The sequence below is a fragment of the Phoca vitulina genome, unplaced genomic scaffold, assembly GCF_004348235.1.
Source record: "Phoca vitulina isolate PV1807 unplaced genomic scaffold, GSC_HSeal_1.0 scaffold26, whole genome shotgun sequence".
NCBI classification, from domain to species: Eukaryota; Metazoa; Chordata; class Mammalia; order Carnivora; family Phocidae; genus Phoca; species Phoca vitulina.
In genome coordinates, this window is record NW_022589729.1 from 14,879,804 (window position 1) to 15,168,161 (window position 288,358).

Genomic DNA, 288,358 nt, shown 5'->3' on the forward strand with positions numbered 1-288,358 from the left:
GAGCCTGTGCTTGTTAAATTTGAATGTGCACAGGAATTAACTAGCCATCTTGTTAAAATGCAGATTCTAATTTCATTGGCCTGGGATTCTGCATTTCTAACAAGTTCCAAGGTGATGCTGACACTGCTGGTCTGAAGACCACAGTTTTGAGTAACCTGGTTATAGATGACTTGATTTAAATACATACATACATATATACATACATAAGACGAACAAAGTAAAATAAAATATTTTTAATGCTAGGGATGGAGCTAGAGACTATCATGCTAAGTGATATAAGTCAGAGAAAGATAAATACCATAGGATTGCACTCATATGTGGAATTTAAGAAACAAACAAATGAACATGGGGGAAAAAGAGAGAGAGGCAAACCATAAAACAGATTCTTAACTATAGAGAACAAACGGAGGGTTGCTAGAGGGAAGTAGGTGGGCAATTGGTTAAATGGGTGATGGGTATTAAGGAGGGCACTTGTGATGGGCACTGGGTGTTATCTGTAAGTGATGAATCACTAAATTCTACTCCTGAAACTAATATTACACTATATGTTAACTAACTGGAATTTAAATAAAAACTTGAAAGTACAAAAAATTAATTAAAAAATAAACTGCTATGAGAATAGCCACCAGTGGGGAGTACCCCATAAACACCAGTATTATTGCTAGGAAGACATAGGTATGCCTTAGGTTACACAATAATTATATTACTCAAATGTATGTGTTATACATGTATATATATATACATATATATATATATGCTGCATTTATGTTTTGTTCATATTTAAATGCATTTAGGGAGCATCTTATTGAAAGAAATCCTGACAATACTTTTGTCACAAGAATAATTGGCTAACTTATTGATATGGTTTAGAACACAAAAGTAATATATTCTGGTAGGAAAAAATTCTATCATGTCAGAAACCTGTAACTTTAAAATGGAAAATTCCCCACTTCACCCTTCCACTTCTAAGCCCCTGGGCTACTAACTGTTAAGAATCTCATGTGATACTTTCAAATATTTTTCTGTTTTCATGTATACACATGTAAGAGTTTTCTTCAGAAAATGTATTTATACTATACCACTATAGTGTAGCTTTCCTTTTCCTCAAAAAAGGATCACAGACGTCCTTCCATTTAAAACATAGAAATTTATCTCATTATCTTCAGTGATTTGCATAGTATTCCAACATACTATAACTTATTTTCCCATTCCCTCTTGCTATGCTTTTAGGTTGTCTCCAATTATTTGCTATTACAAATAACGCTATGATGAATCTTCTTATACGTCTTTATATAGTTGTGTGAATACGTATGTAATATGGTTCTTGGAAGTGAAATTATTGTAAGGATATGTACCATCTAGATTTTGAGAATTGCTAAATTGCTTTTCAAAAAGACTTCTACCACTGGTCCATCAGCCTGCCCATTTATGCCCACACTGTAAAGTGGATGTTTACAAGCATTTCAATTTCTTGATAATCTGACAGGAAAAAGGCATCTCTTTAAATTTTGATTTGTATTTTCTTGATCACTAGTGGATTTACCATCTTTTACAATGTCACTAGCCATTGTTTAACACCTTCTGTGAATTGCCCGTTCATATCACCTGCCAATTTTTCTCCTGGGGGAGAACTCTCTGTATATTAGATATTAATTATATTTCTAATATACATATTACATTTTGTTATGTATGATGAAATTTTGTTGTCTCGCTTTTAAGTTTTTGTGGTGTTTGTTGTACAGAAATTTCTATACAGTCAAGTGTTTCTCTTCTGGATTCTTTTTTTTTTTTTATGTTTTATTGCTTGCTTAGGAAGCTTTTCTCTATCCTGAAATAATAAAATATCCTCCCATATTTTTCTAATAACTTCATTGTTTTAGTTTTCGTGTTTACTTCTTTAATCATGGTATATGTCAAATTGTTTTTAAAATATACTTGCATGATACTTTTCCCACTAATTTTATGGTTTAGTCAATACTATACTACATTGCTACAAGAAAGTGTTATATAAGTTTATGTAGAATATCTGGATAGCCTAAAAAAGCACATAGGCCAGTGGTCCTAGCGTTTCCTACACGTAATTTTTATTCAACCTATTTTCATATTAAAAATCAAATCAAAATCACCCCAAATCAACTTTCATAAATGATTTAACTATCACACATTATTAAAAATTAATATTCAGAATTACTGCATGTTGATTCTGCCTGTATGCAATCCTCTTTTGTAGTGCTGAGTCAGTACTACAGAGAAAATTCTCTTCATTTAGATCTCAGCTTCAATATCATCTCTTTAAAGGTATTTTCCATGGCCATCCCATCAAACCTCACCTCCCTCCATTCTTTTGGCCTGCTGTTTTTTTTATAGTTCTTACCGGTACTTGAAAAACTGTATTATACAGGCGTGCCCATTGCCTCTCACCTTGAGGGCAGGGTCTTGATCTCCAGCATCTAGAACAACTCAGATATATGTTGGATAAATTATCAAAGAAAGTTCTCAAGACATTAATATAAAGTCAAAAATAAAAAGTACTAGGTATGCTAGAAGTGGTGACTCTGTGACCTCTCAGTCATTGGATTTTAGCCAATTAATCACATGTTAAGGAAGAGAACAAATTGAAGAACATTCATATTTGACAGATCTAGGAATTCATGTCAGTTTAAAAAATAAATTCCTCCCCCCAAAATCAAACTATCCAGTTTGCCCATTTCATTTCTATGCTTTATTCCACACTACTAGGGCCTTGTTAAATACAATAGAGCATACTTATATAATGGAATACTAAGCAACCATTTTAAAAAAGATGTGATACAAGCATATTTATTAATATGAGAAGTTTGTGGGGGGGGAAGCATGCAACAAAATATTTAATTGTAATCCCTCTCTCATAAAAACAAAAATATCTATTACATGTGTGAGTGTAAACACATTCTCTGGTGAGATATACATCAGAACGCTAACAGTGATTATCTCTGGGTAATAGGATTAGATTTTATTTTCATATGTTTTCTCTGTATTTTCTTTCTCTAAAATAAACATGTATTACTTCTGTAAAAAGAAAAAATTGTTACTGTAGAAGAATGTAATAATGTGTGATTGAGTGGACTTGCCAGCCCCCTCCTAGAATGCCTTCCTTATCTGCAGAGACTGCAAAGCTAAAAACTCACTTCCTAGATTCCCTTGCAGAAAACCTAATATAAGTTTTGAAAGTCAAAAGGCAGAGGCCATCTGACTGTTGCTTTAGCTATTCTGAGTGGCAGAATTTATTCTAAGTGGCTTTCACTATTCTGAGTGCTTAGCCATGGAGAGGTTGAATTTTCCTACAGTTCTAGTATATATATATATACGTGTATATGTATATACACATATACACGTATATATATATATATATACACATATACACGTATATATATACAACACACAGCTGCAGCACATTACTCATTCCCAGACCACAGCTGTTGCAGCAGGTCCTAACATCAGGGACTCCAATGGTGAACCCCTGACTGCTGCAGATATAGCAGTTCTGCTGGTGGGCCAGTAACATAGGTTTTGCCAGGAGTCATTCCTGGAAACCCAAACTTGAGCCTACTCCTCCATATCTTCCAATGACCTTGTAAGAAACTAGGTAGCTTTCAAAATGCTCAATATTAATCCCCATTCCTCTTCAAATAGCTGGAGTGGTTTGTTTCCTGTGAATAAGTTGTCAGTGTTACAAAGATGATAAATTGCATATCATCTGCTTTAAAAATAACTTATAGTACATAAACCTATTTTGGCATATGGGGAGGGCATGCAAGACTAACACACAGAAACGCACACATATGGGGAAAAAGAATCACTAAACACACTAAAATGTCAATGTAGTCATCCCTGATGGTAGAACGATGGGTAATTTAAATTTTATTTTTGCTTATCTTTCTTCAAATTTTTTAAAGGAAAAACCTTAAAAGCTTTTCTCCCCCGCAAGACACAAAATACTCCCACAGGGGAAAAAAAAAAAAAAAAAGTGATTTCTGCATGTATCTTGAAATGTTTTAGGCAACTAGATTAACTGAAGTTATTAATCTGCATGTAACACCATAATACACACTGAAGTATGTATCGTGGTCTAAATAGGGGAGCAAGTCCCCATGGTTCACGATCTCAGAACAAGTATTTGTCTATTCCAGTGGCACAGTCAAGCAGACTGCTCCTGCTAGAAAAAGGGCAGCTGTCTTGGGAACTGAACACATGAGGTGAGACTAGCCAGGGCAGCAGCTGCTGGCAAGCTTTCTTTGTTTATGATAGCAAAAGTATATTGCTTAGAATCGGCTAGTTATTTTAAAAGGCACAAAACAGAATGGAAGTGCCTTCACCTATCCAAGCATTAAATGAGATTTCAGAAAAGAAAGGGCAAAAGTGAAATGAACAAAGGAGACTTTCTTTTAAATACTCCTTTCAATACACCTTTTTAAAAAAGAAAAAACTTCCCACATAACTAACATATATTTCTGGATTGTTCTTCATTCATCCATTTTCTCTACCCACCAGCTTCATGACCAAGACCCAGACAAAGACAAGTCATATTTCTTTATTCACTGGCAAACATTATCATGAAGGATCACAATGCATTTACAATTATCCAAAGAAGAAGCAGATAAAATAAGCCGTTCTTAAGCTATGGAAATTCCTATCAAAGAATTTTATTAGAATTAGATTATAAGAAAATATCCTTATACCTATTAACACAGTTTTATAAAGCTATTTTTAATGTCATTTGATACTGGTTATTCTTATTAAAAGCATCTTTCAATGACAAGTTTTTAATTTTTATAAACAGATTTTGGATCTTTTATGGTTATTGCTTTCTGTGACCTAAGAAACCTTTGGCTACACTCAAGTCACAAAGATATTCACCTATGTTTTCCTCTAAAAACCTTTGTACTTTAGCTATTAAATGAAGGTCAATGATCCATCTCAAATTCATTTTTGTGAGGAAGGTCTTGGTTCATTTTTTTTCCACATGGAGGTTTAGCTGTTCTGGCCTCATTTATTGAAAAGACTTTCTTTTTCTGTTGGATTGCTTTGCGACCTTTGTCAAAAATCAAGTAACCACATAAATGTGGATTTATTTATAGGATTTCTCTTCTGTTCCACTGATCGATTTGTTGTTGATCCTTATGCTAGTGTCACACTGTCTTGATGACTGGATACTACTGACTATAATATTCCTTGTATTGCTTTACAAAATTTAAGCCTCTATGAAATGGGTAAATAAGGGCACCTGGCTGGCTCACTCAGTAGAGTGTGCAACTTTTGATCTCGGCATTGTGAGTTCAAGCCCCACGTTGGGTGTAGAGATCACTCCAAACTAAAAAAATCTTAAAAAAACAAAACAAAACAGAGTATATAAATTAAGTTGAAATAATTGCATGGGATCAAGATGAGCCTAAAATAATCCTTAAGAAATCACTTTTTAAAATTGTATCATGGCTTTGAAAGCACTCCATAATTACTATTGTATCCAGAGCAAAATACATTTACCCACAAATGAAAAACTACAAATTCTTTATTACCTTCATCTAAAATTATGTATGAAAAATATTTCATTAATTTTTCTACTCAATTTCCCACCAGATTTTTTCACATTAGTTATTTAATAATACCACAATGTAGTAAGTTTTAAAATAATCCTTAAAAAATTCATGTGTTTGAAGCTAGAAGATGAATAAGCAGTCGCTCTATGTATGTTTAAACTTTTCCATAATAAACTGTTAAAAAAAAAAGTCATGTATCAATTTCAGAAACGAATCTAGTAAGAAAAAAAAACTAGATAATTTCCTTTATAAAAAGAAGTTCCATAAAATCTCCTTTAAAGTTTAACTTGGAGAAGATTAGGAGCAAGAATACAATTATTTCATAAAATTAAAAAAAAAACAAAGCAACTCCCAAAAGTAATTTTAAAAATTCCATTGTGAGTGAACTGTACATGGTTCTTGAAACTATTGGGCTCTACCAATTTCATTCAAATTGGCATAGAAGAATCCTCCACCACCACATCCTATTTTTTTAAAAAAGCAGATAGCCTAAATTGTCAAACATCTGATTTTTTATAAAGATACAGCTTAGCAGCCTAAAAAATGTTGCCAGACTGACAGTAACACCAAAAATCTTTTAAGATTTATCATTTGTTCTTAACCTGAAATTCTGCTTTGAAGCATAATACTCACACCTTCCTGAAATAATTCTAATAACAAATAACCCCAAACACTTAAAGAAAGTCTGCTAAAATAAACTGAATGTTTATTACTTTTTCTACTGGCAGCAATAAAAATCACTAGAAACTATACTTTTGTCTTTTTCAAATGATCTGCATTAAAACCATACTTTCTCAAGATAAAATTCAGTTTTAAAATCCTCAAAATGTTTAGATATCATACACAAATACTGATTCTTTTCATTAATGATGAGGAGAAACAAGAGATCTAATTTAATCAAGATCTGACATTCATAAATTTTAAGCATGTAACTGAGCTAAAAGATTGAGAGATTAATTATAACAATTACAAGTAGAGAATAACATTTGTGTAATTCCTAGGTTCATTACGATAGTATATATCCACAGAACCAACAGCAGAAGTTCTCAGATCCAATGTCAAATAATGGAATTTGGGCAAGCACTCTGAATATCACTTTTATTTAATATGCACTACATGCACATGATGCAGGTAGGGAAAGAATCCATGCATTAAAGACAAGACAGACTGGTACTATTGCCAAACGTGCATTGAGTCAATTAGGATGATGCTCAAAGTTCTTTATACTTAATGGTTTCCATGAAAATAAGTGCAGAAGCAGAAATGTGTATACATCCCAAAGCATCTTCTTCATTTGGTTTCCTGTGCTTTCTTTGCATTCTGTTTTTCTTTTGCCTAGAAGTTAAAGATAGTATTCTATAAAATCTTAAAAGTCCATTTTAGATCACGTTAAAATGTGTGTAAGTGGGCATTCTTAAGCTAAAAGGCTTGAAATGCATTGTTTTCAAGATTTCTAGAGTATTATCTTTCATAACTCAAGACTTGCAACAAACTACTGCTGGACAAATTATAGTTATGTTTTGCCCTCAGTAAAAAAGGATCATGTTTGATTTACAGTTCTTTCTTATCTGCAGTTGAAATATATTATTATAATTGTAATAATTTAAATATACATAATTACTCATGCCACAAAGTCATACTCATTCATAAATACTTCAAAACGATATATTTACATATGTGCCCATTTCTCATTCAAATTGAGTATAAGAAAAATCTTATATTAGTTTCTGCATGTTTGAATGAGTTTAACAGAATATCAGTAAAGGATCACATATCTGTAGTATTAAGAAACATTACTTATAGAACTTTTTTAAAAAATGCTCTCTTACCTTATTTCATTTGATCCTCATAACAATTATATAGCTTGAACCCAGTAATTCTATTTTTCAGCAGATGAGAAAGACAGCTTATAGATATCAAACTTGACAAAAGTTACACAGCTAGTATAAAATAGAACCTCAAGAGGTCAAAAGACACCTGTTCTATAGTGGTGCTTTTCAATGTACAGACCAATGACCTGGGGACCCTGCTATAATGCTGATTCAATAAAAAGCCTGAGATTCTAAATTTCTAACAAATTTTTAGGGGATACCAATTCCACTGGTCCTCAGATGACATTTTGAGAAATAAGATTTTAGAGTACTAGAATATAATGTTCTTTCCACTATGGCACTTGAATCAGAAAGGAACAAATAGAGTTTTGTTATCATACAACTAAGAATAAAAACTTCCTTAGATTAAAAAATAGGGTAATTAGAACTACAATATTTTTATAATGTATTAGGTAGTATAATTATACAACTATATGATAAAGTGCTATGCCTTAGAATATATTAAGGCAAAATATTATATGTACCATATAAAATAAAATTGCTTACATGAACATTTTTAGTTAGCATAATTTATAATTTGATATGTATATGATTTTTAACAAAGAAGTTGTTTCCAAATAATAAAAATACAATTTAATTTCAGATATAATTTGAAATAAAAATATGTACTTTTCCCATATTGATCTCTGAATATACTCTGAATATACAGAATGTTTAGTAGAATTAACAAAAATAAACTTACTGGTTTATGACATAAATTTTACAATATAATTAAATGAGCAGACATCTAATACAGAGAGTGTACATACATTTATTAAACTATATAATTCAGATAAAGTTAAGAATAAGTGAAATAAGTTAAAAATAATTACCACCATTTATTGAGCACTTATTTATGTACTTTATAGATATTTAGTCCTCAAGAATGTGAAGTAGGTATGATTCCTAATTTATAGATGAAGAAATGGAAACTATAAACAAATAACTTGCCTAAAAGCACCAGCTAAATTCACACCAGCAATCTAAAACCAAAAGCCTGTATTCTGTTCAGCCTTTGCTATAAATAAAAAACAATATTACGTTTCTACATAGCATGGAAAAAAGGTACATTGTTACCTTCTATACAGTATGTCAATGAAACATCAAAAATCATTGACTCAAATCAGGTAATTCTGTAATCACAGATATCAATGTAGATATTATTGTGAATACCAACTATTCTTCTACCTTATTTCTATTAAGGAATAGAAAAAGTAAGTTCTAAAGATTATTATTATTTTTTAAAGATTTTATTTATTTATTTGACAGAGAAAGACACCCCGAGAGAGGGAACACAAGCAAGGGGAGTGGGAGAGGGAGAAGCAGGCTTCCCGCCGAGCAGGGAGCCTGATGCGGGGCTCGATCCCACTACCCTGGGACCATGACCTGAGCTGAAGGCAGACGCTTAACTGACTGAGCCACCCAGGCGCCCCAGTCCTAAAGATTATTACCAACTGAATTATAATGTCTTAGTAAAATGTGGACAAAATTCAGTATTTTGAAGGTGCTTTGAATCCCATAGCAACTGATTCTATGATTTTATATTATGGTAGGTTATTGGTGATTATTAGAAACCTGGGATAGACAATGATCCAGAATTACTAGGTTAAGATAAAAATATTAAAAGAATTTTACTAAGTATACCTGAACTCAGTAAAAGTTTCACAAATGAAATCTTCATCTAGCTGATTTTATATGTTAAGAAATAGATTTGGTATAGGGCACAAGAAGTTTTATAGCTATGTATTTTTAAGTTATTTCCCAAGCAGGTATTACATAATGTATATTCAACTCCTCAGAAAGTAGTAGAAGCCTCATATAACAAAAATACTTATAAAAGGTAAGATCTTAACCTAATTCATTATAGCCATACGCCCTCAGGAGATTCAAAGTCTTGATCTTTTCTTTATTATTCTGTAAAATAAAAAGATGTTCAAATTCAAATACTTTCATGCCATCACAGGCTCTAACCAACTACCTCAGTTACTCAGAGATCTGATCCTGGACAGGGTTGGCATTTACACCACTGCCAAGAGTAGCCACATCTTTCCTCTTTGGTTCTTTCTACCTCTTTTATACTTTGTTCCTTTATTCTACTTTCCCTTGGCATAGGGGACTGAGGGGTCGGGGGAGGAACAGTTAAACTTATTAATTTCTCAGTAATTTCAACTTATGCATTTCTGAATTCTACATGTTATTTTTCTTAGAAGTATTACTATTAAGCAATTATCACTACTAAAGCCTTTGTATTGTATATAATTATAAAATCTCATCATTATTGTTTTTTCATTTGTAACATGTTTATCTGCAGAAAGTAATATTCAATATGATATAATGATTTCTTTTTTTCAAAATGAGATGAACAAAATACATTTATGCTTAAGGAAGCTGATTTATTGGTAGAGAATAAGCATTTGATTCTAACCACAGATTTAAAATTTTATGGATGTGAAACTTCAAGTGGCATAAGGCTATTAAGGAGCCACCCTGTGCTCCCCAGGACTTTCAGCATGTATTGATTCTGGCACTTATCAGAACAATCCTATTCAGCACAATACTATAATTATTTATTCCTTTCCCCAACTATATCATGAACTGCTTAAGAGAGAAGAGTATATCTTAGTTATACATGTATCTATAGACTTTAAGAAGTCCTGCAATATACTTACAGCTAGATAAATGTTTGATGAATAATTTTAAAATTTCAAAAATTTTAATCAAATAATGCATCTGAATTCCTTATATTCCTTAGGGAATATTCCTTAGGGGATAACAGAATGATTCCTTTAAGGGAATTCCTTAGGGGATAACAGATATTGTATATACACAAGGAATAAATGTAACCTCAATATTGCTTATGCAATATTATGAATCAAAGAGTAGTCTGAAGAAATAGGCAAAAGTAGATCAATAACTATCCCTTCAAAAAAAAGGTGTAAACACAAGAACACACTGAGCTGATGTCCCACTAACACCAGGCATTCATATACTGCCACCCTGTGTCCAAAATGTGAAGTAAGAAATTACAGTTCAATGCCTGTTCTCCAACTATGCTTTCAAAAATATCTGGGGATATATTGTCATCAAAATCAAACAAGAACGGTCGTTTTCCTAATTTGCACCAAAAAGTTTATTCACAGACCAATTTTAAAGGAAAATACATATATTTTAAATTTCTCTAATAACATTTGGCCTTTAGTAATATTTAGCTATAGTTAAAATCTGATGCAACAGATCATATGATTTAACACAACAGTATATTATTATTTTAATATTTTTAATAGAGAAATATTTCATAGTGTTTCATACAAAGAACACAGTATCTAGGAACTTCTGAGAATCACAGAACCCTAATTGTTCATCTAAAACTTTTAAAATCAGTTTCCCATCTTAGAATAACACCATGGGATACATGAACAGAAAATCTGTATGGAAAAGAGAAGACTTAGCAGTTTTCTGCAATAATTTGTGCACTTAGTGCTAAAAGCAGAAGCACACGTTTCAGGATCTGGATAATAAGGTATACACAAAAACCTTAATTCTCATTTCCTATTATTTATGATGATATAAAAAGGCTGGGTTGAAATGTATCTTTGCTTCAGAAACTTTAAAATTAATAAGAAACACATACCTACCATGTACTCTGCTCTTAAGTTAATGGTCCAAACTTTTATTTGCCTAGTAGTATCTTCTCAAAGTGTTCCTCAAAATGTGGTACACAAACCAGCTGCATTAGAGTCACTTGGGGTAACTTATTAAAGATTCCTTCCCCTATATCAGAATATCTGGGGAGGGGCCAGGTAACATGTATTTTAAAGAGTATCCAGTGATGGTCACTTTCAGAAACACTGATTTACAATATAAACTTAAAAACAATTTAACTGTATTGCAATTGTGCAATTAATATTTAAGTGTCTTATACTGAAGAAAAAAAATCTTAGAAATCAGAATTTTTCACAAACCTATGTGAGCTTTTCTTTGGCAGAAAGAATACTAGCTTAGGAATGAATTAAAAAACCCATTTATTAGTCTAGGCTATAGTTATTTTTTCCCCCTTCAATGTCCATTCTAGTTTTAAATTCTATGATAATTCAAATTTTTCCTAAATTAAATAATAAGGAATCTATTATTTCAACTGTTAAAATTAAAAAGTTGCTTTCAACTTAGGGGCGCCTGGGTGGCTCAGTCGGTTAAGTGTCCGACTCTTGCTTTCGGCTCAGGTCATAAGCTCAGGGTCATGAGATCAAGCCCCACGCATCAGGCTCTACACTCAGCATGGAGTCTGCTTGAGATTCTCTCTCCCTTTTCCTCTGCCCCTCCCCACTTCTCTCTCTCAAATAAATAAATAAAATCTTAAAAAAAATTTTGCTTTCAGCTTAAAGACAGGAAAAATTTTAAATTTTATTCTAATATTAGGTACAACCTAAGTTCTTAACACTAAGGATTTGGGAAGGCTAAAGCAATGGGACAATTCCTTATTTTGATTTTATATCAGGCTGAACTAAAAAAAATATCAGGTTGAACTAATGCTCATCTAGAATATACAACAATAGATAAATGCAAAAAAAATTAAAATAGGACTGCTTCAACAAATTTTATCTCTACTCAAACCAAAAAAACATCTTGTTTTGGGGGAATCTAAATCTAAGTATTCATCAGTAAAATACTTACCTTTTCTACTAGTGGTATTAACTGTTGGTGTTCTGCTAAAGTCTTTAATAATTCCATAATGAAAGGCAGGTAATTATGCTTCCTTCTGATATTTTCGATCTGAAAATAAAACAAATATCAAACCACACTAACTTTACATTTCCACTAAGTTTCTGATATTTTGATCTTTGCATCCAACTCAAAATAGAAATGGGAGAAAACCTTCCATTCTCATAAGAAAAAATATTAGAAATAATGAGATTCCATCCCCACTGAGAATAAAGACTAATACAATAAAACATGTGAGAGTTTCTTGGGTGTGGCTTCCTATTCTTGGCTTAGCAAATAACACTTTTAAAAGTCTAAAATTATTTACGAAAACTTAAGATGAAAGTAAATTTAAGAAGCCCACATGATAAATTAATACTCTTACTACAACTATGCAAATAATCAGGCCACGCCTAATGAAACCAGCTTTATTTTGTGATCAAGAATAATCTTTCTTTGAATAACTTTTAATGAAGAAGATAGACTATAGGGAAAGATCTGTGCTTCAAGTGAAAACTATGCATTGTCTAGAGCACCCCTCCCAAGTTACGTGATTCTAGTTTTTCACTGCCATTGAGCTATTAAATATTCTGTCTGGTAGAGGTTCAATTTACTTCCCTTCTCCCATAGAAAAAAAACAGTTTCCATCTTCAGTAAATTCATTTCAACATTCCTTTACTTCATATAAACTTGAGCTGCTTTAACTTCTCGTTTGAACTAGTTGTGACTACAGGTTCCTTCAATTAATTAATGAATTAAATAAAATCTTAACACATGTTCATTTTATAGCAGTAAGAGAATCATTTCACCTTTTTGAACAAGCATTTTCAAGCAATGTAGCAGGTAAAGATTCTGAAAACTTAATTTGTGTTTTATTTTAGGCTAATATTAAAACTTCGTGATGAAATAACCCTGCATTAAGAATATATAAGTGATGGGTAGTTATTTTTGTATACCACATAAAATGGAAGATTAATATTCAAGCTTTCATCCCTTACTTTCCTATCTCCATTAACTTGGAATACTCTGGAGCCAGCCCCTACCATTTCCAACTGAAGAAACCGTACCAGTTCAAGGTTCATTTATTTTATTTAACAGTCATTTATTGGCTGTTAAGTATGATACAAAGCACTATGCTAATGCTTTGGTGAGCAATAAAAAAGAAAAAAGGACGATCCTTGCCTTCAACTGAGCTTCAAATGAATAACAATGCTTTTTCTACTATGATACACATGAGAAATGACATAACTACCATTTCCAAACTCACACAGCTTAAGAGAAGAGATGCAAATGGTTAACTTCAAGTATAAAGCCCTTTAATTCTTTCTTTTTTTTTTTTTCAGTAGGTTCCACGCCCAACATGGGGCTTGAATTCGTGACCCTGAGATCAAGAGTCGCATGCTCTACTGACTGAGCCAGTAAGGTGCCCCAAGCCCTTTAATTCTAAATTTGAAGACTGAATTCACATTGTACAAATTCACATTCTATTTTCTCTTCAAAACTAAAATAAGAAGCAAACAAAAATGTATTTCTTAGCTCTGAAAAGGCCTAGACATAATGACTAATCAGTATCACTGAGCATCCAAATAGTGGTTTCTAAATAAGATTTCCCAACAAAAGAACCCAGGGCTTCTTGAAAAAAATGGCTAATCCAAGTCTGAAGTAGAAAATGGACAAGATGAGTCTGAACCATCTTGTCATACTGGAAATCAAGGAAGCTATCAAAGATGAAGAGAATCATATCAGAAGGACTTAGGACTTGAAGTGGATCCTAATGGCCAAAGATAAGACAATTTGATCATCATTAATTGCAATGAACTGAAACATCAAATAGGTTAAAAATTTGTTCATAATGATACTTCAAAAAAAATTAAAAAGAAAGAGACCTCCTAGTTACCTTTGTGGGGTGCCAAGAAACCAACTCATTATTCTGAAAACTAGTAAATGATGGGGGAAAAAATCAAATATTCAACATACCTTCATGTCAAAATATACTACTCTATATTAAAACAAAGGGACAAAAAAAAAGAAAACATACCTTATATCTTTTTAGTTTCTGTACTTCTTCTTCAATAAGCATCTGGTTTTTGGCAACCTCTGACTGAATAGCACTTAACATATTATTACCCTGGTCTGTATCCATGGGTTCCTCCTTAGGGTAAAGAAAAAGGAACAGCATACCCTAATGATTGAGGCTTGAGTCCAAAATATTTTAAAATGATAAACACAGTACAATTATTTTCAAATTTTACTCTTAATATTGGTGACAGAATACCAGTCTAACTGCAATATTAAAGGACAAAAGCCCTAAGTAGTACCTCCCATATTTCCATGTTCTACAATAACACATATGAATTTTTATCTAAAAAAAACCTATACTGCAAAACACTATATTGCTACAATCTTTTGCTTAGCTATAAAATAAATATGCTTAAATATGCTATTAAGAAAATGTCATCAAAGGAATGTAAAAAAGGTACTATTACTAATTATCTTCTCCAATCATATTTACTACAAAAAAACAATCAATTACATAGACTAGTAAATATTACATGTAAATCTAAATGTACCCAATTAATTCTGTGAGAAATATATTCTAACTTGCTTAATTATAATAATGAAATTAAATAGTTAATTGCTAACACTTACTTAGCATGTAATATTTGTCAGTCTGTTTTAAGTGGCTTACATATATTATCTCAGTTAACCCTCACAACAGCTTTCTAAGGTAAATACTATTAACTTCATTTTTCATTAAGAAACTGAAGCACAGGGGCAGGAGCTCCTGGGTGGCTCAGTCAGTTAAGCGACTGACTCTTGACTTAGGTTCAGGTCATGATCTCAGGGTCATGAGATGAAGCCCCTCGTGGGCTCCATGCTCTGCATGGAGCTTGCTTAAGATTCTCTCTCCTTCTCCCTGCCCTGCTACCACTTGCACGCAAACGTGCTTGCTCTCTCTCTCAAAAAAGAAAGAGGGAGAGAAAGAGAGAGGGAAAGGAAAGGAAAGGAAGGAAGGAAAGAGAGAGAAAGAGAGAGAGAGAAAGAGAGAGAGAGAGAGAGAGAAAGAAAGAAAGAAAGAAAGAAAGAAAGAAAGAAAGAAAGAAAGAAAGAAAGAAAGAATGAAAGAAACTGAAGCACAAAGAAGTATATTCCAATTCATACATCCACTAAGTGGCAAAGCCAGGAGCTAAATCTAGGGAGCCTGACTCCAGAGTGTATTCTCTTAATCATCACTCAGGACACTTAATTAAATCAAGAAGGGAGGAAGGGAGGGAGAGAGAGAGAGAGAGAGAGAGAAAGAGAGAGAGAGAGGGAGGGAGGGAGGAAGGAAGGAAATGAAAAAGAACAAAGAGAAAGAAACAAAGAAAGAAAGAATAAAGAAAGAGAAAGAACAAAGACAGAGAGAGAGAGAGAGAGAATACTTTCCCTGAGACAACTAAACTAGAACTCTGCACCTAAAAACATGGTCACAAACCTCAGCAAGTTGTCTTTGTAACTCCGCTATCTTCTGTTCATATATCATTTTTCTGTCAGACACAATGGCCATTAAGTTAAATCGAATTTCACCTTCACTGTACCTAAAAAAAGTTAAAGTTTATAATGTAATAAACAATTGTAACACTATTATAATTAAGATAATCTATTGTGACTACCCCATGGTTCTTTAGGATAAACACAAATCTATCAATTGGCTAGCAGTGAAAATTGACATTTAAAAAAAGCTTTCACATATGAAAGGCTACAACTGCAGAAAAAAAACTAGCTAAATTTAATCACAAACATTTTTAAATCTTCTAAAATAAAATTATACCACTAAACATGTGAAATAAAAAAATATTTTGTTTTCCTACTTTTATAAGAAACATGGCAACCATCATTTACTTCAGATCTCAGAAAAAAATAACTAAGACCTCACAGTTGTTGGATTAATTATACTGGCATTATGATGGTAATTAACTATATACTTTTTTCCAAGTCATGATGTAGTTATTTTTAGTTCATATATTTTTATATTTCACTTTTACTTTACATTTTATTTTAAATTATAAAATATTTGTATAATATTTTATTAATATAATATGGTTATATCCTGTTGCAAAATTTCTGAACGCTGTTTTATTTTCACTACTCTGATACCAGAGTATCACAATGAGATATCTCATAGTATGTTTATTTATGGTAAAGGTTGACATTAGAAGAATTACTGGTAAGATTATGGAAATGGTGCTTAATCAAAATGAGAATATATAGAAAATGTAAGCCTGTTTTTGCATTATTCACTTATAACAGTTTCTCATACATATTTCTATTCACTGAAAGAATATGGAGCAATATTAACTACAGTGCTTTGAACTATGTAAAAATGTTGTTTTTAAAACTCTGCTGTGGGGGTGCCTGGGTGGCTCAGTCATTAAGCATCTGCCTTTGGCTCAGGTCATGATCTCAGGGTCCTGGGATTGAGCCCCTCATCGGGCTCCTTGCTCAGCGGGAAGCCTGCTTCTCCCTCTCCCACTCCCCCTGCTTGTGTTCCCTCTCTCGCTGTGTCTCTCTCTGTCAAACAAATAAATAAAATCTTTTAAAAAAAATTTAAAAATAAAAAAAATAAAACTCTGCTGTGGACAATTATCATATGATCTCGCTGGTATGTGGAATTTAAGAAACAAGGCAGAGGATCATAGGGGAAGAGAGGACAAAATGAAACAAGATGAAACCAGAGAGGGAGACAAACCATAAGAGACTCTTAAGCACAGGAAACAAACAGCGTTGCTGGAGGGGAAGGGGGTGGAGGGATGAGGTAACTGGGTGATGGACAATGGGGAGGGTATGTGTTATAATGAGCACTGGGTATTATATAAGACTGATGAATCACAGACCTGTACTCCTGAAACAATTAACACATTATATGTTAAATGAATTTAAATTTAAAAAAATAAAATAAAATAAAAAAATAAAAAATAAATAAAATGGAACTTCCATTTCCTTATTTCTCTCACTAAGAAACACCAAATAAAAACACTAGACATAATATATATTTTAAAAAAGAAAATGAAAGGATGAACGAAAATTCTGAAAGGTGGAGAGAAGGCAGACAAGCTAGGGAACCAGGACCCAAAAATGACACAGTGGTGAACTCCTTGAGTTATCTCATTTGCCTTCATATAGCCTAGACTTGGAATTAAAGAAGCCAGCAACTAAGAAATGCCAACAGGCACAGACAAAAAAAGCACCAACAAAAGTCTGCTCCTTCTTTCCAAATAGGAAAGGGGCGACTCATGAAACAGAAAACCTTTAGACAATTACCACTCTACCATAGGTAAACACAACTGAAAAAACACTGTGCCCTAACCCTACCCACCAGCAAAGACTGAGTAGGGAGATAGGACTTTCATCCCTGTGGGCAGTAATGACACCTATTTGCAGTGTCTAGAAGAGACTAAATGGGAAGCCAAGTGGGAAGTCACTACCATACAGTGGTAAAGAAACCTCCCCCACTTCAGCGACAGTGAAGCCATGTAGTAAGGAGTAACAAGGCATTCCTACTTCTTCCAGCCAGGGTAGTATCAAGTGGACACCCTTTTGGGGGCCAGAACTCCCACCCCTGCCCAGCAATAACAGGGAACCTCTTCCCATCTCAGATGTCAATGGAAGCAGAGTGGGGAATCTGAACTTCTACTCTCACCTGGCAGTAATGAGGTAGCATCTTGATTTACCCAGCCAGAGCAGTGCTCATATAAACCAGCTTAACAGAAATTTTATTTAAAAAAATCCAGTGTCTTATTATATAAAATCACAAATGTCCAGGTTTCAATCTATAATCATTTATCATATTAAAAATGATGAAAATCTCAACTTGAATGAAAACACTAAATCAAAAGAAAGCAGGACTGGGGTGCCTGGGTGGCTCAGTCGTTAAGCGTCTGCCTTCGGCTCATGTCATGATCCCAGGGTCCTGGGATCGAGCCCCACATTGGGCTCCCTGCTCCGCGGGAAGCCTGCTTCTCCCTCTCCCACTCCCCCTGCTTGTGTTCCCTCTCTCGCTGTGTCTCTCTCTGTCAAATAAATAAATAAAACCTTAAAAAAAAGAAAGAAAGAAAGAAAGCAGGACTAGCTATATTTCTATGAGATAAACTAAATTTCAAAACAAAGAAAATTACTAGAGAAGGACATGACATAATGATAAAAAGATCAATCCACTAAGAAGAAATAGTGATAAATGTTTAGTTTATGCACCAAACAATAGACCTGCAAAATATGTAAAGTAAAAACTGATTAAAACTGAAATTAGAAGTAGACAAATCCAAAACTGTCCCTATTTGCAAATGACATGATTACGGAGAAAATGCCAAGGAACTCACAAATAACTTCTAAAGCTGGTGCATGAGTTCAGCAAGGTTAAAGGATGCAAGAAAAAGAAAGAAAACAATCAACTGTGTTTCTACAGACTAACAATGATCAAATAAATCAAATATGAAAATACAGTGTCATTTGTAATCACTCAAAAGACTAAAGAATATGTGGGTATAAATCTGACAAAACATGTACAGGACCTGTATGCTAAAACGTACAAAATGCTGATGAAAGAAATTAGAGAAGATCAAAGTAAATAGAGAGACATACCATGTTCATGGACAGGAAGACTCATCATAGTAAAGATGGCAATTCTCCCCAAATGGATATAAATGTTTGACACAATTCCTATCAAAATCTCAGCAAGAATTTTTGTGGATATAAAAGATTATACTAAAATTTATATGGGATTATTATACTAAAATTTATATGGGAAGACAGAGGAACTATAACAGCTAAAACAATTTTGATGAAAAAGAATAAAGTTGTGGGTATCAGTTTATCTGATTTCAAGACTTACAATACAGCTACAGTAATCAAGACTGTGCAGGATTGGCAGAGAGCAGACAACCAGGTCAACAGAACAGAGTAGTGAACCCAGAAATAGACTCACACAAATACACCCAACTGGTTTTTTATAATTCTACCAAATTGCTAGAGGAAGGATAGCCTTTTCAACAAATGGTGCTAGAGCAAACGGACATGCATAGGCAACAAAATGACCTTTGACTTAACTTCACAATATGTACAAAAATTAACTCAAAATGGATCACAGACTTAAATGCGAAATGTTAAAATATAAACTTTTTAGGAAAAAAGACAAAATCTTTAGGATCTAGGACTAGACAAAGAGTTCTTAGATTTGACAACAAAAAACAATTCATAGTGGAAAAGATTGATAAATTAGATTTCATTGGGATTAAGAGCTTTTGCTCTGTGAGAGACTGTATTGGGAGAATTAGGAGATAGGCTTCAGACTGGGAGATAGTATTTGCAGGCAACGTGTCTGATGAAGAACTAGTACTATCTAGAGTATGTAAGGAAACTCAAGGCTCAACGGTCAAAAAACAATCCACTTACAAAACAGGCAAAAGGCATGAAAAGATTTTCAACATAATTAGTCATCAGGGAAATGCAGATTAAAACAATAATGAAATATCACTACCCACCTACTAGAATGGCTAAAATAAAAAATTTTGACAAAACCAAATGCTAGCAAGGATGTGGAAAAACTGGATCGCTCATACATGCTAGTAGGAATGTAAAATGGTACAGCCACTTTGGAAGAGTCTGGCAGTTTCTTAGAAAATTAAACATCCATTTACAACTCAGCAGTGGCACTCCTGGGCATTTATCCCAGAGAAATGAAAACTTATGTTCACACAAAAATGTGTACACAAATGTTTCTTGCTGCTTTATTCATCACAGCCAAAAACTAGAAGCAATCCATATGTCCTTCAATGGCTAAATGGGCAAAAAAAAAAAAAAAAAAAAAAAAAATCCTACCCATACCGTACACTAGCACCCATCATTAGAAAAGAATGAAGCACTTATGTACTTAATGACCTGGATAAATCTCCAGAAAATTATTCTGAGTGAAAGAAGCCAATCCAAAAAGGTTACATATTGTATGTTTCCATTTACACAACATTCTTTAACTGACAAAAATTATAAAACTAGGGATTACAGATGGGAGGGGAGAATGGCAACAGAGGAAGGAAGTGGCTGTGGCTCTAAAAGGGCAACATGAGGGAATCCTTGTGCTGATGAAATCATTCTGTACCTTGACTGTATCCCTGGCAACATCCTGGCTGTTGATCCTGTACGCTAGTTTGATAAGATGTTACCAGTGCTGGGTAAAGGGTACACGGGATCTCTCTGTATTATCTTTATAACTGAATGTGAATATATAATTATCTCAAAATAAGAGTTTTAATTTAATAAAAAAAGATGCTTAAAAACAACTCTACAAAACAACTATATAAAATATCTAATGGAGATCTGCATGTTTAACTTTAGAGGACATATTACTATGTAGAATTTAAATATTTCTGAAATAGATTTCCTGAACATATTAATCCAATCAAAAGTAGATGTTCAACAAGCACTGCTAAAATAATAATAAAATAAAAGTTGAAAAATTATTTAAAAACCAGAATACTATGCCAGTGAGAATAGCTGAGCATTTACTTTTGTATCCTTTTTTCTATGACTGGCCTCACTGCGCTGATCCAGTCATCTTGATTGCATGCACCTAGAAAGAAATATCAAAGCAATTAAATCAAATAAAATCAACATTAAAATTATTTCAAAAGTTAGTCTAAAATATCGTTTTATAAATATTTTGGGAAATTCAGGATGGTAAAAATCCTTTTAGCATAACAATGTTAAGCTTCAATTTTTAGTTTCGGAGTAAAGGTAAGGGCAAAAAGCGTTAGTGTAATTTGCATTACCACATTATTGTGTCACTTAGTAGGTACTGAACAAATGTCTGGAAAAGTAACTAATTAGGGAGTGATCCCATTACAATCCACAACTTTGTGAAATAAGAATAACTACCATTTTGCAGTAATAAAACTGAGGGGTAAGAAAAATCAGCACAAGTCAGTAGCAAATAAGGATTCAATCCTTACCAGTCTGACTCCCTACCATCATAACTGTAAAATAAAAAACTAAAACTACATATTATGCAAAACCAATTTTACCCAGTTGTTTTAATCCTCTTTTTCACCATAATTTTTAGCATAGCCACCAGTTGTATAGCAAAACTGGCTGTTCTACTTTATCTTTTACGTTCTTTGTGTTTGATGGTTCTAACGAATATAGAATAAGTGACCAGATAGAAGCCAACAGAGAAAATGCAAAGATCAGCTCAACCATCAAACTACAAAAAACTTCAAGAGAATTTAAAGAACATTCTATTAATTTTCTGTGACATAGAAAAATAAATATTTTTAAACATAGAGGTAACACGTAAATCTGCATTAGACAAATTATTGGTTCTATGCAGGGGACATGGTCAAAAAGTACAAACAAAATGAACCAATGTTCATTTTTTAATCTAAAATAAACTATAAAGTTTTATGAACAGCAGATAACATTAGGTTCAATAAAAACAGGTTTCGTTGGACTTAAAAATGAACCTAATTTTTGAAAAAAGGAAACTTAATGAGGTAAAAATAAGGAGTTAAAATTCTTTGTGGGTCTATGATTTTAGTACTATATCAGAACCACCAATTATATCCTCAACCTTGCTAACCATTTATCATTTTTGCCTAAGGTTAGAGATGGGTGGGATTGGGACAAATCTACCCTTTGGCCCAAAGGACAGCATATTAATACACTATTTAAACAGAAACCTCAAAGAAAAACACTTCTTAGAGATTGTTAAACACTGAATTAAAGTGATTCTGAATGATCCAATTCTAAGTGAAAATATTTTAATGCAAGATGGCTAGAAATGCTTACTACCCCTTATCAGTAGGTTAAAAATGACAAGAATAATTTACATTCACTATAAAAATTAGCTTTTTAAAGTTAACTGGAAAATAAAAAAAAATAAATTATGTAATCTATGGGTTAAAGAAATTTTCTTAGAAGAAAATTAAAGATCCCAGTTGAACTATCATAGTAGTTAACATGTCCTTCCTATGTTATTTAACCTCATAAAGTAATGAAAAGCTTAAGACTTTTCATGACATTATACCTCATAGTCACCTTCCCCTTCAAAAACCTAAGCAGCATTGTGGCAAAAACAAAGGAGAATACCCAATCTTTTTTCCTTGTCAAAAGTGAAATAGCAGGAACAGGAACCAGATTACCTAAATCAATCGGTCCTTCTCTTAATCCATCTAATTCATACAATCTTCCATTTACAGGAACATAACTGACAAAGTGAAAAGCATCTTCTTCTTTTGCTGATGTCTTTGCATCAAATTCAAACATTTGCTGTCTACAGTGAAGAAAAAAAAATAGTGAGAGACAAACAAGCAAAAAAGAAAGTGTTTATTTAACAAAAAGTCTCTTTACCTGGCAAAACTGTTGTGTACTTGTCGAATCACATCTGAATTGCTCAGTGCCAAACCTTTCATCTAAAATAATTGTTAAAGTAGCCTATTAAAAAGAGAACTATCACCAATAGGGCATTTTAGGAATAATAAGATTATACTCACAGCTGCATCAAAACTTTGTGAAAATTCCTTAAACTCTGATAATGTCTCTCCCAAATGGACATCTTGATGGGTACAGTTCAATAACACACTTACTATAGCTTGGGTAGCACAAGCATTGTTAATTACCTATAAAACATAAAAGCAAAAATACGATCAATTTATTTTTTTAAAAAGCAGCTTTTAACTGATGACAATGCCCTCCAAAATATGAATAACGTTAACAGTTTTCAAAATGTATTTCATATAGTCTTAACATAAACATAATAAACGTGCTTAATTCCATTCTAATGTATTTTCAGGAATTTGCTGCAATTCTGGAGTTGAGGATTCTAGGAAACCAAATAAATTAAATAAACTCATAACATCAGTGAAACCAATCCAGTTAGGGTAATAAGACCAATCTTTCCTGATCTAAACACAGCAGATTAAATCAACAGAACCTGTCCCCCCTCCTATTCACACTTCTTCCTAAATTCACTTCTGCCTATCCAAATTTAACCCATATTTCGGTATTCAGCACAAGCTCCAACTCACCTAGGTGGCTTTTAGAGAAATTATCCAACAATTGCTATTAGTTTCTACCTTCAGGTTCCTAAAAAGGATATATACTGTCCACACATATTTTCACCTCAGTCAGATACAGTCTTTACACTGCTGTCATCTAGTTGTTAACTATTTATTTAACAAATTATGTGGACCTTACATTTTAGAGTGAAAAACCATTTAGACAGCACTTACTATGTGCCAGTTACTTTTCTAGGCACCTCACATGTATTAATTCTTTTAATTCTCTCAACAACCTATGAAGGAGTAGTATTATTATCCCCATTTTACATTCGTGGAAGCTAAGGCACAAAGAGGTTAAGTAACTTGCCCCAATGGCACAGAGCTAAGCAACAGGCAGACAGTCTCGTTCTAGAGTTTGTGCATTTAGCCATCATGTTAGGCTGGCTCTGTACATATATGTGGTCTAACCAGATTATAACCTACTGTGGACAAGGGCTTCTTCCATATTTCCTATAGCCCCTATATAGTCACACCTCAGATGATCAGTGTGAATACCAGCAACGTTAATTATAAAGTTGAACTAAATTTGGTGAACGATTTTTAAAAATACAGTTTAGTCCTATTGCTATATTTTGTTACTACATTATAATTAAATACTATTTTCTAATTAAAGTCTTTCTAAAATGCTAATTCACTTATGATTTTACAATTTAGCAAACTATTTATATCCTGCTGGATTTCAGAAGAAAAATTTTCAATTATCTTCTGTCTTTAATTCTTATATTCCTCTACTTATTGTGTTGCCAGAGGCTTCGGAGGTCTTGTGAAATCCACTAGATCTTACATCGTTTGCTGCAGTATATTTGAAAAATTCCTTGATAACACTGCTTTCTCTACTAGGAAACATTCTCTTACACCCAGTTCTCAAACAAATATAATGATACCACCACACTTCTGATATTCTTCTCTGATAATATCTTGTACTCAAAACTATCTTATAATTGACACATTAGAGAAAAGTAACAGGAAGTCTAGAATCCAATTAATATTGCTGATTTCTTTTAATATGTATTTTTCTCTGAATCACAGTTCTTTAGTAAATTTGGAGAAAAAATTTCAATGACTAAAGGAGACTTCATAAAAGTGGTTAACTAAAACTTTGTAAGACTCAGTGCCCCCTTATCTTGGACCAAAATTATCTGGGATAAAATTATCTGGGAATGGGTTGGTAGGAGTTAAGTTAGATGAAGTTAAAATTTATACTCATTCACACGTTCTTTCAAATTCACACATTAAGGACACACTATGTATGCAGTGCCAGGCTAGATGCTGAGGCTATGGCAGAGAATACTCTCAAACATTCCTATGACCTAAGGACTTCAAATCTGTAATCCATCACTTTAGAAAACTTTTTTAAAGAATTAGAAAAAAAAAAAAACTCCTTCCAAAGTCATCAAGTTATATACATTAAACATGCAGTTTTTGTATAATCAACTTCAATATATTTTTTTAAAAAGACAAATATCCTGTCATTACTATTTCTCCTTCAATGTTAATAATGATTCATACTGTCCATGATTTATTACAACTTATTTTGTGTGTGTATGAAGAATAGTAATCATGGTGTGCATGAATATAAAAATACCTTTCCAGGTTTAGAAATGAGTTTAGCACCACCAAGTGGTTATGCTACATATAGCATAGAATTGCCAAAAGAAAAAAGACCTTAGGGGCGCCTGGGTGGCTCAGTCGTTAAGCATCTGCCTTTGGCTCAGGTCATGATCCCAGGGTCCTGGGATCGAGCCCCGCATCGGGCTCCCTGCTCCACGGGAAGCCTGCTTCTCCCTCTCCCACTCCCCCTGCTTGTGTTCCCTCTCACTCTGTCTCTCTCTGTCAAATAAATAAATAAAATCTTAAAAAAAAAGAAAAGAAAAAAGACCTTAAAAAGGGTACCTCCATATAGTCATTCAAGTATTTACTAAGCACCTGCAGTGTGCCAGACATTGTGGTGTGTGGGATGCACAGTGAACGAGAGAGTTAGAGAAGTCTTTTATCTCACGAAACTCACATAAAAATCACCTTATAGACATCTATTTGGCAGAACTTTAACTTTAGTTCATGTCACAAAAATTCACTGTAGCATACATTATTTTGTAGTTCCCAACTTTTTAAATCTTTAATTTATCCTGAGTATTCTATTATATGCTCTGGCTTGCAACACATTTTCAAAAAGAGTAGTAGAGTTTAACAGGAAAAGGAGGCTAGAGTAAGAGATCACATCTAGATAGGGCTGGCCCAGGCCCTTAAGAATTTGGTTTGAATTCCTTTGAGAGAATATATTCTTTAGTTCATCCAGGCTCTTCACTCCCTATTTCTTACACACAACCAGATTCATGCATGCATGCATGTTGCCAACCTGATACTGCAGCCATTTGACTTATAACCTCTGGACTAGAGAATAACTTCTTTTCATAGTTTATATTAAAGAATATGGTGGGTGTTCAGAGGAATGCTCCTAAAGCAGTTTAAAGTACTGCATTATAAATTACAGTCAATCTTCACTGAGCTGTAGCTATAAAATAAAGTTTTCACTATTTATTTACACTCAAAGGAAAAAAAGGTTGAGAATGAAACTGTGGGTTCCTAAAGGGAAGGTGACTCTAAAATGGGGCGCCTGGGTGGCTCAGATGGTTAAGTGTCTGCCTTCGGCTCAGGTCATGATCCCAGGGTCCCGGGATCGATTCCTGCATCGGGCTTCCTGCTAGGCGGGGAGCCTGCTTCTCCCTCTCCCTCTGCCTCTGCCTCTCTCTCTGACTCTCATGAATAAATAAATAAAATATTAAAAAAATAAAATAAAATAAACACAAAACAAAAAAAAGTATACAATAAATGCCCTGCCTGTGAAAAATTTAGAAAAAAATCCATACATGAAAGAGATGAATAAAAAACCAAAATGATGAAGGAAGAAATCATCTTTAACTGAAGTATCAGAGGTTTCTCTATGAATGTAAAAAAAAAAAAAAAAAAAATTAAGATTTATTTATTTATTTATTTGACAGAGAAAGAGACAGCGAGAGAAGGAATACAAGCAGGGGCGCGGGACAGGGAGAAGCAGACTTCCCGCCGAGCAGGGAGCCCAATGCGGGGCTCGAGCCCAGGACCCTGAGATCATGACCTGAGCCGAAGGCAGATGCTTAACGACTGAGCCACCCAGGCGCCCCTATGAATGTAAAATTTTTAACAGAACTTTGAAAGTTTGACAGGACCTAGAGAATAGAGAAGGAAATTCATTTAGGGAAGCGAGAGGGTATGAACAAAGGAACAAATTTACATGGTATGTTCAAGAGACAATGTGCATACTAGTTTGTATTAGTATGGTTGTGGTCAGGGTATGGCATCATTTGCTACCTTGAAAATCACTGAGCAATTAGTAGTTTGCCCTAGGAGCAAAAGATTTTTAATAGGGAAATAACATAATAAAAATAGGTTTTTTTATTATGAAAGATTCAGTCTGACAATTTACAGCAAGGATTGAAGATGGCTGAAAACAGAAACAAGATCAGCTGGATTCTACCCTAACGCACATATGAAACAATAAAAGGTGATAGATTAATGGATATATGAAACCTCTATCACACAAATATACAAGTCAGAATTCTAGGAGTCAGGAATACAACTATAAAAAAAAAAAAAAAGTTGGGCGCCTGGGCAGCTCAGTTGTTTAAGCAAAGGCCGTCGGCTCAGGTCATGATCCTAGAGTCCCAGGATGGAGCCCCGCATTGGGCTCCCTGCTCAGCAGAGAGTCTGCTTCTCCCTCTGCCCCTCCCCTTGCTCATGCTCTCTCTCTCTCTCTCAAATAAATAAATAAAATCTTTAAAAAAAAAAAAAGGTTAAAAAGGATAAGGGAATACTAATAACCATATGAAACAATTTTGTAAATTTAAGCTAAAATGGAGAAATTTTTAAAAAATCTTATCAAAACCAAGTCAAGAAATAAGTGGTCTTTTAACTATTAAGTTGAACCAGTAGTTACATATATACTTACAAAGAAAATACCAGGCCCAGAATTGGCTGTAAAGGCCCAGAATTGGCTGTAAAGGCCCAGAATTGGCTGTACAGGCCAATTCTATCAAAATCTGAAGAAAAAGATCATCTAAATTTTATACAAATTCTTTGGAACAATTAAAAAAAGAGGAAATTCCAATTCATCCCATGAAGCCAGCAAACCCCTAATACTAAACCTAATCAAAGCCATTATGAGAAAAGAAAATTAAGGCCCATTTCATTCATAAATACAAATGCAAAACACTGAACAAATAATAAATCTGACAGTACATAAACAGAGAATATATCATGATCAACTGGGCTTATACCAGATATGAAGGATGATATAATATTTAGAAAAATCATTAATATGACTGCACTAATCTATTAAAAGAGAGAAAATAAACATGATCATTACAATAAGTACAGAAAAAGCATTTGAAAAATTTTCATAATAAAGACACTCAACTAAATTAAAAACAGAATGCCCTTACCTGAAAAAGAACATTTTAAAAAATAAAAATAAAAACCTGAGTAAACATTATCCAAAACAAGAAAATGGTAAAAGCATTCCCTTTAAAATCATGATGATTTTATTGAAGGTCTTAGCCAATAAGAAAAATAAATTAGAAGCATAAGGATTTGAAAGGAGGAAATAAGACTGTTATCATTTGATATAGTAATTTAGATAGAACCCTCTCAAAAAAAACAACAAATAAATATTAGAGATAATAGAAGAGTTGAGCAAGATAGCTAAATATTAAAACATAAAAGTGAATTGCATTTTTTTACCAGCATCGAACACCTAGAAAATTAATTGAAGAGAAGATAGGATTTATAATTATAACAGAAATATCAAGGAGTTAGGATAAATCTAACAAAAGAGGAATTGACCTCTACAGAGAAAATTATACATGTTAAAGATAATAAAGATCTAAATAGATACATACTATGTTCATGACTTAATATGAAGATATAAATTCTCCCCAAATTGATATATATAGTCAATGCTATTCCAGTCAAAATTCCAACAGAATTTTTCATACAACTTGATGACTCTGAAATTTACATGAAGAGCATGGGGCCAAGAACAGAAGGATATTTCTGAAACAGAGCAGGGAGGGGAGACATGACCTATTAGATATCGGACCTTATGAAGAAGTGAAAGGAATTAGGACAGTGATATTGGCACAGAGACAGACTAATGAATGTAACAGAGTACAGCCCAGAAACACACACACACACACAGAACTCTGATCTACAACAGAGGCGTAATGTTGGATAAGTAGGGAAAACAACAGATGTTTAATAAATGAGGCTAGAAAAAAATGATGATCCATATGGAAAAAGATAAAACTGAACTCCTACTTCACTCACCAAAACCCAACTCCCGATGAATTAAGGACATAGATGTCAAAAATTAAAATTTAAATACATAGGTAAATATCTTTTACAACTTCAGATAGATAACAATTTCTTAAACAAGATACAAAAAGCACTGGCTCTAAAATATAAAATTCTATTCATCAAGACACCCAGGTAAAACATTAAGGTGCCAACTTGGAGAAGCAATATCAAGAATACATAAACAACTCATACAAATCAAAAAGAAAAGCACGATTCACCCCACAGAAAAATAAAAATAAACAGAAATCTCAGAGAAGAAACACATATGGCTACTTTCAAAATGATTAGTGTCCAGGCAGATGTAAACCAAGACCATAATGAAGTACCATTTTAGGACAAGCAGGCTGGCAAAAATTAAAAAGGCCTGACAATACCACGTCAGAGCATGTGGCTACATAGTTACTCAGATATTGCTGATGGGAGTGTACTTGGAGCATCTACTTCAGAAAACATTTCGATACGTTTATGTATCACATGAAGTAGTCAGTTCTACTTCTAGGTATACACCAGGAGAAATCTGCACATATACAACAGCAGACATGTAGAAAAATGTTTATGGCCACACAATTCATAGTAACTCAGATGTAAAACTCAAATGCCAACCTAGGAAGAGTAAGTAAATAAACCCAGCATGTTCATGCAGTTGATATTACACAGCATGCAAAATAAAGTAACTACTATGATGAACAACTTACAGAAGAATCTTAATGATATAATATTAAATCAAAAAGTAAGTCCCCCCAGGAGTCCTGGAATCGAGCCCTGCATCAGGCTCCCTGCCTGGCTGGAAGCCTGCTTCTCCCTCTCCCACTCCCTTTACTTGTATTCCCTCTCTCGCTCTGTCTGTCAAATAAATAAACAAAATCTTTAAAAAAAAAAAAAAAGTCAGTCCCCCAAAATCACACAGAGGATGTGAGAGATGAAATGAAATGAATCACTTATGTCAAGGGGTTTTAAAATGGAGCCATGAGGGATGCCTGGGTGGCTCAGTTGGTTAAGCATCTGCCTTCAGCTCAGGTCATGATCCCAGGGTCCTGAGATTGAGTCCTGCATCAGGCTCCTTGTTTTATTAAATAAATAAAATAAAATAAAATGGAGCCAGGAGGCCAATAAGGAAATGGGCTTTATGCACATCCTCACAGGATAAAACCACAAACTTTGAATTGGGCAAAAGGGAATAAATTCCAAGGCCTCTGCCCATACACCTGCAACTTGCTACAGTAAGACTTTGCTTAGTGAAAGCCTTAGCAACCAATTATATTCAGTCAAGATTAGTTTTCTGTGAGCCAACACCAATAAAAATTCTTTGTAAACAACACATACAAACATTCTTTTTGTCTTTTAAAACCCTTGATTTTCAGGGCGCCTGGGTGGCTCAGTCGTTAAGCGTCTGCCTTCGGCTCAGGTCATGATCCCAGGGTCCTGGGATCGAGCCCCGTCTTGGGCTCCCTGCTCCGAGGGAAGCCTGCTTCTCCCTCTCCCACTCCCCCTACTTGTATTCCCTCTCTCACTCTGTCTCTCTGTGTCAAATAAATAAATAAAATCTTTATAAATAAAAATAAACCCCTTGATTTTCATTCCCTAGGGAACACAATTTGGATTGCTACCCAAATCTCTGCTCCCCGACTACAATTTTGAGACCCCAAATAAATGCTTTTGTTTTATTTCAGCACTGTCTCTTTTCTCAATTGATAAGCATAATATTTTTATCTAGCCAAAATTTTATATACATCCACCCTTTTTAGGATTACAAAAAATACGTAAAAGAGAAAGCAAGGGGGTTGCTGGCTGACTCTTGGTTTTGGCTCAGGTCATGATCTCGCAACAAGCCCCAAGTCTGGCTCTGTGCTCAGTGCTGAGTCTACTTCAGATTCTCTCTCCCTTTCTCTCCTGCTCAAACTCTCTCTCTCTCAAATAAATAAATTCGTTAAAAAAAAAAGGCAAGGAAATGATATACCAAATTCAACAGGAAGATTACAAGCAATGGAGGGAGGGAGAATGAGAGTTATGTTGAACAGTAGGTGAGAGAGAAGGACATAATAGATGAAGTTTACTTGGGTGGTGAGTTCTTAGGTGCTTAACGTATTACTTAAAATTATGAAATAAACAAATAAATAGGAGTCATGAGTGTGTGTCATCAATCAAGGATTATCATAATCCTATTCCATGTACCTGAAGATGGATTTTTTTAAAAAAGGAAAAAAAAAAAACACAGGCATCATCACTCATTGCTATATCTTCCTCCTTCATCCCCACATCCAATCCATTACACATTAAGGGTGCTAACTACTTAATCTACTAAGTATTATTCAAATCTGTTCATACTCATCTCTACCACCAGTCTTTCATCTACTTTTGCATGTACTTCTGCAAAAGCCTCCTGATAACTAGTCATATTCTATACCACCGTCTCCTCAAATGCATTCTTCACACTATAGCCAAAGGGAATCTCTTCTAAATAAAAATCTGATCATGTCATACTTCTTTAAGCACTTCAATAACCTTCTATTACTCTTAGGATACAGACAAAAAGTCTCAATCATGGCCTAAAATACCATGCATGATATGACCTCTGTCAGCATATTTGGCAGAAGGCTGATATTCTCTAATAACCGTCTTCTCCTTCTTCCATATGAATTAAGTACCCAAATTTTATCTGGGTCCATGACCACCTGGAATGAAGACAACTTTCCCACTCTCCTTTGCTGCTAAGTACAGCAATGTGACTGAGTTCTGGCCAGAGAGAATTAAGTATGTGACATCGGCAAATTCTAGAAAATGTCCATAAAAGGAGAGAAGTGTGCTGTCGTCCCCCTTCTGCTTTCTGGAATGTGGAATTAAGATAGAATGGCTAAAACTCCAACAATCATCTTGGGCCACGAAGTAATCTTTAGAATAGAATCCACACACAAAGGAACAAAACAAAAGAGCCTGTAATCCTGACAATTTTTGGAAGTGAAAGAGAAAAACTATTTCTTATAAACCATTGTGTCTCTACACCTAATTATACCTAATTCTGATTAACATGCTGCCTGTTCAGCCTCACATCTCATGCCATCTGCCCCTTGCTCTCTATATGTCAGTTACACTGGCCTTCTTTTAGTACATTTTACTAGTCTTACTCCCTTTTGCTATATAAAGCTGTTACTAATCTGGGATGATCTTCAACCTCTTTTCCCCATTTAATACCTACTTAACCTTTAGACTTCAGCTGAACTGTCACTTACTCAGAGCTTTCTCAGATCTCCCTAAAGGGGTCAAGTCCCATTTTTATATATATAATAAACAACTTAATCTTGCCCAAAAAGAGGCCTTACCTTTACCCTTGGCTTCTGGGAGGTAAACTCTAAGCTCTTGAAAAGCCAGGCCTCATAAGAGCATCTTTGTTTACTTGGGCATATGGTCCACAAAGGTAGTCTAACACTGATTTCAGGTGGAATTTTGGGGCAACAGTATCAGCTCAACCTCCAAGGTGACTGGAGACTAAAGTCAGCCACGGTGGGTGGTCAGCCAGGTCTATGTGACTGAGGCCAAATAAAAACTCTGGATACCAAGAACTGGTTGAGATTCCCTGGATGACAATACTCTGTATATACTGTCACATATGGTTACCAGGAAAGTTAGTGCCATCTGTGACTCTACTGGGAGAAGACAACTGGACGCTCTCAGCAAGGAAATTTCCCAGACTCTGCCCCATCCATCTCTTCCCTTGGCTGAATTTAATCTGGATCTTTCACTGTCTTAAACCATAACTGTAACTATAACAGCTTTCAATAAGGTCTATGAGGTTTTTCTAGCAAATTACAGAAACTGAGGGTGGTCTTGGGGACCCCCCAAATTTGTAATTGTCAGAAGTGAGGGTGGCTTGGGGACCCTGAATTCTGTAGTTGGTGTTCGAGTGAGGGTGGTCTCAGATTGTTTTCAAACTTCGCAGTATAATATGGTTGTCATTTCACTCTACACAGTCCTTATCACCACCATAATTTTGCATTTCACTGATTAAAACCAATCTCTTCAACTAAACTCTAAGCACCTTGTGGGAAGGGATTACGACTGTTCATCATTCTTCAAGCACCTAGCAAAGTATCTGGCACATTGTAGGCGATTGTCCTTTCCTGGAAGGTTGAATAGATAGACAAACCCAGTACAGTCTTAGCAAGTAAACCAGTGAAAAATGGTAACAAGACAATGATGTTTTGCAGAGAAGTATTACCAAAATGTCATTTCTTACACACAAATTATAATTACTAGATTCTTTTCTCAATACTCTATTAATCAGTGATCCATGTACATGCACTCCTACAGTTAGAGTGTATGACCAGCTTAAGATAGTCAGTTTTACTATTACCTCTCTAAATTGATGCAATCCCATCCATAAAGACCAAAAATATATACTTAGTTAATATTTATGAACTTATCATAAATAAATTTTAATTACAATTTCTGAAAATAGGAGACTCCTGGATAAAATTATTAGTTCTTGAAGCCTAAAATTAAGGATTATATATTTACGTAATACAAAGTTTCTGGCATAAGCTCACAGGAGGCATACACTAAAAAGACTAAAAGATATTATTGGGGAATTACTGATCTGTCAGTTCAATAAGCACTGTTGAGATAATATAGTACAAAAAACACCCAGTATTATTGGAAAATCATTAATCCTAGACATTAATAAACATGGCAGGAATAATATAATACAAATAAAACATTAAATTATAGTTAAGACAGAAATACAGACCTAAAAAAATACCACAAATTCACACCCTAGAAAAATATCACAAATTCAAACCCTAGTATCACTTTTCTTTAGAGTACTTTCTTTTACCTTAAAAATACTTAGACCTCATAAATCATTAATGCCGTAGTGTTAGTGAATACTAGTGTTAACTGTAATATTCTTAGAGATGAAGAGCTCAGTCTACATTTATTGGATATCTACTATGTGCCAAGGACTGTACATAGAAACAAAAGCCCAGACTCCCAGGTTCACAACTTAGTGTGGAAGAAATTAAATGCACACATACACACAGAAAAAATCCGGAAGAATATAAATCATTTTCAGGCGTTATCTCTGAAGCAGGGATTATAAGGGACTTTTATTTCCTACATCATATAGTTACAATGCTTAAATTTTGTAAATTGAATATATATATTCATATAACTTAAAATATAAAACCTTTCTTTAAAAGGAGAAAAAACACCTGAAGGGCTTTTAAAATTACCTGTCTCCTACTTTTTCTCTACTATCAAGATCTTGAAAATCACAAACTGTGGTTTTAAAATTATAATTATTGTTGTACAATAATACATCAGTACAAGTAATATAATATATAAATTATATATAAATATATAAATTATTTGTGTTAGAAAAATAACTAGAAACTCAAAATGTTGATCATTAAGAGAGTAGTTAAATAAATTAGAGGACATTTACACCAAGAATACTTCTAAAAGAGGCAATGTGGTCATGTGGTCAAGAGCATGAACTTCAGAGCTACGGTGCCTGAGCCTGTAGCCCAGCACTGCCAGCAACGAGCTGCGTAGCCTGGGCAAGTTTCACAAGCTCTCTGGGATTCAGCTTCCACATCTGTGAAATAATAAGGAATCTATAAAACCACACAGCATTGTTGTATCAGCTACTATAAATAAATAATACATATGGAAGTACCTAATAAGCCTTCAGAAAATGTCAGCTAATACTATTATGTGCATGGAAATGGAACAGAGTCAAACTTTTATCATTAAGTGAGAAAAAAGATGCAAAATATTTTGCATAACAACCCAGTTTTAGTAAGAAAATTATAATGAGAATGTGTTAGCATATAAAAAGACAATGTGGGAGGTAGTATGACATGTGGAATCACAAACCTGGGTTTTAGACCTGGGTTTAAATTCTGTGTGACCTCTGAAAAATAAGTTAATTTTTCCAGGTCTCAATTTCTTCATCTGTGACATTAGGATCATAACCTTACAGAGTTGTTGCAGGATTAAATAAATATTTCTAAAGCACAATATCTGATACACAATAAGAATGGTAAATGTTGGCTACTGTTGGTATTGTTTTCATTATTGTTGAAATTAAGAAGAGACATGCCTGTCTTATTCACCATTATACCCCTAGTACCTAAAACAATGCCTAGCACAAAGTGGATGCTCAATAATTACTTGCTAATTAAATGAATGAATCAAACCATTCAAAGTGGTTAGTAGAGATGGGTGTGGGATTACAAAGATACTTTTATCACTATCTATTTCTGTACTTTAAGTTCTGCTATCAGAAAAAAATACACAATAAATGTTCTCTAAACCCTTAAAGTAAAAAGAAGAAAGTGCTAATTTCTCTAAAAAAACACTGAATTTTAAAAAGTTGGGGGAAAATGGAAAGAAGTAGTAAGAGAAAAAGGGAAAACAAATTACTAAGTTGAATAGCAAAGGCTTGATCCAAAGGGCAATAATGAGAATTAGCAGTTTTATTTTCAACCTTTCTTTTTTTTTTTTTTTAAAGATATTATTTATTTATTTGACAGAGAGACACAGCGAGAGGGAACACAAGCAGGGGGAGAGGGAGAGGGAGAAGCAGGCTTCCCGTGGAGCAGGGAGCCCGATGCGGGACTCGATCCCAGGACCCTGGGATCATGACCTGAGCCGAAGGCAGATGCTTAACAACTAAACCACCCAGGCGCCCCTATTTTCAACCTTTCTAAAGGTTAAATAGATTATCCTAAGCAATTTTTTGAGTCTCAGAAATAAGTGCAATTTTCAAACAAATGCCATCATATTTAGCTTAGATTTTAAACATTAATCAAACCTCTTTTATCATTCTCTTTTTCAGCTTTTCCAAACAACGGACCAAATGTATGGAGGCATCTAATAATATTCAACACTTCACTGTATATACTAGAACAGCAGTTCTCAAGTGTGGTCCATGGACCCTGGGAATTCCTAAGACACTTCTCAAGGGGTTCATGAGCTCAAAAATTGTTTCCTTAATAATTCAAAGACAGTTTTGCCTTCTTCCCTGCTTTCACATTTGCACTGATAGTATAATAGCAATGGTAGATAATACTGCTGGTATTTTAGCACCAGTCTGGGCAGTGGCATTAAACTGATTGACACAGATAGTTTAAAAAAAAAAAAAAAGCCAGGTTTACTGAAGACTGTCTTTAATGAAGCAGTAAAAGTTATTTTTATTAAAATCTGACTTGAAGTACAAGTCTTTAATATTCTATCAAATGAAATAGGTAGCACAAATAAAGAACTGCTGCTGCAGAACAAAATATGCTAGTCATTTCAAGGAAAGGCAGTAGGACGATTGAGCTGTGAGCTAGGTTGGCTGCTTTAATCTTGGAACATCTTTTTCACATGAAAACACAAATGGCAGACAAATACAGTTGTCCAAACAGGGTATGTGGCAGATATTTTTCTTTGAATCGAGTGAAATGAAACTGTTACTTCAAAGAAAATACCTGACAGTATTTGTTTTTTTGATAAAATTTGAACTTTCAAGTGAAAATCAGAATTTGGTAAGACTAAGATCCTCCACTGTTAGTTTAAAAGTGTCATGATACTTAACCCACTGTGAGTTTAAAAGTTTCATGATACTTAATGACTTTTCTGATGATACACATGTGACTTGTTGATAATGTAATCAAATGTGTCAACACTTAGAAGATCTGTATAAGTCAGTGAACTTTCAAAATGACCAATGCACCATATTATCAAACGCTGCATGAGTAAAAGATCCATTTGCAGAACAAGACAAACCAAAGAATTTTAATATAATAAAGAATAAAGTTCTTTGATATGGTTTCAGATTTCACACTGCAACTAATCTTTATGAAAGCAACATTTTTGGAATTTTGATATCAAAGAATATCCATAATTCTCTGATATAAAAAGATATTAAAATACTCCTCCCTTTCCAACTACACATAGGTGTGAAACTGAATTTTCTTCATATACTTCAACCAAAAACAAAACAAAACAAAAATACTGCAACAGACTGAATAAAGAAGCAGATAGGAGAATCCAGCTGTGTGCTATGAAGCCAGATATTAGATCTGCAAAATTGTAAAACAATGTAAAACATAAATGTAAAGTTTCTTGCTATTTTTTTGTTTTGGTAAGTGTGATTGTATTTCGCTAAAAAATGTGTTATTTATGTTAACATGTAATGCATTTACTGTTTTTTAAAATCAATTAATATTCTCAAAATGTCTCAATCTTAATGTCTAATATAATAAATATTGATAAATATAATCCATATAAACAGAGAAGCTCTTTGGAGATCTCAATAATTTTTGAGAATGTAAAGGGGTCCTAAGACAAAAAAGCTTGTGGACTGCTACACCAAAAACACAAAAGTGAAATAGAGTTCTGTTTATAGAAAGGATTGCTCTCAAGACTTCAGAGTATCCAAGGACCATACCTGCTTGGCAAAAAATATCGTGTCAAGTCTGGAGTCCTGAACTACAGAGCCTGCGGGTTCTTCTCCCGGCTGCCACTTGAAAAGAAAAATTAACCCATGAACTGGCCTACAAAATAAAATACAAATTAGTGACACCAAATCCTGCTTCTTTGTGAACACGCTGTCAATACATTACATTTTAGCAGCTACTTAACAAATACATTGCAAACAAAGTAAGTTTGAGAAAACTTTTTAAGATTTCTATTGCTATTCACAGTCACTAGAATGTTGCCTATGACATGGCTAATAAACCTTAAAATTACATTAGATAAAATAATTATAATGAAAGGTTTATTGTCAAATCTGGATTGTTCACTTCCGCCTTGTATCACTTCACTTAAAAACTAAAAATAAGAACATAGCAGAACTAAAAGAAGCTGTTAACCCTAGACTGAATTCTAATCTATATGAATAAAGTCCATGTAGGATGTTTATAGATAAATGGCTTATAGCATATATATTACAAAATATATTAAGTCACCTTTATATAATTGTTGGATTCATGAAAAATTGTCAAACTGCAGTATGAATGGATGCTATCATCTTATACATAATTAAGTCATCCACTTTCCTAAAAGAACTCTTGTTGCCCACGAAACATTAAATCACCACTTTAGGATTCTCTCCAGTCTTTTATAACTGTCTTCCATGCAACAAAACCCTTTCCTATCCTTTGAAGACAGTTCAAATGATGCATTTTTAACTAACCTTTCCTGATTACTCAGCCAGAGTTAATCCCTTATTTCATCTCAAGTCATTGCTCTTTCTGTGGGGAAGGGGAAAGTAGGGGGAAGCAAATGATCTCTTTACTATTAAAAACAGTAGCTATATCCCTACAGTCCCCATTTCCCCTTTAGAAGCCTACTCCTTGTCACATTCCAAGAAACCAAGAATTCTCCCTCCAATGAAAATTCCTCTAGCCCTCTATTTACAGTACAGGGTCAATGCTTGGGGGCATGGAGATTGAGGGTAAGGGGAGTCTCAGAAAGGTGATTCTAGTCAGAAGGATGGGGGAAAAGGAAGATACTTCCTGGCATCTAAATTTGGAATTTGAACTGTAACCTCCCCAAGAAGCAATGTGATAATATATAGACAAGTTCTGAATTACTATTCATATATGTTATCTACTAAATATGTTTTTGTAGACTAACCTATTACTCACGTTTTTAATGTTAAAATGTGTTCTACGATCTAACCCTATTGATCTATAAGTGAATATTGTAAAAAAATCAATCAACCAATTCTGACATGGAATTACAGAGACTTAGTTTTTAATCCTTTAAAAGTTACTTATATCTGAGTCTCAGGTCTGGGTTATAAAACAGAGTAATAATACCTATCTCACAAGATCAAAGAAAGACTTAAAGGAGATGATGTAATCAGCCCATAGCAATCCAAGTAAAATAAACAGACAACAGTCTGCTTAAAGTACAGACATATTATTTTTAACACAACTAAGATCATACTTACTTTAATTTTTCAAAATTCTCAGGCTCTAAACTCCATATTTCTTCTACTTGGGCTCCTCGGCAACCTGAAATAGGAAATTATTTCTTTAGAAAACGAAATAACTCATTTTTTTCCTTCACCATTAAATAAAATACTAACTGAAAGAAATGCACATTTAGGGACAATGAGACAAGACAAATTAAAATGGTAAAACTGATAAAGCTCACAGTCAAATCCTTTTACTTCCTTTACTAATTCCTAATTATTTATAATGGGAGCATATTACTTTCATAATTTAAAGAATTTTCAAGAGTTTATTTTCACTGAAACACCACCCCAGACTTCTCAGTCTCTCTCAATCTCTGTCTCTTCTGCATTTGCTCTTTTCACTCAACTGCCGTTTGCCTAGCTCTGCCCTTGACCATTTTCTTCTTTAACTATACTTTTTTTTTAAGTGGTAATAAATAACTACCATTTAACAGTAACTTTCATATCACATGTTTAGTTCTGACCCTTTTCCTAAATTCCAATTCTATATTGTCTTTAATATAATTTTATTTTCAACTACCTCAGAGTCCCCCAAACACACCCTTCCTTAGGACAGTGTTTCTCAATCAGGTGATGTTTTTTGCCCCCACCCCGCTGCCCGGGAAATATTTTACAATGTCTGGAGACATTTTTATTGTCACTACTGTCACCAGTGGGAAGGCCTTGGCATCTAATGGATAGAGGCCAGAGATGCTAAACATCCTACACTGCACAGGACAGCCACCAACAGCAAAGAATTATCTGGCCCAAATTGTCAACATTGCCAAGGTTGAGAAACCCTGTCCTAGTAGACGTATCATAGTAAAAGTGTACTGGTTAAGATGTTGGCTTCAAAAATGCCAGGGTTTGAATCCCAGCTCCTCCATTTACTAGCTGTATGACTATTTAACCTCTCTGTTCCCCATACTCATGGAGTTGTTATGAGGAATCAATGAGATAATTTAGTATGCATGAGACACATTTAATACAGCACCCTATAAGGGTTTACTAACTGTTAATTAATATTATCACAATACAAAAACCAGCCATATTTACCATGCCTTTTATCTGTAAAGTGCTTTAAATGCACTTCCCTAATCACCGCAAGGCAAGTATTATACAAAAGTATTTTAGGGATGTTAAGTGGCTTGCCTAAATTCACTACAGCCAGTATATGCCAAAAAACTAATTAAAACCCACATCTGGTTCCAAAGTCTGGACACTTTTTAATATTCTAGATTATTTTCAAGTAAAAGCTAGAGAAGCCTTTGACCTGGGGAGGAAAAAAAAAGGTGGGTCAACCAACTACATGACTTTGGGCATTCATACCATCCCAGGACTCAATTTGCTCTGTTCAGCAAATACCTATTAAGTACCTACTCTTGTATTAAAGATATATGTACAAGGGAGAGTTACTAGGTTGTCTGTAGTAGAAAACATGTTGCAAGACATTCACACATAGGAAGTTGGAGGAAAAAGCCTTGTAAGTGTGAACCTATATTTATATGAGTGTTGAAAAGGGCATGAAAGGACACTAATGCAATTGTTTTTTGGGGTCTTTTTTAAAGATTTTATTTATTTATTTGCTAGGTAGAAAGAGAGAGTGCACGCACAAGCAGGGGGAGCACCAAGAAGAGGGAGAAGCAGGCTATTCGCTGAGCAAGGAGCCCAATGTGGGACTTGATCCCAGGACTCTGGGATCATGACCTGGGCCAAGGGCAGACGATTAACTCACTGAGCCACCCAGGCGTCCCGGAAACTATTCTTTTTTTTTAATTTGTCAGAGAGAGAGAGAGCATGCACAAGCAGGGGAGTGGCAGGCAGAGGGAGAAACAGGCTCCCTGATGAGCAAGGAGCCCAATGCGAGACTCGATCCTAGGACCCTGGGATCATGACCTGAGTCGAAGGCAGAAGCTTAATCGACTGAGCCACCCAGGTGTCCACTAATGCGACTGTTAACACTGGTTACTGCTATTGGAAATCAATTGTAAAGAGGCCAAACATTAAAACATTGCACATATCATACTAAAACAACAACAAAAATCCATTGAATAAACATGTCCCAAAATCTTCTGCATAGGGTGAATTTCAAGTAGTCACACTTGTTTAAACAACCTTATGCTAAACACACACACATCTCTTTGCGTAAAGAAAACAATATTCAACTCTTAGTATCTATCTCCTTATATACACTCAATATCTAATAATCCCCTTATGTACACTCAATTTCAAATAATGCATGGTATAGGAAAGAGGAAGAAGCAGTGATTCAAGAGACCTGGGTTCAGGGGCGCCTGGGTGGCTCAGTTGGTTAAGCGACTGCCTTCCGGCTCAGGTCATGATCCTGGAGTCCCTGGATCGAGTCCCACATCGGGCTCCCTGCTCGGCAGGGAGCCTGCTTCTCCCTCTGACCCTCCCCCGTCTCATGTGCTCTCTCTCTCTCATTCTCTCTGTCTCAAATAAATAAAAATAAAATCTTTAAAAAAAAAAAAAAAAAAAAGAGACCTGGGTTCCAATCCCAGCACTGCCTTAAAATTCTTAACCTTGAGCAAGAACATAATGTTTTTGAGCCTCACTTTCCTTGTGTTAAAACAAGGGTATTCCTACTCCCTGCTTCATCCAATCCACACAGTTCTTGTTAGGTATACATTATTAAACACTAAATATAAAGAATCCCCTAACGCAGACTCCCTAACATGTATTAAGTAAAAAGATGGGGGCAGGGTGGGGGGAGGCTTTAAAAAGTTAACAAAATATTGGTATTTTACAAACACCTTTTATGTGCCAAGCATGGTACTAGGCCCTGGCAAGGACAGAAAATAATAAACTATTGTCACAGTACTTAAGAACATCACAACTAGGGGCACCTGGGTGGCTCAGTCGTTGGGCGTCTGCCTTTAGCTCGGGTCATGATCCCAGTGTCCTGGGATCGAGCCCCGCATCGGGCTCCCTGCTCAGCGGGAAGCCTGCTTCTCCCTCTCCCACTCCCCCCTGCTTGTGTTCCCTCTTTCGCTGTCTCTCTCTCTGGCAAGCAAGCAAGCAAGCAAGCAAGCAAGCGAGCGAATAAATAAATAAATAAATGAATAAATGAATAAATGAATAAATAAATAAAAGAACATCACGACTAGGGGGCGCCAAAATGAATGAATGAAGGAACGGATGAACATCACAACTAGGGGGCGCCTGGCTGGTTCAGTCAGTAGAGCCTGTTACTCTTTATCTCAGGGTCCTAAATTCCAGCCCAACACTGGGGTTAGAGGAAGAAAGGAAGGGAAGGAGCGAGGGAGGGAAAGGGCTTCACAGCTAGTAGGAAACAAGTATACACAATTCAAAGACAATGCAGCATACATAGTTTGCATATGAAAGGTACACTGGAGAGCCTTCTGGAAGTTAAGAGGTAGGAGAGACCACTGCTACCTTTGCTGATCAGAGAAACTTTCCTGGATAATTGAACTGGGTCTTAAATAGGATGACCATAGAATCTGTCATCCAAACCGGAACACTACTCCAAAGCGAAAGGAAGTACTAAAATTAAAATATGTTTGAAATATTTACGTATTGACACATTTGCATCATGATACAATGATGTATGATTTTATGATGACTCCATAAAATAGTTCTATTCAAAAACTAATTTCAAAATAATTCTCTTAAAAATATACCTGGAGCATTTCTCCCCAAGAAAAATACCCTGGTGGGGCCCTCCCTAACTGTTGCCAGTGCCTTAAATTTAAATTTAATGCTATCTTCCAATCCCCTAACCTCACCAAGTCTACCAGAAGTAAAAGCATGGCCCCAGCTTCTGTACCTCCTACAAAAAAATAGTCCCAGATATCTTCCTTAATCGTGTCATTCCATGTTAGTTAGTGATGTGACCAAACAGGAAAAAGTGGATTGTGGGCACTCCAGGCAAGCACTCCAAAAACAAGGACTAGACTCAACTATTTGGGAACCTCAAGTTGGAAAGCTGTTAATTTGTATCCCTAATGAGAGGGTTCCATTTTGGGGGCCCCAACGATTATAAGCAATACTTGTTTCTAGGGGTACCAGGTGCACTCTCATAAGTATACTTTTACTTCTTGTGTGAAAGCCAGGCATTAACTTGCCTCTCTCCTCAAAACAGGGAACATGCACCTCAAGAGAAGTGATAACTGACCTTCTTGTCAAGGAAACACTATGTTGGCCCCAAAAGTCATTCAGATTTGTCTCAACTCCTGGGCCAGAGTTGTGGATGATGGAATTCTGCAAGACTTCTTCCTTGCAAGCCCAGGAGGAGTCCGTGCAATCACTAAAATATCCTGCTATACCTGAGTTCATGCCTTAAGCCAAGATGAAAAGTCAATACAAAAATTTAAGGAGAAAGCCACCTGCTTTCTAATGTAAACACTACAAGAGATAAATTAAATAGATTTGGTACCAGCCCTGTGGGTCAGGTCAGATTAATCAGAGTAGCTGAGGGAAAGGCATGTTTGGTATAGAAAACAAGAATGGATTTTGTTGAGAGACAACTTTCAATGAGTTTCTCCTGTTTCTGCTTGTCTTCTGAGAGTTCTGGACTACCTTTCCAAGGACGTTATTTTAATAAACAGACTTAAAAGACAAAGCGTCTCCTCCTGGTGCAGAGACAAGACTTATTTGCTATCCATAGAATCTTCCTAAAGCTAAAGGTAGATCAGGTTTGTTAGCAACCTCTTTAATAAAACTGGGAGTTCCCTAAGCTCAGGGTTCCTTAGCCATGACATAGACCCATGTGTGCAACATCCACCTGGACCCACCTTCACTCCCATGGACCTGTAAGACAAAGGAACCAACACAATCGTGAATCTCCTGCTGCTTACTGTGCCAACAGTAATACAATTCTTTACCTCTTTATCAATATATCAATAATACAATCCTTTATAAAACAGTGGCAGGCTAACTCATTAGCTGGCAAACAGGATAAAATATAATAGTACATATTTCTTAACAGATGTTGGATTTTATCAAATGCTTTTTGTGTCTATTGAGATAATCATATAGTTTTTATTAGTTTGTTAATATGGTAAATCACATTGAATCTCAAATGTTAAACCAACATCGAATTCCCAGGATAAATCCCACTCAGTCATGATATATTGTCCATTTAATATACTATTAGATTTGATTTGCTAAAATTTTGTTTAGAATTTTTATATATATGTTGATGATGGAGTTAGGTCTGCAGTTTACTTTTCTTGTAATGCCTTTGTCTGGATTGGGTGTTAGGATAATGATGGCCCTCAGAGAATGAGATGGGAAATATTCCTTCTTCTCCATTTTTTGGGGGAAGTTTGTGTAGAATTGGTATTACTTAATCCTGAAATATTTGAAATAATTTACCAGTGAAGCAATTTTGGCTAGAGTTTTCATTGTGAGATTTTAAATTATAATTTTAATTTATTTAATAAATATAAGGCTATACTGGTTATCTATTCTTGTTTGAGGTTTGGTAATTTTTGTCTTTCAAGAAATTTATACATTTCACCCAAGTTGTCAAATTATTGTCATAATGATGTTTAGAATACTCCCTTATCTTTTTTAATCTATAAAATCTATAGTGATATCCTCTTACTCCTAATATTGGTCATTTGTGTCTCCTCTACTTTTAAGATTTTATTTTTAAGCAATCTCTACACCCAACATGGGGCTCAAACTTACAACACCGAGATCAAGAGTCACATGCTCTACCAACTGAGCCAGCCAGGCGCCCCTCTCCTCCTTTTTCTGATCAGGCTGACTAAAGGTTTATCCATTTTATTGATCTTTGAGAAACCAGCTTTTAGTTTCATTGATTTTCTCCACTATTTTTCTTTTTTGTTTCACTAATTTCAACTCTGATCTGTATTATTCCTTTCATCTGCTTACTTCAGGTTTCATTTGCTCTTCTTTTTCTAGTTTCTTGAAATGAAAAGTTGGGGTCATTGATTTGTTGTAGGAAAAGTAAATGCAGTCCCTGTTATTCCATTTTGGCTGGAAACAGAAGTTTACAGCTTCTGTTTTTAATCAGTAGATCATCATAGCTTGTTTTGGTGCATTTACGAATTATGTATGTACCACACCAATTAAAAGTTTAAGTTCTGCTCCATCAGTTTCTTAATAAGAACTTTGCTTTTTGGGGCGACTGGGTGGCTCAGCCGGTTAAGTGGCCCACTCTTGGTTTCAGCTCAGGTCATGAACTAATGGTCATGAGATTGAGCTCCGCATCTGCATTGGGTTCTGTGCTCACCCGGGAGTTGGCTTGAGGCAGGAGTCGGCTTGAGGAGTCTCTCTCTCCCTCTGCCCCTCCCCACACTCGCACACACGCATTCACTCTTTCTCTCAAATAAATAAATCTTTAAAAAACAAAAAAAGAGTCTTGTTTTACCATGACGTTATATTCCACTAAAATTTGTATTTATATATTCACTGACACCACAAATATTTCCCCTCCAGTGAAGAAACTTTCAAAATAAATTGACAATAGCATTCATAACACAGTAAGATTGTCCACTTTTTAAAGAATGAACTTCAAAAAGCTTTTTAAATCCATGAATTGGATAAGAAAAAAAATGGAAATGCTTGGAATAAACTTATTTTCTCTTTGTAGTATCTGATGATGATATACAACTTCCATCATTTAACTTTTTGCAAAGTTTTTCTGCTAATGTAACCAATCTATTAATAGCAATTGCTTCACTTTTTATATGTGCCAGTGCAGAAGATACATTTACATATCACTGTCTTATGCATGACTTTTAATCATTTTCAATTATAAGTTTTCTATACATATGGAACTGAAGCAATAGCTGTTAATGGAGTGGATTAATTTAAAAACAAACTTGCCTAGTATAATATTTCTTAAAGTTAACTTTAGTTATGTCATAATAGTTAAGGTTTTGAAAGTAAATATTATGGCTAAACCTGCAGACATCTCAAACTCAATACCCAAAAATGAATTCATTTTCTTGTCCATCAAGCTTGTTCATCAAGCTTCACCAGCCACTCAAGCTAGAAACCATGGAGTCATTTTCACACTTTCCCCTACATCCAGTCAGTCAGCAGTCCTGTTGATTTAAATAGAGCAAAATTACTGCAACAACCTCCTCCTCTTTACCCATTACTTTATGTCAAGCTAATCACCTAACTCCAACCATTTTAAGAGACTTCTAGCTTCTTTCCCTTCATACCACTCCACCCTGCACACTACACATAGTAAACCCTTTTAATTATATATACGTCATTTCAGCATTCAATATCTTTGGCAGTTAAGTCCCCAGTGACAAACTATACAACTCAGCATACAATCTGGCCTCAGTTTACTTTTCAGCTTCAGATTCAAATAGTCCTCTTGTCTGTTACATTATGTGTTTTCTGTCACTTTGCTATTTCCTATGGCGTATACTTTAACATTACTACACTTTGTTTTTCTTTGCCTGTGTTCTTCCATAACGTGTGTTCCCATAACATTTTGTATATGCTCTAACATGGCAATTAATACACCATATTAATTTGAGCGTCATATCTTTAGAAGAGCAGTCATGGTTTATTCACACTGAAAATTCCCAAGCCCAACCAGCGTGCCTGAGATATAGTAGGTAAACAATATATGCTTGATAAATTATATTCCAAATATTCAGCTATGCACAATAGACAGTATCTATATCAACGTTTAGTTTTTATCCCGAGTACAAATTTTAACATAATAGCTAGAATTAATACTTGAAGAAATGTAGCAATAAAGTTACTGCCCAAAGAAAAGGATGGGTACAAGGACAAGGAAGGATAAAAAGTCAAATATGCTATTTAGGATGTAAGACAAGGAACACGGCCAGAAAAAAACCTGAGGAAAGCATGTGGCCTCTAGTTTAGAGCACTAGCTCAAGAAACCACGCTTTACCGGAAGCCAAAAAAACGAGCAGGGAGAAGAACTAGCGAAGTGGCTTGTCAGTCCCATGCAGTCAGCGTGTGTGAACGTCCGCAGAGCTATTCACACACTCAAGGTGTTCTGCTTTGAGTAACCAGAATCTCGGGTTCCTGCGCGGCTTGGGCCATACACACCCCACCGTCGAGGAGGCACACCCTAGCTTTTCCTGCAGGACTGAGGGCCTGAGAACGTGCATCTAGACACACCTGCCGGGTAAGGGGAACGCGCCCCAGAGAAGCGACGGTGCAAAGGGAAAGATGTGCGTTAAGGGCGGGGCGGGGAGCGCTCAAGTCAATTAACAAGTAATTGAGTGCCGAGTCCTGAGGATACGACAGTGCACAAGACAGATACGATCCCTGCCCTCGTGATGTGGCTCTCAAATTTACTGCGGAAACGCGACTGCCCAGGACTGAGGAAGGGGCGAGAGACCTCCGCGATCCAGGTTTCTGGTGTCGCCTCCCTTCAGACGCGAGGCGGCGGTGGCCGCAGAGAACCACTCCATGCCCAGCTTGGGCCTCCTCCCGTGACCCCCGGCCCAGGACTGTCCCTTGGCTCTCACCGAATCCTTTAATGAGCTCGGTGAAGACCCCGGGGTCGCTTTCCATGAGGCACCACTCCCCGGCATTGCCCGTCATGGCCCCGGCCACACACCGCCCCGCTCCACCTCAAGCTCTGGCCGCCCCCCAACACCAGCTGCAGCCAGCCACTGATCTCGGCAAACCCGCCGCGGAGCTCGTCAATCCCACGTCACCCCGCCTACTTCCCGACAGCCTCCGGGCGCCGTCACCTGCAGCGCGACAGAGCGCGGGAGGACGCTCTAGCCACCCAGGAGACAGAGAAACTCTTCCTAGGCCGTGCAGGACCCGTAGCGGATTCGGAAGGGGCTGGGGCCTAAGAAGAAAGGGCGGGGATTCAGAGCGCCGTAGGAGGTAACATCCGGGATCCTCTCCAGCCAGGGGTGGGGCAAAAGGAGAGGGGCGGGGCTCGTTCCGGGGAGCCGAGCCTGGAGTCCCCGGCGGCGGTGGAGTTGGAGCAGTTACCGGCCGTGGGGTTGCAGCAGCTTCTTATCGTCTCCACGCACCGCGCAGGGCTTCTCCCGGTGGCGCTGCGGGTTCGGAGGGTCGGCCGCCAAGCATAGGTGAGGAAACTGCGGGAGGCCGGCTGGGGCCCTTTGTGCGGTCTGAGCTGCCCCGGGGACGCGCAGGGTTTGGCTGATCCTCCATGTCCCTCATCCAGCATCCCGGCGGCTGAGGCCAGAGCAAACACTTCGCCAAACCATCGTTCTCCCCCGCCCTGCCTCTGCGTCCTGCCGTTGCTGGATAGCGGAAGCAGCATCTCTGCGGGCACAGCCTCGCTTGGCCCGGCTCGTTCGCTCCCGAGGGTGGGCCCTTCCCAAATCCCGCACCGCTCCGTCTTGTGCTCGCATAGCTTTCCACAGGCCAGCGTCCGGAGGGCCTGCTTTAGCTTTACTCCTCCTCTTCCTCCTCCTCCTCCCGCGGCTTCTGCGCCGAGAGGCGTTGCCCCGGATTTGGGGTTTGGGAAGAGGAATCTTTGTGGGGAGACAGAAGGTGAATTTGTCCTCGAGGGAATGACGAGAGGAAGATCTGTTCTGTAGTTCGTGGGGATGATAGATGCCTCAAAGAAAAGGAGGTTGAAAAAGACGTAGTGTATTAATTTAAAATAATTTGTAGTGTTTCTAAGATTAAATGAGGAGTTAACCCCAAAATGCCTATTTTCGCTAAACCGTGAAATTGCCCTCATTCAGCAGGCTTTTGCAGAATAAAGAGTAAAATCTTAAGGAGTATGTGTATTTATGCATCAACTCCTTGAAGCTCTGAATTCCAAGAAGGGCCTTTGGATTCCAGACAAAAATACTTCAGTAGACAAAACTGACTTACACCTCAGAGTTAGCGAGCATTGTGTTACGGACTATGTGAAGCCACAAAATAAACATGACAAATATTACTGAGGGAAACAACAGAACAGTTTTTATATTAAAACAAGCGTGGCTATGGGGCGCCCGGCTGGCTCAGTCGGTAGAGCGTGCAACGCTGGATCTACGAATTGTGAGTTCGAGCCCCACATTGGGCGTAGAGATTACTTTTAAAAAAGGGGTGGGGCATGGCTATATTATGGAGTAGAAATGGAAGTTCGTATCAAGTGTTTGATTTTTTTTTTTTTAATTTGAAACTTTGGAGGGGGGAGGATTTCTGTTCCTTATTTGTTCCGTTAAGTACACTAAGTGGAAAAGTTTGTGAGGCACAAGAGTCTAGCTGTATTTCCTCCCAAAGCTGTTTGTGACGGTTTGTGGCATATTTTAACGTATAATATTACTGTGAACTTGAAAGTGTTTTCTGTGCTGAATATGTACTCATAACTAACATTTATTTGATATCCAACTTAACATGGTGCCTGTTGCAGAAAGACCGAACTGAAAATTTAGCCCTTTACACAACCTAGAAGTAACCAGAAAGGAGGGTTAAAATTTCTTCAGTTATGTTAACATTTAATCCTAACTTCACATGAAAATCCAGATTTCTGGGTCTTTGAGAAAAATAAGAAGATTTGGTAATACAAGGTCCCTACTACATGGCAGCCAGTTGGCTGAAAGTGTGTGCCTTTCAGGATGGCATGCTGTCATGTTTGCCACAGTTCCTCACCACTTTTTATTGCATCCCATTTGACTTGATCAACTCAGGTACACTACCAGGAATGATACAGTTGTTTGAATTTGTGGCCTCAGTTTTTGCAGTAATGTTTCTTTTAAATTGTCTTGCACGCTCATAGATGTATGTCAGCTTTGACTTCATTTAGAAAGGATTAAGCTGCAAAACTTGTTTGACCTCTTGGGATGAAAGCATTTTCAAATAACGATGGTTATCAAGAGATCAAGAGACTTTGGAAAATGATCAAGAGACTTTGGAAAGATACTCAGATGTGTACATTTAAGAAAAACAGTAACCCAAGAAATAATATTAGTACTGTTAAAAGATAACTATTGGGACGGCTGGGTGGCTCATTCAGTTAAGCTTCTGCCTTCGGCTCAGGTCATGATCCCAAAGTCTTGGGATCAAGTCCTGCATCGGGCGGGAAGCCTGCTTCTCCCTCTCCTTCTGCCTGCAGCTCCCCCTAATTGTGCTTGCTCTCTCTCTCCTCTCTCTGACAAGTAAATAAATAGTCTTAAAAAAATTTAAAAAAAGATAACTATAAATGTTCTAATGAACACAGCAGAAAGAAGTGCTATTACATATTGTGTATTAATTACTAGTGTTCACTGATTTTTGCATTCAATATTAAGAGAGAAATGGGCCCCACTCCCACTCCCCCTGTTTGTGTTCCCTCTCTCGCTGTGTCTTTCTCTGTCAAATAAATAAAATCTTAAAAAAAAAAAAAAAGAGAGAAGTGGGCAATGTATAAAATGGCCACAACCAATTTCAAATCGTGGCCATACCTTTAAAAATACTATGATCTGTTTAATTCTTCCCTAACTTTTAATTTACTGAAGTTTAAAACAACTTTAGCTCTATTAAAGTCTTTGGAGTAGTGTGCTTTAAGAGCACTGGATAGGACAGGCCAACCCAAAGAATTAACTATCTTTTTTTGTTGTTGTTGTTAATCTGGATTTACAACACTTGATTATTCAGGAGGGGATTAATTGATGACCAGGCTCTGACCTCACTCACTGCCCAAAATGCCTTCTAAATCACTGACAATGGAGCTTAAGCTTTGAGGAGGGAGATGATGGGAGTTGGGGAAAGGGGAGATTAAGGTCCTGTATATGTCTGTGTATCTCAAATTGCTTTCTGAAGACAAATATAAAAAATACAGGGTTAAATATCATTTGAATGTCTATTTATTTAAATAACTTCCTGGATATATTTTAATAGAGTCAATTTTTAGTTTTCATTTTTTTAATGACAGATTTTTGAGACAGAATTCCTGTGTCATGAAATTCACTATTTTTAAAATATGTCATACAGTGAATTTTAATATATTCACAGACTTGTGTTGATATAGGCAGACTGAGTCCATGGAACCAGAAGGAGTCCTGCAGGACCAGCCAAGAGGGTCCTTGGTTTTACAAAGGATAGAAATCAAACACCGTTTGAGAGGAAGTGGGAGCAGAGTTTATTGAAGATACAGAGAGAGGACAGATAGAGACACAGTATCTGAGAGACTCCAAAAGGAAAGGAGAGTGAGTCTGTTTTGCTTGGGGGATGGGGTTTTTATTGAGGATTGTGATCTGGTGTGCATGTCTTCTCAGACATCCAGAAACTGGGCAAAACAAGGACGAGTGCTCAGGTGCCCTCCTTAAGTCACTTACACCAGGAAGCTTGGCGTCAGGGTGTCTAGAGTCAGTGGTCTGCAAAATGTACATGACAACCTTGCCCTGTCACTCCTGTTTATTGTAATGGAAGACTTCAAAGAAATCATTAACTCCTGGACCCTTACAAGAAGGGCATACATTTTTGTACTATAAGTATAAGGCATACATGTATAAGGTGGGGGTGCAGGTCCTAGCAAGAGTAGAAGCAGGAAAAGGAGCAAAAAAGCAGTTCTTCATGGAGTCCCTTCAGTTTCCCTATCTCAGTGTAACCATCACCACTATCTAGTTTCAGAACATCTTCACCACACCAAAAAGAAACCCCTTACCACTTCGGAGAACAGACTGGCAGTTCTTCAAAAGGTTAAATATAGAGTTACCATATGATCCATCATTTTACATTACCACTAGCAATGTATGAGGGTTCTAATTTCTCCAGATCCTTACCCACACTTACTGTCATTTTCATTGTAGCCATCCTAGTGAGTGTGAAGTAGTATCTCATTTCAGTTTTGACTTGCATTTCCCTGATGAGTGATATGAACTGTTGGGGTTCAGGAGCAAACAGTCAAGAAAGAATTCTTGAGATGGCTTTAGTGCAGAAAGGGTGGTTTTATTTAACTATAGGAACAGGACCCGTGGGCAGAAAGAGCTGAATTGGGGTTGTGAGGAGTGGCTGATTATATACTTTCAAATTGGGAAGGTGTTAGGGATAGCATAAGTCTCCAAGGAATTTGAAAGCAAGGTTTCCAGGACCTTGAGGGGCTAGCTGTTAGGAAAATGTCATTTATTACTGTCTAATAAAACCTTAGTTATGAGACTCAGATGTATATCAGGAGGCCATATGCTTGGAGGATGATTGCTAACATATATCTGGAGGAGGGGGATAGAGATAAAGGAAATTTTCAAAAGGATTATGATGGGATCCTAGAGGTTGGGCTAATGTCAAGCTAAGGTTGCCTTTTGCCTTATTAACGTTGAAGCAGCTACCTAAGCTCCTTGATACCAAGTTCTCTCTGCCTGTCCCAAGTACTTGTCAATGGGCTGCAAAGGAAATTTAATTTTTTCTGTATTTCTTTCTCCTTTGTTCTCCACATCAATGAGTACTGATATTGAGCATCTTTTTATGTATTTATTGGCCATTTGTATATCTTTGAAGAAGTGCCTACTCAGATGCTTTGCCTATTTTTTAATTGGGTTATTTTATTATTATTGAGTTAGGAGTTTTTTTTATATATATTCTAGATATAAGTTCCTTATGGTATGATTTGCAAGTATTTTCTCCCATTCCATGGGATCTCTTTTCACATTCTTGGTGGTATCCTTTGAAACACAAGTTTTAAATTTTGACGAAATCCAGTTTATCTTTTTTCTTTTGTTACTTTTGCCTTTGTTGTCTGTTTTGAGATCAGTTCTCTGTCACAGACTCTGTCCTGCAGTTCAGTTCAGTTCCAGAGTTAGCTTCAGATCCCACAAGTTAGAGGGCAAGATCCCCAACAAGACTGCCCTTATTTCAGACACCAGCTAGAGTAGGGTCCCTAGTCTATGCAACCAACTACAATAAGTCTTCCCACAACCCCCCAGGGTCGATAATTCACTAGAATGACTCACATAACTCAGTAAAAGCACTATCCTTATGATTATAGTTTTAATACAAAGGATATGACTCAGGAACAGCCAAGTGGAAGTCACATATAGGCCAAAGTCTAGAGGCAAGAGAGGGAATACCCTCAGTGTTGAATCCTGGCAGTTCATAACTCCCAACACATCAGTTTCTTAACCAGTTAGGAAGCTCCACTGAACTTCGATGTTCAGAGTTTGTACATGGGATTTTATTATGGGGCATGATTGATTGTGACTGGTTGACTATGTGGTTGAGCCCAACCTTGGGCCCTACACCCCTCCTGGGGTGTTTGATCTGGCCCAGAATTCCAACTCTTTAATCAAATGATTGGTCTTTCCGGTGACCAGCCCCCATCCTGAAGCCCAGAATGAATCGCCACATTAGCATGACAAAGACTCCTATCAATCTGGAAATTCCAAGGATTTTTGAAGCCCTGCCAAGAAACATGGACAAAAACTAGATACTCTTTATCATACCACTGTCTTATCACCCAGCCAATTTTAAAGTTAATTTATATATCAGCACTTAGGGACAAGGAGAGTAGCTTAGAACTGCTGCCATTCCGCTTTTCATATTTCACTTTTAAAAATCTGATTGTGGCAAATTTACACAAATGAGTAGAGAGGGGCCATTCATGTGATCTGTTCCACTGTTTTATGTTGCATCCTGGAAAGAATAGTCAGCGAAGCATGTGAAAAGCTGAGCCTTTTTTCCTGCAGAAATGTTTAAAGGGTAGGTCTTCGGGTTGTTTTTAACATATGCAAGAGTAAGATTCCTTTGATAAGGCAATGAGTAAGTAACTACATTTCTTATAATAGGGATTACAAGGATTACATTTAGGGATTGCTTTTAAGCATCTACCCTAGATTTAAAAGTTCATTTTTCTGCTTGCTCAACAAAAGATAACTTGAATACCTAATATTAAATATATTAGAAAAACTTACAAAGAGATACTGTTCTGCTCAAAAGACATTTTTACTCCGTACTCATTACTTCCTCTTTGTAACTTTTTCACGTTTAATTTTTCTTGATTGTATATCCACTACCTGTATGTAGTATATTTTTTCTTGATTACAGAATTTATCTTAAAGGCTTGAATTACATTTTTAATTGCACATGTTGAGTCTTATTTTCAAAATAAATGTGTTACAGGAAAGAAAAACCAGTCATACATGATTCTTAGATGGTTCAGAAAATCACTTTAATACTGCTTAGTTATCCTCAAATATGCATTACTTAAGTGGTGTTCTAGGTTCAGAGAAGGGATACACAATTAAACCAGATCCCTGCTCTTAAGGGAACTAATATTAGCTAGACATACAAAGAATAATAACAAGGGAAAGAATTTGGAGGGGAGGGAATTTTGAGATTTGGATTGGGACCTTTAAATCACACCTCTTGGGTTTTGGTTCAGGAAAGCTGTTTTATTAGTATAATTTGATATTGAGTATCATTTCAATATTATTCATCTAACAAATACAACTAATAAGCAGGAATAGCCAGGTTAAAGTACCACCCAAGGGTATTTTTGTAAAAGCTTAGAGATGAAGCTAGCAATGTCAAATGCAGTGTAAAAGTCAAAATAATAGAAAATTTTCTACTGGAATTAGCAGTTAAGGTGTCAGTCTTTGAGAAGCCTGACTTTATTCTCAAAGTTTTTTTTGATTGAAAGGCAGATAAGAAGCCATATTGAAAAGGGTAAGAATAAATAGCAGAAGCATCATCTGTTGCACCAGGAGTTTCAGCCTATACTGCACTGGGTAACTATAAATCAGTCCTTAATGACTAATATAATATGATCATTACACTTGACACCTGAGGCCTAGGTCTGCCCTAACATAAGCTACTTTATACCAGAACTGTATTTGAAATATGATGCTGTTTATTTCCAACACCCCCCTCCCCACCTACAGTCACATTCAAAATGTGAGGGTTTCCATTCTCCAGTGCATTTATCCCCACACCATTCTGAGACCCAACTTCATTGCTCCCTTGCATACCAGACTTCTCACATTGGAAACTTCCTCAATTTCCTTATTCTTCTCTCTTTTCTCAAACCCATCTTCACCCTTAGTGAAGGAGATACCTCTTTTGCTGTCAATAGGCCAGTCTCAACCTGGATGCTCTAAAGCTCATTCTGTTCCACTTTTAGTGATCTCATTCCCTCAGTTATATTCTTTCTTTACTGTCTTCCACTCTCCAAATTGAATCATTCAACTTCAGCCTCAGTGTCTTCTCATCTAGAAAGGTAAAAAGATTTTTCTTCGTGTTCTCATCTTCTCTGTTACCGTCCCAAAAGAGTAGTCCACCTTTGAAGTCTCTCACTCATTGCATACTCCTACTAATCTTACCACTGTAATCAGGCTCTCTCTTGCAGAACTCTACTACAGTTGCCCTTCCTCATCACTACTGTTTGCTAATCCAGTAGTCATTTTCCCGAGTTATTTTACTTCATCTCTGAGCATTTGGCAATTACCAGCCACTGACTCCTTGAAATTCTCTTCCCTATGGTCCATGATACTACTGTTCTGGTTTGCTATGTACCCCTCCTTCTCTTTCTCCTTGAAAAAGGGCCCTTTTCTCCCTAGCTCTTTTTTTTTAAGATTTTATTTATTTATTTTTGAGAAAGAGAGCAGGAGCAGGGGGAAGGGAGAAGCAGACTCCCCACTGAGCAGGGAGCCTGATGTGGGCCTCCATCCCAGGACCCCAAGATCATGACCTGAGCTGAAGGCAGACACCCAACCGAGCCACCCAGGCGCCCCTTTCCCTAGCTCTTAATTATTAATATTCACCAGGATTCCATCTTAAGGCTTACCCACAATATATAAACATGTTCAAACTTGTATCATCCTCAAAACAAAATTTCTTTTACCTTGTGTTGCTTTTTAAGTTACTACCTTACCTGTCATTTCTTTATAGCTGTGCCAGTATACTTAGTTCTTTTTCTAAAATCTAAAGATAGCAAGATTTCAGAAATCCCTTTCTGGAACACATTCCCCCAAACTTAATATACCAGTTTTTCAGTTTGCCTTCTCTGCACAAGTCTTTTTGTATTACTGAAACAGCATTATTTTATTCTCCTCTGCTGACTCACACAGTACTTTTTTATTAAAGCACTTAATTACAGTTGGCTTTGTATATGTATATATTTCTGCCTCACCAAACAGAATCTGGTTTTTCTAAGGGCAAGAAAAAAACCTTTTTGGGGGGATGGGGGAAATTAAAAAAAAAATCTTTTTAATTGAACAGGAATTTCTTTAATGTCTTACACATAATATGCAGTAAATGCTGCTTAAGTTTTTTTTGTTGTTGTTGGTTGTATTGTTTTGTTTTGTTTGCCATGGGGAGAAGCCTAGTGCAGTGCACTATAATGGTATAGGCAGGAGACTTGGAGCACCTGGATAAGCAGCTCTACTGTAGTAAGAGTAGCAGTGGACTGATAAAAGTAGTGGACAGTTGTGGTTGCTCCATTAGGAGGATAAAAAGGGATACTGCTGTCTTACAGCTAGTTCTAGTAGCTTTAGGGATAATGGAAGGAGGAAAGCACAGGTAGTTACAGATCACATAAGCGATAAATGAGCATAGTGATAGGAATTTAATCAATTAGGATGCTCTCAACCATAGGTAACAGAAAACTTACAAATGGCTTAAACAATAAGGATACATTTATGATATATTATGAAATGTGTGAGTAAGGCATTTCCAGGTAGCTCAAAGATACCAGGGACCCAGATTCTAATTTTTTCTTTTTTCAGTTCTACTGTGCTTATAAATTAGTGTGTCTTCATATACTGACTCCCCTGTGGCTCTAGCCCACTGCTCCAAGCATCACTTGTAAATGAATGTCTGAAGGTAGAAAGGGGAACATCCTTTTTAAGAGCCCAAGCCCACTTTTAAGAGTGAAGAAAATCTCAGAAGTATTCTCTACAGACTTAATCGTGTCACAGTGGCCAGTTACATGCCCTTTCCTATACTTGTCACATGGCCAAAGAAATGAGAGCATCACCTGGGAACTTGTGATAAGTACAAATGCATAGGCCTTACCCCAGACATACTGAATTAAAAAAGAAACTTTGGAGGGGAGCCTGGGTGGCTCAGACAGTTAAGCATCTGCCTTCGGCTCAGGTCATGATCCTGGGGTCCTGGGATCGAGCCCCACATCGGGCTCCCTGCTGAGCAGGGAGCCTGCTTCTCCCTCTCCCTCTGCCTGCTGCTCCCCCTGCTTGTACTCTCTCTCTGTCAAATAAAAAAATAACAACAATAAAAAAATCTTAAAAAAAAAAAAAGAAAGAAAAACTTTGGGGATGGTGGGTGGGACCCACCACTCTGTGTTTTAACTAGCAATTCAAGTACATCTGATGCACACAGTTTGAAAACCACTGGCTTAGAGCAATCAAGATTCATCCCTTAGGGCTGGAGAAAAGGCTAGCCTCCCCTGAAGAACTTTCCTGCTTGGAAAAAAAGGGGAGGGAAGGAATGGATGTTGGATATGCAACCAAAACTGCGTGCCCAGTTATTCAGAGAGATCTTTTTTAGCCTCAGCTACCATAGCTGCCCTCACTAACCCTTTTATTCTCTTTCTAGGCCCCCAGAGCCCATGCTGAGCTGCCTGCTTAGTCTCTGAAGCAACAAACTATGCCTCAGAAATGTAACCTAGTTGCTTCTGGCTATCATGCTACCACTTAATGAGCTTAAAAAATACTTGTTAAGTTAAAAGATTGTGTAACAGGGGCACCTTGGGTGGCTCAAGCGGTTAAGCCTCTGACTTCGGACTTCGGCTCAAGTCGTGATCTCAGAGTCCTGGGATGGAGCCCTGAGCTGCAGGCTCTACACTCTGGGAAGTCTGCTTCTCCCTCTGCCCCTCTCCCCTGTGAGTGCGCATGCGCATGTGTATGCTGGCGCGCGCACGCGCACACACGCTCTCAAAATCTTTTTTTAAAAAAAATCAAAGATTTTGTAACAGATTTCAAAAAGCATAGATTAATAAATGTTTTCAAAAATAAAGACGTTTTCCGTTTTGTAATTTTACTGTTTTCTTTGTAGCTATAATAACATTTTGCTTTTTGATAGGTTTCCTAAAAGACAGAAAAATGGAGGAATCAGTAAACCAAATGCAACCACTGAATGAGAAACAGATAACCAATTCTGAAGATGGATATGTATGGCAAGTCACTGATATGAATCGACTACACCGGTTCTTATGTTTTGGTTCTGAAGGTGGGACTTATTATATCAAAGAACAGAAGTTGGGCCTTGAAAATGCTGAAGCTTTAATTAGACTGATTGAAGATGGAAGAGGATGTGAAGTGATCCAGGAAATAAAGTCATTTAGTCAAGAAGGCAGAACCGCAAAGCAAGAGCCTATGCTCTTTGCACTTGCCATTTGTTCTCAGTGTTCCGACATAAGCACAAAACAAGCAGCATTTAAAGCTGTTTCTGAAGTTTGTCGCATTCCTACACATCTCTTTACTTTTATCCAGTTTAAGAAAGATCTGAAGGAAAGCATGAAATGTGGCATGTGGGGTCGTGCCCTCCGGAAGGCTATAGCAGACTGGTACAATGAAAAGGGGGGCATGGCCCTTGCTTTGGCAGTTACAAAGTATAAACAAAGAAATGGCTGGTCTCACAAAGATCTGTTAAGATTGTCACATCTTAAACCTTCCAGTGAAGGTAAGCATGAGATCTTTGGGTTGGGGGAGGTTGCAGATATCTGGTAAACACCAAGTTTTTATCTGACATAAGATAATTATATAATATCTTCTAGAAATAGCCTTTCAGCTTCAAAACACATTGGTTGACTAATTCAAATGTTTAATGCCAACCTGGAATTAAACCCCTACCACAGGCAATCCAGACATTACTAATCAAGGATCAAACGACAGATACAGATGAATCTAAATCTCAAAATGTCACCATGCTAACTAGAATGCTTACCCAAGTGATTATGCACTATGAAAGCAGCATGAACATGATTAAAGTTGTAGTAATAAGCAAAACAGCTCCTAGCCAGTAGATGGCAGATAGCCAGGCTATACTGCTCTAGTCCCTTATGATTTTTTTCCCTCCCTGTCTTCCTAGGATATATGTTCCATGGAACCTAAAGGCTACCTGAAATAGTGCTGAACTTAACAATTCAGGATGTTAATTGTCTCCAAGCAGTCAGCCAGGGGACCTGGTAACCTGGGGCAGTTTTTCTGTGTCTATGGGAAGAGACTTTTGAGAAGTTAGTTGGATGTATGATAATTACTTAGTCTTTCTTAGAAGGGAAATAAGAAAAACATTTGGGCAAGAATAATGTAAAATATGAACTTCCACAACATTTCCAAAATATGCTCTTTTTTAATACCACAAGTGAAACTTGAAAAGACAGTTCCTCATTAATTCCTAATTTACCCATTTTATTATGAATGGACCTTTTAAAATGAAATTTAAACAGTAAATTATTGCAAATAGTTATATAAACACACCCATTTGTATTTTGTTTTTTTATTAGAAATTATATGTTTGTTTTAAAATAGCTGGATAATACATAAAAATATAATGCAGAAAGTAGGAGTCCTGCCCTTCAAAAGAAATCACTGTTATGTGTTGTATATGACTCCTAAACATACACTGTTTTATTTTTTAAATTTTTATATACCTTCTTTGTTTCAGTTAAAAGCATATTGATATTTCTTCAAGTCAGTAGAAATAGTTGCTTATATAGCATTGTATGAATATACTATAATTTAGCTAGTCTCTTACTGATGACACTGAAATAGTTTCTGGTTTCTTATACTATTACAAAACTGCTACAGTGAAAAAACTTGCATAATGTAAATATTTATATAATGGGTAAACCCACAGAGTATATAGAAGTGGCCAGTTTCCCCACATTTGAACACTGACTGATACCAGTGTTTTTTAATCTCTGCCAATAGGATAGGTGAAAAATTATATCTTATTGAATTTGTGGGCAAATGTTCATCTTCTCATATGCTGCTGATTATATATAATTTTTTGAGTATATCTTTGTCCTTTTTTCCATTGAGTTGCTATTCTTAATATTGATTGTCACCATTCATTCATTCAACAAATATTTATTGAGCACCAAATGGATGGGCACTGTTCTAAGAACTTGGGACACATAGGAATTTATAACTTCATATTATATACATATGATGCACATTCCCCTCCTTTTTTTCTTTGTCTTTCAATTTTTTTTGATGGGAGTTTCTGGCATATTGAGGTTTGGAATTTTAATGTAATGAAACTTGACTGTTTTTCTTCATAGATTTTTGTTTTGTGTTGGGTTTAGAATGGCCTTTTCCAACCTAAAGTCATAAAAATATTTACCTGGTTTTTTTTTCTCTAATGTATTCATGCTTTAATTTTTTACTTTTAAATCTTTAATTCAGTATAAGAAGAATGTAGGGATCCAGCTTTGTCTGTTGAGACACTACATGGTAGTGTGTACCTAAGTGCTAGTTCTAATTGGAAAAACTAGTTTCTGAATTAGTGCAGATAGTTATTCTGGGTTTTGAATTCTTGTTCTATAAAATGAGGAATTAGTGGATGTTCCCTAAACTTGCTCCCACAGAGAGTATTCTTTAATTCTAAATTTTTTGAGGGCAGAACTCATACTTAAAATCTTTTAGTAATAGCAATATGTTCAGGCGTAAGAGATCCCTATGCTTCTTAGAGTGAAAAGAATTTGGAAAGAAACTCTAAGCTTCCAGAATAAGTAATATTGTAATACTTTAACTGAAATGTGTATTTGAAACAGATGAAACACGTCAAAATATAATTTAATTAATCAGGTATTTATTGTATACTTACTGTGTGGCCAACATAAACTTGAGTAAGATAAAAATAATAATAAGCCTGCCTTTAAGGAAGTTATATTTTAGTTGGAAAGACAAAATAGAGAAGACATGCTCACATACGAAACATTTAGTAATTTAAGACAATATAAAATTTTGTTACTAAAAACTGGATAACAAGAGTCACAATACTTTAGAAGTCCCTACATATTAGTATTGACTTTTGATCAAATTATTTAGAGTCCAGAGATAACACATAGTCTCAGTCTGCCTTAAGGATGGATTTTATTTGGCCTGCACAGTATTTTAGGGAAAAAATGAATTCTTTGCTAACATCACTTTAAAAAAATCAGAAGACATCACATAAAAATACCTATTCTAGCTTGAAAATACTTTATTTGGTAGCACTAAGCCAAAACTTCACTAAAACATTAGTAGGTTGTACTCTCTTTAGTTTGTTCCATCATCTTAATCACTGTCTATTACATGACCTGTGCCATTTATTTATTTTACCAACATTTACCCCATAGGCCTTTTTGAGTCTGATAACTCAAACATCCCCTTCCCCATTTTACAGAAGTGAGAGCTAAGGCCCAAATTGGTCACACAGCCATTTATTGACAAAATGTAGGCTTAGAACCCAAGCTTCCTCAGCATCCCAATCCAAAGTTCTTTCCACTATTAAAAGAAATTACAAAAGAAATGAACACCTTGTTTTCCTTTAATTTGGCCTCATTTATTTAAAAAAAAATTACAAATTACTTACCTATCTGTCCATTTCCACTTATCTCTGCTACTTGTAAATGCTTATTTATTTAGTAGCGGAAAGGGACAAGTGAATAGGAGAATAATTGAGACAGATCCGTACTTTGTGAATCGTTCTGAGATTGTAGACCTGAGATAGGTATTGTCTACCAAAGTTTCTAATGCTGGTGTCTCAAAAAAGAAAAAAACTCTATAATAAAATGACTTAGAATATAGGAGATTTTTTTCCAGAGCCTCATATTAAAACGATTATGATGGAATAAACAAAATCATTTGACTCCATTGGCTTAAATGTCTTTGTTATATCATAGAAAGCAGCCTCACAGTGTAAAGAGTTTAGCTCCTCTGTATCTAGTTATTTCATTCTTAGTAAACATGTTCTGTTTTTCACCCAGAAATTCTCATGCCATTTCAATTCTTTATTTTCTTAAAGGACTTGCTATTGTGACCAAATATATTACAAAGGGCTGGAAAGAAGTCCATGAATTGTATAAAGAAAAAGCACTTTCTGTGGAGACTGAAAAATTATTAAAGTATCTGGAGGCTGTAGAGAAAGTGAAACGCACAAAAGATGAACTGGAAGTCATTCATCTAATAGAAGAGCATAGATTAGTTAGGGAACATCTTCTAACAAATCATTTAAAGTCTAAAGAGGTAAGTATAGCATGTGATTAAACATGTGAGTAATTTGTGGTTTGTATTATGTATTAAAATTTATGATGTGTTATGTATAAAATTTAAGATGTAATTTATAAGATGGGTAACATCAGTTCTTTTTAACAAAAATGTAAATTAATATCTTGAAATTAATATTTATTTAAAATACTTAATACAATGTCCAGATGTAGTTGGCATTCAGTTAAGTGTTATTTCTGCTTCATAAAGGCTGGTTAATTTGCCTTGCTAATTAAAAATAAATAAAATTCTTCTGTGCAGTTCCTTCATAATATAGGCTTTACTTTCTTACTCTAGTAAAGAGCAAGTTAATTTGATAAGCCTTTAACCAATGTGTAAATCTTTTTATTTAGGAAATACTTAGAACCCCAAAAGAAAGCCTTAAAGAATATGTTAGTGATATTATTGATACCGCTATAATACTGATTCATTTGCCCTTAATTTCTTATATTTCTACGTGTGTCACTTCAATAGGTATGGAAGGCTTTGTTACAAGAAATGCCTCTTACCGCATTACTAAGGAATCTAGGAAAGATGACTGCTAATTCAGTGCTTGAACCAGGAAATTCAGAAGTATCTTTAGTATGTGAAAAACTGTGTAATGAAAAACTGTTAAAAAAGGTAAGCATTGGGTGGCTCGGTTGAACATCTGCCTTTGGCTCAGGTCATGATCCCGGGGTCCTCAGATCCCCCTGCTCAGCAGGGACCTACTTCTCCCTCTCCCTCTGCCCCTCCCCCTGCTTGTGTGTGTGTGCATGCGCGCGCTCTCTCTCTCTCTCAAATAAATAAATAAAATCTTAAAAAAAAGAAAAGAAAAAGGTAAGCATTGCCTTTGTTAGCTACTACTAATTGAAAAAGTCACCTCCTAAATTTTGGAAATGTAGCCAGTGCAGTTTCAGGTGTTCTGAGACTTGGATACTTTTATCATACCAGATTTCATTTAACTATGAAGTCTATGTCCTCGTTTTTGTTTTTTCTCTATGAAATATATTTATTAGCTACAGTAACAAAACCTAAGACACATAATGACTATCTTTCATTTGAATTTTGCATTTACTTTCTGTTTCTTTCTTGTTTCTAGGCTCGTATACATCCATTTCATGTTTTAATTGCATCAGAAACTTATAAAACAGGTCATGGTCTCAGAGGAAAACTAAAGTGGCGCCCTGATGAGGAAATTTTGAAAGCTTTGGATGCCGCTTTTTATAAAACATTTAAGGTAATGGTTTGACTTTTGTTTTATAACAAATGACCCAGTTGGGACTTGATATATTTTATAAAAACACATTTTAAAGATGATACTAATAGTTTAACCATTTTTTATTAGATACTCATTTGTTTTTCCATAGTTCGTGTAAATGTGGATATATAATTAACATTGTTAAGTTTATGAGTAAAGAATTTCTCCTTACCTGTGGACAATACCCAATCATAAAATCATTTTGTTAAGTTTTAAAATACCAAATTTAAAATTTTTTATTCCTGTAGAGTCCTTTGACTTGGTCCTCTGTCATTCTGTTAATCAGTAGTGGATCTCCTCTGTCTTCGTGGGAAGTGATTTTTTTTTTTTTTAGGACTGAAAATCCTACATCAGAGCTATAAGTTAGTTTTTGGTTTTAAAATTTTCTTGTTACTCCGCAAAATAGTAGTAACTAAATTCAGCAAATTAAAGGGATTATACAAATGAAATTTATCTTCGATATACAAAAATCAATGTAATACATCACATTAATAGAATGAAAGGACAGTCACGGGATCTCAATGCAGAAAAAGCATTTGACAAAATTCAGTACCATTTCATGATTTAAAAAAACAATAAACTAGGAATAGAAATGAACTTCCTCAACATGATAAAGAACATATATAAAAAACCCACAGCTGTCGTTATACTCAATGGTGAAAGATTGAAATCTTTTCCCCTAAATCTAGAGAACAAGACAAAAATGCCAACTTTTTTCCACTTCAGTTCTACAAAGTACTGGAAGTTCTAGCAGTTAGGCAAGAAAAAATAAATAAAAGGCATCCAGATTGGAAAGGACGAAAAATTATCTCTGTTCTCAGATGACATGATCTTATTAGGAGAAAAGCCTACAGAATTCACAGAGAGCTTAGAGCCAACAAACAAATCCAGCAGAGTTGCAGGATATAAAACCAATAGGTTTTTCTAAAATACTAAAATCATTAGTATTTCTATATACTAGCAATGAACAATCCAAAGGCCTTAGCCTTTGATTAGCCTTAAGAAAACATTTCCACTTACAGTAGTATCAAAACATAAATACAAGACGTAGGAATAAACTATGAAGGTGCAAGATTCGTAAACCAAAAACTATAAAACATTGCTGCAAGAAGTTTAAAAAGACATAAATAAATGGGGGGAAAGACATGGTTTGGAAGACTTGTTAAGATGACAGTACTACCCAAAACAATCTACACATTCAGTGCAATTCCTCTGGCTTGTTTTGCAGAAATAGAACCCACTGTAAAATTTATGTGGACTTTAAAGGGACCCTCAAATAACAAAACCAATCTTGAAAAAGAACCAAGTTGGACTACTCATACTTCCAAACTTACAGGTTTCAAAACTTAGTATAAAGCTACAGTAATCACAACCATGTGGTACTGCCATAAAGGCAAATACATGGACCAATGGAATAGAATGCAGAGGCTAGAAATGAACTCTCACACGTGTGATCAATTGATTTTTGACAAGAGTGTCAGAACAGGCTAATGCAGGAAAAGCTGGTCTTCAAAAAATGGTGCTGGAGAAACTGGATAACCACACGCAAAAGAACAAACTTGCCTCTTTAAATTACACCACATACAAAAATTAAAGTGGACCAGTGACCTATATTTAAGAGCTGAAACTATAAAACTCTTAGAAGAAAACAAGAGGGAAAGTTTCATGACATTAGATATGGCAGTAGATTCTTACATATGTCACCAAAGCACAGGCAATAAAAGGAAAAGTAAATGAATTGGACTTCATCAAAATTTAATAAACCTTTTGTGCATCAAAGGACACTATCAAGAGAGTGAAAAGATAACCTACAGAATAGGAGAAAATATTTGTAGATCATGTATTTGATAGCTTTTTAATGTTTAGAATATATATAAAGTGCTACAGCTCCACAGTAAAAATACAAAAAGCCAATTCAAAAATGGGGAAAGTAGTTGAACAAGATATTTCTCCAAAGAAGGTATCCAACTGGCCAATTAGCACGTGAAAAGATGTTCAACATCATTAGTCATCAGGGAAATGCAAATCATTGGTTCTTATCAAAAAAGCAGAAATAACAAGCCTTTGGGAGGATAGGAGAAATTGCAACCCTAGTACATTGCTGGTGGGAATGTAAACTGGTACAGGCCTGTGGAAACAGTTTGGTTGTTCCTCAGAAAGTTAAACATAGCATTACCATGCCATCCAGCATTTCCACCACCTATGTATATACCCAAAAGAATTGAAAACAGAGAATCAAATGTACCTGTAAATGAATGATAATAGGAACACTATTCACAATAGCTAAAAGGTAGAAACAGCCCAAGTGTTCATCAAGAGATGAATGGATAAACAAAATACAGTATATACATACAGTGGAGTATTCACTTACAAAAGAATGGATTTTGAAACATGCTACAACGTGAACCTTGAAAACATTATGCTAAGTGAAATAAGCCAGATACTAAAGGACAGGTATTATATGATTCCATTTATATGAGGTATCCGGAATAGGCAAATTCATAAAAAAGAAGTAAAACAGAAGTTGCAAGGGGCTAAAGGGGGATGGGAATGGGGAGTTATTAATGGTTACAGAGTTTCTATTTGGGATGATGAAAAGGTTCTGGAAATAGATAGTGGTGGTTACATACCATTGTAAATGTACTTAATGCCATGGAATTGTACCCTTAAAAATGATTTAAAAGCAATTTATGTTATTTATATTTTACCACAAAAAAATTTTGCTAGAAATTGTCAGTTTACTTTATGAGGAATGATTTCTAAAAAAGAAAACACAGGAATATGGTAACTTCTTTAAATAAAATTACTAAGTAGGCTATCTTATTTTCTTTGTTTTTCCCCTCTAGTAAAAGCTAAGCATTTTCAAGTACTTGTCAATTAATTGGTAAATCAAAAATCACGTCTTTTATCTTAGAAGTCTCTCAAGTGAAAGATGAGTAAATATGATTTTTAGGAATCTAATTGTAATTTCTATGATTGTTTTTAATGATTGTTTTGTTTTATTTTTTTAGACAGTGGAGCCAACTGGAAAGCGTTTCTTGCTGGCTATTGATGTCAGTGCTTCTATGAACCAGAGAGTTTTGGGTAGTGTACTCAATGCTAGCACAGTTGCTGCAGCAATGTGCATGGTGAGAACACTAAGACAATTTAGAATTTTTGCCGCCCTAAAAAATGTTTAATGGGGGGCAAAACTATAAAGTTAGATATGATCAAGGATTATGTTTTCACTTGTTTTTGTCATTTTGCTTCATAAGCAAAGTTTTAAGCCTGGGTGGCTCAGTCAGGTCACAATCTCAGGGTTGTGAGTTTGAGCCTGCATCGGGCTCCACACTGGGCATGGAGCCTGCTTAAGATTGTCGCTTTCCCTCTGCCCCTCCCCACTGATGTGCGCGCTTTTTCTCGCTCGCTCTCTTTCTCTCAAGAAAAAACAACAAGTTTTAAGTATACTGTATGTATACAGTATTGTAGGTAATATTTATAAAGCATGTCTAAGGAACAATAGAAATCGTAGTTTTACCAAATATTAAATATTAATGTATTGTTGAGAAAGTAGATAATGCTTAGAGAAATTATTAATAAATATAGAAGTTAAAATACCAGGAACTAAGAATAACAGACTTTGGTTTTAGCCTGACTCTGTCACTTCTCTTCTGTGGCTGTATTCTTTATTTAATAAAATGAGAAGAACATATACTCTATTTGCTTCAAAGGATAGTTATGAGAACAAACTGCTTTGTAACAGTTTGTGAAAGTACTTTGAAAGCTATACTGTTACTGTGTAGTTCTAAAACAAAATAAGTTTAGAAATAAAATAAATATCTTTTCTTTTAAAGATTTTATTTGAGAGAGAGAGCACGGAGTAGGATGGAGGGGCAGAGGGAGAGGGAGAAAAAGACCCCCCACTGAGCAGGGAGCCCGATGCGGGGCTCCATCCCAGGACCCCAGGATCATGACCTGAGCCGAAGGCAGACGCTTAACCAACTGAGCCACCCAGGCGTCCCAAATTAAATATTTTCTAAAGATGAAGTTTTATGAACTTCAAGGTACTGTATTTATTTCACCGAAATCTGCTGAAAATTACCATCTTTGAATTTTTCAGGTTGTCACACGAACAGAAAAAGATTCTTATGTAGTTGCTTTTTCAGATGAAATGGTACCATGTCCAGTGACTGCAGATATGACATTACAACAGGTTTTAATGACTATGAGTCAGGTAAGGAACTGTTTTATTAAGTTTACTTAAAGTGTTGTATAATAATCTTATTTTGATGTTATGCCTGATATTAATAAGTTTATGAGAACAAATAGTTTTATCTCAATTTTCCCATGAGCACAAAATAATAAATATATACACATGCTTTGAGAAGGTCTGTGTATTAGCTGTAAGCAAAATGATAATGTAAGAAATAGTATTTTTAAGTATTTAATTATTTCAGACATCTCAGTATGGAAACTAGGACACTTTTATTCTTATCCATGTTTTTGTTCTGAGTTAGATCCCAGCAGGTGGAACTGATTGCTCTCTTCCAATGATCTGGGCTCAAAAGACAAACACAGCTGCTGATGTCTTCATTGTCTTCACTGATAATGAGACTTTTGCTGGAAGTGTTCATCCTGCTTTTGCTCTCAGGGAGTATCGAAAGGTAAAATTCTAATATTCTTTCTCACCCCAAATAAGACTCAGTTCTCAAATATCCACTATGTTTTTCCAAAAAATACTGACGATAGTTCTGTACCTTTGTATAGGGATACAACACCAGTTCAACAGTACTTGAAATAAAAAATATTGGCTATAATTACATGGTTTATTTCAACTAGTCCCAATTCTATACATTACTAAAATATCCTCTGCAAACTGTTTTTGGCAATAATAAAAATATTTTCCTTAACTCTGAATTTTTAATAATTCATTGTGTTCCTTGAAAAATTAAAGTATCATTTATTAATTTTGTTAAAGCACTACATAAAGTTAAAGCAAAGCTATCGTCTGTTTTAAGTTTTATGGCTACTTCTGTGTTCTAATCAGTGCTCTCTCTGAAATCATGGAAATGTTCGGTATCTACAGTATCCAGTGTGGTAACTACGAGTCACGTATGGCTGTCAAGCACTTGAATTGTGGCTAGTGTGATGAGAACTAGGACTTGAGGAGTTCTGGTTCTCAGATTGGGGTTTTCCTATCAGCAGCCTTAGCCTGGGACCTTATTAGAATTGCAAATTCCTGGACCCCATGGGAGACCTGCTAAATAGAAACTGGAGAGTGGGATTATGTTTTAACAAACCCTCCTGGGGATTCTAATGTATGTTAAGTTTGAGAAAAAGGGAGAGAATAGAAATTGTAGTCAAGGCAACCTGGGTTCTGAGTCCTGGGTCTTTCTCTTTTACTAACTGTGGACCTATGCAAATGATTTAACTGATACATGTCATAGTATTTAATAGTACCAATCTTTTAGAGTTATTATAACAATTACATTAGATAAGTTACTTAAAGAGTTCATTATGGTATCTGGCATATTGTATACTCAGTGGTTATTGGGTTTTCTCCAAAATTCAATTATTTTAACCTAAAGTCATAGCTGTAGAGAACAAGTTCTTATATGTGACATGTATATATCACATATAACAAAACCATAAACCAAAAGTTGAGAATTGCAGGGAAATACTTCTTTATATATACCCACACACACTGCCCCAGTGTTTCATATATTGGTAAAAATACTTGATGCCCCCAAATGTCCTGACAGGTTTCATAAGTAGAAAGTCTCTAGGCTGCATAAGAATGCACTCTATAGGGGCGCCTGGGTGGCTCAGTCGTTAAGCGTCTGCCTTCGGCTCAGGTCATGATCCCAGGGTCCTGGGATCAAGCCCCACATCGGGCTCCCTGCTTGCCAGGAAGCCTGCTTCTCCCTCTCCCACTCCCCCTGCTTGTGTTCCCTCTCTCGCTATGTCTCTGTCAAATAAATAAATAAAATCTTTAAAAAAAAAGAATGCATTCTATGGCCCATGGAACAGAGAAGTGGGAATTTCAGGCAGGCTGTTTACACAATTTTATTTTCTGTTCTGAAGATCACAGAGTCTGACCCTGAAAGATTAACAAATTTTATGGAGAGAAAAAAATAGACTTTGAAATGAAAAGTTGTGATAGAATTTGAAGTGTTTTAATTTTGGAGGTTATTTGCTTTTGCTTACATAAATTTTTTAAATATGTATTTTGATCTTTTCCTACAGAAAATGGACATTCCAGCTAAATTGATTGTTTGTGGAATGACGTCAAATGGTTTTACCATTGCAGACCCAGATGACAGAGGCATGTTGGATATGTGTGGCTTTGACACTGGAGCTCTGGATGTAATTCGAAATTTCACATTAGATGTGATTTAACCATAAGCACCAGCATGATCTAAGAGGTCCGTTGCCATCAGTGATCTCACTAAAAATATGTAGCTACTTCCCAGCTAATCTTAATCCAATGAAAGATGATAAGATGATAGTATAGTATGTGCATAATGGAAAATTTACCTTACCAAAAAAAAAAAAAAAGATGAGCCCAAAGTTCTTTCTGTCTACTAAACTAGCTCTTGGGAAATAGCTTCAAAATACACTGTAGCTCCCTCTATCTAACAGAGAACTTCTTGTTGATAGACACTGTAAAATAGTCAAACAGTTTTGCAGTGGTGAATAATCACATTTGTACGTAAAAGAAGTGAGAGCCAAAAGTAAGTAGTTCCTTATCATGTCACTTGTTTGAAAAGTGCTTAAAGTTTTCTTAAATGTTTGCATTGGGAAAGGACAGCTATGATAATGTCCAAATACTCTGAAATGCACTGGACCATGTAACTGTGATGGAATATGAAATTCATGTGTAAATTTTTATACCAAGCAGTTTAAAAAAAAAAAAAAAAAGACATTTGATTAAATTATGAACAAGTTTTACAAATTCTTTGAAGTTTTCTAAGATCACATAACTAGCAGCTTTCTTACTCGGTGAAAAAGATGCTTTGATATTTTATTTACACTTGTAGGATTGTTACATTAACCAGAAAAATAGTGGAAAAACCTCTGAGAAAAGACACTAAAGTTTGTGTCAACTGAGGAAGTCTGTTTGGTTTGCATTTTGTTTTTGTGCATTTTATTGCTGTGAGTGGGGGCATGACTTGACAGTTTGTGCTGAAATATAACAACAAGCCAGGTGTAGCCACACTTTTTCTTTTTTTCATAGTCCTACCAAATGAAAACAACAAACTGTTTTAAGCATTTAATTCCCCCACTCAGAAATCTGAAAGTGACAATTAAAATCTCAACTGTAACCAGCTTAGCTTTTTCCTTACTTGAAAATAAATATTCTAATTACCTTTAACTATTTTTTTAGTCAGTTGTCAGTGGGTTTTAGATATTTCCTAATTGTAAACATGTCAATGACATATCTCTGTCCATTATTCATTTGTGGCAAGACATTCTTTTTTGATAGTGTAAAAAAATAATAATAAAGCAAGCTAGGTCTTTCACGTTTGAAAGGCGACTTTTGAGTAACATTACCACTAACCAGTCTGTAAGAAAATTTTTTTTCTATTTTACTTGTTATGTATAATTAAACTTCCTTTTCATTACACTAAAGTGCATTATTTTCTTGAGCAAATGTCCCTTCTTTCTGGGGAGGCTTAACCTATTGAAATGCCAATATTTTTGCTCATAATTATATCATGGTTGTTTAAGATAACATAAAATTTCAATTTTTATGTATTCTTTTCATAATTAATGATTTACTGAGGATTTATAAAGCCCTTCTCACTGTCATGTGAAAAGTCAAATTAGTAAATGTAAATTATAGCCTTCTGTGGTTAGGAGTTAGAGGTTTTGTTTTGAGGGCAAAGGGGACTTCAGTAGCGTTAGAATTTGTGAAGATATTTTGTTTCATGAGAAATTTGGGCTCTGGAAGGGACAAGAAAATGTCCCTTTCAACCTTATTTGACATTAATGCTGGCTCTGCTATGAGTCATTCCTTCAAGGCAACTGGTAGCAATTTGTAAACATTGTGATTTACCTGAGATTTTTTTGTCAACAAAGTAGTGTGTGCATACCACCACCCCCATACATTGCTTCTGATGTCATTGTTTTTTGACACTCTGTCAAACATTGGATGTAAGGTGTTAGCTACTTTTGATAACATTAAAATATGTTCAGATTGAACTTAAAGTTTAAAGAGCCTAGTAAAATTATATAATAGTTTTTGAAGTTTCTAAGTAAACTCAAGATCTTCTTAAATTAAAAATTATAACATGATCTAACTTTTTATTCCTAATAGAAATGTTAACTGGAATATAGCATAAAAGTTTATTTCCTTCACTTATGTACTATTCCTATAGTGCTTTTAGATGTTCACAAGCTAATCAGTCCATCAGAGAAGATTAGATGTGACCTTTTTGAAGTATTTAGGTACATCTAATTAAATGGATTAGGGTAAAATTTAAAGAAGAAAAAAATCTGAAATTTAAAAGATGATTTTTAAGTGTAGGTTAGGGATCCAAGGTCTAAAAGAGTATGGCTTTGGAGTACTAGATCTAGCAATCTTGGACTCTTCACTCCCATTCCAGAATTCATCTCCCCACAGAATGGGAAGACATGACTCACAAGAGTAGGAGGTAAAATAAAATTATTCAAGACTTTTATCTTTTTAGGTATTAGGAAATCATCTACATGATTGCTTTAGGGGTAGAAAAACAGATTGTGAACATGTATACTTTTGTAGTTCATAGTAATCCTCAATTACAATTAATGTCTTAACAACCTGTGTTGCTATATATAACATAACCCTATAGAAAAAATTTTAAAACTTTACCTCATTATGAATAAAATTTACTCAAGTGATAAAGAAGTTTTATTTTCTGAATTACTTTTAGGATTATTGCTACATTAATATTTAGGGAAATGTTGCTTTAAAAACAATTCTAAGAAAAACTTTATTTCTTAGAAAATATGTAAATATTTTCAGGATATAGTTATAATTAGTGAAACAAAACTAATGTTACACTCATACCCTTCCTTATTAGTTGAAATTTCTTGAAAATGCCATTTATTAACACTGTTACATATTATTAGTTTAGTTACTGTTTAATGGGAACATGAGTGAGGAAGATGCTAGTGAATGGAATTTAGTGTTACCTCTCTGGAACCTCTTGCTTTATCTTACTATGTGACTGTAGACAACCAGTTTAACCTTCAATTTTGTTATCTTTGAAATGTGACCTATCTTGATGCTGAGATCTTAGAAGAATCAATGATTTAATATCTGTATAAAAGTTTAAATTAGGAGGAGGGCTTGCAATACAAATTAGAATTTTTTTAAATTAAAAACATTCTTAATAGGAGATACATATTTCAAATGATAAAATGTTTTCAAAAAACCGTTCAATAGGCTCAGTAATTTGTTAAAACATTCCTGTTCTGAGTGGGAAAATGTGGAAGATAAATGTTCACAGTGAAGGTGAGTATTACTAAGAAGTCACTATTGTCTGATCAAGAGAAAGAAACATATTCCAAGTCTTAAGATCCACTTGGATAGACCTAGAAAAACTTACACTCTAAATGAAGAAACACTATTAATAAACATTTGATTAACCTTTTAAAATAACAGATAAATCTACAAATGATAGTATAACATTTTATCAGGATTTTGCCCTCATTTTCAGAGATTTTGCAAAAATAATATAAAATTTTGGAAATTTAAAGCAAAATTCCTGAATAAATTGGAGGATCTGACAGTTAAGTGAAAAACATTTCAAAAGCACATCTAAACAATAAGTGAAAGGAAATCATTGTGATCACTTACTGGACTTAGCCTAATTTAACCTAAAGGTTACATACCCACAAATAAAACTTTCTTGAAAAGTGGTGCCCTTAGAGTAAGTTATCAAAAATGAAAAATTCTAGTCTTCTATGCCACAAGTTTAGGGTGATTTGTTAAGGCAATGTCCCCTTTAGAGAGATGCTCCATAGCCTCAATATAAACATGCACAAGGAAGAATTAGAAAAAAAGGTATGAATTTAGTTATATTTACTGTACAGATTTTATTTAGCATTTCCCTATTATCTGCTTCCTAATCTTATTTGTTGGAAGATTATACGTTTTTTTTTCCTTAAAATTACTTTATTCTGACATTTTTGTCTTCTGTTTCTAGTCCTGCTCTTACCTCAGTAATAAAATGAATGACAGGAAAATCACCCATATTTAGGGTTGGGATGAATTTCTTTGCAGATTTCCATTTGTTCCATACAGATTTAAGATCATATTTTTTCAAACTAATAATGGGCAGGTCTCTTGGAACAATAATTGGATTAATATATTTTCTCCCCAAATCAAATTACATTGTATACTTTTTACGTTAGATGGTTGCAAATATTTTGTGGCCCTTAAGTAAGATTATTCAGCCTTTGTTTGCAATTCTAGATCTACTTTGCTCTTAGAAAAATAATTAACTGAATACTCAGAAAATAGCACATCATGCTCATATTTCCATATAAAAACCACTTTCAAATCTTTCATCTACTAAGTACTTCACTGAGTTTATATATACATCATTTGTGGTGTACAGGATCTTGTAAATAACTTGTATTCACATTTAACATTTTTTTAATTGATAAGTTTTTTATTTGCTTTTAAAAAATTATGAAGTTAATTTTAAAATTCTATGGCAATATTTTTTCATGTAGTTAAGCATACTGTTTGAATAAAATTATAATAAATAACACATTTTCCTAAACCATGAAAGTATCAAATTATATGAGAAATTGGTAGAGACAAACTAGAGGAGTTGCATTGCAAAATTCTATTACTGAAATTAAGGTGATTATTTTCAATGATTATGAATTTTATAAATACAATGAAAATATACAAAAGCTGTTTCTGAGCCTAAGAGATTTTTCCCTTTGCTTTTTTTTAATTTAGCACGACCATGTGTCATATTAATTTTATGAACATGTCATACTGAATTTTAAAATATATTTGGATTTCTGTACTTTCAGAAGTTATCAGAAAACTGAACAAAAGAAACAGTAAGTTAGCTACATTTTTGCTGGTTTCACTTAATGAACACTTGGATTGTTGAGGGTAGTAAATGAGGTAAAGCCTTGCTATTTTATATATCATTACCACATACAATCGATAGAGTATTGAAACTTTCATTTAAATACTAGGCTTTATTTGCAGTGTAAACTTTAGAATCCATATACAGCCAAATTAAGTTTAATATATTATACAACTAATGAATAGTAATCAGGAAATGTTTTTGTTGCACTATTATTTTAAATATGGACTATATATAATGTGGTTTGTGTGAGTAGACAACATTTCTGTAATGCATTTGAGTTATATTTTCTTCCTTTATGTCAGCTTCTGATAATGAAGAAGTTCTCAAAAGGGATGAGATATATGAAATCATCTTTTTAAAAAAGTTGGTTAGGGGAGAGGTGTTATAATCTAGTTCTAAAAAACTGTCCATTTGTTTTATATAAAGGCTTTGATTTCCATAATTGACCACTTACTGAATATTTAAATTACATAGAATAATGCCTGCATAGAATAAAATATAAGTATGCAAGAGCCTTAAAGTGAAAAAAATGAATCTTCTGACTGCCTTAAAATATGACTAACTCTCCAACAGGCATACTAGTTATTTTCCATAGGGTCTGTTCATTAAGTAATGCCTTAATAGTGTTAGTGTTTCTGAAGTACAGAACTCAAAGGGTCTTTTAGAGCTTTCATTTTTACATAATGGAAATTTAACTGTTAAGTTTTAAAACCTGATAGTACATTAGTAGTTTAAGCACCTATTAACAGGATAATCTGGGTACACTGATAACATTCTACATACATGACTGTTAACATCAGTAATATTTTGTGGTAGTTTAAGGTTTTTTTATTGTTTGGTATAACAAATTATCCAAGAAGCTGGACTTTGTGTAATATAATCTCCAAGGACCAAGCTGCAATATTTAAACACTATGAATGAAAAACACAGTTGTACAGTTTCAAAAATGATTACTTTTTTGAGGGAATTTTTCAAGACAAAAGGCAAATACTTTGTTTCAAACCTATAAGCAGATTCATTCAAAGAAGTGAATATAGTTGTAAAACATTGTGATTGTTGCAATAAAAAGTAACCAGGCCAGTCATTTGTTTAATTACATTCACATTTTTACATTCACTTTGCCTTTCAAAGCAGGAATATTTTATAAAACTGAAAGGAAACTTTAAATTGTCAAGCTGGTGCTTAAGGATACAAAGTTTTATTTATACAAGTTTCATTTCAAAGGAAGGGACCCTGAAAAAGGGGGGGGCGGTTCTTAGGTCTGTTGATAAACTTACTGATACTTTGTTGAGTCTTCCATGTTTTCACTGTAAATAATACACCTAACAATGTAATTTTGATGTTTTCTGGTAGAAAATGGATGAAATACTAATGAATTAAATTTATTTCATGATAAAAGTTTTCACCGATACTGTGAAATCTTGACTTTCTCTCCTTTTCTAGCCTCGCAAAATACCATACTGAATACATCACTGTAGACATGGGGTGCAGATGCACATTATGGGAACTGCTTCTGGTCAATTATATTATTGTAGAAATTGATAGATACACCAAATAAACTCTATGCACATCAAATAATGGTCTTCGTTTCTTTAAAGAAATAAGAATTTTAAGGTTATAATATGCCTTATAAAATCTAAGGCTCTTAGTAATAAGATGAAATTAGTTTGATAATTAACATTAGCCTTATAATGCCTTCTAATTATATATATTTAAAATACATGTGGGGCACCTGGGTGGTTCAGTCGTTAAGCGTCTGCCTTCGGCTCAGGTCATGGTCCCAGGGTCCTGGGATCGAGCCCTGCATCGGGCCCCCTCCTCGGCGGGAAGCCTGCTTCTCCCTCTCCCATTCCCCCTGCTTGTGTTCCCTCTCTCGCTGTGTCTTTCTCTGTCAAATAAATAAAATCTTTAAAAAAAAAAAAATACATATGGTTGAGGAATCTTTCCCAGTGGATTTCTGGATTTAACCAAAATGCACATTCTTAAAGAGTTTTATAACAGGATTCTTTTGTGAAGAAATTACCCAAAAGTTACCTTTGGGAAGTGATGTTAACACCAAAAATCAGTTATGTAAACAAAAAGTTTTAGTGCCAATGCAGACATTTCTCTTTTCTCTCTGAATTCCCGTAAAACTTATGAAAACTTCTAAGATCTGAGCATATAGGTTATACAAAAGAGTAAACGCAAGTTACATCAGAATATACCTACCAAAACTTTGAACATTTGGTTGATTTTACAGTTCTCTATTTAAAGATGACAGCAGTTGTATAGAGAAAGTAAGATCACAAATTATGCATTTCTTCATGGATGAAGAAAACTAGACTTAAAAAATGTTTAACAATAGGAGGTGCCCGGGTGGCTCAGTTGGTTAAGCGGCCCACTCTTGATTTCCGCTCAGGTCATGATCTCAGGGTCCTCGGATCGAGCCCCGCGCTGGGCTCCCTGCTCAATAGGGAGTCTGCTTCAGGATTCTCTCTCCTGCCCCTCCCTCCGCTTACTCTCTGTCTCAAATTTTTTTAAAAAGTTTTAAAAAAATTTAACAATATTAAACCTTATCAAGAAGACGTGACTTTAAAACTATTCAAATAGTATTTTTAATAATATTAGTAAACAATCCAGATCCATTTAGACAAAAGACCAATTTTTTTCTCAACAGCTTTTTAGCTTCCCTATTAGATATTTTGGCAATTCAAGGATAAAATGACTAGTGATAAAATGAGAAACGATCCATTTTTTAATATTAGTAGGCTACAGTAAACAGCTTATCTTCCAAATCTCAACATTAAAAATTAAATAGACTGAAAAAAAGGTAACATTACCTTTTCTTAAACATCACCATTCTCGTCTTTCTAGCCTTTGGTTCTAGAAAAACAGCTGCTGAGACAACTTATACCTAGTTTTGCCTTAGATCTGTATTATACTTTTATCAAGCTGTAAGATACAGTGTTCCGGAGTAAATGTCTCCCCAAAGTTTGTATGTTAAACCCTGATTTCTAGTGTGATGGTATTTGATGATGGGGCCCTTAGGAAGGTAATTAGGTCGTGAGGGTGGAGCCCCCGTGATGGTTTAGTGCCTTTGTAAGAAGAGACAACAGAGCTTGCTTTCTCTCTCTGCTGCCACGTGGAGACACAGAAGATGGCCATCTGCAAACCAGGAAGCGGGTCCACACCAAAAACCAAATTAGCAGGCACCCTGATCTTGGCCTTCCCAGCCTCCAGAAATTTGAGAAATAGGTATTTCTTGTCTCAACCATCCAGTCTATGGTAATTTGCTATAACAGCCCAAGCTAAGACATGGGAAGAGAGAAGAAATGGAAATCTACCCCCCCTAAAATCTTAACTAGGACGCTGGAAAATCCTGATGGGTCCACAAGAAAACCATACATACTTCTGAGCCATTGTGATTATAACAGCCATTACATATTGAAAAGTCTACTGTCTATACTAAGCACCATGCGGTGTGATTTACATTATTTCCATTTCCCAAAATAAATACTAAGGAAGATGGTATCCGTATTTTATAAAAAGGAATTTATCGTTCCAAGAGATTCACCTACCTACTGGTCACACCCAGTTAAGTGTGATTTGTGTTTTGAACACTTAGTTCTGTCTTGATAGGTATTAATCCCTGTTTAAGTACTAGGGATGATTTTCTTTCACTGAGGATTTAGTGGTTTGTTTAGTCCCTATCCAAATCCCTCCCCCCTTAACCCTAGGCTTTGTAACTAGCTCCTTTTAGTTAAAACTAAGTAAGTATTGGTTATCTGGGATGGGCATGTCAGGGCAGCTGGTCAGTCCTACAAGACTGCCCCTCAAACCCTGCTTCAGGCACCAATCTGAAATCCAGGTTGTCACCTGTTATTCTGACTGACCAGCTATAGATTAAGGGTTCCAAGGACCCTGCAATGACTGATTTGCTAGAATGGCTCACAGAACTCAGAGAAACATTTTACTTACTAGATTACAAGTTTATTATAAAAGGACATAGGAGGAACATCCAGATGGAAGAGATAACATAGCAAGCATCTAAAATTTCTCATTGGCACAATGCAAAATAAAGGACTAAAGGACATGCCATTCTGTTCCATTTCAGTGTTCTAATTTACCACATGAGAATGAAATAATTCAAATTCTTACTTTACCAAGGTCTCCTAATGGCAGTTTAATAAATCCATGTATGATGGCATATGGCCAAAAAAGCCACCAGCTGTCTCCTGCAGAACTGTCCCCGATTCCTTGGTCCATCTTGACCAGAAAGCAGAAGCACTTCACTTAAAATGCATTGTCCTCCCACCTTTGAGGAAGTTTTCTGTAACTAGCATCTGGCAATCTGCCCTAATGACTCTGTGGGATCAGCTAGGAAAATGCTTCCTAGGAAGTGCACTTAAAAAATTCTTGTTGATAAGAAGTTTGAAATAGGGATATGATTAATCAAGTATCCAAAATATTTTTAATTATTCTATTTTTTTTTAAGATTTTATTTATTTATTTGACAGAGAGTGAGACAGCACAAGCAGGGGGAGCAGCAGAGGATGAGGGAGAAGCAGGCCCCCCACTGAGCAGAGAGCCCAATGCAGGACTCGATCCCAGGACCCCGGGATCATGACCTGAGCTGAAGGCAGACGCTTAACCAACTGAGACACCCAGGCACCCCTATTTTTAATTATTCTAAAATAAGACTTCCTATAGACTAAATCTTGTTTGCTAAGTTTATCTGAGATAAGATCAGTTTGAATCAGTCAAAGAATTGAAGAATATCTACATCAGAAATTACTTTAAGGACAGTCTAACCTCCCACCCAATACTTGGATCTCTTATGGAATGTTTCCAACAGCCTTTCGACACATTTTGGAAAGCAGAACTTTCCACCTCACAATAAAATTCAAGTACATTTCTGAACTATTTCAAAAGTTCATCTTCATACAATGCTGAAATCTTCCTCCTTTTAATTTCTGCCCCTTACGTACAGTTCCATTCTCTGGAACTACTAAGACATTAAAGGAGTAATTTGGTTTCTCTGAAATAAATTTCATTCCATCCTACAAATTTAATATACTTCTCTTACTCTAGAAGTACAAAGTGTGAAGATTTGTCACAATACAGTACAAGGATATCCCTACTGAGTTGACAGCTACATATGGGAGAACCTTCCATTTTAAAGAGAAATCACAAATCAGTCCTCACCACTGAAAGCCATAAAGGGTAAGGAGTCAACTCCTGAATATTACACAGAATAAATAATCCCAAATGCTTACCTTCTAGCTCTTGGCTGTGAAATTCATATATGAATTATTAATAAAACATTCTTTCCTTTTGATACAATTTCACTCCTGTAGTTTTAAATATCATCTCCTTTGGTCAAGAATTGGCAAGTAGGAAGAAGAGATTTCCACAGCAATTTATTATTAGTTTTACAACTTTTTCAGGAAGATAATTTACATATTTAAAACATCCTCAAACATTTAAAAGGCATTATCAGGCATTATCACTTTAAATCACTGACATTTTACTAGCAAGGTTATAAGCACCTACATAACTAAAATTCTTTCCTCTTACTTTTTTTTAAATAACACTGATGAACTAGTGGAAGCAATTTCCCTTCTTTGTGAAGCCTATGAGTGTCAGTTGCACCTCCAATAAAAGTTCCATTGATAAATATTCTTGGTACCTGTTGGATAAACAAAAGATTAGCTGTCACTCTATCGTCAGAAGTATTAAGACCTTTCACATAATAGTAATAGATGCTCATACTCTGGGTACTTTTATGGGCCAGGCACCAGACTAAGCTCTTCCACAAAGTAGTTAAATCTTTACAACCCTTGAGGTAGGTACTAATTTTAGCCTTATTTTGGAGGGAAATGAGGCACAGGAACTTGTCCAAAATCACAATGATAGCAAATGACAGGTAGGATTTAAACCCAGGGCAATCTGACACTCAAGCCTTTCCTTCTAATTGCTATGGCATATAAAAGGTAAAAGAATACAGTCTGTAATTACTGTTTATAAACATCTTCCATGCACATTAAAACAAGAAGGAAAATGGCAACATTATATATTTTCCCGATAATACATTTCACTGAAAAAATGCATATGGTTGGACAAATTTCAGGAATCTAAAAATATGAAGAACTAAAGCACTCCTATTAGCACAGTAACTGAAGACTGACCCATGGTCTGTACTGTTCATGTAAAGGGAGGAAGGATTTCACCTTGAGAAGAGCTCCAGGAGGATCTTAAAGATTCACAGACAAGCACTCATGACAACACCATCACCCCACTCTCCTAGTCAAAACACACACACATACACGCACGCACGCACATATGGCAAGAATAAAAATAAAATGAATGAATTCTGCTGTTTCCCAATCTCTGAATCTTGTTCCCAGATCTACCATTTCTTTATCCAAAAAGGATTCTCAGAGTCTCTCTCTGTCTCTCATGAGACAGAGAGAACGCCTGGCTCACTTTACATAAGCGTCTAGGCTCTAGGTGATCCAGGTACCACCTATTTGGAGGAAAAGCACCATAGAGGATACACTTACAGTTTTTTCACCAGTCATTTTGTAGAGAGCATCTTGAAATTGACTTCCATATTCAAGCATGTCCAATTCCACCACTTTATACTTAACATTCATGTCATGGAAAAGTTTTTTTGCCATTGTACAGTAAGAACAAGATGTTTTTGAGAAAATCACCACACAATTATCAGAAATTGTTTCCTGAAGTCAAATAAACAAACAAAAAATTTTTTTTAATTCTAGACATTACCTTCTGGAAAGAAATCATTATTATAGTGGAAACGGGATGGATTCTGGAGTCTCATGATTCAGTGTTCAAACTAAGTCTCCATCATCTATTTTCTCATTTGCAGATTAAGAATATTATTATTCATTTAAAAGGGATGTTTTTAGGAAAAAAGGATGTAACAGATGCAAAGTTGGCATGAAGTGATAACAATAATCACAGCCAATTCATATACAGCAAACATCTCTGTGTGCCAGACACAATTCTTAACATCTGACCTTTACTAGCTCATGTAAACTCACTATAATCCTGAGATAGGTCTTATTATTATCTCTACTCTACAAATGGGGAAAGTGAGGCACATAAGAAGATAAGTGACTTACTCATAGTCCTAATAAGAACTGGAAAGCTGAGATTTGAGCCCAGGCAAGTCTGATTCTACAGTCCAGGCACTTAAACTCTGTTACATTGCCTCTTAAATACTCAGTAGGTGTTTAGGAGTTAACTCCTTACCTTCCTTAACTTTTAATGGTGAGGACTGATATATGATTTGTTTAACATGTAAGGCTTTCATTGATCCAGGTATAAACAACAGCTTACCCCCTCAACTTCCACTCCTTCCTATATATCTTTATAGTTAAAAAAAACTGTCATTGTCATGACAGTATTGCTAAGGCATTCTTATATTGTTGTTCCTGGAAAAGCTACTACCAGAAATGCTGATTCAAAGGGTTTCAGGCAGGGCGCCTGGGTGGCTGTCGTTAAGCGTCTGCCTTCGGCTCGGGTCATGGTCCCAGGGTCCTCGGATCGAGCCCTACGTCGGGCTCCCTGCTCAGCGGGAAGCCTGCTTCTCCCTCTCCCATTCCCCCTGCTTGTGTTCCCTCTCTCGCTGTGTCTCTGTGTCTCAAATAAACAAATAAAATCTTTAAAAAAAAAAAAGGGGGGTTGGTTTCAGGCAGAAGTCAGAAACTGTTTTTGTTTTTTTTTAACTTCCCAGATTATTCTAGTATCAACCCAGTTTGGAAACTACTCTCCAGGCCTTTATCACAAAGACTATGAGATTTTGCTATGCATCTGCATTGCTTGTAAAATTTGTTTTCTTTTTTGTTTCTAAATATATGAATGTCCAGGTCCTTCAAGAGATTCTGAATAGATAAGTAGCACCCAAGCATCTGTCTAAGTTGTTCTTATGTGGGTCATAAGCAACACCTTCAAGATGAAAGCCAAAAATCAGAAAGTAGAGTACCCAGGCAAAGTAATTCTAAAGTTACATCCATCCTTGGGTGTCAGAAGGGTTTTAAGGCACAGTCTAGCTCTCTGCAAGTTGGTCTATTTTTATGCTTTCTCTTCTAATTACTCATAATATTCAGTATAGAAGTCTGTCTCAGAGAAAGCCAGCCATACCAGAGATGTATGCATGAATCCATTTTATAGATGAGAAAACTGAGGCTGAGAAGTTCACAACACTAGGATTTAACCCAACCTGTCCCAACACCAAAGCCAGTGCTCTCTCCTCCACCATGCCACCTCAGGTTATAGGCACACTGAGGCCATCGTGTAGAGAGAGCTGAGCATCCTGGGTGCTGATATGCAGTAAAAACACTGATGAAGAGATTCCAAAGTGAGTTGAAACTCAAGATGACAGTGCCAGAGTGTCTCGAACAATCCTGCTCACCTTCTCTCGAGCTCAACCTTGCTAAATTTTCATCATTTTGTATTCTTGTTTTAAAGAGGAATTCCCTCACAACAGGTTTCTAGCATTGCTGTTACATTCATCAGCTGTGAGTGAATACTTTCTTAGCCAAATAAATGAAAGGCAGAAATGTTATGTATGTGGTGGTGGTTGGTGGTGAAGAACAGAGAAAGGAAAACATGAGTACGTCTTGTAGACCGCAAGGGAAGAAAAACATATGAGAGAAGTTTTTCTGAGGCAGAATGAACTGGGTTTTGCAGTGAAAGAGAGGAAAACAGTACCCAGCAGCACATGGGTGTCCCTGAGAGGATCATTTATAGAGTAACTACAGCATACTAAGTTCTGTGTTAGGGGAGAAAGCTGTTAAGCAGCTTCCCAGGCCAAAATCAAACAGTATCCCTGGCTAAGAGCAGCTTGACTGGTATCAACAGGATACCTGAGGTAGGTCTGAGGGAAAGGAAGAGCTAACCTCACAGACCCAACTTAGAGGGAGTAAAGACTCCGTTAATAATAAATCTCATAAATTTTGACTGTCAGTATGATCTAGAACTTTTCTGTCACATGGATTATTTTGATAGCAGATTTTAAAGTATACATTTAGTAATTCATTTGCTGAACTACGTCAGGCTGGATAATGAATAAGCATATCAAATGTGTAAAACACAGTTCTTTTTCTACAGAAGAAAGGTTTCTCCTATGTCTCCCACATCACTCACTTGAATCTGATTCACAGGAACAGTTGCTGACTTCCCCAAAGATGATGATGTGTTGTTCCCCATCCTAAAAAGAATTTTAAAAGACAGTGCAGCTTTAAACATTAAAAATAATCATTAATGATAATATAGCAAATGAGATCCATTTGAAGAAAACCTGATATGCAAATATATATACAAATCTATGAAACAGAAAAAAGTTTTACTTATTATTAGTCCAAAAATAACCAAAAGGGACTGTATGCTTCTCTAGCCTCCCAATGTCCTTAATTATTTCGTAAAACTACATTTACTGTGTTTAAAGCCTGGCACACTCTTATTTCCGAACACCAAATTTCGAATAGACTGTCCTAATGATTGACCTTAACCTGACCATTAGTTTAAAAAAAGTTTCCATTTTCGTATTAAAATATGCCAAATCTCCATGAACATGCTATGACACAGAGAACCTACAAAAATTCAAAGATTTTAAGGAAACTAAGGTATGTCAACCACAACATTCATAGCTCTAAGTTTCCCAATCCGTAAGGTAGGAATAATAGTCACACCCACCTCAAAGGGTTTTATGAAGATTAAATGAATTGATAGAAAGCAAAACAGTGCCTTGATCACAGTAAATGTTCAATAACGTTTAACACTATTAGTATCATTTCCTGATTACAGGGACCCTCTAGGTATGTATTATCTAAAACCCAGCTGTTGGGAGCTTGTAAAAGGAGGCATTTATTGTAACAGGAATATATTCACTAAAATATTGACCAGTTTTATATCATCGAATCTCTCTGCCTACCCCTAGAGTTTTCCCCATCCACTTTATCTTTCTTGATCAGCCAGGCCCTATTGCATTGTCCAAACCATATACAACATCCTGATGCAAACTAGTTAGAGCAAAATTACAAATCTTAGAAAAGAATCAGAATAATATGGGCTTCAAAAGAGAATTTCTTGAATATCTAAAGATTAAGAGAATATCTTAAGATAAAGAATTGAAGTTTCAAATATTTCCAAAAATAGTCTCCTTATGATTATGTTCCAAATTCAAGTTTTGATAGAAAAACTTCTCCTTGCAAACACTTCATTCATTCATTTTGAGTGCATTTAAAATTTAAATGTTGGGGGCACCTAGCTGGCATAGTTGGTAGAGCATGTGACTCTTGATCTCAGGGCTATGAATTTGAGCCCCACATTGGGTGTAGAACTTACTTAAAAAAAAGAAATTAAATGGATTTTTTACATTTTATCCTTGGATGATGAGTGGCTGATCTACACAGCCATGCCCACACACTTAGAATAAGGATGCTGTAACAAACATCACCTTCAGTAATTACAAAGAGTTAGAGGCAGGAACTACTCCAAGGGAATATTACAACATTAGAACTCCCCAATGTTCACAGTCTATTATTCCTTACTTCCCAATAGTCGGTAAGGAAATCTTTAAAACAAAAAGGGCCTGTGTACTTAGGAAGGGGTTAGGAGTAGTATGCTAGGGAGACTGCAACCAACTTAGGTGGAGGGCAGAGGTTGTGTGTTAAGAAAAAAAGCAGGCTGAGTTCCTGGAGTGTAAACAAACAAACAAACAAACAGAAATGTTAATCGGCATGGCCTGGACCCAAGAACTTGTTTTGGTGTAATAAATCAGCAGCCTATTTGGTTTATCAACTAAGAAAACAAGTCCTTTTCATCTCTGGTCCAACATGTAACCGTCATCCCCAAACCATCTACCACAATATTTACTACTGAAGCAGGAGTTCTAGTAGAACCTTCATCCCCAAGTTATCTTGGGCAGTGAGAGGAGGTAGGAGGTGCATCTGAAATATCACCCCCTACCCTCCCAAATAAAAGAAAAAGTTTCTGGAAAGCACCTTTCTCCTTCAATTCTGGTTGAGCTTGGCAAAAGTTATTACCTAGTAAGGAAAGAGACATCAACAGAGAAGCGCACAAGAAACGTTTCACTTCAACACTGATGTACCCATCAGCCATGCCAGATTTATGGAGCGCCTCCTATATACTAAGTAGGCGAAATGCTCAGTGCCCCAGGGATACACATCACCGGAAAAACACGTCAGGGGCTCAAGGACCTGTCAGTCAAATAGGTAACACCACGTGGTCAGCACCTTCCTGAGTGGGTCACCAGCTTAGAATAGAAAGATAATTAGCAGTTCCTACAGTCTGGCAGAACTGATCAGAGTTACCAAACCAAGTAGGAAGGAAGAGACTCCAAGACAGAGGGATGGACGCACAGGGGCAGGCACAGACATTCGAACTGGCAGAACCACCGTGGAGCACAGGCTCGGGCCCGAGGGCGGCACAGCATCAGCCCAGGCAGCGGGTCCTCCACCGCAGGCCTGGTACTGGAAGCGGGGAAGCACAGGGAAAGCAATCCTCGGTCTAGCCAGAGGCGACATCTACATGAGTAAGTCACAGTCCCCATCCTCAAAGCCTGGGCCATTTAGTAGGAAGCGTCCCCTTCACTTCCTGCGGTAGGGTTGCCAGGTTTAGTAAATAAAAATGCAGAACGCTCGATTACATTAGAACTTCACATAAAAAGCGAGTAACCGTTTAGTCTAAGTATAATCCGTGCAATATCTGAGATACACTAAGACCGAAAATTAATCGCTGTTTATCTGAAATCCCAATTTATTAGCCGGGGCGGGGGGGGGGGGGGGGTCCAAGCCTCCCCAGTACCACGACTCGGGTATTTTCGACGTAAGAGTCACAGGATCCGTGAGAAGGCACAACCTCTTAGGGCATCATTCACCGCCCCCCACCCTTCCTGAGCTCCCGCCGCCCTCCGAGGGCCCTCCGCCGACTGGACCCAGGGCCCACCCGGCGCCGGGGAAAGAGGCGCCCGCGCCCACCGCTCCGTCCAGACCCCTGCGAGGCCTCCGCGCCACGCCGACCCCCACCCCCCGTGTCCTGCCCGCCGCACCCCGTACCCAGAGGCCGCAGCTCCTGCTGCCCCGCCGAGCCGGCCCGCCGAACTGCTCCCGCTCCGAACCAGCCTCGTCCCAAGCAGCGCCGCGCCGCGCCAAGACATGGTCCGAGCGCCGGGGTTGCGGCGATCGGAGAGGGCGGCGACCGCGGCCGGGGAGAGCCCGCCTCCGCCGGCTGGCCGTGCCTCCGCACGCCCGGCCCCTAGCCGACCTGGCCCGCCTCTCCCCGCCCCGCCGGGCTGCCCGAGCCGCCGCCGGTCTCCTCGGCGCGGCCGCATGAGTCCTCCCGACGCTGGCGGCCCGGCGCCCGGCGGTCCCAGGGCGGAGTCGGGGCGAGTGCGGCACGCGTGTGGTTAAGCTGCGGTCCGGGCCGACGCCGACGCCTCACCTGCTGGCTTCGAGGGCTCGGCCCAGCCCTGCACCTGTTTCTTTAGGGGTTAGGGACGCCCATAAAGGCCCACAGGCCCGTGGAAACAGCGCGTGGGGACTGTGGCCAACATTCTGGCGAAACGGAGAAGAAAAAATGTCCGAAAGAAAGACTCGAAATGCCTGGGATGTTTACATGAAGATGGTAGCGTCATCACAGCTTCCGGTCAGACAGGTGTTTCTGTCGGTGAAGTAAGAGCCTAACTATGTCATCTTAAAATTAGGCTGCTGATCCAGAAGCCATATAAATCGTGGGACTATTAGATTTTACATCCAGAATTAAAAGAAAAAAGTAATCCAACGTAGAACATTCATTCCAGGGAAAACAAAATTTGTGTTTATAAATAAAAATGAAATTAGAAAATAAAATTTGAACTAGCCCAGAGGGTTTTTGCCATGGCTGTGGAAATAGCTGAGTGCTAAGGACAACATTGTGCCACTCGTAGTAATGATAGCCCTTTGTGCGTCACTATTTGAGGAGGGTAGGTCTTTATTTACTGAGGACATTGAAATCTATTTGTTAAGGTCAAAGGGCAAATACGGTATTTTAAAAATTCTAAACAATTATTAGAACAATCCAGACCTTTTATGATCCTTCATATTCAACTAGCTAAGTTTAAGATTCGTGTTACCAAATCACAAAATTAGAACGTCTGTTTCTGACGGTTTTTTTTTTTCTATTTTCAAGTGAGTTGTTTCATTACTTCATAAAAGGATGAAAGTTAGTTGCAAAAACAAATACCCTAAAAGGTGTGAAGTCATTCTTCATAAATTCAAAATTAACTTTAAAATTTACGAGATGTTTTCTATAGTGTTGTGGGGTTTTGTTTTGTTTTGAATCAAAGATAGCTATTTAGGAAATTTACTCTGTTATTTTTGTTTTGAAATAAAATTTTACCTTATTGTAAAGTTTTACAAAATAAAGGCCATTATGAAGTGAAACAATCATGTCACAATTTAATTTTCATACAGTACAGGGCTATGTTAAGCACAGAATTCACTGGACAGGTTTTTTAAAAGGGATCCCCAAAGAACGTTATTCAAACAAAAGTGTTATGTCTGAATTAAGCATAATATATTCATAACCTTCAGTTTCTTTGGGCTTCATTGGGTAGCTACAGAAGTGCTGATTCTTGGTCATGATTTTGATGTCCATAATAGTACATTAACAAGTATGCCTGCTGGCTGTTCACTCAAGTGTATGGTGGGAACATAATGGGGGGTGGCCAGTATAAGTACATCAAGAATAAATGATTAAATACAGCCTTATGAGTTCTCTACTTTTTTTTTCATGACTGAACATGATATCAATTAAAAGCATTGACATATCTTGGGGTGCCCGGGTGGCTCAGCCGATTGGGCGTCTGCGCTTGGCTGGATCATGGTCCCAGGGTCCTGGGATCGAGCCCTGCGTCAGACTCTCTGCTCAGAGGGGAGACTGCTTCTCCCTCTCCCTCTGCCTGCTGATCCCCCTGCTTGTGCTCTCTCTCTGTCAAATAAATGCATAAAATCTTTTAAAAAAAATTGACATATCTTTAGATATTCTTTCAACTTGTTTTTTTATTGCTTAAATTGTCAAGTAAAGCTCATACTTTTTTTTTTTTTTTTAACCTCAAAACAGGTTTATCCCCTGCCTAGGGTTGAAAGCTACTGTTAAAAAACAAAATCCAGCTGAGTAAATTTGAAGCTCTAACTGGCTTTATTCAATGATTCATAAATTGGGCAGCATCTCCAAATAGAAAGGAGCTCTAAGATGCTGTACAAAATGGAAGGCTTTAAAAGGCAGAGAGGAGGTGGGACAAGGACATCATAAACAAATGAAAGGATTATTTCAGGCAATGTCACCTATCTTTCGGGAAGAAAGAGGTCTATCAAGCAGATTACCTCACTAGTTCTCACCAGGAAATTCCCAACTAACCTATTAAGATTATATTCCTGGGAAAGGCTGAAACTGCAATTAGTTTAGGTATTAAGTCTCGGTTTGGTGACAGGGGCTTATTTAGCACAAGTGACTCCATTTTGGACCTGTTGTTTCTTTTTTTTTTTTTTTTTTAACACTTTTAAGATCAGTAAATTATGAAATCTTCTACTTGAAATGGCCCTTATGGGAGGTCCTCTATACTGGGTCCAACCTGTGGACCTTAGCCACATGGGAACCTTCATAAATTCTCCCTCAAAGAAACTTTTCTAAAAAGAGCATGATTGTGAACCCTAAAGGGTCAGCTATTGTATCCTAAGGCTGCTATAACAAATTACCACAGATTTGAAACAACAGAAATTTATTTTCTCACAGTTCTGGAAACTAGAAATCCAAAATCTGGCAGGGCCGTGTTCCTTCTAGAGGCTACTATAAAGGAGAACTCATTTTCTTCTTCTTCTACCTTCTGGTGGCTTCAGGTGATCCTTGGCTTCTTTGACTTGTGGCCATACCACTTCACTCTCTGCCCATATCTTCCCATTGCCTTCTCCTCTGTCTCTGATGATGAGATTTAGTCCACACCTGGATAATCCAGGAGGCTCTCATCTCAAGGTCCTTCACTAAATTGTATCTGCAGAGTCAGTTTTCCAAATAAGGTAACATTCACAAGTTCCAGGGATTTGACCTGTATGTTTTGGGGGAAGGACCATTTTTTAGCCTATCACAATGACAGTACTTAGGCTGGAGAAAGCCTAATATTTCATTAAAGTCTTGGGTATGTTAAAAATTCTGTGAATGTTGTGTTATATTCATTTTCTGTTTTTGTTTTACTGTATTACTTCATTCATCCTTTACTATGTCAGTCACTGGTCACACGATACAGACAAGGTCCTGCCTATAAGAGATAAAACTCTTATCTTTTATCCAATTTTTTGAGCAAGGTATAAAATTCATGGTTCATAAAAATGTGTCATATTTTTACTTTGGCATCACTGTTAAATAGCCCCATCTGAAAAGGTAAAAACAAATTTATGTGTGCCCATGCATTCTTCTAGACTAAACAATGTCTCTCCCTTATGTCTGTTTCCCAAATATACTGCAGCTATAATTAAAATCACATTAGTTTAAAACCATTACTGAAGGGCACCTGGGTGGCTCAGTCAGTTGGGCATCCAACTCCTGGTTTCTGTTCAGGTCATGATCTCATGGGTTGTGGTATCCAGCCCCGCGTTGGGCTCCATGCTCAGTGGGGAGTCTGCCCCTCCCCCCTCTCTAAAATAAATAAATCTTTAAAAAATAATTACTGCAATTTATCATAAGCCTTTTATCATTATAGAGTTTCTCATTTTACAAGTACAAAAGTACAAAAATTATAACGTTATGATTTCACAAGAAGGCTTAAGAAGGACTGTTTGCTTTTCCAAACAACAACCAATCTTCCAATGCTCTCATATCAACTGGGTATTCTACAGTTCAATTCCATTCTAACACAGACAACCTGGAGTTAGTACAGACCCCACAGGTTAAGGGCTCAGTCCTACAAGACTGCCTCGACTTCGACACCTGCCACAAATGGGGTGTCCAGACTACCTGCACTTCTGCCTGGCCAAGTACAACTTGGGGTGTTATCATGACCCACCCTCAGGTTCAATAATTTGCTAGATAAACTCATTAAACTTGGGAAAATACTATCCTTAACAATTACAGCTTTATTATGAAGGATACAACTCAGGAACAGGCAAATGGAAGAGATGCATAGGGCAAGGTTAGACAAGGTTAGGTGCAGAACTTACATACTCCCTTCACGTACACCACCCTCCTGGCAAATCAATGTTTTTACCAACTCAGAAGCTCCCCCCAAACCTTGTCATTCAGGAGTTTTTATCAAAGTGTCATTGCTAGGCATGATTGATTAAATCATTTGCCCTTGGTGCTTGAACTCAATCACCAGTGCCTTCCCCTCCCCTGAGGAGTGAAGGATAGGGGATAGGAGGAGAACTGAAGTTCCTTAAGCATAGCCAGCCCCTCTCTTGAAACTAAGGGACATCAAGAATCACTTCATTACCACAAACACAGGTACAGGGAAAGAGACTTGCTATGAATAACAACACTCTTCAATCCCTAAGAAAATACCAAAGGTTTTAGGAGCCAGGGACCAAAAAACCAAGTATAGTCATGCCTGCCTAGCTCAGATCTTGGAGCGTGCAGCTCTTAAACTGGGTTTTGTGCGTTCAAGCTCCACAATGGGTGTAGAGATTACTTAAAAATTAAATCTTAAAAAAAACAAACCTTAAAAATTAAAAAAAAAATTAAAAACCCAAATATATATTTTTTATTAAATCACAAGGACCTATCTTGTCTTTTTATAGAAATGAAGGGATAAAAGCAGTAACAAATGGAGGTGTCTGATGTTATTTGAAATTTTATACTCAGAAGGCAAGAATTCAAGAATTAAAGGAATAAAAAATACCTTTGTTGGGTAGAATATCTGCCAAAATAGTAAGAATGGAAAGGATTACTTAAGGATTTATTCAGAATTTTAAAGTGTCAAGTTGAAATATATGTAAATGCTCCAAGCCCAGGGGAAGGAAAACAAGATAGTATTACATACCTATACGGAAGAATTGGGAGCAGGATATTCCTGAAGTAAGTATGTCCTGGATGTATTTATGAAGGAAATGAAAGATATACCATAGATTAGGGGAACTTCTGTTTAAAAATGTGGTAAGTTTATCACCTGAATTTACTGAAGAATTAGCATCCAGTATGTTCTAACGAAAATATTTATCTAAAAAGCTTTTTATTTTTTGCCAAGCATTATTTCCTTCCTTCTACATCATTTCTATATCCATAAAATGTGTGTTCTTAAGTCTTTGGGCCAATAGACTTGGAATAATAAGACCAGCAAATATATTTTCTTTTGAAGTGTGAGCAAATTACTTTTTTAAAGATCTCAGGTCCGTAAGGTCTGTAAGCCTTGCACTAGACAAATTTATGACTAACTCAGAGTGCCATCTGGTGTTGAACAAATAGCATTTTGTGATCGATGTTTCCTAACCTTTGCATTCTGAAATATTCTTTTCGATCTCTATGGAGAGGTTAATGTTGTTTTGCCCAGTCTTATTTTCTTTTTGTCAAAGAGAGGTTAAACTTGTATTTTTATTCTTACTTTTCTTATAAATTGAAAGAGAGAGAATGAGTGGGGGAACTTTACCGGTGAATTTAATCATATTTGAGACTAAAAATTTACCTAATAGTATGGAGAGTTTTAACTATTGATGCAGATGAATAAAAGATGTGTCTTGCAAAATTTAATAGAGACACATAGCGAGTAGGTAAATTCAAGTTCATAATTTAGTAACATTATTTCATTCAAACTAAAGACTGAGAAATTTCAGTGGTGTTTCAAAAAAAAAAGCTATAGTGTTTAGTCGTGTCCCACCGAATCTCTCTTTATAATGTAATGATTGATACAAAAGTGTGAGAGAACAATGCAATAGGAGTGCATCTAATCAAATTCCCTTAAACCTAATCTAATTCCTCTTTAATCTTAGAGGACTTTCCTGATCAACTTATCTAAAATAATACTTTTACTCTGCTTAATTTTTCTCTGAGACATTTATCACCAACTGACTTTGTACATAGGTATATATGTATTTATTGTCTCCTTCGCTGTGCAAATGAAAGCACCAAAGGGCAGAAAATTTGTTTTGTTTAATGCTAAATTTACTTAAGAAACTATAGTTTTGGGGGCGCCTGGCTGGCTCAGTCTGAAGAGCATGAAACTCTTGATCTCGGGGTCATTAGTTTGAGCCCCATAATGGGTATAGAGATTACTAAAAAAAATTTTTAAAAAAACTGTAAAATTTTCACTATAGTTGCAGAAATAAAAATTTGTACATTTTAAAATTTGTACAATTTAAAATTTAAAATAGCAAAATTAATAAATGCCACAAAATACAGTATAAATAAATTTACATTGGAAATGTAGTAACATTTGGTTAGAACAGTAGGCTGATAATTCTTAGAGAAAAAAATTATGATGATCTTATTACTCATACTGAATTAGCTAATTTAAAATTTAATGGTTTCTACAATAGAATATGGGAGAAAAGAGGGCAATCATTTAGGAAGACATCTAATCAAACTCCTTTCAATCCATTCTAGCTCTTTTTTTTTTTTGATATAATGAAGCAGCTTATCAGAGAGGTCTTCTCTGATAATATTATATGAAATAGCTAACACATCCTGCACTCCCTATAGCTCTTACTGCTTTATTTTTCTTCAGAGCATTTGTCATCTCTTGACACATCTGTTTGTATTTATTATCTGTGTTCCCTCAAAGAAGGTAAGCTCCATGAAGGCAGGGGCCTCGACTATTTGGATCACCTCAGATTCCCAGGTTTTAGAACTGGATCTAGCATGCTGTAGCTATTCAATAAATAAATGATAAATGCATGAATTATTTCATTATATTTGAGTACAGAATATAATATTTTAATTTAGCAGTCCTTAAAACAAATTCATAGCAGTCTTTTGAAAAATAATATAATTTTATTATAATAGTTCATATGGTATAATTATCTCATTATAATTAATCTAATATTTCTACTCTGTTTCTAATTTGCAAGTCATAGAAAAGAAGGTATTTGACTCTAGCATTTCAGAAAAGATAATCCTTTTATCATTTGCTCCTCCAAACTAGATCCTCTAGCAATTCCTATTTCAGAAGGTGCCAAGTGTTTTAGAGCCATTAGTAGTTGTCTGATCTCCTTTTAAATTGCAAAAAATAATGTTAAGAACACACAGTTTCAATACATACATATATCAAATTATTGTATTGTACAACTTAAAACGAATACAATATTATATGTCAATTATATCTCAAATATGCATACACACATTGCTTATTACTCTTCATCATTCTTACTTAGAATTGGAATAAAAATGTGATGTTTCAGAAAGAGATTATGATTTTGTTATGAACCTGAAGTTATCTATACTCAAGTGGAAAGATGTTAAGCATATGTGAGATGGGTTCCAGAAGTAAGCAACTGCATAATTCTCAAACTAAAAATCTGCTATTATGAATAAAACTTCAAGATACAAATTCTTTAGTGATAATAGCAAAAACATTTCATTGTGATGTTTTCCTTTCTTTTTATAATTCTTGTCATCATGTATATTTTATGTCTTTGTGCTTATCTGCCTTGATATAAAGTAAATTAATTTTAGTATAGGCTCTTTATGTATTTCATTGCATTTCCCTATGTTTCCCCAAATCATTTTTTTGTTTTGTTTTCCCAAATAATCTAATTTTTAAAAAGTAACCCAGGGGTGCCTGGCTGGCTCAGTCAGAAGAGCATGGGACTCTTAATCTTGGGGTCATGAGTTTGCACCCACATTGGGTGTAGAGATTACTAAAAAATAAACTTTAAATGTAACCCCAAAAATAGAATAAAATGAAAATAGTATTTTTTAGAAAGGATACAGTTACAACTGAAAAACAGTCCATACTCAGAAAATAATTTCCCACTATAAAAACAAACGAAGACTATCCAAATGAGAACAAACAGAGGATATTTATTAACAGTTCGCTATAGTAAGGGAGTCAGCACTTAGCACTTTGGCAGAAACTCAGAGGCAGACATGGGAGTGGGAAAGTTTTGTCATTAAAAAAAAAAAGGAGGCTTCAGGTGTGCTCTGATTGGAGTTGTTGCCACGGGGAAGCTGGAGGCAGGCTAAATGGAGGCAGGACATCTCATGTAATGGGACTGGGGAGCATATCTGGCTTTCTCTGGTTAATCCTAAGGCACAAGTGGGGGCAAAAACTGGGAAGCTGGCAGTCATTAACCAAGTCCTGATTTTTTGGCTGTTTGCTGCAGAGTTGTAGTTTGGCTCCCTGGATTTGGTGCTGCTGAGGTTGTGAGTCAGAGTTCTATTGTCATATATAGCCCGGCCATTGTCCATTGGTATATTCAGTCTCTCATCACTAAAGGATGCGAGTTAAACTCTTGTTCCTGCACTCAATACATTTTATGTGCCCATCATATGCCAGGCACTGCAATGAATAATATAAATATTAGAGGGCAACCGAGATTGAATTTGAGGATTAGGGAAGGCATACCAGAAGGTAAACCTTCTAACTCAAGGTTTCAACAAGAGTAAGAATTAGCTAGACAAGGGGGAGTTGGGAGGGGGATGGGGAGAAAGGGGAAGAGGGCTCTAGGCAGTAGAGAAGAAGAAAAAAGATATTACATGCTTCCTTTCAAAATACTTTTGATATAATCAGATTTGGAATTTAGCCATGTTCTTTCTTGTAATGTGGGGGTGAAAAAAACAAGCATGAGTAATTTCTCTGTTTCTATATTGCAAACTCTGAAAGAGCAATCAAACCAACAAATCCAGTTTTGTCATGTGCCTTACTTTTTCCCCCTCCTTTCTTTTCTTTGTTTGGCAAAGACTATTCATTAGATATTCTTGCTGGTGTGAAAGTTTTGATTGACTTAGGCTTTGCTGCTTCTTCCTGTTGGAAATCCAGTACTTCATTCTTTTTAAAAAATTCATTCTTGTGTTGCACCGGTAACCAAGCAGATAGAGATGAGACCATCATCTTCCCTCACCCTCACTTCCAACAGATCTCTGATATTTCTTGGAGCATCCTGAAAAAATTATCAAAAGAGGTACAATTTGTGTTAGGAGACACATATTGTGTGCATTTTCATAGCTCAACTCAGTTTTGGAAAAAAAATTGTGATGGTTAATTTTATGTGTCAACTTGGGCTAGGGCATGAGATGTCCAGATATTTCCTCAAAAATTATTCTGGGTGTTTCTGTGAGGGTATTTCTGGATGAGAACAACATATATATTGGTAGACTGAGTAAAGCACATTGCCCTCCATAACGTGGGTGGGCCTTGTCCAATCATTTGAAGGCCTGAATACAGTAAAAGGCTGACTGACCCCTAAGGTAAGAGAATTCTCCTACCTGATGGCTTTCTTACTGGAACACTGGATCTTCCTGAATGACAGCATTTGAGCTGGGATATCAGCAGTATACATTTTGGACTTGTCAGCCTCCATAATCCCATGAGCTGATTCCTTATAAGAAAACATACACATAATCTGTTTCTCTGGAGAACCCTGACTAATACAATATCCAACTGTTTTATCAAAGATAAGAACATTGTTCAACTCTTCATTAGCTGTTTGTTCAAAATTACTTATGTCTTTATGGTTCCTCAAAAACAAAAGTTCAAATTCAATGAGCCTCGAATTCCTTTTCTCTATAAAGTTCCCGAACATTGCCAATCACTAATTACAGAAACCAATGAATCAAATCAGAATCCATTCTACAGGGAACTTTTACAGTGCTCAGTCCTTTCATTTAAAATTTTTTAAAAGATGTATTTATTTTAAAGAGAGAGGGAGCATGAGTGGGAGGGACAGAAGGAATCTGAAGTAGACTCCGCGCTGGGCAAAGAGCCCAATGCAGGGCTGGATCCCATGATCCTGAGATCTTGAGATCTTGACCTGAGCCAAAGCCAAGAGTCAGACGCTTAACCAATTGAGCCACTCAGGCACCTCAGCCATTTCATTTTAAAAGATGAGAACAGTGTGGCATAGAGAAGGTGTCTGACCTACTAAAGATTACACACTATCTGGAGGCAGAAAGCAGATTAAAACATTCATGTTGTAATTTCAAAGATTTTATTTATTTTATTTATTTGACAGAGAGAGACAGAGAGAGAGGAAACACAAGCAGGGGGAGTGGGAGAGGAGAAACAGGCTTCACTCAACCAACTGAGCCACCCAGGCACCCCGTAAAGCGTGTATCTAGTAGGGCATCTGAGATGGGCAGTCAGGACAATAGTGGTGAGAGAAGTCAGTACAGCCCTCTACGTATTCACAAAGAGAAAAGCTCTTTTTTTTTTCTTATGATCATTAATTTATTTATTTGAGAGAGAGAGGGCACACAAGCACGGGGGAGGAGCAGAGGGAGAGGGAGAGGGAGAAGCAGGCTCCCTGCTGAGCGGAGGGAGCCCGATGCAGGGGTCAATCCCAGGACCCCGGGATCATGACCTGAGCCAAAGGCAGCCGCTTAAACAAATGAGCCACCCAGGCGCCCCGAGAAAAGCTGCCCTTGATATCCAAGATCTAGATTGGCACCAACAGCTGGGCTGATATGTTCTTCTATCAAATATAGTTTGACAGACCATCAACATCAAATGCGTGACTGTAATGAATTAAGACAAAACAAGACCACTCAGTACTCATGTTTGAACACATATGCCAAATGAGCACTATGAGTCCTTTGCCAGTTACAGCTTGAACTTCACTTTGTTTCTCCCACCTGCTGGGTAAGACAAACTACAGACTTGCTGGCCATATCTGGGCCTTAGCCGTTCTCGTACAGACTTTCAGCTAAGAATGGTTTTAACGTTTTTAAAAGGTTTTTTTGTTTTTTGTTTTTTAAGGAAAACAAAGAAGAATATGTGAGAGAGACCAGATGTAGCCTGCAGAGCCTAAAATATTTTCCATATGGCCATTTACAGAAAAAGTATCAATCTCTATTCTAGAGAAAATCAGGATACCCAATGATAAAATTACCTTTGCTTTCTGATAGGATCCAATACAAAGCAAAGCTACACATCCTTGAATGCTCCCCAAACTTACCTAATATGAACCCCAAATCCTATAATAAGTCCTATTTAACAACCTGTTACAGAGTTACTGCACAGATACAAATAATGTATGGTCTTTCTTATAGCAGTCAGTAAGTCCAACTTTGTTTTTTGTTTTTGTTTTTTTTAAGATTTTATTTATTTATTTGACAGAGAGAGACACAGCGAGAGAGGGAGCACAAGCACGGGGAGTGGGAGAGGGAGAAGCAGGCCTCCCGCTGAGCAGGGAGCCCAATGCAGGGCTCGATCCCAGGACCCTGGGATCATGACCTGCGCTGAAGGCAGACACTTAATGACTGAGCCACCCAGGCGCCCCAAGTCCAACTTTGTGTGACTAATAAATGCGTCAAGAACAATAGTCAGCAAACCCAGAGTCAGCCAAATCCCATATATCACCTGGTTTTGTATGATGGTAAGAATGTTTTTTTTAATAAATTAAACGGTTGTTTCAAAACAAACAAATGAAGAAGAATATGTGACAGAGACCACATGTGGCCCACAGACCCTAAGGTATTTACTATTCAGTCCTTTACAGAAAAATTTGCCCAGTCTTGGTCAAGAACTGTGAAGAGTCATATTCTATTGTACTGGCAAACTGACAAGTTAATTTGGAACAGTTTTGTGGATGATGACAAAATTATACATGAAATTTTTCGATCAGAGATGAAAGGTTTATTACTGAAAGCAGTAGCCAGAGTATCAGCATATTTGCTCTGGTTTTCTGAGCCTCAATTCCCAAAGGGAGATGTGGAAGGCCAGATGATACCAGCATCTTCAATGGGTGGCTTTACAGGAGAAGAACTCAGGGCTGAGGGTCCAGCACTTTGTGAGCAAGCAGCAAACATGATAGGATGATGCAATTAAACCAGTTCTTTTCACCTGGGGACTGAGCAGTGGTCATGTTGCAGTTACCTTGACATATTTAGTTGCCTATGGGACTTTCTACAGCAACTGTTCAGGATCAAGAGATGGATAGATAAACCTTATAGTCTGACATCCTTAGTAAAAACACTCAGGGATGCTCAGGACCCCACACTGTGCTCCTGGTGGTCTCTGTTTGAAGGTCATGATGGAAGTGAAGTTTCCACCAAGATTCAGGGGAAACCTTCACTGCCACAGACTGGCACCCTTGCCTCTCTAGTTTGGACATCTGAAATCTCTTGTGTCTCCTTCTGGTGAAGGCCCTCATGCCTGGAGTGGGTGGGTAAATTTATGCTTAACTGAGCTCTGATATTTTATTGAAGTCCTTCACATTGGGTTTTCTTTTCTTTTTGTTTCATTTTGTTTTTTTCCTTAGGAATAAAGTCTCCTGGGGTCTTTCTGTTATTTGACAGATTGGTATTGTTCGTTAGTGAAACTGTTCTTGCTAGCCTTCTAACATTTTCTCCTGTGGTCTGTCTGCTTGTCTAGTTGTTTATTAGAGGACAAGTCTATAGGAAGAGGACAGGCAAAGATCTGTCTATGCTCGAGCTGGCCCCAGGGTCAGAGAAGCTCAGGTCTTTAAATCAACTTTACCTTGAGTCTCCACTTTTAAAATTATATAAAGACTTCTTCATTAGTCTTGTCTTTGTACCCCTGCTTTGTGTAATTTCATCTGCTTGGAAGCAGGTTTGTCCAATCTGTATTTGGTGACAGTTAGCCTTTGGCCAACTTTCAGAGATAGGAGGTTGCACAAGTATCATCTTTACGGAACAATGCAGTTATAGGGTCTCCTCAATTGAAAATTGCTGCTTCCATGCCAAAACACTGCTTCCTTAATGTTTTCACAATGTAACATTAACTCATATGCTTTTCTCTCTAACTTGCACAATTGTACCAGAAACATTTGGAATTATACTAGCCACTTTAGCTACTTTTGACAAGAACAAGATTGTTCATTTAGGAGGTGCTTTGGAACAGAAAAAGGAAGAAACCCTGATGAGGAAATTGTCTTACATGTGTACAAAAAAAAAAAAAAAGAACTTTTTTACTTAAGGTAGAAAACACCCCCTCCTTAATATCCATACTTTGAAGATCAATAAAGGCTGGCTTTTTAAATTGTATGGCTAAATAAAATTGTCAAGGGCCCAAGTTATTCTTTAAATTAACTATAATAAAACTCGTGTGTGTGTGTGTACATGTTAAAATGGTATTTCTATATAAATTCTCTCTTTGCATAGAAAATATAAATTAGCCTTTTACAGTGGTAACTCCATATTTGTCTGAAGCTGACTCCTTAACATTTTGTTCTGTTTTTCTCTCTCGGAAAATGTAAAGATTAATTGATGGATCAAACAAACAAACAAAAACATTTAGTTTTAATGTGCTCATTCTAGAAAGATCTAGTCTAGATAAAGGAAAAATCTAAAAGAAAAAGCAGTTGTCAAATTCTTACTGCTTGTTTTGTGAACCCTGAAAAGCATATTTACTGAATAACCCTTGTTACATAGTTACAAGACAAAATGACAAAGCTTTAGTTAGTTCCAAAATAAAGGAAGAGCTTTTGATATGATTCAGAGTTTTTATATTTTAATTTACTGTATAAAAATTATGCCAACACAGTATTTTGTTTGTACAGGACTAGGGTTAAATTTTTTATGATTTAAACTTTCTAAATTTCCTATGTTGGTTTTATAAGTTAAATAAATTATCATTGTTTTTATAACATGACTAAAATTACATATAGGTATGTGTTGTACATATATGTGAATATATAAAATATATGAAAATATAAATGTATATAAAATGTATATTAACTAAATGAAATGATAATAACAGATATCTTTTCAAGGGTTAAATTTCATGAAATTTTTATAATACTACAAATAATAAGGATTTAATGTGTTAGCTAAAATTGTAAATTCCAGATCCTTAACTAATTTTAAGACTTCATTTTATTTTATTTTATTTTTTATTTATGTATTTTTTTAAAGATTTTATTTATTTATTTGAGAGAGAGAGAATGAGAGAGAGCACACGAGAGGGGGTAGGGTCAGAGGGAGAAGCAGACTCCCTGATGAGCAGGTAGCCCGATGCGGGACTCGATCCAGGGACTCCAGGATCATGACCTGAGCCGAAGGCAGTCGCTTAACCAACTGAGCCACCCAGGCGCCCCTTATTTTATTTTTTTAAAGATCTTATTTATTTATTTGTCAGGGAGAGAGAGAGTGAGCACAAGCAGGGAAAGCTGCAGGCAGAGGGAGAAGTAGGCTCCCCACCGAGCAGGGAGCCCAATGCAGGACTCGATCCCAGGACCCTGGTACCATGACCTGAGTGGAAGGCAGACGCTTAACTGACTGAGCCACCCAGGCAACCCTAATTTTAAGACTTTAGACAAATGGTTAACTAACTAATCTTTTGATGCCTGGGTGGCTCAGTCGGTTAAGCTGCCAACCTTGATTTTGGCTCAGGTCATGATCTCAGGGTCCTGGGATGGAGCCCCACATCGGGTTCCCTACTCAGCAGGGAGTCTACTTCAGGATTCTCACTCCCTCTGTCCCTGCCCCTGCTTGCTCACCCCCCCCCACACACTCTCTCTCTCAAATAAATAAATCTTTAAAAAAGAGAGGTATTCCTGCTTATCAAGATGTTAAATTTTTTTTTAAATTTTTTATTGTTATGTTAATCACCATACATTACATCATTAGTTTTTGATGTGGTGTTCCATGATTCATTGTTTGCATATAATACCCAGTGCTCCATGCAGAACATGCCCTCTTTAATACCCATCACCAGGCTAACCCATCCCCCCACCCCCCTCCCCTCTAGAACCCTCAGTTTGTTTCTCAGAGTCCATCGTCTCTCATGGTTCGTCTCCCTCTCCGAAGATATTAAATTTAATATGATGCATACATCTTGATCTCGGCCGGGGTAGTGTTCTCATGTGGTGAAGATGGAAACTTTGAGGCCTCTTGAGGTCTGAACTTCATAACCTTCACAGCACCACTTCTGGCACAATCTATTGGTCAGACATCCTGGGGGAGAAGAGGTTCTGCTGGAACAAGCTAATGCAGGTGCAAGTGAAAGCTTTGAAGATGTAGGCCACTCCTCTGATGCCAGAGAAATGCTAAAGCAGTACTATATTGGTGGTGTGCATCCGAATGACCTTAAACCTGAAAGTCGTAGCAGGGACCCTTCCAAAGATGCCACATGCAAATGTTGCTGGTCACACTGGATTTTACCCATCATAGGCCTATTGTCTTAGGTTTCCTGTATTGTTACTACATGTCAGAAAGCAAATCCTTCTGAGATTGTGTGGAGTCAGAAAGCATATCCACTGGAAGTGCGAGCTGGAGGCTTGTTTGGAGGTCTCACGAGGCCCTCTTCTCGAATCCTGCCAGGTGTGTGCTTCCCCCTTGGAGCTCAGATGGTTGGCCAGACATCCACCCCAGAACTGGGGCCAGTGTCCTTCATCTCCTAGAGCCTTACTCCCAAAGCACCTGCTCATTGTTCTGTGTCCCTGCCAGTGGCCCTCTCTCTGCTGGCTTCCACTAGCCAAACTTTGTTTTATAATTACAATCCATATGTCCTAGTGACATCGTCCTTTGGGAAAAATGTCTGCTTTCCAATACTTAGAATACACATTAGACTTTCTTAACAGGGCAACACACTCTGGTTTTGAAACTTTTCTTTTTCCATTTTTCTTTGAGGTAAATATATTTAAATAAATAAACACATATACACATGTATACTATAAATATTAATATACATATTTTTTTTTTTAAAGATTTTATTTATTTATTTGAGAGAGAGAATGAGAGGGAGAGAGCACATGAGGGGGGGAGGGTCAGAGGGCGAAGCAGACTCCCCGCCGAGCAGGGAGCCCGATGTGGGACTCGATCCAGGGACTCCAGGATCATGACCTGAGCCGAAGGCAGTCGCTTAACCAACTGAGCCACCCAGGCGCCCTAATATACATATTTTAAGGCTATTGTTAAAAACTTCAAATATCAGTGCACCTGGGTGGCTCAGTTGGTTAAGTGTCCAACTCTTGATTTCAGCTCAGGTCATGATCTCAGGGTCGTGGGATCAAGCCCCACATCAGGCTCTGTCCCTCTTCCTCTGCTCCTCCCCTCGCTGGCTCTCTTCCTCTCTCTCTCTCAAATGAATAAATAAAATCTTTTTAAAAACTTCAAATATGTTAATTATTTCTATATATATTCATTTGTGCCTAAATATACACATATATCAAGGTATATTTATAAATCTTATATTGACAATAGTTATGCGAATAATGTACAAAAAGAGTAAAGTTAGAATATGGGTGTTTTTTTCTGTAAGAAGATTCAGTTATTCTGTGCCCAAATTAGTAGATGTTCCCTTTGTCACCAAAATATTTGTTAATTCTTAGTGCTTTATCACATTCTTAAACAATTTTGAAGAGATTCCTCTTTACTTTTGAAAAAATTCAGCCTGCTTCTCCCTCTCCCTCTGTTCCTCCTCCCCACTTGTGCTCTCTCTCTCTCAAATAAATAAAATCTTAAAAAAGAATAAAAAGATGTACCACTTTCTCCTGATTGCTAGACATTTATTCTATCAGGAGAATTCAAACTGAAAATTGCTAGGAATTCTTTGGAAGCTGATGACTGGAGAAGTGGAAAGCTTTCACCCAAGACAAAGAAACAAGACTAATTTTCCAATTTTTTTTTTTTAAAGATTTTATTTATTTGACAAAGAGAGAGACAGCGAGAACAGGAACACAAGCAGGGGGAGTGGGAGAGGGAGAAGCAGGCTTCCCGCCGAGCAGGGAGCCCGATGTGGGACTCGATCCCAGGACCCTGGGATCATGACCTGAGCTGAAGGCAGACGCTTAACGACTGAGCCACCCAGGTGCCCACTAATTTTCCAATATTTTTCTGGTTAGTTTTCTACGTTCAGCTTTAGTACTAATCTTGCCTTTTATTGTATTTTGCAATGAACATCACTGAACTAATACTAGTAGTATTTGCATGGGATTTAAACAAAAAAAAAAAATGATCTACACATTTCTTTAACTGTTATAAGCAACAAATTACTAATGTCATATCTCATTACATTGAGTTTACAAATCCCTACCCTCAAACTCACAATTTATCCTAAAAGAGACTGTCTGGTCATTGCTATAGACTGAATGTTTGTGGTCACTCCCTTTTTCCTTCTACCATGTGAGTATGCAATGTGAAGACTGAGGTCTATGAACCAGAAAGCAGCCTCTCACCAGACAATGACTCTGCTGGCAACTTGACCTTGGATTTCCTAGCCTCTAGAACTATGAGAAAGAAATTTCTGTTATTTATAAGCCCCTCCAGTCTATGGCATTCTCTCATAGCAGCCTGAATGGACTAAGTCATTGTTTGTGTATGAAATAAAATTAAGTATCATTTGAGAGAACTATTGTTGATTCTTCTAATCTACCCATCAAATCTTGAGTTTGTTGAACTCATCTATCCATTTATTAATTTAACATTTTCTAGGAGCCAATAATGTGCCAAATAATGTGCTAGACACTGGGATATGATGACACAGGTCTATTGCCCTTCAGTTTTGCAGGAAGAGGCAGGCAAGTAAATAACGGCTGTCAAGTAATACTGGGTGCTCTGATACAAGTATGATTAGAGAGTGTGGGAGATTAGAGAGTAGTAAGTTCTTTGTAGTAACTGTTTTTGCAGTGAGATCCAGGAAAATACCACAGGGATGGGTGCATTTGCACAACAGACAAAATTTCTCAAATTCATTTGCAAAATGGCTATAGATAGTATAGGAAACGAATCACACACTTTTATATCCCTCTGTATTGCACATAATAAAAATGGATCCCTTTTAAAGCAGGTCAAGGTATTTGGTTATATCAATAAAGAAGTTGCCTTCCCACCCCCTCCTTTCTGCTACGGTACAAGGAATCAAAAAATTATGGGCCCCACAAGATGATTGTTTTAAGGTATGCAGGCCACAGTATATTGAATTTATATCATTGTTTCCAGCATGGCAAGGACACCCTTTAGCCTTCTGAGTGCCAATAAAGAATCAAGTAATCCGAAAGTGTTCTAATTCTGACAGTTTGGAGTTTGTGTTTTCTAACTTTTTCATTAGCATCTTTGAACAGAGCCATTTAAACGTACCTCTTTGGGGCTGGCGGGGAGAAGGGGCCAGGATGGAAAAAGTCATCATCTAAGGAATTGAAGTGAAGATCCAACATTTACGATATTTTGATGATTTGCTAGATGATTTCTTTCATCTTATTCTCATACTAACTCCTTTTCTCCAGTAACCAAATTAATGCTATGAGAAGGTATGTATCGTAGCCAATGTCAAACAACAGCTAACAAATATAGGTATCCGGGATTGATCTCCTCCGGACTAGGTCATTACCACTATGTGAATACACTAAAAACAAAACACCCCCAAACTAAGCCCCCCAAAACCTCACCCTTCTAAAAGGTTTTAATAAGATCACTAAGACTTAGAGGCCATTTAATGGGTCCCATTTAGCTGGTAAGGTAATCCTAGTGTTTTACAAATCCTCTGCCAAGCTCAATTCCTTCCAAAACAACGAGCCGAAAGCCTTTGACCGCAAAGTGGGTCCGCGATCACTCAGTGCGTGCTCGAGGGACTCAAGCATGCCGCTTCCTTGCAGGTGCGCGCGCACCTGTCGCTAGCCGCGTGCGCGCCGCGAGGGAGGGAGGTACGTGTCCGTGCGCGTGCGCCAGGCAATATTCCCCGTACGTGCGCCGTACGTGGGCGCGGTGTCCCTGCGCTCGGAGTTTCGGGCCGGCATTCGGCCCCGTGCCGAGTGGGAGTCTGGGAGGGGCGTGTTCCTGGGCGGTCGCGGCTCCCCCTGGTGGCGGCCCTGCAGCGCTGGAGGCGCGCAGTCAGGCGTTCTCCGCGGGCAGCCGGCGGCGGGGCCTTGCCTTATAGCGCGGGGTCCTCGGCGGCCTGGGTGTCTACTGCCCCAGCTGCTGTCGTAGGCGAGGACGGCTGCTAGTGCGGCTGCTGTTGGTTCGCGGCGGCGGCGGCGGCGGAGGAGGAGGAAGAGGGCGAGGCGACAGGGGAAGAAGGAGGCAGGCGCGGCGGCGGCGGCTTCGCCCGGGGCCGGCGGCGGCGGCGAGGGGGGGGGAAGATGGCGGACGTGCTCAGCGTCCTGCGACAGTACAACATCCAGAAGAAGGAGATTGTGGTGAAGGGAGACGAAGTGATCTTCGGCGAGTTCTCCTGGCCCAAGAATGTGAAGACCAACTATGTAGTTTGGGGGTAAGTCCGTCATGGCTGTGGCCTGGGGGGATGGCCGGGCAGAGTTGGGCGCCCCCAGGCGACCTCTTTCCTAACCCCTCCCCCCGATTCCCTTTGGGGATGGAGAAAAAAACGGGTCTCTGGGTAAAAGTTTTTCTCTAGAAAAGAAGTTACACTTTTAGGTGAGGAGGGAATAGGCGGAGGTGCGTCTGGAGTGGTCCATTTTCTTTAAGTCTTTTGGGACGCCAAAGGGAAAGGTACCGAGGGAGTTCCTGACTTTTCTAGTTCATTTTTGCCGGTACGTGTCGAGTGTTAGCAGTGGGTGTAGGTGCAGAAGAGGGCACACCGTCCGGTCCTGGAGACGTCTTTTTGTGTTCTTTAGTTTTTTCTTTCTCTTCGAGGCTACCATGTGTTGTTAACTATCCCTGCTGCCCCTTGCAGCTCCTGGTCTGTTTCTTTTCCTTTCGTAATTCCCTCAAGAAGAGAGAAGGGAACCAACTATGTGAAGTTAGAACGGGAAAAAGATTTGGTCACTTTGGAACAGAGTCCTCAACACCCGTGTCAGAGGGGAAGGCATCCTCAGGGAGAAAGTTCCTGGTGAAATGGGGTGAGCTTTATAGATCTAAGTAAGATACCGATGGTGTTGTGTGGTTTTAGGAAATGTGTTTTAAAGAGAAATGTTTTGGAACGTTGATCCATGCGGGGTTTTCTGAATTTAAGTCATTAAGGAAAATATCTAGAAATAGGTCCTATAATCGTTTGGGGCCTTTTTAGTGATGTTTCTGTCACTGGTATTTCATTTGGATAATTAGAACTTTGGGCCAGAACTTCCATACTCATTTTGCTTGATTGAATGGGAGCACTAGGCTTTATGATGGAAAGCCGAGGAAAATTTAGTTTGTTGGTGTCTAGTTTTTTGGCCTTGAGGGCTTATGATTCGATTAGCTTTATGAAATGTTGATGCAGTGACATCATTCTGAGTTTCCTGCATTTTGTCCTTTCAAAAGAATTTGCACAGACACAATTATATTTGATTGGCATTTTAACTGATTTGTTTTTTTCTTTAAAAAATGGTTAAAGAGTAGTCACAGTGTAGGGTGGTTCGGTCTGAGAAGTAGAAAAATTTCTTAGCATCTTGGTTCCTGACTCAAAGGAGGTTAACTTAATCAGAGTAGATGAGATAAAACAGATAGATTACTTGGTAAGAATTGCATTCTGGCCCTTAAGAGTAATCATTTCTAGCTTGGGGTATTAGAAAAGGTTTTGTGGAAGTGTGTTTGGGATGTAGATGTGCTACAAATTTTTCTTGAACAACTGAGTAAGCATTAAAGCATGGGTACAGAACCTGAGGGTGACATGATGGGTTAGGTCTTAAAGGACATGCTTAAGGGCATGAGAGCTGGAAGGGAAATGTTTTGATAGTTCAGTGAAGCTAGTAGTGAAAAGGGACTGCTTAGGATAGATTTCACACTTTAACAACAGTGAATTACACTAATAAATGCATTTTCATTTCATTTATTCATCTCTGCACGTGTACATATGTCCAACTTCATAACTGTAAACAATAGTTACCCTTATTGCGTGTTGTACGTTGTGTTACTTTGCTTTTTTATTATGTTTAAATAACCTGGTTACCTGTATATCACATTTCAGAGTACAAAAATTGGTAGTGATATATGATTTGAAATATGTCAATTTAGAGGAAAAGTGGAAATGCAGGCTAGAGAAATGTAGGTTGGGGCTGATTACTTTGGGCTGTATTCAGATGAATTTAAATAATACATTGACATTTTTAGGTGAGGATAATGTAGTAGGAAGGGTGAGATTGGACACTAATATTGTTGAGCAAATAGTATTACGTGCTTTCATTAAAGAGCCTGCACCTCTAAACTGCATTGTTTTATCACAGGTAGAATTCAGTATGGTTTTACATCATTGGTTTAATTTGAGGGATGTCATAAGAATTATACCTCTGAAATTCATTGTTGTGTTTACTGTAAGAATGTTGCTAAGGATGGTGTTTAGCAGTATCTTACTTAGGAGACATAGGATAAATTTTTTCTAAGTTTAGCACTGGCAGTAGTTGTGCTTCTCCTGGTCAGTTTGTTTTCTCTTGTGGATCCTCTCCAATCTGTAACTGATTAGATTTCTCTCTCTATTGACAAAGACCAGAACCAAATTTGGGCCAAATTCTAAAAAGTGTATAGTGCCTTAGAGTATGAATATGGTATGCTTTCCTTCTTGCTTTTTGTCATTGTCTACCTTTGTGTTCTTTTGCTTTAATGACAGTTCTACTTACTAAATTTCATACTTTATGGGTATTTTTGTTAGTCATATTAAATCCATTGTTGGGTAGCAAAGTAAGTATAGATAAATTTGTACATATAATTAAGTCCAAGGAGTTGAATTAAAATTGGGTAAAAATCTTGTCTTAATTATTTCAGGACTGGAAAAGAAGGCCAACCCAGAGAGTACTACACATTGGATTCTATCTTGTTTCTACTTAATAATGTGCACCTTTCTCATCCTGTTTATGTCCGACGGGCAGCTGTAAGTACAATTCATTTTAAAACTTTTCTTTTTTTTTTTTTGGGGGGGGGGATGGTAGGTATCATTTTGTCATCGTGCACTGAAATAAAGTTCTCAGACACCAGTCTTCTGCAAGGGAGAACAGCCCTGTAGGGCCAACACTCAGATTGGTGTCTGAGAACTTTATTTCAGCATGTGACAACATTTGGCGCCAAACAGGGACCTCTTCAGGACTCAATAGAGTCCTCGTCCACAGTGCAGACAACATCATTTGGCATGGATCACTTCCCTCATGGGTTTCAAATCAAAAGAATAAAAGGTTTGTCTGTATGAAGTTCTACCGGGGGGTCAAAATTAGATCACTGTGATTTATGCAGATTTTTAAATCTATGACTTTCATGTAAAACATGGGCACTGTTCACAAGAACAGAAGTTTTGAAGGCATTTGTAGGAATGTTTTAAGAAATTCATAAGCCTGTGGAAGGACCCTGATATTCAGAACTCTAGTTTAATCTCAAGACTTTTTGGGGGGGCATCAAAAAGAATCAAGATTAACAGACAACTTTAAAATTAAATTTTTAATCAATTTAATAAACGTTTTTAATACTTTATTGACAAACTCATTTGTTTTCGGTTTTGCCTGCCTTCAGCATGTCAGTATTTGAACACTGCATTTCTGAATAGGAAATAAATATTCGGCATCTAATACATATAAAAGAAGTAATATATAGGGTGAAACTACTTGGGATTTGAGAAATAGTGGGATAAAAATAACGGCATTTCTATAAACTATGTTACCTCGTCTTAAATCTTTAAAAACTGAGTTAGGCAGGGGCGCCTGGGTGGCTCAGTTGGTTAAGCGACTGCCTTCGGCTCAGGTCATGATCCTGTAGTCCCGGGATCGAGTCCTGCATCGGGCTCCCTGCTCAGCAGGGAGTCTGCTTCTCCCTCTGACCCTCCCCCCTTTCATGCTCTCTATCTCATTCTCTCTCAAATAAATAAATAAAATCTTTAAAAAAAATATATAAAAATAAAAGCTGAGTTAGGCAGTAATTAGAATCTTTTGTTGGCTACATCATTCATTTTGTGGTAATAAAGATGATCCAGCTACTTGGTTTACATTTAGAAATTATATTATTGGGAAATGGTTGTAGCATGTACTGATGGCTGTAATTGTTACTTTCTTCACATAAGATTTAAATCTTTTGTTTTTCTTAAATACTTCACAGATTGAAAGGGCAGAATTCTATAATTCTAGGGTTCTACAAATTTTGTTTTTTCCTCTTTTGTGTTATTTGCTCTTTCTTGTGAGCAGACCATTTCTGAAATAAGTTTTCCTGAGCTATAGCTACTATTTTAGTGTGAGTAGACTTGTATCTTTCTCAGTTGGCTGTATTATGTCCATAATTCATTAGTAACCAAATGATGAAGAGTGTTATCAGACTTAGAAACAGTAATTTAAAGAAAATTAATTTGGGCACCTGCGTGGCTCAGTCGTTAAGCATCTGCCTTCAGCTCAGGTCATGATCCTGGGGTCCTGGGATCGAGCCCCACATCGGGCTCCCTGCTCCGCGGGAAGCCTGCTTCTCCCTCTCCCGCTCCCCCTCCTTGTGTTCCCTCTCTCTCTCTGTCTCTCTCTGTCAAATTAAAAAAAAAAACAACTTTAAAAATTTAAAAAAAAAGAAAATTCAAATCTTTTAATTATTTATGATATCCTCCATGTAGGCTAGTTTTTAAAAACAAGCACACAGGGCGCCTGGGTGGCTCAGTTGGTTAAGCGACTGCCTTCAGCTCAGGTCATGATCCTGGAGTCCCGGGATCGAGTCCCACATCGGGCTCCCTGCTCAGCAGGGAGCCTGCTTCTCCCTCTGACCCTCCCCCATCTCATGTGCTCTCTCTCTCTCTCATTCTCTCTGTCTCAAATAAATAAATAAAATCTTTAAAAAAAAAAAACAAGCACACAAAAACCTGTAGGCTCTTAAATGTTTATACTCCCAGCAGAAATTAAAATTTAGCCTGCCCTTTAAAAAAAAGTTAATTTTAAGTGATTAAGTATAGTTTATTTCTATCATCAAGGACTGTGTGCAGAATGGTGCAGTAGTCAGTATGAGATAATTAGCCAAAGGATTCTTGTTACTTCATTTTTGCTTATATAAAGTGGCAAAGGGATTTTAATATATAATCTTGCAGCCACCAGTCATTCTTGTACTCATGTGTTGTTGATATTATAAAAATGATAGGAAAGTTGTGGTAATTACAGGATTCATTGAATTCATGGCCCGAAGATGACTTGGTGACTAAAGTATACAGTTTTGTTTTGCGTACCTCTTTAGAAACTGCTAATGTAGGAGATTAAAGGAAAATATCCATTTTACCAAAATAGATGCATTTTCCAGGTTTAATTTTTTAATCTTTTACCCTTCCTTACAGAATTTGTATACACTCAGGGGTAAGAAAGAAATGTGTAATGTGGAAAGTAAACAACCCCATTAATGGTTTCCTGTATAATCTCCTACGTATTTTCCCATGCTTAAGTAACACATACCTATTGTTAATTATGAAAACTTAGGCTAATGGCTAAGTTGGTGTATTTTGGAGTTCAAGTAGAATATTTTGAGGAAGTCTGTTTTGTGTTTGAGGCAAAAAGGCACTTGGGAATATGTAAAATGAGCAGGCAATAGGACTAAAAAGATAATTGCCTAAAGCATGCGAAGTATCATGAGTAAAATAAAATACTTAAGGTAAGCCAAGGGAACAAAAAAGATTGGAATTGATATTTTGAAGAGGGATGGGTCATTGTTTCATTTCTGATGGTTATTTTTTATATATCTTACTTGAATTTCAAGAATGAAGTTATTAAAGTTAATATTCTTAAAATTTTTCAAGACTTTTATTGGGTTTTTTAGCCTAGTTCTGTAAAGATAAGATCCTAAGTAAATGTTACCGAGATACGTTGGAATGAAATTCATACATTACATAATGTTTGTCTTTATTATGTTTCTTATAATTGTTGTTGTTTTGATAACTAATTTAAAATTTTGACTTCAGACTGAAAATATTCCTGTGGTTAGAAGACCTGACCGAAAAGATCTACTTGGATATCTCAATGGTGAAGCATGTGAGTAATTTTTTAACTTGCTCTCACTCTTAAATAGCCATTGTTTCTTTCCTTCCCCTGTGAAATAAGCAGTGGAAAGAGAATTTGTATTTTCACTAAAAAATTAACCTACCAGCAACATATGTGTGCATATACTCTCCATTCTTTTCTATTATGGTGAATGCACTATTTTCGCTCCTAAGGCCAGTCACCACTTCCCTGTCTATAGATTCCATTTCCTTTCACACTCTGAAAGACTTTGCCTTTGTGAATTGTTGCTTCTCTCTTACATCATCATCTTTCTCCTTTTCTCTGCATTCCCTTTAAAATGCATACTGTAAGATCTCTCCTTTAAAAAGTTTTTTGACCCCACATTCCTAGTATCTACTGTTGAATTTGTCTTCTCCTTTTTATTGCAGAATTCTTTGTTAACAGTTGTGTGATATCACTGCCTACCTCTTGAATCCCCCACTCTAATCTGACTTTCCTACTCACAGTCTCACTAAAAGTACTGTTGTAAGGTCAACACTGACTTAGGGGTTATCAATTCCTTTAGTCTCTTATCCATATCAACACTGTTGATTACTCCCTTTTGGAAAGCCTTTCTTCACTTGGCATTTGGGGCACCAGACTCTTGATTCTCTTTCTATTCATTGTCCATCTCTCATTTTATTTTGCTTACTTATCTTCAGCACTGACCTATTCCTAAGCTCAAGTTATAAATCCACTGTCCACCTTTTTCCTTCGGTATTTAATAGGTATGTGAAATACAACATATCTGAAATAGAATGCTGATTCCTTCCTTCCCTTCACCTCTTAAACAAAACTAAAATAGCAGGTCCGGTCTCCCAGTATTTCCATCACAGTAAATGCTTTCCCATTCATGGAGTTGTTAGGCCAGAAACCCTGGAAAAAATCTTTGATTACTTTGATGAATTTCATGAACAAGTCTTTTTCTTTAACTTTAAAAGTATGACAGTTTCTTAACCATTCTACTCCCACCATGTTTCATTCTTCCCCTTTAGACTTGCATAGCTTTCTTAAGGTCCCCACTCTATAATTTCCCGTATAGTCTTTGCCTACCCATTAGAGTGACCTCTTTTTGAAAACATATAAACTTGATTGTGTCACTTATTTGCTCAAGCCCATCCTGTGGCTTCCCGTCATACTTAGAATAAAGCCCACAGTCTTTATCCTATCCTGACCTACGTGATCTTGCTTCTGCCTAAATCTCTGTGGCCTCATCTTCTTCCAACCTTCCTTTGCTCGCAGCAGTCCAGTCTTGTTGGTTCTTTTAATAAACTATCCTAACTTTTCAAGCCTTTGTACTTGCTGTTTTCTCTGTGTTCAGTTCTGTTTCTCTACATTGTCACATGTCTTACTTCTTACCACCTCATTCACATCTGTGCTTAAATCTTCTGTCAGAAAGAACTTACCATTCTAAAATACAGAATAGCAGTGTTTTCCCACATATGCCGATGTATGTATAGCATCTTCCTGATTTATTTTTCATCAAATCCCTTACATTGACTTGAAATTACATATTTGTTTACTTAATATATTGTCTGCCCCACTAGAGGATAAACTGTAAGAGGGCAGACAGTTGTTAAATACCCATCATTTTAGAACAGTGGTTAATAGTGGGTGCTTACCTGCATAAATGAGTAATCATTAACTTGCTGTCTTAAGGAATATGAATAAAGAGGTATAATAAATTGATATATAAATTGATGAGTATGAATAAATGGATATAATCTTAGAATAATATGAATAAATCAATATAAGACTGATTAGCCCTAACCTTCCTTGGGGTGGAGTTTACTACCTTTAAGTCATTAATAGCTGTCTTATCACATATTGTGCTCCACGGCTTTAACACTAAGATTGATTTGCACAGAGTCTCTTGCATAATGGAAAGACCATCATCAAGAGTCTTGTCTTTCTGTACTGTCCTCACTGAACATTCAGCAAGTACTTACGAGTGGTTATTCTTTTTTTTTGATTTATTTATATATTTATTTGAGAGAGAGAAAGCAGGCACCTGTGCACGAGCGGTAGGGAGGAGCAGAGGGAAAGGGGAAGAGAATCTCAAGCAGACTCCTCCCTGATTGCCAGGCCCAGACTGGGACTCCATCTCACGACCCTGCAGTCATGACCTGAGCTGAAATTAAGATTCGGACGCTCAACCGACTGAGCCACCCAGGTGCCCCTTGAATGGTTATTCTTAAAGGCATTGTACTCGGTGCTATACAAAATGCAAAATTCGTGTCCTGAACATGTTTACCATCGTGAAAGATAGACTGATAAAATAAGGGTTAAAATCCGGGGAGAGGATTGAGGCGGGATTCTAATTCTGCTGTGAGGAGAATGGAGTTGAAGAGGATAGGCAAAGGCTTTTTTTTTTTTTTTAAACCATATGGTGCACTCGTTAGATTTTTTTTGCTTCAGAAGATCTGGTATAGAGTCTAGGATTCTCTATATTTTAAAAGTGTCTCAGGCAAGCTTGATAAATAGGCTGGTTAGTAGGGGAGAGTACTTTAGGGCAAATAAATGGTTTTTCTTTTCAGAAACAAGAAAAAAGTTCCCCTTTATTCATCCATGTCATTACCTGTAGTTTCTATAGGACAAAAAAATTTAGTCATCAAGTATATTCCTTTGCCAATTTTATTTTTTAAAGATTTATTTTTATTTTTACTTACTTATTTGACCGAGAGATAGAACCAGAGAGCACAAGTGGGAGATGGGATGGCAGAGGAAGAAGGAGAAGCAGGCTCCCTACAGGGAGCCTGATGCGGGGCTCTATCCCAGGACTCTGGGATCATGACCCAAGTCGAAGGCAGACGCTTAACCGACTGAGCCACCCAGGCGCCCCTCCTTTGCTATTTTTAAAACAAATTGTTGAATTAATGGTTTAATGAACAAGTTGAGGAAATCTTAAGACATTCCATGTTCTTAGACAAGAAGACGTAACAGCTTAAAGATGTCAGTTCATAACATAGATTATATATTTAGCATAATCCCAATAAAAATCTCTATAGTTTTTCTTGAGGGAAGGGTGGAATAGACATGATGATTCTAAAATCCATTTGGTAAAAGTAAGTGTCATAAAAGTTTGGAGAGGAGCAATGCGAAAATACTATTCTAGAGTTCAGAACTTACTATAAAGCCTTAGTAATTTAAAAAATGTGAATAAACTGATAGAACAATTTTTTATCTGTTAAATGTTAAATTATGTGAATTTGACACAACTAAAAAGATAGGTCAAATCAGTGGGGGAAAGATAGGATTATTCAAGTAATAGGTTGGTAAAAATTAAAAAGTTCTGTATTATTAAAAAAAGACCTGACAAGTTGGGAAAAAATACTTCAACTCATCACAGTGAAAGGACCAGTCTTAGTGATAATACGAAGTGGTCCTAGAAATACATGCATAAAAGACCAACAACCCAATAGATTATAGTCATAAAATTCAAAGAAAAGGTGATGAGATCATATGAAAAATGTTTATTTCACTCATAATTATAAATTGAAACTATATAGAGATAGCATTTTTTTTTTACTTCATTGATAAAAATTTATCAGTTTAATAATATACTTTTGAGTCTCTGAGGAAACCGATACCTTAATATATTTTTAGTTGTAGTGTCAATTGATACAACTCCCACTGAAGACATTTGGCAGTATCTATTACTACAGAATCAACCCAGAAATCCTACATCTGGGACTTTATCCTAGGGGTATATTTGAAAATGAATGAACAATGTGTCATTGTTTGTAGTGGCAAAAACCTGTTAGAATTGAACTGCCCGTGGATAGATAGGGAACTAATTAAATAAATTATAATTACCCCATACATTAAATACTATGTAGATTTAAAAAGAAAGTTAAAGAATGCTCCACATACTGATATGTTAGAGCTCTATTGTTAGGTCAAAAAAGAAAGGTTCAGGACAGTGTGTATAGTATGCTACCTTTTTTGTTAAAAAAAGGGAAAAATAAAAGCATAACTTTGTATTTCTTATAACTACAGAAAGAAACTAGAAAGATACATGAGACTGTCAAATAGTTATGTAGGGTGGTGAGAACTAGGTGGATGGGGACTGGTACATCCTTTTGTTAGTTTCATTATTTTGAACCATTCAAAAATTAAATGATTTAATTTAAAAAATATTTTTTACCTGTTGTGAATAACTAAAAATTGCATTTTTTAAGGTGAATGCTAACTTAAAAAAAGCCTTTTCCTTTATATGTTTATGTATTTATGTTTAGATATATTTTATGTTCGTGTGTGGTAATTAACATCAGAGTATATGTTCTTTGAAGTGACCAGTTGATTTCAGATTCTCACAATAATTTGTAAGCTAAATTATTAAAAATACTTGTCCTTTTACAGACTTTTAAATACAGATTAATCTTTTATAATGTTTTTATAAAACTGCTTTAAAACTTTTTTTCCTGGGGAAATCACTGTATATAAAGTAAGAAATAACAAATATTGAGCATTTCACTTGTAATAATGTCAAGTGTATGTGTTCAAATATTGGTCTTCTCACATAAATCTTTTTAAATCTTCAGCAACATCAGCAAGCATAGACAGAAGTGCCCCTCTAGAAATAGGTCTTCAGCGATCTACCCAAGGTACATTTTGTCACATATTTATATTAAACATTCAAAAACTTACTCCAGAACTATGTACTTACTTACTTTTCTTTTCTTAAAAGTGAAACGAGCTGCAGATGAAGTTTTAGCAGAAGCAAAGAAACCACGCATTGAGGTAATGGGACTTTATTTTAAATGTGAATTGTAGTATTACAAAATTGGGTTTGTATATGAATAAGAATTCTTTCTCATAGTAGTCCTAGGAGCTTTTTTCTGGAAAAATTGTTGTAGTATAATGAATGTTTGATTAATAGCAGCTTGAGCTATAGTTTGAGATCTCTTACATAAGCTGTGTGTTGGACAAATCACTTTCTTTTCTTTTATATCCTTATTGACGAAAGTGTTGGGCTAGGTCAGGAGTTGGAAAACTTTTCTGTAAGGGATCATATAGTAAATATTTTAGGCTTTTTGGGCCGTTTAGTGTCTGTCCAATTATTCCACCCTGCTATTATAGTGTGGAAGCAGGAAGAGGCAATACATAAATGAACTGGCAAGGCTGTATTCCAGTAAAATTTTATTTTTTATTTTTTTTATTTTTTAAAGATTTTATTTATTTATTTGACAGAGAGCTAGAGAGAGAGCACAAGTAGGCAGAGAGGCAGGCAGAGGGAGGGGGAGAAGCAGACTCTCCACTGAGCAGGGAGCCCGACGCGGGGCTCGATCCCAGGACGCTAGGATCATGACCTGAGCCGAAGGCAGACGCTTAACCAACTGAGGCACCCAGGCGGCCCTCCAATAAAATTTTATAAAACAGATGGTGAGCCTGCCTTTGGGTTGTAGTTTGCCTGCCCCTGGAATAAGATGGTGTGAGAATTTGCTTCACTCTTAAGAATGGTGAACATGAAGTGCTTATTACAGTTATTTCTTAAAATACTGGTGTATGTTAGGGGTTACCTGGATGGCTCAGTCAGTTGAACATCTGGATGGCTCAGTCAGTTGAACATCCTACTCTTGGTTTCCGCTCAGGTCATGATCTCAGGGTCATGCACTCAGCTGGAGTCTGCTTGAGATTTTCTCCCTCTGCTCCTCCCCCTCCTTGCGTGTGCCCCTTCTTTCTAAAATAAATCCTTAAAAAAAATACTGGTGTATTAGGTTGCATGTTTTTTGTAGTGTTTTATAGCCAGCAAGTGGAATACTAATATTGGTAAATAAGGATAGTTCACATGAAATAGAAGCTGTATAAGAAATGCAGTTACCTTTAGAAAGAAAAATTGTTCAACAGCTAGGGTACTGCATAAGAAAGTTAAGTCTTAGAAATTAGCTATTTATTTAAATTTTTTAACAAGCCTCAGATCAGTTACATATAAAACCCCCTGACAGTGGAAGATTATGTACTAGAGGTACACTTAACATCTGAGAAATGGCTGAACTGGTCCATGTATCAATTAATAATATAGAAATAACACTTGTAGTCATCACTAATGTTAATATTACTGGAAACCATAAATCTTTTCCTTTCACACTTGTATAAAAATCAAATAGTTGTATCTTTTGCCTGCTACATAAATAGCAAAGCTAAGGATAAAAAGGTAAATGTTAAAGGGACAGGGTTGTTGGTAAGTATGTTCTATATAATCATTGACAGAATTTGATGCTAAAACAGTACAATTTTATTTTAATTAATTATAAAACAATTTTAATTAAGCATACTCTGAGACATGGACTTGATGTATTTTAGTTAATGATCATAATGATAATTAGCTCATTGTTTCTCCTCTGTTCTGGGTTACTTTTGTATATTTTATGTATATTAGCTCATGTAATCCTCAGCCACAACCTCCTGAAGTTGGCAGTACTATGCATGTCATCAGTGAGCAAACAAACCCCTCAGAGAGAGTAAGTTATTTGTTGATGTTCACAGAACCAAGATTGGAGCCCAGACTATCTGGCTTCTAGCCATTCTACTATATATACTGACTACAAATTTTGTAGCAGTAAAACGAAAGTTTTCACCAGCTCCATCTGTATGAAAGAAGGTTGTGACCCACTGTGAACAAAATGAGTGAATTTAGACACACTACTTATTTTGGAAAAATCTGAATTTACAGTTTAATTATTTGAAATAAATCGAACATGACAAAAATGCTAATTTGCTAGGATACCATTAACTTGAAACATCAGCAAGAATATCATAATAAAATTCTTTGCAGAGTATTTATAGAGTTAAAATGATTTACATAAACAACTACGTTACATAAACAGTTTTCAGTTCAGCGTATATATATTGGGAACCTGCAAGGCACTGTGCTAGGAGAGAAACCTTGAGGGCAGAGATTCTGATCTAATCTGATTAAAATCTAGGCTGCAGTTGTCTTTAAAATCAGTAGTTTCCTAAGGAACTTGAGTAATTTGTGTTATACCTTCATTTACAAATGGCTAGAATTTAATGCAGTTTGCTTAAATACTATCTTTGCATTCATGTCAGCAAAATGTTTTAAGTGATAGGTTAATATTAGAGCATGAATTGGATGGAGCACAACATTGAATATACTGCTGCTTTTTATACAATATCATATTTTGTTAGCCATAGACACTAACTCTGTTCCTTAGTTTTCTCATTTGTTGAATGTGGGCATTGAACTAGATCAAGTTTTATTTTTAACCGAACACTTTCCAGACTAAATTTTATCTGAAATTCTAACATGCAGGTTAGAGAAAAGCTGAGCTACAAGGGTTGAACTCAAGAGAAGTGGCCCATGAGGCACTTTGTAGGAAATGCCTAATGTTCTAAGGAACATGCTTTGAAAACATTCAAGTTTCACTTCTGGTCATCAGAAATCCTGATGGATTCAGGACCTGGGGCAACAGGTGCAAAAAATTATCTCCAAAATGAAATTTTTGACTGTGGTGAAGGCTTTTCATAAAATTTAGTGATAAATTTTCCTGAAGAGAAGGAATTTATTTGTGGTATAATACCTTTATGAATAAAAATAGATATGATACATTACGGGAAGAACGTTTAATCATAGAAAAAAGTTGCTGAAGTTTCTTTGGTAAGCTTTTAATCAGTTCTACTCTTATGTGATCCAACATGTATTTATTATTGTTGTCTTTATGTAACTAGAAGTAATCTTAAAATCAAGCTGACTTAAGGCAGCGATGCTTGGCATGTTATAGGCAGGAACTTATGTAAGGAAAAGTTACATGTTGTTTTTTTGTTGTTGTTTTTGCTCTACAAGTTAAATAAAAATGTGCAATATTCACTAATCAGTGATTATTTTCAGGATGAAGAGTGTGTGCGCCTTGATAAAGAGAGATTGGCTGCTCGTTTGGAGGGTCACAAAGAAGGGATTGTACAGACTGAACAGATTAGGTAAGATTTTCTTTAGTAGAAAGTGTTAATTGTATATGGAAAAGGAGATATTAATATGTTAACCTACATTTACCTTTACCTCTTGCATTTATTATGTGCTTCTGTGCCCTAAGTTCAAAAGAAGATGTGTGGGCATGTTTTATGACAGGGGAGATTGAAAGTTAATTAAGCTTTCTGGAAAGCCTTCTTGGTTCTATTATCATATTGATCTTGCCTTTTTTAAAATTACTCCATAACCAAGTCTCTCATTTATTTTGTGATCTCTTGTTGATTTATAGCAGAGGTCAGCAAACTTTTTTTGTGTAGTGACACATAATTAAATACTTTCAGCTGTGAAGGTCACATGGGGGTTTTTTTTGGTAACTAATGCTTGTGGTAGGGAAAGCAGTCTATGATTGCTTCATTTATAAAAGAATTGGCATGGCTGAATTTGGCCTGTAATACTTTGTTGATCCCTGATTTTTACTATAATTGGAATCACTTCATAATTTTTCCTTGGCACAATATAATGCTTTGGAAGTTCTATCCAAACTTAAAAATTCAATGTCTAGTTTTAAAAGCTTTATTCAAGATGACTGACATAACAATAAGCTGCACATATTTAATATAAGTTGATAAGCTTTCATATATATATACATCTGTGAAACCATCATCATAATCACCATAATGAATATAGTATCACCCCCATAAATTTCTTGTGTACCTTTATGATTCCACACTTCTACCTATCCCCACATCCTTTCCTCTCCAGGCAACCAATTATCTGCTGTTACTATAAATTAGCTTTTTCTAAAGTTAAGTATAAATGGAATTACGTAATATGTACTTTTTTTGGGGGTGGGTCTGACCTCTTTTACTTAGCGTAATTATTTTGAGATTCATCCATATTGTTGGATGTATCAGTAGTTCATTCCTTTTTTATTGCTGAGTAGTTCATTCTGTTCCATTGTACGGACGTAACACAATTTGTTTTCCTAGGCAACTGTTTATGGACATTTTACTTGTTGCTGTTTTTTGGCTGTTGCAGCTAAAGCTGTGGTCATTTGTGTACAAGTTTTTTATGGACATATGTTTTCATTTCCACTGAGTAAATACCTAGGAGAGGAGTGATTGAATTGTGTACTGTTATAGATCTACCGTTTTAAGAAATCATCAAACCGTTCAGAGTGATTGTACCATTTCACATTTCTACCATCAATATATAAGAGTTCTAGTTTCTTCACAGCCTTGCCAACACTTAGTGTGATCAGGCTTTTTAATTTTAGCCATGCTAAATGGTATAAGATGGTTTATCTTGCACTTACAACATGATTAATGATATTATGAGCATCTTTTTGCATGCTTATTTGTCATCTTATATCATGTTTGGTGAAGTGTGTTCAGATTTTTGTCCATTTTTTCTTACTGGATTGTTTTCTTATTACTGAGTTTTGAAAGTTTGTTGTATGTGCTGGATAGAAGTCCTTTTCAGACATAGGCTTTGCAGATACTTCTTCCAGTCTGTGACTTGCCTTTACGTTCTCCTAACTACCTTTTGAAGAGCAGTTTAATTTTTATGACATCTCACTTGTCAACGTGTTCTTCTGTGAATTGTTTTGGTGTTATATCTAAGAAATCTTTGCCTGAGCAAAGCGAACAAAGATTGTCTCATATTCTTTTGTAGAAATTTTTTAGTTCTAGGTTTTACATCTAAGCCTATGATCTATTTTCAGTTAATTTTTTGTGTGTGGGTTATACAGTATGGATCAAAATTCATTTATTTTTTTTATGATCTAGATATTGAAGTTCAGTTTTGTGCATGTGGATAACCCAGTTATTTAGCATTATTGGTTTCCAATGAATTTTCTTTGCACTTGTGTAAAAAATCAGTTGTTCATGTGTAGGTCTGTTTTTGGAACCATTCTGTGCTGTTGATCTATTGGTTTTTTTGCCTGTACCAAACTGTTTTAATGACTGTTTATAAGTTTTGAAATCAGATAGTGTTAGCTTTACAACTTTGTTCTTCCGTTTCAAGGATATTTTTGCTGTGTTAGATTCTTTGCATTTTCACATGAGTTTTGGAATTAACATGTCATTTCCTACAAAAAAGCTTACTGGGATTTTGATTGGGATTGCATTAAATCCGTAGACCAGTTTGGGGAGAATTGACATCTTAAAAATATTGAGTCTTCTGATTTATGAACAGGATGTATTTATTTCCCTTTCTATTACTGGAAAGATACTTAGAGCTTCTGTAATTTAACATTTCTTAATTTTCAGTATACAGGCCTTATATATCTTTTTGTCCTATTTCATACTTTTCGATCCTATTATAAGTGATATTTTAAAAAATATTTCAATTCTTGACTTATTGCTAGTATAGAGATACAGTTGATTTTTGGGTATGGATCTTGTATCCTGCAATCAAGTTAAACTCATTGATAAGTTCTTGTAATCTTTTTTGTAGCTATCATTAGCTTTTCACTTAGATAATTATGTTGTCGACACATAAAATATATCTTTTCTCCCCCCCCCCCCCCCCCTTTTTTTTCTTTCTAAACTGGATGCCTTTTATTTCTTGCCTTACTGCACTGGCTAGACTTACTGATCCTCACTAATCCAATGTTGAAGAAGCAGTGAGATTAGACATTCTTGTTTTGTTCCTCATCTTAGGGGAAGCACTCTTTCACCATTAAGCATGTTAGCTTAGATTTTTTTGTTAGATACCCTTCAACAGGTTGAAGAAATACCTGTTTCCTTGTTTGCTGAGAGTTTATCAGAAAGGAATGTTGGCTATTGTCACATGTTTTTTTCTGATTCTACTGAAATGATCGTATAGTTTTTCATTAATATGGTGAATTAAATTAAATTTTTGATGTTTGCACTTCATGGATAAATTCTACTTCATTATTTTATTAGTTATCTTGCTGCATAACAAATTAACCTGAAACATATTGGCTTAAACTACATATATTTATTTTCTCATGGTTTCTGTGGGTCAGGAGTCTTGGGGTGACTTAGGTAGCTTCTCTGCTTTAGGGCCTCTCACAGTGTTGCAGTTAAGCTGTTGGCCAGGACTGTGTTCTCATGTTTAGGCTTGATAGGAGAAGGATCTGCTTCTAAAGCTCACTCATATGGTTGCTGGCAGAATTTAGTTCCTGACAGGTTGTTAGATTAATACTTCAGTTCCTCAGGTGTTATCTAGAGGACTCTTGGTTCTTTGGTTCTTGGTTCTTAGAATATTTCACAGTATTACAGCTTGCTTCATTAGAGTGAGCAAGCAAGAGTGCAAGAGAGCTGTCAAGCAAGATAGAGGTTATTTTTTTTATAGCCAAGTCTTCAGAGTGACACCCTACCCTGTCACTTGTACAGCATTCTATTTGTTAGAAACAAGGTTCAGCCCCTACCCCCACAGGAAGTGGATTACACATGGGTGTGAATGCCAAGAGGTGGATATTGTTTTAGTGGCTGCCTACTACAATCATGGTGTATTATTATTTTTATTTATTGTTGAATTAGATTTTTAAAAATTTGTATAGAATTTTGTACCAATGTTTTTGAGGTCTGTAGTTTTCTTATAACGTCTTTGTCTTGTTTCCTATCAAGATAATTCTGGTCTCAGAATGAGTTGGAAAGTATTTCCTTTGCTTCAGTTTTCTGGAAAAGTTTGTTTAAAATTGGTATTTCCTCCTGCATTTGGGAAAATCTATTGATGAAGCCATCTGTACTATAGTTTTATTTATTTTCATATATTTAAGGTAAAGTTTTCAACTGCATATTCATTTTGTTTAATAGTTAATAGGTCTATTCTGGTTCTCTCTTCTTTGAGTGTTTCTTTGAAAGAATTTGTCCATTTCATCTACATTGTCAAATTTATTTGTGTAATGTTGTTCATAATGTCCTTTTAAGGTGTCTAGAATCTGTAGCAATGTCCCCTCTTTCATTCTTTGATATTAGCAATTGGTGTTTTCTGTGTTTCCTTATTGCCTGGCCAAAATTGACCAGTTTTATTGATCTTCTCAAAGAACCAGATTGGGATTTTCCTCTTTAGTTTTTTTTTTTTTCTTCTTTTTTAATTCTTCAATTTCTGCTCTCATCTTTATGAGATCTATCTGCTTACTCTGGATTTAATATGCTGTATTTTTTATGGTTTTTTAGAGGGAAATCAATAACCTCAGCTTCCACTCTAAGTACTGCTTTAATGGCATCTCATATTGGTATGTTGTGTTTTCATTTTCATTCAGTTCAAAATTACTGTCTTAATTTCCCTTTTGATTTCTTTTACTCATGGATTGTTTGCAAGGGAGTTATTTAGTTTCCAAATATTTGGGATTTTCTGGAGATCTTTGTTACTAATTTCCAATCTATTCCAAAGTATGGTTATATTTTATATGATTTTGAATCCTTTGATAAGTATTAAAACTTTGTTTTTGGCCCCAAATAAGGTCTGTTCTGTCGGCACTTGAATTTGTATCCTGCTGTTATTTTGGAGTGTCTTACTATGGTCAGTATGGTTGATAGTGTCAGTAGAGTCTTCTATATCCTCACTTGTTTTTTGTGTTGTATTATTAATTATTGAGATGGAATTATTGAAGTCTCTGGCTGTGGATTTGTCTATTTTTCTTTGCATTTCTATCAGATTTTGTTCTCTGTCTACTTTGAAGCCCTGTTACTAGGTGTAAATGTTTAGGGTTATGTTGTCTTGATGAATGAATCTTTTTATCATTATGGGGTGACCTTTATCTCTGGCAATATTCCTTATTAAAAAAATCTACTTTTTCTTATATTCACCTACACACTCCTCCAGCTTTCTTTTGGCTTATATTAGCATAGTATATCTTTCTACCTTTTACTTTTTAAGAAACGTTATGGTAAAAAACACATAACAAAATTTATCATTGTAATATTTTATTTTATTTTTTTTAAAGATTTTATTTATTCATTTGAGACACAGAGATACAGAGAGAGAGAGAGCATGAGCAGGGGGAGAGGCAGAGGGAGAAGGAGAAGCAGGCTCCCTGCTGAGCGAGGAGCCCGATGTGGGGCTCGATCCCAGGACCCTGGAATCATGACCTGAGCCGAAGGCAGATGCTTAACCATCTGAGCCACCCAGGCACCCCATTGTAATATTTTAAAGTGTGTAGTTCATCGTCCTAAGGACTTTCATATTGTGCAACCATGTCCAGAACTCTTTTCATCTGAAAATTGGAATCCTTTTACTTTTAACTTGTGTGTCTTTATAGTTTAAGTACTTTTCTTGTGTGTGTAGATCTTTTATACTTAATGTGATTATTGATATGGTTAGTTTTAGTCCATTTTGCTTATTGTTTTTTATTTGTCTCTTTGTCCTGTTTTGGGACTTCTTATTTGGAATAAACGAATATTGGTTGTAATTCTCTTTTTTCTTGTTGTTGTTGGCTTATTACTTATAACTGTTTTGTTATTAGTGTTTGCTTTAGGGCTTTTACTATGCATGGTTTATAGCATCACAGTCTACCTGCAAGTCTTATACTCGCTACTTCATGTATAGTATGGGAGCCTTAAAATGGTTTTCTTATGCATGTGTTGTAAGCACCAGTATGCATTGTTCTTTTTTAAAGTGTTACCTTTTAAAGAGCTTTAAATAATAAGAAAAAAATCTCATGTATTTACAGATACCCATTTCCATTGTTCATTTCTTTGTTCAGATCTATTTACCAATTTTTTTCCTTCTTCCTGAAAGATTTCTTTTAACATTTCTTTTTGGGCAAACCTGCTGATGATTAATTCTTTCAACTTTTGTATTGCTGAAAAGCCTTTATTTTTTTATTTTTATTTTTTTTAGGAATTTTTACTGGATATTAAATTTTAAGTTCTTTTTTTTTTTTTTTTTAGATTTTATTTATTTGAGAGAAAGAGAGAGGAAGCAAGCACGATCAGGGGGAAGGGCAGAGAGAGCGGGAAGAAGGGCAGAGAGAGCTGGAGAAGCAGAGTCCCTGCTGAGCAAGGAGCCCAACTCAGGGCTCAATCCCAGGACCTTGGGTTCATGTTTTGAGCTGAAGGCAGATGCTTAACCAACTGAGCCACCCAGGTGCCTTTTAAGTTACATCTTTTTAAGTACAGGTCTTCCTTGACTTATGAATGACCTATGACCAAGATGAATTACATCCTGATAAACCCATCCTAAGTTGAAAATACTGTAAGCCGAAAATGCATTTAATATACCTAATATACCAAACATCATAACTTAGCCTAGGCTACTTCAAATATGCTTAGAACACTTTCATTAGCCTACAATTGGGCTAACACAAAGCCTATTTTATAATAAAGTGTTGAACATCTCATGTAATTTATTGAATGCTTTACTGGAGGTGTAAAATAGAATGGTTGTATGGGTACAGAATGATTTTAAATGTGTCAGTTATTTATCCTGGTGATTGCATGGGTGACTGAGAGCTGTGGCTTTCTGCCACTGCCAGGCATCCTGAGGGAGCATCGTGCCACATGCCACTAACCTGAGAAAAGATCATAGTTTGAAGTATTGTTTCTGTGGAATGCATATCACTTTCATACCATTGTAAAGTTGAAAAATTGTAAGTCAAACCATTGTTAAGTCAGGACCATCTGTACTTTAAATGTTACACCACTGCCTTCTCGATTGCATTGTTGCTGATGAGAAGTCTGCTGTCATCCTTTATTTTCTTAAATTTTTAAATTTTTTAATGAAATGTGTCCTTCTTTTCCCTCTGGGTACTTTAAAAGTTTTCTCTATTACAGGTTTTGAGCTGTTTAATTATCACATAACTTGGCCTTTTCTTCATGGTTCTTGTGCTTGAAGTCCATTGAGCTTTTGGAGGGAATTTTTGTGTTCATAATTTTTATTGAATTTAGGAAATTTTTGGCCTTGTTTCTTAAAATATTTGGGTTTTTTTTTTTTCTCTTCATTTGATAGTTTCTATAGTTGTGTCATTCACTAATCTTTTCTTCCATAATTATATTTGTGATGTATTTGTAGTCTCCAACATTATATTTTTTTTATCTCTGCAGGTTGGTTAAATATATAGTCCATGTCTCATTTAATTTGTTGAATATATGGAATAGAGTTATAAAAATACTTATTTTAATGTCTTTGCTAATCCTGCATCTGTGTCAATTTATAATTGGTTTTGATTTAGATTTCTCCTCATTCTGGCTTGTATTTTCCTGCTTCTTTACATGCCTTGTGATCTTTGGATACTAGACATTTTGCATTTTACCATATTGAGTGCTAGGTATTTTTGTATTTTTCTAAATTTTCTTTTGGGATATAGTTAAATCACTTGGAAACAGTTTGTTTCTTTTATGTTTTGATTTAAGATTTGTTATTTGGGCAGTGTTCAATTAGGATAATTATTCCCCACCATTGCCTACACAAAACCATTCTGAGTACTCTACCTAATGCCCAGTGGATGTGAGGTTTTCAGTTTGGCTGGTGGGAACAGGAACTGTTCTTCACCCTCTGTGTGCTCTGGGCATTATCTCCTCTAATTTTGTTGGATGGTTTCTATACCCGACTTTTGTTTTCTCATAGTCCTGTGCTAATCAGTATTCTCCTGGAATACTTGATGGGCATCTTCATTGCAGCTCTTTCTTCTCAGGTACTTAGGCCTATGAATTCCAGCCACCTTTGTTTTGCTGGACTCTAGCACCATTTCTCAAATCAGGTAATCCACTCAGTTTTGCCTGGATTTCCTCCCTATGCCATTTTGAAAACTTACAAGGTGGTTTCAAACTGCAGCATTCATAGGGCTCTGTTTATCTGGTTTTCATTTGTCAGAGATCATGGTCTCTCATTGCTTGATACCAGGTATTTAGTAAGCTACTGTTTTATGTATTTTCACTGGTTGTTTGGAAGCAGGAGGGATAATCCAATCCTTGCTACTTCATTTTAGCTGGAAGTAAAACTCCAATGATTGAAAGTCCAATTCACATTTGATTATGATTTAGAAAAGTATTTGAGTTTGATTTAAGTTATGCTGGTTTGCATTAGATCTTAAGGTAAAATTGCACAGCATTATATAAAATGAATCAAATACTAGATGCATACTGAGCATCTGCTATAAAGTATCTTCATACCTTATATAAATAAACTAGTATACTATATAATACTACCATATTTAAACCTGCAGGAATTCCTGTCCTTTTTCCAGATGTTGTTTAAACATATTTCAAGATTGTCACCTTGTGATTAGAGTAATAATTTTGTCAACTGTTAAGGTACCCAAACCCTTTTTATTTTTATTTTTTAAAATATTCTATTTATTTGAGAGAGAGAGAGCATGAGCAGCGAGAGAGGGAGAGGGAGAAGCAGACTCCTTGCTGAGCAGGGAGCCAGATGTGGGGCTCAATCCCAGGACCATGACCTGAGCCGAAGGCAGATGCTTAACTGACTGAGCCGCCCAGGCACCCCTACCCAAACCCTTTTTAACTCTTTTTCTCATTTTGTAAAAAACGACACTAAACTTTGTGTTAAGTCTTTTTTTTATAGTTCTCAAAGTATAGCCCCTGTTTGCTGTTTTGCCTGTTACTTGAAAATCAGGTAAAAAAAAAGAAAACTGCAAAATATGGTTTAATCTTTCAGATAGTAAAAGGAATATATGTTGATATGGCATATAAAAGCCTTCATCACCTATAAAATGGGTATGTTATATACATTATGAAGGTTTGAAACCTTGAAATAAATTTCAAGGAAAAGCTAAGCTTTGAATTCTTCACAGAATGAATTTTTGACACACAACCCCCCCCAAGGTGGGGTGTGTCTTTGTGTGTTTGTATGTACAATTTGTGTGTCTAGAGAGGCATTGGCAAATAAAAGTCTGAGAAAATGTTAAGGAAAGCAGCTATATTAATGGGTTCTTCCTTTTGCAGGGGTTAGGGGGGAGATAAACACAAGTGCAGGGATTTTTGTTGCATTGACCCTTCTAAGAAGTTACTGATTTGCTCATAGAGTAATAATGCTATGTGGACTCTTGATCTTACATGATTATTAAATACCAAGTATATAAGTTTTAGATAAGAAAATCTTAATTATTGCCACTTTTAAGGTTATTTTTTTACCAAAACCTATAAATGTAACAAAATATATTTATGATGTGCTCAAGAGATCTTTGCAATGAAAATTTAAAAAAAGGAAATTGCTTTCAGGTCTTTGTCTGAAGCTATGTCAGTGGAAAAAATTGCTGCAATCAAAGCCAAAATTATGGCTAAGAAAAGATCTACTATCAAGACTGACTTAGATGATGACATAACTGCCCTTAAACAGAGAAGTTTTGTGGATGCTGAGGTAGATGTGACACGAGATATTGTCAGCAGAGAGAGAGTGTGGAGGACACGAACAACTATCTTACAGAGCACAGGAAAGGTAAAGTCTTTCACTCATTCATTAGAGTGAGTATGTGTATCTAATCTGTGATTGGTTATAGAACTGGCTAAAATTTGCTATTAGGATCAATTTTCAAGTTTTATCTCTGAAAGATCAGTAATAATGTAGATTTCTAAGTGGCCATCTTTACCATTTAGTGGTTGGTCACCGAAGAAGCTGATGTAAATGTCTGAATCACAGTGCAAGCCCCTTGATTTGCACCTCATTTGTAAATCCAGTGAATAGCCCAGTTTTCTTGTTGATCAGATTTTTGCTTTAACTTAATGAGGAGGGGATGGTGATGGCCAGCTGTGTGGTCATTAATATCGTTATTAATTTTTTTCCCACAAAGTAGACACTTAAGAAAATCATCATTCATTTATTTGTGTATTTTATATATTATATCCTGTTGTGTGGATGTAGCAGTATTTATTTATTCTTTATTAATGGCGTTAGGTGGTTTATTTGTTTTTGTAGCTATAGGATTGTGGAATTTTTTTCTCTCCCTTTTCCTCATTTCCTCCCTTTCTGTCTCCTTCCCTCTCTATTCACAATTACAAGTAATGCATTAAAAAACATCCTTGTACATGTACTTTTGTGCATTTATGTGTATACAACAAAAATTTAATTCCTAGAAGCAAATTTCTGGTTAAAGGAGATGTGTACTTTAAATTTTGAAAGATAAAAATTTGAAAGATAGTGGATGTTTAAGTATCTTAATGCATCTCCAAAAAGATTGCCTTGGTTCTGTTTCATTTACATATTTTCATCTGTCTTTCCCTCACCTCCCAATTTTCTCTTAAATGTTAATTCTCCACTGATGTGCAGTTGTTAATATGTTATGGTAAGAGAGTGTGTGGAAGTATGTGAGGTTACCAATGAAAGTGAACTTTAACTTTGGTCAAGGCAGACTGGTTTTATTTGCAGATTCTGGATTCTGGTCTTAAATTTATTGTGCCATATTAGTAGGAATCGGGTTACTCAAAAAGAGTACATGAAGGAAAGAATTTTCGTCCTTTTGTACTTTGTCATATTTTACAAAGTACTTGAGGTCAAGATTAGGAATCATTCCCCAGAGCTTAGAATTATAGAGAAATCTGAGAATATAAATAAACTTCAGTTTTTGAATTTACAGTAAAGTGATCTGTTGATACTCATTTTCACTGCATAATATGGCTGATAGTTGAATATTGCAACTGCTAATGTTCTACCAATGTTCATTATAATAGCCAAAAAATTTGAATCTTATAGTAAAGGAATAAAACATACGTGCTATGCTCCATCTTACTTTTAGACCAAACATTAAATTTTCAAAAAACTGAGATGAACAGTTTTCTTTGAGCTCTAGGTGGCAGGGTTTTACCATTATTCCAAAACTTAGTGCTCTCATTTAAGTTAGTGTTGTTGCCATCACAGGGTGATTTAAGAAATAAATTATAGTTTAAGAATTGTTTGGTAGCTAGGTTTACTTCTGTGATCATCAACATTTTTAAAAAACCAGAAACAACTGTTTTGACTGATAGTCTTTCTGTATATGGTTTTCATTTTCTGAACACTAAAAAACCTTTTAGGTACTCAGTCCTAATAGACCCTATGATTTTAGATAGATCTTCATTATTACCAGGGATTAGGGCCTTACCATCTAAATTTCTGGAATAAAAGGTTCATGAGAAAAATAAGTATGTTCCTTTACAGTTATATTATTATTGCAAGCAACCCACATAAAGCAACCTGATTTTATAATGCCATTAAGAATATACTTTTAAACTTAAATAAGTTGTTGTTCCTTGTTGAAAAGTTGTTTAAAAGAGATCATTAAAAGGAAGATAATAATCACCTGTAATTCTTCCACACAAAAATTGCTGATAACATGGATTCTTCTAGATTTAGTGTCTCACACACTGTACTTTATTATTTTTAAAGTATGAAATTTGATTTTCATGTATTTTCAGTGATTTTCATAGTAGGATTAAGACTTTGTTTGCATTTGTCACTGTGTTGACTTTTGTACTGCTGGTGTAGAAGCAGTGGTTGGTTAACTCCTGGCATCTTGGCATGAATCAAGTTTTTAAAAATACTTCCCAATTTAAAAATCTTTTAAAAGTGTACAGTAACTCCTAACAAACAGTATTTTAAAATTTTCCACATCTCATATAAATTACAGCAATCTGAGATTAGCACTGGAGTTTATTATACTTAGAAGAAGTATAGTAATTGATTTCATTAAGAATGGAGAAGCCTCTTGTGACAACAAATCTCATTTTTATTTCAGTAACTTGTTTCCTAGCTACATATTTGAATAGATGCAGAATATGAATATATTTATAGCCAATTAAACAGTTTAAGTAAAATAAAAATAAATGAATAACAGTATGTTTATAATAATTTGGTTTGGGGATCAATTTTTAGTAGTACTTCGATTTTTATTTGTGTGTATAGTAAAGAACACCTCAGTGATGTAGTAGGGAAGAACTAATAGGAAAAAAAAGTCTGAAATTGTTTATTAAACAAACTTACTGCCTTGAATACTTAATTTTAAGTGGGCTAATTAAGATCCATTTATATTTTAGAATTTTTCCAAAAATATTTTTGCAATTCTTCAGTCTGTAAAAGCTAGAGAAGAAGGGCGTGCACCTGAACAGCGACCAGCCCCAAATGCAGCACCTGTGGTAAGAATGTGTTACTGCTTATGTATTAATTTTAATGAAAATGACTCTTTTCAGTATTGTAATTTTGAAAACATCTCATCTTAAAGTTTTTAAATCAGTAGCTTTTAAACCTTTTGCTGCTTCAATATTCTTGAAATATGTGAAAATCTTCCCCACCATTAACACTTACACCGTGAGATCTCACCTCACACAAGTTAGATTGGCTGTTATCAAAAAGACAGGAAGTAAGTGTTTTCAAAGATGTGGAGCAAAAGGAACCCTTGTGCACTCTTGGTGGGAATGTAAATTGGTGTAGCCACTAGGGAAAACAGCATGGAAGTTCCTCAAAAAAATTAAAAATAGAACTGCTGTATGTACCAGCAATTCTGCTTCTGGGTATTTATTTGAAGAAAATGAAAACACTAACTTGAAAAGATATATGCATCTTCATGTTCATTACAGCATTATTTACAATAGCCACGATATGGAAACAGGTGTCCCATTGATGGATGAACGGATAAAGAAATTGTGTTATATACACACAATTGAATATTATTCAGCCATAAAATATAATGTAATTTTGACTTTTGTGACTACATGGATGGACCTTGAGGGCATTATGCTAAGTGAGATAAGTTAGAGAAAGACAAATACCTTGTGCTCTCTCTTTTATGTGGACTCTAAAAACAAAACAAGCTTTATACAGAGATACAGATAGAGATATAGATGCGGTAGTTGTTAGAGGTGGAGGGTGGGTGAGGAGTGTGAGAAATAGGTAAAGGGGGTCAAAAGATAAACCAACAACAACAGTAACAATTTAAAAAACCCCAAGCAACCAAAACAGAAAAATAAAGTTACTTAAGCAATAATTCTTAGAGACACACTTGGGTTAGAATCTGAAAGGGGCAAATTAGGAAAAGCCCTCTGAGAAGTTGTGTAAAGTAAGTAACAGACCTATTCATTGTTGCTTGGGAGAATCCTTACCATTGTTAGAGATAAAAACCCCTATTACTGTCTATTTTGGGGCTTTTTCTGAAATCATTGGTTATGTGTGACTTCCTGGTGGATATGTTGTGTTTCTCCTGATCACAGATCATTTGGTTCTTTCATGGTACCTTAGTTTTAGCCATTTGGAGAGTTGACTGCCTCACTCATTGAGTTGCCACTTAGGACCCCTCCAAAGTAAATTTCATGTATGACATATAGGCTATATTTAAATTTAAACTCAAACATGTCCTCCAGTTTTGTTGAAAATCCTTCCAGGTAGTTTCATATAAATCAACAAAGGAAATAAACGTAGATAAAATTGTTTTTATGTTATATAGGGTTTTTTTTGAAAGTATATTAAAATTTGAAAGCGCACCAACACAGTCTTTGCTTGTTCATAAAATCATTGGTATTTAATTCTTAAGAGGTAGTAGACTTTTATTGGTATTTAGGTTGATACTTTGAGTTGACTTTCCAGCAAGTACTTAAGTGCCTACTCTTGTCAGGCAGTGTGCTGACAAAAATACAAGAGATACCTGCCCTCTTTGAGCTTAAAGTCTAGTAGGACTTAGAGATGAGTAAAAAAAAGTAGTGAGACAAATGTTGTGATGGTAAAACACAGGGTACTTATAATTATGAATTGGTTGATTTGAATAGCAGTTGGTAGGAAACATGTCAGATCTTAAAACAGTTAAACCATTATCCTTGTGATTGAGTTTTTCCTGTATTTCTATAATCATTAAGATACATAAAAATTTTAATTTTGGCCTTTAGCTATAGTGTATACCTAGGGAGCATCTTGAATTAACTATCTTTCTATCTTTTGTCTAGATTAATATGTAGGGTAGCATCCTGTTGTAACAAAATGAAGAGTACTTTAGTCTTTCTGAATACCCTGAATTTCCCAAGCAGTTTTGGGAATGTTCTTTAAATATGCTTTTTTAGATTATTATAGACTGAATTTTATTTTTTTAAGAATTTTTTTTAAGATTTTATTTATTTATTTGACAAAGAGAGAGAGCACAAGCCAGGGGGGAGTGGGAGAGAGAGAATCAGGGAGCCCAACGTGGGGCTTGATCCCAGGACGCTGGGATCATGATCTGAGCCGAAGGCAGATGCTTAACCAACTGAGCCACCCAGGTGCCCCAAACTGAATTTTAGATAAATTGTTTGTGAATTAAGTTTACAACATTAGATTGACAACTTATTCTAAGTATCTTAACAAATAACACCTTTATTAGTTTCAGTCTTATCTCGTGCATTTATAATGGGTTTATTTCATAGTTCTCATTTATTTAAATATTAATAACAATTGGGAGAATAATTCTGTTAAAAGGCTCTAAAATGTCAGTTCAGTAAGCTTTGAATTAAGGTTTTTTGTTAAAAACAATTCATAATTGGGGCGTTTATTATTTCATGAAGAAATTTAAGTACTTAGAACGAAATTATTAAGCACACCTATTTTATTTCTCCAGTTTGTAAGAGTTTTGCATTTTGCCTTGATACAAATTTATTTGGAGTCCTTTGCCCTGTCCCTGATAGCAATGGTAATTTTCTACCAGTAAACAATATCTTGAAAATAAGCATCAAATGACTCCCCACTTTTGTCTTATTGGCTATTGTAAGAAAAAAAAGCTTAGAAAATAATACACTTATTGTGATTTTTATTCTGAGTTTTAAGTTAACAATTTAAAATGGTAATATGTAACTCATAATTAATTTTTCTGCAGGATCCCACATTGCGTACCAAACAGCCTATCCCAGCTGCTTACAACAGATATGACCAGGAAAGATTCAAAGGAAAAGAAGGCAAGTTACTTAATTTTTATATTCCCCTTACTGTGGTGGTGCTGAATGTGAGATGTGTGTGATGTTTACGAGCAGGTGTTGGCAGACATCTGCAGGCCAAGTCTGGCCCAACACATATTATAAATAAACTTTTGCTAGAACACAGTGGCATTCATATATGTATTATCTGTGGTTCCTTGGTGCTGTGACAGTAGTGTTGAGTTGTGACAGAGATTGTGTGGCCTGCAGAGCCTTAAAATACTATCTGGTCTTCTCCAAAATAAATTTGCCAACCCCTGGGGCTTCTAGGTGGCTCAGTCAGTTAAGTATCTGACTCTTGATTTCAGCTCAAGGCATGATCGTGAGATTGAGCCCCGCGTTGGGCTCCGCAATGGGTGTGGACCCTGCTTGGGATTCTCTCTCTCCCCCTCCCCTCTACCTCTCATCCCCCAATGATGGGTTGCGTTCTCTTTCTCTCTCTCTCTCAAAAAAAAAAAAAAAAAAAATTGCCAACCCCTGGTTAACGGCATGAATTCTGGATCCAGGTGTCCTGTATCACAGTTACTTTTTGCGTGAATTTTGATAAATTAACTGCATTCTGTTTTAATTTCCTCTTGTGTTTCATTGCAGTACTAATTATAGTAGTAGTATCTATCTTTTAGTTTCATTGTGGGGATGAAACTAGTTAATAATGTGTCTAGAATAGTGACTGGTATGTAATAAGCTATCTATAAGTATTTCCTGTTATTAATATTCTGCTTCTCAAAAGTTCAGACTGGAGATTCTATATATCAAATCATGTTTCTGAAATTATAAAGCTATACATTGAGAACTTGGGAAGCATAGATTGTAGTAACTATGTGAGGGCTTATTTGGGGGTAGCTTACATGGTATACTGGCTAATGCAGTAGTGAACCATTTCCATGTTATTGTGGTGGTTAGTGAAGTACACTAATGTCATTGTAATTTCTCTTGGGATCTTCATTTATCTTGATTTGTGGAAAAAGATGAGGTAGAAGCAACTGAAAGTTTAACTTTTATGATTTTTTTTCTGCATAATCTGAAATCTCCACTTCAGTTTACAACATTAGATTGACAACTTATTCTAATTTCTACATGCTGTAGAAATACAGTGGTTCATTCTTTTATTCATTGCAGTGTTTTTCTTGTGGAATGAATTATGTAAAGTAGGGTTTGGCAGATTACAGCTCACAGACCAAATCCGATCCTCTGTGGGCCAAATCAGATCATGCCCATTTGTTTATATATTTTGTTTATCTTGCTTTTGCACTGTACCTGCAAAATCAGTAGTTGTGATAGAGACATATAGCTTGCAATGTGTAAAATATTTAATGTATTTGTATTAATGTAATATGCCTTTACAGAAAGGCATATTGAGACTCTGTCCTGGAACCTTTATCACTATATACAGCATTGCTTTTCTACAAATTATGTAACATATGCCTATGATTGTAATTTTGAAACACAACTTTTTATAATTTAAGGCCTTCTCATGATAGTAGAAGCTTTTAGTGCTAATGTAATTGAGTATTAGAAGTAAATAATTTGGAGGTTATAAAGTATTTTATTCAGTCTAATTTTTGATATTCCCAAAATATCAAAACTTTTGAACACAATTGTAGAAATTAGTCTTAAGCAACTTCTTCTATAAAAAGGCCTCTCTGGCATGTATTGAATATATTTTTGGGACTAGTATCCCTTTTAAAGTTTTTATCTTCATAGGTATGTAATTTAATTTTCTATGTATAGTACATTTGCTGCTTTGTTATACTATTAACTGTCAGATTATAACACAGATTATTACTTTAGGTTTGTTATTGATTACGAAATACATAAAATCTAATAGCAAACCCCCTTTCTTTGTAGAAACGGAAGGCTTCAAAATCGACACTATGGGCACCTACCATGGTATGACACTGAAATCTGTAACGGTAAGTCACTTTGACTGCAGAGGTTCTTTTGTTCGAGGCATTTAATGTGCGTAGCAGATGTTGAAGAAAATCTTTGTTCTCCATTATTTTCTATTTCAAACGTTTATCTTTAATGACTAATTGTGCCGATAGATCTGTACGTTGATTATTTGATTTGTGGATATCCCTTTTTTTGGTTTAACTGAGTTGAGCTGTTTTGATTAACTTGCAAGAAGGATGGATGCTACCTGGTTAGAGTATTTAATGCCAGTGAGGAGTTACAAGGTCCAATTTGGGAGAATTATTTTCCATACTATCTTATGTTCTTTAAAATGTAATGCCTCATGCTCTTTAAAAAAAACAGATTGTAATGGTTGATGTAATATTTACAAAGTGCATACTTGCCAGAACCAAGTACTTGGATGTCCACAATATAAGCCTTTGGCTCACTTTTGGCAGACTTTCTTTTATATAAATTTCTGGATGTTCTGATTAGGCCATATTTAACACTTAATTTTTATTTAGTCAGTGATAGATAGGACTTGGTAATGTAGAGCAGGAATTCTGTTAACCTTATTTTGAGTATTTATATTACAGATTATTATTATACTTTAAAATACTATGTGTATGTATTAGAGTACCTATATATTTTAAAGCTAATACCAAACTTACTTTGTCTTTGTTTACGAATCATCAGATCTTTGAGGACTCAATATGACATGGAATCATCATATATTTGCTGTGATTTTTCAGAATTAAGATATATCTTGTCGTGCTTTTCCAGAGCAGATAGCAAATAAATGTGGAGAATCTGATATTAAAAGTTCACCTTTTTTTTTTTCCTGGACTTCAAATTGGAATTGAGTATTAGATATTTTGCTAATACATTTGTTTTTAAGCTGTCATCAGATTTGTTTTTGTATGATTGAAATTGTATATGAGCTCATTAATTCATTTAACAAGTACTTATTGAGCACTTGTGTCAGACCCTGTTCTAGTTGCTGGGACTATAGCTATGAATAAGATAGACAAGGCTTCTGTAGAGGGAGGAGTCAGAGAGGCCTCTCAGCAGGTGACTGTTGAGCACACACCTTACAGAAAAGCATTCTGTGGAAGACATTCAAGGGTCAGGATTGAGGCCCAGTAGAGTAATAGCATGAAGGCCGGTATCCACAGCGTAGTGAATGAGGGGAAGGAGGTAAAAGATTAGATAACACTCATCTTATGAGATCTGCCTAGTACTTCCTGACTTCAAAATGTAGCTAATGACTGTAGAATTAAATTTTTAAAAGATTCATTTATTGACATTTTCTTGGGAATAGAACTTGCCCACTGGCCATTCCCTAAGTGAATTATCGTGGAACTATAGTTGTTATCCTTAGGTGACCATCAGGGGGAGTTTTTTGTGGTTGTGGTCATTGTTGTTTTAACTTTTCTCTCATCTGAAATGCCGTGAAATTGGTTTCATTACTGAGCTTCTGTGCAAATAGTAAAATTAGTGATAGTTTTTATAGTGATGCTTTTTACAGAACAGTTTTTCTAAAATCCAAGGACAGCTTCTTAATTAAACAGAGTGATAGGACTCTGCTTCCTCATTAGACTTTGCTTCTAAATATACTTACAAGAGAGACAAATGTAAACAAATTTATGGTGTTTGTTTTTACAGAAATAATCACATAAAGACATTGTGTGGGAATGCTCAAATTGTTGGTACTTTCTATATTTTAATACCCCGTTTGAGTCTCTGTACTGTTTGTGACCTGATTTATTTTAGCAGTTGTTAGAGAATACATGCAGAGGTTTGAACTTGAAAGCTTTGAAGTTGCTCTGATAATTGTTTCTTTTTACTTGAATCTCAAGCTTATGCTTCCAGTGTAATGTTTTTTCCTTGTCTCTTTTCTTTTGTAATTATTACCTATTTATGAGCTTGTGAGTTTCACCAACTTTGTCTTATTCTCCAGTGAAGATTTCTCTTGTGATATCCACCCAGACACACAAAAGCAGTTAAATGTATGTTAAAAGCTTTGTTGCCCAGATGTGACTTCCTTTCTAGTTTACATATGAGCTCATTTTAGGTACCACTGCTTTTCAGGGTTTTGACATGTTTAGTTGATCTGCATAGTTACTAAAATTAGTACCAGTCTATATTAGGATTGGTCTATATATCTTTTAAGTTCAAGACACCAGAGTCTTAACTTAATCTTATATTTAACAGGACTCTGGTTAGATATAAGTTTAAGTTAATCAAGTTGTGCAGATGGCTAGAAATTTTTATGTAATTGGTTTTTTGTCTTCATTTGTTATAGAAAAAGGAGTATGTGTTTTGACAGTATTTCATAAGAATCTTAAGTTATTGGAATTTATAAAAAATTAAGGCTCTGGTAGGGTATTAGGTAATATTTGTTTATGAAGATAATTTATAGAAATTCAATATATGAATAGAATCCCAGGTATCTTTAAAGTTACTTGTTTGTATAGTTAAATCTGGTTACCTTTTGACTTAGGCCAAGAAATACAATGGCATAAGACATGGATGTTGGAGTTGCTAAAGGGCTTTTCCGAGTTGGTAGACTTTCCCCAAAATGTGTTAGTTGGGTTGTATAATGTTTAAGAAACACTAGATTAAACAGATTCTGTGGTATAGGAATTTCATCATTTTTAATATATAAATATCTAAATTGGAAGACAAGAGTATGCGCATTTTCCCAGGCTTGTTTGCCCCTTTTCTCCCTCCTTTTGAGAACACTGGAAAGAACTAGAATTGTGTAGAATTAGTTTAAGTGAAACTATCTTAGTAGTTCTGGGTTGGGACTAGAAACCATTTAGTATAGGGAACACCAGAATGTATTTGTATGGATCCCTTTTGTGAAAGGAGCCATCTTAGACAAAGAAAGTGCCACTTGACAGTGCTTTTCATTATATAGAAAAGAAAAGGAGATGATGAAGACTTTTCTATGTTGGCAAAGAACTTACCTGTGGTTCCACTGGAGAAGAATAAAAAGATAGATCACAGTTCACTCTTGTTATTTGTGAGGGTTTGATAATTGAATTAAGAACTACTTCATTTTAACCTCCCGATCTAGCTTATTAATGTTCAGGTAGGAAGGTCACATAATCTAGCCCCTGTTTATTCTTTTCTTAGTTCTTACTGAATATCATTGACTCTCAGTTACCTTGCTCTCTTCATTTTTGAGGAAACATTTTACACTCTGAAATTGTGCAGATCAAAAGCTTTCCTTTAAGATTGTTCTTTGAGTTGACTCCCAACAGAATTGTAGTTTTTAATAATAAGCCTTTTTTTTTGGGAACCATTTTCCTAATAGTAAGTACAGTTGGATGGATATTCAGTATCTACATTAGAGGTGTAATCACCATCAACTTTCACTATTTAGTAAAATCCAGAATCTCAGTCTCTTAATTTATATAAAGTTACATTCTTAAGCAGGAACACATTTATTAGTATCCTTCCAGCTCCCCTGTTTCATTCTCATTTGGTTGTTAATTAACTTGTTCATCTTTGCTTGGGGTGTTATGGGAGTGCTCTAGTAGCAGTAATGCTCTAGAGTTGTGTCTAGAATCTAGGTTAGCAGAAGATGGAGACAGTTGATTAAGACTTTAGTAATAAACACTCTCCTTTTCCTTCAGCACATATTTTTGAGTGCTTATTGTAATGGTTATTGTGTAGATTTTAAGGGTGCCTATGGGAAATTTTCTTCCCAGAGTTAGATGCAGCCTGTTTATAAATGCTAGTGCACTGACATCATGTGCCTCTCTTAGCATACTTCTGGGATCATTCATTGTGCCAGTCTAAATGTGGTCCCACATATGTTTTATTAGGCATCCACTGTCATTTAAATTTTATTTTATGCACTAAGATTTAAAATTAAAAGTATGTCACAAAAACAGTTTGGATTTTCAGCTTCTTTTGAAAAGCTTTCTGGCATGACTGGGTACTGGTTCTGTAGTAAGAGTCACACTGATCCAAACAATGACTACCTTTAGCTGGGATGTTTTCTGTAGGTTGCCCATAGGCCTCACTGCTCTATTGTCCTTGATCTATTTATTTATTCACTTATTTATACAGTTGACCTTTAAACCACACTGAGGTTAGGGGTACTGACACCCCCTGCCCCCTGCAGGCAGTTGGAAATCTGCATATAACTTTGACTTGCCCAAACTTAACTACTGATAGCCTCCTCTTGTCTGGAAGCCTTGTGGATAACATACAGTCTATTAACACATATTTTGTATGTTAGATGTATTATAATAATAAAGTAAGCTAGAGAAAAGAAAACATTTAGAAATAAGAGAAATACATTTTTGATACTGTACTATAAAAAAAATCCACATATAAGTGCATTTTGCAGCTCAAACCCATGTGGTTCAAGGGTCAGTGGTACTACCTTCTTAGACCCTACTGGCCTTTCAGTTTGAAATTCTTGATCTAAAGGCAATGTTACATTGTTAAAGAGAAGGTAATTGGTTGAAAGCACTACGTATTTAAGGGTTCGAACTCAGTTCTGGCTTTGAATCCCAACTCTTCCACTCATTATGCCACTAATGAAGGTGAGATTATTTAACCTTTCATTGAGTGGTCTTGTTTTTATTTTGTAATGAAGATAATAGAACATATCATAGTCTTGTTGAGGACTAAAAGACTATATAAAATGCTTAGCACATGGAAGACTCAACAAATAAATGATGGTTACTTTTATTATGAATTTATAATTTTATATATAATCTTACTTTGATTTAGGCGTAAATGTAGGCAACTATAGCTTCACAGATATATTTAATATTATGTGTTTAATGATGCCATGTTCATTCAAAGTTATGAAGACTAGTTTATTTAAATGTTACGAAAACTCTTTTCCTCTTTAGTAATTGGGATATTTTTACTGTGGCTGTATATGTTTATCTTAGTGTTCTTTATCCTGTGAGAAAAAATTGCTGCAAAGAAGTTATCATATGGTGGGTAATAACTTAGCTAGGTTAGGCTTTTCTACCTACCTGTTCGGACTTAAATATAAAAAGAAATGAGGGACGCCTGGCTGCTCAGTTGGTGGAGCATGCGACTCTTGATCTTAGAGTCATGAGTTCAAGCTCCACATTTTTGGCGTAGAGCTTACTTAAAATTAAAAAAAAAAAAAAGAAATTTATTTAGATTTAAATTATTTAATTTGATCAAAAGTATATGGGGGGATGGGTGAAATGGGTGGTGGGGATTAAGAGGTACAAACTCAGTTATAAAATAAGTAAGTCACATGGGATGAAAAGCACAGCATAGGAATATATTTGGTATTGTAATACACTTATCATGGTGAGCATTTCATAATATATATAATTAATGAATCACTATTTTTTTAATTGAAACTACTTTATGTGAGCTATACTTCCAATAAAAATTTTAAAAAATTAAAGAGCATAATAAGTATTGGGATTTTAATATGTGGTCATAATTATAAATAAGAATATTACTTTTATAATTCATAATTGCATTCTATATTTACATTAGTATATTATTCTGCTTGAATATTATATTGCACTTGAAATAATTTTCAAAACTTGTAGGCTATCTTGGTATTTCAGGCAGCAGGGTGGTACTGTCCTCTGTGAGCCTAAGCAGTATAAAGGTGTACCCCCTAAACAAAACAAAATATTATTTGGTTTCTGTCAGTAACTTGTTCTATGTCTTAAGCTTTTGAAAGTTAATCTTACATGTTTACTACCTGTTACATGAAGTAATACTTAAGTATTAATATTTTGTACAGTTTATTTCTAATATTTGCATTTTTATAGACTTTTCTAACAGTTCATCACTTAGACAATATTTTTTTCTCTGTACTCAAAGCACCTCTCATATCCTTTTTATAGTAGTTTTGCCCTTGTGATTTTTCCAGCTTTTTTTCTTTTTTAAAACGTGCTCATTATAGATCTGGACTATGTCTATTTACAGGGAAGATAAGGTACAAGAGAGAGCTTTCCGTTATGGTTTTTTGGCCTTTTTGTTGCAACAGATTAGGCATCAGTTTTGTTATCTGAAGAATGGTACTATAGTAACTTCTCTGGCATTTGTTTTGAGGTTTACATGTGTACAGGCATACCTTGTTTACATATTTCTCTTCAGTGCTGTTCAGTTATAGCATTGAATTAATTATAGTTATTGAGGAATATTTTTGTATTAAACATAGGTAACATTTGTAAACTTTTTAAACCAAATAATACAGAAAATACCCTCTTCCTCTCCTTTTTTAAGTTAGGTAGTATTTAGACTGAACACTTATTTAGATGGGTGTGTATTAATCTCCTTACACTGATACTCCTTGTGGTGAGAGAGATTAAAATCTAATTTTACCTTAGTATTTTGTCAACATAACATTTGATGCTAATCTGATTCAAGAAAAATGAATTATAAAAACATTAATAGGTGTCAGGAAATTTTAATGCATATAAAGTACATTATTTTTGTAATACTGCTTTTTTGTTTCTTTTAGTTTATGTATTTTATTGAGCTTTATTGAAAATCCATTGCACAGTTAATGGTACTTTTGGTGTAAGCCTATACAGTTAAACTCCATTAATTTAGCTTTGCATTTCTTTAAAGAATAATTATTGGTTTATCCAAAGTGTCTTAGAGATTTTAGTAATACCTATAAGATATCTTTAAAATTAATCTAGGGATGCCTGGGTGGCTCAGTCGGTTAAGCGTCTGCCTTCGGCTCAGGTCATGATCTCAGGGTCCTGGGATTGAGTCCCGCATCGAGCCTGCTTCTCCCTCTGCCTCTGCTTCTCTCTCTGTCTCTCATGAATAAATAAATAAAATCTTTAAAAAAAAAAAAATAAAATAAATCTACTCATGACCATGTAGTTAATATAGTCATAGAAGTTCTGAGACTTATTTTTGAAAGAAACAAAGTTAATGTTAGCACATATGTCAGAAGTAGTCTAGAAACTGTTGTGTAATTTTTAATAACAATGTTAATGTCACCTTTTTTTCAGTGCTTTAATATTGATCAATGTAAGAACAGGAGAAAATAGAAACCAGTTTGGAAATATAATATTTTGTTAACAGCATGATAAAAATTTATACTATAAAATTTCATTTTGATTATATAAAATCTTTTAATTGTAATTCCATGTGTCATTATAAATACCTATAGTTATTTATGACCCAGATGTGCACAAAAGCAAACTTTTTAAAAAAATCTCTCTTGGACCTACTACATACAGCATTTTATTCCAGTTTCTATTTACCTTCATCAGTACAACTTCAATCTATTGAACATACTTCATCACTTTTAAATTCTAACTCCTTCTCAAGTATATTTTTAGACTAACTACCATTTGTTTAATACAGGCATGACTATTTTATATATTATGTATTTCTCTTCATTATTTTGAGGCAAAAGTTTTAATATTTAATATTTCCTTTAATTTCATGACAAACGATTTGAATCAGTTTGTTCATATGAAAAAACCTAGTATATTTAATAACATTCTGTAATTGGATGTTTAGGTAATTCCTTGATAGGTACTTTTCTATTGGTTGTTGTTGGCAGTTTTAGTTTGCTTTATCATTTCTAGGTCTTCATAAATTGATTTAAATCTTCAGTGAATTTCAATCTTTTATATAAATCCTACATTCAAATTTTATTTTCTTTGTTGTCTTAATTATATTTGTCTTAGTATTCATTGCATTTCTAGTTAGTTCATCCCCTTCCCTTCCCTCTCCCCAACCCTGCCAAACCTCATTTGATCTTTAATTCTAAGTTTTGGTTTCTTTTCCAGGTCTTTTTCTTGATGGATGTTTCTTTTAGTGTTGTTCTTCTTGTCTTTCCTGCTTCTCATGTTCCTCTGTGAGTGACTGTTCCCACGTTCATTTTAAGTATCTGTTTTTAAACTCTTTATTTACTTCTGGTCTGGACAAATCTTAGTATTTAGAAACTAAGTTCTTATTTGAAATTTCAGAGTGGTGCTTTGCTGTGAATAAGTTGAAGACATTCATTTGAAATGCTAAGGAATTAAAGCTTTTTTAAGATTTTTATTTTTGACTTCATTGGAGATAAAAGGCATACCATAGAACTCAGGTAATTGTCTCACTATTGAAGTTGTCATATTTTATGTTGTCATTAAAAAGCATTTGTTCTTTGCATTTGGATTTTTGCAGTAATATATAAGATCAAAGAGTTATTTTGAAATCAAGTCAATTTAATATTTTACAAAATTTTAATTCAGAAATAACTGATTTAGTACCATCTACAAACAGTGAATTCTGGACACTATCCATCTAATGATTTACCATCCTAAATTTGGTAGATGCTTCAGTCTTTTGGTGTCTTTTTGTCATTTCTGTCTTATACATGCATTGCTATAAATATTCTGGAATTGAATTCCTCATATATTTTAATGTATCAAATTTGAGAACTAAAATTAAGCAGTTCTTTGACCTTTCAGAAGAATTTGAACTTCTGTTATATAGAAGGCTTTTAGTTTTCTTTATTAAAAAAAAACAAAAATTCAGCTTCTGCTATCATTAAAATGTAATTTTATCTTAAAAGGTTATATGAAATATTTCATTGTCCTTAAGAATTGTTGAGTTTTAACATAGAACTGCATCATAATAACCAGCCATTCTGATAGTAAATTTGTGGGTACATCATAATTCATCAAGAACTTTTGTATATATTGTCACATTTTTTTCCCCTACAAAAGTTACTTTAACAGGAAAAATAAACATTAAAAGCTTAATTATTTAAATAAATTTATATTGGTAACATTTTTTTCCTTATCTTGATTAAATGTAATAGATATAATTGATCTAATATCTTCCAATAAATTGGTAGATACCAAGTTTTGGGAGACCCATAGTACACATATGATTTATTTCTAAACATTCAAGAGTCATTATTAGTATTTTTGAAAAGTTTGTATAATATATTTTTTAAAGCTTTATAAATATCAGCATGCTGATGCAACATGCTTCGTTATGGAATACTGGTGGAATTATATTTATATTTTATATTGGAACCCTTTTGTGGATTACTGAAGACCAGTCTATGGTCATATAATCGGGTTCTAATTGCGTTAAGAATTTTCGCCAACAACTTTGTTAGGTAACAGATCAAAGTGTAAATAACTGCTGCTGATGAACAGCGACACAGAAGGTTATAGTCCCTGGGGAAGATTAGTTGCATGTATCCCAGGTTGCCTACTAAGGTGGCATTTTCTTATTAATTTGCTATGGCCCAGAGAAAGGCTGAAAAACTGGGTAATAATACCACGGTAATAATACCATGAGATATTTGTTACTCAAGCTTATGAGAGTAGCATTTGAAATGCTAAATGATGATTTATTAATTTATACTGAGGAATGTAATTGCCAAGAATCCCGAATAGTCAACTCCTATATCTAGCACATACGTGTTTGAAGCTCATGGGAGATCATGGTATAAAGATAAGTTTGCACAGTGACATTAAATTATATCCTTCAAGCGTTTAATTGTATTAAAGTAAGACTGCTTGATATTTGCATCTCTTCAATAAAGACAGACCTATTTGCAAGGCCAGGGAACTTTTCTCCTTGGTCACTGCTTAGAGGGGCTTTGTCATCATTTGCCATTGTGACTTCTGTTCTTACTGGTGTGTCTGACTAATTCCAAGTGAATATGATATATTTCTTTAGATAGATTACTGATTCAAGTTTAAGACTTGAATATCTCATTCTCTTCGTTTGATTTATTAAAAAGTATTGATTAGGGACTAGGTCTTTTGAATTTAAGATTCATGATGTAGATATCCAAAGGTTCTGATTTGTCACTAGAGAGAGTATCAACGGTAGATGGCTTGGCTAGAAGTCTAGCAGTAGATCTAGGATTAATCCTGTTCAGTTTTGTTGATTTGGAAGGGGACACAAGGAGCAAGAATTTCCTACAGGATTCTGAAAATCACTTATTTCTATCTTCCACTTATTCTCAGAGTGATAAATTAATGAGGTTACTTAAATCCCACTCTACTGATTAATTCAGTAATTTTAGTGCTACAAAGCATTACAATTTAAGTGTTTTCTTGGCATTGTATAAAAGTTATTTAAGATTTAGAATGCAGTCAGAATGAGTACAAAAACAAATATAATTAAAGTACAAATGGAGAAGTACTAATAAGAGTACTGTTGTAGAAGACTATAAATAGATACGTAATCATGCTGTCTTGGGATAAATCTTTTACCCATCTTAATGCTTCTTTGGCATATTTATTTGAAAGATGTGCATATATACATAATGTAGTGCTAAGTACTAAGGATTTTTTAAATAAGGATAACTAATCCTATAGAAAATTTTCCTGATTTTAGTTCATGATTAACTTGGTTATACTTCTTATATAAAATTCAGTTAGACAAATTACCAGAACTATTTTCAGTAATAGGAGAAGGAAGGTATTTTTCTCTTTCACACATAAATGAGTACCCCCCCATATAACCGGCCCCCTCATAAATGCATAAATAATTCTGATAAAAATGTGCTTGAAGTATTCGTTGGTACGTTTAAATATGCTAACATTTGTATTTGGTCTGTAATGAAAAACTGCTGTTTTTATTTAAGCTTTTATTTCTTTATGCTGTATTGATTTTTGGTGCTTACCTATAAAAAAAAAAGTCATCTTTTACTCCAGTAGGAGTTTCACATATAAGCCCTGTTTTGCTTTGTAATTTTAGGTTGAATTCATTGAACAATTATCAAGTCTGTAGGGAAAGCTAATTTCCAAAACCACTCAGTGTTTGTTATATAAGCTGAATTCTTAGAAACTTCAGTGTGAAATTGTTTTTAACGAGTGTAGAGAAATGTAGAGTTGGATATAACAAAAGTAATTAATGTAAAGGAATTTGTATGGTTTAAGAGTGTTTCATTATTGCCTTACATTTTCTAGTTTGTAATGATTTAAAAGGCTTAAATGTAATGATTAAAATTGAGGGTTGGCAGACATTTTCTCTAAAAGGCCAGATAGTATATATTTTAAACTTGTAGGCTAATAGGCAGAATCAGAGATGTTAGGTAGGTGCTTACATAACAGGAGATAAATAAAATCTCCACAAATTTTCAATGACAAATATAATAATAAATGAGTAAAATTTTATATAATACTGATCTGCTAATGAGAAGAATGGAATTTATTTTGGTGGCAGGATAACATTTTATGATTCAAAGTTAGTGTTCTGTATCACCAAAATTGATTATAAATGTTCTGTAAATCTGTGAGGCTCGTCTGTAATGAAATTTTATGTATTTCGTCTCTGAAAATGAGTGCTTTCACTCTGGTGAAATTCACACACTGGTGAGTGCTTATATCAGTACATGAGCATGTGATATTAACTGAGCTTATCTGTCACTTGGAAGGTGTTTCTAGAATTTTGTTAGATTATTTTCTTTATATTTGCCTTTTTAGCATGTCATTACATTTCAGATTTATTACTGTCAATTGAAGGTTAGGTGGAAGTTCCAAACTTGCAGTTAAAATTCAAATGTTGCTGTATGGACAAATGTGGGACACAAAGTGCTGTCTTTTGCATTCATTTGACCAATATTTATTGTGTGCCTGCCATATGCTGGGTAGTAGGATAGGTTATGGGGATGCAGTGCAGTGATAAATAGGGGAGGGACAAACAAAATACCAGTGATAAGTGCTTTTTAGAGACTTAAAATAGGATGAAATGATAAAACTGCATTCTTGCTATGTGCCAGTGAGCAGTGCTAATTCATGAGAGGTCTCTGTCTCAAGTACATAACTGCTGTGGTGCAAAGGCAGTCATAGACAGTATACAATGAGTGAGCGTGGTTACATTCCAGTAACTGTAAAAACTCCTTTATGGATACTGAAATTTGAATTTCGTGATTTTTACATGTCAAGAAATAGTATTATCATTTTGATTTTCTTTTTTCTCCATCTTAAAAATGTAAAAACCAGTTATGGCCTATGGGACATACAAAAATAGGCAAGGGTCTGGATTTGGTCCACTATCCTATAGGTTGTTAAATTTAGGCTTATTTTTTTTTTTCTTTTGCTTGTAACAACTAATTTATTGTCTCAGCTCTGGAGGCCAGAAATCTCAAATTAAGGTGTCAGCAGGGCCATGCTCCCTCAGAACCCTTTGAGGGAATCCTTCCTTGCCTTACGTTAAATTTTTATGAACTGATGTAGAGGGTAATAGTAATTTTTTATACTGAATCAAGCAGTCAGTACTTGAGTTGAATTTTATGGCCTGAGGAATTGATATTTAAATGAATTTTAGGAAGTATGCTATTTAAACACACACATACCTGGCGTAGTCATGAAGTAAGGACACTTAACTTTTAACATTAAATGTATAAGAGTGGAGGCATTTGCATAATGGCTATTATTTCTGTTTGTCTTAGGATATTCAAGAACATTAAATGAAAATTGTTAATGATGGACTTGGATTTTAGACTAACAGCAGTGAGATACTTAAAAGATAAATTTCCTAGTACTGAAGAAATTAAAATTTTATCAATCTGTTATAATAAGGAATTTTTTATTGCTTAAAGCCAAATAAAATGGATTTTTGGTATTTTTTTAAAAGAAAAGTCTCATAATAAAAGAATGTATCAAGTTTTGTTAACACATTCTCCTGGTGTGTGAGAATGTGATATTTGGGGAACAAAGTTATAAGGCTTTTTGCTCTGTCAGCCAGACTGAGAAAACACTTCTGTAGAAAGAGGAGCAGATGATGAGTCTGTTGAGGAGTGAGGAGAGCAGGACAGAGTAAATGGCATGGATAAGAAGAGAGGATTAAAGCCCACCTTCCTGCAGATTGCAGATCCTCCTTAGGGTTCCTGCCTTAAATATGCTAAGCTGAAGAGATGTATGTAGCCTATTCCAATTACAAAAAATGGAAAGGTTTCCTTTTCAGTTAGTTACTATTTGGGAATAACCCTGGGAACCATCTTGTATAGTCCAGGTGCCTAACCAAAGCATTCCCCTACCCCCATCCAGATTTTTTGCTTTGTAGCAGACATGAAGATTCCAATGATCTGGCCCTGCAGTGTTTGTTATATAATGCATTAGTAAGGAAGCACAAATTATCTAGCTATCCTCATCCTTCTCCTACCCTGTTCTTTCAAACGTCAGGTTCTCCTAAGTGTGAAGCCCAAATGTCATCAGTACTTGTTAGCTTAAGACTGTAACTTATTATTTTTCTTAAACCATCACTATTTCTAATGCTATGATGTGCTAGTTCGATCAAAGACTAATTTTCTAGGCCCAGGCAGCTGATAATAATGGCAAATTGTTTTTTTTTTTCTTTGAAATGAGCGCTGTTAGACAAAGGAGTGCATACTCATAAGATATGAATAGTGCCAAAGCTGTTTTTAATAATGCTGCTGTCTTCCCTGAACATTGTGGGGGAGAATCCTAGTTAACTCACACCCTCATCAAGTCAGATGACCTAGGTAGTCTAGGGTATCATCAGACTGAAGAAAGGGCATCTTTCTTTACTTGTTCTTCAAACGACAGTGCTTCTTTGTAAATTTTTTTTCCCTTTTGAGTACTTCTTTTTGCAAAGCAATCAGTGGATCCCCTCCCCCCTTAATTGTGAAAAATTACAAAGATAAATATAATTAGAGAATATAGCATATGTTTTTTCTATCTGCCCATCACACAGATTTCCGTAATTATTTTTAAACCATTCTTCATCTGTCCCACATCTCCCTTTTTTCCTGAAGTATTGTAAAGCAAAACCCAGACACTGTTCCTGCATACTTTGCACTTCTGAAAAATACTAAATTCTTTTTACTTAGCCACAGAGGCATTATTGCACATCGCCAAAGAAAATAATTTATCCTCTTACCTATTTCATTTTCCATTTTCTTTAATTTTTTTGAAAAATGTTTTTTGTAGTTCATTCATTGGAAATAGGGCCCAAACAAGCACCAAAAGTTGCATTTAGTTGTTAGGAATAGTGGGTTTTTTTTTCTGTACCTTAGAGATTATAGTCTTTTTTTGTGCCATGGACCCATTTAGTGGACTAGTGAATCCTATGAGCCTATATGAGTCCTCTCTCTGAATAATATATATTTTTTAAGATTTCATTTATTTGAGACAGAGCAAGCACCAGCGGGGGCAAGAGCAGAGGGAGAGGAACAAGCAGACTTCACACTGAGCACGGGGCCCAACATGGGGCTCGAGCTCATGACCCTGAGATCATGACCTGAGCCGAAATCAGAGTCAGGAGCTTAACCAAGTGAGCCACCCAGGCGCCCCTGAATAATATTTTAATGCATAAAATTAAACACACAAGATAAAGAAGACCGATTGTATTGAAAGAAAATTATCAAGAGACTTTAAAAATACAAATTTATGACATGGTAATTTGTGCTTCTCTACTAATGCATTATATAACAAGATCTAGTGACAAATCTAATAAATGCCAGAATTTTAAAGTGTGATGAGCGTACACAGTATTTCAAGATTTCTGTAACAGTTGTAATGTGATATCAAAAGACCTGATTTCTGGGGCGCCTGGGTGGCTCAGTCGTTAAGCGTCTGCCTTCAGCTCAGGTCATGATCCCAGGGTCCTGGGATCGAGCCCCGCATCAGGCTCCCTGCTCGGCGGGAAGCCTGCTTCTCCTCCCACTCCCCCTGCTTGTGTTTCCTCTCTCACTGTCTTTCTGTCTGTCAAATAAATAAAATCTTTACAAACAAAACAAAACACCTGATTTCTTTTGGTGACAAAGTCATGCCAGTGTTAATAGTACTGTGGTTTAAGGAAATGTTAATTTCTATTAGAGGTTGGTGAAAATAAAATTGTAATTTTATTTTTTCCCCATCCAGATTAAGGATCCACAACCCCCTGCTCTATAGTAAAGGTTTTAAGAAAGGTCCGGACTGCAATTCTGTTTTACTGTTTCTTTTCTGTTTTTCTGCAAACTTGTCAAATTTTTCTCAACCTCCTGGCCTTTTTCTTTGCAGTTTTGTTTGTCTCGATCATTCTCCCTCTTGCTCTTAATAAGACTGGCGCCTCATAATTCAGTTCCACTTCACAGTCCTTTTATATATTTCTTGATGGCCCTTTACTACGTCTTCCTTGGTCAATCAGGATCTCATACAGTGTTTTTTCTCTCTATAAACATGGCATCATTATCTCCTCAGTGCCCAGGCCAGGATTTTAGGCATCATCCTTGCCACCTATTTCCCTTTCCCTCACCTCCAATATCTAGGCATCATGAGGGCCTGTTAACTTACTTCCTAACATCTCTGGAATTCTTTATCTCCATATCACTACCATACTCTGCTCCAAATGATTTTTATATCTTCATTGGATTGTGCAGTAGTCTCATAATTGTTCTCCTGTCACTCATACATCTCTTCAGTATGTTCTTCACGTTGTAGCCAGTGTGCTTCAAAAACAGTTAAGATAGAGGCCGTTAGACATGACCTAGCCTCAGCTTTTTTTTTTTTTTTTTTTCCAAATACTGCTGTATTTTCAATGGTTTTCTTTTACTCTTGGGATGAAAAATCATAATTCTTAATATGTGCTGTAAGTCTTCATGTGGTTTTACCTGTCCCCCCCCCCCCACTCCTCCTTTTTTTAACCTTTCTAGCATCATCCGTTAATAATCTTTCTCTTTATTTTTGTCTTTGTTTTTTCCATCCTTAGGGCCATTGTACCTGTTGTTCCTTCTTCCTTGAATTGTTCCCTCTTTGCCTGATTAACATCTAATATCTCTTAGACATTAGCTTTAACATTTCCTCACAGAAGGCTCTCTGACCCTAGGCAACACAGATTAGGTCAGATCCCCTGTTACATACTTGTGAAGCATTGTGTATCTTTCCTGAATGACAGATATCACAGTTGTCTTTTCATTTTTATGAAGATTTGATAAATGGATTTTTTTTGTCAAAGGAGTATTATCTCAACAACTTAATGATTTTTGTCCATCGTTTCATCTACAGCTTATGATTCAGTACCTAGGCTATCAAGTAAGTGAACAGACTTACAGATGTTTCTTCAACTCTGAAGAGGACTGGGCTCAAGAATTTTATTAGCCTAATGTTGAAGTTCTAGAATTTAACGTGGTCAAACTGGTCTGTTTGGGAAATCATGCCCAGCAATTTCATTTGTATTGAATTTGTTATTGAGGAAAGTTAAACCTCACTTCTTGATCTTCTTAGGCATCATAATCCCTGGTTAGAAATGCACTGATATGCAGTCCTTTAAAACATGTGGCTTTTGGTAAACTTGATCATCAGCACTTTCACCATTGCTTCTCTGTTTATGATTAAGTTTTTTTATATGATTAAGTTTTAATAGGCAGTTTGTAAATTCATTTCTATATAGTCCAAGATGATTGAGAGGGATTTAAAGTTTGTATAACTGTTTATAGTTATTTCTAGGATACTCGTACTTTCTTTTTGTATCGATTTGTATTGAAATCAGTGAATGAGTCTTACCACTATAGAGAAAAATTGATTTGCTACCTTAAAAAGGTTTCCTTTCAAGTAAAATAAAAATGCTGTAAGCCAAAAAGGTGAGTTTGTTTTACTGAGTCAGATTTCAACTCACTGTTTCTAGTCTAGGATTGTTGTTGTTGTTTATTGCCTTTAAAATTAATCTTGAGGAAGAAAGAGATAATTTACAGAATAAAGTAGAAGGCACAAATGGGATCAGAAGATTGGGCAGAGAGATTATTAGCAAGGAAGAGACCCATTTATGGATCTTATAGCTGGCCAAGGATTTTAGGTATTTTGGTCTTTATCCTAAGAACATTGGGAAGCCTTTGAAGCACTGGAATGATGTGAATAGCTTTTTGTTTTGAAAGTACCATTCTGGCTGTAGAATGGGAAACAGATTGCATGAATGTGAGGAAGCCAGTTGTGAAGTATTGCAGGGTCAAGTGAGAGATACTCATTTGAACTACTAGAGGAGTAAGATGAAGAAGAGTGGATGGATTCCATTAGGAATCCAGGTTTTGGGGATAGATCGATAATGGTGATAACAAGAGAAGGAAGTGGCAAGGGTGACTCTTGGTATTCTCATGTGGCCACTGACTGGGGATAGACATTAACTGAGATAATGATGAAAAGGTATTAAATTTAGAGGTGAGAGAAGATAACTTCAGTTTAAACATACTGTTAAATGTAGGTGTACTTATAGACACTCAGATCATGTAAATAGTTTAAATTTGGGATTATTGCTTATGAAGTTTGATTTAAAAATTCATTTTATTTTTGTAAAAATTATATTAATTTTACACAGCTGTTAATTTTCTGTCTTCAGGGTAGAGGAGTCATTTATTTTTTCTCTCAAATAAACCTACCAGGAAGAATGTTGTAGCTGTTTTTTGTTTGTTTTTTACCTTGTCAGGAGACAGATTTTTGATAAAGGAATACAACTTTAAATAGCAAATTTGAAATGGTATAGTTCTGTCCTCCCTGTTCATTAGTTTCTAAGGTCAGACGACGTTTTACAGTGTATCAGGCTCAGGCAGTCAGTTTTTGTGGTTACTTTCCAGATGTGTTGGCTCTCCTTCATGGTGGTATGACTTTAGGAAACGAAGTCCCAAACCCTGTTTCCCTGACCTCTCCTCAGTAATAAGGTATTTATAGCAACATAGTCTCAGTTGTATTTTTTAAAGATTTACTTATTTTAGAAAGGGGCAGAGGGGCAGAGGGAGAGGAAGAGAGAATTCTCAAGCAGACTCCCTGCTGAGAGCAGAGCCTGATGCAGGGCTTAATCCCAGGACCCTGAGATCATGACCTGAACTGAAATCAAGAGTCGGACGCTTAACTGAGCCCCCCCCCCCCCACCCCTCAGCTCGCTTTCTTTAACGGAGAAGTTGTTCTTGTACCCCTTTGCATTCCTGACTTGTTCAGGTGGCAGAACACAAAGAGGGCATGGTCTTACAGAGGAGCATTATGGGATCATCATAGGAGCTAAGAACAATTTTATTACTTCAAAATTTGCTGGTGGTAGGGTTTCTGTCAGTTAGGATTCTTTGGTTACAAGCAAAAATTGAGTCTAATTGTAGCAAAGAAAAAAAGTATTGTAAAATTATGGGCAAGCTCATAAAATCAGAGAACCAAGTGGTAGAAGAAATAGGAACCATAGCAGCTCTGGGGATCTGGGTAACAAGAATTAATGGATAATTTCTTCAGGGTACTGAAGTTTAAGTGAGTTAGATACAATCATTTTCTCTGTGTGTGGGTGCATGCCTGAGTGTGTGTGTGTGTGTGTTTGTTTCCCTCAGGATTCAAATTACTAGAAGAGAGGGTCTTTGATATCTTAGCTTGACCAGTGCAAGGGAGGCTACCTTGATTGAAAGTCTTCCTAGAACTTTCTGAATTGAAGGTGGAAGGTTTCCATAGGAAATCTGCCATTACTGGGAATTTTCTAGAATTTTTTAAAGATCATGATTCTTTTTTTAGGCATATACCATCTTCACTGGATGGAACTCAAGTTTTCTATGGGAGTAGAGTTTAAGAATAACTGTACACAGTAGTAACTCAAATCTGATATTCTCAGTTATAATCTTTTTCTTTTTAATGCTTAATAAGCAGTTCCTCTTTAGTCTATGCTCTGTGCTTTACATCCATCCTAAGCCAGAGCTATTGTAAGCTTGGTACTTCTAAAGATGGTTCTCTATTTTCCCCTTATTGAGGCATAATGGTTATCCAGATCTGAGTCTGTTGTTTTTTCTTTTCTAATGCTCAGAGTTCCCCATAATTCTCTCACTCATTCTCTTCCCACCTCCCCCCACCAAATGTATATGTGTATGTGTGTGTGTGTGTGTGTGTGTGTGTGTGTGTGTGTGTCTGTGTGGAAAACCAACCTGTATTCATTATTTGCTTTTACCCTTTTTATGGTGATATCTTTGAGAATAATCTTTGTTCTTTTTCCGTAAGTTTGCTTTTCCACACCTATTCTAGTGAAGATGTGTATAAACACAGGTTTATATGGATAATCAGTAGAAAGAAAGAATTTTCTTAAACAGTTCAGTTCATAGCATTTCCTAATCATATTAGCATAATTTCTTGTTTGCTTTATCTGATATTTCAATAAAAATTTCAGAGTAACAATACTAATATTACTGTTTACCATCAAGTAGTTGGATACAATTATTTTTTCCTTAGACTGTATCCCACTAGGGATATATAGTCCCAATATGTTGTAGTGTACCTTGGTTTATTTAACCAGGCTCATATGGATTGACATTTAGGTTGTTTTCTGTCCTCTGCTATTACAAATCATGCCTCAGTGATGTGTTTTATGCTTGCTTTACCTCATATTGTTATCACTGTGTTTTGGGAAGAGATTCCTAGGCGTAGAATTGGTAAGCAAAGGGTAAATGCTTCTGTACTTTTGCAGGATGTTAACCAAATTCTCCCCCATTAGGAGTTGTACCATTTACTAGTTTCCACTAGTATGTGTGAATGTGCCTATTGCCCTACAGGTCTATCAAAAGAAATAATGTCAGGCTTAACTTTTTGTTAATTTGATAGGTGAGTAATGGTTTCTTAGTGGTTTTTGTATGCATTCCCAATAATATGATGATGATTAAGGGTCATATCATTTCTTTCTCTGTAAACTAATATTTCCCCCCATTTTTCTGTCAGAATGTTGGTCTTTTCCACCTCCTTTTTCGATCTCTGTATCTTTTCAATATATTGAGTATATTAAACTTTTATAGGTTGCAACTATCTTTTCTCAGATTGTCCTTTGTCTTCTGATTTTGTTGATGTTTTTATTGCCATGCAAGAATTTCTTTCAAAAATCTTTTGTAATCACATTTATAAATCTCTTACTGCTTCTGGGTTTTGTCGTATTTAGGAAAGTTAACTCTTCTCCCAAATTATAAAGGAATTCACTTTTTTTCCCCCTATAGAACTGGTTTGTTTCATTATTTATGTTTAGATCTTTGATCTGGTTGGAAATTATTCTAACATATGGTTGAAGAACAGATCTGATTCTTTTTTCTTATAACTGTTCAAGTACCCAAACATCATTTATTAAAGTTAGACCATACCTTATCAGGTTATCATCATAGTGTCTGTACCCGGCAGAGTGTAGGCTCTCAAAAAATGTTTGAATAATTGAAAGAAGTACTCAGAGATCTTCTAGTCAGTCATTTTATTAAAAATTTGATTATCATCTATACTTCTAAAAAGTTCTTTAAAAATGTTTAAAATTTATTAGAGTAATTTCAGTGAACATGTGCTAATAACACAAGATACAGTACAAACTTTGATATGATGCTCATTAGCTTGTTAATGACTATTTTTCATTAATTTTAAACCTGGAAAGATTAAAAAGTACAGAAAAATAGGAAGAAGAAAATACCCATTTTTCCATTTTCCAGAAATCACATTTATTTTTTAACATTTTCTGGGGTTTTTTAGGGGGGTGGGGAAGATGTGTATTGTGGAATATGAGCCATACTACATTTTTTTTTTTTTTTTTTAAGATTTTATTTATTTATTTGACAGAGAGATAGAAGGCAAGGGGGAACGGGAGGCAGAGGGAGAAGCAGACTCCCCGCAGAACAGGACTCGATCCCAGGACTCTGGGATCATGACCTGAGCCAAAGGCAGACAATCAACAGACTAAGCCACCCAGGCGCCCATTACTACATTGTTTTGTTTTGGTTTTTTTGCTTAATAAAGTAGATGAGTGTTTTTCTATTAGTCTTTGAATTCAAGTTTTGAATGACTATGATATTCCATTATATAACTACCACAGTTTGTTTAATAGCTATTTTGGAAATTTTAAAGTTTTTTTCCATGATGGGTTATGGCCTTATAATAGATTTTTAATTGTGGACTAATGGCTCAAAAGGTCTTGGGTTTTTTGTTTTTTTTGGGTTTTGGGAGTTTTTTTTGGTTAAAAATTTTTAAGTTGCTTTTCAGAAAGTCTGTACCAATTTACACTGCCTCTGGTGGGGGACTTTCTCATTTTCATTACCTGCATAGACTATTACTTTAAAAAATATCTATCTTCCAGTTTAATAAAGATGGGACCTAGTTTCTAAGTGTGTTTATATGACTACTGGTGAGGCTGAATATGTTTTACTTAATGGATGATTTCTTTGTGATTTATTTGTGGCTTATGATCAGAAATCTTTTGGAATATTGGTATTTTCTTGTAAGAGTTCTTTATATATCAAAACTATTTTCTTGTAAGAGTTCTTTTTATATCAGGACTCTTGTACTACTGTCGGTTATTGTAAATATTTTCTCAATTTATAATAAAGTTTGCCTTTTGTCTTTTAATTTTGTTTATGGCAAAAGCTAATTTTATGTAGAGGGTAGTATTGTTTATCTTTTTCTGCCTTGATTTCTTTCTCTCTGCGTTTGAGTTCTTTTTTATTCTTTGATCAAAAAAAATTATCCCTATAGTTTCTCATTAAAATGCTTAACAATATCTGGCATGTGGTAGGTTTGTTAAGTATTAGTACAGTATATATTGTACTTACTTTGCTCCACCTGGAATTTATTTTTGTAATAGTATAGGACTTGACTTGAATCTTAAGTGTTAAATCCTACACATCAACCAGATTCTCTATTTAATAATGGGGGAATATTAAATTCTAATATGTTCATGATGTCAGGTTAGTATAAATGTTAGGATCTCTTTCAGGTCTAATTTTTTTTCTTGATTTAACTACCTAATTATTATGCCAGTATAAACCAAAATCATTGTTGCTTTATAGTAAATTCTTCATGATCTAGCTACCGATAACCTTTTTTTCATATTAACTTTATAAACATATCATGATCTCCATCCACACACACTAAAAACTTTAAAAAATATTCATTAAGATTTGATTGGGCTTATACTGACCCTGTATATACCCTAATATACCATTTTTTCCCCTGGAATATTTAGAAAATGTAGCTGAAGAAAACATGTTAATTGGTGAAGAATGGCCATTTTTAAAAGTAGGTATTCTTGTTAACTAAAAAAAAATGGTCTGTTCTAACATTGTCAGAATTTTTATATCTCTCAGTAAAAGTTTAGTTTTCTCCATAGAATTCCTTACTTGTGATCATTCCTTATTTTTAAATTGTTGCCTTTGTGAATTAATTTTTTACCATTTGTATTGTATAGTTGCTTATGTATTATATATATTACATATTTTATAGTATATATGTATTATGTGTAAAACTCTTGGATTACTATTTTAATCTTGGATTATCTGCGTTCCTTTTATTCTTTGAGTTGATCTGTTGAGTAAACATATGTATTTTTCTATTTTCTGTAGTTATATTTCAGTTTAAGAATCATTGAGGTAGTTTTCAATGAAAAAAAAAAACATTGACCCTGTTTTCAAGTGAACTTTGTCATGGAATCTTTTCATATAAAACATGAAAGTGCAGTTGTATTAAAGTGAGGGCAGGAGAACTAGAACTAGAACTAGAACACTGCTCTCCTGGTTTTACTAATTATTACTGAGACACCTGAGGAAATTAGTTTGAAAACTATTGCTAAACCATAAAACAATGTCTAGTTATGGGTTCATTGAACATTTTTATTTCTATTCTTAATTTTGTCTGATAAGTAGATTTGGCTATGGCTTATAGTAATTTCTTCTAGTTTTAATTTTCTGATAGTATTTATTTTTTAACTCATAAGTGGAAGCAGTTTTATTAAATTCCTTTAAATAAATTTATTGTGTTTATAATGTCTTTTCATTAACTTGTTTCAAACCTTCGGTATGTTAGAAAATTCTCATTGCCATCAGAATCTCATGTTAATTCTGTTATCTATATTCTAATATGTGTTTTTAATAGCATTTTAGTTATGACAAATACCCTTAGTTTTATTCTGTTGTATAAATTTGTATTTTAAACATTTATTTAAAAACTCATAAAAGCATGAATTCAGTATTTTGCATATAATGTTAGTTTTCTGTTTAATATTTTTTTATGATCTTGACCTGTTTTTTTCAGTTTTTAGGATATTGACGAAAGTGAGATATTCACATTTAGAATCTGTAGGATTCAGTTGGAAGTTGAAATAATTAAGATTAATAAACAGAGGCAATTACTTTAGCTCCAGTTGTCCTTTAGCTCAGACATTTGCTCTGGTAAAGGGAGAGAAAACAGTTCCTACAGATACAGAAGTGTTTTTCTTCCTTTTCTGATATATTGTATCTTGAAAGTAGTAAGATTTATAGTTATATCATGCTTAGAGGAGGGTGTGTTTGTGTGTGTCGATGAAGTGCAGGACAGGTTTCTTCCTAAAACTCAGAATGTCACTTTTTAGTATTTGTGTGCATTATCTGTCTTCTGAGAGTAATGTTTGAGTGATAAAGTGATATTCTGTGAGGTATATTAGAAATGTATACATAGTAGCAGTATTCTTTCGTCTTCTTAAACCTATGCTAATTTAACAGTGAAATTTTGTAGTTGAGCAGTAAAAAATGGAAAAACAAACCCAAAATCTAAAATCAGCTAGAAGGATTTTACCAACTCATCCCAAAACAATAGGTGACTAACCAGTAGAGTGAATAAATAGTGTTACTTTTGTTTGTTAGAAACGGTCCAGTTGTGCTTCAGATAGCCACTTTTTAAAAAATTTCTAACTGCAACATGCCTATTGTTTACAGATGTATCTCCGTGCCCAAAGAAGCAAGAGATAAGCAGTAATGCTTAGAGTTTTCTAAGGTTTTGCCCACCAGATATAAACAGTTAAAATGGAGAAGAAAAATAACAGGGGGATCAGATTTCCTCTCTTTTCCCTTCTCTTTATTTGCACCTAACATCAGGTGCCCCTCCAGTGTTAGAAAATGGTTATGAAGCCTACCTTGGCAAAAGATGAAGAATAATCAGAGAATAGTAGAGTAGAGGACAGGCCATTTTTGCTTAGCTCTTTAGACCTTACAGCAGGTGTCATATGTGAAATATATAGCAGAATAACATAGTGGTTGAGATCATGGTCTTAAAGATGGAACTCTTTTCCATCTGCTTTTTTACTAGCTGTGTGATCTTAGCTATTTAACTTCTTGCATGAGTCTTCCTTTCCCATCTCTTAGTGTTATTTGTAAGGATTCTATGAGATCATGTATGTAAAGTGTTTAGTACCAGGCATATAGTGTATGCTCTATCAGTAAATAGTTCCTGCTGCCCTTCTTGCTAGTATTTTTATAGGGGTTTTGGTTAATAGATGTTAGTAAGATTCCAGTTGAGATTATATGATTCTGCTGTATACTAAGAGGTGAGAAATTTAAATTATTTGCTTGAATTAGAATTTCATCACCTATAATCTTGATCAAAACAAACTAGTGTAACTATTGAAAGTTTTGGTATTTTTATCCCTTAAAATATTTATTAACACTTTGAGCATAAAGATTATAGTTGTTGTTCCTGAATTTTTTTCTTTGACCAAATGCAGTGCAAATATAATTTAAAATTATATCTTCATGTGTAATAAAAAAAATTACATAGTACTGGGCATGAATAAGGCACAGTTAATACTTGGTGAGGTGTTGAAATATCATAATATAAAAATTCATATTTTCTGAAGAATTAATCTTGCATACTGAGAGTGGAGGGACAAAAATAAATTAATAAAACATTTATTTTAGGGCGCCTGGGTGGCTCAGTCGTTAAGCATCTGCCTTCAGGTCAGGTCATGATCCCAGGGTTCTGGGATCGAGCCCTGCATCAGGCTCCCTGCTCCGCAGGAAGCCTGCTTCTCCCTCCCCCACTCCCCCTGCTTGTGTTCCCTCTCTTGCTGTGTCTTTCTCTGTCAAATAAATAAATAAAATCTTTAAAAAAAATTTATTTTAAAATAAAGATTTTCAGCAGTAGTAGGAAACTTTACTTGATCCAGTGTTCTTTGAGAACACAGTGTTATCAGCTTACTATCAGTTCTTAAAGTATTCTCAGGGATATTGAAATGATTTGAAATTGATGTCTGAGCTGGGAGAAACTTAGTTATCTGTTAAGAATTCTGTTTTTCGTAAGTCTGCTTTTTAAACTTGAATTTTTCCAGAAGGAAAATACTATCTTTTAAATATCCTACACTGTAATAATAATTTAGGCAAGTAATGCTTGGATTATGTTTCTGGGTGCATACCTGTACATGCATACCTGTATACACATATCCCCCTCTCCTTTCTTTTCTAACTTCTTAAGTGTAAATGAATTACTCTACATTGAAGGAAGAATTACTTTTATCTCTCATCAGCCTTATCTAATTTGGTATTATCCTCTTATGTGTGATTATTTAATAACTGGCATTTAGTAATTTTAGTCTTTTTATAATCATATAGAATAAATTAAGTGAAAAATGAACTTAACCAAGAGCTGGGGGTGTTATATAGCTTGGCTTTCAAAATTACTCTATGTATTCTAGAATACTTAGATTACTAAACTGAAAATGGGAGATAAATTCAATATAAATAGAATTCATCATACTAAATAAGTACTTAGTTTCTGTGATTCTGAACTTTAACAATTATAAGAATTCTGTTTTGGTACAATTTCTCTTCAGAATAGAATCAAGGATAAAAATGGTTGTCATTAGAATTAGGATAAATAATATCTTCATTAGATTAAGTTTTACATACTTTTATGAAATAAAAACACTTAAACTTAGCAGGTTACTATTTCTTGGTTTTAAAATTTGTAATGGAGCCAAACAAAATTACTGTGAAAATATTTGTACTCTAACACTCAGTAAAGATTTTTTTGTTTACCTTTTTTTTTATTAAAAACTTGGTAAAAGTGCATTGTATACATTGTCATCCTAGAATCAAGTGTTCATCAAACATTTATGACTTTCCCCCATCCCTCCCAAAAAAGGTTTGAAATTGGTGACGCAGAATAGTTGTCATCTACCAAATTAAAAACTGCAGGTTTGTAAACTTGGCACTCTGAGAAAGAAATAGGTGCCATAAAATGATTAAGTATTGGCATGTGTACACCTGCTGTCAGGAAATAAACTTCCCATATGTTGCAGTTTGGCAGACATGCATCTTAAAAATGTATTGAATGAAACTGCTGCTGCACTCTTTATCCTGTATCTTTTTTCAACAGTACATTTCTCTTTTTGCCTGTAATTACTTTTGCTTCCATTAGAGGAATGTGATATATTTTTACAGATACCCTTGAAGTTAAGTGGTAGTACTCCTTAAGAGTGCAGTAACTGATCTAGTAACTCATTGAAATACTAGCTTGGCCCTTAACACCAACGAGGAAACAAACTATTTTGAAACATTTACTTTTTTTTCTTATAAAAACTTGAGCCTGAGACACATTGATTTTTCACATTTTATCACATCATGTCAAAATAATTTCCCCCGATATATGTACTAATATAAGAAAATGAATATCCCAGTTGTTTTTAAAAGGTAAATACTTAGGTGAGAATTGCACTGATGAAACAGCTGAACTTTATAAATGTGTTTATGGACTAATTCAACTAAATCTTATTGCATGGAATATAGTTTCAGAACCCTAGAATAGTCAGGTCAGAAAATTTGTCCTTTGCACAATTACAAAGTTTCCTTAAGATTGACAGTAATGTTTTATTTACATTTAATTATATGTTAAAATGAAAAACTGATTCTAAAATGAAGGCTCTTTTGACTGTCTCCATTTCTTAAATTAAAATTTATGTGGAAAATATATGCAAGTACATCTTATTGGCCCCTAACATAAGCCTTGAACCATTGATGTATGCATGCTTGTTATTGCATGTTAATACACAGAATCCCCTTATACAGTTTTTTTTTTAATAGATTCTTTTGGGATACCTTTTTGTTACATAATGTTGTATTTTTAATTACCTTCAGAAATTAAAAAAATAATTTTTGAATTCCTTTATGTGATGAGTTTTAACTAAAACTTGTCCTATGGATGTAATCAGTTTTAACTATACATGCTTTTAGCAATATTTTACAGATTGCACATTTGAAAAAGAAATTGTCTGCTCTAGTGTAATTTACGGTGGCGATACCTGCCTGCCTTTTCTTTTGCTGCGTTGGCACAAGCATTGTGCTTATTTTGTTGTAAATGGTTCCAGTATTTTATCAGTTCACTAGGCTGGAACTGATGAGAGGTAATTAGGTGGCTGTATTTACAGCTCGAGTAAGAAACTCGCCAGTGATTGAACACAAACTCATTGGGAGGGGGCACAGGATCAATTCTCAGCTTGGCAAGACAGATCCCTACATATACATCTTCTAAGTGCAAACGACGGATACTTAAAGAAACTTTAAATATCTTCTCTGCCAGATCTCCAGAAAAAACATAACCAGTCCCAGAACAAAAGACAGGGTAGCGTTCACTTGGGTAGAGGTCTGGTGGCATGTACCACTTGCTATCTTTGTTCCGATTGGGTGCATATCCTCTCATTAGGTAACCAGTAAAATAGTTATGTCTGGGAGGCAGGTCTGGCTTCAGTAACTTATGTATTAAATATTCAGTGTTGACAAACATGTCACTGTCAGTTTTCATAACATATGGAATATGTGGACAATATGTTGCAACCCAGTTCATGCCCATAAGTGTTTTAATTGTCAAATTGTAGTATGTATCTAAATATTCCTGTTGAATTATATCATGATATTGTCTGCTTTCTTCCAGTATTGCACGTTGAAGGTAGCCATTTAACTTAATATTTACGCCCAACAAAAAAATTCGTGTGATTTGGATACCAGGTGCTAGACTTTCATTGCCCCACGTTTGCCGAATAGCTCTTCTAGCTTCTACTTGTCCAGGTTCTGCAGCTATTAGCAGTATTAAAAAAGGGCTTTTCTCCTGGCATTTTTCAGGTTCATTGATAATATATCTGAAATGGTAAGAATTTGGATGTCCGATACCTTTTTCATTGTAAATACTTCCATTGGCACTAAGGGTATTCTCCAGCCCTGTAACTCCTTGTGGCGACAGGTCTGTGTTATTGGAGTTAGTTGCTGTTTGAGGCCTCAGAGTTTGAGGGACTGTTTCTTTCCAAATGTTCCGGAGAGAGCTGTGGTTTGTCTCACTTTTTGTAGAACGAAATCCTCGGAAAGTATATGTCACGGGGTTTTCTTTAAATCCAGCTCTGCCTGGCAGCCAGTCATGATGATTGAAAAATAAAAACATAGCAAACAGAAACACTAGAGAAAGTACACCAATAAGATGGGTACGGAACAGAGACCTCTTGGCATTCCAGCTCATCTTTGCAAAGCAGCAGTGTCTTCTCCTCCACTGAAGCATGTTGTAAATATCCAGTAACGGGATACGAGATAACTACTGATGGCTGAAAATGTTTCCTTCTCCCAAATCGCGGTACTATTCTTTGGTAATCATTTTTTAAATCAGCCACGTTGTCTCCCATGCAGTCATTCTATAAAGATGAAACATAAAAATTTATAAAATGCTAAATATTTACAGAACTGCCTGAAAAGAGACTTTGGATGTTAATAATATTAGGGCAAATAGGAATTTTTTAAGTTGTGAAAATATGATAACCGAGGAATGAGTTTATAATTTGTTTACCCTTGGTAACATAACATCACTGAGAACAGGATGAACACTTCAAAGAGAGAAGTGATGGATTAATTTTCTTCCAGTTATTTCATTGTCTAGGTAGCTCTGGTCATTTGTACTTTTGACATGAGTTAAAGATTTAGAAGTTGTATGCATGTAGAAGAGAAGAATGTTACTAGATTCCTGAGAGAGGCCATGTAAGAAGGCCTGAGAGCAGATGGAAAATTTATTGGCATTAATTAAAATTGATTTGACATACCATTGGTGTTATGGTGCACAGTCAGCGGCCTTTTTTGTAAAATGGTCATGTATCAGTTGTGGGACAGACGGTGCAAGGTTGATTATGGCAGAGTTCTGTTAGTCACAGTACACTGCTTGGCATGTTTCCATTGGCCCCTACTGTGTTGAGAAAGTCAATGAGAAGATGCACCTGTCAAAATTAATTTTCAGGGTCCAGTAACTTCAGTACAGGATTTTAAGACAGTAATAAAAGACGAACATTTTCAAATACTTTCTGATTTTAACCTTCCACTTCAAAGATGAGGTATTCAGGAGATCATTGTCCTTACTTAGACTTAAGATTCATTTTGAAAATATAGCAATTATCTTTGGCCCTGGCAGAGCACTTATCACATATCTCAGTTGAGTCTCCGTGTTAGAATTAAACAAAGAACTACTTTGAACAGTCCTTTCAGATTTCTTACAAAATATAGGCACTAGGTACTATCATATCCAGCTGTTTAAAATTTTAAATTTTACAAAATGCATTTTGAAAGGTTCTTGAATTTTGCTGTGTTCTACATTTGTGTGCAGAAAATTTGTTACATTTTTAGGACATCTGGCAGCATGATACTTAGAACCCTAGATTTTTAAAAAGATTATGAGATGTCAGTATGGGAGGTTCATGATGCTACATATTAAAAACTGGTGGTGTTATCTTTGAACAAGATTTTTCAGTACATAGCACAAATTTGTTCATGTTTTTCAGTTCTTTGTTTTTCTGGATCAAGATGTGAGGGTAGAGGTGGGTAAAAGGAGCTGTAACTTGATTTCTATTTAAAGAGAAAAAACTTGAGAAGGGGACTGATAACTAATTTTAATTTTTTCAATTTTTTAATGAAAATTATTTCTTACACAAAAGAAAACTAGTCAATTAAATTTAATGTAGCGTTTATTTAAAAATCTGTGCATATATATCTATGTTTTGTATGATATTAAGAGATTCATGCTTAATACCAAATTTGCTTAGCCTTTACATGAAACTTAATTATCTTGGGGAAATGGTATTTACATGGAAGTTCTCATATAATTGAATAATTACAGGAAAATTCACATATATAGTATGAAGTACTTTGAAAATACTGATTGAAAGGGTTAGACATATATGAATGAAAGTACTATTCTAGCAGCAGCCACTAGGAGGAGCAAGTAGGTGGGAATTTGAACAAATTTCCAAAGTATAATAGTAAAGGCGCCAGCTTTTGATAATTTTGGTATCTGAAATTATGTAGTACTTTTAGAAGTTATGGTTCTCAAATGTAAAATATTGTTCAATCATTGTGTGAGATACAAACAGTGATTTTTTTTTTTAAGTTCGGGGTTTTAAAAACATAGAACCTAGTTTGCTATTTATTAGAGTGTATTTACATAATCTTTAATTTCACATTACTATAGTAAAGACCAAGGCTGTTCACCGTACCAGCAAAATAGTTCTGCTGTGAACTAAACTGAAAATAAGCTGAGAGTTCTGATTTAGAAACTCACTTTTTTTTTCCTTCCTGTATTTGTAAATAATTGGCCATTCTGTTTAGACCAGGAAACTCTTTCTAAGCTTTTATTTTCACATGAAATATTTGATAAATAGTAACGATTCTTCCACGCCATAAAGAAGCCAGTAGATATAAGGGTTATGTGTATAAATTTAAAAGAAACAAAAGTTGCTTTTTAAATTTATTTGGTCATCTATTTTAAACATTCTAAAACTAAGTTAAATATGTCACCTTTTTGTTGATATATGCTTGGTATCTGGTTGAAGTCCCATCATTTATGTCTTTTAAAAGTGTAAATTTGATGGTTTAAGAAACAGTAAATATAAGATCAGATTTTTGAATAGACAACTGAAGAAATGAATGAAGGTAAATATCATAGTAATAAATTGTGATATTTTATGAAAGCAGTATACCTGAAATGATATCTCTAACGTATTTCCATGTTAGAGAAAACAGCATATTATTATATATTGTAATCTAGCATAAATACATAGTTTATGGTCCTATATGACTTCGTAGCACTAGGTGATGGAGATGCATCTTAATTTAAATTCATGACATTTGTATGTTTGTAAATATTAAACTTCCCAGGCTTTAAATTCATATATACTCAGTTGGTAATCTCCCATTGATAAATGAAGTGCATGTGTCTAGCTTTAAACATTTCTTTATTAGAAGTTTCTCAGGTATTCATCATAATTTTTCTGTTAAAAAGAAAGTAAAATTAAAGTAACTGTTCTTCCTTTTATTAAATGTTAAAATTATTCTCCAGTTACTGCCTGTTGTGTTTTAATTTTTAAAAAGTGGGAACATGACAAGAAAGTTAAAATATTGTGGCAATCTAAATAGTTTTGCACTTTTACATTTTCAGCATAGAAATACGTTTGATATAGCTCTTAGGGTTTTTTTCTGATAATATTTTCAAGTTACTAATGTGTATTTACATCTTATGAATTGAAGTTCATGGAGAGATTGTTAACTGTGAAATGTTCAGTTACTTCTCACATACTTGTTCTCTCTCACACACAGTTTTTATCATTTGGCTTTTAAAAGTGTTGATATCTTTAGTGTGTTGAACAGTCCTAGATTTTACTGGTGCTTGAATAAAAAAAAAATTCTGTGCTTTTTAGATATCTAGCTTATAAAAATGTTTAATTGGTGCTGTTAACACTGAGAGAAAAGGATCTAAGAGAGACCTGAGATTTTTCACAACTATATTTTTTTATGTAATACCATCTGATTTCATTCTATAGTGGAACAAAAATTCATGGTATTGGCAGTGAGAGTTGATGTTGAGATGTGATGATAATAGGGTCTGATAAACTTGTTTAGAATTTTAATTTTAGAATGGAATGCTTACATGTGCCTTTAAAATGTTTGCCTTTTGTGATTATTAAATAATAGGTTATTGAGTTGTGTTGTGAGATTGAGCAAATGTCAGGATCTGTGGATAGAACTGTAAAAAATTTTTGAATTTGAGTTCCTGAGCCATGAGTTGCTGTTCTAACTGTGATGGTTGTTTAAATAGTTTATTAGATTTATTTCTAACAGGCACACACATACCATGATGGTAGTTTGTTAGTACATATTAATATAGCCTAGAAGCGCAGTAGCTACATTTATATTTAATTTTTTGTCCTTGTATTGCTGTACATGAATATTTTTATATTAGATTATTTTCATACTCTGTTTTGAATTTCACTTTAAAAATTATCACCAAGAACAATCTTGTATTTGATTATTTGGAATCTGTCAGTTGCTTAAAATGAAAGCTCACTTTTTCAAGTAGGGGAATTTTTAGCAACTATTGATATTTCTTTGTTTAAAGTTGTATTCATGGACACTGTAATAACATGCCGCCTTATGTGATCCTATGCAAATGCTTTCCTTTTAGTATTCTTATAGCTCTGTAATAATATTTGTTGATACTCTCTTAGTTTGTGTTTGTTATCCTTATTTGGGGAGATGGATCTTGGAGGGAAGATTTCGTTAGTAAAAGCTGTTATATATTAATTTGTTTTAAAAGGACTTTGAAAAAAGCTCTTAATATTAAGATCATCTTTGATACTATTTAATATAATTTCACTGCATTGTCTCTTTTGATAGCCGCTTTTAAGAGATCACTTTAATTTACTAGATAAGAATTCATTTTGACCTATTTTGATAGAGGCTTGCTGTGTTTTCTTTAGAGGGCTACAGTTTTTTTCTTTTTAAGTTTAATTTCTCAGAGAATCCTCTAAGCACATCTTGTTATTATTTGCCTTTTCTCTCTTTTATACATCCATAATCCATAATTACTTCAAGCTACATATTTACTTGAATAAAGCAAAGACAGCTTTAACAATGACAGATTTTAAAATCATATATCTAGAAACCCTTTCATAGTTTCAAGGACGGTGAACTGGATGAACTTGTTTATCAGATATTAGTGCCTCCGGGGCTATGAAAAGGTAACAGACATTTAAATGAATATTACACACAAGATATCGACATACCTTCCTTGGTCAGGCCATTTATGTGGAGAGGATTATGCCCACTGAAAATACTTTTGGCACGCCATCACTTCAGCAAAAAAGATGCTATCGAACATGCGCACATCCCCCAATAGTCTGCCTCCTGCGATTGCTTTTCACAGTATCCAAAGTGTCCATCTGTCTGCTTGTCTTCGAATTACCCTTCTTGTTCATATGGGTCCTAGTCATCTGAGATTTTTCCTTTCTTTCACTTTCTTTCTCGTTCTTTAAACAAAAGAGCCGTAGTTGTCCGCTCTATTGGAGCACTGTTGACTCTTGCCGACAGTTGATGCATTGAAGCTTTTTACATCTGCTGTTTTCCTGGCCGGACAATGCAGTGCTGTATTCTCTTCTCAGTATCCATATTTCTAGTAATAACACTGAGCTGCAATGTAAAGCAGCCAAAGCGAGAATGTAGTGCTTCGATTGTATTGGAATAGAATAGGATTTAACTCTCTTTTGCTGTTGCCTGGCAGCTGCAGGAAGGATTTTGAGCAGTTTTACTGGGGTTTTAGTCTATAATATGAAATCCACGGTTCCTCAGCTGCTGCACAGGCAGGCAGCAGTTTAAATGTGGGCTTGACAGATGCTCTCTCTGACAGAGCAGAATTTAACGTCACTGCTTGGCTGAATCCCACGTGATTGTTTGCATTCATTTTGACTAAAAACCTAAGGTAGGGTGAAGCTTAGAGATTTTGCTTCTGTGTGATAAATTATATATATTCAGTGTAAGTGTAGTGATGAGTGCATAATATGAAAACAGGATGATTATGAAATGGTTATAATTTTATTTTTTCCTTCTTTTCTTTTTTTTTTTTTTCTTTTTTTTTTTACTTTATGCTTAAGCACAGGCTTTCTAAATGTTTCAGTGTTAGATGTTGGCTTTCATGTTTCTTACATGATTTTAGGGGACCTAAGCAATAAGCTTTTGTATGTAACTTGGTACAATTTAACCCCTTCAGTGCACTCCTTCCTTTGAAGTTTATTTTCTCAAATTGCTCCAATTTTACTAGTATCTAGATAAGACTCAGTCCATTTATTTTTTTATCTATAACTTAAATACCCCCCACCCCCAATTTTCTGGAGTTTATAAATCAGCTGGAGTGGATTACTTAATGACACCTGATAGGATACAGCTCACTTCTTTTTTGCTCTTAATGTGGTTTCTGATGTTCTTGAAGGCAGCAAAACTTTATTTTTAATCACCTTTTAATGTCAGCATTTATTTTTTATTTTTCCTTTTCTTTAAAATTAACATGTATGTTAGAATTCAACAAAATGATATAGTGGATATAGCTACTTGTACAGGATCTTCTTGGTGAATAAGGTTTTACTAATCATATTTACTTGTCCTAATATTTCAGGATTGTTTACTAACTTGCCTCCAAGCACATTTTTCAGTAAGCACTAGATATTCTGAAATATTTCTTTGTATGGTTAGTCTCCTGGGCACCTTGCTTTTTTTCTGCAGAATACTGGGGCATTGCCTTTTTTTTTTTTTTTTTCCTCCCCCTTAATAGCCTGAATTATCAGTTTTTCCTATGAGAGTTCAGGGACATTAACTCCTAAAAATTTATCGTTTTAGAACTTAAGCTATGAATTTGTAGTCATATATACGCTTTATCCCACCTGTCTTCCCTAATTAAATCTGTTACTTCAAATACAGGTTTACATTTTCTCTAATACTTTAAATTTTTTTGTCCTCGTGTTTTTTAGTGTAGCTGATAAAATACTTTTTGTACTTGGAGGAATCTGTGATTTTTTTTTTTTAAGGAGTTTATGTGACTTTCCCAGAAATGTTAGAAGGAATATTAAGAGTTTTATAAATGGGAAACCCAAGGTCTAGAGCTTTGGCTTTTCCTAGTTAAGTGTGAAGGAGAAAATTGGAAGCCAGTTTTTACTTAGTCTCTATGTCTACTCATACTTCATGCTCATTGCTTTTTTTAATATTAAAGGTAGGTAGCAGAGTAATGCTAAAGTGCTTACATAAAATAACGTATTTTACAGAAGTAGAGGTGGATTTTAGGAGATCAGTATTTATCAGTAATTCCTTACGTAGGATTTGATTATTGCAGCCAGCAACAGTGACTATTATTTACCCAAAATCAGATTGCATGCTAAGCCTACCTAAGCTGTAGTTAAATGACTTTTTTCTCTCATAATAATAGTTTTATTATCATACCCATTTTAAAGATGAGGAACCAGTGCTTAGAGTTGTAAATAATTATCCCAGATATCAGCTAACTGGTGATAAGAGAAGCAGGCTAGAAACTAAAGCAAGATTATCTAAGTCTTTATGCTCTGTTCTTAACCATTATACTAGGTAACACTGCTGGAGAAATTGTGGAAATTCTCTTTTTTTTTCCACTTTTTTTTTTTTTTAAGATTTTATTTATTTGACAGAGAGACATCAAGAGAGGGAACACAAGTAGGGGGAGTGGGAGAGGGAGAAGCAGACTTCCCGCTGAGCATGGAGCCCGATGCAGGGCTCCATCCCAGGACCCTGAGATCATGACCTGAGCCGAAGGCAGCCGCTTAACTGACTGAGCCACCCAGGTGCCCCAGTGGGAATTCTTTTATAGGACTGGCACAGCATACCCAGAATTCATTCATAGAATTATAAATGGATGTTTATATTTTCACTTTATTCACTTGTCAAACAAATACATACTGGTCAACTACCGTGTGCCAGTATTTGTAGGTACGCACAGTTTATTAAATGTTAGGGGGACAGAGATGGTTTAGACACCTTCCCTACCCTTTCTCTAGGAAGGATAAAACTATTTTTTTTGCTAGTTCCTTTGATTTGACTCTTTTGGTGTCCCACTGGATTTATTAAAGATCTTGATTAAGAGAGCTCCGTCAGATAACCTGCTGGTTAATAGTTCCCCCAGTATTGGTTTGAGCCCCTGAATTTCCAGTGGACTGTTGTCTCAACTATGCTTGCTAGGGGATAAGGGTTAATACAGCAAAAGAGACTCCTAGAAACTGATGAAAAGGTGCCTGTCTACTTAATCAGAATTTAAACTTTTAGGTACATGTGCCATTGGTTTCTTAAATTTAAATTAAGCTGGCTAAGAACTGTACATAAAGTACAGAAAAACAGAGCAGACACCAGATTAAAGTTCCTTTAGTGACTTTTTCTAGCAACCTGCATGTTTCCAGCCAAGAGAAACTGTAAAAATCTTACGACAGGCAAGCTTGTAGAAGTTCTTCCTTTAGTCTAGTTTCTTTTAACATCTGAATTCTATGGTTAAACTTTCTCAGTAAATGTGACAGATTTCTTTGTCAGACTCAGGAAGCTGGCAGCTGCTTTGTTAAGTTTTATAGTTATAAATGTCTTGTAATTTTTACTTGTATAGGTCTGCTTTTTAATCTTATAACACATCTCTGATGGGCAAAATAGGCTATCACTCTGTATTTTGGCCAGAACTGTCCAGGTTGGTTTTAGGATTTTCCTGGGCATGTCTGCATACAATAGCCCTCAGGGAGGCAGAATTTAAAGACAGGTTTTGAATAGCCACCTAATTCTTAGTTTCTGTTGAGTACAGAAGTAATAATTACTTTATTCATTTGGCTAGTAGTTTCTGAGTCATTATAACATGATGAATCAGGTTTAGATTTGCTCACTAATAATAAAGATAAGTTATTTCATGGAATTTACTACCTATATAAATTCAACTAAATGTCCTTGGTAAAAAGAATGAGGGAGAAAAGGGTGTAGGAGATAACACTTCAACCGTGGCAGGCAATTCACTGAGAATGAGCAAATATCCTTGAATAATTTGAGAAGAGGAGACATGAATCTGGTTTTCCCTACATTGGTCTTCATTCCTGTTGGTGCTTTAATATGAGTAATTGGCCCCTAAATGCAAGCCATTTTTATTTCATCCAGTGCTCACCTAAAGAACTAGTTATTTTTTCCAGTGCTGGAGAAAAATCTTAATGTTTTGGATCAGGTGTTATTTCCACCATAGTACTCTGAAAAATACCATTTGACATAGTTATTTAGAGACCAGCCTTAGTTTTAATTGAGATCAGTCAACAGTTTTGCATAGAGTAATGTTTGCTTAGAGTTTATATCTTTTGACTTAAAATCAGATGAAATCTTTTTCAATATATAAATATATGGACAAATAGCACATTTTTGGCTGTTTAATATTAGTAAGTAGTTTTCTCTTTTTGAAGAAAAATTACTGTGTGTTCATTAAGAGTTTACAGTTTTCCTTTGAAATCAGTAGGTGATTTATGAACCAGTTTCTACCTTTCCTTGAATTTACAAAGCAGGCATTAGCCTGATTTCAAATTAGCAATCTCAGAATGACCACAAGTGTCAGTGTTTGCCTGCCTTATTTTTCTTCTTCAGTTTTCACCAACTTGTGCAGCAGATACTCACACTGTTTTAAGAATTTCTTTTGACATGAAAGCAGAGCTAAATTTAAGTGTCTCTTTCAGAACTAATTTTCAACACCCTTACCAGTTTTAATTCATACAAACTATTAATGATCCTAAGGGAAAATATAAGCATTAAAAATCAGCAGTAGTTTGTGTTATGCTTGTATGTTCTTCAGTTTCTTAGGATTGTAGCTGTTTCAGTGTAGCATAAATCAACTAGACTCTTTCATTTGTTATTTGTCACACAGGGGATACTCTTGTTGAGAGCTTTGGTTCTCAGTGGGGGAAATGTTATTTTCTAGGAGGTGTTCTAGAAGTTTATGAGGGTATTTTTTGTTGACAAAATAATTGAAGGGCATTTAGTGAGTGAGGCCAGGGAAGGAGGTCTATAGTGGGTGGGGCAATTTTAAATGAACCTAATTAGAATACCAAGTATATTTTGTAAAGTTTTAACATGCACTGAATTTTCCTAGGTATATAACCACAATGTATATTGAAGAAGATTGTACTCAACTTTGTTCTGAACTTGGCCAGTAGTTCGCCATTTTGAAAAATCCTGTTGCCTGTGGCAGTCATGTTTGTAGTAGTTGGCTTACCAATAGAGAGTATACCAGTCTGTGGACATTTGTAATTGTTACATTCACTGTGATTTTATGAATAGGTACTAGCTTTCGATTACTTCATTATGTCTTCTGGTATAATCATTTCTGAGGTTAATATTGAAATACTTGTGTTTATCGTAGATTTTTTTTTTTTTTTTTTTTTAAAGATTTATTTTGACAGAGAGAGAGAGAGCAGCGAGAGAGTGAACACAAGCAGGGGGAGTGGGAGAGGGAGAAGCAGGCTTCCCGCTGAGCAGAGAGCCCAGATGTGGGGCTCAATCCCAGGACCCTGGGATCGCGACCCGAGCCGAAGGCAGACGCTTAACGACTGAGCCACTCAGGCGCCCCGTAGATTTCTTTTAAAATTTCATTCTTGTATTTGTTAGGATATTGATTTCCTTTAAAAAAATTACATACATAGGTTGCTTATGTTACCTTTAAAGGCATTTCATTTCAGATTGTTAAAAGGGGTCAATGTAAAATATTTCTTACACACAGAAGACATTACTGAGTTTGATAAGGGTGTGAAGCCCACTAGGTCAGTATCTTTGAATAAGTTCTCAGGCACCTTACTCCCTACTCCTCAACACATTGATAGTATTTAAAAATTTAAACACTGTTAATTAATTACAAAGTATAACAAAACAATTTATAAATTCAGGTAGATATAATGGGTTGAAACTTAAAACTCTGCTAAAACTTCACAAAGAAGCATTTTCACATATAAATTATTAGTATCAGAAAATGCTTTTTATTTAATAGCTTTAATAGATAAGGAAAGAAAGGAAAAAGTTGGAAGTAAGTAAATAGAATGTTTTCCCCAAAGGGCTTTTTTGAGAAGAGCTGGGAGCATAAATATACTTGATTCTAAATTCATAGGAACTCTCTTTAGAATGATTATTTATGATCTCATTGGAAATAGGAACTTAAGTATAAAGAAACTTTGCAAAGCAGAAAAGAGGCAGGCAAAGGTTATAGGATTAGGAATGGGTAATGTTTGACTTTAGGGTTTGATTTTCTTCCCCTTCCCCAACTTCTTAAGAGGATGCCTAAGGGATTCACTTATATTCAACAAATACATTGAACATTTTTTATATGCAAGCTACAGAGGGATATGAGCTTTTGTCATTAGGTTCCTTTTATTCAAGAAATTGATAGACAGGATACATAGATCATTATATAGATAACAAAATAACTGGAAGAAAATGTTACATACTTATTTTTTTCCCTTCAATTTCAAATTGTTTCTGTAATTCATTATGGTGTCACTCAGTTTCACTCTTTTGATACTTTTGTCTTCACAATTGTAGTTGGTTTGCATTACATTTTATTCTTAATTTTCATGCTTTTCAAGTATTTTTATTCCCTTCAAATAAATAACACGATGTCTCGGGGATAACACAGTTGTTGAGTTTTAGTGAACCAAAATTTTAAAAATGAAAATTTTTATATTTTTGTTGTACTCTCCATTTTCTTTTATCATTTTCCCGATTACTTACTGACATATTGAGTTTGTTTCTTTTCTATATCCTCGTAGTTGAATTTGAGTTTTTTTCTGTATTTCCTTTGTAACTTTTCACAGATTTTATATTGATTAATATTTATAATGTTCCAGAATATTTCATTTGACTCTGTGTGTGTTGGGGGTAAGGGGGGTCAAATAGTTAAATATATACAGGTCTGTGTTTATTTTAGCTTCCTCAATTTATTGAATTATATTAAATGGTAAAACATTGAATGTTTTCTTTTAAAGCTTACAAGATTGTTATTTTCTGTTCTTCCTCTATTGCCAGTACCTATAATTCTGTGATTCTCAGAACAATCAAATTTAGCTAATTCCAAACATGTACCCTTTGATAGAGGGAGATGGATGGGAGAATATTATGTTTTTATTCAGTGAAACAGAAGAGCAAATTTATATGGCTATACCATCTTTGAAGAAACCATACTGAATTATGTCCTTAAACTTAAGTTAGTTGGACATTGGAGGTTGTACTGCAATGGCATTGTTCCTAGTGACAGGGTATTATTTACATTATAATAATGGACTTTTAGGGCAGAATTAGACCTTTCTAATCATCTAAAAATCTAGTTGTCTCATTTTGGAGGCAAGATAATCAAGACCCTGAGAGGTTGTGATTTTTCTCAGAGCTCCACTCTTTAATAAGTCCGAGCCAAAGCTAGAACCTGGGGTTCAAGACTTCTAAATCAAGTTTTTTTGCACTGATTTACACTGCCTCTGGATACATCAGTGTTTTTATTTTTAGTCCATGGACCCATAAGGTACACAAATGATCCCTTACCCCTGGCCCTCTGTCACTATAAAAAAAATCCTGCCAGATTTAAATGAGAAAGATTGTGCTTTTATTAAACCTCAGTGACACATATAAGAGAATTGCTCATTTGTGCCAGAAAGGTATGTGGGCATTATAGACTTTGGTATTAAAGGAGATCAATTTCTATGGTGGGTTTGTTTCTAATGTAGTTTTATAATTAAACATTTCATCTACATTTATGTGGATGTAATCTTTTAATCTGTAGATAAATAAAAAAGAATTTTGATATTTTCCCATTATGCACAAATACTCCTTTAAAGATTTTGTATTCTGTCTCACTCTCTTTTCCTCTCTTTTGATCCAAATTTTACTTGCTATATTTGTCTTAGTCTGGATTCTCCAGAGAAACAACCCATAGGAGGGAGGGAGGGAAGGAGGGAGGGACGGTTGGATGGATGGATGGATGGATGGGTGGGTGGGTGGGTAAGGAGGAATTGGCACATGTGATTATGGAAACTGAAAAGTCCCAAGATTTGCAGTCAACAAGCCGGAGACCCAGGAGAGTTGATGGTACAGCTGAAGTCTAAGGCGGGCTCCAAAGGCAAGAGAGTATTGATGTCCCAACTTGACAACAGCCAGGCAGGAGTGAATTCTTTTTTACTGTGCCTTTTTTTTTTTTTTTTTTTTTTTTTTAACTGTGCCTTTTTATTCTGTTCATTTCTTCAGTGGATTCAATGAGGCCCACCCACATTGGGGAGGGCAGTCTTGCTTTACTCAGTCTGTTGATTCAAATGTTAATCTTACCCAGAAACTTTCTCACAGACACATCCAGAATGATGTTTTAACCAAATTATCTGGGTACTCCATTGCCCAGTTAACACATAAAATTAACCTTCATAGTTAACCTTCTGAAAGGATTCTAGAGAATGATAAATGGAAAACTGGTATTTAGATTTTTAATCAGTGAATATCTTCTAATGCTATTCATGAGCACTTGTGTTCCAGTTTTGTCTGTGACTATAAAGAAAATAAGTATTTATTCCCAGGTCAAAGTTTTAATTCTATGAGTGGATTTGGGTAGGAATAGATTTTTATCTTTATTGAGATTAAAATATTTTCTTTAGTCTCTGCTCCTTTGATTTCAAGTAGCAGAAACTTGCTCAAGTCAGCGTAAGGAAGAAAAGGAAATACATTATAATGGTGTAGGAATCTTCTGCAGAACCCAGGACTGAGAAATATAAATTGGCCTTTAAAAGAACGCAGTGAGACATTGGAAAACTGTCAGGAATCAAGGAAGCTTTTCTGTTTCTGTCTGGTGCCATATGATTACTTGTCACTTTTTCTGCATCTCTACACCAGCTCTCTGGTCCTTTGTACACCTAGTCCTCCTTAAAGCCAGCCTGCTACAGATAACTGTAGCTCACATTGCTGGGCATATCTCTCAGTATGGATTTCAAAACTCCAAAGAAGAGAAGATATGATTGGGTCAGCTTGTTCATGAGTTTATCCCTTGTGGGTATGGTCCAGCTCTGAAAAGGGGAAATAGGGTATTTTGTGAGTAGACATCCCTTGAAAAGGCTGCCATCATTTGTAATTAGACTGTGTTTATTTTTTTAAGCACATTTTGTGCTTTTTAAAAAAGATTTTTTATTGTTTATATATATATGATTTACCGTTTTAAGTGATAATTCAGTGGCATTAAGTATATCCATAACGTTGTGCAGCCATCACCACTCTGTATCTTCAGAATTTTTTCATCATTCCAAACTGAAACTCTGTACACATTAAATAGTTTCCTGTTGCCCTCTTCCCAGCCCCTGGCAACCACTATTCTACTTTCTATTTCTATGACTTTGACTCTTCCCAGGTACTTCATAGAAGTACAGTCGTACAGTATTTGTCTTTTTGTGTCTAGCCTACTTCATTTAGCGTAATGTTTTCAAGGTTCATCCATGTTATAGCACAATTCAGAATTTCTTTTTTTTAAGAGTGAATGATATTCCATTGTATGTATAAACTGTAATTTGTGTATCCATTTGTTTGTCAGTGGACATTTAGGTTGTTTTCACCTTTTGGCTATTGTGAATAATGGTATTCACATCAGCATACAAATACCCGGTCGAGTCCCTGCTTTCAGTTCTTTTGGTTATATACCAAGAGTTGGAATTGCTGGATCATAGGTAATTCTATGTTTAATTTTTTGAGGTATCAACCATACTGTTTTCCATAGCAGCTACACATTTTACATTCCCATCAGCCATGCACAAAGATTCTGATTTCTCCACATCCCTGTCAATACTTGTTAATTTCTGTTTTTTGTGTGTTTGATAATAGCTGTCCTAATGGGTATGAAGTGGTATCTCATTGTGGTTTTGATGTACATTTCCTGAATGATTAGTGATGCTTGAGCATATTTTCATGTGCTTATGGACCATCTGGACAATGGTCAGTTTCTCTGGTGAAATGTCTATTTAAGTTTTTTACCCATTTTTGAATTGGGTTGTTTGTTTTTTGGTTTTGAGTTGAAGGAGTTATTTTTTTTTTCAAGATTATTTATTTATTTGAGAGAGAGCCGTGTGTGCGTGCCGTGTGCATGAGCAGGGGGAGGGGCAGAGAGAGGGACAAGCAGAGTCAGCAGTAAGCGTGGAGTCCATCGTGGGGCTCGATGTCACGAGTGGGAGATCATGATCTGAGCTGAAACCAAGAGTTACTTAACCGCCCAGGTGCCTTTTTTTTTTTTCTCCCCTCGCCTAATTGCCCTGGCTGGAATTTCAGATGCTATGTTGAATCAAAGTAGTGGAAGTGGACATACTGTTCCTGATCTTACGAGGTTTCAGTCTTTCTCCATTGAATATGTTAGCTGTTGTGGGTTTTTTATGTTTAGTTTTTATTATGTTGAAAAAGTTTCCTTTCATTCCTAGTTTGTTAAGGTGTGTGTGATGTTGTTTTTAAATCATGAAAGGATGTTAAATTGTCAGATCCTTTTTCTGTATCAGTTGAAATGATCATGTATTTTCCCTTCATTCTGTTAATGTGATTTCTATTGATTTTCGTATATTGAGCCATCATTGCATTCCAGGAATAAATGCCACTTGGTCATGGTGTATAATCTTTTTAGTATGCTACTGAACTTGGTTTGCTAGTTCTTTTCTTATAGAGAATGTTTCTTTATGGAAAGAAGTTGGTTTAATAATTATTAGTTTCTCTTTATTTTGGGCACTAAGCTGAACATACACATACACATTTATAAAAAATACTTACATGCACATTACAAATAACTAAAAACACATATGTAACTCTTTATAATTTTTAAACTTTGATTCACTGATCCTCCATTAAATTACAAAACATGATGAAGGCAGGGACCACCTTGCTCTTGTTCATACTGATACATTCCCAGTTTCTTATTTGGCTTTCAGTGCTTTGATGAATGTGTATAGAATGAATAAATTAATGTTGTTTAAGTCTCTCAATAATTCTTTATGATATTTTTACCATTTTTATTTAACAGATTAAAACAGTTTAACAGTGGTGAATCAGTAATATTAAGGCAAATGGATTTTTGTTTTAATTAGTTAATGTAAATTTTTTAAGGACCTGCCATACATTAGGCACCATGTAACAGGCATTGGAGACATAATAGACAGTCCCTGACCTAAGTTAGTTTACAGTCTGGTTGAGAGAAGCAGACAAAGTAAATAGAGAATTCTATAGCAAATTGAGGGATTTGATAGAGGTATTAAATCTATATATTTTATAGATACACTATACTATATTTTAGGAATGTGTTAGCTATTTTCTGTGTTGGCAGACATTATATGCATATGCCTCTGGGTTATGGCAAATGTAAAAAAATAAATTGTGCTTGTAATTTGTGTTTTGCTCTTGAAATCTTGTATGTTTTCAGCCTCATTGTCATTCGTCTACAGAGTTGCAGTTTTCTTTTTCTTTATAGTTTTTCCAAAATACTTTTTTTTTAAAGACTCAATGTACTTAAAATTCAGATGCTTTTTAAAAAAGCATCCTGGTATTTGGGAATTCTAAATATCAAATCCACATTTCATGGGAGTGTGTTACTGTAGAAAGGCAAAAGCATGTAAGGGTACAATTAGAATTTCATTTTTAAAACGTTACTTTTGCTGTCGTAAATACGGTAGTCAAAAAGGTAGATTATAAACTTATAAAATCTGCATATATATTCTGTATGTTTTCTTCATTTAGAATTTTTAGTATTTTATGAAGTTTCATATAAAAAGCATTTTTCCAAATTAAGTAAATATAATCTTTTCCATACTGACACTTGTTACAAATATTTTTTCTTATGATATTATATATAATGGTACTATTTCCTGCTTGTTTAAAGCAGAAATACCAATATTGTCTCTCCCGGTACCAGGAGATTTTTAGGTTTTCTCATTTGCTAAAATAAGTAAGGATTATAAACAGTATAGTTTGTTTTGCCTTGTTACGTTTTACAAAAATGATTCTATCACTTCTACCGTTCTTATCAGTTATTTCTTTTCTAGAATGCCTCAGGTCTCGGTGGAAATTGTAATTGTTCTGACTTTTCAAGAGAAAGCAAGTTTTCCTCTCCAGTTAGCACAACTTGTCAGCTCTTTTAGTTGGCTTTTATTTTTTTTTTTTTTTTTTTTTTTGCTGATACTTTATTTTCCCAGATGGGTATTGTATTTTTCCCCCAATCCATGTATCTTTAAAAATGTGGAACTGTCAGTCTCTTCCCCATATTACTGCCAAATTCTTATTCCTTTTTCTTAGCATATGCCAGATATACCATTTTGTAGCCTTTGAAAAACCTCACCTCTGTTTTTTCATCTTTAAGGAGTGGTGGAGTCGGATTATATGGTTTCTGAGGTTCTTTATGCAAGGACTTCTATAATTTTATTTCAAAATAGTACAGATTGGAGTGGAATGAACTTTTAGCTCTTTGTGTTGGCTAGGGAGTCCTAAAAGGGCCACAAACTGACATGATTAGTTAAGTTCTTCCCAGTTTTCTTTCAAGGAGTCCACAGTCTCCAATTTAATAGCTGTATAGGTTGTGTGTGTGTGTGTGTGTGTGTGAGAGAGAGAGAGAGAGAGAGAGAAAGAGAGAGAGATTGAGAGTGTGTGAATGCATGCTTGCATTTACACTTATTTGTGTTTGTTTAGTAACTACAAAATTAAGCAAAGTTATACTGCAGTGACTTTGGCAACTCAATTTTTAGTACATCTGAGAAGACAAAGTTAGACCTCTTCCAGTTGCAACTAACAGTAACTCTGCTCAACTAATGGAGGTAAAAATGTGTGTGGGAGTTCATAGAGTCGTGAGATGAGGGATTTTAAAGGTTCATATAATCAAGAAGACGTAGGGGGAGAATAGGCCTTGAGGCTATTATATCTAGATAGGTGTTATAGGGGATGTTATATTTACCTCTTTTTTGTGCATACTAGTGTCATTCTGTCCTTCTGCAGATTGGGCTTTCCCCATGAGTCAAGAGATATATGATCATCTGTAATTTTTGGTTTACCACCTTGCAGCCTTGTAGCTAGAGTTGTAACTTGCTAGTTCCAGCTAGTAAAACATACAGGGGAGAACTCTTGATTGACCTAGCCTAAGACATATGCCTCTCCCAGTGACCAAGGGCTAAGGCTTATTCCCAAAAAGGGATAATTTGGAGTAGGAGAAGGTCATCAGGCAATGATAGCTTACTTTGTAAACAGAAAATACCCATTTTTTGGTATTTAAAGAGGTCCTAGTTTTTTTTTTTTTTTTTTAAGATTTTATTTATTTATTTGAGAGAGAGAATGAGATAGAGAGAGCATGAGAGGGGGGAGGGTCAGAGGGAGAAGCAGACTCCCTGCTGAGCAGGGAGCCTGATGTGGGACTCGATCCCAGGACTCCAGGATCATGACCTGAGCCGAAGGCAGTCGCTTAACCAACTGAGCCACCCAGGCGCCCCTAAAGAGGTCCTAGTTTTGAGTTTACTCAAAAGTAGATAAAAACACTTAAGGGTTATGATTTCTAATGGAAAAGACCTTTTTTCATATTACTTCTATGTGTTTGTACCTTTTGCTGACCCATGTTATAAGAGCCATAGTCTCGTCATATAGTATAGGTATATTTTAGTAGTCAGCTGAATCAGTTTTGGTTCTGATAGTTCTCAATATGCACATAGTGCTGTTGTGTTCTTGTGATTTTGAACTTCGTCTACTCTTTTTAAAAGAAGGGGACTTTGTATTATGCAGCCATCAAAAGGAATGAGATCTTGCCATTTGCAACGACGTGGATGGAACTGGAGGGTGTTATGCTGAGCAAAATAAGTCAATCAGAGAAAGACATGTATCATATGACCTCACTGATATGAGGAATTCTTAATCTCAGGAAACAAACTGAGGGTTGCTGGAGTGGGGGGTGGGGTGGGAGGGATGGGGGGGCCGGGTGATAGACATTGAGGAGGGTATGTGCTATGGTGAGCGCTGTGAATTGTGCAAGACTGTTGAATCACAGATCTGTACCTCTGAAACAAATAATGCAATATATGTTAAGAAAAAAAAAAAGATAGGAGGGGAAGAATGAAGGGGGGGGGAATTGGAGGGGGAGACGAACCATGAGAGACGATGGACTCTGAAAAACAAACTGAGGGTTCTAGAGGAGAGGGGGGTGGGAGGATGGGTTAGCCTGGTGATGGGTACTAAAGAGGGCACGTTCTGCATGGAGCACTGGGTGTTACGCACAAACAATGAATCATGGAACACTACATCAAAAACTAATGATGTAATGTATGGTGATTAACATAACAATAAAAAATTTTAAAAAGGGGGGGGCTTTGATTTGGATCCAGCTAACCTTATAGTCAAATGTAGACAGAAAGATACCTGCATATGTGTGTGCTCCTTGTTCTTCTTCCTGTCTCATTTATTTTTTCTGTTTCTGTGTGTACTTAAGTCATATTCCATGACTCAGTGTTTACATATAAGGATTTCTAGGTAATATGGGTAATGTTTATTTTATTTTATTTTATTTTATTTTATTTTAATTTTATTATGTTAGTCACCATACAATACATCATTAGTTTTTGATGTAGTGATCCACGATCCATTGTTTTCGTATAACACCTAGTGCTCCATGCAGTACGTGCCCTCCTTAATACCCATCACCGGGCTAACCAATCCCCCCTCCCCCCTCCCCTCTAAAACCCTGTTTGTTTCTCAGGTCCATAGTCTCTCATGGTTCATCTCTCCCTCCAATTCCCCCCGCCCATTTTTCCCTTCCTTCTCTTAATGGCCTCCATGTTACTCCTTATGTTCCACAAATAAGTGAAACCATATGATAATTGATTTTCTCTGCTTGACTTATTTCACTTAGCATAATCTCCTCCAGTCCCATCCATGTTGATGTAAAAGTTGGGTATTCATCTTTTCTGATGGCTAAGTAATATTCCGTTGTATATATGGACCACATCTTCTTTATCCATCTGTTGAAGGGCATGTCAGCTCTTTCCACAGTTTGGCTATTGCGGACGTTGCTGCTATGAACATTGGGGTGTATATGGCCCTTCTTTTCACTACATCTGTGTCTTTGGGGTAAATACCCAGTAGTGCAATTGCTGGGTCATAGGGTAGCTCTATTTGTAAATTTTTGAGGAACCTCCACACTGTTTTCCAAAGGGGCTGTACCAACTTGCATTCCCACCAACAGTGTAAGAGGGTTCCCCTTTCTCCACAACCTCTCCAACATTTGTTGTTTCTTTCCCTGTCCATTTTGGCCATTCTAACTGGTGTAAGGTGGTATCTCAGTGTGGTTTTGATTTGGATTTCCCTGATGGCTAATGATGATGAACATTTTTTCATGTGCCTGTTAGCCATTTGTATGTCTTCTTCAAAGAAGTGTCTGTTCATCTCTTCTGCCCACTTTTTGACTTGATTATTTGTTTTTTGGGTGTTGAGTTTGAGAAGTTCTTTATAGATTTTGGATACCAGCCCTTTATCTGTAGTGTCATTTGCAAATATCTTCTCCCATTCTGTGGGTTGCCTCTTTGTTTTGTTGACTATTTCCTTTGCTGTGCAGAAGCTTTTTATCTTGATGAAGTCCCAAAAGTTCATTTTTGCTTTTGTTTCACTAGCTTTTGGAGATGTATCTTGAAAGAAGTTGCTGTGGCCGATGTCAAAGAGGTTACTGCCTATGTTCCCCTCTAGGATTTTGATGGATTCCTGTCTCACATTGAGGTCTTTCATCCACTTTGAGTTTATCTTTGTGAATGGTGTTAGAGAATGATTGAGTTTCATTCTTCTGCGTGTGGCTGTCCAATTTCCCCAGCACCATTTATTGAAGAGACTGTCTTTTTTCCATTGCATGTTTTTTCCTGCTTTGTCAAAGATTATTTGACCATAGAGTTGAGGGTCCATATCTGGGTTCTCTATTCTGTTCCATTGGTCTGTATGTCTGTTTTTGTGCCAGTACCATGCTGTCTTGGTGATCACTGCTTTGTAATATAGCTTGAAATTGGGCAACGTGATGCCCCCAGCTTTGTTTTTCTTTTTCAACATCTCCTTGGCGATTCGGGGTCTTTTCTGATTCCATACAAATTTTAGGATTGTTTGTTCCAGCACTTTGAAAAATGTCATTGGAATTTTGATCGGGATGGCATTGAAGGTATAGATTGCTCTGGGTAGCATAGACATTTTAACAACGTTTATTCTTCTGATCCATGAGCACGGAATGTTTTTCCATCTTTTTGTGTCTTCTTCAGTTTCTTTCATGAGTGTTTTGTGGTTCCTAGAGTATAGATCCTTTACCTCTTTGGTTAGGTTTATTCCGAGGTATCTTATGGTTTTTGGTGCTATTGTAAATGGAATCGTTTCTTTAATTTCTCTTTCAACAGTTGCGTTGTTAGTGTATAAGAAAGCAACTGAGGGGCGCCTGGGTGGCTCAGTCATTAAGCGTCTGCCTTCGGTTCAGGTCATGGTCCCAGGGTCCTGGAATCGAGCCCCGCATCGGGCTCCCTGCTGAGCGGGAAGCCTGCTTCTCCCTCTCCCGCTCCCCCTGCTTGTGTTCCCTCTCTGGCTGTCTTTCTCTCTGTCAAATAAATAAAATCTTTAAAAAAAAAAAAAAAAAAAAGAAAGCAACTGATTTCTGTGCATTGATTTTGTATCCTGCCACATTACTGAATTGCTGGATGAGTTCTAGTAATTTGGGGGTGGAGTCTTTTGGGTTTTCCACATAAAGTATCATGTCGTCTGCAAAAAGAGAGAGTTTGACTTCTTCTTTGCCAATTTGAATGCCTTTTATTTCTTTTTGTAGGCTGATTGCTGTTGCTAGGACTTCTAGTACTATGTTGAACAACAGTGGTGAGAGTGGGCACCCTTGACGTGTTCCTGATCTTAAGGGAAAGGCTCTCAGCTTTTCCCCATTGAGGATGATATTCGCTGTGGGTTTTTCATAGATGGATTTTATGAGCTTGAGGAATGTTTCCTCTATCCCTATACTCTGGAGAGTTTTAATCAGGAAAGGATGTTGTATTTTGTCAAATGCTTTTTCTGCATCAATTGAGAGGACCATATGGTTCTTCTCCCTCCTCTTATTAATGTGTTCTATCACATTGATTGATTTGCGAATGTTGAACCACTCTTGCATCCCGGGGATAAATCCCACTTGGTCATGGTGGATGATCCTTTTAATGTATTGTTGGATCCTATTAGCTAGGATTTTGTTGAGGATTTTGGAATCCATATTCATCAGGGATATCAGTCTGAAATTCTCCTTTTTGATGGGGTCTTTGCCTAGTTTGGGGATTAAGGTAATGCTGGCCTCATAGAATGAGTTTGGAAGTTTTCCTTCTGTTTCTATTTTTTGAAACAGCTTCAGTAGAATAGGTATTATTTCTTCTTTGAATGTTTGGTAGAATTCCCCAGGGAATCCATCAGGCCCTGGACTCTTGTTTTTTGGGAGGTTTTTGATCACTGCTTCAATCTCGTTACTGGTTATTGGCCTATTCAGGTTGTCAATTTCTTCCTGTTTCAGTCTTGGCAGCTTATAGGTTTCCAGGAAGGCCTCCATTTCATCCAGATTGCTCAGTTTATTGGCATATAATTGTTGATAATAATTTCTAATAATTGTTTCTATTTCCTTGGTGTTGGTCGTGATCTCTCCCCTTTCATTCATAATTTTATTAATTTGGGTCCTTTCTCTCTTCTTTTGGATAAGTCTGGCCAGTGGTTTATCAATCTTACTAATTCAAAGAACCAACTTCTAGTTTCATTGATCCGATCTACTGTGTTTCTGGTTTCTAATTCATTGATTTCTGCTCTAATTTTAATTATTTCTCTTCTAATGCGTGGCTTAGGCGTCATTTGTTGCTTTTTCTCTAGTTCTTTAAGGTGTAGAGTTAGTTGGTGAATTCGGGATTTTTCTATTTTTTTGAGTGAGGCTTGGATGGCTATGTATTTCCCCCTTAGGACCGCCTTTGCAGTATCCCATAGGTTTTGGACCGATGTGTTTTCGTTCTCATTGATTTCCATGAATTGTTTAAGTTCTTCTTTGATTTCTTGGTTGACCCAAGCATTCTTGAGCAGAGTGGTCTTTAGCTTCCAAGTGTTTGAATTTCTGCCAAATTTTTTCTTGTGATTGAGTTCCAGTTTTAGAGCATTGTGGTCTGAGAATATGCAGGGAATAATCTCAATCTTTTGGTATCGGTTGGGACCTGATTTGTGACCCAGTATATGGTCTATTCTGGAGAAAGTTCCATGTGTGCTCGAGAAGAATGAGTATTCTGTTCTTTTAGGGTGGAATGTTCTGTAAATATCTATGAGGTCCATCTGGTCCAATGTATCATTCAAAGCTCTTGTTTCCTTGTTGATTTTCTGCTTAGATGATGTGTCCATTGCTGAGAGTGGAGTATTGAGGTCTCCTACAATTAACGTATTGTTACCAATATGACTCTTTATTTTGGTTGACAGTTGGCTTATGTAGATGGCTGCTCCCATGTTGGGGGCATAGATATTTACAATTGTTAGATCTTCTTGTTGGATAGACCCTTTAAGAATGATATAGTGTCCTTCTGTGTCTCTTATTACAGACTTTAGTTTAAAATCTAATTTGCCTGATATAAGAATTGCTACCCCAGCTTTCTTTTGAGGTCCGCTGGCATGGAAGATAGATCTCCATCCCTTCACTTTCAGTCTGGATGTATCTTTAGGTTCAAAATGAGTCTCTTGTAGACAGCATATGGATGGGTCCTGTCTTTTTATCCAATCTGCAACCCTTGCTGTTTTAATGGGAGCGTTTAGGCCATTCACGTTGAGAGTGATTATTGAAAGATAAGAATTAATTGTCATCATGTTGCCTGTGAAGATGTTGTTTTTATAGATTGTCCCTGTAAATTTCTGTTGTAGATCACTCTTGGGGTCTTTCTCCTTTTATAGAACCCCCCTTAATATTTCTTGCAGGGCCGGCTTAGTGGTCACATATTCTTTCAACTTCTGCCGGTCGTGGAAGCTCTGCATCTCTCCATCCATTCTAAATGAAAGCCTTGCCGGATAAAGTATTCTTGGCTGCATGTTCTTCTCATTTAGTACCCTTGAATATGTCTTGCCAGGCCTTTCTGGCTTGCCAGGTCTCTGTGGATAGGTCTGACGTTATTCTGATGTTCCTCCCTCTGTACGTAAGGAATCTCTTGCCCCTAACTGCCCTTAAGATGGTTTCCTTGGTTCTGAGATTTGCAAATTTTACTATTACATGCCGGGGTGTTGGCCTGTTTTCCTTGATCTTAGGAGGGGTCCTCTCTGCCTCTAGGACTCGAATGTTTGTTTCATTCCCCAGATTAGGGAAGTTCTCAGCTACGATTTGCTCAAATACATCTTCTAGCCCTCTCTCTCTCCACTCCCTCCAGGATTCCAATGATTCTGACATTGGAATTCCTCATGGTGTCACTTATTTCTCTGATTCTATTTTCATGGATTCTGAGTTGTTTTTCCCTGGCCTCCTCTTTTCCCTTTCTATCTATTATACTGTCTTCCAGATCGCTTATTCTCTCTTCTGCCTCACTTACCCTAGCTGTTAGATTATCTAGATTGGATTGGATCTCATTGATAGCATTTTTAAGTTCTGCCAATTCCCCTTTTATTTCTGCCCTTAGAGACTCTATGTTGCCATTAATTGATTTCTCCATTCTAGCCATTGTCTTCACAATTGCTAGCCTGAATTCCATCTCCGACATCTTGGTTATATCTGCATCCATTTGTAAATCTGCAGCATAAGTCATAATCTCTGAGTCTTCTCTGTTTTGGGGGCTCCTCCTCCTAGTCATTCTGTTGATGGGTGTTTGAGGGAATGTATAGAGTCCAAATTATTGACCAGAACCCAAGCAAGATGCACCTGTTTTCTTGGGACCTTAGGGTTGCTGGCCGCTTGTTTTCCCAGCCTATCTTCTGGGGAAGGGGCCTGCCGCGCTGTTACTCAGGCAACCCTGTTTGGGCAGAGTTGCCCTGCGCCCCTGTGGCGGGGGATGGGCTTAGTGGGAATCAGTCTTTGGGGCTTTTGTTCTCTGGCGCCTTTCCCTGGTGGCTTTCCGCCTCTCTTCCGCGAGTCAGAGCAGAAGAGACTGTTTCCAACCCTCTGCCTCAGAGCAGAGAGACCTCAGTCTGTTCTTCAGTGAGCTCTCCAGGCCCCACTGTCTCCGTTTCTGTCCCTGCTGCTATAAACTGCAGCGTCCTGGGTTGTGCGCCCCTCCGCAGCGCTCCCAGTCCTGCCTCCAGGTCCGGGCACGTCTCTGCCCTTTGTGCTTCTAAAACCGCCAGCCACTGCTGCGCGCAACTCCGCCGCTTGGGGTCCTGTCCCAGGGACTGCAGTTCGCGTGGGTGAGACTCCGCTGCTGGGGGTTTCCACCCTGGGGGTTGCAGTTCACCGGCGGACCCCGGCGCACCGGGTTTCCGTCTCGGAGGCTGCAGTTCGCGTGCGCGCGACCGTCGCTCCGGTTTCTGTCCAGGGGGGCTGCGGTTCGCGTGTGCGCGACCCCGCCGGTCTGGTCCTCCAACCTGGGGGCTGCCCTAAAGTCCTTTCCCGACGCTACCGGCCTGCGAGTCTGTGCCCGGACGCAGCGCGTGAGGCTGTCACTCACCGGCGGTGTAGGATCCCCACGGCCAGGCACCCTCCCGCCTCCGTTTATCCTCCGATATCTGCCCGCAGAATCACGGCTCTCCGCTTCGTACCTCAAAACCAACCGCCTGCGATATTCTGTTTGTAGAGATCCAGATCTTCTTACATCTCAGGCTGGTTTCCTGGGTGCTCAGAGTGGTCTGGTAGATATCCAGCTCAATTCTGGGGACCAGTTGAAATAGGGTCCCCTACTCCTCCGCCATCTTTCCCCCCTCTCCTGTTTATTTTATTTTTGTGTTTATTATATAATATCTAGTTGATTCCTCTCTATGCAGGAACATGGGATGGAAAGCTAAAATGTCTTTAATTGATTCAGTTATTTATTAAAAAAAAAAAAAAAACTGTGGTATATCCTACCATTCCAAATTACTATGCAGAATCTCAAGTTCTGAAGAGAATGTAATATGGTTAAAATTAACATTATTTAACAGTATTTCTTTAGAAATGTTTCTGTGATTCTAATACTGATTTTTATTATTACGGATTTATGTAACTTCCTGATAGTTATCAAATTTCATTCATTTGAGTACAACTAGAATATTATCACCATGAATTACTAGTTGTTTTGAAATTTATATTTGTAGCTTTTTTTTTCATTTGTAGCTTTCTATTAAGTGTGAATATGATTGAAACTGTTACACTAAAGACAGCTTTTTGAGTATCTTAAGCATTTCCGAGGCATCTATTCCTGAATGTATAATTGATATATTTCAATACTTACCATATTTTTTCTGTATATTACATGCTTAGTAATTAGTTGAGATTGTTATTTAGTTAAAATTTTTAACCATTCTTAAATGTAACAAATCTCGTCTTTTTAAATGTGATTATTTCCCTGAATATTTTAAAGGCATTTAATTTGAAATGTTTGTGGAATTTTTTAATGCACTCCAAAGTAACATCATTTACATCTTTCTGATGTGAGATTATGTATCATTTATTCATTTTGAGACTGTTTAATGGAAAAAAGATTGACTTGATTTTAAAATGGGTAATAACGTTTAAGCAAATATTAAAATTGTCAACAATTAAGCAAATCATTAAATATTTGAAAAATGTTACATGCTTACAATAACTACTGTATGGTAACAGTTTAAATTTATTTTCTACTAAATATTCCTATTGTTACCTCAGGACCAATAGCATAAAAGATAAGGGAGGTGTTTTTGTTTTTTGTGCTTTTGTGTGTGTGTGTGTGTGTGTGTGTTTTTAATGCTTAGGATCATAGCATGTTCAGTGGAGGGACTGATTGAGAGACAAGGAGATACGGAATTTCTTTGCAGTAATTAAATGGACGTGTTTATTATGTAAAGGAATTCTAACATCATGTGTCAATTTTTATTCTTTTAAAGGAAGGTGCATCGGCCCGTAAGACTCAGGCTCCTGCAGCACAGCCAGTACCAAGACCAGGTAAAATACAAAACTTTGGGGGATTTTTTGTTGTTTTTTTAATGGTCACAATGAAATTTTTTTTGATATGTACAATGCTTTGAAGGAATTGAAATTTTACTTCAAAGTATTTACAAAGTAATATAGGAACATTTACTTGAACAAATAGGTAGAGTTGAAGAATTAAAGAAAATTTTTTAGAAAATGTTTTTAAGATCTTAGAAAAATGTTTTAAAAAGCTATGTATATGTACACATCCCCTCACCACTTCTTGTTCGAGAGGACATATGGATGTGATTTTTCCTCCCCTGTTGGAAGCAGAACACCGTAATTTTAATAGACTGTTCAGCAGCTTTGATGCTTAGAATTTCAGATGTGTTTGTTCTTGAGCATATAAGATTCTGTAATCAGTTTTGTAAAATGTGTGGTAAGCATAGACATTATTGAAGTTATTTTGGAAATATTTTTCTTCCCTCTTCCTAGTTCCTAAAAAGGTTGATCTTTATAAATGCATGTAGATACCAACAATATATTCATTTTAAGTGTTTTGGGTTTGATTTTGGTGTTTTTACATTTAGTATAATTATAGTGTTAGGCTATACCATGTGTCTTTTTTACCTCATCAGTGGTATTGAATATGGCTATGAAGAAAATGAAAAGGTTGGGAAAGGCACAGGCAAGAATTTAATTGGGTGATCAGCCTCTTAAATTTGGCAGTATCAATAGTGTAGATTTGGATGTGTTTTTATTCATAGTATGTTTACAAGCTAACTCTAAAATTATGTAAATTATACATACTAAATATTTCTGGAAGCACTTTAGAAATATGATATTAAGAATATATGTGGCTTATATTGGAATGATTTTATATTGGAATGTGTCCTGGATCCATACGTCTGGATTTTGACATGACTAGTATTTTCTTTTCTTTTTCTTTTCTTTTCTTTCCTTTCCCTTCCTTCTTCCTTTCCTTTCCTTACCACAGTGGATCTGTGTGGAATCTTTATCATTCCTGTTTTTGAGGATGAGTGTAGAAGAGGAGTGCTTCATTGTCCATGTGTTAAATTTGGAGCACATTGGATAAATTTATTTCAGATAGCAGGACTGTGGGACTGTTTTTTAAGTAGAGAGGACCTTACCAGAAGCCGTTGTAAGAGTATAAGGAAGAACAATTAAATTCAGTAAATATTAGTTGAATGCCTTCCATGTATGTACAAGGTGCCAGAAACTAGGAAAAGCTAAGAAGGAGTTCTTTTAGGAAGGAAGAAAAAATGAAGGCAGTAGGAATTGCCAGACTCAGTTGGGCCCAAAAAATACAACCTGTGAAATAGAGGGATATTGTAGAGGCAGCTGAATGATTGATACAGAATTGTTTTTCTTTGGAAGGGAGGGATGGGAGGCTATAGTTGGTCAGTCTAAAGAGGATCACATTAGAAATTCAGAAATGGTGTAAAAGGGGAGAAATCACCACCGGAGGTTTCTAAACCCACTTTTGTGTTGTGTAATGTAAAATTGTCATTTCATGTTTTCTCAAAATCATTTGGCAGACAAGGAAAGGTGTAGGGGGAGGCACTAATATCTAAATAAACCAGGTTGTTCAAATGTACTGTGTGATAAAATGAAGTTAAGGGAGCTGGATTCTACCAGCCAGTTTTGTGACCTTGGGGAAGATCATATGTAAACTAAGGAGTGCTGTGTCTTTTCAACTCTTAATATTCTATTATTCTTTTTCAATTGTTCTACCAAGGTGCAGTGGCAATTAAACTGATTGAAATTAATGTGAATTAATATCTCAGAACAAATATTCTGATCCCCATCCATGTGAGATCCCCTCTTCCTTTTCCACAAGTTTTTAGCACTCATTTATGAATAAAAACTGATTTTAGTGGATATTAAGCAGTTTGTCATCTTTGTCTTGATTAGTGAATTTTTCTTTTGCTGTAGAAATGTTTATTGTATTTGCTTATGGGATGCTGCCCAATTTCAAAGAGATTGTGTAATATATGACATGTTCACTTATGTTATCTTTTCAAAATTGAAAAATACATGAATGCTCAAACCTATCTGGCAGTGTAATATGTTACAGATGAGAGATTATGCATTTATAACTGCTGTTTGTAGGTAGAGTCCAAATGAGGGACTGAACCACCATTTTGTTTACCTCTTCAGTGGGGCAACTCAAATATGGAGTTCCATTATTGATTAATTTTTCCTTTTTATTATTCTTTCACCACATTTTTATCTAGCACTAATTGTGTCAGGCAAGTCCCTGGGTAAATTTGGTATTTGAAAGTGTCTGCAGTTATTCCCAACTTCTAAACATTCATTTAGAGAATGTAACTAACAAAAAGCACATGTTTTTCAGTGGATTAGGAAGGATAAGCCTTTGATAAGCCATAGTCCTGTACCTTACTGTCATTTTCTTTCTAGATTAAATCTCTTTCACATATCCCAGCTTCCTATCTCTTTCTCATGTATATACAGTGCATACTTCTCCAGCTTTAATTTTTTACTTTTATTTCATAGATTGCCTGAAATCGGTAGGTGGACTACAGCTCTAGTTTATCTGCTTTACATATAAGATTGAGAGAGAAAATTAGCCCCTTGTATATTTTATTTATTTATTACTTATTTATTTAATTTTTAAAATATTTTCTTTATTTGAGAGAGAGGGAGTGAGAGAGATCAGGAGCAGGGTGGAAGGGTAGGGGGAGAAGCAGACTCCCTGCTGAGCAGGGAACCCGATGCAGGACTCGATCCCAGGACCCTGAGATCATGACCAAGTCGAAGGCGGACGCTTAACCGACTGAGCCACCCAGATGCCCCACCCTTTGTATATTTTAAAAAGATTGTGCTGGTTCTAGTATCTCATTCCATAGTTTTACATCTATGCATTGATGATTTTCAAATTTGTATCTCCAAATCAGACATCTCTTCTTATCTCTGATACCTTATATAAACTTTAACATATGGATATGCCATAGGCATCTTAAAACTGATGTAAAACCTTTGTTCCCTGATGTTTTATCCCAGGTGTCTTCTTCATGAATAAATGGTACCTCTGTTTCTTGAGCAAAAAAGTTCAGGAGTTAGTCTTCATTATTCACTTTTCACATATGCTTATTGCTCTCATCTAATAGGTCAGTGACTTCTGTCAAATTTACCTTTTCTGTGTTTCAAATTTGTCTTTTTATCTCTACTACCACAACGTAAGTCTAAACCATTATCATTTCTCTAGACCAGTGCTTCCTGAAGTGTTAGTCCATGACCTATTTCTGGCTTCCAACAAGATACATATAGAAATTGAGAATACAATACTGTCACAACATCCAAGTGCATCATCATTTTCTAATCATTGTTACTGCATTTTATTCACTTGACCTTGGATTGGAAATTTAAAATAGTAAAAAAAAAAACCTCCTATCTTTACAACTAATTTGAGTAGCACCACCGTGGACTATTGTTAATAGTCCTAACTGAGCTTTCTGCTTTCATGCTTGTCCCCTTTTAATTCCTTATCTAAATCTATTGTTTTTCCTTTACAGAATATGTGACATGAAAATCAAATTATGTCACTTTCTGTCTTAAAAGTTACAGGGTTTTCCAGTGGCACTTAAATGCAAACTTAACGTTGCCTAGAAAGCCTTACGTGAATTGGTTCTTGAATATATTTTTAACCTCATTTCCTGCCACTCTTTCTTTCGTCCCTGTAGTCTATACATTTGCAGTTCCTTAATCACAGCAGTTTCTTTCTGTCTTTGGCATTTGCTCACATTCCTACCTCTAACCTGGGGTATTCCTCCACTTATTCCTTGCAAATTGGCTCCTTTTCATCCTTTAAATTTCAGCTTAAATGCCACTTTCTTTGAGAGGCTTTCTCTAAGCATTCTATCCAAAGGACACTTTTCTGTCAGTGTACACACCTTTTGTTCCTTAATATTACATGTTCAAATTTGTTATATGTGTTTGTATGCTTGCTTATTTATGGTCTGACTCCCCTACTTAACTGAAGGGTTTTGAGGGCAGGGACTATTTCTGTTTTATTTATAATAATAAGAGGGGCTTCTGCATAAGGCTCTGAATATTTAAGTGAAGACTGTAATTATATTAGAAATCAAACATAGCAATCAATAATAATTATTATCAGCTTGGTAAATTTTCAGTCATGGAATTTGCTGAAGGTAGTGGTAGTGTTAGTGTTACTAGAAGTAGTAGCATTTAGGATCACCTAGAGCCACAGGGTTCGCTGAATATTAAATATGGGCCAAGACCTGATTAAGGACTTAACCAGCATTGTTGTTTTTAAGATTCTCATAACAGTTTCAAGATGTAGAAACTATTATTACTGTTTTATAGTTGAGGACAACTGAGACTGAATGGTCTATCAATTCAATTTGCCAGGGTAATTTGCCTAGGAAGTGGCAAAATGGAGATAGTAATTGAGATCGTCTGAGTACAGATTCTTGCTCTTAATCATTTGCCATATAGACTGGTGTTATTCTGCCCTTTCCTCCCCTCTCCCACTAAATCAAGCTTAGTATAATGTGTTTGTCATCGTGTCTGTGCCTTGGTCCTTACTTAACCAGGGAACCTATTTATATTCTTTTGTAGTTACTTTTTACTAAGTCTCTAAATTTTAATATGTGTTCTTTTATATTTTGTCTTTTTCTTACATGGGGTCTTCTCACCCTTGAATTTAGTGAATCTTTTCCTAAATTCCTGAGCCCACTGTGGGCTGCTTTAACCAAACCAGTGGTGTTTCAGGCAAAGATTTCTTTTTTGTTGTTCCCCTTACTTATTTTCTTAGCAAGTCCTATCTCCTGTTTATCCAAATCTATCCATCCTGTCATTACTTTATCCCTCCAACAAACACCAAATACTTACTGAGAATGTATTATATTCCAAATGATGCTATCGAGCTAATCAGGTGTTTCCATGAGTCCTATTTCTAAAAATGATTTAAGAAAGCTTTAGTGTTTTTTTCCTTAGCAAGAAGGGAGAGATGAAAACACTATAATAAATATGTATGTGTGTGAACTTGTATTTATATATATTTTTCTCTGCTTTGTGAGTGGAAAAGTCATACTGTTGGACTCCATAAAATTTTATCACAATAAGTAGCTATACAAAGGAGTACAAAGTATTAAGTTAAAATGTAGTATTTCACTGCTTTAAAAAAGAACACGTTCCAAAAATGAATATATCCCTTTAAAAATGGTAATCTGTTTTTAACAACTGATGTTGAGTTAGAATTTTAAATCTCCTAGAATTTTTATTTTTGTGATTTAAGAAAATGGAAATTTTAATACAGTACATGACACATAGAAAGCAGTCAATAAATATTGTACATGTAAAATCTGAAAATTGAATGTACAGCATTTTTAAATTCTAAAATTTATTAATCTTGAACCAGGCTGGTGTTGCTGTTATTTTGCCAGCAAATATTTCTGTGCATTATAAAGTCTATTATATAGACAAATAATGAAAAGATGAATATTTGTGTTTTTATAACATACATTCACAATTTTTTTAATTTAAATTCAATTAGCCAACATATAATACATCATTAGTTTCAGATGTAAAGTTCAGTAATTCATCAGCTACATATAACACCCAGTGTTCATCACATCACGTGCCCTCAATGCCCATCACCCAATTACCCCATCCCTCCACCCACCTCCCCTACTAATTACTATTACTATTAATATGGGCAACTGGGGGCGCCTGGGTGGCTTAATCAGTTGAGCGTTGGACTCTCAGCACTGACTCTGCTTCAGATTCTCTCTCCCTCTGCCTCCTGGTCTCGCTGTCTCCCTCCCTCCTCTCTCAAATAAATAAATAAAATCTTAAAAAAAATAATATGGGCAATTCAAAATAATATAGACCTTCACATGACTCATTGCCTGTAATGTTGTCTTCTAATGAACAAAGATCATATGAAAAGAGAGAGAAAAATGGTAAGAAATATTTTAGGTCTTAGTTCCCAATAATGCCTTTCTTTTCCCTCCCAAATAGTTAAGCACATTTCCTCCTTCCAGCCTTTCCCGTCATTGTTACATATTTTTGCATTTACTACATTGGCTGTCAGTTAATTAAACTATTTGCTTCTTTTGCTAGACTTTAATATCCATTAATGTAGATACTCAGAGTCTAGCAATGTAGTTATATCCGCTTTGTTACAATAGATTGTTGAATAATGATAAGGCATTTTAGTGTTTTTGTGAAACAGAGAAATAAATTGAGAAGATTGGTATCATTTGAGAAGATTGCAATATATTTTAAAATTTTTTAACTAGTCATATGTAATTTAAATGTTTAGGCCTTAGTTACTTTGTAAATTTGAAAATAAGAATGTGATTTTGTAACACTCAATTTCTTTTTTTCCTCTCTTAACAGTTTCTCAAGCAAGACCTCCCCCAAATCAGAAGAAAGGTGAGGTTGTGCATATGATTTTAAACTTATTTTCAAAAGTAAAAGTAGGGGCACCTGGCTGTCTCATTTGGAAGAGCATGTGACTCTTGATCTCAGCATCATGAATTCGAGCCCCATGTTGGATGTAGAGATTACTTAAATAAAGATAAAACTTAAAAAAAAAATTTAAAAATAAAAAGTAAAAGGGAATAAGCCAAATTAAAAAACGAAGGCTAATATCTTGCTTGTGCAGTTATATCAGATGTTTATGCATGGTATCCATTCTGATTAATCAGTACTCAGGTCATACTGATTACTAAATATTTTGAATATCACTGTTGACTTAAAATATTTCTTTAGCTCAAGGGAGTTAGGATTACAAATTTATCAATTGCAAAAGTAACTATTTCTTTTAATAATAATAACAACATATTTGCTACCTTTATAATTTTGTCTTTACAGGATCTCGGACACCCATTATCATAATTCCTGCAGCTACCACCTCTTTAATAACCATGCTTAATGCAAAGGACCTTCTACAGGACCTGAAGTAAGTAATTTGTTAAACTCTTGTTTTCACTGCATATGGAGATATCTTTGAGAATTAGTAGTTAAGAATTTGGTATTCCTTATTTGGAGAAAACAATTTCAGTTTCTGTGCTGTAGGCTGTATATAGATAGTCTCAAGTATAATTTTCAAAGCAAAGTACAGAGTACTTGAACAATGTAGGGGTTTAAGGTGCTGATCCCCAGCACAATCAAAAATTTACATACAGCTTTTGACTCCTGCAGAAACTTAACTCCTAATCGCCTAATGTTGATGGACGCCTTACTGATAATATGTTACATATAACATAACAGTCAATTAACACATATTTTGTATCTCATATGTATTGTATACTATTCTGTACAATAAAGTAAGCTAGAGAAAAGAATGTTAAAAAAATCACAAGGAAGAGAAAATACACTTACATTATTGTATTTTTATAAAGAGATTTTATTTATTTATTTGAGAGAGTGAGCGAGCATGAGCCAGGTGGGGGTGAGGGCAGAGAGAAAAGGAGAAGCAGACTCCCTGCTGATCAGGGAGCCTGATTCGGGGCTCAATCCCAGGACCCTGGGACCATGACCTGAGTTGAAGACATATGCTAACCGACTGAGCCAACAGGCACCCAAGTACTGTGTTGCATTTATTGGAAAAAAAAAACAAAACCAAACCAAAAACCCATGTATAAGTGGACTCATGCAGTTTAAACCAGTGTTGTTCAGGGGTCTGCTGTATATTCTTTTCTCTTTGGATTCTTTAGGGAAAGTTACAGAAATTTTTGGCAAAAGTTCTAATGAAAAGGATACTATTATGTTTATTTTTAATATGAGTTGTTTTGTTTTGACTTTTTCCTAAAGAGCTTGAGGGAAGTTCTAAAACAAATTCCAATTCTCTCCCTCTCCCCTTCTCCAAGTTCTAGTTGAGGAATGGGAAAAGTGATATGAACTTCTGTATATATTATTTACCCTGGGTGTAGGAGGTGGTGGAGGTTGGGAATACAGTTTTTTAACCTAGACGTTAGTAAAATTTAGTTGAAGTTAAAATGAAACCTATATCCTATGTTAAAATTTCCAGATACTTAGCTTCCAGAAATTTTTTTTTTATTGAGGTATAATTGACATAACATTATTATTACTTACAGGTGTACAGTGTAAGGATTTAATATTTGTATATATTGCAGAATGATCACCACAGAAGTCCAGTTAACATCCATCACCATACATAGTTGGAAAACTTTTTTCTTGTGACAGCTTTAAAAATCCATTCTCCTAACTACTTTCAAATATGCAATGCAGTATTATTAACAGTAGTCAATGTGTTGTACTTTACATCCCTATGACGTATTTATTTGATAACTAGAAATGTGTACCATTTTCATTTGTAACTGGAATTTTGTACCTGAAATTTTTAGTCTTTCTCTTCCTTTCTCATTTTCTGTTTAAAATGAATATAGTCACGGTTACACTCAAATTGTTCTAATAAACACACATCATGATGTGTACAAAATTAATCTCTCCCCACCTAGCCAGCTTCAGACTTAAAATTTAAGTATTTTCAAGAAGTATTTATCTTTATGTTAGTTAATATGAGTAGGTGTGCCACTTTTAGAGATCATTACTTTTTAAATCTTTATACTTCTTGTATTGGCTGTCATTTACAGAAGAAAAATAGCAATGTTAAAATTGTTTTAAATAACTTTCAATGATATGTACATTAGTAAGGCTCAAAATGAGCCATGGTTAAGTGATTTTCAGAATGATGTCAAGTTTATGAACATTATTACTAGCATGGCAAATAATAAGTGGTTTTGCTAGTGATTTCTGGATGTCTGTTTTGCTCATGACAGAAGGATATCTACCATGCTTTCCTCTCATTTTAAATTTCATATGCCAGATTCTCATGATTTATTTGTTCTATTGGTGTTGTGTTGTTTGCATCTGTGAATTGTGGGTGGACCTTGTTCTAAGTCATTACACTTTTATGGGAGTATATATATTAACTTAAATTAACGGTCTTCTTTCATTAAAAACTGAAAAGTGTGTGTGTGGACATGGCCCTGTGTGCATGTATGTCTGCACGGGGAGGGGGGCGCATGTGTTTTCAGCCTCCTTGCTCAGGTAGGCTATGCTTGTCTCCTTTTTAACAAGTTCCTTTTCTCTTTGCCTGTGTAGTACTAGACTTAATAAAATACAATAATTTTATTTTTTTTAGATTTTATTTATTTGTCAGAGAGAGAGGGGAGCACAAGGGAGCACAAGCAGGGGGAGTGGAAGGCAGAGGGAGAAGCAGGCTCCCCACTGAGCAGGGAGCCTGATGCGGGGCTCCATCCCACAACCCTTGGATCATGACCTGAGCTGAAGGCAGATGCTTAACCAACTGAGCCACACAGGCATCCCAAAATACAATCATTTTAATAAAATATTTTCAAGGGGAAAATTTGTTTTCCCTCTTCCCATACAGGCCCATGAGTTAAGAGAATAATTTCTAAACATTTATTGCAGAATTCACATATTTTAAGTGTAGTAAAATGCTATTTTGAAGAAACAGTGGTCACCCTATCCTGTAGTGTTTCTCAATTAATTTTTTTTTTCAGTCATGCTGATTATTAAAATGGGTGAATTGTTTACAGACTCACTTAAACACTGCTGGATATTTAGCATTTTAAAGATAGTTCATTCTGCTTTTCATCAGGTAGGTGAAAGAAAATGGAAGAACCCAACATATATACTACATAATGTTTTAGAGGATAAGAGTGGTGTTGTGGTCATTAGTTGGAGAGAAGGGGCTTAAAGGTATTCTGTTATAACCTTTTCCTAGTATTTGGTACTCTGTTATGGTACTTCTTATTAAATAGGGGTTGTCAGATTGTCCAGTTACCTTATGTAATTAGTGATTAAATCTTGGCATTTGTTATGGATTTGGACTTTTGCTCCCTAAGCTTTAATTATTTGAAGAAATTCTGGATTGAAGACTATCCCTTACTTACAGAATGATTTTATAAATTTGCTTTTGTTGGATGCTATAGGGATATGACAAGTTTAAAGTTGATTTTTATTTTTTTATTTTTATTTTTCATTATTTTTAAAGATTTTACTTATTTATTTGAGAGAGAGAGCATGAGCGGGGGTGGGAGGAGAGGCAGAGGGAGAGGGCAAAGTAGGCTCCCCACTGAGCAGGGATGCCAAAGCACAGGGCTGGATCCCAGGACCCCCAGGATCATGACCTGAGCTGAAGGCAGATACTTAACCAACTGAACCACCCAAGCACCCCTTAAAGTTGATTTTTATGTTAAATTCTCAATTCAAGGATTTCTGGTCCGCTAGCATAGCATAAATTCAAATTCAGAACAGACCAGAGTGACATTGGGGTAGGCCCTTGGTTGACAAATTATCGAGGACTCCTTTTCCTCCCCTACTCTAGAGCCAGATCAAGATGGATACACTTCCTTAGAACTTAATTGCAATCCCCCCCCCCCCCCCCAGTTCATCCTTTTGTTGATTGTTTATCTCTTGTAAGATTCCAGTTCTAGTTTCTTTGTGTCCTTCCTTTGTGTGGGTGGTAAAAACCAAGTCTCAAGGGTGTGTTCCTTTCTTCTTTTTTCATCCACGGAAGCACTAGTGATTTCTGGCCCATGACTATTTTCTTTCCAGCTCAGCTCTACATTTCAGGTGTTTGTTATATTTTATCTGACATTTCTTGGAAGGATTTTTATAATTACTGGAACTGGAATTTTATAAGGTGTATTTAATCTGTCTATACTGAGTTTATTCATTCAACACTATAGAGCAAAAACTAAAAAAGTGCTATGTGTAGATAAATATACTGCAAGCTCAGTCTTCTTGGAGCTCACATGATTGTGTTAGGAGTCATTTGTTGCAACTGATGAGAAATAAAATATGTTCCAGCATTTAGTATAAAACCCAATTTTAATGCCTTATTATTGAGAGTATAGTGAAAAGTGTAATTTTCTTTGACACTAACTTACAAACAAATCACATCTTGAAGATAAGTTCAAAATCAAATTAGATCTCAGCAATAATATATCAGCCATTAAAAACTTCACCTAGCTCCTCTCACAATGTGTGAGTGAGAACGTACATAACTGTAGTGATGGTTTTTTTAAATAATCTAAGGAAATACTTGAAATTTATTATTTTCTAGATTTTTTTTTTTTTTTAAGATTTTATCTATTTATGAGAGAAAGAATGAGAGAGAGCATATGAGAGGGGGGAGGGTCAGAGGGAGAAGCAGACTCCCTGCCGAGCAGGGAGCCCGATGCAGGACTCGATCTGGGGGCTCCAGGATCATGACCTGAGCCGAAGGCAGTTGCTTAACCAACTGAGCCACCCAGGCGCCCCTATTTTCTAGATTTTGAGACCTAAAAAGGATTGTCAGAATACCTTCTTACCCTCAATGAAAATGGCAAGAGATAAAAAGACTACTCTGGTTGTTAGATGCAGAGCAGGAACTGTAACCAGGTCTCCCAAAGACCAGCTTAGTTATTTTAACCTTTGATAATGGAGATTCTTAACAAACATTCAGATTAAGAAATTGGGCTTTAGGGCGCATGGTGGGTTATTCATTTAAAGTGCCTGACTCTTGATTTCAGCTCAGGTTGTGAGATGGAGCCTGGCATTGGGCTCTGTGCTCGGTGGAGTCTGCTTGAGGACCCACCCCACCTCACATGCGTGCTTGCACTCTCTCTGTCTCTGTCTCTCTCTTTCTCTAAAATAAATAAATTTTACAAAAAGAAATTGGGTTTTATTCTGGAACAAAATACTCTTCTGCAGTATTCAGGGCCTTATATTCACTGTTAATTACAGTAACAATATTTTGTAATTTGGTCTAACATTGAAAATTCTTGTTAAATATTTTTAGTGGTGACTAGGAAAATATTTTCAGTCAGTAACATAATTAGTATCCAAAACAAGAATGTGAATGCTCTGCCTTCTTTCTCAGTAAATAACAATTACAATTCTTGAAGAAAGAAAACAAAAGCAACCTGACCTCCAAAAAAGAAAATCCTACTGCTTCTACAATAACTTATGACTAAAAATGAGATACAAAATGAGTTATAAAACTTGATTTCAGGTTTTACCAAATGCAGAATTGAATTTAAGTACCTTATGACTTAAATAGCTTTATAAAAAAAATCTATGTAATGTGGCACAGATATATCTATAGAGTATTTTTCTTTAGTACTTTTGAATGAAATTTTCACTGAGCTTTTTTCCATTATCAGTTGGGAAAGAAGGACTTATGTTTTATATTTCATTAGGCTTTTATTGTTTAGTGTTCTTACAGTGTTATGAATTACTCAAGTAATTCCTCAAGTCATCTACAATTGGGTGAATAAGAAATACGATCATTTTGGCTCTCCTTGAAATTTGATAATGTAACTGAAACTGTGTCAGACCCATGCAAAAAAATGGTTTCATTAACTGCTTTAAAAATTTTGTTAGTTTTTGTTTGAGCATTCATGTGTCTGCTTTCCACCTTCTAATGAGTATACAAGAGTAGTTTTTTCATTGTTTATATTCTGTGAAGTATGATATGCATCTATATTTTTGTTTTTGTTTTGTGATGGCTTCTGTGTTTTACAGTCTGGCACCCAGTTGGAATTCACAGTTCCAACTAAATTGTGAATTCATTAGAGAAAAGGGCTTGTTACTTTATTGTTATTTGTACCTCCATTGTTGAAAACAGTGTTTGCCCAGTAATGGATATTAAATAAATGTCTAGGAAACAGAAAAGGAGGGAGGAACACATTGATAATTTGGAGAATGGCAGACTTACGTACTTGGAATTCAAATTTTGGTTTTTGCGTGTGTTTGCACAAGCTGTGAATTCATTTAGTGTATTTATGTCTAATTTCAAATTCCTTCTTTGATATATGATAGTTGTATCTGTATCTGGGATTTGATTTTAGTTCCTGTGAAGTGTCATTATAGTTGGTATTGCATTTTTTGCACTAACTGTATTTGGATCAGGTGTTTAAGGCCCTTTGTAGTTCTTTGATTTTTATGATTTGTAAATTTGGTATTTCCAACTCTTAACAATTTTTAGTAATTGACAGGTATTTCTATTTTTTATAAATATACCTTAATGGTTACAGAAAATTCACAATAAGTTTTTGGAATGTTAAACAAATTCTGCCTTTAGTTTTTCATTTTCCAGAACCTTTATGGTGCTCATTTACAGATCTAAATCTTAAATATTATTTATAATGGAAGATAGTAAACAATGCAAAGAAATCACAAAGTAAATTTTAGTGTTTTTCTCCTTAAGCTCACAACAGAGAAACCAAATAATTAAATAGACCACATTCTTAGGATAGACTGAGCCTAATTTAAGTATAAAACACTCCCTTCATTGTTTAACACCTCATTGCAACTGACATCTCCCCTACAGTGTGAGTCAGCTGGAGGCTTCGCTATGTAATTAATGCATAATTGAAACCTCCTCCACACAATTATAGTACTGGCTGTACCCCATAGCTCATTTGGCATAGATTTTATTTGGTTTCATGTAAAATTAAGGATTTTTCAATTTTTTAGCCCTTCAATAAATAAATGAAACAGAACAAAACCTACCATAACCTTTAACATCCCTAAATAACAAAATTAAGGTTATATTATGAAAGTATTAATAAATACATTTTACATATAATTATAAATGTGATCTTGAGAGAAGTTCTGGTAGGACTATAAGTTTATTTAAATAAAATGATTGGATGGCACTCATGATTCTGGCCATGATGATAGAGGACAGAGTTCCAGAAGAGAGATTGCATGTAGAGAGTGCTTCAAATATATCTAGAGGGTTCCCCTCACATTTAGTCAAATACTACTGAGCACATTCATATGAGAAAACTACCTGAGGCCTGGGGAAGAAGCAGGCAGAACAATTACTGGAGTTTACTCTGGACCATGAATAGTTTGTTCCCAACAGCCACAGTTAGTGCAAAAGGATTCAACCACTTTGGAAAACAAATACAGTTTCTTTTTTTCTTTTTCTTTTTTTTTTTCTCGTTACTTTTAAGATACTATTGCACTACATTCTAGCTTCCTATATTGGTTCATAGGTCACCTGTTAGTGTGATAATCAGTCCTATGAAGGAAATCTGCTTTACCTGGTTATTTTAAAGACCATTTTAAATTTGTTTATCTGTTCAACCTAGATGTAGATTTCTTAAATATCCCACTTTAGGATTCATTAGAATTAAGTGTATGAATTTGTGTTTTTTGTCAGTTCTGAGTCCTGGCCCTTTACTTGTGTATCCCCCCTGCCCCTTTTCTCTTCTCTTTCTGGGACTTTTTCAATTTTAGTGGTTCTCTTTAGTTCTTTTTCAAATCTTTGATCTTTTTAAAAGTATTTTTTTCTCCTGTCCATATTTGCAATCTTGTTTTATAAGCTTTGATCTTTGATAATTGCATTATTAGAAGTCCTTAGTTACCTTTTTCTTTTGACAGTTGTTTCTTTCATGATGCCTCTCATTTCCTTGTGTGTTTAGTTTAGTACATTTAATGTTTTTCATTGTCTTCATTTACTGTTCATTTTCCTTGGAATTTAAAATGAAGGTGGGGGGGAGGGGTAATCCAGAAAAGGTTTACATTTGTGTTTGCTAAGTACCTGGGAGCATTGCCAATATTACATCACTTTAAATTAAATTCTCAGTTTGAGGTTTTTAAACATGCATTGTTGCTTTTTCTTTTCTCTACTTTTCAAATTCTAACTTCTTTTATTTAGGAAAAAGGAAAACTATATTTTTAACCTGGGAAATGTTCATAAACTTGCTCTGTTTTTAAAATAATGTAAAGTCTATAATCTATTTAGCTAAATCATTTATTTGGATTTTATTCTTTGACAATACTAATTATTTCAGTAGAACTGTACTTGTTTAAATAGTAATTACTTTAGTCATATCATCACCCACACTCCTTTACTCATGGAATGTAGAGTGGAATAAATAATTGCAAATATTGGATAAGTCAGTGGACATCATAATATTTCTCCAAATCACATATATTCATCCATCACATCAGTTGTGCAATTCTGGTTATATTTGTTAGAACATCTTTAGTTGTAAATGATAAATACCAACTCAAAGTAGCTTTATCAAAAAATACTTTATTGACTCAACGTGACTGAACAGTCCTGGCTTCTGACAGCTAGACTTAGTGCTAAAATGATAAAATCAGGAGTTGGTCTCTCCATCTCTCAGGTTCTCCCTTTTCAGGGTCAAAGAGAATTATCAAAAACTCCAGGTTACTGATCACAGTAGAAAGATAGTGCCTGTTTCCCAATAATTCCAGCAAAAATTCCAGGTTTAAGTCTCATTGGCCTGGCTTGGATAATGTGTTTATTATTGTGGTCAGGGTGCTTAATTCTTGCCTCAAATTCAAGTGAGGGCCAATTTACAATTCTGAGATTTGATTTTCCTTGCGGTTGCCAGGGTGTTAATAAGGGCTAGGGGTGGGGTACAGGAAAAAGAGTGGGCAGTGGGTTTATTTCTAGCTTACCGTTATATTGAATTTAATCCCTGAGAGTCCAACCTTTGTGAAAGAAGGAACTTATGTTAGATTCCCTCCCTTGAGCAGAATTTAGGCTTTATTTCTTACTCCAGGATCCCAGGGAAATATAGTAAAAAAAAAAAAAAAAAAAAAAAAAGGCTTAAGTTTAATTAGTTTGCTAGTGCCTTCCATGAATAGAGAAATCTACATTGTTATTCTAACTTTAAGTTTAGGAGAGTAGGATAGAAGATTGATCCTTACGTTACCACATGAGATCAAGGCTGAAAAACATTTTGAAAAACAGCTGCATTTTACTACAGTGAAGGCTACTATTCTAAAGACCTAGATATATTCAGAAATTAAAATACTAGAGCATGTAAAAATTACAGGATGATAGTTAAAGAACCATGTTAATGACTCTGAACTTAGTAAAACATCAACAAATATGTGAACATGCAAATGCTATGTAACTCATTTCTTAATGTATTAGAAGTGAATTAGGTGTTTAATAGACTTATTTTAAAAGTTGGATATTATAGATCACTCATTTGTACGTATATAATAATTCATTAAAGATTGTAAGTAATTTTGCATAAGTAATTTTATACTTTTACAACATTTAAAATTTCAAAAGCTGGAAAGAGTGAGATGCAGTATTATATTTAAGAATGTAAACATTTTAATCCCATCTAGATATAGACTGAGATAAAGCGTCTTTCTCTTGGCAGTGAGACCACTTTGTATCTGGAATGTAAGCTTCAAGGGGGCAGTGACTATTTTTTTTTACAACTGTGTATATTGTATAACTTAGCACAATGTATCACTGTTCACTTGATACATTTTTGTTGTTTTATATGAAAACTGTTTCCAACAATGCATGTCTGTTAATTTTAAAGTGTTTAATTTATTCAGTGTTAGTATTACATTTGGCATTTTCTAAGTGGGCTTGATTAATAAATAACCAAAATCAATAGGTAGTAAAATGATTATCTGGAGGAGGTTTTTAAATGGTATGGAAATCTTAACTTTTCCATCAGATTTGACATGGATATGAAAACAGCTCAGAAATGAAGTACCGTTTATCACAATCACCATCTACTAAAAACTTTCATGAGTACAAGACTAGTATTACCAATGATGAATTCAGCATGTGATATTGAAATTTTTCAAAGGACTCTACCAAGTGCAAGGTCTCATGCATCCTGTCCACTCCATTTATCTGTCTTAAACTTTAGAAGCTGAATGAGTCTCAATGTAATGACTGCATTGCCCCCATTTAGTTGGTGGTGCCAGACGATAGCCAATAAAATATGCTAATAGAGTGTGTATTAGGAGTATGCATATTTTTAAAAGACCATTTTGAAATGCTTTGTGAATACCAACAATCTAGAGCTGGCAACAGCTCTGCAGATTGCTAAATTATTTTTGAGAATATCTGTTAGTACAGTGGAGAATTGAATCCCATGGTAGAGTTGGTAATTTACTAAATAACTAGCAGTATTTATACTAAGACAGTTGGCATATACTTATTTAATTCCTCCTTTAAAATTTGCAAAGCAACCCTGAAATTGGATAGCATTTTTCTAATTTTGCTAAGTCATAATCCATGAAAAGGGGTGTTTTGTGATGCTCTTAGGCTAAGTCACCTATCTGGGGAAAAGCCACATCATCTTCATGTCAAGTGACCTTTTGATTTATAATAAAATTTCCTTCTACTAGCATTTGAAAAATGAAGGATTAGTATGGTCTTTTATGTAACTTTGGAAAATGTTAAGTGCTAGATGAATTAATAAAAATTGTGTGTGTGTGTGAGAGACACAGACATACACACCAACTTACGGCCTGTGTGAGCTGAGTACTGTCATGGAAAGGAAAGATTATACTCCACACATTGTGATCTGTACATGCAGAGCAGGTTCATTAAAAAAAAGAGAAAGTTTGGTTTAAAACTTTCAGTATAATTTATTTTCCCATTTGTATCACATTGAAACATTTGACCTTTTCTCATCTCTGTTTTTTCAAAGATTTGTCCCCTCAGATGAAAAGAAGAAACAAGGCTGCCAACGAGAAAATGAAACTTTAATACAGAGAAGAAAAGATCAGATGCAACCAGGAGGCACTGCGATTAGTGTCACCGTCCCTTACAGAGTAGTGGACCAGCCCCTTAAACTTATGCCTCAAGACTGGTAAGATGATCTGTACTTTTATGTAGTCATTAAATTTTTTTTGTATAATTAAAAACTATCAAATTTTGTCATGAGTTCTAAATAGAAACTATCCCTGAAAACCATGTTAATGTCTAAGTTGGTCATTAATAATGTTCACATTGGATAGCTAAACTTTATTTTACTTATAAGAAACACTAACTTCAGGGGCACCTGGGTGGCTCACTTGGTTAAGCATCTGACTTCGGCTCAGGTTATGATCTCAGGGTCCTGGAATTGGGTCGTTGTCAGGCTCCCCATTCAGTGAGGAGTCAGCTTGCCCCTCTGCCCCTCCCCCGCTGCTCATGTGCACTTGCTGTCTCTCAAATTAAATCTTTAAAAAAAAACAAAAACACTAACTTCTGGAAAACTTAGTAAAAACTCTTTCCACTGTTTATTTGTTCTGGATCAGCCTTTAGAGCAAAATTTCCAAATAGATTAATGTTTTGAGAGCTATAGTTTTAGATTTTTGATTTGGAGAATTCACGTTTTTGGGTAAGAAATGATAAATGAAAGAATTGTTACTTTTATTGTAGGGAATAATTTAATAAAAAGAATAACATTACTCCTCTGGTTTAACTCTTTGATTACATTAAAGTGTCCTTTAATAAAATATTAAGTAAGCTATTTATAACAAAGTGCCTATAAACTCAGATTCATGAATTATCTTAAATTATTTTATTAATCTAAGCTGGAATAAAAATACAGAGTCTGAGAGTGCATCTCTGTGACATAGAGAATACAACACATTGATGAATTACCTGGTTTACCTTTGAAGTACTCATTAGTCTTCCCACATTAGAAAGTCAGGGCATTGAGAATATAAGTATGTTAAAAATTTATTATATGAAGTAAGATGAGAATTTCGGATACCAAGTTTAAAAATTCTAGGAAGAAGGAAAGTTACACCATTTGTTTTATATGTTTGTAGTTACTTGCAGAAAAAATAGGGTGTATACAGGTGCCGTCACCGTGCTACAAGCACTGCTTGTATGTCAGCTCGGTCCCTGGTCGTCGATGTCATAACCTAGGAATAATATTTTCCTTACCTTTTTTCTTTCTCTGTTAATTGTCCTTTTAAGAATTCACTGAGATTAGTATTTATATTATCCTGCTTACCTCTTAACCCTGTGAAACCCAGTAGGATCTAGGTGATACCTCTCCAGCAAATTTCCTTTAGTTTGGCAGGCACCTTGGGCTTTCAGCTATTGTATGGTACAAGCTATGTCATCAAATTAAGAGACCATTTAATAGTGTGCTCCGTTACCAAAGATAGTTTTGTCACTATGGGACGTATATCCTATGCAAGGAGGAAATTTTTTATTTAAGATTTAATGTTAGCCTTAGAGATTTTTTAGTAGATTAAGAATTTTAAGCTGTGGTTTTTCACAGTAACTTGAATTGTCGCTGTAGGTCTTTTACTTGAATAGAAGGTCACCCTGGTTTAAGGCTCTGTTGGCTGTGTAGTCTTCATCTAATGCAGTGGTTACCAGAGTATGATCTGCGAACCTCTGGGCATTCCTAAGACCCTTTCAGGGAATTGTAAGGTTAAAACTATTTCCATTATAGTACTGAGATGGCTGTTCTCAGGATTTATCAGTCCTCCCATAGGAACAGTAGCGTAACCAGTGCACAGGAGTAATCATTCCCTCCCTTTCTCCTTCTCACTCCTCTTCTTCCCTCCATTTCTCTTCTGACTAATGGACTGACCATACACTTACATTTCCTCATCTGTAAAATGGGGGTAATAATAGTAGTCACCTCATTGAATTGTTTGGAAGATTCAGTGTGTTAACATCTGTACAGTGTAAGGTGCTTAGAACAGCCCTGGCACAGAGTGAATGCTCATAGTACGTCGTAATGTTAACTGTTATTGTTTATATTACGGTTTTGTTCCGACTTCAGTTCTAGACTTAAACTGTTTATGGCCTTTGTACTTACTATAATTTCTCAATTTAATTAAGTATTTTGTGAACTAATGAAAAATATGAGGGCGTAGAGAAAGATTTGTTCTTTTTAGGAAAACAAAGTTGAGTGGTTGGAAAGACAAGTTGCTTTATTTTTTATTTTATTTTTTTTAAAGATTTTATTTGACAGAGAGAGGGAACACAAGCAGGGGGAGTGGGAGAGGGAGAGGCAGGCCTCCCGCCAAGCAGGAAGCCCAGTACGGGGCTCGATCCCAGGACCCTAGGACCATGACCCGAGCCGAAGGCAGATGCTCAGTCAGTTAAGTGTCCGACTCTTTATCTCGGCTCAGGTCTTGATCTCAGAGTTGTGAGTTCAAGTCCCAGGTTGGGCTCCACATTGGGCATGGGGCCTACTTAGAAAAGAAAAGAAAAGAAAATGCTAATAGAATTTAGGGTGAGTGAAATGTAAACAATTGGAAAAATTAAAGTTTGATGGTTTTTCTACTCAAGATTACTTTCCAAATAATCAGAACTCAAAAATAAGGCCTTGGGGCTTTATAAAATAAAATGATTGGTGAATTACTATAATTTATAATGTTTTTAATTAGAGTAAAGCATTTCAGATGTATTTGAATTTTAGATGATTTTCTTTTAAAACTAACTTTTTCAATTAATAGATCAAGTCTTGTTCCCTATCGCATTGGAAAAGTGGGCCCTTATTCTAGGAGAAGGGCAGATTAAAGGTTAAAAAGATTGCATATAAGGATTGTGTGTGTAATTATGTTTAAAAGGCTTAGGTGCAAAAATAGATGCATGGAAAGTGTAGCAATCATTAGTGTGCTCTAATGATAACATTATAACAAAGAGTTATGTAATTTGCTTCACAGATTTGTTGACAGTAGATTATATCACATGAGCAATTGAGTCCTTTCCTTAAGAATTTACAGTAATCAAATTTCATATTTGAGGTATTGTCTCAACCCTGGAGCTCTAACCACCCTGCCCCTTTTCTCTTTATAGGGATCGGGTTGTAGCAGTTTTTGTGCAAGGTCCTGCATGGCAGTTCAAAGGTTGGCCATGGCTTTTGCCTGATGGATCACCAGTTGACATATTTGCTAAAAGTAAGATTCTCTTTATTTTTTACCGCTTATCCAATATAGAAATGGTCTTGCTTTAAGAGAAAGCCATCTATGGCTCTTCATATATGATGTGTGTATCAAAGGATTCCATTAACATATGCTAATTTTTAAGCACCTGTGAAATATTTTTAAAGTCTTTTTTTGAACATTAATATTTTTTTGTGTACTTATATCTAAAAGTGAATTATCTCCCATTCCCTACATTAGGTCACTTAAAAAGCATTAATATTGTTGCACATCCACAGATTTTTATTAAAACTGATGGCCAGTTTTTAAATGGGTTGACTTCCGCTGAACAGTAATGTGTAGCTAGGACTTAAAGTACCATGTGACCTTTACCAGCTATTTCCATTGTCTAGAATGATTGTAGCATATTTGGCTTTTTCTTTTCATTCAAGTCTAAGTTCAAGTATTCTGTTCTTTAGAGAATCCTTCTCTGGCCAGCCTGGAAATAGCCATTACTTCCTTCCAGTTACTCTTTAAGCTCTTTTATTTTCATGATAGTACTTACTGTTGTTTGATATTATCTTATTTATACCTTTACTGTAAGTCTTCCCTGGCTATAAGGCCAGGTTCCTTGGTGGGAGGAGCCTTTTCTGCCTTGTTTACCCTTGAATTGTCATCACAGAAGAGTGCCTGGCTAGGGGAAGCATTCAGTAGATATCTGTTAAATGAATATTTCATGTGGCTTAGATCTTTTGGTGTATTGGTATAGTGAGATACACTAAACGTAGATTAATTTACTCTGGTTTTTGCAGTAGAGATATTCCAATATTCCAATTATTATTTAATTCGAGTACCCAATTAAGTTAGTAAAATTGTTTTTTTAAAAAACATTCTTATGAAACAAGTATGTTTATTAGAAATGACAACTTCAGTTATTATGAATATAGATTGTGCTACTGTAAAATCCAGCCTTTTTTTTTTTTTTTTTTTTTTTTAAAGCAACCTCAGCTTTGTTAGTGGTTACCACCATTCTTCCAAGATGGAAACTGCCCAAGCTTGGAAGTTTTAATCCTTTATTCTCTACTTTCATTCATTTTAGACAATGATTCTAATATTACTAATATTGTGATAGATTTTTGTTATTTCTGAAACTTGAATAATGCACAGGGTTGATAAATAGAAAGTTAAAGATATAGAGAGAATGGGAATTTTAATGAAAGTGAAATGTCCGTGAACACGAATGTTTTACCTACTTGCTTGCCTTTTTGAATAGTGTTGCAAAAAAAAAAAAAAATGATTATAATGTCTTCAAGATGTAAATGCTGCCTAAATTTCATTCAGAATGTAATGATGTTGTAATTTTTTTTGGTCAGATTGTTAGTCTTCTGAAATTTAGATAAGAAGAGACTTTTTTATACAGTTACCAGTTATGATTTTCTTCCATAAATTATTTCTTTTCAGTCTTCCTTCTTTAAGCTCTTGCTTCTATCAGCATTTAAAATGAAAGTACTCTTCTTGCCCCTTCCATCTTAAAACTCTTTCTCTTGACCTCAACTCTAGCTCCTCTTTTGAATTGTCTCTACTAACTCATTTTCTATTCAGTTCTCAATTAGCTGTTTGGCTCTCTTGCTCTTCACTAAACTATTCTCACCAAACTTACCAATGACTCAAATATTAGATACTTTTGACATCCTTATCAGAATTTGATTCTCTTCATTCATTTCTTCCTTTTTAAAATGTTCTTTTCCAAGGGCTTGTTACTCTTTCTCAGATTCTCTAGCTACTTTTCCTCTGGCTTTCCGCTACCTCTTTATGTCTAGTTTCTCTTCTCCTTTATTATAGATAACTCTCTCAAGGAGATCTGGTAGCTTTCAAATACCATCTATAACCCTCCCCTTATTCTAAGTGAAGTCTCTAGCTTTATATTCTGGGTCTATATATCTCACTAATTATGAGAGAACTCCTCTGAGAGGTCCTGTTGGTACATCAGACTCAGCCTGTTTCAAATGGAATTGTCTTGTACTCTCCCTCATTCTCACACTGTTTCTTTTTCTGAGTTAGTTTCTTTTGTAATTTTCCTAAGCCAGAAATTTAGGAATATATTACCTTTTAGCTCTTAGTTGGTCTCCTTGCTTTTTACTCTGCCTTTTCTAGGTTTTCACCCTTTCCCCCATAACACACATAGAAAATAGTAACATCTATATAGCATGGGAGAAAACTGAGCATCTGTATGGGCCCTGGTAAAAACTTATATTTTCTTCATATTGCATAATAGAATACAGAATTTTAGAGAAGATATTAAGTATTGATTTGTATAAAAAATGCTAGTTACCAATGAGAAAAATTTTTCATGAGTATCTATTTTATGTTGCCCGTTTGTCATCTGACATGCCATCATTATACCTACTAAATATTATTCAAGAGCATTCTCTCTCTTTTTTTTTTTTTACTTCTTTGTTCCTGTAAAAATGTCGACGAGATTCATGCAGTTTGCAAAAAATGAACAATTCTGAATCGTGTGAAGTATTTTGCTTTAGTATTCATTGTGCTACCAGATAGATGACTGGCTTTCTTTTTTTTTTTGTTTTTAAAGATTTTATTTATTTATTCATGAGAGACAGAGAGAGAGAGAGAGAGAGAAGCAGAGGGAGAAGCAGGCTTCCAAGGAGCAGGGAGCCCGATGCGGGACTCAATCCCAGGACCCTGGGATCATGACCTGAGCCGAAAGCAGACGCTTAACCATCTGAAACACCCAGGCGCCCCAGATGACTGGCTTTCTTATAAAAGAAGTTTGTTCTATTTTTTGCTGAGGATTAAAAACTAAAAGTCTTTTTTTGAATAAGAAAGATGTTTTATAGTAATGTCTTGGTGTAAGTTTGCTTGCCACCATTCCTTCATGCTAATAAAATATCTTGTATGATTAGAGAAACCTTATGCTTTCTCATTTGTGATTTAAGCTTTTTGGACTCTCACGTTTCACCTTTTTTTTTTTTTTAAGATTTTTTATTTTTTATTAGAGTACAAGCAGGGGGAGCGGCAGGTAGAGGTAGAGGGAGAAGCAGGCTCCCTGCTCAGCAGGGAGCCCGACGTGGGGCTCGATCCCAGGACCCTGGAATCATGACCTGGACCAAAGGCAGCCGCTTAACCGACTGAGCCACCCAGGCGCCCCTCACGTTTCACCTTAAGTTTTAAAAGTTGTCTGTTCTGGTGGAAAAATAAATACTATTTAAACTAAATCTATTGAAATTAAGGAGTGGGGGGGACTGTAGGCTTTTTATAGCTTTAGATAAATCATTTTTTTAAAATATAACTAATATATTTTTCAGAATGAGGGGTACCTGGGTGGTTCAGTCGGTTAAGGGTCTGCGTTTGGCTCAGGTCATTTTCCCAGAGTCCCAAGATTGAGCCCTGCGTCGAGCTCCTTGGTCAGCGGGGAGTCTACTTGTCCCTGTCCCTCTGCCTCCTCCTTGGCTTGTGTGCTCGTGCTCTCTCTCTCTCAAATAAATAAAAATAAAGTCTTCAAAAAAGAATGATTTAGGGGCGCATGGGTGGCTCAGTCTGTTCGTTGAGCATCTGACTCTTGATTTCGGCTCAGGTCATGATCTCAGAGTCATGAGATTGAGCCCTGCATTGTGCTCATCACTCAGCAGGGAGTCTGCTTGAGATTCTCTCTCTCCCTCTGCCCTTCCACCCATTCTCTAAATAAATAGATAGATAAATAGATAAATATTTTTTAAAAGAATGATTAAAAGCACATCATATTGAGAAAATTAGAAAAGTGAAACGTAGTAAGGAAAACAGGAAGTATTGAAATGTTGACTTTAATTTAAAAATTTTAAAAATTAAAATTTTTTATACAGATAAATATTCTGAAAATGGGTTTTCTCAAACTATAACATATAGCCCTTCTAATGATTCAGTTTAAATTTATTAAATTGAATTAAATTCAAAATGAATAATGTGTCTGATGAGGGGACCTTTTAATTATATAAAAGCATAATAATTCTGGAGTAATGTTTATATGTTTTCTTTTTGTGAGCACAAATGATTCATTTTGGATTTCCATCAAGAATTATACTTTGGGGGCGCCTGGGTGGCTCAGTCAGTTAAGCATCTGCCTTCAGCTCAGGTCATGATCCTGGGTTTCTGGGATCGAGCCCTACATCGACCTCTGCTCAGAGGGGAGTCTGCTTCTTCCTCTCCCTCTGCCTGCCACTCTGCCTACTTGTGATCTCTCTTACTCTCTCTGTCAAATAAATAAACTCTTAAAAAAAAAAAAAAAAAAGAATTACACTTTGTTCGATTCATTGTTAACATCGAAAGCCAGTAGGCCAGCCAGCAGTATGGAACAAGCAGTCCATAAAGTAGCTATCAAAAAAATTAACAAAGTCAATCATTTTTCTCTTTAGAGACCTCTAATACTAGATTATAATGATAGTAACAGTTATATTTTATATGCTAGAAAAAACGTAAATTGAAAGAAAAGCTAAACATCTTACATGTGTACATGTAAAACAAAAACTTCACAGATGGTAAATTGATTGCAAAATAAACTAGCCAGGTTGATTGAACTGGGTGATCAGAGAGAGAGAAAGATTGAAAGTAATACTTTATGGTCCATTTGTTAACCTTTTGCAATATACTGTACTTAGGAGGTTTTGCCCTAGAGTCTTTTATTTGCCCAAAACCCAGAATTAACTGTTAAAAATGAAAACCGGATCATTTTACCTTCTTACTCTAAACTTTCTAGTGGCTTACTATCATATTTGGAATAAATTTGTATTTTTTACCATAGCCAAATTCTACGTATAGGACATTGCCTACAAAAGAAGTTATACTTGTTTATAGAGTGTGCCAAGCTTGCTTTCATTTCAGAACCTTTTTACCAGCTGTTCCATCTGCCTGAAATCCTCTTATGGATCTTTGCTAGACTCACTTTTTATATCATTTAATTATCTACTTCTAGATAACCTTCTCACGAGGCTTTCCAAATTTTTCTTTTTCCCTTTTCATCATTTCTTACCAAGTTCCATTAGTTCTTACTCCCTAATTATTTCTTGAATCTTTTTCTTGCCAGGCATATATCTTCTCCCAAGTTGAGCAAATCTCTTCTCTAATTACTGAATTGTATCAGTAGTCACTGCTAAACACTTTGCAGTGATTCTCCCTATCTCTTAGATAAAAGTCCAAACCCCTTAATATGGCCTACATGGCCAACATTGTTCTGAATCTGTGGTCTTAACCTTTTACCCATTTTTTACATAACTTTGTATGATGCAGTTCCACTAAATTTCTTTTGTTCCTAGATGAAACCATTTTCTCTTTGAGCATGTTCTTGGCTAACTGGGTCACTTTTGTTCTGTGTTTGCCTAATTCTTACTCAAGCTTTAGATCTTAGATTAGAGATCATTACCTATGTAAGCTTTTCTGAATTCCTTGGTCTGGGTAAGGTACTCTTATGTTTCTGTGATATACTACACCTTTATCGTACTGTATTTGAATAGGTGTTTCTTCTTCTTCTTATCCTTCACCCAGAACGTATGTGTTTTATCTTACCTTATTCCTCATTTCAGTCCCAGTGGCTGCCATGTATAAACCCTCAGTAGGTATTTGTTGAATTGAATGTTTTTGAGGATGCCACAGTGCTTATTAGCATCTGTTTCAAAGATCACTTTGGTTATAATGTAGCTTCATTTGGTTGAAGAAAGTTTGATTTTTTTAAAGTTTTTTGTTTGGTTTAGTTTTTTGGTTAATGTCTATATTGGATATTTTTATTCTTTTGTAAAATATTTTTATAATTTTGATTGCAGTTTGAATAAAAAATATTATTTCCCCCCATATAGTTAAAGCCTTCCATCTCAAATATGATGAAGTTCGTCTAGATCCAAACGTTCAGAAATGGGATGTAACAGTATTAGAACTCAGCTATCACAAACGTCATTTGGATAGACCAGTTTTCTTACGGTTCTGGGAAACATTGGATAGGTAATTCTGATCCTAAAATGCACTTACTTCTGCTTTATTGTAGTAATTTTCCTTTCTCCTCAGTTAGATTTTAAGTTCATTAAAGTTGTGAACATATCCCCCAGCTCCCCTTTTCGAACATTGTCTGATTTGATGATCCAGTAGATAATTAACAAATGTCTTTGTTATACTGATCTTAGAAACAGATGGAGAAAGTGTGTATACCTGGATAGAAAGAACAGTAAACTCTGGGTCGGAAGACCTAGATTTTAATTCTCTTTTTGTGATCTGGCTCTAATGAACTGTGACCTTTCTGAACCTTGTTTTTTGTCTGTCCAAGAGGCTTGGATTAAGTGATCCCTATAGTTTTTTGTTTTGTTTTTTTTTGTTTGCATCAAAAGGTCACTGACTGGATTTGTTATGGGTAGCTTGTGAAAGGAATTCAGTTTTTGAATTTATTTTAATTACTATTATAAATAGGATTCTTAAAGCCCTTTTACAGTAACATCAGTTTTATAATTGGAAAATTTAAGAACAGCATATGATCATAATACCACTAAATTTATTCTCGTTGAGGTGCTCTTTAAAATCTGTCACTTTCTTGGTGTAAGTCTCTTGCTGAATATTAAGGGTTTTCCAAAGTCAGAGGTGACTGAGGTAACCCAGTGATTATAACTGATAATATATTAAAGAGAAACATTTATTATTCTAGCCAGAAGCTCTGAGATTATAGAATTTAATAAGAGGAATGTTTTTTCTGGCTTCAGAAGTTCTTATTCTGTATTTCCAAAGTACAGTATCAGGTTTCCAGTTTTTTAGAAAACAAAACTACATTTTTGAATTTTAAGTTAAAATGTTAACTTATTTTTACATGTAATATTCTAAAAATCCTACAATTCCTGTAATCATTATAACCTATTATAATATTATTTTTCAGGTACATGGTAAAGCATAAATCCCACTTGAGATTCTGAATTTTACTTGGTTTCCCCTTTTTCTGGAGATCTGGATTAAGAAGCATGGATATACCTTGACCTAAAGACTGAGACTCAAGCTTTATGAATTTATCAAGAACTTACAAATGAAGAAGGTCACAAATCGATCTTTTATAAGACCTTATTTGATGCTTTATGCTTCAAAGGGATGATGCTTGTCATCCATATAAGCAAACTTTTTGGCTTACAACTATTTTTTTAATATTAGCCTTCTAGTCTGTAATGGAAATTGTATATTTTGATAGAAGTTTTTTCTCCATTGGTTAAATTAGCATTACTTAAAATTTGTTTCTTTAGAAAATAAATACAGGTTATAAATGTGTGTATATTTAGAGGTTAAAAGGCTTTCTAGGCCATCTTCTGATTTTTCATTGCTCTATAATTCCTTTTATTGAAAATACTATGTTATGAATGATATTAAATTTTAGTCTCTGGAACTTCCAAAACTAGCAAAGGGATGTGACTATTTTGAATGAATCAGAATGTCAACTGTATGTATACTATACCTATACTTATTCTTTATTTAAAAAAGAAAAATGAAAAATCAAGAACAATTCTTCAGCTTTGGTTGAACTGTTCAGCCTTTCCAAGACTTCTTTACTTAAAATGAATACATTTAATGAATGTACATTCTTCTCACTGACTTTGGTGATTTTAAAACTTAGAATGATATTTCTATCTGTGCTATCTTTCCACTTGAAAAATCTCAAAACACAGATTAAAAACCTGTTAGGCTATAGTACTTTTTATTTTGGGAGCCAGAGTATGTTTGGGGGGAAGGAAATGTGTTAGTCCTACTGCAATGTAACTTTAACTTTCTTATTTTTTCTCATAAGTTCACCTTTGATTCTTACTTTATATGTATGGCATAGGATTTTGAGACTTCTGTTTCTAGGCATGTTGATCTTGGAGTTCTTATCTTCCATTATCCCTAAATATTGATAAACTCCCCCAGACACCAAAGAACACATTTGCTTAATTAAGTGTCTGAACAGAAACAAGATAAAAACACTGGTATTTTTATGTGCGTGTTCAAAATCGTATAAAATATAAAACCTATATTTTAACTTAGTAAAATATTTTACTACTTCTCTACTTCAGAGTGTTGCATCCAAGGTACAAATGAATGAGCATTTTCCTTGAGTCTTGATTTCACCTTTTATTACTTAAAAGCAACTTGGAACCTCTACTCCCTTAAAGAGTTTTTGCCATTAGGATCGTTGCTGATCTTTCATCTTGTGTCATTTTTTTCTCTATTCCCCCCCCCCCCAAAGTATTTCTTTTTGGTCAACAATTTTTTTTTTTTTTTTTTTGGTAAACATTTAGCTCCTTCTTGTTATGCTGACATTACCTAGCCTCATTTTGAAATTTAATACTATCATAAAAATGAGAAGCACTTACTATTTATTTTTAATCACAAAAGTCCATACTAGTAGTGAAGAGAAAAAATATTTATTCATATGGAATTCACTAGGTTCTTAAGAAAAGCAGTCAGCATTTTAAATTATTAGATTGTAGGATATTTATAAGGTTTGAACAGATTCTACCCCCTTCCTTTCTTTGCATCCTCTCTTCTTGAAAACAAAAGAGAACTCAAATTTGTTCACTTTAGAATTTCTCAGCATATAAACTGTCTTCAAAATAAATTATGTATTGTATAAACTTTCTCCATGATGAAATCGTCGAGGACTAGAATCTGTGATATTTTAATGTAAGATTACTTGTTAAGACTACTACAAGTGGACAAGAACTACCTTTCTATAAAGATTTTTAGTATTTATACTTATGTCATATAAGAAATTTACTTGATAGAGTGTGGTTAAAATTGGGAACATCTACTTTAAACAGGGTTTATTTTTCTATCTTGAATCTGCCTTATGTATATTCAAAGGCTTCTGGAAATACTGTAAAGGAACATTAGGAAAAGTACAAATATGCTGTGTTATGTATTTTAAAATCAGACCCTTAGTATGTACTTATTTTCTTTTTCTTTTTTCAGTAGTTCAGTCCCTTATTTAGGTCCATGTAATTAATTTAATAGCCACTAATTCCAAAAACAAATTTTTTTCAGCCAATCATTATTATCTCATGACTCCCAAGTCCTACAGCAGTACCTATCACTGTGCCTTGCACATAGTAGGCATTCAGTAAATAATTTATATGCATGAATGATTTTTCAGTGTGACTGATTTATTACAAAAAGTACTTTGACTAGGTCTTAGAGTTTGAAAATGCAGAATTACAGGGCATGAAGAGGTATACACAGATATTTTAATGGAAATGAGGTATGCATTAATAAACTTGACTTACCCGGAAGTTACTCTTAACTGGAGACACCCTTGTCTTGTCCCACTGGTAAAAGAAAATTCCATTTCTTTATTCATAGGACCCTCTTCTGAGTCAGGTAACATTAAGAAGCTTGTTGGTTTCAGTCATTAACTCTCAACCCTGACTGCACATGAGAATCATTTGGGGGACCATTTAAATATACTATTGCCTGATTCCTGATTCTGATTTAATTTGGGCTGAGACCTGATCATCAGTATTTTTAAAAAGTTCTCTAGGTAATTTCATGTTCAGAAAGGATTGAGAATCACTGATTTAATTTGTTATTGAAAACAATGCCAGTATTAAATGTTGTGTTTCCTCCTCATCTCCTTTCCTCCTCTCCTCTCCTCTCCTCTCCTTTTTCTTTTTTCTTTTTTCTTTTCTTTCCTTTCCTGCTTTTTTTTTTCTTTTGATGACCACCCTTTACACTAGACCATCCCCCTTATTGATAGTATTGGCCTATAGTTCCACATGACAAATTCAAGTCTTATTTATTTAATATAGGAGTATTTTGCTGTTTAATATTTAAACAATGTTTAATATATTTCATTATAAACTAGTATTACAGTTTATGATTTGTTTCCCATGTGTCCATATCTTTTACTAACTTTTTTTTAACAGCAGCATGACAACAATCCATACAGAAATAACTAGTTCATAATGAGGAAAATTTCGTAATTAATTTTTAAGGTAGAAGAAAGTAAAGTATTAATTTCTTATCTGCCATGCAGAATTAGAGTTTGCTTATGAAAGGAAAGAGGCATACTTTTTAATTGGTCTGCACAGAAAAGTAAAAGTAAATTATTCATTTAAATAAAATTCATTATCAAACATTGAAGGAAATATTTTTCCTAAATAAAAATTTTTGTGACTCCTAACAGTTAAAGCGATACATTCTTTTTTGGAGGGTGGGGAGGGCGTATTTAGTTGACATATTTCTTACTATATAACAATTCCATTTTATTGGTATTAACAATAGAAATGATGATAGGATATACATATGTGGCCAGAAATAAAGTGCCACTTTGTCAGATAACGATTATCTGAGTCTTAGTTGTTGAACTAATTAGTTTTTGAGACCAGCAGTGCATTTTATAAATATTATAAAAGCTAATCAAAATTAAAACATGAAAAATAAATTTAATTACATGCGCCTTAATATTACTTGACTGAATTTTTATTCACTTGGATTTGATATTCAACTGGTTACCCTAACCATAGTAAATTAACTTTATAAAAGGACAAATGACTGAATTTGACTTAAATTAAGAACTGGATTAGGAATTTTGAAATGCTGTGTCCTATATATTCTGGCCTGTCCATTGCCACATTTGGCTGTATAGTGGTGCCAGCATGGTTTCTCTATTAATATGTTGGAATAATAACTAAGGAAAAATTGAAAATGTATAATAGGTGTATAAAGAATTATATTTAGTAAATGCATAATAGGCAATAATACTTCCAGGTCATTGATCTGTTTGGGCTTATATGTATTATTTTAGGTAGTGTTTATTAGAGTATCTTGGGAGTTATAAATGTATGCCATTTAAATGAGTAAAGCTAATGAAATTTTTTGCCAAAATTCAAAAAGTGGGGTGCTACTATGTCAAATTTAAGTAAATGTTGTATCTGAGAATTTTGTTTGCTACTGAATTCCCTTTCTATCCAGTTTAAGTTTACTAAAAGTTACTTAACCTCCAAGTTTGATTATAGTGCTTTATATATAATGTAGTTCATTTACATGGTGTAGGCACTATAAATGATTGTTTAGCCACCAATTTGTATTCTTTCTCAAGCAAAGTGGTTCTTGAATGGAGCTTAAATTTGGGCCATGTGATCTGATAAAATGTTCGGTGATTCTTACTCCATTTCAGTGGATTTTTAAATTTAAAGTTTAATTGTAAATAAAACATTTTGTAGTACTTTACTTAACAGTCTTGGGGACATTCCCACCCCACTTCTACCCTGCTCTTCATCCCTCCAATCAAAAAATCACACTCAACCAAGAATACAGAAACTGTATTATGGGGTAGGATATGGATGATGACCGTCTTTCCATAAAAGGATTTATGAGATTTTTCAGGCATAGTATTTCTGTTTTGAAAATAAATGCAATGTGAGTTTTCACTTTGAAAACTAATGAGTTAAGTACATTTATAGTCTTCTGTTAATGAGTTAAATAACGTAGAGAATTATAGTTCTTCCTAGAAGTAACAAGCCACATGCTCTATTGAGCTGAGTTTGCTTATGGTCCAGTTTACTGTCTCCTTTATTGTTTTAATAGAATTAAGAATGTATCTGGTAAATTACATCATCTTTACAGTTTGAGTACCCTGACTTTAACATTTTATAGTTTGAAAACAAACTGTACTGTGCATATAATCAAATCATTAACAGCATCATCCTACTGGTTGTGCCAGTGATAATGTGTGACTCTTTTGCAACGAAATTTCTTTAATGAAGAATTTAATGGGCCCTACTCAAACTTAATTTCCATTCAGTTCATAAGTGCCCACTAAATATGTGTTTTATCCTGCTCTTCTGTTCATTTGATTATCTGCTCTTAGGCAGATGAGCATTCACATAACTAAAATAGATATAGCAAGAGTTGTAGATGCTGTTGGATTTTTTCAAGGCTCAAAGGTGCTAGTATATAACAGCACATTGCCAAATAAGCTTTTTTTCCTCTTATTTTCTAAAACACTTTCCATTTTTATTTAGTCGTGTAATGATCAGGTGTTTAACATAAAAAGTAGCTCTAGAGAAGGATGTGTTGTTGAGTCTGTCATAATTATTTGTAGGTACTTGGTCACAGAATTATAGTTCATAATTAATTCATCATCCAGAGAATGTTGGTTTATACTACACAACTAATGTAAATAGGGCTCAGGCTATATAAGAAAGAAATCAGATTTGGTTAATCACACTTGAATATTTTTTTGGACTGTACTTGATTTACCAAAAATTTCCAAATGGAAACCCATTGAGTTACACAACATTCGCTGTGATAAAATATGGTAATTTACACTCACAGAAGAACTGCATTCATGGAGTTTACCATGTTAAAAATGTAAATAGGGTAATGGCATTAATTTCTCTTCTTAAAATTGTTAAATAATATAAATATGTCTTTCTTTAAAATGGAATAGTTTGAAATTTTATCAAGTTGGTGTGTGTAATGGTTGGGGAAGATCAAATGAGCTTGCTCATGGCTTATTCGATTATTTTAGCCCAGTTGGGCATCACTAATGTTTATGGTCATTTTGACTGTAAAACAGTTTTAAAGTATTTGTATTCTTAGTTATGTGTTTTTATTTCATTATACACCGTTGAGTACAAAAAGGAAGTGTAAGGGTTACTGATGATGAAATAAACTGAGGGTCATTAATGTAGTTGATGTAGGAATTTGAAGAGAAAGAAGAAATTATATGGGAACTCCAACTCAGTGGGAAAAAAATGTAGTAGGATTTGGGCAGTGTGTATCTTTTGGGGGTTTATACATAAATTTAAGTGAAACTAGGCAAATCTGTGGTATGATATTTCTCCAGCAGCATTTAGTGGCTTGATTGCAGGTGTAGAGAAAGCAAATAGATTTTCAACTTTTGATGGAAGTAAAAGCAGGCCGGAGTGGTGAAGATACTCACAAGTGATGATTATAGTACCAGAATATGGAATCTCAGCTCTTCAAGGAATAAACAATATAAAGGAGGTGGTGGATTGTATGAAAGTGGGGCTGACCCATGAACTGAAAACGTCAGTGAAATGAAGCTAAAAGTAAATCTGAAAGAGAAGAGAGGATGGGATATATAAAATCAAGATTTCAGAGAGGTGATAGGATATTGATGAGGAAAAGTCAAAAACTTGTAAGTGACTGAGATAGGAGAAGAGCTCTTTGGAGTCAAAGATCTGAGACCACGGTTACTCGTGAGTGTTGAAATAACAGAACGACAAGAATAGGGGTGGCAGGGAAGATAGCCACAGGCTATGACTCAGGTCAATGGCAACAAGAAAATTGTAACTGGATAGCATGAGCTTTAAAGGATCCATGCTCAAAATCATTGGCTTTGTATCAAGAGCTCAGTGAATGTACATTTAGATATTTTAGGATTTTTTTAAAAGGTATAGATCATTTCAATGCCCCCCTCTAACTTCTTTTTTTAAAATTATGTGCATGTTCCATTAGCACAGATTATGAGGGCTTTTATTGTACTAAGTCCTCTCTGACAGCCTTTCCTCCTTCTCTGAGTCTTGTTTTCCCCAATTTGCTCCCACATCAGGCTAGTTCTTGTATTCTTTGCCTCTTCTGTAGTGCAATGATAACTGGGAGTGGATAAAATTCTTTTTTTGGAAGACCTGAGCACCACTCTGTTCTGAGGTTCCATAACGTGCCCAAACTCCTAGTTGTATGTACATCTCATTTCTGAGGGAGAACACCATGAATGGTTCCCAAAGTGGCTACAGGGTACTGGAAAAAAGGAATACCTGGAAGTACTGGAGGTTGTAAAGGGTTTTTCATTGACTTTTCTATGGGCATCTTCTTATCCTCAGTTTGTTTTATTCTAGATTTTGGATGAGAATTCTTGGAATGTTGTCAGCTTTCTTTTCCTACAGTGAGGTGGGTTAGATGTTATTTTGAGCCTAATCTAAATCTTACCTGAATGTTTCTTTCTTTGGTTTCCTTGTTAACATGAGGTGGTGTGTGTCTTTTCTTGTTTGGTGGCTGATGGTTTACTGTTTTTCCTTTTTTCTCACTCCCCTACCAATTCTTTAGTTGTTAAGTGTGATGGAGCTCTGATCTCACTTTACTTCATTGTCTTCACCCAGAAATGACCTTACCTATTCTTAATGGAGGAAACAAGCCATGGAATTCTCAGTACTGTATCTCAAAAACATGTGCATATAATAATCTTTCTTTCCTCCTATTACAGTGATTTAAATGTCCTGTCACCCATCAAGGACTTGTCTATTCATATGTGTTCTCCTACAACCTCCCACCACTATCATCAGTTTTGCCCTCTTACTGTTTGTTCTCTAGTTTGTGTCTTCATCCTGTCACCACCCTGTACTTATCCTTTCCACCCACATTTAAACTGGGTTGCACCTTTCATCTTAAACAGGGTTCTAGGGAGGTGGCTTGAATATGAGCACCTCACTCTCAAAGATTCATGGAGTTAGAGGAAAAGAGTGCAGTCCACATGGGTGGTACTAGGAAGACTAGCTTCAGAGTACCTGCTGGGCTACTGCATGGTAGGCTGTCAGTTCCTGTTTGTATGGGTCCTGGCAGCTTGCTGGTTAACACATCCTCGGCCCACAGAAGTAGAGGTAACTGGCTTGCTTGTATTGCCCGTGGGTTTATTGCCACTCAGACTGTCCCACAGTTTGACTTGTGCCAAAGGGTGAATGAGTCGGCAAAGGAAAATAGTATAGAGAAGCCTAAAAAAAAAAAAAAAAAAAGAATTAGAGAACATTCAGAAGTGGGTGGTGGTGAAAAAGAATTGCTGGTGGAGATGGATGACGACTTTAATTTTAAAAAAGCACATGAGGAAATTCACGGTATGAAGTAAACTTTCTGTAAATTAAAAGCCCAACACATTAAAATGTAGTAAAAGTGGGAAATGGCCATCTTGAGGACCAAATTAGTGGCCTGGAATTTGTGCAGTAGTAGTTCTCTCTAGAAAAGCAAAACCCAAAGACGTGGAGATTGCAGTAAAAATGAAAACACCTTAAAGAAAAGTTTAGGATATTTAACGTGAATAAGTGAAGAAAAAAGGAAACAGACTTAAGAAAACAATTCGTAAATACTAGAGGACAGTTACACTGGTTTGAAAGGGTTCTTGCTATACATGTTCCATGTAACATCAAGGGGCGTGAAAGACACCTAGGCGGACATTTCATTCAAATATTTATTGTCTACTTCATGGCAGTGATAAGAACTGTTTTAGTCGCCAGAATTCAGGGTGAACAAAGCATTGAGCCATGCCTTTATTGAGTAGGAAGAGGTAGACAATAAGAAGATGAATGAATGTGTCAGATGTGAATAAGTGATACAGAAAAAAATAGTGACAGTGTCGGGATAAGGTAGAGGCAAGATTGACTATTTTATATGGGTTGACATTTGAGCAGCAATTCGGAGGAAGTAAGGGAACCAACCTCATAAATATCTGGGGAGAAAGTACTCCAGAGAGCGAACAGGAAGTTTAGAAACCTTCAGGTACTATCATAGCTGCGACTCAAAGACTGGCAAGGAGGCCCCTTGGGTAGAGCTGAGGGAGCAAGAACAGTAAGAGGTGAGCACAGAGTGGCAGCAGGAGAAAAGAGCATGTGGGGCTTTGCAGACTGTTGTAAAGCGCTTGGCTTTTATTCATTGGTACATGTGGAAAGCCATTGGAGAGTTTTTGGGCAGAGGAGTGACCTCATGTGACTTTAGTTTCAAGAGTCACAATGCTGTTGGAAAATAGACTGTGAGGAGTAAAGGCAGAAGCTGGGAGACCAGCTCATTAGATATTTCAGTAATTTAGCTAAATCATTAGGGCTTGGACCAATGTGGTAATTGGTGGAGGAGTGTCAAATAGATTCTGGAAATAATTTAAAAGTAGATGGATTGGGTGTGGTGTGTGATTATTAATAGAGTCAACAATCAGGTTTTTTGTTTTTGGCTTTTGCCTAAATAATTGGAGGGATGGGGTTTCTGCTTACTATGCTAGGAAAGAATTGTATAAGGGTCAGATTTGGGGATGGTAGCTGAGGGAATCAGGAGTTTTGGGGAATGTTGAGTTTGAGATGCTTGTTATACATGCAGGAGGAGATACTCAAATTCTTCAATTTCAGGGTAAAGAGAGGAATTTATAGAGGAAAAAAATCAAACCTCCAAGCTTTAGAGAATGGCTACAACTAAATCTGTTTCCCAGTTGAGACCATTTATCTTGAGGCTATGCAAGGATCCAAAGAGTGTATCTCCCAAGTAACCTCAGTTGAAGAAGATGCACATTAGAACTTTTAAGAACTTCAAACAAATAAAGACCTGTATTCTGTGGTAGAGTGACTGGGAATTTTAATGTTAAGTGGTAAGTATTCTTGAAGCAGGAAAGACATACTACCTGGGAAATCTCATCATTAACTTTAAGTACTAAGCTATCTCAGTAAAACCTAGAAGTGAGGCCTGAGCAGGGAGTAAAGAGGGAAAGCATCCTAAATTTCTCATCCCTGGTGAGAAAAATGATTTTATGGAAGATGAACAACACTTGTTCTTGCAACTAATCGGAAGTTCTATATTTTTGACAAATAACTTTTTAAATTTTTTTAAAGATTTTATTTATTTATTTCACAGAGCACAAGCAGGGGGAGTGGCAGGCAGAGGGAGAGGGAGAAGCAGGCCTCCCGCTTACCAAGGAACCTGATGCTGGGCTTGATCCCAGGACCCTGGGACCATGACCCGAGCTGAAGGCAGACGCTCAACGGACTGTGAGCCACCTAAGGTGCCCCGACAAATAACTTTCTAAAACCCACTAAAGCACTTTGGAATATTTAGAAAAAAACAAACAAAATATTGTATTAAGGTTTTGGAGATTTTTAAATAGGTCAGGAAATTATTTCCAAGTTGTTAAATTGTGAAGATACGGACATTTTGATAGGTATTATGTTTTCAGCTGCAAAAGCACAAAATAAAAAAATTTTTTCCAATAACCATTTTTAAAATGTTCTTTCCATAGCAGTTTTTTTCCCAGCAGTAATTACTTTCTTGTTCATTCACACTTCTGATCATCTGACTTCATAGTAATTTCTAACCTTGTTATTTGGCAAAGAGCTAATTTAGTTTTAAGAGAAAGGTCAACTCTGTCATTTTCTTGTTCCCACTTGCTTCCATTTTTACTGTTATCTTTAAGGTATTTTTGTTTGTTCGTTTTGTTTTTCTCAGAGATCTCTCTATGCCACTTTTCTATTTTGTAAAGTATAAAGTGTTGTCTGTCACACTATGCTGGATGAGGGAATGAGAATTTCACTGTCGGGTCTTTTTCTTCCCTCAATTCACCTTGTACTGTATAGAGATCAAGTGAAGGCATCTGTGTCAATTCATATATTAACTATTAATAAAGCTTAATTTAACTGTAAATATATATTTTAGTGTCTTCTTCCCACACCCGACTAAATCATCTTGCATGCTCCCCGCAGTGTGCATGCCGTACTTTGGAGACCAATAGCATTAAGTAAAAATGTTTTCATACAGTATTTATCAAAAAGTGTGTGGACCAGGAGCGTTAGCATTCCACAGTGGGGGTGAATTGTGTGATCATTCAAGTACAGATTCCTTGACCTCTATTTCAGATTTACTGAATGGGTTTTTGTGGTGTGAGAAAGCCAAAGAATCCACATATTTAACAAGATTCTCATGTGATTCACGGATGCACTATTTTGAGAGTCATTGACTTTGAAAACCTGAAGCCAGATTATATTTTCAACCTCATCAAATGCTTCCCTCCCAAAAATTTAGGTCCACATATACCGCTTTGCAGTCTTTCAACATGCCATCCTTTTTCATAGCTCCATGCCTTAGTAAATGTTCCTTTCCCTGCATAGAAGATGTTCTTACCTTTCAAGACAGTTCAAATTCACACCTGTGAAATTCACATCTGTACTTACCAAATAACACATTTGTGTTTTTGTGATTTCTGCCCATTGTTTGCCAATGTTAGTCTTGTCCCATATGAGAAAAAAAATCAGACCGTACTTAATGCTCTTAAAACCAATGGAACAGAGATAGATGTGTTTGCATCAATGTCATCTATGTTGATTGATTTAAGAACGGAAAACCAACTCTTCATTCCCCACATATATGACATCTACCTCACTTTAAAACCTTAAAGAAATCTATATACGTGAGGATTATCACAGAGATTGTCCCGGAAGAAATGAAACACAATAAAATATATATGAAAGACTAAGCAAAGGTATACCAATATCCAATAAGGAGTAAGTATTCCCATTTTTCTTCTGTATGTTTATAGCACCAGTGCACTGTAATTAATCATATTTCAAGATGGTGAGGTGGACCAGTTAACAAGTTAACTGTCTCTCAGCTCCAAATCCACCCTTCTTTGCCCCATTTTGCAGTATTGAAGCTCGACCCTGTACGGGTTTCTCGTGCACAGGCTTGATGTTAAGCTGTCACTGGAGGAACAACATAAGGGCCATAACAGAAGAGTTTCTTTTTCTGTTTCCGATGTGCTGTGTTTGACTTCGCTGACGCCAGCAGCAGATTAGCATGCAGAAGGTCTGGGAGCACCATTCAACGGCCTTCATCGATCGTCTGCAGCCCACACCTTCCTGAAAGTTACTTTGCTCAAGGGAACAGTTCCTAAAGACCAACTGTGACCCACCCACAACCTCCAGGGCCTCCACCACCTGATGAGGTGCTCCAACTAGGCCAGCTGCACCTTCCCACGACTGTTAGTCTCTGTTTCGGTGTGAGCCATGCCCTCTCTGACGAGTTCTGACTCACCGGGGTAGGGTGGGGAGTGCGGTGGCTCTTGTAAGTTCTTTCTTTTTTATTCTCCCACCACTATAGAAGAAATAACTTCTTTCTAATTTCTATATCTATTAGAATCTTCTTCAACCACCTTTTATTAACCGTTCTGTATATTTGATTTTCTCTATCAAGATTACTGATGGGGTTCCTGTCTCCTGACCGGATTCTGACTGATATATGGGGGTATGCTGCTCATGAGAGGTTTCTTTGAAAGTAAGGAATAAACTACTTCTTAGAAGCTGTGTTGCATCAGGAAGGACCACTGTGTAGAATTATGGTTTACATAAATATTTGAAGTTTCAGAAAGAGCAAATGAGAAAAACAACACTGGGGTGAATGTGTGGAAACGAGAGAGAGAGAAAGATTTGATAGAGTTTTGGTGGCTGGCCTGATTGAAACCATGGTGGTGGTGGGCATCTTTAGATCCATAAATACTAGTTTATTCACATGCTACAAAAAAATACGAAAGGAGGGGATTACTGTGTCAGATTCCCAGGAACCTTCCAGAGCTAGTTTGCAGATAAATGGTCTAATACATAAACATCTCTCTCTCTCTCTTTTACATATTTAGCATTCTTTTTTTTTTTTTTTAAAGATTTTATTTGTCAGAGAAAGCACAAGCAGGGGGAGCGGCAGGCAGAGGGAGAAGCAGACTCCCCACTGAGCAAGGAGCTCCACGCGGGACTTGATCCCGGGATCCTGGGATCATGACCTGAGCCGACGCTTAACCGACTGAGCCACCCAGATGTCCCAACATATTTAGCATTCTTCTGCATTTTGCTTTGTTCACCTAAAAGTATATCTTGGAAATCATTGTATGTTTGTTCAGTTTTTTCCATCTTGTTCTTAGTTTTTTTTTAATTGAAGTAAACATATTGTAAATATCTTTTTCCTTTGAACTGGCTGCGTACTGTTTCACACTGTGGCTGTGCAGAGATGTGGAGGCATCTCTGGGTTGAGTACAGTTCTGTACCATCATAAACAGTGTTGCAGTAAACATCTATGTACATATATATTTGTACATATGTAAGAGTGTATCTTAGATAAATTACTAAAAGTGGCATGACTGACTCAGATAATGTATTTTTTAAACTTTTTATTTTGAAATAATTACAGAATCATAGAAAGTTGCAAAACTACTAGAGAGGTCCCAGGTGTCCCCCTACCCAATTTCTCCTAATGACATCATCTTATATAACTATAGTACAATATTAAAACCAGGACATTGATACAACCTACAATCTTGTTTAGATTTCCCACCAGTTTTACATGCCCTCATCTGTGTGTGTGTATGATTCTATGCAATTTTATCACAAGTAGATTTGTGTAACCACCACCAAAGACAAGATGCAAAACTGTCCCATCAGTGCAAAGATCCTGTGTGCTACTCCTTTATAGCCACACCCACAGCGCCCCCTTCTCCGTCTCCCCATTCCTGCTCCTGGTAAGCAACTAATCTGCTCTCCCGTTGTATAATTTTGTCATTTTGAGAATACAGTAGACCCTTCTTATCTGCGGTTTCACTCTCTGCAGGTGACAGTTACTCGTGGTCAACAGCTGTCTGGAGGGAGACGATCCTCTCCTTCTGATCATGTCAGGAGGTCACTAGTAGCCTCACACCATTTCACAGTGTCATCACCTCACTTCACCTCATCACGTAGGCATTTTATCATCTCACATCATCACAAGAAAAAGAAGGGTGAGTACAGTAAGGTAGTTTGAGAGAGAGACTACATTTACATAACTTTATTACAGTGTGGTTATAATGGTTCTATTTTATTTTTATACTAACTAAATAATAGTTACCTGTTTTAGTTATTAATCTTTTACTGTGCCTAATTTATAAATTAAAGTTGATCATAGGTATGTATGTATAGGAAAACACAATATATATGGGGTTCGGTACTATCTCTGGTTTCAGGCATCCGCTGGGGGTCTTGGAACATATCCCCCGCAGATAAGGGGAAACTACTTTTTATATGAATGGAATCATACAACAGGTAACCTCTGAGGTTGGCTTTTCTCATGTAGCATAGTCCCCTTGAGATCCATCCAGCAGTCCCATGTGTCAGGAGTTGTTCCTTTTTATTTCTGAGTAGTGGTCACTGGTACGGATGTATCATCATTTGGTTAACCATTCACCTATTGAAGGGTGTTAGGTTGTTTCCATCATTTGGCTATTACAAATAAATCTCTGAACATTCATATACACATTGTTGTGTGTTTCTTTTCTGGGATAAATGTCTAAGACTATGGTTGCTGGGTTGTATGGTAAGTATTATTTTAGTTTTTTAAAGAAACTGTCAAACTATTTTCCAGAATGTTGGTACCATTGTACATTCTCACTAGCTGTGTATGAGAGATCCAGTTTCTCCACATCCTTGCTTGCATTTTATATTGTCATGATTTTTTAGGAGTTTAGCTATTTTAATAGATGTATAGTGATGTATCTTAATGGTTTTAATTAGAATGTTCCCAGTGGCTAATGATGTTGAACATATCTTCAGGTATTAATTTTCTATCTGTATATTCTCTTTGGTGAAATGTGTGTTCATATCTTGCCCATTTTCTAATTTGATTTTGGTTTTCTTTTTACTGTTGAGTTCTTTATACAGGCAGTTCTCACTTTTCATGACTTTCTTTTTTTTCTTTGTTTGGAACAGTTCTTTTTTTTCCCCCACTAGCTTTATTGATATATAATTGACATGTAACATTGGGTAAATCTAAGGTGTACAATATGATAATTTGATACATGTATCTATTGTGAAATGTTTACTACAATAAGATTAGTTAACACATCCTTTGCCTCACATAATTACCTTTTTTGTTGTTGTTATGGTGACATTTAAGATCTACAATTCCAGCAACTTTCAAGTATGAATACGGTATCATTAACTAAAGTCATCCTACTATATATTAGATTCCCAGAATTTACTTCTCTGGAAGTTTGTATGCTTTGACCAACATCTCATAATTTCTCTCACTGCCGAGTCCCTGGCAACCACCATTCTACTCTCTGCTTCTATGAATTTGGCTTCTTTGGAGTCCTCATTTAAGTGAGATCAGACAGTATTTGTCTTTCTCTGACTTATTTCACTTAACTTAATGCCCTCAAGGTCCAGCTATGTCACAAATGATAGGATTTCCTTTTATTTTATGGCTAAATAATATTCATATACCACATTTTTATTCATTCATCCGTTGGTGGACATTTCAGTTGTTTCTATGTCTTGGCTTTTGTGAATAATGGTGCAATGGACATAAAAGTACAGATATCTCTTAGGGTTAGTGATTTAGTATCCTTTGGATATATACCCAGAAGTGGAATTCCTGGATCATATGGTAGTTCTATTTTTAGTTTTTTGAGGAGATTCCTCAATACTGTCTGCTATAGTAGCCGTACCAGTTTACCCTATTCCCACCAATAGTGCACAAGGTTCCCTTTTCTCCACATTCTTAGCCACACTTATTATCTCTTGTCTTTTCAATAATAGTCATCCTAACAGGTGTGAGGTGACATCTTATTGGTTTTGGTTTGCATTTTCCTGATGATGAGTAATGTTGAGCACCTGTTCATGTATCTGTTGGCCATTAGTGTATTTTCTTTGGAAAAATGTTATTCAGGTCTTTTGCCCATTTTTAAATTGGATTATTTTATTTTTTGCTACTGGGTTTGTATGAGTTCCTTATATATTTTGGGTATTATTACCCCTTAACAGATATTTGGCTTGGATGTGTTTTCTCCCACTTGGTAGGTTGCCGTCTCATTTTGTTGTATGTTTCGTTTGCTCTGCAGAAGTTTTTTTGGTTTGATGTAGTCCCATTTGTTAATTTTTACTTTTGTTGCTTGTGCTTTTAGTGTCATATCTAAACAATCATTTCTAAAATTAGTGTCAGAGAGCTTTTGTCATATGTTTTCATCTAAGAATTTTAAGGTTTCAGGTCTTACATATAAGTTCTTAATCTACTTTGAGTTAATTTTTGTGAGTGGTCAAAGATAGGGGTCTATTTTCATTCTTTTGCATATACATATCCAGTTTTTCCAGCACCGCTTATTGAAGAGACTGCTTTTTGCCCATTGAGTATTCTTGTCTTCCTTATCAAATATTAGTTACTTTATATGCATGGGTTTATTTCTGGGCTTCTGATTCTGTTTCACTGGTCTATGTGTCTGTTTTTATGCCAGTACCACTGTTTTGGTTACTCTAGCTTTGTAATATAGTTTGAAATCAGGAGGTGTAATGCCTCCTGCTTTATTTTTTCTCAAGATTACTTTGGGTATTTCAGGGGTTTTTTTGCAGTTCTATACAAATTTCAGTGTTGTTTTTTTCTATTTCTGTGAAATATGCCATTGGAATTTTGATAGAGATTGCATTGAATCTGTAGATGGCTTTGGGTAGTATGGACATTTTAACAATACTAACTTTCTGACCCATGAACATGAGATATCTTTCCATTTATTTGTGTCTTCTTTAATTTTTTTCAGCCATATCTTAAAGTTTTCAGTGTATAGATCTTTTACTTTTTTTGGTTAAAATTATTTCTAAGTATTTTATTGTATTTGATGCTATTGTAAATTGGATGGTTTTCTTTACTTCTTTTTCAGATAGTTCATTGTTAGTGTATAGAAAAACAACTGATTTTTTTAAAAATTCCAGTTAACATACAGTATAATATTAATTTCAAGTGTACAATATAGTGATTCAACACTTCCATGCATCAGCCAGTGCTCATCACAGCAAGTGCCCTCCTTAATCCCCATCACCTATTTCACCCATCCCCCACTCACCTCCCCTCTGGTAACCATCAGTTTGTTCTCTATAGTTAAGAGTCTGTTTCTTGGTGTGCCTCTCTTTTTCCCTTCGCTCATTTGTTTTGTTTCTTAAATTCCACATGTAAGTGAAATCATATGGTATTTCTCAGACTTATTTTGCTTAGCATAATACTCTGTAGCTCCATTCACGTCATTGCAAATGGCAAGATTTATTTATTCTTTTTTATGGCTGAGTAATATTCCATTGTGTGTGTGGTGTGTGTGTGTGTGTGTGTATCGTATCTTATATATATATATATGTCACATCTTCTTTATGCATTCATCAATCGGTGGACACTTGGGCTATTTCCATAATTTGGCTACTTTAGATAATGCTGCTATAAACATCAGGGTGCATGTAACCCTTTGAATTAGTATTTTTTGTATTCTTTGGGTAAATACCTAGTCATGCGATTTCTGGAATGTAGGTAGGGTAGTTCTATCTTTAACTTTTTGAGGAGCCTCCATACTGTTTTCCAGAGTGGCTGCACCAGTTTGCATTTATGCATCTATATTCATCGGGGATATTGGCCTGGAGTTTTCTTTCCTTGTAGTATCCTTATCTGTTTTGGAATCTGGGTAATGCTGGTTGCATAAAATGAGTTTGGGAATGTTCCCTCCTCTTCATTTTTTTTGGAAGAGTTTGAGAAGAATTGGCATTTGATTCTTCTTTAAATGTTTTGTAGAATTCATGAGCAAAGCCACTTGGTCCTGGCTTTTCTTAGTTGGGAGATTGTTGATTACTGGTTCAATCTGCCTACTAGTAATTGGTCTGTTCAGGTTTCTTATATTTTTATAATTCAGTCTAGGTAGGTGTATGTTTCTGGGAATTTATCAATTTCTTGTAGGTTGTGCAGTTGTTAGCATATAATTTTTCATAATAGTCTCATGATTTTTTGTATTTCTGTGGTATCTGGCTATTTTTTTTTTTTTTTTTTAGAGAGCATGTGTGCACACATATGGGAGCTGGGGGATAGGGGCTAGGGGCAGAGGGAAAGGGAGAGAGAGAATCTTAAGCAGGCTCCACACTCACCTGAGCCTTATGCAGGGCTTGATCTCATGATGCTGAGATCATGACCTGAGCCAAAATCAAGAGTTGGACGCTTACCCAACTGAGCCACCCGGGCGCCCCTGCAGTATCCATTTTAATATCTTATTTTTCATTTATAATTTTATTTATTTGAGTCCTCTCTTTTCTTGGTAAGTCTAGCTAAAGGTTTGTTAATTTTACCTTTTGACAAAAACAACTCTTAGTTTTGTTGAAGTATTTTATTGCTTTTCTATTCCCTATTTCATATATTTCTGCTCTGATCTTTGTTATTTCCTTACATCTACTAACTTTGGGCTTAGTTTGTTCTTTTTAGAATAATTCATTGAGGTATAATGTTAGTTGTTTACTTGAGGTCTTTTTTTTTTTTTAAATATGGTCACTTATTTGCTATAAACTTCCCTCTTAGAATTGCTTTTGCTGTATCCCATAAGGTTTGGTATGTTACATTTCCATTTTCATTTGTTTTAAAATATTTATTTATTTCCCTTTTGATTTCTTCTTTGACCAATTGATTGTTCAGATGTATGTTGTTTAATCTCCATGTATTTTTTAATTTGCCACTTTTCCTTTTACTGATTTTTAGTTTCATGCCATTGTGATCAGAAAAGATACTTGGTATGATTTCAATATTTTTAAATTTGCTGAGAATTGTGACCTAACACATCTTGGAGTGTGTCCTGTGTGCTGATGAAAAGAATGTGTATTCTTCTGTTGGTAGATGGAATGTTCTATATATGTTTGGTTCATTTGGTCTGAAGTACAGTTTAAGTCCAATGTTTCCGTATTGATTTTCTGTCTGGATGATCTATCCATTGTTGAATGTGTGGTTTTGAAGTCCCCTACTATTATTGTTTTGTCTGTTTTTCCTTCAGATCTATAAGTATTTGCTGTATATATTTAGGCACTCCAATGTTGGGTGTATAAATATTTACAGTTGTTATACCCTTTAACCCTTTCATCCTTGTATAATGGTTTACATAATTCTTCTTTGTGTATCATTACAGTTTTTCTCTTAAAGTCTGCTTTGTCTGCTCTAAGTATGGGTACCCTTGCTCTCTTTAAGTTTCCCTTAGTGTGGACTGTCTTTTTCTATCCCTTCACTTTCAGCCTATGTATGTCCTTAGAGCTGACATGAATCTTTTTTTTTTTTTTTAAGATTTTATTTATTTATTCATGAGAGACAGAGGGAGAGAGAGGCAGAGGGAGAAGCAGGCTCCCAAGGAGCAGAGAGCCCGATGCGGGACTCGATCCCAGGACCCTGGGATCATGACCTGAGCCAAAGGCAGACGCCCAACCATCTGAGCCACCCAGGCGCCCCAGACATGAATCTTTTGTAGGCAGCATAAACTCAGGTCTCTTTTTTAATTTTTCTTATTCTTTCAGCCACTCTATGTCTTTTATTTTTAATTTTATTTTATTATGTTAGTCACCATACAGTACCTCATTAGTTTTTGATGTAGTGTTCCATGATTCATTGTTTTCGTGTAACACCCAGTGCCCCATGCGATACGTGCCCTCCTTAATACCCATCACCGGGCTAACCCATTTCCCCCGCCCCCCTCCCCTCTAAAACCCTCGGTTTGTTTCTCGGAGTCCATAGTCTCTCATGGTTCATCTCTCCCTCCAATTCCCCCCCCCCATTTTTCCCTTCCTTCTCCTAATGTCCTCCATGCTATTCCTTATGTTCCACACATAAGTGAAACCATATGATAATTGAGTTTCTCTGCTTGACTTATTTCACTTAGCATAATCTCCTCCAGTCCCATCCATGTTGATGTAAAAGTTGGGTATTCTTTCTGATGGCTGAGTAATATTCTGTTGTATATATGGACAACATCTTCTTTATCCATTCGTCTGTTGAAGGGCATCTCAGCTCTTTCCACAGTTTGGCTATTGTGGACATTGCTGCTATGAACATCGGGCTGCATATGGCCCTTCTTTTCACTACATCTGTGTCTTTGGGGTAAATACCCAGTAGTGCAATTGCTGGGTCATGGGGTAGCTCTATTTTTAAATTTTTGAGGAACCTCCACACTGTTTTCCAAAGTGGCTGTACCAACTTGCATTCCCACCAACAGTGTAAGAGGGTTCCCCTTTCTCCACAACCTCTCCAACATTTGTTGTTTCTTGCCTTGTCAATTTTGGCCATTCTAACTGATACAAGGTGGTATCTCAATGTGGTTTTGATTTGAATTTCCTGATGGCTAATGATGATGAACATTTTTTCATGTGCCTGTTAGCCATTTGTATGTCTTCTTTTGAGAAGTGTCTGTTCATGTCTTCTGCCCATTTTTTGACTTGATTATTTGTTTTTTGGGTGTTGAGTTTGAGAAGTTCTTTATAGATCTTGGATATCAGCCCATTGTCTGTAGTGTCATTTGCAAATATCTTCTCCCATTCTGTGGGTTGCCTCTTTGTTTTGTTGACTGTTTCCTTTGCTGTGCAGAAGCTTTTTATCTTGATGAAGTCCCAAAAGTTCATTTTTGCTTTTGTTTCACTAGTCTTTGGAGATGTATCTTGAAAGAAGTTGCTGTGGCCGATGTCAAAGAGGTTACTGCCCTATGATCTCCTCTAGGATTTTGATGGATTCCTGTCTCACATTGAGGTCTTTCATCCATTTTGAGTTTATCTTTGTGTATGATGTTAGAGAATGGTCGAGTTTCATTCTTCTGTATATAGCTGTCCAATTTTCCCAGCACCATTTATTGAAGAGACTGTCTTTTTTCCATTGTACATTTTTTCCTGCTTTGTCAAAGATTATTTGACCATAGAGTTGAGGGTCCATATCGGGGCTCTCTATTCTGTTCCATTGGTCTATGTGTCTGTTTTTGTGCCAGTACCATGCTGTCTGGTGATCACGGCTTGGCAATATAGCTTGAAATCAGGCAGCGTGATGCCCCCAGCTTTGTTTTTCTTTTTCAACATTTCCTTGGCAATTCGGGGTCTTTTCTGATTCCATACAAATTTTAGGATTGTTTGTTCCAGCACTTTGAAAAATGTCATTGGAATTTTGATCGGGATGACGTTGAAGGAATAGATTGCTCTGGGCAACACAGACATTTTAACAATGTTTATTCTTCCCATCCATGAGCATGGAATGTTTTTCCATCTTTTTGTGTCTTCTTCAATTTCTTTCATGAGTGTTCTGTAGTTCCTAGAGTACAGATCCTTTACCTCTTTGGATAGGTTTATTCTGAGGTATCTTATGGTTTTTGGTGCTATTGTAAATGGAATCAATTCTCTAATTTCTCTTTCTATAGTTGCATTGTTAATGTATAAGAAAGCAACTGATTTCTGTGCATTGATTTTGTATCCTGCCACATTACTGAATTGCTGTATGAGTTCTAGTAATTTCGGGGTGGAGACTTTTGGATTTTCCACATAAAGTATCATGTCATCTGCGAAGAGAGAGAGTTTGGCTTCTTTGCCAATTTGAATACATTTTATTTCTTTTTGTAGGCTGATTGCTGTTGCTAGGACTTCTAGTACTATGTTGAACAATAGTGGCAAGAGTGGGCATCCTTGTCGTGTTCCTCATCTTAAGGGAAAGGCTCTCAGCTTTTCCCCGTTGAGGATGATATTCGCTGTGGGTTTTTCATAGATGGATTTTATGAACTTGAGGAATGTTCCCTCTATCCCTATACTCTGAAGAGTTTTAATCAGGAAAGGATGCTGTATTTTGTCAAATGCTTTTTCTGCATCAATTGAGAGGACCATATGGTTCCTCTCTCTCCTCTTATTAATATGTTCTATCACGCTGATTGATTTGCGAATGTTGAACCCTTGCATCCCGGGGATAAATCCCACTTGGTCCTGGTGGATGATCCTTTTAATGAATTATTGGATCCTATTAGCTAGGATTTTGTTGAGAATTTTAGAATCCATATTCATCAGGGATATCAGTCTGAAATTCTCCTTTTTGGTGGGGTCTTTGCCTGGTTTGGGGATTAAGGTGATGCTGGCCTCATAGAATGAGTCTGGAAGCTTTCCTTTTGTTTCTATTTTTTGAAACAGCTTCAGGAGAATAGGTATTATTTCTTCTTTGAATGTTTGGTAGAATTCCCTAGGGAATCCATCAGGCCCTGGACTCGTTTTTTTGGGAGTTTTTGATCACTGCTTCAATCTCGTTACTGGTTATTGGCCTATTCAGGTTGTGAATTTCTTCCTGTTTCAGTCTTGGCAGCTTATAGGTTTTTAGAAAGGCATCCATTTCTTCCAGGTTGCTTAAATTATTGGCATATTGTTGTTGATAATAATTTCTAATAATTGTTTCTATTTTCTTGGTGTTAATCTTGATCTCTCCCCTTTCAGTCATAATTATTAATTTGAGTCCTTTCTCTTTTCTTTTGGATAAGTCTGGTCAATGGTTTATTGATCTTATTAATTCTTTCCAAGAACAAGCTTCTAGTTTTGTTGATCTGATCTAATGTGTTTCTGGTTTCTAATTCATTGATCTCTGCCCTAATCTTAATTATTTCTCTTCTAATGTGTGGCTTAGGCATCATTTTCTGCTTTTTCTCCAGTTCTTTAAGGTGTAAAGTTAGTTGGTGAATTCGGGATTTTTCTATTTTTTTGAGTGAGGCTTGGATGGCTATGTATTTCCCCCTTAGGACGGCCTTTGCAGTATCCCGTAGGTTTTGGACTGATGTGTTTTTGTTCTCATTGGTTTCCATGAATTGTTTGAGTTCTTCTTTGATTTCCTGGTTGACCCAAACATTCTTGAGCAGAGTGGTCTTTAGCTTCCAAGTGTTTGAATTTCTGCCAAATTTTTTCTTGTGATTGAGTTCTAGTTTTAAAGCATTATGGTCTGAAAATATGCAGGGAATAATCTCAGTCTTTTGGTATTGGTTGGGACCTGATTTGTGACCCAGTATGTGGTCTATTCTGGAGAATGTTCCATGTGTGCTCGAGAAGAATGAGTATTCTGTTGTTTTAGGGTGGGATGTTCTGTATATATCTATGAGGTCCATCTGCTCCAGTGTATCATTCAAAGCTCTTGTTTCTTTGTTGATTTTCTGCTTAGATGATCTGTCTATTGCTGAGGGTGGAGTACTGAGGTCTCCTACAATTAACATATTATTATCAATATGACTCTTTATTTTGGTTAACAGTTGGCTTATGTAGTTGCCTGCTTCCATGTTAGGGGCATAGATATTTACAATTGTTAGATCTTCTTGTTGGATAGACCCTTTAAGAATGATATAGTGTCCTTCTGTGTCTCTAACTACAGTCTTTAGCTTAAAATTTAATTTGTCTGATATAAAAATTGCTACCCCAGCTTTCTTTTGAGGTCCGTTGGCATGGAAGATGGATCTCCATCCCTTCACCTTCAGTCTGGATGTATCTTTAGGTTCAAAATGAGTCTCTTGTAGACAGCATATGGATGGGTCCTGTCTTTTTATCCAATCTGCAACCCTGTGCCATTTTATGGGAGCATTTAGGCCGTTCACATTGAGAGTGATTATTGAAAGATATGAATTTATTGTCATCATGTTGCCTGTGAAGTCCTTGTTTCTATAGATTGTCTCTGTAAATTTCTGTTCTATATCACTCTTGGGCTCTTTCTCCTTGTATAGAACCCCCCTTAATATTTCTTGGAGGGCCGGCTTAGTGGTCACATATTCTTTCATTTTCTGCCATCTTGGAAGCTCTGCATCTCCCCATCCATTCTAAATGACAGCCTTGCCAGATAAAGTATTCTTGGCTGCATGTTCTTCTCATTTAGTACCCTGAATATGTCTTGCCAGGCCTTTCTGGCTTGCCAGGTCTCTGTGAATAGGTCTGACGTTATTCTGATGTTCTTCCCTCTGTACGTAAGGAATCTCTTGCCCCTAACTGCCCTTAAGATGGTTTCCTTGGTTCTAAGATTTGCAAGTTTTACTATTACATGCCAGGGTGTTGGCCTGTTTTCCTTGATCTTGGGAGGGGTTCTCTCTGCCACTAGAACAGACATGAATGTTTGTTTCATTCCCCACATTAGGGAAGTTCTCAGCTGTGATTTGCTCAAATATATCTTCTAGTCCTCTGTCTCTCTCCACCCCCTCAGTGATTCCAATAATTCTGACATTGGAACGTTTCATGGCATCACTTATTTCTTTAATTCTGTTTTCATGGATTTTGAGCTGTTTTTCCCAGGCCTCCTCTTTTTCCTTCTTCTCTATCAATTGGTCTTCTAGATCACTAATTCACTTTTCTGCCTCATTTACCCTAGTTGTTAGAGTATCTAGATTAGATTGGATCTCATTGATAGCATTTTTAAGTTCTGCCAGTTCAGCTTTCATTTCTGCCCTTAGAGATTCTATGTTGCCATTAGTCGATTTTTCCATTCTAGCTATCGTCTTCATAACTGTACCCTGAAGTGTATTTCCAACATCTTGGTTATATCTGTATCCATTTATAAATCTGTGGCAGAAGTCACAGTCTCTGAGTCTTTCCTATTTTGGGGGTTCCTCCTCCTAGTCATTCTCAAAACCAGCCGCCTGCAATTTTCTGTTTGTAGAGATCCAGATATATCTTCTTACATCTCAGGCTGATTTTGTGGGTGTTCAGAGTGGTCTGGTAGATCTCTAGCTCAATTCAGGGGACTGGTTGGAAGAGGGTCTCCTACACCTCTGCCATCTTTTCCTCCCAGCCACTCTGTCTTTTGATTGGAGAATTATCCCATTTACATTTAAAGGAATTACTGATAGGTAAGGACTTACTAATGTCATATTCATTATTTTCTGGCTGTTTTGTAGTTTCTTTGTTCTTTCTTCCTCTCTTGCTGTCTTCCTTTGTGAACTGATGATTTTTTGTAGCAATATACTTTGATTACCTTCTCATTATCTTGTGTCCATCCACTGTAGGTTTTTGCTTTGTAGTTACCTTGAGGCTCACATGAAACATCTTTGAGATATAACAATCAATTGTGAGCTGATAACAACTTAACTTTGATTGCATTAAAAAAACTATTGTTTTTACACACACGCCCATATTTTATGTTTTTGATGTCACAATTTCAATCTTCTTATACTTTGTACCCATTAACAAGTTATTGTAGCTATATTTATTTTTGTACTTCTGTCCTTTAACTTTTATATTAGAGTTAAATGATTAACACATCACCATGTTACAATATTGGAGTATTTAGAATTTGACTCTGTACTTATCTTTACCAGTGTGTTTTATATTTTCATATTTTCATGTTACTAGTTAGCATCCTTTCATTTCAGCTTGAAGAATTCCTTTCAGCATCTTTTGTAAGGCAGACCTAGTGGTGAAGAATTGCATCAGTTTTGTTTCTCTGGGAAAGTCTTCATTTCTTTCTCATTTTTTAAAATCTGTTTTTCATTTCTAAAGGATAATTGTCAAATAGAGTATTCTTTGTTGGCAGTGTTTTTCTCTTAGCACTTTGAATGTATCATCCCACCTTCTCCTAGCCTGTAAGGTTCCTGCTGAGAAATCCACTGATAGCCTTATGGGTGTTCCTTGTAAGTGATAAGCTTCTTTTCCTGGGCTGCTTTCAAGATTCTGTCTTTGCTTTTTGGACAGTTTTACTATACTGTGTCTTGGAGAAGATCTCTTTGAGTTGAATTTGTTTGGGGACCTATTAGCTTCCTGAATTTGGTTGTGCAAATCTTTCACCAGTTTTGGGAGGTTCTAAGCCATTATTTCTTTAAATATGTTTTCTGCCCCCCTTTGCCTCTCTTCTTCTGAGACTCCAATAATGCATAGATTGTTCCTTTTATTTTATTTTATTTTTAAGATTTCATTATTTATTTGAGAGAGAGTGAGAGAGAGCATGAGAGGGAAGAGGGTCAGAGGGAGTAGCAGACTCCCCGCTGAGCAGGGAGCCCAATGTGGGGCTCAATCCCAGGACACTGGGATTATGACTTGAGCTGAAGGCAGTCGCTTAACCAACTGAGCCACTGAGGTGCCCCAGATTGTTCCTTTTATTGATGTTTAATTATTCCCTTGTCTATCTCTTCCTGTCTTTTTCTTTTTGTTTTTGCTCCTCTGGTTGGATAATTTCAAATGACCTGTTTTGGGGTTTACTGATTCTTTCTTCCACTTGGTCCAGTCTGCTGTTGAAGCCCTCTATTGAATTCTTTGTTATAGTCATTTTATTCTTCAGCCTCAAAATTTCTGTTTAGTTCTTTATGTTTTCTATCTCTTTGTTACTTCTCAGTTTGTTCTTTTATTGTTTTCTGGTTTCATTGAATTGTTGGTGTTCTTTTGTAGCTTTCTGAGCATCTTTAGAACAATTATTTTGAATCCTTTGTCAGACAATTCATGTATCTCCATTTCTTTGTATTCACTTAATGGGAGTTTACTGTGTTCCATTGGAGGTGTCATGTTTTCTTGATTCTTCATACCTACTTTCCACAGTCATACAGCTAAGAATCACATTTTCCATGTATTGTGCATAATTATTGTCATACCTAATGAGTGTTATAATAATACAATTGATAATAATTGTTATTTTCCATTTCCATCTCCAAATAGATGGCATTTGAATTGAAGCAGTTGCCATTCTTTTGTGAAAATGTAAGGGTTTAACTTGACCATTTGCTAGCTGTCGCTTGGTATGTTTGCATGGAAGTTTCAACAAAGATGCCACAAAGCATTGTGTATATTTTGTCACCAAAAATATAGCTGTGAATCTGCTTAAATACTTGTATAATTGGCATCTTTATTATGTTGAGTCTTCTAATCCATGAAAACAGTATGTATTCCACTTATTTAGGTTTTCTTTGATGTTTTTATCAGTATTTTATAGTTTTCAGCATATAAGTTCTATTAGATTTATACCTAAATATTTCTCCTTTTTTTGAGTGATTATAAATGGCATTGTATTTTTAATTTCAGCCTCTTTGTGTTTATTGCTAGTATATAGAAATACAAGTGATATTTTTATGTTGATTTTTTATCCTGCAGTCTTGCTAAACTCATTTAGAAGGGTTTTTTTTTTGGTTTGTTTGTTGGTTTTGGTTTTGGTTTTGGTAGATTCCTTGGTACTTTCTATGTAGATCATTATGTCATTCGCAAATAGAGCCAGTTTTATTTTTTCCTTTTCAATCTGTGTGCCTTTTATTTCTTGCCTTATTGCAATGGTTAAAATTTCCATTAATATGTTGAATCAGAGATGTACTGCTTAAAAAACAAACAAACAAACAAACAAACAAACAAACAAACAACTTACAGTCAAAATGTACACCAGCGGGATGCCTGGGTGGCTCAGTCGTTAAGCGTCTGCCTTCAGCTCAGGTCATGGTCCCAGGGTCCTGGGATTGAGCCCCACATCGGGCTCCTTGCTTGGCGGGAAGTCTGCTTCTCCCTCTCCCACTCCCCCTGCTTGTGTTCCCTCTCTCACTGTCTCTCTCCCTCTCTCTGTCAAATAAATAAATAAAATCTTAAAAAAAAAAAAAATGTACACCAGGGATTGTAATCTAAAATACCCTCGGACCAGGCAAATAATATGTATAAATTGGATGAAGTAGTAGTAATTAATGGGAATGTATACTGGAAAATATATGTACCTCCTAAAGATAAAGATAAAAGATAACCAAATCCAAAGACTTAAAAACCACTGTTTTTTGTCTTTTGTTTTTTTTCTGGCCAAACAAAATATATTTTCAAGCAGGATTTGGCTGAAGATAATCATTGGTCTCCAGCCTCTGCATGGAGTTGCATTCAAAGAAAATGCAAATCGAACTTCACAAGCCTTGAGTAATACCTTAGATTCTACATGTGCCAAATAAGAGCCCTACTTTCTGTGGATTATAATCAGATCATATTGAGATAAGGATTAAGACTCAGTTGGCAACAGATGTTACATTGGTTAGCTATTCATATATAACGTACCACCCCTAAACTATTTATTATTGCATTTATTCTTAGTCTGTGTGTCAGTTGGTCAAGGCAAAATTTCAAAATTGCAATTCAATCTTATACACATTTTCTGCAAATTACTAAATCCTTCTCTCCCTATTTATGGAAAGTATTGTATTAGTTTTCCATGACAAAATACTCCAGACTTGGTGGCTTAAAGAACAGAAATTGATTTTTCACAATTCTTGAGGCTAGAAGTCTAAGATCAAGGTGTCAGCAGGGTTGGTTTCTTCTGAGTCCTTTCTCATTCGCTTGTAGATGGCTGTCTTCTCCCTATGTCTTCACGTGGTTTTCCCTGTGTGAATATCTGTGTTCTAAGGTTCTCTTCTTATAAGAACACTGGTCATGTTGGATTAGGACTCACTCTAATGACCTCATTTTAACTTAATGACCTTTTTAAAATCCTGTCTCTAAATAGAGTCACATTATAGTTTTTTCATGTGTCATCCTTTCATTTTCCTCCAGATGAAATTTTTAGCAGGACCTTTACTTTTCTGCTCCCTCTTATATGACAGTACTATAGTTACTTAAGTCATAAACCCTGGCTTAATTTAATTCAGATATTAAAATGTATAGTTAATCAAAACTCAAATTTGATTTAATGTCACATCCTCACACCCTACCTGGCTGCTTGGAAGCACTGAGTGGGGAGGGGTCAGGGTTTGGCAGCTTTTCTATTTCTCCATTTCCTCCTCCCTAAAGTTGACCTGCCCCTCTACCCCTACTTCAGCTCCAACACTGGAGCTGGGAGGGAAGAATAGTTAGACATGGAAGATTCCTATAGGGACTGGTACCCTTGGGAGCTGACTTCACACTCTTTGAGCCCAGCATAGGCTCAAAGCAGACGATGGGTCTTGTGGGTATATTTTGTGGATTAGCAGAGGTTTTATGCTGGGTGCCTCTCTTCTGCATTTCACAGGACCTGGGAAAATTCGTCTTTTTTCCTGGCAGCATCTTGAAACAATTTCCTCCTTACCTCCAGCTTGTTGTTTTCCAAGATCAATCTGCTTCTCCAGGAGACAACCCATACCAACTCCCTCCTCCTTATGGTCCGCATCTAGTCCATGGAGAACATCTGCCCAGCTGCAGCTCAGGCCACCATTTGTGTTAGCTCTCTCTGACATGAGTTAGCACAAATTCTCTAAGACCTCCAAACTGCAAGAAACATTGTTCCAGTTCTCCCTGGGGTCCTGTGAAAAACCTTTTCATTATCCTTGAAGTGAGATGTAGTGCCTCCCCTAAACCTCCAACCTCTGTTATCCCCTCACTCTCTCCCTCAGCCACAACATGGCCACCAACTCTCTCTAAAGGTGATCATCTCAAAAATATGTCTCCTCTCTGCAGGTCTTTTTACTGGATGAGGCATTTCAAAACTCCAAGAATAATTATCTGCCTTTGTGAATTATATAGATGATGATTGGGTTTTAGAATTTCAAATCTGTTGTATCTTCTATCTCAGTCAAAACTGTAATCCTAACATCCTGTTACATTTCTTTATTACCGGTCTTCTTCAGATGAAAGTCATTAGGATTTCTAAAGTTACCAGTGTGGATAATAGGAGCTTATCTGAAGTCTCCTAGGCTATGATAAGAGGGGCATATGATATAATCTCTTCTGGGCTATAAATGAGAGAAGAATGATCTTTTACTGAAAAGCCCAGAAAGTATTATGAGTGGCTTGTATCAGCTTACATTCTACATGGTCACACTCTTATTCCATACTGAAACATTGGAAAATTACTTTAAATTTATTAATTAGCCTGCCAAATAGGGCAATGGAAAAAATTAAGTCCTTTGCTTAATCATGCCACTCTTTTAGAACCATTTCTAAGCAAAGAATCTGATTTCTTAGTTACTTGACAAAACAGCTCCTGCTTATTATCACAAAACCGTATCAGTTTAAAAATATGGAAGTTATCAATCAGCTTAGTGAAATTATCAATAATATTGGTCATTTATATGCAACAGATTTTTTCACAAAGATATAGTTAATCTTTTTTTTAAAAAAGGGTATTTTGATTAGTCCCTTAAAGAAATCAAAGCCCTTGAATTTAAAACTAAACTTTAAAGCGTCATCTTATAAAACCCACTTCAATTTATTACTATACTTTTCTAGTTATTTATAATTTCATCTTAAAAGATTTTTCACTGCCTCAATATTGGTGACAATTTTAGCTCTCATTGTCAACAACCACTATTTCAGAGGAAAAGTAGCTTTGGTATATAACAAACCACAGAAAAACTTAATGGTAAAAACAATAAACATTTATTATTTTTCATGGTTCTGTTAGTTGGCTGGGCAGTTCTTCTGGCCTGGGCTGGCTTGATAGAGCTGGATAGTCTATGAATGCATCATTCTCATGACTGGCCATTATTTGACTACTTAGTCCTGGTTAAAAACTTCTGTAGGATCTCCATTGGTTAGAAGCTTGGTCTGGATGGGACTCAGCTAGGACAACTTATCTCTGTCTCATGCAGTGTCTCATCATCCCATAGACTATCAGATGCTTCTTTACATGGTAGTCTCAGGGTTCAAAAAGAACCATGAAAGTGAGAGAGCCCTAACGAACAAGCATTTTTCACGCATCTGCTTACATCATGTGTGTTGATGTCTCCTTGGCTAAAACAACTACACAGCCAAACACAGATTCAAAGTATAAAGATGTAGACCATATTTCTTTTTTTTATTATTATTATGTTATGTTAATCACCATACATTACATCATTAGTTTTTGATGTAGTGTTCCATGATTCATTGTTTGCATATAACACCCAGTGCTCCATGCAGTATGTGCCCTCTTTAATACCCATCACCAGGCTAACCCATCCCCCCACCTGCCTCCCCTCTAGAACCCTGTTTGTTTCTCAGAGTCCATATTTCATTTTTTAAAAAGATTTTTTATTTATTTATTTGAGAGAAAGAGAGAAAGCACAAGCAGGGGGAGGGGCAGAGGGAGAGGGACAAGCAGACTCCCCACTAAGTACAGAGCCTGATGTGGGGCTCAATCCCATGACCCTGAAATCATGACCTGAGCTGAACTCAGACACCTTAACCAACTGAGCCACCCAGGCGCCCCTAGAAATATGGGAGGAGCTGTGAAGTCATACTGCTAAGGGTATGTGTATGGGAACAAAAGAATTTGTAGCCATTTTTATACTCTAAGACAGATGTCTTAGCTTTGTTTTCTAGTTTTATCAAGAGGCTGTCATTAAAAAAAAAACAACAAACAAAAGCAAACTCTTGGTAAAGCAAATATACTCAACTTTAGAATTTGTATTTTATTATTTTTTGCCTTCTGAATAAAGTCCTACAGTCTCATTACCTATTCTGTGCTTTCCTTTATATCTACTCTTAATCAGCATATCTCCTTAATCTTTTAGAGTTCAGAGCCCACAGTCCATTAGTAATTATGGTAACTACAAGGAAGCTGTTTATTTTTTTTCCCTCCAAATTCCCTATAGGGTGGCAAGAATAAAATTTTGATTTATAGTTGAGTTAGAAAGTGAAAATAAAAATTGTAATAGTTGGTAAATCTGCTTAAAAATGACTGTTTTTAAAAACTGACTGCTAAATATACCCAATTAAGTCAATTGAACAAATATTTATGAAGGTTCTCTGTATGCCAGACACTGTTCTAGATGCTGAAAATATAGTGAACAAAATGGACAATGACTTGTTTTCACTAAGCTTATCTCTAGTGAGGAAGGCAAATAATAAGCAGCTAAACAAATAAACAAGTGAAGTAATTTTGTATTTTTATTAGTTTTATAAGATAAATCATAAAAATAATGATGGAGAAAATAAGAGTATTAAGTATCACTACTACGAATATATCAGAAGCTTATTAAGTTTGCTAAATTGCTGATTCTATATAACATTGAAATGTGCAAAAGCCCAATTTTGAATTTAAACAAGTCAAATAAAACCCAACAAATAGAAGCCTACAGTTCTGAAAATAATAGTTTCTTACTCTTTTTATAGGAAATTTGATAGGAAATTTAAATTGATAGGAAATTTAAATAAAGATGACAACTGCATATATCATAAGCATATTTATATTGAACTTCAAGAAAGCTTACACTAGTGTTCTTTGGTGGTAAGCAACCAAAATCAATTTTAATTAACTTAAGAATGAGAAAAGGCCTGGAGGGGCATGGGAAAGCTCCCAGGATTGAGGGGAAGGGTAATGAACTAGAATGAAAACAGAGAAGAAGTAGAAGAGCTTGAGTGACTTTGGGTTGGTGTATGTAACAGATAGATTGCATTTAATGGCTGGGATTCTTCATCTCCTCTTGTATCTGTACTCTTTGTCATGTAACTTTCCAATATGTAACTTTGCAATATTATTCCACTATGGATGGGGCTTTTTGCCCTATTCCTTGACTCTGGGCTCAGTTTTGGGACTTGTTTCAGTCAATGGGATGTTAGTAAATGTGACATAACCAGAAGCTTGAAAAGTGTTTGCACAATAATGTTTGTTTGCTCTTACTATTCTGTCATTACCACGAGAACATGCCAGGCTAACCTACTGGGAATGAGAGTTTCATAGCCCAGTGTCCCATCCTCACACTTAACAACAAGCTCCCTGCCAGACATGTGGACAAGCTCAGCCATGACAAGAAGAACCACTTAGTCACTGATCAGCAGATTTATGAGCCAAATAATGCTTATTCTTTCAAGGAACTGGGTTTTAGAGTTGGTTACATAATATGGTGGCAAAACATAACTGATATAATGAGGATCTCAGAAGAGTAGCTGATGGATGCCTATTTTAGGCATAGCTATTGTCAGTTCTTTTGTCATTCTGCTCAGCATTCAGATTCTGTAAATAAAAACATAAATTGACCTAGCTTGGGTCATGTGCGCACACCTTGGCTAGAAGAGAGCAGATCAACTTGTCATTTCCACTAGTCTTTATCCAGTGGAGGATGTGCTAAATCTCCTTAAAAAAGACAGAATGAATATTGATTTGACGAAAATACCTACAAGGCATTTATTTACTGAATGACACTGAGTGTTTGTTTAAAAAGTGTTTTATGTTATTGACAAATATTTAAATGTTAGGGTGTTTAAAAAGAAAAAAGACTATTTTTTTTAAGAATTAGTTTGATTAGGAATTCATTTATTCATTCAACAAGCACTTACTGACCTGCTATCACAAGGCACTGTGCGAGGGCTAAAGATACAGAAATAGCAAATCTGTGTTTTGTTTTTTTTTTAAATCATCACCACTTGGAGAGACAGGCAATGAATCCCATGATTATATTGTGGTAGAGTGCTAAGTTGAAATACATATGGGGTGAGATGAGAGAAGAGGGTAGGTGGGTCCTACCTCAATCTAGGGGTCTCAGAGAGGAATACAAGAGGAAAATGATGCCTTAACTAATCTGGAAGGTGGATGAGAATGGAGAAGACTGTTCCAGACAGTTCATGTGCAAAGACAAGAAGGAATGAGAGAAAATGGTGAATTGAGGGAATTACTTGTATCTGATATAACCAAGTGGTTTGAACTGATTGAGAATGAAAAGCAGACAATGGCCATATCATGCAAGCCAATGCTTGAAATGTTAAAGGGCTTTAGATGTTGTCCAAAGGTGATAGAAAACTGCTGAGGAATTTTAAATAAAAGAGTGGCATGCTTAGTTTTTTAAAAATTGGAGTAAGGGGCGCCTGGGTGGCTCAGTTGTTAAGCATCTGCCTTCAGCTCAGGTCATGATCCCAGGGTCCTGGGATCGAGTCCCACATCAGGCTCTCTGCTCAGCAGGAAGCCTGCTTCTCCCTCTCCCACTGCCCCTGCTTGTGTTCCCTCTCTCACTGTCTCTCTCTCTGTCAAATAAATAAATAAAAAATCTTTTAAAAAAATTGGGGTAAAAACCATATAACATAAAATTTACCATCTCAACCATTTTTGAAATATAGAGTTCAGTAGTATTAAGTATATTCACATTGTTGTGAAACAGAACTCTAGAACTTTTTCACCTTACAAATCTGAAACTATATCCATTAAGCAACATCTCCTCTTTTCCCCCTCCCCACAACCCTCCGTAACTACCATTTTACTTGCTGTTTCTATGAATTTGACTACTTTTGATACTTCATATAGGTAGAATCATACAATATCTGTCTTTCTGTAACTGGCTTATTTCACTTAACATAATGGCCTCAAGGTTCATCTACATAGTAAGTATGTGACAGGATTTCCTTCCTTTTTAAGGGTGAGTCATATTCTATTGTATGTATTTTGTTTATTCATCTGTCCATGGATATTTGTGTTGCTTCCACCTCTTGGCTATTATAGTGCTGCTATGAACATGAGTGTGCAAATATCAGCACACTCATTTTAAGAAGCACACTGGCAACAGTCTCGTTGGAGGATGGACTGAGGTGGTTTGCCCCTGGAAGTGGAAAGGTGAGATCATAAGTTCTGAACTCAGATAGTGGTAGTGGTGGAAAGAGACAGGTGGGACAGATTTGAAAAAGATTTAGACTTACAGAATTGAAAATACTTCCAAATTGAGCAGTTAGATGTAGTGTGGGAGGAGTGAATGAGAAAAAAATTGTGATTGCAATTGGTTTACAGGTAGAGTATGAATGAAGCCATTGAGTTTTGAAGCTAATGTCAACCTAAGGACAGATTTGTGAGGAGAGGCTGTGCCTGACTAAACAGGAAGAGTAAAACACTGGAAAGAAATAAGGGGACCCACAGGTTCCTCAATGTCCAGATCTAATTTATATGCAGGATAAATATAGTCACAGGAACAGAAGGGGTTAGTTGTGGCCACATTCTTTTTGTGAACTGGCAGCATGAAAAGAGCATTTAGAGAAGATATACCAGAGGAGGCGTCTGCATTGTATGATGGCACTTTAGATAGTTTGGGGTTAAGTACTATTGTTATAGGATCAAAGGCTGTATGTAATGCCAGAATACTCAAGCTCATGCCGAGCTTTGAAGCTTGTGAATCTGGAATGCCTGTACAGTATTGGAATAATCCTGGAGATCATAAAACAAAGAGGCTCCACATATCAAAATTATTGTTGCTGAAATCATACATGAAGGCTGGTGTTCTCAGGACTTACTTTATATTAACACCAGTTGTGCATAGGGCCTAGAGAAGTTTGCATCCTAAAAATGTGCATTTTTTAATATTTAAGTTTTTGCTACATTAATCCCTTTTTCTATATGTTTGGATTTTGAATAAAGATTTGGTGTTCTAAAATTTTTATCTGGAAGTAATTTCAAATTTACAGAAAAGGTGTAACAAAAGCACTAAAAAATCCAAATATCTTCTACCCAGTTTTACATAATCTTAAGATAGTTTAACATTGTTAACATTTAAATGCTATAACATTTGCTCTTTCTCTGTCCCTCTCTCTCCCCGTCTCTCAACACACACACAAACACACACACACATACACACACACATTTTCCTGTCATTTGAGAGTAAATCGCATGTATCATTGTCCTAGTACTTAGTGTGTATTGGTTAAGAAGGGGGATATTTTCTTATATAAACACAATACAGTTATCAATGTAAATAAATTTAATATTGATGCAGTACTTTTATCTACTCTACCATCTATGTTCCACTTTTGTCAATTGACCCAATAATGTCCTTTTTAATACCATTCCCCCTTCCAGTACAGAATCCAGTCTAGGATTACATATCAATTTAATTGGCATGACTCTTTAATCTTCTCCATTCTGGAGGTGTTCCCCGGTCTTTCTTGACACTGCCATATTTAAAGAATACAATCTCCTTCTTTTAAATAAGATACTTCTCATTTTGGGTTTGTCGGATATTTCCTCATGACTATCCTCAGGTGATATTCCTTGTAGTAATCCTACTTAAGTGATATTGAGACATTCTGAAGATACAATGTCTGGGGGCACACGATATCCTTTTGCCCCTCTATGGTGGTGATATCTGATCACCTGGTCAAAGGGCCATCCAGTTTCTTCACTATATATTTACTGTCTTTTCCTTGCATACTTAATAAGCAACTTGTGGGGAGATGCATTAAGATTGTGCAGATATACTGCTTCTCATCCAAAATTTCCTTCTCGGTTCAGCTTCCATTGACATTTCTTGCCTGAACTAGTTTTTCACGCTTTCCAGTGATGATAGAGAAATGGTAGCTCTGCAACTTGAACCCTCTGTCCTCCATGTCGACCAGTTGGCGCTTAGCCACCTGAGTGCTGAAACAAGTGCCCTCCCTTCTCCCATTCACCTATTTGTATTCTAATCTGTTTATTATCAGTTCGGACTCATGGATTCCTATTTTTTAATGGCTTACAAATTCATTACTGTCCCACATTTGTTCTGTGGAATTCCCTTCAAGCTATCTTCTGTATCCTCGTGACACTCCCCTCCCCCATCCTATTTTCGAATATTTTCTAACTTTATGGCATAATAAGACTCATGAGGTTTAGATTTAATAATCTGAATCAGGCAATGTCACAAATCTAATGTAAAATTAAATCATCTTGTTCACATATAGAATCTTCATCTCATGATGGAAATTATTAAAGAGCTGTCTACATCTATGACCCAAAGACAGACAGTCATCTGACAAATCTATTGTTGCTACATCAAACTGACAGCAATTGACAGAGAAATCAGCTGTATATCATAGGATATTGAAGAATTTTAATAAATCTTTGCTTTGTAAATGTTAAAAGTGTTTATTTGGTGGCCTTGTTTAAATGGCATATTACCTATTTTATAACAATCTTCATAGAAATATCATTCAAGAAACAAAACTTTGAAGATAGGAATCTCTTTGGAAAAGCGTACTTAGCTAGTGGGTCTCAACAGAAAAGTTTTCATTTTGTTTCTCTTTTGTGTTAAGATACTTTAAGCAAGGTATTTGAGATTTCTTGAGAGATTTTGCTCTAGATATTTCTTTTTACATTTCTATATACTTCAATATCATATCACTATTTCATGTTAATTGTAAAATTCTTTCATCTGTACCTTTTTATTTCATGCTCATGCTTCTCCTCTCCTACCATGGTTCCCTGTCAACTTTGGCTATAAGAAAGAGAAATCAAAGTTATAGAAATCAGAGATCCTTGTCAGAGGTCTTATTTAATGAAAATGTCCCTTGTGTTAAATTATTTGAATGGTGTTTAGAATCAGTCCTTCAGGGAGAAGTATATTCTTTGTGTGTTTTATTATTTGTAACTTAGTTCATAGTACCTTGAATAATTTTTCTAACAGCATTAAGGTGAGTAAATATGCAATAATATACTCTATTGAAACATCCTTTAAAAAATTAATTCAGCAAGTATTATATATTTATTTGATTGCTTTGATTGCTTACCATGAGCTTGGCATTGTGCTGTTTTAGAGGCATCAAAAAAGTTCTATAATATTCTATTCCAGTGAAAAGGTTAAGACTTTTGGGAAATATAAAAAAATTACAAGAAATATTAGATAATAGTACCAGTGAGAATTACTGGGTTAGGTGTTAATGTAGAACTACAACTTTGATAGAGCTGTGCTTGAAATTCGTTCTCTGAGTGTACTATTTATCTAGCAGTGTGTCACAAACTATCCCGAGACTTGGCAGCTTAACACAACAGTTATTATCTCACGGGGTTCATGAAGCCAGAAATCCAGGAGTGGCCTGGCTGGGTGGCTCTGGCTCAGCATCTCTCTTGAGGTTCCTGACAAGTTGTCAGTATAGGCTGCTGACATCTAAAGGCTAGAGAATCTGCTTCCAAGCTGACTCATATCAGGATCAGCAAGTCTCTGTTCTTTTATGGCTGTTGAGGGAAGCTTTAGTTCCTCACCATGTACACCTCCCCATAGGACTGCTCACAACATGGCACCTTGCTTCCCCCAGAGTAAGCAGTCTGAGAAGGAAGGAGAGCGAGTGCCCAAAGTGGAAGTCACAGTCTTTTTATAACTAACCTTGAGAGTGACCTATGCTATTGGTCACACAGACTAATTCTGGTAAAATGTGTGGAGGACGACTCCCGAGGGTGGGTATCAGGAGGCAGGGTTTATTGGGAGCCATTATGGAGGCTGTCTACCGTATAGAGGCAGGTCAGCTTCGCAGTGGAAGAACCGCTAGTCCTCTGAGGCAGCTGGCGGAGTCTGTAGTGTGGCCTCCAAGACCTTACCTGCTGGCAGCTGGCCCATTTATAATGGTCTGCTTGGGGCCCAGATGGCTGGTTGGCTGAGGTAGCCTTAATTTCAAGAATCTTGAGGCGGTGTGGACAGCTTACAGTATAGAACATCAGAAATATAAGATTTGAACCATCCCTTTGATCTTGCCTCTGTCTCGCCACCTGAATAGCCTATAATAAGCCTGTTTTATCCCAGGATATTTACTGAACCCTGGAGATACAGTGGTGAACAAATAGAAATGATTTTGACCCTTACACAACATTCAGTGTGATAGGCCAGATATGTATTAAACAACTAATGTCACAGATAATCATTTAATTACAATTATGACAATGGCAGCCATTTTATTTTAAAGTCCATGGAAAGTGTCAGGGCCTCTTCTAGGCAGGGACACAAAGTCAGCTTTGAGCTGATCTTCAGAGGCCTAATAGTTATGTAACTGTAAAATGAATGGGCAACCTTCACCTTGGGTTTAGAATAAGGCCGTTTTTTTTGGTAGAGGAGGCAGATTGCTTGCAAACTGCTTCCTTTGTGGATGTGATGAGTTCAGAGAAGCCACGCAGAGGAGATCTGAGAACAGAGCACACGTCATCTCCTACAGCTCGATCTTTAGGTTCTCACTATATCTTCAGCATGTTGAGCAAGTGTTTCTGGGAAGATTTACAATTACAGAAATTTGTTCCCCTCTGCTGTACATAATCTCTGCTGTAGTCATTAGGCACATTCAAAAAATATATTAATAATCCATTGAAGGTATTGATGCCTTGGCAATTAGATGATTTAATGTTTGATGTGCCTCATATCCTCTAGCTTATTTATTTATTTTTTTCTAGCTTATTTGTATTAAAAAAACAAAGTCAGTTGAAATTTTAGTCTTCTTTTAAGTGCATTAAGTTTTCATCAAGCCTTTTAGGTTAATTGGTCACAGTGCTTGCTTTGTTTCTGTGATTGTGTCATGATGGTATCTTAAGTTGTCTTCTTTTGATAGAGACACACTTTTTTGTATAATCAATATATAGGAATATTTTCACAGGTTGAAATAAATAGGGTTTTCCCATTTTTCTTGAAACACAAAAATGCTTGGTCTACCTTTCATTCCCCCACATCTGAGGCAAACATATGTAAACAAATAGTTCATTTTTCTCTAAACTCTTCAAAAGAAAAAATAGTGCATCCACACTGATAAATGCCAACTGACGTGTGGCCTCAAGTTAGGGAGGCAGCAGGGAATAGCAGGGACTGTGGCACACAGGAGGGTGAATGCCGTGTTAAAGGAAACAGCTGCTGCTCAGGTTCAGCCCAGGTTGCCATTTTGGAATATGGGCCCATTGTTGGAAGAGCTTCCAAATTTTCAAGAGAAGCTGTCACTCCAAATTTTCATGTGAAATCTCCTGGCATTTAAAGGGCAAGCTTATTGGATATATCATGCAAATATCTTCTCCCATCCGTAGGTTGCCTTTTAGTTTTGTTGGTTGTTTCCTTTGCTGTGCAGAAGCTTTTTATTTTGATGAAGTCCCAATAGTTTATTTTTGCTTGTGTTTCCCTTGCCACATGAGACATATCTAGAAAGAAGTTGCTACGGTTAATGTCAAAGAAGTGACTGTTTGTGCTCTCTTCTAGGATTTTTATGGTTGCTGTTCTCACATTTAGGTCTTTAATCCATTTTGAATTTATTTTTGTGTGTGGTATAAGAAAGTGGACCAGTTTCATCCTTTTGCATGTCGCTGCCAGGTTTCCCAGCACCATTTGTCGAAGAGACTGTTTTTTTCCCATTGGATATTCTTTCCTGCTTTGTCAAAGATTAAGGGGCCATATAGTTGTGGGTTTATTTCTGGGTTTTCTATTCTATTCTATTGATTAATATGTCTATTTTTATACCAGTACCATACTGTCTTGATCACTACAGCTTTGTAATATAACTCGAAGTCTGGAATTGTGATGTCTCTAGCTTTGCTTCTTTTTCAAGGTTGCTTTGGCTCTTTGGGGTCTTTTGTGGTTCCGTACAAATTTTAGAATTGTTTGTTTTGGTTCTGTGAAAAATGCTGTTGGTATTAAAATAAAAACTTTTTTAAAAAGTGCCTTGGTTAAAAAAAAAAAAAGAAAAAGAGTGCCTTCTCTAATAAAAAATAAATAAAGGTCAATCTTAAACAAACAGAAAAACACCATTTGGGCCAGGCTGAGTTTGAGTTGTGAGCTGCCACACACAGGGGTTTAATAGAATGTGGGGAAGATGGGTACAGACACCTGAGGCTCCAGCCCAGTGTATTGGTCTGGAGAATGAGGGCTGTGCTGGGAAAGCAGAACCACGCCTGGGGCGCCGCTGCCATCTGCCAGACACCGGAGCGACACAGTGAGGCAGCCAACTGTTTGCACCCATTCCTCTGTTGATGCTGTGATGGGATACACAGACTCTGGTGTGCTCTGAACTTGGAAGCAAACGCCTTTTGGACTGGATTAGATTCCAGAGTGCCTGGACCATGTAGGGGAAACCTCAAGAAGGAGATGGTGGACATCCTTCCTTGTGGTGCTGTTGGGTTCTTGGGCAGCCAATTGGAGAGAGAGCGAGGGGAAAAAAAAACTGTGTTTAGATCTGAGATTGGTGAAGCAGGTCATGAACGTTATAAGTGCTGAGAAGAAGAGGCAAGAAGACATAAGGGAAGGAGGTGACCTAGGCTAGGGGTCAGGGAAGCTTTCCTATGAAAGTCAGTTTAAGCTGAGATCTGAAAGATGGGTGGTAGTTAACCAGGCAAAGCACAGGTAAAGAGACCTCCAGGTAGAGGAACTAGCATATGAACTGGCCCCGAGGTGGGAAGGTTCACTGTGCTTTTGAGGAAATTGAAAACACGCAGAAAAGGAGAGCAATTCTTCTGAAGCTGGAGCCGCACTGTCAAGGTCCAGTTGTAACGTTGTAGTGTAGCAGAGGTGCTGACTTTTAGTCCCAAGACTGATGTTAAATAGGAGGACGGCATGATAGATTCGTGGGTTTTTTAAAGTAGATTTTTTTGTTGAAGTATAATATGTAGAGAAAAGTGCAAATAATAAGCATGTAGTTTAACGAATTTTTACAAAGTGAACACTCTCATGAAACTAGTACCCAGATCAAGAGGTCCTAGCACCCTAGAAATCCCTCTTCCAGTCATTATCTATCCCCAGGCTTACAGTATCTTGACTTCCACCACCCAAAATTGGTTTTGCCTCAACGACCTAAATAGACACTTTTTTTCCAAAGAGGACATGCAGATGGCCAAAAGGTACATGAAAATGTGCTCAACATCACTCATCATCAGAGAAATGCAACTCTATACCACAATGAACCTGTTAGGATGGCTTTTACCAAAAAGATAAGGGATTACAAGTGTTGGCGAGGATGTGGGTTAAAAGAAACCCTGTGTACTGCTTATGAGAATGCAAATTGGTTTAGTCACTATGGAAAACAGTATGGAGGTTCCTCAAGAAATTAAAAATAGAACTACCAGGTGATCCAGCAATTTCACTCCTGGATATGTACCCAAAGGAAATGAAAACAGGATATCGAAGAGATACATGCACTCCCATGATTTTTGCAGCATTATTCAAAATAGCCAAGATAATGGAAACAATCCAAGTGTCTGTCAACAGATGAATGGGTAAAGAAAATGTGATATATATGGAAATCCTGCCATTTGTGACAACATGGACAGACCTTGAGGGCATTATGCTAAGTGAAATAAATCAGAGAAAGATGAATGCTGTATGATCTAACTTATATGTGGACTCTTAAAAAAAAGTAGTCAAGCTCATAGAAATGAGAGTAGAATGGTGGTTACCAGGGGCTTAGGGGTGGGAGAGTTGGGGAGATGCTGATCAAAGAGTGCAAGCCTTCAATTCTAAGGTGAATAAGTTCTGGGGATCTAATGCACAGCATGGTGACTATAGTTAACAATACTGTATTGTATACTTGACATTTGCTTAGAGAGTAGAACTTAAACATTCTACTACACACATACAACACACACACACACACACACACGTGTGTGTGCGCTAACTCTGTGAGGTAAAAGGTGTGTTAATTGACCTGATCATGATAATCATTTCACAAAGTATATGTATATCAAATAGTCATATTGTATACTTTAAATATATATAATTTTATTTGTCAGTTATACTTCAGTAAAGCTGGAGAAAACAAATTGGTTTTGCCTAATTTTGAACTTTACGCATGTAGAATTATATGTGCTTCTTTGTGTCTGATTTACTTCATTCAACATCATGTTTCTGAGATTCCTCCATATTGCTGTGCCTGGATATAACTCATTCTACTTTCTTTGCCATGTAGAATTCTAGTGTACCCTTCCTACTGTTATGGACATTTGGGTTGTGTATGGTTTGATGCTATTACAAATAATGCTGCAAGGAATAATCTTGCACATGTCTTTTGGTGAACATAGTATATATATGGATTTCTGTTGATTAGTTTTAAAAAGAACATTGTGGCTTTTGTGGTAGAATGAAGTGGAAGGAAGGCAAGAGTAGATGTGGAGAGAAATGGAGAATCTCTTGCAGTCATTCAAGTACTGAGGTGGTGGTAGCTTGGACTAAGGTATTGGCAGTGAAGATGACAACTGATGGATCCTGAAGCTTTTAGGAGAATTGCCACAACTTAGTTACTGATCCGATGTAGAGGATGACAGAAGGGCACGTGTCAGGCGTACCTCCAGTATTTCTGAGGTATTTAATGTGGAAATTGGTATTTAATTCATCATTAAGACATTCTGATTTTACTAATTTGGAAGTCATTTGTGGAAGTGCCTGAATTATCATGGCTTGAGTTCAGAAATTTGAATTTTAAAAAGTAACGATTTTAGAAAGTCATCTAAAACAAAGTACAATGATTTGCCTGTAATTTTTACAAAAAACTGATTACTGTAATCTTAAGCTTGCAGAATACATACTTATATATTCTCCCTAAAGTGGTTTTAAATGTGCTAATTTGCAATATTCCAATTAAAAAATGTTCACATTTAAAAATACGTAGATGGGTAGGGAGTAGATTTCTATTCCTATGGGAATTCAAGCATTTTTCGCTTCTGTCATGGCTTGATAGAGATTGAATTATATCACTTGATGGCTGGATATTGTGTAAAATGAATGGTTCTCAATTCCATTTCTTACAGGCCAGTGCCTTCATCCCTAAATAACTACTGCAATAGCTACTTTATTGGCAGTCTTAGCATCAGGGGCTAAAGCAGAATGAGCAGAACCTCAGCCATTGATTTATCCTTGAGCATGGATTTGGATACAGGCTGAGAAGCTTAAGTAGGAAGTGGTGCTACCACTTTTCACTACCTCAATTGTTGAAACAAGGACTTTGTTTTCCCAGGATCGAACTACATATGGTGCCTCACTAAAAGTCAGGTTAATAAGAAATGATACGTGTTGCAAAGATTCCTAGAGTCATTTAATTATGATTAATCTTTTCTCTTTCCTTTCTCCTTTTAAATTATAGTACATTGTGTATGGGAAAAGAAAGTAGTTAAATTTAAGGACAGCTATAACCTTTGTTTTAGGTATTGGTGATTTTACTCCTTTAGCATAGCACCGTCATTGAACAGAATTCTAATTTGCCTCATCTTTAAGGTCCGCTGCTGGTTGTGGCTTAATTTCATGGCATGTGTTGTATTTAATCTATTTTTCATTCGTATTGTGCTTTTTTTAAAAAGTCTGTGACACATCGCTTCTGGTCTTTACCCTGGCTGGCCCTGAGATCTCTCTGTACTATTTCCTGTTTCCTTTCACTAGTGGGACCCACTGGGCAGAGTACTGGGTGCCAAGGAAGATATGAGTTATGGAAAACGTGATCTTTGCCCTCATGTTCTCCAGTCTTAAATATGATTCACATAGAAAGTCAAACACTTATTGTTTTCATTTACAGAAGGCCTAATCAAGTGTGAAATCTGCTGTTTTCATGCTTGTGATCCAGGGCTCACTCCCAGGGTTCACTGTAGGGCAGCCCAGTGGAAAGAGCATTACAGTATGAGTCCGAGAGCTCTAAGTGGTCATTCCAGGTGTGTGGCTTTCTAGCCATCTAATCTTTTGAGTGTCTCAAAGACTCTGTAAGACTTGGTTTCCCCATCTATAAAATCAGAATAGTAATATCTGTTCTAGCAACTGGATGAAGTTGTGAACATCAAATGAGACACAGAGAAATAGATGAAAAATTGAAATATGCTATATGAATGTACCATGAAATTGATATTTTTTAATGATCAGTTGTATTTGTTAAATTGTCATTTTGACTGCCTGAAACAGAGACCCAAATTAACAGTGCCTTGAAAAAGATGGAATTTCATGTCTCTCTCATGAAACAGTGTGATGTGCATAGTCATCAGGGGATCAATCTTTTTTTATCGTGTTGTTCTGCCATCTGTAGACTTTTGTTCTCATTTGCAAGGTCCAGGGTGGTTCATCACTTTGTCTAAATTCCAGCGAGTAGTGGGAATGAAGCAAAAGGAATGGAAGAGGATATTCTTTCTCTTTAAAAGCCACACATCACTTCTTTTCATCCTTTCATATACCATTCACAGTGCAAAGCCAGGGGGCTGCTCCTCACCCCACCCCCGCAACCCCACACTGCATGGGAGGCTGAGGTTATAGGCACTATTACCAAAGAAGAAGGTGGGGTGAAAAGATATTGGGATACATTTCTAAATCTCTGCCACGTGAATTGAGAAGAATAATTATGGCATGAATTTTAAAAGGTATATTACAGAAACCCTGTCACATATATAATTTCTAAATCTCTAGTAGCCACATTACAAGGTAGGAGAGAAACAGATGAAGTTAATTTTAATAATATGCTATATGATATATATATATATTTTCCACTCTACTTCCTACCAGAAGTAGCTCTTAGAATAAGAATATGAGAAGAGTAGATAGAAGAATACAGGCAGATTCACAGAATCATGGAAGAGCTTTGTATTCACACACAAGGTCAAGTAAATCAGGCATAGGTTATTTGGGAAAGAGACATGAAGATGTATTTTCAAATGTAGATCCAAAAAGGAGACAGGGTGGGTGTGTGCCTCTTATTTAAAGGTTGAGAGCATTGGTCCAGCCATTGAGTATTGTCCATCCAGACAGCCCATAAAGGTCCGTGTTGGCAGGTGCTTGGTTTCATGGCATTCACCTAGAGAGTGGTGGTTCTAAGAGAAAGTCCAGCTGCTAGGAGTGCTGGGCTCCTTGCACTCAAGACTCATTTAGAAGGGAACAAGACAGAAACCCAATTACTAAGTCTCATAATTCAGGTTGGGGACCTAGGAACCAGGGCCAGACCTCAACCAGACACAAGACAAGTTCCACTTGCCATGTGATGTTTCCAAGCATAAGGACAACAATAGTACCAGGGTTTGTTGTGGGGCAGAAATCTGTTGATATGGATTAAGGAGCTTCATTCGGTCAAGCTTGAGAGCATACTAGGGCAAAGACCTATAATTCTTACACAAAATTTCAATGTAAATAATAAGGACAGAGTGGTAATATTAGAGAGCAAGTAGCACTAACTCATTATTAAAATGCAAAGAACAGTGTCCTCATAAAGTTCTCCTACCCCAAATGCCCAAATCGACCCTGGCATCAGGGCTCTTCAAGATGAAATGTGCAATGAGGTGGAGGCCCTGGGTTCTTGTTAAGGATTTGATTGAGATAAACAGGCCTGATATACATGAAGCATGATCTAGGGCAGTGGTTCTCAACTCTGCATTAGCAATGCTATACATTAGAATCACCTGAGGAATTTTTAAAATTCCTGATGGACCAGCCTCATCACGGGCTACTTGATACCAAAAATCTCTGGGGAGTTGGTCCCAGCAGCAGTTGGTTTTTAGGCTCACAGTTGATTCCAGATGTACAGCCAAAGTTGTAAACCACTCTTCTAGGAGAATTTAGCAATTAAGACAAGGAGTATTGGGAGAAATGGCCAAATGGAATTAGAACTAGAATGGGGGATAAGGTTGTAGCTGATTAAGAATTTGTTAGACCACTAAAAGTGAATAGTTCAGATTAAGGTAAAGGGATATTCCATAATTAGTCAATTTTTAGCCAAAAATAGGTAGGTGCCATGCTTCCCTATTATTCTGGCTTCTTGAAATTTCTTTAAAAAAAAAAAAAAGATTTTATTTATTTGACAGAGAGAGAGAGAGAGAGAGGCAGGCAGAGGGAGACGGAAAAGCTCCCCGCTCATGGGCCTCGATCCCAGGACCCTGGGATCATAACCTGAGCCAAAGGCAGATGCTTAATCGACTGAGCCCCCAGGCACCAGCTTCTTGGAATTTCTTAATGAAATTTCTAGATGCCTTTCCTGTAATATTTGTTTGCTGTAATGTTTGCCAAAATATTTGTTGCTGCATTAGGGAAAAGGTATTTTTCTAATTAACTTGTTTTATAAAATACTCTTCTTTGAGAAAAGGAAGATTTCAGTGGAATTTAAAGATAGGTAAAATGAGGCAGTTTGAACTAATTTGTTGCTGATCAGGCACAATTCCTTGAATTCTAAATGCTCTTTCGGTTATTTCAAAACATTTTCAAGTGAGATATGCAATGCATGTGAAATGAGACCAATATGGTGAGAAATTGTCGATATTTTGCCTTGACATAACCTTGGTTTGCTTCACTCACCCATTCAGTTAGTTCCTTGATGAACTCATCCTGTATCCCTTATCCCATCTTGGAGTGCTGTACTGAGCATTATAAGAATCATTAAGAAGACAAAGATGAATAAAGCGCTCCTTGCTCTTAGGAAGCTGGAGAAGAGAGAGAAATATAGAGAATTATTAAACAATATAGAAGAATAGTCATAGAGATACACATTAGGGGTAGGAAAGAGAATCTATGAAAGCTTCTTAGGAGATATGTCAGCTTTGGTCTAAAAGGATGGTTAAGATTAACCTTGAAGCTACAAAAGAGAAGGCCATTTCAGGGACAGAGGCAGAATTATCTTTTGCTTCATTCTATTTTAGATTCAGAAAAAAATTGCTGAGCATTGGGTATATGCACAGAGGAGTAATTTATGACTTCCATCACTACTGGAATCACATATGAATTTATAATACTGTAGGAAAAATGGAGTCAGAGAGTTGCTGTTCAGAGGTTATATGTTCTGAGTTGTGTTTTTTATTAGTATATTTTATATGTTTTTTTAATGCTTTATGTACAGAATAGAACTTTCTTGGCAGTTCCAGATACATTTTAATAATAATAATAATAAACATTTATTGAGTGCTTACTATATGCAGGCTCTATTCTGAGTACTTTATAAGCATTAATTAATTTAATCCTCACACCCAGCCTATGACATACAGGAAACACTAAGAACATAGAGCAGTAATATAGCTTGTTCAAGGTCATCTATTAATGAGAAAATCCAGAATTTGAACCAAGGCAGAATTTTACTGCTGATTCTCATTGACAGTCTTAAATCTTCCATGAAGAATAATAGAACATGAATCGGTAAGTATTAAAACATTGAGTTTTAATATTCCTCTGGATGATAATATTGCCATTAATCTTTCCTGACAATGATAAATGCATGGATAAGGCTTGATTGAGAAGGAAGTCTTTTATTGGAAGAAAAACTGAAGAGAAAGTACATTCAAACCAATTTTAAAGTAGCATTTGAGGAGCTGAGAGGAGAGCTGTCTCTTCACACAATACACCTCAAACTGCCTGTCACAGGAAACCTCCAAAAGGAACGCGTGGGGGAGGGGCCGAGGGGACACATAAAACCTGTGGTCACTCTAACTCCTTTACCAAATAAAAAATGGATTTTGAGAGCTACAGCATATTAGACGCTTGTCAAAATATCAGCCCAGGAGGGAGCTTGCCAAGAAGGAACTTGACAGACCGCATGCTTCAGGGAGCCCAGGAACCAGACGTTGTCACGCACGAGCATGCAGACAATTGCAACAGAGACTAAAACAAAGTATTTCCCTTGAAGAAAGTCTAATAATAAAAAAATTCAGTATGTGTCAGTACACCACATTATCTCCCAAAGGGAATGATGCTATCAAGTATTAGACACATTTACCAATCACAATTAATTTTGAGGGAAAAGATGTTCTAAGTCTGTCTTCTTACAAGTTATTAGGCATAACAGTTAGCCTAAATCCTATTTGTCTGCATCAGTTTAACACTGGTTTCAATTCATGTTGAAAGACTTCAATTTAGTAAGGAAAAAGCACATGGCAGTAAAAATTCACAATCCCTCATATACAATTCTGAAATCTAAAATTCTCTGTAAAATGAAAGTTTTTTAAATAAGTTTGGCACCAGAATGCATTTGGATATAAAACCTGGCCTGAACCAATATTAAGATTATATATGTTTTTATTTACCACACTTTGTGTGAATATTCACATATTTTGCAACAAAATTAATTTCATTCTATGGTTCTTTTCTAGACTCTGCTGTGGGAGTTACATAATAAATAGTGTATATGCCATATTACTTTTCTAAAATCCAAAAAATTCTGACTTCCTGAATGCATCTGGCCTTGTGGCTTTTCTTTTCTTTTCTTTTTTTAAAGATTTTATTTATTTATTTGAGAGAGAGAGAGGGAGATTGAGAGAGAGCATAAGCCTGGGGGAGAGGGAGACGCAGACTCCCCGCTGAGCAGAGAGCCTGATATGGGGCTCAATCCCAGACCCTGGGGTCATGACCTGAGCCGAAGGTACATGCTTAACTAACTGAGCCACCCAGGTGCCCATTGGCCCTGTGTCTTTTCAACGAAGTACTGTAGACACGTACTGACAAACTGAATGAACCATGAACTTCCTGCCTTTAATTTAGATTATTATTCTCTTAGTTGCTTTGAGAAGAAATATTATTTATCAAGAGTTAAATCTTTCTGGACCAGTCAATATTTATATAACCTTTATGAGTCATTCATATTAACAAAGCCAAGATAAAACACTAAAATTTTTTGAAACGTTTTGAAGAAAAATTGGTTTCTCTTTCTCTTCTGAAGACAGTTGAGTTAAAACCGAGATAGGTCTTCAAATCAAGTTTGTACCCTTTGCTCACCTTCACCCATGTTGTACACCCTTCACCTCCCACCTCAGCAAGCACCAATCTGTTCTCTGTATCTATGAACTTGTTTTTTTAATCCACATATAGGTATGATCATATGGTGTTTGTCTTTCTCTCTCTGACTTATTTCACTTAACATAATGCCCTTAAGCTCCATTCATGTTGTTGCAAATGGCAAGATTTCTTTTTTTTTTAATGGCTGATTAATAAAGCATTGTATATATTTTGACTATTGTAAATAATGCTGCAATGAACGTGGGAGTACATATATCTTTTTGAGTTAGTGTTTTTATTTTCTTTGGAAAGTAGAATTGCTGGATCATATTGTAGTTCTATTTTTAATTTTTGGAGGAACCTCCACACTGATTTCTGTAATGGCTGCACCAATTTACATTCCCAGTGTATGAGGGTTCTCTTTTCTCCACATCCTCACCAACGCTCGTTATTTCTTGTCTTTTTGATGATAGCCATTCTAATTGTTGTGAGGTGATATCTCATTGTGGTTTTGATTTATATTATAATTCACTTTTGCTGATAAAATTCTAGTTTGGTGGTTTTCTTCTTTTACCGCTTTAAATATTTCATTCCATTTATTTCTTGCTTGCATGATTTCTAAGGAGAAGTCTGATGTAACTCCTATTTGTATACCTTCATAGATAAGGAGTTTTGTTTTACTGGCTTCTTTCAAGATTTTCTCTTTGCTTTGTTTTTCTGCAGTTTGAATATTATATGCCTACATATAGAATTTTTGTCTTTTATCCTGCTTGCTATTCTCTAAACTTCCTGGTTCTGTAGTTTGGTGTCTGTCATTAATTTTGGAAAAATACCAGTCATTATTACTTTAAATATTTCTTCTGATCCATTTTCTTTTTCTTTTCCTTATGGTGTTCCCATTACACATATGTTATAACTTCTGTAATTGTCCTACACTATTTGAATATTCTATTCTTTTTTTAAAAAAATTCTTTCTTTTTGTGTTTCAGTTCTACTGGAACTGAATAAGAAGTTTCTATTACACAACAGAAGTTTCTATAGACATATCTTCAAGTTCACTTATTCTTTCCTTGGCCACGTCCAATTTGCTGATGAGCCCATCAAAGACATTCTTCACATCTGGTACAGTGTTTGTGACTGCTAGCATTTGTTTTGGATTCTTTCTTAGAGTTTCCATCTCTCAGCTACATTCCCCATCTGTTCTTGCATGTTGTTTACTTTTTTCCATTAGATCCTTAACATATTAATCATGGGAAGTTATATTGCTGATTATTCTAAATCTGTGCCATATTTAAATCTTGTTCTGATGCTTGTTTTGTCTCTTCAGACTGTTTATTTTTTTCTAGACTTTTAACATGTCTTGTAATTTTTTGATGAAAGCCACACTTGATGTGTCAGGTAACAGAAACTAAGGTAAACAGGACTCTCACATGGAGTTTTATGTTACTCTGGCTAGGAGCTGGAGTATGTTTAAAGTTTTCTATAGCTGTAGTTTCTGATAGTGTCCTGTGGTTTTCCTCCTCTCGTGTCTTTGGGTTTCCCTAAGAACTCCTTCTCAGGTAGAGTCTGTCTTGTAGCCCGATCAGTTGAAATTCACTGTTATTATACTGGAGCCCTGCTGATGTGGTGATAAGGTGGGTAGGAGGGGGAATGTTTTGTAATCTTATGATTAAATCACAATCTTTTAGTGCACCTGAGTCCCTGAGCTGTGGCCTTCATAGGGGTTTCCTGGCCTTTTTTTTTTTCTCCCTTTAGGTAAAAGGAAAATAAGGCTCCCCGATAGATAAGGCTCTGATAAAGTAGTTTCTCTTGAATGGCAAACCTTTGCTATTTAGAATGTTCTGGATTTAAAAATGGTTACTTTCCCCCTGCCCCTGCCTGAAATAATGTGGCTTTTCCCCTCAGATTTTCACTGTGAGAACCTGTGGAGTTCCTGGAAGTAAAACCCACAAAACACTGGGCCCCTATAAGTTTCTCCCTTGTAAAGCTAATCCACACTCTGCCTCCAGCAATTGGTCAAAATTACCAATTACGTGTTCCTATCACCCTATGGCTCCAGTGGCTTTTGCTCCAGGTAAGCTGATGTTGATTTTATTCTCTACATTTGCCTGTCTCATCAGATTTCAGGATGATCATTTCCCTGTGACCCATTTCTGCAATTGATTTAAGAGAAGTCATTGATCTGCAGTTTGTTTAGCTTTTTTTCTTACTGTAAAGGCAGAAGTGATGGTCTCCAAACTTTTCATGTTGGAGCTGAAATCAGAAGTCCTTTATTGCATTTAAAAATATGCCATGCAAGACTTTTTTCTCCCTGGTGGAACCATTTTAGTTAAGGTGTACAGTAATGGAAATTAAAAGGTCAAATGGGGTGAAGTGATCTTGAGAAATTGTTACTATTTGTTGAGATAAATAATTTACTTAAAATAAAAATAAAACTGGAATTCTTTATTTTCATGAAAAATATTTTTTGGCCTTAGCTATATAGCTGTATTTTTGAATAAAATAATGTCAATGAAGATAAAAATACAGACAGCTAATAACTGTTAGATTCCTTGTAAATTACCAAGGAGATACGTATATATTTATAATATAGCTCTCTCTCTCTTTTTTTTTTTTAATCAATTGACCCAAAGTTTTGAAGTTCATTTGCCTGGCACTGATTTAAGCACTGTGGGTGTACCTGCCCTCAAGTACATTACAATCCAGTTGGGAAGCTAAAACTAATATAAACAGTGAGCCACTAAGTGCAACAAACTGAAGAAATGATAAGACCTGTGACTGATTAGAGGTAGGAGTTGAATATTCAAACATGGCTCCAATTTGGAGAGATTTGTGGTTCTGTGAGATGTATTTTATTAGCACCATTGCCCATTGGCAGCTCAAAATAATCAGATTTGCAAGTAATGTGCAGTTGGCATACATTTATCATAGTGAAATACTAACGAATATCTGCTCTCCTGAGTCCCATGCATGTCCCCACCCCCCACAAACCCTGTCCATTCCCAACCCTCCCACAGGGTCTCCTGGACCTCCCTATGATCAGGCAACTAAAGAGTTAACAGCTGGTACAACAGGAAGACTCTAGGACTCTGCTCTGGCACCCAGGGCCTTTTGGTTGGTTGTTGTTAAATATTTTGAATAGAATCTTGTCTATATATATATATATGCATATATATATATATATGTATGTGTGTATATATATACATATATATATGAAATATGTTTTTTTATTTATCTAGAAGATGGCAATATACTCATACAAAAAAATGAAATATTGCATTTATCATTTGGATGCTGAAGAAACCCAATCAGGTGGTTGGAAATTTCCAGTGCCATAGCATAGACAAAGTCTTAAACTAAGTGATAGTGACTGCTAACTTCTCCTCGGAAAGGCAGGTCACAGAACTTGCTTTGTGTTAAGATCTTAGAATGACCACGGGTGTGGTGATAAGAAGGATCATGTAAAATAATCTCTCTCAAATGATGTATTGTTGGACCTTGTTTATCATTAAGAAGTACAATGCTGTGGTAGAGAGAATTTGTTTCAAACTGGAGAAAAAAAACCCTATTGGATTTTTTTTTTTTTTAATGTATTGTGTAAATCAGGGGTCAGCGAACTACAGTCTATAGACCAAATCAGCCTGCTTCCTTTTTTTTTTAAGTTGAGTTTTACTGACACACAGCCACGCCCACTTGTTTGCTTATCTTCTGCGGCTGCTCTTGAGCTGTAAAGGAGGAGTTGTGTAGTTGCAACAGAGACCATATGGCCCGCACAGCAAAAACTATTTGCTACCTGGTCCTTTACAGAAAAAGTTTGGAAACGCCTGGTTTGAATGATGAAAACAAACTTTTTAAAGGATCAGACCAAGCACACACCTGCCCCAAGCAACCTTATGTAAACAAGTCTTTTCAATTTTTTGTCATTATTTTTGTGAAAACAATTTCCAAAGGTTTAGTTGCCTATGTTTTGCATTTTTCTCTTATCAAGAAAAGTTGCTATCTAATCCTTTTTTTTAATTTCTTTTTTTTTCCTTTTTCTACCCTTGCTACTTGAAAATTCTTCTCCTAGACTAGTTAAATAAAATATTGGAATTCAATGTCATGTCCACAGTTCCTTTTAAATTTCCACTGACAATAAAATACATTTTGTGTTATGATATTTCTTGTAAGAGCTAAGTATTGGAATAGAAGATAAAATATCAGAAGACATCTAATAACTGGCTTTATCTAGTAGAATCCTGAAGTATCCTCAGGAGGTGAATGGATATTCTAGATAATGGAGCAACATTTCAGAAATTTTATTTTTTTCTTCTTCCCTCTAAAATAAGTACTCACTTTATGAGTTTAAATAACCCTATAAGAGTCTCTTGAAAGAAATATTTTATTTTAAAAGCTAGAAGCTTTCACTCAATTATACATTAATTGTATTGTTGTCATTTAATACAGTGACTGGTGATTCAAAATTAAGAACATTAATACAACTATATCCTAGGAAATAATTGAGTTGTAATACAATAACCTTTTCAAAAAATTAAATTTCCTATCAAATGAGGATCAGTTGGAACAACCAAATGCTTAAGTGCCCTTGATTAATATTTAAGGATCTTTATGAATACATTTGCATTCATATGTCTCATGAAAACAGTAAGTGAAATTAGTTCTGATTTGAAATAAAGATTTGGGGAAGAACGTTTATATGCTTCCACTTTCACCTTATATTGCACCAAAAGGTAGGTTTTTATTTATTTTATTTTATTTTTTTTATTATTAGGTGATGTTAATCACCATACCTTACATCATTAGTTTTTGACGTAGTGTTCCATGATTCATTGTTTGCACAAAATACCCAGTGCTCCATGCAGAACGTGCCCTCCTTAATACCCACCATGAGGCCAACTCATCCCCCCACCACCCTCCCCTCTAGAACCCTCAGTTTGTTTCTCAGAGTCCATAGTCTCTCATGGTTTGTCTCCCCCCTCTAATGTCCCCCCCTTCATTCTTCCCCTCCTGCTATCTTCTTCTTCCTCTTCTTTTTTTTTTTTAAACATATAATGTATTATTTGTTTCAGAGGTACAGGTCTGTGATTCAAGAGTCTTACACAATTCACAGTGCTCACCATAGCACATACCCTCCCCAATGTCTATCACCCAGGCGCACCATCCCTCCCACCCCCCCACCACTCCAGCAACCCTCAGTTTGTTTCCTGAGATTAAGAATTCCTCCTATCAGTGAGGTCATATGATACATGTCTTTCTCTGATTGACTTATTTCACTCAGCATAACACCCTCCAGTTCCATCCACGTCGTTGCAAATGGCAAGATTTCATTCCTTTTGATGGCTGCATAATATTCCATTGTATATATATACCACCTCTTCTTTATCCATTCATCTGTCGATGGACATCTTGGCTCTTCCCACAGTTTGGCTATTGTGGACATTGCTGCTATAAACATTGGGGTGCACATACGCCTTCGGATCCCTACATTTGTATCTTTGGGGTAAATACCCAGTAGTGCAATTGCTGGATCATATGGTAGCTCTATTTTCAACTTTTTGAGGAACCTCCATACTGTTTTCCAGAGTGGCTGCACCAGCTTGCATTCCCACCAACAGTGTAGGAGAATTCCCCTTTCTCCGCATCCCTGCCAACATCTGTCATTTCCTGACTTGTTAATTTTAGCCATTCTGACTGGTGTGAGGTGGTATCTCATTGAGGTTTTGATTTGGATTTCCCTGATGCCGAGCGATGTTGAGCACTTTTTCATGTGTCTGTTGGCCATTTGGATGTCTTCTTTGGAAAAATGTCTGTTCATGTCTTCTGCCCATTTCTTGATTGGATTCTTTGTTCTTTGGGTGTTGAGTTTGATAAGTTCTTTAGAGATTTTGGATACTAGCCTTTTATCTGATATGTCATTTGCAAATATCTTCTCCCATTCTGTCAGTTGTCTTTTGGTTTTGTTGACTGTTTCTTTTGCTGTGCAAAAGCTTTTTATCTTGATGAGGTCGCAATAGTTCATTTTTGCCCTTGCTTCCCTTGTGTTTGGCAATGTTTCTAGAAAGAAGTTGCTGTGGCTGAGGTCGAAGAGGTTGTTGCCTGTGTTCTCCTTTAGGATTTTGATGCTCTATCAACCATTTGGAGTCTATTTTTGTGTGTGGTGTTAGGAAATGGTCCAGTTTCATTCTTCTGCATGTGGCTGTCCAATTTTCCCAAAACCCTTTGGTGAAGAGACTGTCTTTTTTCCACTGGACATTCATTCCTGCTTTGTCGAAGATTAGTTGACCATAAAGTTGAGGGTCCATTTCTGGGCTCTCTATTGTGTTCCATTGATCTATGTGTCTGTTTTTGTGCCAGTACCATACTGTCTTGATGATGACAGCTTTGTAATAGAGCTGGAAGTCCGGAATTGTGATGCTGCCAGCTTTGCTCTTCTTTTTCAACATTCCTCTGGCTATTCGGGGTCTTTTCTGGTTCCATACAAATTTTAGGATTATTTGTTCCATTTCTTTGAAAAAAGTGGATGGTATTTTGATGGGGATTGCATTGAATGTGTAGATTGCTCTAGGTAGCATTGACATCTTCACAATATTTGTTCTTCCAATCCATGAGCATGGAATGTTTTTCCATTTCTTTGTGTCTTCGTCAATTTCTTTCATGAGTATTTTATAGTTTTCTGAGTACAGATCCTTTGCCTCTTTGGTTAGATTTATTCCTAGGTATCTTATGGTTTTGGGTGCGATTGTAAATGGGATCAACTCCTTAACTTCTCTTTCTTCTGTCTTGTTGTTGGTGTATAGGAATGTCACTGATTTCTGTGCATTGATTTTATATCCTGCCACTTTACTGAATTCCTGTATGAGTTCCAGCAGTTCTGGGGTGGGGTCTTTTGGGTTTTCCACATAAAGTATCATATCATCTGCAAACAGTGAGAGTTTGACTTCTTCTTTGCCGATTTGCGTGCCTTTGATTTCTTTTTGTTGTCTGATTGCTGTGGCTAGGACTTCTAATACTATGATGAATAGCAGTGGTGATAGTGGACATCCCTGCCATGTTCCTGACCTTAGGGGAAAAGCTCTCAGTTTTTTCACATTGAGAATGATATTCACTGTGGGTTTTTCATAGATGGCTTTTATGATCTTGAGGTATATACCCTTTATCCCTATACTCTGAAGAGTTTTGATCAAGAAAGGATGCTGTACTTTCTCAAATGCTTTTTCTGCATCTATTGTGGAGGATCATATGGTTCTTGTTTTTTCTTTTATTGATGTATTGTATCACATTTAATGATTTGTGGATGTTGAACCAACCTTGTAGCCGAGGGATAAATCCCACTTGGTCGTGGTGAATAATCCTTTTAATGTACTGTTGGATCCTACTGGCTAGTAATTTGGTGAGAATTTTGGATCCATGTTCATCAAGGATATTGGTCTGTAATTCTCCTTTTTGATGGGGTCTTTGTCTGGCTTTGGGATCAAGGTAATGGTGGCCTCCTAAAACGAGTTTGGAAGTTTTCCTTGCATTTCTATTTTTTGGAACAGTTTCAGAAGAATAGGTATTAATTCTTCAAATGTTTGGTAGAATTTCCCTGGGAAACCATCTGGCCCTGGGCTCTTGTTTTTTGGGAGATTTTTGATGACTGCTTCAATTTCCTTAGTGGTTATAGGTCTGTTCAGGTTTTCTATTTCTTCCTGGTTCAGTTTTGGTAGTTTATACATCTCTAGGAATGCCTCCATTTCTTCCAGATTATCTAATTTGCTGGCATAGAGTTGCTCATAATATGTTCTTATAATTGTTTGTATTTCTTTGGTGTTGGTTGTGATCTCTCCTCTTTCATTCATGATTTTGTTGATTTGGGTCATTTCTCTTTTCTTTTTGATAAGTCTGGCCAGGGGCTTATCAATCTTGTTAATTCTTTCAAAGAACCAGCTCCTAGTTTCGTTGATCTGTTCTACTGTTCTTTTGGTTTCTATTTCATTGATTTCTGCTCTGATCTTTATTATTTCTCTTCTCCTGCTGGGTTTAGGCTTTATTTGCTGTTCTTTCTCCAGCTCCTTTAGGTTCAGGGTTAGGTTAGTATTTGAGACCTTTCTTGTTTCTTGAGAAAGGCTTGTATTGCTATATAATTTCCTCTTAGGACTACCTTTGCTGCATCCCAAAGATTTTGAACAGTTGTGTTTTCATTTTCATTGGTTTCCATGAATTATTTTAATTCTTCTTTAATTTCCTCATTGACCCATTCATTCTTTAGCAGGATGCTCTTTAGCCTCCGTGTACTTGAGTTCTTTCTGACTTTCCTCTTGTGATTGAGTTCTAGTTTCAAAGCTTTGTGGTCTGAAAATAGGCAGGGAATGATCCCAGTCTTTTGGTACCAGTTGAGACCTGATTTATGACCTAGGATGTGATCTATTCTGGAGAATGTTCCATGGGCACCAGAGAAGAATGTGTATTCTGTTGCTTTGGGATGGAATGTTCTGAATATATCTGTGAAGTCCATCTGGTCTAGTGTGTCATTCAAAGCCTTTATTTCCTTGTTGATCTTTTGCTTAGATGATCTGGCCATTTCAGTGAGGGGGGTGTTAAAGTCCCCCATTATTATTGTATGGTTTTCGATGTGTTTCTTTGCTTTTGTTATTAATTGGCTTATATAATTGGCTGCTCCCATGTTAGGGGCATAGATATTTACAATTGTTAGATCTTGTTGGATAGACCCTATAAGTAGGATATAGTGTCCTTCCTCATCTCTTATTACAGTCTTTGGTTTAAAATCTAATTTGGCTGATATAAGGATTGCCACCCCAGCTTTCTTTTGGTGTCCATTAGCATGGTAAATGGTTTTCCACCCCCTCACTTTCAATCTGGGGGTGTCTTTGGGTCTAAAATGAGTCTCTTGCAGCAGCATATCGATGGGTCTTGTTTTTTTTATCCAATCTGATAGCCTGTGTCTTTTGATTGGGGCATTTAGCCCATTTACATTCAGGGTAACTATTGAAAGATAGGAATTTAGTGCCATTGTATTGCCTGTAAGGTGACTGTTACTGTATATTGTCTGTGTTCCTTTCTGGTCTATGTTGCTTTTAGGCTCTCTCTTTGCTTAGAGGACCCCTTTCAATATTTCTTGTAGGCCTGGTTTCGTGTTTGCAAATTCATTTAGTTTTTGTTTGTCCTGGAAGCTTTTTATCTCTCCTTCTATTTTCAATGACAACCTAGCTGGATATAGTATTCTTGGCTGCATATTTTTCTCATTTAGTGCTCTGAATATATCATGTCAGTCCTTTCTGGCCTGCCAGGTCTCTGTGGATAGGTCTGTTGCCAATCTAATGTTTCTACCATTGTAGGTTACAGATCTCTTCTCCTGAGCTGCTTTCAGGATTTTCTCTTTGTCTCTGAGACTCGTAAGTTTTACTATTAGATGTCGGGGTGTTGACTTATTTTTATTGATTTTGAGAGTGGTTCTCTGTGTCCTGGATTTTGATGCCTGCTTCCTTCCCCAAATTAGGGAAGTTGTCTGCTATAATTTGCTCCAATATACCTTCTGCCCCTCTCTCTCTTTCTTTTTCTTCTGGGATCCCAATTATTCTAATGTTGTTTCATCTTATGGTATCGCTTATCTCTCGAATTCTGCCCTTGTGATCCAGTAGTTGTTTATCTTTTTCTCAACTACTTTATTTGCCATCATTTGGTCTTCTATACCACTAATTCTCTCTTCTGCCTCATTTATCCTAGCAGTTAGAGCCTCCATTTTTGATTGCATCTCTTTAATAGCCTTTTTGATTTCGACTTGGTTTGATTTTAGTTCTTTTATTTCTCCAGAGAGGGTTTCTCTAATAACTTCCATGCTTTGTTCAAGCCCAGGTAGTATCTTTAAAATCATGATTCTGAACTCTAGTTCCAACATCGTACTAATGTCCATATTGAGTGTGTCCCTGGCAGTCGGTACTGCCTCTTGTTCTTTTTGTTGGGGTGATTTTTCCCATCTTGTCATTTTGTCCAGAGGAGACTAGATTAATGAGAGAACAAAATGCTAACAGGGTACCAACGTCCCCAGAAAATACACTCTAAACAAATCAGCAAAGACCTGAAACGGGGGGAAAAGAAAGGGAAAGAAAGAAAAAAGAAAAAGAAAAAGATAAAAACAAAGAAAAACAAAACAAAACAAAAAACAGAATATGATCAAATATGATTAGGCTGGTGCATAGGTCAGTGCCACACACTAGATTTTCGGTGTATTTTGGTTTGTTAGAAGAAAGTGACTCCCAAATTTTAAAGGAAGAAGAACTTATATATGTACAAAAATACGGGTTAATACGATGAAGGGATGGAATGTGACTGTAAAGATGAAAATTATAAAAGATTTTATAAAAGGAATTGATAAGATAAGAAGTTGGTTGAAAAAAGAAAGAAGAGGAATTAAAAAAAAGGGGGGGAGAGAAGGTGATCAGGCAGGAGACTAGAACAAAGCCATACACTAGAGATTTAGGGTATATTTTGATCTGTTAGAAGAAACTGTATCCCAAAATTTTAAAGAGAGAACAACTTATATATATATATACCAAAAATAAGGCTAACTACTATGAAGGGATAGAATATGACTCTAAAAATGAAAAATAAAAAAGATTTTTTAAAAAAAGGATTGATAAGATGTTGGTTGAAAAAGGGAAAAATAAAAATTCAAAAAAAAAAAGACAGTTAAAGAAAAATTAACTTTGAAAGACTAAAGAATCATGGGGAAAAAGCCATGAATTCTATGTGCAGTATTCCCCTAGCGCTGGAGTTCTGCCATTCTCATTGATCGGTAAACTTGGTCTTGGCTGGCTGTTCTTGCTGATCTTCTGGGGCAGGTGCCTGTTGCTGTGGTTCCCAAATGTCTTTGCTAGAGGCGGAATTGCCCCGCCCTTGCTGGGTCCGGGCTAAGTAATATGCTCAGGTTTGCTCTCAGGAGCTTTTGTTCCCTGCAAGCTTTCCCTACAGCTTTGGAGGACGAGAGTGAAAATGGCGGCCTCCCCATCTCTGCCCCGGAGGAGCCGGGAACTCAGGGCCCCGCTCCTCAGTGAGCCCCCAGAGAAAAGCAGTCACTCCCATCTCCCCGGTCTCCAGCCGTACTCCGTGCTCACCCGGTCTGTGACAGTGTTTCTGTCTCTGGCATCTGACCCCGTGTGGAGTCTCCAAACCCAGCAGATCCCTGCAGTGCACTCCCGTGCCACTCCTCCCGGGGGAGGAAGGGGAGTCTTCCCGGATCTGCCACTTGTTGGGTCCCTGCTGGAGGAGCAGTGGCCCAAATGTTCTGCAGATCACGGCTCTGTCTCTGCAGCGGGCTTCACTGCTCAAATACCTGGGAGCTCTGCCGCACTCAGGCACCCCTGGTCTTTCTGTGACCCTGAGGGTCCTGAGACCACACTGTCCCAGTGAGGGTTCCACCCCCCGCTTAGCCACTGGAGCGACGTCCCTCAGAGGAGCAGACTTCTAAAAGTTCCGATTTTGTGCTCCGCTGCTCTATCACTTGCCAGAAGCGGCCCACAGAGGCCCCCTCCCCCACCGCCTATCCTCCCGAATATCGCCTCAGATTCACTTCTCCGCATGTCCTACCTTCCAGAAAGTGGTCACTTTTCTGTTCAGAGAGTTGTTGCTCTTCTTTTCTTCGATCTCCTGTTGAGTTTGTAGGTGTTCAGAATGGTTTGATCCCTATCCAGCTGAATTCCTGGGACTGGACGAAATCCAGGTCTCCTACTCTTCTGCAATCTTGCTCCTCCCCCCGTCCAAAAGGTAGGTTTTCAATCAAATGAGAAACTCAGATTATTAGAACCATGTGATAAAATTTAAATCCACTGATTATTTTGCATATCTGCTAAATCTAATTTCATCATAATTTCCGTGTATATTGAATAAATTGTATAAACACATATCAAATATTTGTTCAATTATCTTAGTGAAGAGAATTCTGGGTATTATAGAGACAACTAAAACATGGTGTCTTCCATCAAGGAGTTTATAATCTTAGGAAAAAGATAAGAAATAGATAAAAATAACCATTTATTCATTTAACAAGTCTTTAGTCTGTATTTGTGTATGATTAGCATTGTCTATGAGCTAGGCCTGAGGGATGCAACAGTGTACAGTATAATCTGGCTTTCATAAGATGTAATATAGAAAAAGCTGAGTGAAAAAAGGCCCCAGGAGAAGTAAGAAAACATGTTAAGAGAGATTAGAGCAGAGAAAAATGAATTTGGGCTGTTTAGAATAAGAGTTGAGGTAGAAAAACTTCATAAAAGATGAAGCCAATGAATTGCACCCAACAGGCTGGTGGAATTTAACACACAAGCACTAAAAGAGCATTCTAGGAATTGAGAGGAGAATGAATCAGGATGCAGAAGAGAGAAAGTTGGATGTGGTATGTTTAAAGAATAGCAATTATATGAATCAATTTGGCAACCATTTTCCAGTTTCTAATAAAGTTAAACAAATATCTCCTTCATCACCCAATAATTCCACTTCTAGGTATTTACCCAAGAAAAATGAATGCATATGTTCACTAAGAATATTCATGTTAGCTGTATTAATAATAATAGGCTAAATTCTCATCAAAAGGAGAATGGATAAACAATTTATGTTATATCTGTATAATAAAAATAAATGAGCTGCTGATACATTCAGCATGAACATGTGGACTGTTTATGGATGAATCTCATTAACATGTTGAGCTAAATAAGTCAGACAAAAGAGTACACACCGAATGATTTTATTCTAATGAAGTTCTAGCACAGACAAAATGAATCAATGATAGAAGTTAGAGTAGTTTTTGCCTCAAGGGGTGGGAGTAAATTGTTTGGAAAGGGGGCATGAGAGAACTTCCTAGGGTGATGGAATTGTTCTAGATCTTTATCTGGATGATGGTGACATGAGTGTACACATTTGTCAAAATTCATGGAACATTTGTGCATTTCACTACATGTGAATTTTACCCCAATAAAATACTGCTAGTATAAAAACAGAAGAGCAGCAAGTGGTCCATTTGACTAGAGTATTGAACACATGGCAACCTAGGGATTTTCATATAATAACAAAAATTTTAGTAAAGACCACGAAAGTAGTTGTTCATTTCAACTGGTCTTGTTTTATACAAAACAAAGTAAGAGGCAAGATCATCTGCTGAAAGGACCAGAAACTGAGGGTTTAAGGAGAAAGAAAAGTTAGGAAGAGCTGACTATGGAAGGGAATTAGGACAAACTGATAAGATCAGCTGGTTTATTTCTTGCAGGGGTTTTAATGTCATTCCTGACAGTCTAAACAAACTGTGTAGACTGATATATCAGTTGACTAGCTCATGGGGGAAATGAGCCCCTCTGCAAAGACTTAGCTTGAAGAAAAACAAATTGAGCTGATTAACAGATAAATAAATCATGGACTATTTGACAACAACTTCTTGTGTCCACTCTTAATGTCCTATCCAGATATAAATTAAGTTTCATTGCATTTAGTGCCTTTTTAAAAATTAATTATGGTATGGAGTTGTGTCTTATTTCTATTTATTGTATTTCATTCTGTGTCTCATTTTTTTTTAAAGATTTTATTTATTTATTTGACAGAGAGAGACACAGCGAGAGAGGGAACACAAGCAGGGGGAGTGGGAGAGGGAGAAGCAGGCTTCCCACGGAGCAGGGAGCCCGATGTGGGGCTTGATCCCAGGACCCCGGGATCACAACCTGAGCCGAAGGCAGACGCTTAACGACTGAGCCACTCAGGTGCCCCTGTGTCTCATTTTTCAACTGGTTTCAAAGAAGAGAGTGGAGCAGAAGTGACTCTACTCCTCCATTTTTAATCTGAAGTCTCCGGAAGTACTTTTTTATATTAGCATTTTCTCAGTGCGGAGTGCAGAAGCACGTTGGAGATATTTGTGATGTCAATTCATACTTAACACTGCTTATAAAAGATGTTCCTGGTAAGTTCTCTAAAATGCAGGCTTTGGAGCTGGGCAGATCTGTGTGGCCTTCAGAAAGTTCTCTTGGTTTCAACTTCCTTATACATCAAACGGATATATCCAATAGTTACTGGGAGGGTTGTTTTGACAACTAGAAATGATATATGTACAGCGGCTAACAGAGTAGCTGGAACAATGATAGGAACACAACAGATGTCAACTATAGTTATTAACTGGTGAGTTTTTTGAGGTCTTTTTACAGCTATAAAGCTTGACTATTATGCCTACACTCTATAGTCCTTCAATTTGATTTGGCTTTGGAGATAACTAAAGAATTAATTTATTACCTTATTATATAATTTTATTTTATCAGCAGTACTAAATACATTGTCCTCTTTTTTGACCACAGCAAGTTATGTAATCTAAATCAAAGCTCAGCAAGCTTTTTCTGTAAAGGGCCAGATAGTAAATGTTTTTGGCTTTGATTATCATACCATCTCTGTTGCATCTACTGATCTCTGCCACTGTAGTGAGGCGGCCCCTGTAGGCAATACACAGGCAGTGGCTACATTCAATGGAACTTCATTCACCAAAGCAGAAGACAGGCCAGATTTGGGCCGCAAGGTGTACTTGGGTGTTCTAGGTGCTGGCCAATTCAATATTACGTGACATTTGTTACCTTCTTGCCATTTACTTATCTAATGATGATTACGTCTAATGATTTTATTTTGTAGATGAAGTTGCTTATATTTTCAGGTGGTATTTCAAACATGGAATTTTTTTTAATGGTCCTGGATATGTTCTATATATTTTCCCTCCAGTTTTATGGAGGTGTAGTTGACATAACTGTAAGATATTTAAAGTATACAATGTGGTGATCAAACATGGAATTTTTAACATTTTTAAAATGTTTACAAGAGATCCCTTACAGATAAATCACCTAAGTAACTCAAAGAAATAACATGCAGAAAAAATTCAGTCATGACATAATAGACCTTAGCTCCTACTATCCCAATCTGAAAAATAATAGTTTGTAAATCATATCAACAGAAAAAAGTTGTGGGTCTGTGTAAAGTATTCTTTAAAATTTTAACATACATATAGGCCTTTAGGATTTTGCTCTCTTTAAAGACTATTTTAAAGGAAGTTACTTTTTCAGTGGATTTTGTATTCCTAATTGTATTTGGGTTAACCTGAGTCCTCAAGTAGAGAACAAAACTACTGTACATAAAACGGCCCCATATTTTCGTGTTCAAACATGTCAGTGTCAATAGCCATAGAAGTCTATTGCAGATGTAACGTAACAGCCACAAGAACAGTATGAGGGTGTGTTAAGCTTTCAAGAAGAGTGTAGTTTATTTCTATGTCTAATAAGATGGGGCGCCTGGGTGGCTCAGTCGTTAAGCGTCTGCCTTCGGCTCAGGTCGTGATCCCAGGGTCCTGGGATCGAGCCCCACATTGGGCTCTCTGCTCCGCAGGAAGCCTGCTTCTCCTTCTCCCACTCCCCCTGCTTGTGTTCCCTCTCTCGCTATGTCTCTCTCTGTCAAATACATAAATAAATAAAATCTTTAAAAAAAAAAAGATGACAATGTCATCACTCAAAATACAGAGCATCAATGAGGAGAATTTTCATTACTTAATTCTGACAGACAAGAAAATTTGGTTAGTGATTTATAATTGATGGGAATTGAGACAGCACCTCGTCACCGTTGAGTTAGTAGAGTAAGGGAGAGCACATACAGGCACGCATTTCCTAAATTGAGTCAGTTCTTTCAATTAATATTTGCATGCCTTTTTATGTGCCAACAATTATACTAGTCTTGGACAGGAGAGAAAACTAAGCCTCTGGTCCTCATGGAGCCCACAGTCTTATAGGTCAGACAGTGGATATCTGGGCTATAGGAATCTATGATATCCTGGGATAAGTGACATTTAAGCTAGCGCACAAATTTTAAATTTCAGAAAGAGATTTGATGACGTTGTCAGACACTCAGAATGAGAGCATAAATCAAGAGCATTAGGTCTTGTGTATATAAATGCTGAGGGTATCCTATGTGCTGGGTACTTTGCTGATGTTTTATATTAGTTCATTTACTCTTTACAACAGTGCTCTGTGGTGTGCCTGATTACTCATATTTTGTGGATGAGAAAAGGCTGTGAGAGGCTGAGTAATTTGCCCAAGTAACAGCTAATCAGTGGAAGAGCCAGGACCAGAGGTGGATTTGTGTGTCCCCGCTGCGGTCAGGAGCAGTATGCAGACGGGGAGGCATCTAAAGGAATAAATGTCTCCATCTCAGAAGCAGTCTGTTGAGCTCAGAATCTTAAGAGGGCGTAGGGCGTGTATAAAACTAGAAGGGGTGAGAAATTGAGGACCAATACCTAGAAGAGGCATAGACTTTTAAGGGTATCCTGATCTGAAAATCCTCTAAGAAAGCCTAATAAACAGAATAACTTGAAGTTTATGGAAAAGACTAGAATGTTCAGGTACCATTGGAATGTCATTTCCCTGGAAAGTAGGCTCAATGAAGGCAAGGATTTTTGTCACTTTTCATCAGTGCTGTATCCATCTAGAATAGGGCCTGGCATGCAGCAGGGGTGCCGAATCAGCCCTACACCCGGCTTCAGTGGCCCACAGAATCAATGAGTTCTTTCCCGATAGCCTATGGACCAGATGGAGAAATGTGATTTGACAACTAAAATGATAGGATTAGATTAAAGTATTCATATAAAAATGGATGAAGTTCTCTAGATATGTCCCAAGGGACCTCTTAGCCCTCTAATGAATAGTCAGCTTTTTCACAAATAAAGAAATACAAAAATTCCTGGCAGCCTCGTTCTTGCACTGGACTTCAGTGTATAGAAAGAACATAGTTTGAGATGAGAGGTGAAGGGCATTGGGACGCTTTGAAAATCTCTCCACTCTCTGGTCGCTGATAAAGAATCATTTGCTGCAATGGGATAAAAATATAGAAGGCTTGCTTTTACAATATATGGGTGACGCACATCCTAGAGAGACAGATGAGCCTGATATTATATTGAATGAATGAGGAATCAAAAAGATCACAATAGCCAAGCAGATCAGTTTGAAACTAACAAAGATTTTTTGAAAATAGATGGAGAACATGTATTTTGACAATATAATATTATGTGAAATATCTTTGGGATTTAGTTGACTATAAACTGCTTAAAAGCCTATTATAGGAACTGGCTGTGCAAATTAATATAACCTTTTTTTAATTAATAGAAAGCAAGAGATAGATCAATGCAGGTAACAGACCCATTATACTAGATGCTAGAAGGATCACACTTGTAGTATTATGTCCCTGTCAAGGTGTTCTGCTTGAGAAGGACATTTACACACCAAGAGGACATAAACCCTAGCCTGTATGGGAGTCCACTCTAGCTGTAGGTTAGGCCTTTGTCATATCTTGCCTGGATTATGCCAGTCTTATTCCCACTTCCTTGTCTGAGGTTTTGCTTTCTTCAATCCCTAAAAAAAAAGGCTTCATTTTGTAGAGCAGTTTTAGGTTCACAGCAAAACTGTGCAGAAAGTACAGAGAGTTCCCATATACTCCCTGCCCTTACACGTGCTCAGCCTCCTCCACTAGCACCATCCCCACCAGAGTGGTACTTTTATTACAAATGATGAACCCACACTGGCACATTCCTACCATCCGAAGTCCATAGTTCATGTTAGGGTTCACTCTTGGCATTGTACATTATATGGATTTTGACGAATGGATAATGACAATGTATCCACCATTACAGTATTATGCAGAAAGTTTATCATACTAAAAATCCTCTGTGCTCCATCTATTCATCTCTTCCTCCCCCTAACCCCTGGCAACCACTGATCTTTTTTACATCTGCATAATTTTGCCTTTTCCAGAGTCAATCCACTTTTCACACCGTGGCCCAGAGTGCTCTTTCTACGATGGTAACTTTCTCATTCACTCTCCTGGCTCTCCATCATTTTCAGAGTCAGGTATAAACACTATGATGATCTGGCAATGAACTAGGTATTTAGGTCCTGTCTTTTTTTGAAAGTGTTCTGTGTGTGTGTGTGTGTGTGTGTGTGTGTGTGTGTGTGTAGACCGATCAATAAATTGTGAAACTAACAAATAATAAGATTAGTTCATGTAGCAGTAAGTACCACAAAGATGACAGGATAGAGTGTTTGCAACAGGGGAGACATCTCTGAGGTGGCAAGATCTGGGCTGAAAGTGAATAATGGGGAGTTAGCCGTGAAAAGATCTTGGGGACGAGCCTTCCAAGCACAGGGAGCAGCCAAGTGCAAAAGTCCTGGGGAGGCACCAATCTGGGCCAATATTCTGGAGAGTGGTCAGTAGGGGTGGTGGTTTGATGAGAATTTTGAATAGCATCTATGGAAGAGAGAAAAGGAACTAGCATTTATTGAGGCTTTTTTTCTCTTAATTTTGAAGATATTAGAAATTATCCCTTTTTACCAGATGAGAAGAAAAGAAGGTCGTAGAAGGTTAAATAACTTGCCCAGGTTTTCTCAGCCAGAAGTGGTAGAATTGTAATCTCAAGTGTTATGTCTGATTTTAGACACACTTCCCACTTGAGGTAATTTTCTTGATAAAAGAATTCAGGATGTTTATCTCTACTGAAGAGCTTACCCGTGAATGTCCTTTATTCATTTTTATTTGCATAGTAGTTATCTCTTTTTATATGTGTGATATCATTCTGCGTAAGAAAGTAAACGACGAGGAGTCACGAACCATTTCAGTCTTACATTCTCCACTGTACTTCATCATGTTTAAATATAAACCCATCAGGACTGAGTTTCAGTGATAAATAAAGGAGTTAATGTGCCTCTCGGCATAAACTCCCTTAGGATAAGGGAACAATTTAGGACTTGAAAGATAATAGCTCATTATATGTAATCCTGGAGTTTATATTCTACTTTTCTTTGTTGATGATGCCAAGGAGTTTAGCCATGTACGTCAAACAGAACAGAGCACTTACATTCTATATTCTTTAGGGGAAAATGACCCCCTTTACATTTTTTAAATGAAAAAAAAATGCACAGGATATTCTGAGTTATGGTGGTTCAACTGTGAGACAGACAGACAGACAGACAGACACGGTGGTCTGTCAGAGTATCCCAGGATAAAAGCACACAAGAAAGGATGTGGTGAAGACTATCCTACCTCATAAACTTCTGATATTGCAGTGGCACCTTGGCTAGGGAAGAATTAAAAATCAAGGTTGAACCTTGAGCTTAGAATCCCCCGCATTTCCCTTTTCTTAAAGAAATCCTCTACTGAGCTCCCTCTTTGGCAACAATAATTAATATTACAGTTCAGATGTAGTGGCTGGAAAATGCACTTGGCTCTTGTCTGAAAGCTCCAAGTTTCCACTTCTTTAACGAACACATTTATCTCTTTCTGGTGGGCAGGATTTAATTTAGAGTTGTTCTGTATTATGTTTAATTATGGATGATGAGTTTCTGCCTGAGTGGAGGTAGCCTGGATTCCTCCAGAACTGTCAAGGTGGACTGGGCACGGGGAGGGCAGACATTTTGACTGTGTGTTGATGAGGCGAGCTTTCTGCCTTGAAAGTTTGGGGTCTGGCTTGCAGATGTTATGACATACAGTGAAAGTGTAGGAAAAAGTAAAGATTTAAAAAGTAGCGAAGACAACAGGAAGTCTACAAGGCAAAAGGGCAAGACAGGAAATCGCTCAGGCCACACCGGGGTGTAGACAGAACGGGGAGGATAAAATATGTAAGCCGAGTGCAAAAAGCCAATCCAGGGGTCAAATAGTTAGGGAAACAGGTTAGAATCCACATAGGGATCCCAAGAACAAAGCCAAGAGCAATAGAGAGGAGAGGTGGGGGACAGACCGAAGTCCTCTCAACAAGGTAGGAATGGTGGAGGCACAGGACAGAGCAGCCTCCATGATGGAATCGTGGGAATCGGGGGTGAGAATCAGAGAATACAAGAGAAGCGAGGTGTGTGAGCAATTTCTGATTTCTCCTCCCAGAACTTGTTTTGTTCTTGCTAACAGATCTAGCAACAGAAGCAAACATTTCAACGCTTCTATGTAAAACTGTGGTTTCAAAGGACCAAGCCTCAAAAAAAACAAATGGAAGATTGGCTGTTTCAAAATAGGTCACCCTGTGTATGGTCAGTTTAGCTATAGCTTATAACCTATCTTGAATTTTCTGCTCCGTTTTTTTTTTTTTTTCCCCTTGCCTTTAGTGAGGCCTTTTGCATTTTGTCAGATGGTATATTGTCAGGCTGCAAAGTGCAGCAGAAAACAGACTGACTTCTGATTTGAGTGCTGCAGCTTTTGTTACTTAAAGTGAAGTACCAAGGCGTTATTAGTTAGTCAGATTGATAGATCGACTGAATGTTCCAAGAGCTGGGAGAGGGGGTGAGGTGGGAAGTGGTTCGTGCTTTGGAACTGATTGCTCTCAAATAGTTATTTCTTTTCTAGACGGTTTTTTCCCCCCTCTGTGGTAATAACCACAAAACATGCAATCTGTTGGTATCTCATTTCATTACATTGCAGATTTTAAGTACTCCTATACTCTCGTATATAAATCACTTATGCTTTTGTATGACATTTACTGTTTTCAAATTCAACATAAGTTGCTGCCTGACAACGTAATTGACAAGGCTCCATTTTCCTGGCAAATGACTGCAATAGAGACTGGCATACTGGTGCCTGCCTATTGCCAATCACTCAGCTGCTTGGACAGGGAGGTTCCACAGACAACAACAGCAGTCACCATTGTTCATCCAGAAACAAACTTAGGGAGATTCTCGTGTTTGTTCATGAATAGGCCAAATGCCAATCTGATGACAGTAACTTGGCATCTTATTTAATAAGGGAAAAATGATTGCGTGGGACACATGGGGTTTTATTTCAGCAAGAATGGGTTTCGTGCTATTTTGTGTAGCTTTGGATTCCATATATTTTGTTGTGTCCAGGTGTGCTTTCCATCTCGTTTTCCCACTTTTCCTTACACACGGCACCACACACAGAGCTGTGCCTTCCCCTGCTCTCCCACCCTGGAGCTGGATTCTCCACTGCCACCATGGTTTAAGGGTCGTTCATTGTACAGGAGGGGCCGGGGTGGAAGGGCAATAAAGAAATATTTTTTCTTCCAAAGAATACAATCTTAGGTTCATAGATTTTCTAAACATTCTCTTCTTTTTCCAGCTATAGCAGGATAACAAAGTGTTCTTTCCATAACCAGCTCTAGAGTTGCTCTTAAAGAGATACTTGTTATGCTTAAGGATAATACCAAGGTGGCTACTCTAGAGGAGGAAGGTCTTAAGGTTATGATCTGGAAAGTGTGTCATGATGAGATGGTGAACAATGAGATGGCCCTGCCAGAAGAAGTAAGAGGAATTTGAGGAGCGGGAGGAGGTCAGAGAAGAGCAGGAGGGACGTCACCGTGTGATGGGCTTTTCTCAGGAGGGAGGCCGGAGAGAAAACTAGGTGGAAAGGCAGTCAAAATAATCCAAGAATAAAATTTACTATTTGACTTTAAATTCTTGGCAGCGATGTGATGTAAACTCTTTCCATTACTTGAAATTTGTATTAAAATTTGCTCTGTATGCAACCTTCTGCTGTAGGCATTTGGGGGAATGAAGAGATCAGACCTGGGGTCCAACACACGGTGGTACAGTGTGCAAAAAGGACGCCTTGTACCGTATGGCCGGATGTTCCAAAAATGGAACGAGTTGAGGGAATACAGAACGTTTGAGCCCGATGTGACTGAGAGAGAAATAAGCATTTCCTCAGAGAGACGGCAGGGCCACTGGCTTTCCTGAAGCACGAGAAATGGGTATTCCAGTTGATTCATTTGAACTCAAAGG

The 288,358-nt window shown here is 36.0% G+C and overlaps 5 protein-coding genes across 9 annotated transcripts; 2 read left to right on the forward strand and 3 right to left on the reverse strand.

Moving 5' to 3' along the window:
* Window positions 1-4,554: 4,554 nt before the first annotated feature.
* Window positions 4,555-47,258, reverse strand: UCHL5 (ubiquitin C-terminal hydrolase L5). Of its 3 annotated transcripts, none has more exons than XM_032422056.1 (11): window positions 47,050-47,257; window positions 38,564-38,627; window positions 37,055-37,160; window positions 22,666-22,791; window positions 22,523-22,584; window positions 22,315-22,445; window positions 20,684-20,747; window positions 15,621-15,723; window positions 14,184-14,294; window positions 12,119-12,217; window positions 4,555-6,911 (listed from the first exon to the last, which is right to left on the reverse strand). In XM_032422056.1, exons 1-11 carry the CDS (start codon window positions 47,123-47,125, stop codon window positions 6,867-6,869), a joined length of 987 nt encoding a protein of 328 aa, XP_032277947.1. In that variant the 5' UTR covers window positions 47,126-47,257; the 3' UTR covers window positions 4,555-6,866. The 3 variants fall into 3 exon arrangements, with proteins under 3 accessions (XP_032277947.1, XP_032277946.1, XP_032277948.1); XM_032422055.1 differs by having other exon boundaries at window positions 14,184-14,297; XM_032422057.1 differs by lacking the exon at window positions 14,184-14,294 and having other exon boundaries at window positions 47,050-47,258.
* Window positions 47,259-47,459: 201 nt separating this feature from the next.
* On the forward strand, window positions 47,460-69,838 carry RO60 (Ro60, Y RNA binding protein). The gene is made up of 9 exons (XM_032422054.1): window positions 47,460-47,628; window positions 57,509-58,108; window positions 61,439-61,659; window positions 62,155-62,301; window positions 62,762-62,899; window positions 65,932-66,048; window positions 67,020-67,133; window positions 67,417-67,563; window positions 69,146-69,838. The coding sequence occupies exons 2-9, from the start codon at window positions 57,529-57,531 to the stop codon at window positions 69,296-69,298; spliced, it is 1,617 nt and encodes a 538-aa protein (XP_032277945.1). The 5' UTR covers window positions 47,460-47,628; window positions 57,509-57,528; the 3' UTR covers window positions 69,299-69,838.
* Window positions 69,839-78,627: 8,789 nt separating this feature from the next.
* Window positions 78,628-87,096, reverse strand: GLRX2 (glutaredoxin 2). Of its 2 annotated transcripts, none has more exons than XM_032422059.1 (4): window positions 86,473-87,096; window positions 83,155-83,218; window positions 80,544-80,720; window positions 78,628-79,669 (listed from the first exon to the last, which is right to left on the reverse strand). In XM_032422059.1, exons 2-4 carry the CDS (start codon window positions 83,215-83,217, stop codon window positions 79,538-79,540), a joined length of 372 nt encoding a protein of 123 aa, XP_032277950.1. In that variant the 5' UTR covers window position 83,218; window positions 86,473-87,096; the 3' UTR covers window positions 78,628-79,537. The 2 variants fall into 2 exon arrangements, with proteins under 2 accessions (XP_032277950.1, XP_032277949.1); XM_032422058.1 differs by lacking the exon at window positions 86,473-87,096 and adding an exon at window positions 86,088-86,277.
* Window positions 87,097-104,851: 17,755 nt separating this feature from the next.
* CDC73 (cell division cycle 73) lies at window positions 104,852-227,473 on the forward strand. 2 transcript variants are annotated; one of them, XM_032422506.1, is made up of 17 exons: window positions 104,852-105,316; window positions 107,740-107,845; window positions 110,873-110,942; window positions 115,496-115,558; window positions 115,642-115,694; window positions 118,804-118,892; window positions 128,034-128,250; window positions 130,821-130,919; window positions 133,616-133,694; window positions 135,561-135,625; window positions 190,150-190,207; window positions 196,583-196,618; window positions 197,060-197,147; window positions 207,682-207,843; window positions 210,789-210,889; window positions 216,697-216,838; window positions 217,755-227,473. In XM_032422506.1, exons 1-17 carry the CDS (start codon window positions 105,186-105,188, stop codon window positions 217,789-217,791), a joined length of 1,596 nt encoding a protein of 531 aa, XP_032278397.1. In that variant the 5' UTR covers window positions 104,852-105,185; the 3' UTR covers window positions 217,792-227,473. The 2 variants fall into 2 exon arrangements, with proteins under 2 accessions (XP_032278397.1, XP_032278398.1); XM_032422507.1 differs by lacking the exon at window positions 216,697-216,838.
* On the reverse strand, window positions 160,348-169,847 carry B3GALT2 (beta-1,3-galactosyltransferase 2). Its single transcript, XM_032422508.1, has 2 exons — window positions 168,357-169,847; window positions 160,348-163,949 (listed from the first exon to the last, which is right to left on the reverse strand). Exon 2 carries the CDS (start codon window positions 163,817-163,819, stop codon window positions 162,551-162,553), a length of 1,269 nt encoding a protein of 422 aa, XP_032278399.1. The 5' UTR covers window positions 163,820-163,949; window positions 168,357-169,847; the 3' UTR covers window positions 160,348-162,550.
* Window positions 227,474-288,358: the final 60,885 nt, after the last annotated feature.

Coding starts and splice junctions, on each gene's coding strand:
- UCHL5 (XM_032422055.1), bottom strand. CDS start 47,125: ATGACGGGCAATGCCGGGGAGTGGTGCCTCATGGAAAGCGACCCCGGG. Junction 38,628..47,049: donor CGAGCTCATTAAAGGATTCG/GTGAGAGCCAAG, acceptor TTCCTATTTCAG/GTTGCCGAGGAGCCCAAGTA. Junction 22,792..37,054: donor CGATATTTTTTGCCAAGCAG/GTATGGTCCTTG, acceptor TATGTTTTATAG/GTAATTAACAATGCTTGTGC.
- RO60 (XM_032422054.1), top strand. CDS start 57,529: ATGGAGGAATCAGTAAACCAAATGCAACCACTGAATGAGAAACAGATA. Junction 66,049..67,019: donor TTGCTGCAGCAATGTGCATG/GTGAGAACACTA, acceptor TGAATTTTTCAG/GTTGTCACACGAACAGAAAA. Junction 67,564..69,145: donor CTCTCAGGGAGTATCGAAAG/GTAAAATTCTAA, acceptor CTTTTCCTACAG/AAAATGGACATTCCAGCTAA.
- GLRX2 (XM_032422058.1), bottom strand. CDS start 86,188: ATGTCTTGGCGCGGCGCGGCGCTGCTTGGGACGAGGCTGGTTCGGAGC. Junction 80,721..83,154: donor TTCCTGTGAATCAGATTCAA/GTGAGTGATGTG, acceptor ATTTGACTTCAG/GAAACAATTTCTGATAATTG. Junction 79,670..80,543: donor AAATGACTGGTGAAAAAACT/GTAAGTGTATCC, acceptor TTTATCCAACAG/GTACCAAGAATATTTATCAA.
- CDC73 (XM_032422506.1), top strand. CDS start 105,186: ATGGCGGACGTGCTCAGCGTCCTGCGACAGTACAACATCCAGAAGAAG. Junction 130,920..133,615: donor CCCCAAATGCAGCACCTGTG/GTAAGAATGTGT, acceptor ATTTTTCTGCAG/GATCCCACATTGCGTACCAA. Junction 216,839..217,754: donor TTCTGGGAAACATTGGATAG/GTAATTCTGATC, acceptor ATTATTTTTCAG/GTACATGGTAAAGCATAAAT.
- B3GALT2 (XM_032422508.1), bottom strand. CDS start 163,819: ATGCTTCAGTGGAGGAGAAGACACTGCTGCTTTGCAAAGATGAGCTGG.